General features: G+C 37.7%; 16 protein-coding genes across 34 annotated transcripts; 5 read left to right on the top strand and 11 right to left on the bottom strand.

Moving 5' to 3' along the window:
• Positions 1 to 8,881: 8,881 nt before the first annotated feature.
• On the bottom strand, positions 8,882 to 53,815 carry zmat4b (zinc finger, matrin-type 4b). Of its 2 annotated transcripts, none has more exons than XM_079861509.1 (7): positions 53,597 to 53,738; positions 48,438 to 48,539; positions 41,909 to 41,998; positions 36,679 to 36,835; positions 30,518 to 30,742; positions 26,825 to 26,921; positions 8,882 to 9,788 (listed from the first exon to the last, which is right to left on the bottom strand). In XM_079861509.1, the coding sequence occupies exons 1-7, from the start codon at positions 53,666 to 53,668 to the stop codon at positions 9,773 to 9,775; spliced, it is 759 nt and encodes a 252-aa protein (XP_079717635.1). In that variant the 5' UTR covers positions 53,669 to 53,738; the 3' UTR covers positions 8,882 to 9,772. The 2 variants fall into 2 exon arrangements, with proteins under 2 accessions (XP_079717635.1, XP_079717636.1); XM_079861510.1 differs by lacking the exon at positions 8,882 to 9,788 and adding an exon at positions 9,885 to 10,083 and having other exon boundaries at positions 53,597 to 53,815.
• A 6,256-nt stretch (positions 53,816 to 60,071) lies between these two features.
• Positions 60,072 to 65,618, bottom strand: sfrp1b (secreted frizzled-related protein 1b). Its single transcript, XM_079861987.1, has 3 exons — positions 64,793 to 65,618; positions 63,424 to 63,495; positions 60,072 to 61,158 (listed from the first exon to the last, which is right to left on the bottom strand). The coding sequence occupies exons 1-3, from the start codon at positions 65,289 to 65,291 to the stop codon at positions 60,833 to 60,835; spliced, it is 897 nt and encodes a 298-aa protein (XP_079718113.1). The 5' UTR covers positions 65,292 to 65,618; the 3' UTR covers positions 60,072 to 60,832.
• An 8,792-nt stretch (positions 65,619 to 74,410) lies between these two features.
• Positions 74,411 to 78,450, top strand: golga7 (golgin A7). Its single transcript, XM_079861855.1, has 6 exons — positions 74,411 to 74,485; positions 75,336 to 75,458; positions 76,308 to 76,460; positions 76,550 to 76,651; positions 77,400 to 77,456; positions 77,555 to 78,450. Exons 1-5 carry the CDS (start codon positions 74,477 to 74,479, stop codon positions 77,442 to 77,444), a joined length of 432 nt encoding a protein of 143 aa, XP_079717981.1. The 5' UTR covers positions 74,411 to 74,476; the 3' UTR covers positions 77,445 to 77,456; positions 77,555 to 78,450.
• A 904-nt stretch (positions 78,451 to 79,354) lies between these two features.
• r3hcc1 (R3H domain and coiled-coil containing 1) lies at positions 79,355 to 84,810 on the top strand. 2 transcript variants are annotated; one of them, XM_079861665.1, is made up of 8 exons: positions 79,355 to 79,471; positions 79,840 to 80,010; positions 80,913 to 81,050; positions 81,127 to 81,568; positions 82,754 to 82,926; positions 83,009 to 83,079; positions 83,179 to 83,274; positions 84,060 to 84,810. In XM_079861665.1, the coding sequence occupies exons 4-8, from the start codon at positions 81,197 to 81,199 to the stop codon at positions 84,158 to 84,160; spliced, it is 813 nt and encodes a 270-aa protein (XP_079717791.1). In that variant the 5' UTR covers positions 79,355 to 79,471; positions 79,840 to 80,010; positions 80,913 to 81,050; positions 81,127 to 81,196; the 3' UTR covers positions 84,161 to 84,810. The 2 variants fall into 2 exon arrangements, with proteins under 2 accessions (XP_079717791.1, XP_079717790.1); XM_079861664.1 differs by having other exon boundaries at positions 79,369 to 79,461.
• A 90-nt stretch (positions 84,811 to 84,900) lies between these two features.
• Positions 84,901 to 119,691, bottom strand: loxl2a (lysyl oxidase-like 2a). Its single transcript, XM_079861661.1, has 14 exons — positions 119,452 to 119,691; positions 117,539 to 117,826; positions 115,722 to 115,897; positions 101,098 to 101,306; positions 99,639 to 99,855; positions 95,825 to 96,008; positions 92,621 to 92,772; positions 92,352 to 92,519; positions 89,565 to 89,730; positions 87,580 to 87,820; positions 87,346 to 87,461; positions 86,499 to 86,635; positions 86,312 to 86,423; positions 84,901 to 85,637 (listed from the first exon to the last, which is right to left on the bottom strand). Exons 2-14 carry the CDS (start codon positions 117,804 to 117,806, stop codon positions 85,573 to 85,575), a joined length of 2,211 nt encoding a protein of 736 aa, XP_079717787.1. The 5' UTR covers positions 117,807 to 117,826; positions 119,452 to 119,691; the 3' UTR covers positions 84,901 to 85,572.
• On the bottom strand, positions 119,452 to 123,987 carry LOC307152755 (uncharacterized protein). Of its 4 annotated transcripts, none has more exons than XM_079861668.1 (4): positions 123,828 to 123,987; positions 123,523 to 123,728; positions 122,043 to 122,156; positions 119,452 to 121,209 (listed from the first exon to the last, which is right to left on the bottom strand). In XM_079861668.1, exons 2-4 carry the CDS (start codon positions 123,569 to 123,571, stop codon positions 120,995 to 120,997), a joined length of 378 nt encoding a protein of 125 aa, XP_079717794.1. In that variant the 5' UTR covers positions 123,572 to 123,728; positions 123,828 to 123,987; the 3' UTR covers positions 119,452 to 120,994. The 4 variants fall into 4 exon arrangements, with proteins under 4 accessions (XP_079717794.1, XP_079717795.1, XP_079717792.1 ...); XM_079861669.1 differs by having other exon boundaries at positions 123,523 to 123,706; XM_079861666.1 differs by having other exon boundaries at positions 122,043 to 122,183; positions 123,523 to 123,583.
• A 152-nt stretch (positions 123,988 to 124,139) lies between these two features.
• Positions 124,140 to 156,519, bottom strand: tacc1 (transforming, acidic coiled-coil containing protein 1). 6 transcript variants are annotated; one of them, XR_013820042.1, is made up of 14 exons: positions 149,856 to 150,078; positions 138,432 to 138,535; positions 133,226 to 134,234; positions 131,833 to 131,893; positions 130,639 to 130,801; positions 128,270 to 128,322; positions 127,802 to 127,924; positions 127,478 to 127,554; positions 127,343 to 127,386; positions 127,071 to 127,231; positions 126,876 to 126,982; positions 126,304 to 126,424; positions 125,227 to 126,187; positions 124,140 to 124,417 (listed from the first exon to the last, which is right to left on the bottom strand). XR_013820042.1 is itself a non-coding variant. In XM_079861658.1 (14 exons), exons 2-14 carry the CDS (start codon positions 141,456 to 141,458, stop codon positions 126,119 to 126,121), a joined length of 2,265 nt encoding a protein of 754 aa, XP_079717784.1. In that variant the 5' UTR covers positions 141,459 to 141,502; positions 156,302 to 156,469; the 3' UTR covers positions 125,224 to 126,118. The 6 variants fall into 6 exon arrangements, 4 of the variants coding, with proteins under 4 accessions (XP_079717784.1, XP_079717786.1, XP_079717785.1 ...); XR_013820043.1 differs by lacking the exon at positions 149,856 to 150,078 and adding an exon at positions 141,286 to 141,752; XM_079861658.1 differs by lacking the exons at positions 124,140 to 124,417; positions 149,856 to 150,078 and adding exons at positions 141,286 to 141,502; positions 156,302 to 156,469 and having other exon boundaries at positions 125,224 to 126,187.
• A 437-nt stretch (positions 156,520 to 156,956) lies between these two features.
• Positions 156,957 to 164,584, bottom strand: ddhd2 (DDHD domain containing 2). Of its 2 annotated transcripts, none has more exons than XM_079861663.1 (17): positions 164,374 to 164,584; positions 162,956 to 163,123; positions 162,630 to 162,826; positions 162,459 to 162,548; positions 162,259 to 162,373; positions 161,490 to 161,579; positions 161,209 to 161,350; positions 160,876 to 161,084; positions 160,683 to 160,747; positions 159,431 to 159,559; positions 159,247 to 159,333; positions 158,917 to 159,054; positions 158,092 to 158,247; positions 157,902 to 158,007; positions 157,672 to 157,812; positions 157,444 to 157,585; positions 156,957 to 157,353 (listed from the first exon to the last, which is right to left on the bottom strand). In XM_079861663.1, the coding sequence occupies exons 2-17, from the start codon at positions 163,083 to 163,085 to the stop codon at positions 157,293 to 157,295; spliced, it is 1,998 nt and encodes a 665-aa protein (XP_079717789.1). In that variant the 5' UTR covers positions 163,086 to 163,123; positions 164,374 to 164,584; the 3' UTR covers positions 156,957 to 157,292. The 2 variants fall into 2 exon arrangements, with proteins under 2 accessions (XP_079717789.1, XP_079717788.1); XM_079861662.1 differs by lacking the exon at positions 164,374 to 164,584 and adding an exon at positions 164,277 to 164,368.
• Positions 164,585 to 165,906: 1,322 nt separating this feature from the next.
• On the bottom strand, positions 165,907 to 176,185 carry plpp5 (phospholipid phosphatase 5). 2 transcript variants are annotated; one of them, XM_079861168.1, is made up of 8 exons: positions 175,774 to 176,185; positions 174,799 to 174,917; positions 174,460 to 174,568; positions 174,270 to 174,360; positions 170,703 to 170,766; positions 170,276 to 170,400; positions 166,561 to 166,731; positions 165,907 to 166,476 (listed from the first exon to the last, which is right to left on the bottom strand). In XM_079861168.1, exons 1-8 carry the CDS (start codon positions 175,774 to 175,776, stop codon positions 166,307 to 166,309), a joined length of 852 nt encoding a protein of 283 aa, XP_079717294.1. In that variant the 5' UTR covers positions 175,777 to 176,185; the 3' UTR covers positions 165,907 to 166,306. The 2 variants fall into 2 exon arrangements, with proteins under 2 accessions (XP_079717294.1, XP_079717293.1); XM_079861167.1 differs by having other exon boundaries at positions 175,975 to 176,113.
• Positions 176,186 to 177,255: 1,070 nt separating this feature from the next.
• Positions 177,256 to 200,635, bottom strand: nsd3 (nuclear receptor binding SET domain protein 3). 5 transcript variants are annotated; one of them, XM_079861109.1, is made up of 24 exons: positions 200,240 to 200,635; positions 199,654 to 199,697; positions 197,907 to 198,934; positions 197,614 to 197,773; positions 196,313 to 196,467; positions 195,641 to 196,231; positions 194,297 to 194,414; positions 194,104 to 194,195; positions 193,422 to 193,467; positions 193,157 to 193,287; positions 192,835 to 192,960; positions 191,363 to 191,489; positions 191,023 to 191,220; positions 190,742 to 190,921; positions 188,349 to 188,498; positions 185,896 to 186,052; positions 184,593 to 184,795; positions 184,344 to 184,456; positions 183,809 to 184,078; positions 182,569 to 182,685; positions 182,341 to 182,482; positions 182,153 to 182,259; positions 181,744 to 181,948; positions 177,256 to 180,548 (listed from the first exon to the last, which is right to left on the bottom strand). In XM_079861109.1, exons 3-24 carry the CDS (start codon positions 198,885 to 198,887, stop codon positions 180,259 to 180,261), a joined length of 4,659 nt encoding a protein of 1,552 aa, XP_079717235.1. In that variant the 5' UTR covers positions 198,888 to 198,934; positions 199,654 to 199,697; positions 200,240 to 200,635; the 3' UTR covers positions 177,256 to 180,258. The 5 variants fall into 5 exon arrangements, with proteins under 5 accessions (XP_079717235.1, XP_079717236.1, XP_079717234.1 ...); XM_079861110.1 differs by having other exon boundaries at positions 188,349 to 188,372; positions 200,240 to 200,306; XM_079861108.1 differs by lacking the exon at positions 199,654 to 199,697 and having other exon boundaries at positions 200,240 to 200,536.
• Positions 200,636 to 201,680: 1,045 nt separating this feature from the next.
• Positions 201,681 to 215,587, top strand: letm2 (leucine zipper-EF-hand containing transmembrane protein 2). Its single transcript, XM_079861107.1, has 11 exons — positions 201,681 to 202,090; positions 203,758 to 203,827; positions 204,493 to 204,931; positions 206,034 to 206,177; positions 206,452 to 206,589; positions 206,679 to 206,882; positions 207,550 to 207,669; positions 208,867 to 208,986; positions 209,246 to 209,350; positions 209,475 to 209,540; positions 214,123 to 215,587. Exons 2-11 carry the CDS (start codon positions 203,781 to 203,783, stop codon positions 214,174 to 214,176), a joined length of 1,437 nt encoding a protein of 478 aa, XP_079717233.1. The 5' UTR covers positions 201,681 to 202,090; positions 203,758 to 203,780; the 3' UTR covers positions 214,177 to 215,587.
• Positions 215,588 to 218,558: 2,971 nt separating this feature from the next.
• Positions 218,559 to 232,346, top strand: LOC307152336 (STE20-like serine/threonine-protein kinase). The gene is made up of 17 exons (XM_079860880.1): positions 218,559 to 218,912; positions 220,413 to 220,577; positions 221,072 to 221,120; positions 221,214 to 221,363; positions 221,446 to 221,518; positions 222,457 to 222,651; positions 222,725 to 222,899; positions 223,751 to 225,799; positions 225,891 to 226,021; positions 226,101 to 226,224; positions 227,085 to 227,264; positions 227,341 to 227,470; positions 228,865 to 228,989; positions 229,097 to 229,282; positions 230,683 to 230,808; positions 230,900 to 231,013; positions 231,097 to 232,346. Exons 1-17 carry the CDS (start codon positions 218,763 to 218,765, stop codon positions 231,220 to 231,222), a joined length of 4,248 nt encoding a protein of 1,415 aa, XP_079717006.1. The 5' UTR covers positions 218,559 to 218,762; the 3' UTR covers positions 231,223 to 232,346.
• Positions 232,347 to 232,508: 162 nt separating this feature from the next.
• On the top strand, positions 232,509 to 235,324 carry prnpb (prion protein b). Its single transcript, XM_079860881.1, has 2 exons — positions 232,509 to 232,593; positions 233,885 to 235,324. Exon 2 carries the CDS (start codon positions 233,892 to 233,894, stop codon positions 235,071 to 235,073), a length of 1,182 nt encoding a protein of 393 aa, XP_079717007.1. The 5' UTR covers positions 232,509 to 232,593; positions 233,885 to 233,891; the 3' UTR covers positions 235,074 to 235,324.
• A 2,590-nt stretch (positions 235,325 to 237,914) lies between these two features.
• sprn2 (shadow of prion protein 2) lies at positions 237,915 to 239,945 on the bottom strand. The gene is made up of 2 exons (XM_079861906.1): positions 239,867 to 239,945; positions 237,915 to 238,464 (listed from the first exon to the last, which is right to left on the bottom strand). The coding sequence occupies exons 1-2, from the start codon at positions 239,867 to 239,869 to the stop codon at positions 238,054 to 238,056; spliced, it is 414 nt and encodes a 137-aa protein (XP_079718032.1). The 5' UTR covers positions 239,870 to 239,945; the 3' UTR covers positions 237,915 to 238,053.
• Positions 239,946 to 240,426: 481 nt separating this feature from the next.
• rassf2b (Ras association domain family member 2b) lies at positions 240,427 to 247,622 on the bottom strand. 3 transcript variants are annotated; one of them, XM_079861726.1, is made up of 11 exons: positions 247,581 to 247,622; positions 245,449 to 245,748; positions 244,816 to 244,901; positions 244,658 to 244,733; positions 244,432 to 244,583; positions 242,591 to 242,682; positions 242,334 to 242,485; positions 242,110 to 242,263; positions 241,906 to 242,027; positions 241,103 to 241,200; positions 240,427 to 240,986 (listed from the first exon to the last, which is right to left on the bottom strand). In XM_079861726.1, the coding sequence occupies exons 3-11, from the start codon at positions 244,869 to 244,871 to the stop codon at positions 240,923 to 240,925; spliced, it is 966 nt and encodes a 321-aa protein (XP_079717852.1). In that variant the 5' UTR covers positions 244,872 to 244,901; positions 245,449 to 245,748; positions 247,581 to 247,622; the 3' UTR covers positions 240,427 to 240,922. The 3 variants fall into 3 exon arrangements, with proteins under 3 accessions (XP_079717852.1, XP_079717853.1, XP_079717851.1); XM_079861727.1 differs by lacking the exon at positions 247,581 to 247,622 and having other exon boundaries at positions 242,612 to 242,682; positions 245,449 to 245,873; XM_079861725.1 differs by lacking the exon at positions 247,581 to 247,622 and having other exon boundaries at positions 245,449 to 245,872.
• A 1,013-nt stretch (positions 247,623 to 248,635) lies between these two features.
• Positions 248,636 to 280,074, bottom strand: kcnip3b (Kv channel interacting protein 3b, calsenilin). The gene is made up of 9 exons (XM_079861986.1): positions 279,942 to 280,074; positions 265,281 to 265,461; positions 252,556 to 252,680; positions 252,050 to 252,119; positions 251,314 to 251,384; positions 250,818 to 250,925; positions 250,633 to 250,737; positions 250,479 to 250,541; positions 248,636 to 249,033 (listed from the first exon to the last, which is right to left on the bottom strand). The coding sequence occupies exons 1-9, from the start codon at positions 279,945 to 279,947 to the stop codon at positions 248,986 to 248,988; spliced, it is 777 nt and encodes a 258-aa protein (XP_079718112.1). The 5' UTR covers positions 279,948 to 280,074; the 3' UTR covers positions 248,636 to 248,985.
• Between the last annotated feature and the right edge of the window lie 8,284 nt (positions 280,075 to 288,358).

Below are 288,358 nucleotides of genomic sequence, written 5' to 3'. Positions count from 1 at the left end.
TATTTTCCGAGTTGTGTTGCGGTAAAAATAGCAACAGGTAGCGCCGACTCACGGCCATTCGACGTCATCGACACAGAATGCACTGCGCACCTAAAATTGTCCAAAATATGAATAAAACGATGTGGATTTTTTAAATAACATAAATCTTTCATGGGTTTTCTACTACATATTTCAGTAAGAGACATCATTTATGTTATATTAACCTAGCGGTTCATTTATAAATCGTAAGATCTTACCTTCATGCTGTAGAAATACAAACTGGAAAACAGACCATAATGAGCACAGCACTGAAAAGGGGCGGGCTGAATTAAAGCAATTATTAAAACGTTTATTATATTTTATACATTGGTTCTTTAGTAATGAATATATCACAGTAAAGGAATTAGGCCTATATATAAAAAAAAAACTGTAGCATGCAATTAAAGGTGGGGTAGGTAGAATTTGTCTAAAAAACTTTTTTCCAAATTTGTTTAAACTTTCTTTATATATCAATACATAATTAAAATGTAAGTACTCTGAAAAAAAGAGTATAAAAATCGAGTGACTCTTGACCGTTTAATCTGCATTAAACACAGCTCATTATTTCCATTGGGACGAAACAAAGGATTGGCTTAGGCGACTGTCACTCTCTCTCGCAACCATGGCAACCACCCTGTTGCTACAGGATCTGCCCACATGCGCGCACCCCGTTTGATTTGTGGAGTTCAAGAGGCACGGAACCTAGGAATAGCAAAATAATGGCAGAGAAAGAGCATTCAAAATTCACATTACCGGCATATGCAGTTAGCGAAGGCAAACAAGGCACAAAAAAAGAAGACCGTACTAGAAAAGGCAATGAACAAAAAGTCTTTGGATAAACAAAGAAATAAAACGCGAGTCAATATCGACGTGGCTTTCCAGCGATGGCGAGAACTGAGGGACCTCAAGGGGCTGAAAAGTGACTCCTTGATGGCTTTATTTCTGTTGGACAGGTAATCTTTCTTTTTGTAATTTGATTATACATATTTTTTTTGTTTATGTTTTCATGAAGCATGTATCACTAGCACACGTAGCTGCCTAATATAGCTAACATAACATTACTTAGCGAGCCATAGTAGAGACGATAAATAATCAATTGGCCTAGCTCAAGTTGATAGCTGTCGTGTTGAATTGTGCAAAATTTAACTTTACATAACAAAATACATGTTTAACAGCTAGTTGTCCTCGAGCTGACGATGCGGTACTTGTCTCTGGAGTGTAGTCCTCATCAGAGTCAACAATGCTTTCATCATGGAAACTCTTACATGCAGAACACCATATATGTTATGAATCTTACACGAAATTCATCTTCATCAGTGTAACTAATGGAAATGGAAAAACGTGTATCAATGCAACCTGTTTTTAGCTTTGCCTTATAGTTATAACTAGCTCGTTAGCGAATCAAAAAATATATATTTTATTTTTTACCAATATCGATATGCTAGCTTGATAGTGAGTACTAAAATAGCCTACATCTTATTTGTTTATATTCATAATGATAAAGTTAGATTTTTTTTATTACATTTGATTCTGACATGATGTCACTACATGCACTGTGCTCCTTCCTCTCCGCTCGTCTCAGGTAAATAATGCGTCTTCCAGCTCAGCGGTCGGAGTCGCGCGTTCATGTGTTTTGGGGGCGTGGCTTTGGAAGGAGCCCAGAAGGGAGAGAGTGGAGTGAATGGAAATAATGAGCTGTCTTTAAAACAGTCGTGAGAGGTCTACATACACTCGATTTTTATACTTTCTTTTTCAGAGTACTTACATTTTAATTATGTGTTGATATATACATAAAGTTTAAACAAATTTGAAAAAGAAGTTTTTAAGACAATTCCTACCTACCCCACCTTTAAAGTGAATTCCAGGTAGGGAATAAGTTTTCCTTCACACTTTTGGTAACATTTTACAATAAGGTAAATAATTTATAATAATAATAATAATAAATAATAATAACAAATAATTTGTTAACATTAGATAAATAGGCCTAGTTAACATGAACTAACAATGATCAATCATTTTACATGATTTATTCATCTTAATGTTAACCAACATTTACTAATATATTTGTAAAATGAAGTTTTATTTGTTAACATTAGTTAATGCCCTGTGAACTAACATGAAACAATGAACATTAAAAATCCAAATTTCATATGCATAAAATTCAGATTGCCCCATCAAAACATCATGTGCTCGTATGGTGTTCAAAAGACTTTATGAAAAGAAAGTATGATTCTGAACCACTCATATGGCTTAAATGCAGATTAAATATTAACAGTAGTCTTAGGCCTGAAGAGATAGTATTGTTTTATGGTGAGTAAACTTTTTGATGCTAGGAATCTTTTCAGCCAATCATTCACGCTAAATCAGCAGAGTCCCAGAGCAGATAGTCCTAATAGTGTCTGTTCACTAAGATAAGGATGTTTTCTGATGTTGACAGTCTGTTATCCATCAGCAAGAGCCAGTCTCTTCTAGTTTGATCCAGTTTGTGCGCTCTTAAAGGCGGATGTCATTATAGGTCAGAAATATGAAGTTGTTTTGGCAAAGGGATAAATATCAGATGAGCTATATTACCAATTTTAACCTGGTTTCAAGAAGTCTGTTGGTATACAGTGGACACTTCTCACATCACAGTCATGCTTTATTTTATGACACGAATGCAAAACTGTTTTACCATATCTTTGTTTAGGGACCAACTTCAAGGCTGACTCAATGAAGTTAAAAGCTCAGATTTTTCTTTCTCTCTATGGGTATTATCACAACAGTGGTGTTTGTTTATGGTCAAACAGAGGATCACATTACCCTGAATCTAATCCAACTGTCTCATTGAGTCTGACTCGAAATGACTAGAGGAACAAACTAATTTGTACAGTGTGCAAAAATCTGGAACTCAGAAGAATGTTAACACCGCTGTTAAAGAAATGGAAATACTGATTGGTATCCATCTCCGCATGGGTCTGCACCAAATGCCAGGAAATCGTGCATACTGGGAAAATGACACAAGGTGTCCCATGGTGGCTGACAACATGTCAAGAAACGGTTTTCAGCAAGTCTGCATTTCACTGACAACAATGATTCGTCAAATCGGCAAGCAGGGGATAAGTGTTGGAAGATCCTTCCATGGCTTGATATGTTTTGCAAACAATGCCTGGCTATCACCCCGGCTATCTTCCCAGAAAAGTAATAATTTTGATATATGTTGTGGAAAAGAAAAGAAATAGAAAAAAAAAAAAAATTGTTATTAAGCAAAAAAGAGAAATAAACGCCCAGTGTGACATATATGTAACATTAAAAATGTATCATAAAAGCCCAGTGTCACATACACTCACCTAAAGGATTATTAGGAACACCATACTAATACTGTGTTTGACCCCCTTTCGCCTTCAGAACTGCCTTAATTCTACGTGGCACTGATTCAACAAGGTGCTGAAAGCATTCTTTAGAAATGTTGGCCCATATTGATAGGATAGCATCTTGCAGTTGATGGAGATTTGTGGGATGCACATCCAGGGCACGAAGCTCCCGTTCCACCACATCCCAAAGATGCTCTATTGGGTTGAGATCTGGTGACTGTGGGGGCCATTTTAGTACAGTGAACTCATTGTCATGTTCAAGAAACCAATTTGAAATGATTCGAGCTTTGTGTCACGGTGCATTATCCTGCTGGAAGTAGCCATCAGAGGATGGGTACATGGTGGTCATAAAGGGATGGACATGGTCAGAAACAATGCTCAGGTAGGCCGTGGCATTTGAACGATGCCCAATTGGCACTAAGGGGCCTAAAGTGTGCCAAGAAAACACCCCCCCACACCATTACACCACCACCACCAGCCTGCACAGTGGTAACAAGGCATGATGGATCCATGTTCTCATTCTGTTTACGCCAAATTCTGACTCTACCATCTGAATGTCTCAACAGAAATCGAGACTCATCAGACCAGGCAGCATTTTTCCAGTCTTCAACTGTCCAATTTTGGTGAGCTTGTGCAAATTGTAGCCTCTTTTTCCTATTTGTAGTGGAGATGAGTGGTACCCGGTGGGGTCTTCTGCTGTTGTAGCCCATCTGGCTCAAGGTTGTGCGTGTTGTGGCTTCACAAATGCTTTGCTGCATACCTCGGTTGTAACGAGTGGTTATTTCAGTCAAAGTTGCTCTTCTATCAGCTTGAATTAGTCGGCCCATTCTCCTCTGACCTCTAGCATCAACAAGGCATTTTCGCCCACAGGACTGCCGCATACTGGATGTTTTTCCCTTTTCACACCATTCTTTGTAAACCCAAGAAATGGTTGTGTGTGAAAATCCCAGTAACTGAGCAGATTGTGAAATACTCAGACCGGCCCGTCTGGCACCAACAACCATGCCACGCTCAAAATTGCTTAAATCACCTTTCTTTCCCATTCTGACATTCAGTTTGCAGTTCAGGAGATTGTCTTGACCAGGACCACACCCCTAAATGCATTGAAGCAACTGCCATGTGATTGGTTGATTAGATAATTGCATTAATGAGAAATTGAACAGGTGTTCCTAATAATCCTTTAGGTGAGTGTATACTGTATGTAACATTACAGATCTTTCACAAGAAGGGGTTGTATTTAAAAAACAACTGCAGAAACATGTTATAAGTGGTCCATTTGGTCTGTTTTATATGCCCCATAATTTTCCTATAAGGAGAAATTGGTCCGGGTTCTTATGGGTTAATATAGTATTTATATTTAAACATAATATATGTATATTTAACATTAATTTATTAAATATAATACATTATATAATATATTTCATTGTTATTATTATTATTAAGTCGGTTATTATTATGTTGATGATTATTGTTACTGTTATTAATAGAAATAAATATTTATTGTAAAATAATATTTATATTTACACATTTGATTATATATTTAATAATGTATCAAATGTAATAAATCAAATATATAGTATGTTTTTAATAATAATAATAATATATTATCATTACTAATATAAATAATGTTGTTTATTATTGTTAAAATAAGGTTTTATTATTATTTTTTATATTTAATACATGTATATTTAGCATTATTAAATATAATACATACAATTTAGAATATATTTAATAATAATTATTATTGTTGTTGTTATTAATGTATTAATATTATTATTAATAATTATTATTATGTTGATGATGTTGTTTTAGTGGGTATTTTCTACTTGTTGCTTGCTGGAAACAATACAAATTCCAGATTAAACCAGTTTTATAAGAGAGGGGAAGTTCAATTTCAGCCAAGAGTTGTGTCATTTATTAGTGATCTTTTCATCAGTATGTGGCAGTGCTTGTCAGTGTGAGTCACCCTGGACAGTGACCCTTCCAGAACACCAACAGTACAAACACTCACAGTCCAATTCATCAACCCTATTTTATATTAAGTGCCTTTAACTGCTGTGTACTAACATTTAATCATTTTATACAATGCATTTTTTGCGTACCTACATGTTTCATGTAATACATTTTAATGTAAGCACATAGTAGTCAAAGACACCTGTATAAAGTGTGACCAATTCATATAAAATAACTAATCTAGTTAATCACATTTTTGACACAACTAACAGAATATTATCAAAATATAAACTAAATGCAACTGACAAAAGTCTGTTCTATTACTTACAGAAATATAATAGATCCTTTCATGGGGTCAGACTGTCCTGAATGGCCATGAGGACTAAACTCTTCCTCGGAAATCAAATGTCAGAACAGATACTGTTTCAGTATAAGATGGAAAAATGACTCGGAGATAGACTTTGTGGGAATATTATTCATCCTCTTAATCCTGTCTGATTTACTTAGTTCTGCTTTTATGAAATAAAATGTATAAAATATAATATATTTAGGCTGCTTGATAACTGTTGAGTCCTGTTCAGTAACTGTTACCCGGTATCCTTTAAAAAGCTCTTCAGTTTTCATTTGCAGTGTTTTCATTTACACAGGCGTGTTGTGGTTAAGTGCACATCTCTATAGGTCACAGCAGGTCGTGATAAACGCTGAAACTGTGTGTGTGTTCTGCTGATTAACACATTTAACTGAAGCTGGTGTGTTGTCCTCATGTCATATTTAAAGTTCTGCTTACAAACTTATTTTTCACCTTTTGTAATTGATCACTTCTGAAAAAGCCGCATACACACTTGTGTGCCCATGACACCACATTTTAGAAAGGTAAAAATCACAATAAATAATCCAGAGATAATATGAAATTATTCCTGGGGACTAGTTGCCTTCAAGTATATTCTCATAGTTAGATATAAATGTATACTTTTCAAAATGTCAGTACTGTTTATTTATAAATGATTAGTACAGTTACAGTCAAGTAGAACAGATCCAGCAGGGGTGACTCTATATCAAGGTCATTTTGTCTAAAACTGTGCAGATGACTCCACCTTCTGGACGATACAGGATTTGCACCTTTTGTGTTTTCATGTACAGTACATGTAGAATATAATGTACCTTTTTCATGAAAAGCTTTTATAATAAAATATCTGTCTATCTATCATCTATCTATCTATCTATCTATCTATCTATCTGTACGTGTATCTATCTATCTATCTTTCTATCTGTCTATCTGTACGTCTAGCTATCTGTCTATATATCTGTACATCTATCTATCTATCTATCTATCTATCTGTCTGTACGTGTATCTATCTATCTATCTATCTATCTGTCTATCTGTACGTCTAGCTATCTATCTGTCTATATATCTGTACATCTATCTATCTATCTATCTATCTATCTATCTATCTCTATCTATCTGTCTGTACTTGTATCTATCTATCTATCTATCTATCTATCTATCTATCTATCTATCTATTATGTCTATCTATATGTCTATCTATCTATCTATCTGTACATCTAGCTATATATCTGTACATCTAGCTATATATCTGTCTATCCGTCTGTATATCTATCTATCTATCTATATGTCTGTACATCTATCTATCTATCTATCTATCTATCTATCTATCTATCTATCTATCTATCTATCTATCTATCTATCTATCTATCTGTCTGTCTGTCTGTCTGTCTGTACATCTATCTACCTATCTATCTGTAAATCTATCTATCAATCTATCTGTCTGTACATGTATCTATCTATCTATCTATCTATCTATATCTATCTATCTATCTGCACATCTATCTATCTGTACATCTATCTATCTATCTGTCTGTCTGTCTGTTGTCACCCACAATTAAAATTCTTTTCACTTACTCGCACTTGTGTTGTTCCAAACCTGACATTCTTTCTTCTGCGGAACACAAAAGAAGAGTTGTACAGAATGTTTGTAATCAGACTTTTTTCTATTTTTTTTTACTTCTTCTGTATGGATGAAAAAACACTGAAACAATGAAAAAAATTCTCACAAATATCCTCTTTTATGTTCCACAGAGAAAAGAAAGTCATTCAGGTTTGGAACAACACATGGGCGGGGAAACTATTTTTGGGTGAACTATCCCGTCCATCCGTCCGTTCTAATGAGCAAATTGTTTCAGTCCAGTCTTCAGTTAGTCTAGTTCAGCTTTTGAACTGACTCAGTGCCAATGAAAACAAATTAACCACAGCCCTCAAACCGATGAAATGGTCCTGCTTACAGCTGCCAACATATGGAAGAATTTTACCCTCAAAGAACTCTGGGATTCTCCGGGAATCAGTAAAAACAAACAAGTTTACAAGCGTGCCCTCGGATCTTCGTAACAAATGACACAGGGTGACTATCACTGTCTATTTAGTGACTTGTTTTTTAACAGTGGAATTTGCAATGGTGAAATTGAAAGAGGCAGCCAGTTCATCTCAAGAAATCAAAACATGAAAAAGCAGCTAGAAGAACATACAACATCCTTTGGGATTATCTGTTGGAAATTTATAATGAAAAATTGCTTCTTGCTTTAAGGCTTGCGCTACGTGTCGGTGCTTGATGTTGAACTCCCTGTCAGTGTGAGTAAAGCTATTACACACTGAAACTGAACAAACTATTTACATCACCGCCAGAGCAAAAGAGCTGAAATCAGCAAGATTACTCTACTGTACTTAATCGAGATTACAGAAAATGTGCTCCACAGCAAAATGACACAATTCAATTGCTAATTCATGACAGAACAATTTTGGCTTCTGTCACATGACATTTTTCTCTTCCAAACCCACTCTATATGATATTCTTTAAAAGGTAAAAGTTATGAATACATTATCAGTGGCCCTTGCTGTGCTATTTGCATATATTTGAATAATCAATCATGGTAGTGCAGAGATGCATAATGAGCTGAGCCACAGAAATGGAACAGTTGCATTGTACATGTTTCCAACAGAACAACTTCATTAAACCACAATGTTTAAACTGGCTTATTTTGTTAACCAAAGCTGCATTTTGATATCATGACGCTTTAATTCCACGTTTTAATATTTAAGTAACTGATTTCCTCATAGCATGATAAAACCTGCTAAAATGGAGATTTTGAGATGCTATCGGATCTGTAATACAAAGGAAACCCCTCCGGGCCCTTCAGAGATCCAGCTACTGTCTGTTGGGAATCACTTGCAATCCATTTCATTTTTAAAGATTGTCTTACGTCGGTCCTTTTATCTTTAAAGCCCTATGGGGTTTCTTACCACACATACATCATTTGCAGAATGAAAAACATTGTAAGAAAAAAGGCCTTTGGGAAACACTGAGCTGTGATTTATAGGAGGATCATGGCTTCTGTTGTTTGCCTGTCATTCCAGTACAAAAACAACAGTGGCACTTCCTAAATAAGTGTGAATTAGCGTCACAACACTCTAAGTCGAGCATTCAACTTGATTGTGTTTGAATTCAAGCTTCATGTTGTAACAGGAAAGAAACAGAACCACTCATCTTGTGTCAGAATTGTTTTATTCTCTAGGATGCAATATTTTAATAATGCTAGTTTCAAGTTGTTGTCATTTAGAGAATAATTAGATTGTGTCTCTTTTAATTGGAACAGTGCACAAATGGAAATCAGTCCTTTGTGAAAAGCACTAAAATGACCCCATCTCAGTAAAGTAGATAGCACATAATATCACCCTTTTCATCTCAATAATGCCTCCCTATAGAGATCTCTTGGGTTTCTTTTTTTCCTATCCATTTTGAGAAGAAAAAGCTTTTTGCTGAACATTTAGAGCAACACAAATCACTGTAAAGTCTTGTAGAAATAATGATTTCAAAGAAAGATGGCTTAAAACTATTACTGTACTTCGGTCCATTACTTTTGTGAATCTGCTGATTAAATTCAGCTTCGAAATGTCTCGTTTTAATATCGTTAGAGAACAATTCCCTCGGGCTTTATGTACAAAATAAAACAAGGAAATTTAATACATCTTCAGTGGATATTTGATTGACATTTTCACTCTAATACAAAATTTATATTTCTTACATGTACATTTAAATTAAAATATAAACACAATATTACAATCAAAATAATTTAACACAACACATTTAAATAAAGCAAAAATTGTGCCCATTCTACATGCCTTAAATATATATACATTAAAGTGTGCAGGATGTGAATGTTCTTTTTGTAATTTAGCAAAATGCACTGTGGTTCATAGTGATCCATTATCAACATGTCTCTATCTGCACTGGTAGTGTCCATACCACTGTCATAAACACAATGGATCAAGAGAATATGAGCAGATATCGCTGTCATTCGTCTGAGACGGAGGGGCAGAAGCTGCCTTGACTTCCACAGAAAGATCCTCAGTTTCAGGAGTAGAGATGCTCCATCAAACTTCATTTGTTCTTCATGCTGAGAGGGAAAGCGAAACAGATTTGCCTGTCATGCCTTTGCTTTAGTTAATGGTTTTATTTTTTATTTCATTTTAGTCATTTGTAATTTTCGTGGTTATCGCCTTTACATGTATTACATTTTTCATCATTACTTTTAGCCCAATTTAAAGTCACTTTTCCACCGTCGTTCCAAACTGTTCTCGTTGCTTAACCGTTCCATTCTGTGGCGATCCGGCCCAGGCGAGAATGGTTTGTAATCGTGCCATGCCGAACCACGCTCAAAAATATAACTGGAACCATTCCTTACCGTTCGACTCGATGGTTAAAAAAAGCAGCTTCATTTTAGTAAACGAAAAATAACATTTTAGTGCACAAGAAAGTTTAAAATGAGGTTATATACATTTAAACATGTACCAAGGCATCAATCAAATACATTAAATACACTTATGTAATATAATATTGTGAAATTTTAACATTTTATTTATTAGCATATTTACAATGTGACATTCTGAGTAGTACATAACTTAGTTCAAGTTCACTTTTGCGTTTGTACACTGTAAAAAAAGTTGCTGCCTTAAATTTTTAAGTACAATCAACTTGTATGTTTAAGTCATTATAACTTAAATTACATTAAACTGACTTAAAGCAATATGAAAACATATGTAGTCAGTCATAACTTATTTATCATATAATTTTTTACAGTGTAGAATTTTGTGAAGATAAAAATTGTAATATTAGATATATGCTGTGTATCTGCTTAATCTAGGATTCGCTTTTTTTTTTACCTGCTTCAAAAATGCTTCAGTTTAAGCAATACACTCTCATGGCAATTAGTAATTATTATTCGCTTTGTGAAATGGTGGCCAATTCAAAAATCATAAGTACAAAGTACAACATTTAACAAATTCATATAAAATCACCACCTCATAAAATAGTTATGTTTTGCATAGTTTGTACATTAACATCTTGCAGTATTTGTATGTCCTTTGTGTGAACTCAAAAAAACACTTTCATTAGTAGTTTCATTTATTAGTAATTTCATTAACACTGATTAAGGGTGTGTGATTAGTGACCCAAACAGAACCCCAGCAGCGACACTCATTGTTCTCGCATTGATCCGCCATTGAATTTCCAAATCCGGCAGAGCCGAGTTCCGGAGATTCGGACACCGGCCTCCGGACAGATTTGTGACTCCTTGCACTCAGTCAAATGATTAGTTTAAATGTGTTTGTAAGGTAAATGGAATGGGGATTCAAAATGAACAAACTGGAATAACACAAAAAGCATTAAATGTTGGTGGCGAACAACCAAATCCCCTGCTCTGTTTAGCAGTGTTTACTGAGGTGAGTAGTTCAAAGGGAGTGTCTAAGCACCCATGACTAAACATGCTTACTGAACGTACGCATAAGCTTTCATTTCAAGCCCTGCGTGCATGAGTGCTCACTTTCCCACCACCCATAGTCACATATAAGAGATATAAAGTGTAAGAGACAACATCCAAGGATAAATGTAATGCTTAAAAAGTAACATGATAACCTTTAATAAAATATTGTAACAGTTCACATTAGAGGGGTTTTGTTTGTGAATGAATCTGTTTTTTAATGAATCGTATAAGTGAACCATTCATTCTTGTCCAGGACTCCAGTCTTCAAAGTCTTATTATAGCACGAGCACTGATTTGGTGCTCAATTATCATCTATCATTGGTGCTCAGTTATTTTCTAATTATAATTAATGGTAATTCAATGTTGAAAACTGTTTTTGCTGCCTAATATTTTTTGTGGAAAACATACACTACAACTGTTTTCAACACTGAGAATAATAAATGTTCCTTGAGCAGCAAATCAGCATATTAGAATGATTTCTGAAGGATCATGTGACACTGAAGACTGGAGTAATGATGCTGAAAATTCAGCTTTGCATCAAAGAAACACATAGCATTTTTAATATATTAAAATACAACTGTTTTTACTGTATTTTTTATCAAATTAATGCAGCCTTGTTCAGTATAAGTGACATTTTTTTAAAACACAAAAAAATCGTAATTCTTCTAAACTTTTTACCAATAGTGTGTTTAAAGTCGTTTTAACAAATCAGGTGAATAGTTTCAATGACTCGCTCATAACATGGAAAAACAGTCACTTGTCACCAACTATGAACTGGCGTGACTGTATAACCTGCAGAAAGATAACTGAACCAGCAAATTAATTTTTGTGTGAATAGATTCAAAAGATTCTTTGAGATAAATCTCCAACAGTTGACATGGTTATTTTTGTTTGTTTATAATAATAATAATAATAATATCTACGTTTTTACCAGGCTTAAAGTAAATATATACACTCACCTAAAGGATTATTAGGAACACCTGTTCAATTTCTCATTAATGCAATTATCTAATCAACCAATCACATGGCAGTTGCTTCAATGCATTTAGGGGTGTGGTCCTGGTCAAGACAATCTCCTGAACTCCAAACTGAATGTCAGAATGGGAAAGAAAGGTGATTTAAGCAATTTTGAGCGTGGCATGGTTGTTGGTGCCAGACGGGCCGGTCTGAGTATTTCACAATCTACTCAGTTACTGGGATTTTCACGCACAACCATTTCTAGGGTTTACAAAGAATGGTGTGAAAAGGGAAAAACATCCAGTATGCGGCAGTCCTGTGGGCGAAAATGCCTTGTTGATGCTAGAGGTCAGAGGAGAATGGGCCGACTGATTCAAGCTGATAGAAGAGCAACTTTGACTGAAATAACCACTCGTTACAACCGAGGTATGCAGCAAAGCATTTGTGAAGCCACAACATGCACAACCTTGAGGCGGATGGGCTACAACAGCAGAAGACCCCACCGGGTACCACTCATCTCCACTACAAATAGGAAAAAGAGGCTACAATTTGCACAAGCTCACCAAAATTGGACAGTTGAAGACTGGAAAAATGTTGCCTGGTCTGATGAGTCTCGATTTCTGTTGAGACATTCAGATGGTAGAGTCAGAATTTGGCGTAAACAGAATGAGAACATGGATCCATCATGCCTTGTTACCACTGTTCAGGCTGGTGGTGGTGGTGTAATGGTGTGGGGGATGTTTTCTTGGCACACTTTAGGCCCCTTAGTGCCAATTGGGCATCGTTTAAATGCCACGACCTACCTGAGCATTGTTTCTGACCATGTCCATCCCTTTATGACCACCATGTACCCATCCTCTGATGGCTACTTCCAGCAGGATAATGCACCATGTCACAAAGCTCGAATCATTTCAAATTGGTTTCTTGAACATGACAATGAGTTCACTGTACTAAAATGGCCCCCACAGTCACCAGATCTCAACCCAATAGAGCATCTTTGGGATGTGGTGGAACGGGAGCTTCGTGCCCTGGATGTGCATCCCACAAATCTAAATCAACTGCAAGATGCTATCCTATCAATATGGGCCAACATTTCTAAAGAATGCTTTCAGCACCTTGTTGAATCAATGCCACGTAGAATTAAGGCAGTTCTGAAGGCAAAAGGGGGTCAAACACAGTATTAGTATGGTGTTCCTAATAATCCTTTAGGTGAGTGTATATATATGACTATCATCTGCATAGAAGCGATAATTAAGCCTGATTGATCTTAAGAGCAATCCAAGAGGAAATATATAAATGCTAAAAAGTAAGGGGCCTAAAATTGAACCCTGAGGGACACCAATATAGGGTGTATGATTTTGAAGACCAGTACCAGTATGATTTTAATTACAATGGATCAAATCATTAAGTACAATGTATCCGAATATTCAAGACTGAAACTACATACAAAAGTTTAGTAATATTAGTGTTGATGATTAGTATTCTTTTCCCCTAAAGCCTCTCTCTCAAGATTCAGCCGCATTAAAACATTAGCTCCTGTAATGTGCTTCAGGGTCCCATTCGTTGAGGGCCGTCCTTCTGTACGCTCATCACAGCTTCTTCTTCTGCATGCTTATGAACACATCACGCAAGGAGAGAGGGTGGAATAATTCCGCTGCGTGCCACTCTGTGACAGCTTGGACACGCCTGCCGGTTCCCATCATGCATCTCAAGTTCCTTCTCCTTCATCTCTACCTAATTAACATTCCATGCATCCCAGCACGCTATGCTCTGACCTTGCCTGCTCCGATGCAGCCTCCGCATGGAAACTGTGGCCTGTACGGTACCGTGAGGACATGGTCCAGTCAGGCGGAATATTGATTCAGAGCAGATATTGATCGCGTATACAACACTCCATTAACTTCTCTCGCATGAACACATTGCAAGTTAACACCTTGTGCCTGCTGTTATGAGTACTGGTCTTGCACACTTCCATATTGTAGCATTTTACAGTGTCCGCATTACAACGATTACATGTCAGTATAATTAATAACAATAGTAACTAGATTTGAATACTAGTGCTTGTACTACAACAAAATAACAGTATTATAAATGGTTACATATATACAAGACAAGACCAAAATCACAATTCAGTATGCAAATATTATGACGTCTCTGAATGCTGAACATTTTTCATGGTGCAGATTTTGCTTCTCAGCACTTGAAGAGGACTGACAGTATTATGCCCTTTTACAAAGTCTTGATTTTGTTTTTGGGGTATACTAATAGGATTTACTGCAGTGCCTCTTTTCCCAGTCTGTCTGTAACACTCTGTTTAGTTCCCGTCTCTAAGGCCTCGTTTACACTGTCAGTGAAATGTGACCCAATTCCCATTTTTTTGCTCATATGTGACACAGATCCAATGTGTTCTATGAAAGTGTAAACAGGATACATGCATTCGGATATTTCGAGATCGGTTTCAGGCCTCATTCGTCTGTGGAAATAAATCGGATATGTGCCAATGCGACTGTCATGTAAACAGGCAGATCGGATTTTCTGAGGCATTAGGCAACGTCTCCGCGGTTTAATGACGAGAGAAACCACGATGTGCATCTGCAAAGGGATGGATGGCCCGGCGAAACGTGTCGTCGTAGGAGAGGAATGTGAAAAAACGTTGACACAACATATTGTTGTACACAACAAAATTTCGGACCCACTGCTCCTCGTTAAGCCAATATTTAAACACAATATGCTCCCACCAGTCCTGAGATCTCTCCCAGATAGCAAGCACATTTGGGCCGATTCCGGATGAAATGCACTACTGTCGGCATCAGTGAAAAGATAATGGGCCAGAGTCCTGCCGACTGTGTACACAACACTTCTGGCTGACATACGGCTTTTTATGAATGGGCCAGTGTCGGCTAAAAGCAGTTGTACTCGCGCTGGCTCATATACCGTGTTTTATGAAGGGCCAGTGTCGGCTAAAAGCAGTTGTACTCACGCTGGCTCATATACGGCTTTTTATGAAGGGCCAGTGTCGGCTAAAAGCAGTGGAACTCGCGCTGGCTCATATACCGTGTTTTATGAAGGGCCAGTGTCGGCTAAAAGCAGTTGTACTCGCGCTGGCTCATATACCGTGTTTTATGAAGGGCCAGTGTCGGCTAAAAGCAGTGGAACTCGCGCTGGCTCATATACCGTGTTTTATGAAGGGCCAGTGTCGGCTAAAAGCAGTTGTACTCGCGCTGGCTCACATGCGTCTTTTTATGAAGGGCCAGTGTCTGCTAAAAGCAGTTGTAGTGTCAGGTCCGTACACGGTGTAGCTGTTTACCGTTGGCCCAAGTTCGTTTTGTCACAGTCGGGCCACAACAATAATTATGGAATTCAGCCGCCAGAAAAAAAAAAGTTTTGGCAGTTAAATCCTAGGACTCGGCCGGAGATCTGCAGTCTGCAGAAGATTTCATTTTCGGGAGGAACATTTTCAGCGGCAAAAAAGGCAAGTCATTTAATTAATTTAATGTTCATTATAGTGTTGTATTATGTTTTAAATGTCAAGAAGAATTGTTTTTTAATATCTTTATAGCAGTTAGATTGTTTGTGATGATAACATCAGAAAACCCACTGAGATAGGCTAGATGAGCGCGATCTCATAGCCTATAACATTGTGTAAATTTAATTAACATTATCTTGTTTTATTATTATAACTGCTGATCTGTATCCAGTGCACTATAGCTAATCCAATGATCTGGAGTTATTTTGAGTGTTTGCTCATTCAGCGCCAGCGTTGATTCATCTTTTGAATGAATGGGCTAGCCTACTGTCGGACTGCCATAGGCCAATAGTAGCCTAGGCTATGCGTAGAGCTGTCTGAATTGATTCACTTAACCATTCAAAGTATTTCAAAATAGGAATATGTGCTAAAATAAAAATAAAAAATCAGATTTATTTTGTTGTAACACGTCCTTGTGGAGCTCCGAAACGGAAAAACGATTAGGTTACTGACGTAACCCAGGTTCTCTGATAACATGAAGTGAGGTATCTCACTATGGGACCGCCTCTGGGCGTGACCGATCGCGGAAGCACCAATTACACCACGTCTGCCAACCATGGCAGACCAATTGCTGCAGCGATCAGGGAGTCCCGCCTCCCTGTATATAAACCGCAGCTATCTTCCGTTTCGTCATTCTCCGCATATCTCTTCTCCAGCCGAAAAGGCAAGAAGGGCAATGTTGTGAGATACCTCACTTCATGTTATCAGAGAACCTGGGTTATGTCAGTAACCTAATCGTTCTCTGATAACATTCGTTCGGTATCTCACTGTGGGATATAGACAACTCCCGTATTGCCGAAATGCTGACGAAGCAGACTGAAGACGAGAGGGTTAAAGTATAAAAATGCATCACTGACCCAGACGGAGAAACAGAATAGTCTGAGGAATCCGCCCTTATAGAACCACCTTATACCACCTGACTACTCCAGAACTGAGTGGGCCAGAGAGGGTTCTGTCACATCCAGTCTATAGAAACGAATAAATGTGTGCGGAGAGGACCAGCTGGCTGCCGTGCAAATTTCTTGAATAAAAATGCCTTTAAATAGAGCCCAGGATGTAGACATACTTCTAGTAGAATGCGCTCATAGACCTACTGGGGGCTCTAAATTCATGCTATTGTCACATAACAAGATAGCCTCTACCACCCAGTGGGAAAGGCGTTGACGGGAGATAGGTTTTCCCTTGTAAGAGTCAGCCCACGAGACAAACAGCTGGTTGCTCTTACGCAATGTGCGGGTTCTCTGTACATACATATACAGCGTACGAACCGGACATAAACAGTGTAGCTTCTCCTCCTCTGGAGATGAAAAAGGAGGTGGATGAAAAGCCAACAAGTCCACTGATCTTACTCTATCCGCGTGATCATATACCTTGGGCACGAACGCCGGGTTAGTTCTAAAAAGTACTCTTTGACCACCCGGAGCGAACCTCATACATGAGGGGTGAACTGATAAAGCATGTAGTTCACTCACCCTCTTTGCTGTTGTAAGAGCGAGTAGTAGAGCCGTCTTTAAAGTGAGCAGCTTTAAGTCCGTCTTATCAATGGGCTCGAAAGGGGCTTTAGAGAGCGCGTTCAGGACCACAGACAAATCCCATGGCAGGACCAGTGGCTTTGATACTGGGTGCAGTCTGCGTGCACATCTCATGAATCTACAGACCAGGGGTGTTGGCCCATAGTGCCTGAATCAATACCCACATGACATGAATCAGAATCATCACGTCTGCATTCCCGAACCCTCCGTAATGTCGGCTCGATCAAGCTCAACGGAACGCTTACAGCAACACGTCCGGCCACTCGTGGGCTAGCGTATCCACACCCAATGGTGCATCGTCACCGACCAGGGAGAAGAACAGGGGACATTGCGCAGAGATCTACGGCAGTCTGGCCGAATCTCTCCCATAACATGAGGATCACCTGGGGGTGGAGTCTCCACTCCCCGTACAGAGGATTCCCTCTGGATAGTAGATCCGCTCCCCTGTTCATTATTCCCGGGATATGCATCGCGCGTAATGAGAGGAGAGACCTGCTGCTTCACATTATTAGTCTCTTCGCTAACATGTGAAGCATGTGAGGACGAACTCCTCCTTGCTGATTTATGTAGGCTATCACCATTGTATTGTCTGTCCTGACCAATAAGTGATGATTCTTGAGAAAATGCACAAAATGTCTCAGAGCTAGAAACACTTCAGTAGCTCTAGAAAATTGATGTGCCTCTCTCTCAGTGCCGGAGACCAAACTCCTCTCACTGTTCTGCCCTCGAACACTGCGCCCCAGCCTGTGAGAGATGCATCTGTCGTCACCACTTTTCTCAGTACAATAGGACCTAGAGGGCATCCTGTCCTGAGAAAGGATGGGGCTCTCCAATGACAGAGAGCGCTCGCGCATTCTGGTGAGACGCGCACTCTGCGGTTGAGGGCGAATGCCTTGTGACGCTGTCCAGTTCTGAAAATCTCTCATTCGCAGTAGTCCCAGGGGAACCACGGACACCGTTGAGGCCATCAGTCCTAGTAGCCGAAGACACATCCTGAACGAGACTGATTTCCCTCTTTGAAAAAGGGAGAGGCAGCTGTGAATTGTCTTGATGCTATCCTCTGATAGGAAAGTTCGAAACGTGAGACCCAAGTAGACTATTTCCCGGGACGGAGATAGACAACTCTTCATGTGGTTTATTTTGAAACCTAATCTCTCCAGATGCGTCACTAGTGTGTGTGTGTCGCTCTCTGCCTGCCGTTGGCACGGCGCGCAGATGAGAAGATCGTCCAGATATGATGAAATCCTGTGCCCTAATCTCCTCAATGGAGTCAGGGCTCCTTCCACACACTGGCTGAATACTCGAGGGGCTAAAGCGAGGCCAAACGGTATTCTCGTAAACTCGTATGCTGTGCCCTGATAGGTGAACCTAAGATATTTCCTGTGCACTGGAAAAATATCTATGTGAAAATATGCGTCCTGGAGATTCACCGAGGTGAACCAGCCTCCTTGCCGAATATTTTGACACAACGTTTTGACAGACAGCATTTTGAATTTGTATTTTCTGAGGTGTCTGTTGAGGACCCGTAAATCCAGAATGGGACGGAGACTCTTTTTATCCCACTCTGCGCCCTCGGTTCTTGATCTGGATGCGTCAGATGCGTCAAAACTTTATTTTTGATGGGATGCTTGTGAACGTTAGACCTTCTCCCCTCATAACAGACCTCGAAGGTGGAGGGGGAGACAAACTCTTGGGGGGCTCTAGTAGAACACTGGCCACATTCCCGCACACATTGAACTCTGAACTGTCCACACGAACACATTTTACTTCTGCATTCCTTCTCCTTTTCCCCACGGGAGGGAGAGAGGAATCGTTCTGAAGGGATGGGACAGAGAAACCCTGGGTGCTGTCTCCCAACCCTTCCTGATGTCGAATTGACGTATCAGGTCAACCACCTCTTCTTATTCCCTGAGGGGCAGCCAATCGATGTTTTGCAGCTGCGGCCGCGAACGACTGTTTCGGCCTAACGAAACCGGGCTTTGACTGTGGAGCCGCGTTGCCCTGCTGTTGCAGTGGAGCGGGGCGGGAAGGCTGATAATCTGAGTGCCCTCCTCTCCCTGAGGGTCTGAAATTCTGCCGGCTCGGGTGATAAGGCCGAGTAGCCGGCTTTCTGGGGAGACAGACCTGGAAAGCTTCTCCCTCCTTCTTCCGCAGGTCACACTGCTGCCACATTGCTGTTACCGTCGCGCCGAACATGGCCTTTGGATCTATAGGGGCATCCAAAAACTCCACTTTTGCTTTGTCAGAGAGTCCTGACAATCCCAGCCACAGCGATCTCTCTCCCACAACTGCTAAGCCCAAACTCCGACCGCAACTTTGAACTGCTCCGCGGGACGTGCGCAGGTTTAAATCTGCGATGATGCATATCTCCTCCCAGAGCACTGGGTTGGGAGATCCGGAGTCCAGCTGACGACCCATCTCCTCTTATAGCTCCGCTTGATAGGCTGTAAGGAGGGACGTTGTGTTCAAAGCACGAACGAACAGCGCAGTTGACTTGTAGATCTTTTGAAAAACAGAGGAGGCGAAGCGCTCTGTCTTTCCTGGCAGCGAGGCTCCGGTTGAAGAGAGCGCCGCCCTGCGGCTCGGGTGCAAATGATTCGCTACCGATGTTTCCACAGGGGGAGGGTCTGCCATCCCTAGATCGTCCATTCCCTGAACATCTAGCCGTGAGAAACCCTTAAAGGGCACTCGATGAGAAAAAGGCTTGTCCCAAAACTTTTTCATCTCAGCCACACAGGCCGGGACAGCTAGAATAAACTGCCTGGCTGGCGGGAGACGTGACGGGAGTCTCTTTCCATCATACAGGTCTCTTTTAGCCCCTTGACCTGCTTGTTGAGAAGGCCAGTCGATAGACAATCTAGCCGCGGCCCTGCGACAGACCTCGATTAGATCAGCGTCCATCTGTACAGGGGAGGGTGAACTCTCATCCTGTGCACTCGGTGGCCGGGACTGGTTCGGGGGAAGAATGGCATCTTCCTCGTTGTCATCCTCGTCCTCGAGAATGTTCGACAATACCTCGTCATCATCATCTTCCTCTCCCGCTAACGGGTCATCAAACAGCGGGGGAAGGACGGGTGACACCTTCTCCATCATCTCTGCCCATGAGCTGGTGGTCTGAAGACAATCCATGGGTTCCTCTCTAGGTTGAGCAGAGAGGCATGTGTCCGATTTTCCCACGACTGCCACGCGGAGTCTCCTTTCTCGGATCTTAGTTGAGAATGTCGCACAGTGCGTGCAGCCCTCGGGGTTGGACAGCGCTGCTTGAGTGTGTTTAGTGCCCAGACAGGAGATGCAGAGGCTGTGTGCATCCCTAGCAGAAATCCACATTCCACAAGCTGGATGCGGAGGACGACCCTTTCCTCCAGGGCTCTCCGGTTCTATCCCGGTAGCCATGATAGAGCTTGCACTCTCCTCGTACGGTAAGTTACACCACAACGTGACAACTAGTACGGAGCTGTGCTGCGATTAGAGAGCTTTCTTTTTCCTTATGTTTTTGGAGCGTGGTGAGCACCCAGAAAAACTTGGAAACTAAATGGAAAACTTAAGAGCAGGAAAACTCATCTTGACACGTTAGTTATCGCACTCTTAAGTGACGAAGTCACTCAACAACTTAAGAATTGATTGCGTTATTATGTCGTCCACGAGACTATATCTATATCTATATCTCTATACTATAGCAAGCAATAGCCGTCATTTCACCGTCTCGGTTAAATATAGACCCAATATAGTCCGGCTATGTGTAACCCACTTCTAGCCAAAATAACATTGAATCTGTTTACATGTCATTTTTTTTCCAAAATAACTTTAGAGATGTATGATATTCCATCATGTAAGCAAAGTCAACTGTAATTACATGGTGTTAGATGTGACATGTTTGAAGAGATAGTTCACCCAAAAATGAAAATTCTGTCATTAGTTACTCACCCTTCTGTTGAACACAAAATAAGATATTTTGAAGAATGTGGGTAACCAAACAGTTTATGTACACCATTGACTTCCATAGTAATTTTTTTCTCCTACTATGAAGTCAATGACTACCATCAAATGTCTTGTTACCAACATTCTTCAAAATATATATTTTTGTGTTCAACAGAAGAAAGAAACCCATACAGGTATGGAACCACTTGAAAGTGAGTAAATGATGACATGATTTTCATTTTTGGCTGAACTATCCCTATAAGTATCTTTATATGTTCATTAGAGATATATGGGTCAGTGATAAAGAAGGACTTAAAATTGAGGGAAGAACTAAAAGAAGCCTAGGTTATAAATGAAAATAAAATCTGTTTTTACCTTCATTAGAATGATAATTAAAAATATACTGTATATTTCAGTTTCAAATCATATTATGATAGTAGTCAGACATGTCTTGGGATAACAGTGTTACATAGTCACTTATAATGTTACTTTTATTATCATATTCAACAGTTATGGATCCCAAATACCTAAGAGAATGGCGTCGATTGAGAGACCGAGTTAATGCTCTCGCTGCATCAAGTAGCAGCTTGGATGAATATCTAGATTTGGATGTACAGTTACAAGGAGATGTATCTGGGGAGGGTACATCAATGCAAGGAGATATTTCTGGGCAGGGTCCATCCACACAAGGACATTTGTCTGAGGAGGGTCCATCTTTGATTGTAGATGCTGAAGAGGGTCCATCAACTGGGGATGGTTCGGTTGTTCAGGAATTAGACTATGGATACAGGGAATCTGCCGATTCCAGTGACTCTAATACAGAGCTTGATTATTCTGATTCCGATGACACACCATCATTACGCAAAGATTTGGCAACAACAACAAATCAAACACATGCTGCGCTAAATAAGCTGCTGGGAATCTTGAGAACACATGGACATACACTTCCAAAAGACAGCAGAACACTGTTAGAAACCCCGTCTGGGTTTGAAATTAAGAATATATGTGGTGGCCAGTACACATACCATGGCTTAGAGCCGGGTATTCTCCAGTTCCTTTCCCAAAACACATTATTTACAGGCACTGTAGACCTTACTATCAATATAGACGGTCTGCCAATATTCAAGTCCAGTAAAACACATTTTTGGCCTATTCTTGCTAAATTCGATAATTCTGAACCATTTCTGGTTGCTCTATATTATGGCAATAGCAAGCCCGACCCTGTTCATGACTATCTTCGTGATTTAATAGCAGAATTGCAGGTGCTTATGCGAAATGGTGTCTCACACAAAACCACAGTGCACAAAGTAACTCTGCGAGCATTCGTATGTGATGCTCCAGCAAGAGCATTTCTAAAGTGCATCAAAAGCCATAATGCCTTGCATGGATGTGAGCGTTGTCTGTCAGTGGCCACATCAGTTGAGGGAAGGGTTGTCCACTTAAAGAAAGTGTCTGGGAATCAAATGTGTCACACAGTTTCCTCTTGACCACATGCACCTAATTTTTCTTGGAGCTGTGAAAAGATTACTCACCTTTTTGTTGCGAGGCCCAGTTATTTGCAGGTTACAAAAAGGACAGAGTGAAAAAATTTCTTTACCAACAAGAAGTTGGTACAACTGAAAGGTGCAATGCCGCCAGAGTTTGCCAGGCAGCCAAGATCTCTGACCGAACTTGATCGCTGGAAAGCAATTGAACTACGGCAATTTCTGCTGTACACAGGACCACTTGTGTTGCAGGATGTTCTGTCTCAGGACCATTATCAACACTTCCTGTCATTAACAATTGGAATGTCTATTCTCTTGGATGATGATGATGCCAGAAGAGGACACTACCTGGAATATGCCCAAACCCTGCTGGAACACTTTGTAGATACCTGTTCTGAACTCTATGTGGAAACATTCCCAACATACAACATCCACTCCATCAAACACATTGCTGATGATGTTTTTAACTTCAAGTGCTCCTTGAATGAGTTGTCCTGCTTTCCATTTGAGAACCACCTACAGTCCATAAAAAAATTGGTTAGAAATAGCAAAAATCCAGTCGCCCAGGTTACTAAAAGATTGGCAGAAAAGGCAAACACACAGGAACACATGAAGCAATGGAGATGCAAACCGTACTCTATATCAGCCAAGGCACCAAATCACTGCTTCATGTTGGAGACTGAGCAAATTGTGTTTGTGAGGGAAAAGCGTCAAGATGGAATGTTGGTTGTGGATGTTATCGACCCAAAGGTCACAAATCAGCTGTTTGATCTACCTTGTGAGTCAAAGCTGATTAACATCGTATATGTGATGGACAATGACATTAGCAGAGCGAAGAGGAAGCTTTTGGAGGCAAAGGATCTGCATAGGAAGGCTGTGTGTTTACCACATGCACAGGGATTTGCCATATTCCCTCTCCTCCATGTCTTTAAGATGAACTGAAACTTGGTCTTGTCTTGTCAGTTAACTTTTCTGGGTGAGAATATTGCCGACGTCAATTAATATACCGACTCGTATGCCCGATGAATCTAAAAAATCTAGTTTCATCATTCTTGTATTTGATTAAGGTTAGTAACAAATCTTTCATTTGTCCAATCCACAGGCCATTATTTCTCAAGGACTGAGGCGTGCACCAAAAAAGAAAAGTTATGAAGACTACATCCAAGGTAAGTGCCATTTTCACCTTTCAGTTTCCACTACAACTTTGTTGATGCAGGTCAAAATCTCAGAATTGATTGATAATACCATGGCCATATTGCAATTTTTTTTAGATATTAGCTCATCGGAGTTCTTGCTGCCATCACCACCACCACAGAACCGCCGGGGTAGTTGTGCTGTTAATTTTTTTTTAAAACTATTTTACAGATGATTAAAGATGTACTATAACAAAATTGTATGCATTTACATTTGTATCTAGTCTATTTTAATCACCTCATTTGTTATATTAAAGTTCATAGGATGGCATGTGAACATATTTCCGGAGCAGTAACTGTCCAAGTTCTGTGCTGTCAGTCAGACTGCTGTGGCTCTTCCATTGAATGCTTTTGCATAGGATATGATTGCTTTAAGAAATGCTACATTTTGGATAAAAACATCAGTATTTACATTACATTTACATTATTTTAATATATTCCTTTCATGTTATAGTTTGTACTTTCCCTGTGCCACCCAACAAATATGGTATGGCCTCCAAAGCTGACACTGCCTCAGGTACGCAACACAACATTATAGTATAATAATTATTTTGGCCATGTCCACATTAGTTATTTTTAATTAGCCTGTTTTCAGAATTGGTTATGTATCTTTTGAAAGTAAAAAAGAATTACTGATGCCAATACTATTCTTTTTAGCACCAAAAATATCAGCGGGAGTAAGCTGATGAAGAGGGTCCATTCAAAAATGGGTGAGGTCATTAATCGTCCTTTAAGTGGTTATAGATATTGGCCTTTTCATTAATTTGTTTTTGCCCTAAGAAAAGCTGGAGGAGCATTGCTGCTTCAATCACTGGCCAAAAAGTGTCTGTCCTTGAGCAATACAGACCCAAAGCTTAACTGCTCTTATTGTGAGTGGGTGAATGACAGGTATTCTGTGTAAAGAACTTTGCTTGAAGAACTTTTATTATGATTTTCCTTATTTATTTCTTAATTTTATTATTTTGCTAGTTCCAGCGGAAAACTTTTCTGAGGACCTTTTTGCAACACCACCTACCTCAAAGCCTTGTAAGTAGACGTGTTGCAAATATATATATTTCATGACTGTTGTGCTCAGTGTGAAGAGAGCACAACAGTGTGAAGAGTTTAAAAAAAAGAGAGAATAATTGGTCCTAGCAACTGTAAAGAAAACTGTAATGCTTAACAATATTTATTCCTTTATTTCAAAGCTGCAGTTCGGAAAAAAACCCTCACAGCCAGTGCTGCTGAAATGGAGGTCGAGGGGACCATGAAAAGGTGGCTCCAGCTGGCAGCAGATAGAGATGGTGGACGAAAGACAAGGCTTCTGCAAAAAAAAGTTGTTCACAGAGAGTGTGTGTGTGTGTGTGTGTGTGTGTGTGTGTGTGCATGTGACTGTGAGAATTATTTGTGTGTGTGTGTGTGCATGTGACTGAAAATTATTTGTGTGTGTGTGTGCGTGTGTGCATGTGTCTGTAAGAATTATTTGTGTGTGTGTGTGTGTGTGCATGTGAGAATTATTTGTGTGTGCATGTGACTGAATTTATTTTTTCTTCCTATATTATAAATATATTTTTATTGTTATTATTTTTATTGTTATTGTTTAAAATGAGTTGTTAATGTTATTGTTTAAAATGTGTCGTTAATGTTCATTTTATAGTTTATTTGATCATTGTTAATACATGTTCATGTTATAGTGTATTTGTTATTTTTTTAATAAAAGCCTTTAATCTTTTTTAAATGTTTGAATATGTGTTTGTAGTCTCACACACAATAACTGAAGCATATGTGCAATGATGACACTGACTTTTCGTCCTCCTTCGCCTCAAAATCATGGTAAAGTTTGGCGAACTTCGCATATATCGCAGAGCTTGCATCAAGCACATTTCATGTCCGCCCATCTGTGCAAGAGAATTTAACCCTTTAAGCATGCGCAATGTTTCAGATAGTATGGCAAGTGTAAACACATGAATCGGATATGGGTCACAGTTGAAAGAACGTGTAAACGGACGGTCCAAAAAATCGGATAAAGGTAACAAATCAGAATTGGGCATCAAGACCTGCAGTGTAAACGAGGCCTAAGAAGCCCCTCCTTCCGAAAAGGTGATCTGATTGGTTAGCTGGAACAGTGTGTTGTGATTGGTCAACTGCTACAAAAGTATTTCAGAAATGTCACGCCCCTTACCATAACCACCAGTTTCAACACCCTGTTATCGCAACTCAGCTAGGCCTCGTCGCCTTTCTCTCACGTTTTTTCTTACAATTGCGAGGTTACTTCTCGGAATTCGCAATTCTGACTTAGTTCTCGCATTAATTTCGATATATAAACTTGCAATTGCGAGTTATAAAGTCCAGTTATGAAGAAACAAAGACTGAGTTTATATCACGCAATTGTTTATATCACGCAATTCTGACTTTATAACTCGCAATTGCTAGTTTATATATCGAAATTTTGACTTTATAACTTGTTTACAAGTTACAAGAATTACAAATTTATATCATACAATTCTGAGAAAAAAAGTCAGAATTGTGAGATAAAAAATATTTTATGTTTTATTCAGTGGCTGAAACAAGCCTCAATACTTAAGCAGTAATTATTTAAATGAAGAATATTGTGACGTTTGTTCCCAGAAGAAAACTCGGGAAGACTACAATCAAGGCCTTTCAGGGAGTTCAGAAACATCGCTTACTGATATAGAGTGTGATTGTGACTGTGCTTTGTTATTTTGCAGACCGTTTTCATGCTCAAACAGCAACATTGCACACTAAAGAAATTTGAAAATGTAAAAAAGCATAAATGAGGTCCTCTTTAAATCTTTTGAAACTGTTCACCAAAGAGATTTGTTCAGATTCATTTACTGATTCATTCAGTGGCACTTTCTGAATTGCTACCAGTGAGTGTCTTTTTGAGTGTTATGAGTGAGTCACTGAATCATTCTTATTATGCTTTATTAAAATTTGCATTTTGATATTACAGTAGAGATGTATTTTCTGCCATATTAACATTATGTGATTCACTGCAGGTTTACCTTTGATTCTTGTCTCTTTTTTTTGTTCAAGATGAGATGCAGTGGCTGAAACTCACTTGTTCTGGTGTTTGGAGCCCTGCAGATGTGCATGATATTGTGCCACGGAGTTGAGCGTAACACTGCAAACCTCACATGTGTGACTCCGCTTCGGGCCTAAGAGCATACATAAATACATACACATCTATTAGACTAGAACTAACTATGTTGCTACACACAAACCAACAGCAAATGACCTCAAATCTTCTCTCAGGGTAAATATAACGACTTATTTAGACAAATGCCAACAGGCAGCTAGAATCATGAGCATATGACCATCTCTTCACAGTACATGAATTACATGAGGTAAATTAGCATACAGCCTGAATACAGCACATTGGTATTTTTTCAACAACAACAACAAAAAAATTCACTCTAAAATGAAAGAAAATAAAGCCTATTTTAAGGACATTTTTACACTATTTACATATCAATAACTGTTGCACTGCCTTAATAAAAGATTATTGTTTTACATACTATATAACAATACTTAGAATCACCATTGATATGAATGAGAATTACTAAAAAACATTATCTATTAGACAAATTTAAACAATTTCAAACAGTTTTTCTTTGTAATTATATTAAAATGGTGAAATTTTAATGATTTTGCTAGCCAACTACTGTAGCAGATAAGTTACACTGATAAAACATATAAACTGAAACCAATTGTTGTTTTATTGAGAAAGCATATTGTTTTTACACTTTTTGGATGATGTGAAATGTACACTAAATTATAGATCCTTACAATATATACTATTGAAAATAACCAGTGAGACTAATGAGAATAAAACAAAAATGCTTCATCATCAAAGTAATAATGTTAGAATGCAAAGAAATTCCTAATGGTCCTACAAATTTCTTTATAGAAAATATAATATTAATGTAATAATAAAATATACAACCATTTCTTTTGTTTTTTGGTATAAAATATGACGTGGACTTGTTTCTGTGACATTCATTCATATATAAAGGCATGAAATGCAGGCATGCATGCTCCAGTAAACAGGTTATGCATGAAACCATAAATATATATATAAATATATATATATATATATATATATATATATATATATATATATATATATATATATATATATATATATATATGCCTCCTTCACACATGAACATAAGCTTATGTCCAAACATGACTCATAAATTTAAAGAGCATGCCTATACACGTGGAACCATTTAGCGCGTGATGCGATTTACTATGGGGAGATGGGTGGTGTTAAATGACCCTTACATATGCCACATGACCCTTGCATATGCCACAAAGCAATAACCTCCTCTGTTTAAACAAGAGGAATCTTTTGTTATCCGAGTATCTGAGCGATCAGGCCAGATAATGAATGGAGGCTCATCTAGGAGCCTCATCAATACCATTTACCACGGATCTATATTCAGTCAAAGCCGTAGATTACGTTGGCCTCATCTTTGCAACCAAACTGCCTCAGCTTTTCTTTGGCATTGTGCATATTTGCAATGATTAAAAACACAACAGAAGGGGCCGTGAAATACACTGATAAGCCGTATCCTCCCACAGCTCTGTCTTCCTACACCAAATCTGTTCTCCGCCACTAACTAGGACAGACCAGTAAATGATAAGCTTATGTGAAGCTCGAAAAATCAGTTGCTGGCTTCCTGTGAGGTGGGAAGTCAGATTGAAACGCTATAAAATAGGATTCCATTATTATTGAGCATTGATTCAGCCCCCTGCTGTTAGCAATACTAACGGCTTTAGAACGGACAATTGCTTGTGAGTAGAAATAGCATGTCAAATACTATTCTAGTCTACGTTTATAGAAGACTAATATTTAAAACTCACCACACTATAACAAGCACGCCACAAAAATAGTGTTTTCAATCCCGAGAGTGCAGTACTGGGAAGCCTTAATGAAAACTGCAGCAATGAGTCATATTTATGAGTCACAAGCGTGACGTGAGGGACAGGACACTTCAATATGAATCTAAATCCAACATTTGGCTAAATGGCAGCTGGTAAACACCTCCCACGAAATGGTTCTCGTCCTTCTGCGCGTCAACTCACCAACGAGGTGGCTTCGCTGTCTGCAACTTCAGCCATTGACGGTTTGTTTGGCGAGCAAAGATCTTGTGCTCCGGGAGACTCTTTGTCGTGCCATTAATTACCTATTGATAACTGCCTCGTACGAAAACTCTTTAGCTATCTGCTGAATAATGCAAATCGTTAATGAAATGCCTGCTTGTGAAAAGACTCTAAGACCATTAAAATGCCTCTACTGAGACCTGTAAAACAGAGGATGGTCAATGCTAAGATGATATCTGTGCTTAAACGGTGGCATTTACGACGGGGTTATTCATGAGCCATTACAACAGACTGATGAAAACAAACATCGTTACAGTTGAATGTACTTTTTTAAAGGGACAGTTCAGCCCAGAATGAAAATTATATCATCATTTATTCACCCTCATGTCATTCCAAACCTATAAGGCTTTCATTCTTCCACAGAACATAAAAGAAGTCATCCTTACATGAAATACAATTTCAGCTTTTAAAGGAGAACTCCGGTCAATTTTAACATTGAGCTAATTTTTTTGTAAATTTGGAGTGCTGTCGTTACAGAGAACAACGACAAAAATCAGTGTTGCCTACACTGTGTTATCCTCTTTTTAAAATTTGCACCCTGTTGACTTCAATGGGGCAAGTTTTAAACCTGCTTTTAGCCTCTTAACATCCTTGATGTGTCATTACAAGTGCCCAGCCATGTGAGTGATTCCTTCAGAGTGAACGCGGGTGAATCTGACTGCAGTAGATGTGAAAGATATGAATAAAAATTATGTTTATTCAGCCAGCGCACATACCTTTGTTTACATCCTGTTTTCGGTTGAAGTCCACAGTAGTCGATTGTCGAGTTCACGTGCGTGATCATAGGTAACTAAACCTATGTGCGTGAACTCGACAATCGACTACTGTGGACTTCGAGCGAAAACAGGAAGAAAACACAGGTATGTGCGCTGGCTGAATTAACATCACTTTTATTCATATCTTTCACATCTACTGCAGTCAGATTGACCCGCGTTCACTCTGAAGGAATCACTCACATGACCTGTGCACTTGTAATGACACATCAAGGATGTTAAGAGGCTAAAAGCAGGTTTAAAACTTGCCCCATTAAAGTCAACAGGGTGCAAATTTTAAAAAGAGGATAACACGGTGTAGGCAACACCGATTTTTGTCGTTGTTCTCTGTACTGACAGCACTCCAAATTTACAAAAAAATTAGCTCAATGTTAAAATTGACCGGAGTTCTCCTTTTAAGCTTAAAAAGAATGCAAATCATAAAACTGGTGCATATGACTTGTGCGCTATATTCCAAATCTTCTGAAGTAATACGATAGCTTTGTGTGATGAACAGACTGGAAATTTACTGACCAGGTCAGTCAGTAAAAGAATCGTTAAAACCAAACGATTTACTGAAAAGATCCAACTAAATAAAACTTTGTTTTGATTGGTTCATCACACAAAGCTATTGAATTGCTTCAAAAGACTTGGAATATAGCACACACAAAATGGCATAGGCCACTTTTTTAATAGTTTAATGGTATTTTGCATCTTATTTAAAACTCCAGACCTCAGAACAACATGAGGGTGAATAACTGATGACAGAATTTTCACTTTTGGGTGAACAATCCCTTTAAATCCATGTGTTGTCTGTTCCTCTCAGAACATACCGTTCAGTTCATCTCCATCCTCCAGACTTTTACCCAGCTGTGCGAGGAGGTTAGCTTGGGCTGCATTTTTTTTGTGCTTCTTGCCTTCATAGTGCTGTCTAGCCATGACGGGGTTGTTGAACCAGGCCTTGCACATCTGGCAGTAACGGTGTGAGAGCCTGCCATGTATGGAAGGACTTCCCGGGGAATCTTCAGTCACCATATGCTCTGAACTGGCTGTCACCTCTGCAAGAGGGCAAAACAGACTTAGTATACTTGGTGCTCTGTTCATTAACAGGCTACAGATAAAGACTATGTTAACAAAACACCATGACTGAGAGAGAAACTGAGCCTTAGCACTCATACAGGAGATACACAGTTGTGGTCAGAATTATTGGCATCCCTGGTAAATATGATCAAAGATGGTTTATCCTTATGATCTTTTATTCAAAAAATAGCAAACATCTAACCTTTCATTGAAGTAAAATAATTGAAAGTGTGTGTGTGTGTGTGTGGGGGGTGTGGGGGGGGGGGGGGGGGGGGATAAGTGAATATGAAATAAAAATAAAAAAAATCTCCAAAACACACTGGCCACAATTATTGGCACCCCTAGAATATTTATGAGTAAAATATCTCTGAAGTATATTCCCATTAATATTTTAATTTTGTAGCACACCAGGGTGACTAGAAACATGAAATTGTCTAGCTATGATTTCTTGTTTCACAGGAGTTTAAATATGAGGAAACACAAAGGCCAAATTTCCTTTAATCATCCATCACAATGAGTAAAACCAAAGAATATAGTTCTGATGTGCAGCAAAAGATTGTTGAGCATCACAAATTAGAAAGTGTCTGCTTTGAAAATCCCCATTTCCACCATCAGGGCAAAAATTAAGAAGTTTCAATCAACTAAAGATGTTACGAATCTGCCAGGAAGAGGACGTGTGTCTATATTGTCTTAATGCACGGTGAGGAGGAGAGTTTGAGTGGCCAAAGACTCTCCAAGGATCCCAGATGGAGAATTGCAGAGATTAGTTGAGTCTTGGGGGTCAGAAAGGCAAAAAAAAAAAAAAAATTTCAAACAACCCCTACATCGCCACATGTTGTTTAGGAGGGTTTCAAGAAAAATCCTCCTCGCTCCTACAAAAACAAACTCCAGCATATTCAGTTGTCAGACACGACTGGAACTTCAAAAGGGACCTGAACCCTACAGAAAAAGAGTGGGATGAACTGGAGAGGAGAAGCACCAACATGGAGCTGGGAATCTGAAGGATCTGGAGAGATTCTGTATGGAGGAATGGTCTCTGATCTCCAAACTCATCAGGCATTACAGGAGAAAACTCAGAGCTGTTATCTTGGCCTTACAGTTAAAATATTATATCCATTTCTCATTTTATTTAACAATATCGGAGCAACAACAGCAGGTGTGTGACAGCATTAATAACACATATTAGAATTTCGGAGACATGCATACGTGATTCTATTGACATTTTTTTGCTTGCGGTCTGTCTCACCTGTCAAGGCGTAGGGCACAGTCTCATGTCAGTATGAAATATTTCATGAGTAAAGGCCGCAAATTAGGAACACAGAATGTCCCCTGTGGCTGCACCTTAATAAGGTGCATTCTGAATCTCATGACACTAATATGATGAATTTGTTTCATAAACAGACGGGAGGTCATTTGTCTCGCACAAGCTGGTGAAAGCTTCTATTTTCTCTGTTTGTTTTTAAGAAGTGAAGTTTTATTACAAAGCTAAGAAGATGCTAATTATGCTCAGTTATAGCAAACGGTAAACATAAGACTACACGCTATCCCGTGTCATAACATGTAGAAAATAGGAACAGTGGATGGCACAAATGGGGCGTCTTGGCTCTTCTCCTGTTTTTCAAATGGAAGATATCTGGGTAGATTCTGGCAGCTGTAAGAAATTGTAGTCTGCCTCGACCCAGATTCCACTCCAAAATATATTTTAGAATAAGCTCATCCCCAAAATGGCTTAATTATCATAGAGATGAAGAAAGTGAAGTTATATTGTTTCTTCACCATTTGGGTTGATCACATCCTGAGCAAATGGTCATGATTAATTGTAGAATGGGAATGGGTGTGGGACACCTTCTCAGACAATGGGGTGTCTCAACTTCATTAACATACAGACCACAGCTGTTACATTAAGAGTGGTAAACTGTAACAGGATAAAAGGTTTAAGATTTGGATGTTCTGGGTTCATTCTGACGCCGGTGAACCCAAGGTTCTTCGTGTACCTTGCCCCTGCTATGCTGTAATAAACTTTATTTTTGAGATCTTCGACGTCCACATCATTTTTTCTTACACAGCTCTACATGTGTATTTGTAGAAGGTGTCAAGACTTGATAATAGAAGCATTCTTTTTCCTTTTTTTTCATCTTCTTTCCGTCTCAGGTTCACTGAGGTGTTTGAATGGAAGGTTGTTTTCATTATAACACATAATCAGAGTGTGATATGAAACGCTACTGTGACAAATACAGTGGTCTGAGACCACAAGTGAAAATGGTTATATTTAACTTCTTTTTTTTCCACAATTTAATATATAAATGTTTCAATTGCAAATTATGTTATCAGCATAACAATTGGAGAATGAAAACTTCATTTCGTATTATTTAAACATTTCTCTGCCATTTAAATGTTTTCTGGATGTACCAATCAAAAGTGTGCGGTCAGCAAGATTTTTTTTTAAATAAATAAAAAAATGTATTCAGCAATTATACATTTAATTGATCAAATGCGACAGTAAAGACATAATGTTACAAAAGATTTCATTTGACATTTCTATTCATCAAAAAAAAAAATGTATCACTGTTCTACAAAAACATGAAGCAGCACAACTGTTTTCAACATTGATAATAAGCAGAAATGTTTCTTGAGCAGCAAATCAGCATATTAGACTGATTTCTGAAGGATCATGTGACACTGAAGACTGGAGTAATGATGCTGAAAATTCATTAAAATTACATTTTAAAATAGATTCACATAAAACAGTATGGAAGCTTGTTTCCGCCATGGAATTAAACAATTTAAAAGATAGACTTTTTATCTCACAATTTTGACTTTATAACTCGCAATTGCAAGTTTATAAAACTCTTACTGGCTTTTGAACGGTTTTGTACCCGTTTCTTCTGACATTATGTCTTTATGGGAAAGAGGTGCAGGTGCAAAAGATCAACATAATTTTATGTGTTATCATTTGGAGCTTTAATAATATCTTGTTCAAACTAGCGTCACAGTAATTGTGTAGATCTGCAGTGGACCAGTTTGATAATGGCAATGACAAAAATTATACCCTCATCTGTATTCCATCCTTGACCATGACCATTTTGTCTACACCTTATCATTATAGAGTGGTGCAGGAGTTACTTATTAGAAACATATGTTTTCAAAAAGAAACATAACTGCCTCAAAATTGCGTTTTTCGCCACACATGTAAACCGTAAAAAATGTTGACCAGAAAAATCATCATCAAGTAAGACCTTTATGACGGCGGTAGCAACCGTATAGCAACCATCCAAATGTAACAGAATAATGCTGAGCCTCTACTATGACTGCTGAACAAACAACAAAAGGACAGTTTCTTGAACCCTATTATGGTTACTAATAGTTTTTAATGGTGTTGCTTAGTGAGGCTTGCTATTTGAACAAACACTTTAAAAAGTCAGCATGTAACTCGTCCCGCACCATTTGTGCTGTGGACATAAAAGCACATTAAATCATGAGACTTGTTGATGAGAGGTGCGCTATTACTTTCTAAGTGATTGGACTATAGGATTGCCACCTGATGTGGATGATAAAACAGGAAAAGCTCACTTTTTTTGCAGAAAATGGCAAATCTAGTCTTGCAAATGGATTTAACCTGATATACTGTGTTGCATGGGATGGACACTTTGGATAATACACAACAACATCAAGAGGTTCCTCTCTTTTGTCAATGAGAAATGGCAGTTTCTTTTCTGCATATCCAGCAGTCATTCTGGATTGTTTTCTGAGCTCTTTCCATTTTATTCTTTTTTGGGTCATTTCGCACCCTCAGGTATCTTGGCCACGCGCAATTATGCATGCTAAGTGAGTCAGTGATGTGTTGTTCCTGCTAAAGGCCCTGCTCTTATCATAAACATGCTACAAGTGACAGTCTCGAGAACACAAACTCTGATTTGCCTAATGCACTCACGTTTGGGTGAATGAAAAACAGGACATCCAAGTCCTGATATACTGCAAACTTGTGAAACTCACTTGTCAACTTTATCATTAATTAATTTATTGTTACATTTTCTGACAATGTGTGTGCTGGTTCCAGAAGTATTCTTTTATTATTATTCATTTTTTCCCTACACACTTTTGATTTGAAGCAAAAAAAAGGTTTTGAAAATCGGACAAAAAGACAAAGGTACAAGACTGTGTACTCAATGGCTTTAGTGGTAGAAAGAACTACAATCGCCTCTTTTACGTCATTTGCAGTGCTTCATGAGAGTGGGCGGAGCTAAAAAGACCTTTTGGCACATGCTGCTTTTTTGTCTGTCTATCACTTTGTCTGTATTATGTACGACCTGTGTTTATGTAGCCTATTGTTTTTATATTTTTCTGTGTTCCTCTTCTCTCCCTTGTTTTGTCTGTTTTCTAATAAGTTGTCCAATGATGGGGTGTAAGAAAGCCATTGGTTGTCCAGTCGGGGCGTGGTCTTTATAAGGACGCTGCTGGAACTCGTCTGAGAGCTCGTTGGTTCGGTCGTACTCGGGTTGAGAGCTCCAGAATCCCTCCCCCGGCCGATGATCAAATTTGAGTGTATCAGTGATTAGTTCAAGTGAACGTGCAACCTACTGTAACATCTGAAACCGTTTTCCCCTATGTCTAAACAACATATCCTAAAAGTGTGGAGCGTAGGGGTGTCCTGCCTTGTTTATTTTGAAATTGGTTTGAGCTTTGTTTTTGGCAGGGAGTTAGGCAAGTTAAATGTATTTTCTTTTGTTATTGGATTAGGTTATTAATTCTCTCCTCTTTTCTTTTTATATTTGTTTTGTTTGTTATTTTGGCCTTTGGGACACCCTGAAGAGATGCTCTTTATTTCACTTGTTATTCCTTAATAAATCTATTACTTTTTCTGCTTAGATTTGTGTATGTGTTTGATTATCAACCGGAGTGATTCGTTGCTGGGATTCCATTACCACAAACCAACTGTATTTATTACGCCTCTTTAGAGTTTCCTATATTCCCCTAGAGTCGGGGCGTAATAGTCTGTATGTCTGTCTATCTATCTATCTATCTGTATTGTTGTCTACATGTTGCTTTTTTTCGACTCACTGATTGGTGTAATTTTCTGTACAGTATCATGGGTAATGTATTTTTTTACTGTTCAAAACAATTATACTGTTAAACACGATTATTTTAAAAAATAAGCTGAAATAATGCGGGCTGACAGCCAAATACCATCGATTAACAACATCGTAGCTCAGAGTAAGGCTGTCTTTAAAGGTTTAAAAGTTATCATTCAAAATCAGTTTCCTTATGGAGAAAATGAATGGAGTTTTTACTTCCGGAACCTAACTGTTGAACTCTAATGCAGTTGCTAAGATCTGAGAAACTTTGCATTGATATGTTGTTGCTGGGGTGTTGTGGGTGGTTGCTATACACTTGCTAAGGTCTTTTTGTGAAACTGTGCATTACTACGCAGTTGGGTTCGATTAATGGTCCTGTGAGATTGTTAAACAGTCGCTAAGGTTTCTAATTAGCTTTCAGTGCACTGCGTCACGATTACAAGGGTGTTTTGCATGGTTCCTATGCGGTGGCTAAGATCTTGTTGTATTTTTTTGTGCATTTCAGGACTTGTTAAGCACCTATGTTTAAAATGCAGGTTCAGGGTTTTTTAAAAAGACCAGAATTCTAATTGTGAGCAGAACTCATATCACACCTCATCAAACATCAATAATATCTAATAACTTGAGCATTAATAATAATGAACTCATTCTCAAGAACAAATTGCCTCATCTAATATTCAGAGTCTGTCCATGGCTAAACAGGTCACTTCCCCGCTGACTGCTTAAGACGTCATATGTGTGTAAAACTCATTTGAGTATGAATACTGATACAGGAACAGCTTGGCCTTCATAAATATGGTGATCTAGTCAGTGTGGAGCTGATCTTAGACCCCACCTCCTACCTTTGGATGTGATGGCAGGTGGTTCCCCCAGCAGTAGCCTCAGTCTCTTGGCATGGATCTTGCCCTGGTAGTGTGACTGGGCCACCACCGCTGAAGTGAACGACATATTGCACAGCGTGCAGCACTTGTTCTTGTCCACATCTCCCTCCGTACTGCCCTGGGACGACACAGAGACAGACACATACTCTGATATCCTTTAACCAGGAACGTTTATCATCTTCAGCTAATAATACTGGAGAACAGAATGATTTATGAAGCAAATGTGTTAAATCATAACTTTAAGAGGAAGATATGAAATTTGGCTGTCAAATTGGCAGATGTGGGTCGCGCTGTGGAGAAGTAATTTAAAAACTTATAAAACCGGTGTAGCATATATTCTACTTCCTGCACTGATGCAACAACTCTGAGTTTCTCATCTTGACTGAAATTTGGCTCTAAACTTGTTGTGGAAGTCAAATCGAAACTTTCGGTAAAAGCTAATTGTTGTTTGAAGTGCAGTCAAAGTACTATTTGAAAAAGTAGTTACACTACTAAGCTAATAGTATACTATTAATAGGACTATTAAACTAATAACAAAAACTTGAGTGGGCAATATTTTCAATTAAGAAATAAATTTCATTCAAAAAATAGCACATTTTTAAACTGAATCTATCTATCTGTCTCTATGTCTATCTATCTATCTATCTATCTACCGTCTCTTCGTCTGTCTGTGTGTGTGTGTGTAATTATACAAGTTGAAAAAATAGCAGAAGACAGCAGCCGAATGTTTTGTTATAAAAAAAAAAACTACATCTAAAATGCCATTTATTGTCTTCACAGTGATTCGATTCTGTGAATTTTGTTTCATACATTAACCTAAATCACACTTTCTTTCTACTGGAAAATCTAAGTTAAAAATTGGTGTCACAATAAGTTTAGTTAGCTACTCTCCAGCATTACTGCTGAGCTATTGCTTCATTCACTGTTTACAGGTACATCTGCTCTTCAGATCGATATATAAATCAATGGTCAATATCCTGAACACTAAGAAAGTGGAATTGCAAGGTCAATGACGTGCAGTAAACAATAAATAAAGGTTAGTTGTTGAGTCTTTAAGGAATTGTTATGTCATTTTCACTTACAATCATGTCATTTCAAACCTATATACTGTTATTTTTTTATAATACAAAAGTAGTGTTTGAAGAATCGGTATGCAATTTTTGCAATATAACAACAGTTTATAGTGACCATGTCTGTCAAACTTAAAAAAAGACCCCAAAAAACAACAAATACCAAAAGCACCATAAAAGTATCTTAATACAATCCATGAGCTGTCATTTGTGGTAAGAAAATCCAAATCTAAATTTCTCCTTTCTCCACGGAAAAATGACATGAGCTACATTTTTTTTTCTTGCATGAAATAAATCAAATTAAATGAGAACCTGATTGACTTTCTGAGCTTTAATTGTTCTATAACCCTTGAGCTTGAACTGAGGTCTGTCTTCCCTCCACAGGGCATTGATCTGTGTCCACTCATTCGGCTTCTTGTTATTCCTCTCCTGACACGCCATAATGTCTTTTTTTACTCTCCCGAGGGAAAAAACCTCACCAATCTGCAGCTAAACCGTCAATGTCCATTTAGATATTGACCTTGACTGGAAACAATCATCATGTCTGCGCAGGAGAGAAGCATCTCTTTTAATTTCAAGCAAATTTTTTAATATTGCTGGCAGTGACAAAAGAAAACAAACCAGTGTCTAACTCACATTATGAGTTAGAGTGAGATAAACCAAAGAAATACATGAGGAGCAGAGACTCAAATGTTTATAGATGCTTTATAAGTGTGTCTGCGAGGGTTACTTTATTGAGTTATTTTGAATTAAAATAGTCTTCTTATCTAATGCTGATTCAGTGCAATCAAGGTTAGAAAACTATGCTTATATATCACAAGAAAAGGTCAACACAAACGTTTTCCAGAGCTCCGCAGTTAGGCTTGAGCTTGATTCAACCACACACAGTGGATGCGTCACAGAATCGGGCTAAGGACATGAAAAACGTGAAAGAACTGGGGTAAAACACAGGTGCAAGCAACGATTACATTTAACTAAACAAAAAACAAAACTCTGTCTTGCCATCTGCACCCTACAACACCCATTTTTCCCTGTGGAGCAGCTTCCAACATTCCCTCAAAATGCTTGTAATATTCAAGTCCTGGACTAACATTTTCAGAATTGATCTCCATGACTGTGTCTCTTGAATATAAATCTCAACTATATGACCAATTCAAATGCCATAACAGTGGTTTGATAATGGTGGTCCTCCAATCATGACTGACTGTATGTCAATCGTATGAAATATTACATTTATATTATATTATATTATATTATATACAACAAGCCTTTTCCAGTCGTGTACCTTTACCTAGTAATAGCACTTTAACAGTTTCACCGTTTGTGTCACTCCGCTTGTGGCGACTGTCATGGCGGTCGAGCAAATCCACCATATTTTTTAAAAATACTACTGTTGTTGTGTCACAAAATGTAGTTTTAAGAGTTTTTTAGTTGAGAATGTAGTTATTTAGACCTCAAATATGTGACTCATTTATAATCATAGTGCCTATTTTACAATCTGTTTAGACGCTTTCGGAGATTGAGCTCCAGGCCGTCAGCCGCCGCTCAGCGCTCATGTACAGCGTCATCTGAGAAACGAGAACAGCGTCATCTCCGTCGGCCCTCGGGAAGTTGCTGCTGGCTCTTATGTAGATAGTGTTTAAACATGATATATAATTAATTTGGGGTACATCAAATGGGCAATCTTTGGTCTTATTAATCTATTACTTGTTGCAGAGCAAATCGATTTGGCTAAGGGCAAAGTTAAGTTTGATAACATTATATTTTTAATTGAACTGAAATCTTGTACTATAACTAGCGCTGCATTTGTACTTTTGACTGAACTGTTTGCTTGTTTATTTCTTATTGTACAAATTTGGGAGGGGGAGGGGAGGGGGGCATGGAAAATCAGAAAATTCAACTGGAAATAAATATACTTGTTTAGAAAATATTCAGCAAGATTTCAAAAATCTTTGCAATGCCCAGTGCCCTAATAAAGATGGTATTAAATGTGGCACTGCATTTATTGGACCACACAGTTTTGTTCTAATAAATAAAAAAATACAAAAAGACTCTTTTCATTCTCAACTCAGCTGTTAAAAGGACAAAGACAAAGATATTGCTTTCCTCAGCAGACTTTCAAACTGATCTTATGATTATGAATATTAGATTGACCTGAAGAATATCAGTTAGATGCAGGTAATGCACTCGCTTAGTCTATAGGCCAATTCACACCGCACAGCCCAACAGCAAAAAACACGTTTGTTGGGTTTTATCAGATCAGTGTGTTACCCCTCTGTCAGCGTTGGTTGGGGTTTGTTGGGGCAGTGTGAACGTGAAGGTTATTTTTCATAACATTCTAAATCAAACGGCCAACTTGTTTGTTGGCATTTGTCTTTGTGGTGTGAATTGGCCTTATCTCTCTCTCATAATACAATAAGCTTCAATGAAGCGACTCAGTGTTCCATCGAGCCCTAAAGTGATGTTTTATAATTCGTTACATTTATATAGCTCTTTTTCTGAGACCTCAAAGCGCTTTACATAGATGGGGGAATCTCCTCAACCACCACCAATGTGCAGCATCCACTTGGATGATGCGACGGCAGCCATATTGCGCCAGAACGCCCACCCCACACCAGCTTATTGGTGGAGAGGAGACAGTGATGAAGCCAATCAGTATATGGGGGATGATTAGGAGGCCATGATGGACAGGGGCCAAGGGGCAAATTTGGCCAGGATGCCGGGGTTACACCCCTACTCTTTTTCGAAGGACATCCTGGGATTTTTAATAACCACAGAGAGTCAGGACCTCGGTTTAACGTCTCATCCGAAGGACGGTGCTCTTTTGGCAGTATAGTGTCCCCGTCACTACACTGGGGCATTAGGACCCACACAGACCACAGGGTGAGCACCCCTACAGGCCTCACTAACACCTCTTCCAGCAGCAACCTGGTTTTTCTCAGGAGGTCTCCCATCCAGGTACTAACCAGGCTCAGCCCTGCTTAGCTTCAGTGGGCAACCAGTCTTGGGCTACAGGGAGATATGGCTGAATTAGAATTTTAGAATTAGTAATGGAGGCTCGATCACAACTGTCAAACTGTAAACTTGAGATTTGAATCCGTGGCGGAAGGAAGTAGTTCTGTACAAAAGAGGGTTTTAGAGACACTCCGTTGTAGTTTCTTTTTTATTTACAGACTTGTGCTGTCGAACTGTTGTATAAACGCAATATCACACTCGTAGCCATTCGACATTGCTGTATATCAGCACGCTGTGATTACCTACGACACTCTGCCTGAATCACAGCCATGCTTATTATAGAGCGATATTGAATGGTTAATCGTGTGATATTGTTTATATAAAAACAATGACTCAAATACTGTTTAAGATTATTATATTATATTATATTTTATTAACAATATTCAGGTCAATCAAAGTTGGCCTGAATAAACTGTAATCTGAAACAGACTTTGTTCTACAAGCAAAAGTTCCTGTCAACATATAAATACAATTTTGTAAAATAAGATTCTATTGAGGAAACAAATAATCTAAGTCTGTCACAGATTTTATGTAATTCGATCTGATAAGAAAGGCACTCAAGAACAAAGAAATGTTTGCATATTTTGCAAAAAATATGCCTAATATATCCATTCAAAATTAGCAAAACCTCAACTAGTTTGTACCAGTCATGAAACCTCTAGACCTTAAGCAGTCCAAACCGCAGACATTCACAAGCCATGTGTGACATGAAGTGACAGCTTGTCATGTGAAAGTTGAAACAAAATGGATTGGGTCTTTCTTCGTACTTCTAAAAGATCCACTTCATCACTAAACCCCAATGATAGCCTGAAATGTGAGAGATGCGGGACTGGGCAGAAGTAATATGCTTAGACGAGCAGGTCATCCATGTCAATCAATATGTTGTGGACATAAAACCGTTTTTCCTGGTAGCTACATCTTGGGTTCCTCAATGGAGTAATGAAACTGCCAGCTTCAATTTTTTAGAAGGAAAGTGGCTTGGAATTGGTGCTAGTATTTTTTTCTCTGCATCCTAACAAATTCAAATAGCATAACTAGCAACAAATTCTCTATCAGTCAATGCATGTACATTAAAAAGCCATATGTAGGCGTATTTCTTCACTTACATTGTCTGTCCGAAGTTTCTTTGCGGGGCAGCCACCATCCACTGGGTGTAACATGTAATACAGGCGAACTTTGTTTGCATGCTTTCGACTCTGCAAGAAAATGAGATAGAGAGTGTTTCACAAGTAGCCAGTTTCATTCTAGTGTTGACAAAAAAAGCAGCTCGCCATTGATTATCAAGCTTAGCAATGTCAGACCCGACCCAAACAATTCTCATCAGAGCTACAGGAACAAGATTATGGACCACTGCTTTCATTTCTCAAAGCTTGATGTGCCCCTCTGAATGATCGCTCTGGTGGGTGGATAAAGGTCCGTATTGATTGTTGTGTAGCAGATGAATGCCCAACCATATGAGCAGTGAAAAGGCACCAGAGGAGTAATTCTCACAGAGGGTTCTTCAATCCATTATCAAGCAGGGAGATATCTGCCTCAAAACAGTAAATCTCCTTAAAAGCCACCATAAACTAAAACGGTTTGTAGCAGTTAGGGTGCCTGCAAGACAAAGGATTTTTGGAAATCTAAAAGGCAGAAAGATGAATCATCAGACCAGACATTAAAGAAATAGTTCACACAATAATGAAACCTCAGGTCGCCCCAAACCTGTATTGCTTTCTATTATCTGGAGCACATGAGAGATTTTGCAGAATGTCCTGGTGGGTCTTTTCATGAATGTAAATGACAACAATAACAGCATAAAAGTATCATAAATGTAGTCCAATTAACTCATACTCGATATATCTTCATAAAATAAAATACACTGTATATTTTCATGTATAAAGACCCACTTACTGTGTTGTTTACGAAATTAAAGAATTGTCTTTTACATTGACACAGTACTCAAAATAAATTAAAATATTATCTGAGAATATTTACTTTATATTAAGTTGACAGCGTATCTTCTATCCACTTTTACAGTAATGTTAAATGTATAAAACTTAAAAAAAAAAAAAAAACAGATTTGGTTGTTATGTCTTACTCTTTAAGGCTGTCAGTTGAATAAATAATTGTAATTAATCTCATGATTTCCTATTTTTATAAAGCAGAAGGAAACAGTGTTTACATTAAAATCAGTAAATGTACATATTTAATTTTAAAATTGATTCAATTAAAAACTGTGAGCCCTAAAAAAATACATTTAGTCTTTTTTCCCCTCAAATTTTCTCCAGATCCCAGTTCGAAAAACCCTAGTCTGAACTACTTTATGATGCTTTTTTGGCTCATATTCATCTTCACTGTATGGAAAACAACATTCTGCTAAATGTTTTCTTTTCCCTTCATTTTTTCCAGCTGTATATATTTGAATCCTCAAATATATGGTGTTTTGAGCTTACAATAATTCACTTTTAGTCAATTTTGTAACATTTTCAATTTTATTACGTAATTTTAACGTAATTTGAAATGCTTCATGAGATAAGTAGTTAATTTCTTCAAGACGCAACATACTTTAATGTTGCTTTTTAGGCTCATGTTAATTTTGATATGAACAACGCCAGCTTGAATATCCTGCTAACTTCTCCATTTATGTTCCGCAGAAGAAAGAAGCTCATACAGGTTTAGAATAACATGAGGGGGATTAAATGATGACTTTTTAGGTTGCACTGTCCCTTTTAAACCTCAAAGTAACTGTTTCAGTCATTATGCAAATGCTACTTAAGTATGCATTTAGTCAAGCAGACCTTGTGTCTGATCCATTGATATTCCACTGTTCTCATTCGACACTGTTCACCACTGTGAGGTGCTTCAATGTAGAGCAGCGAGGTGCTAATTGACCCGGGATAGTCCTGATCCCATCATTCAGCCCTGAGTCGTTCCCTCACCTGTTCCTTTTGCTTATCTGATCATTTCAGCCCTTTGATGCAATATCAGGTCTATGCTTTAGGTATCTGACACTGAATACGTCAACTGAATCACTTGCATTGTGTCTGCATTTACCCAGGGTGCATAAAGATGCACCGTGGTTCTGACAAATGTTTGGCATTGATCCTAACTGTCTGTTCTCTTATAATAAGCGAAGCTGCTAAGGCTATAGCGTTGAGTTTGTTCGTTCTTGTAAGCTAGGCTCTCCTCAGCGGGGTGGTGGCGACACTGGGATCGGTCTCATTAAATGCATGACCACACGGCCTCATCGCTCCGTCTCCAGCAAACTTCTAGCGTCCTCATTATAGCACCAACCGGCTGACAATAACAAGCCTACAACACAGGGCTTTGTTTTCTGAATTCTGTGAGGAAAAAGAAAGAAAAGAAAAAGCGCTGTTGAGCAGATGTAACACTCTGTTGTAATGGGGAACATGCAGTACGTTTTACGATACATCTGATGGCTAGAGCGCAACTGGAGGGTTTTGTAAGTGTAACTCTATCTCATTTTTATTCATTTTATCAATAACATACAAACCTTCCAATGCAGATGAGATTGTTATGGCTTTTGTAGAATGTGTTTAGTTGAAAAACTACAGTAATCACAAAGAAAGATGCACCAATCAGAAAAGTCACTGTTACAAAGGAATCACTGGGGAAAAAAATGCCTGCAGTGACTGTTCACTCAAAAAGCATCGCTTATGACATTATCAAGCTTCCTTACAACCTAAAACAGCTTATAAACAATGTAAAAACTTGTTTGTTTTTTAAATTAAATTTAAGGGAAAATTCTGTAAAAAACAGTTGTTACAAACTGTCCATTTTGGAATGGCACTCTACATACCTAATTGTTTATGCCATTAAATTAAGTAAAGTTAATATATATCAACCTATTTGAGTTATCATTTATTTGTATTTTTTTGTTAATTTAATATTTATTAAACCAATCCCCTATAGTTTCATAGTTTTCCCTATACAAAAACTTCTTATTGTCATATTTCAACAATATTTTATCATAAAAAATTGCATATTTCCTTGTTAAATATAATATGTTTTCCCCATAAATAATAAGGAAATTGAAACATTTTAATGATACTTTTTTTTAACAGTTTTAAATGACAGATCTACACAAAACAAACAAATAAGACATAATAAAATGCAGCAAAATATACAAATGACTATGAACAGTATGCAAATTATATTTATAAAAAGGATAGTTCTGGTCCTTGATGCTGATTGGTTGAGCTGCATTTGAAGCAGTAGCATATACAATCATATACATGTGACTTCATTACATCAGTATTACTGTGTCACTGCAATCAATATTAAACATCAATATTTTTAAGGACTAACCGTTTTATAAAAGCAATAAGCCCTGTGAAGCCATGACGCCCCTTAGCTGTTCTAAATTCACTGTAAACCACGGCTTCTTGGGGCTTATTGCTTTAGTATACAGTATGTACATGCCAAAACAAACATCTGGGGATATGAGCATATGCAACTTAAAGGCACACTATGCAAGATTTTTACCTTAATATACAGCTTCGAAATCATTTCGATGGTAAACGAACTCATAGTAGGGCGAATCATCCCGATAGCAAAGTGTGTGTGTGGGGGGGGGGGGGATGGCAAAACCAGCAATGCAAGTTTGAGAGGTGGCGTCCCGACAAATCTCGTGAGAATCACGACTTGCTTTACGGCACGAAGTCACATACATCAACAACATATGAAGCAGCCTCTATGGAAGACACTAGCACGCATTTCAGACGTGAATCATGGCAGAGTCGACGAAGAAAACATGGTCGGAAGAGTCAAGGAAAAGAAAACGAGAAAGTGAGACACTCGGTCAGGCTTTCACTCGAGAGTTAAAAAGCAGCAAAGGATGCAACAGCGATGCTGACCTGGCGTCCTTGTTGATGGACTAGTAAGTAAATCTCTTATTTGTAAACTTGCTTGCGTTCTATGTTGTACAGTATGTTGTTGCGCTTGCTTGTTGTATGTCAACGAAATTGTTCATTCATCCAATGTTGATAATAAGACCAATCCACTAATTTCCACATGTCTAGCTAGCTATCGATTAGCAGAGCTGTTAGCAGACTTGATAACAAACACTTGTTTCTCTTGCGTGTTTTTGCGTTATGTTTTATTGCCCAGCTTGCCTCACGAGCAAGTTTACCAGCAGAACTCCAGCAGAAGGTGTTGTGATGTGTATTTATCACGTAGTCCTTTGTCTGGTTCAGGTTTCGTATGGCATGTGTACTGTGCTTATGCAAACTTTAGCTGGCATATTTGTATGAAATCGTGAAACATTACCTCGTCAGTAGACATCTTCGGAGGCTATCTGTGCCTGTTCGATGTCCGACTCTTCCATCCTACTGAATAGGTACTGGTATATGGGGGGGAGGGGATCAGGTCGTGAGTGCAGAGACGGCTCTGCGTGAGTGGTATTTACGACAGTAACATTAAATACAAGTACTCCACAGCGACTCTAGGGGTCGCTGTTTGACAAAAACGGAAAAGTGCATAGTGTGCCTTTAATAAAACGATAATCAGCAATATAAGTATTAAAGTCCAGATCTACTTGCTGCACTTGACAGTTAAAATAGTGGTATAGCGCTGAAAAAAAGTCTACGTCAATAAGCAACAGATTAAAAATCCCAAACAGTGAACAATGAAACAGATAGAACAAAATAAAAACAAAACTGAGACAGCCAGAAGAACAGAGAGAGAGGGAGAGAGAGAAAAGGATGGGTGGGTGGGTAGTTCTCCTCAAATCAAATGAAATCAAACCAATAGACATTTCAGCTACTCCAAAGTCTTGGCCCAAAGTCTTATGGTTTCTTCTTTTGCCCCATGAATGTGTGCTGTGGACAATTCAAGATAAACAACCTCCCAAAATTGTTTTGCTTATTTAGAGTATGTGGAGGTTTTCGTCTTGTTGCAACTATCTTTTTGGCAGCTGTCAAACCAGCGAGAGAAAATAAATGGAAAAAATACTTCCGGAACCAAAGTGTGGGTACAACTGTGACCCAGTGTGCTAGCAATCTCTAAATACGATCTTTCGTTCAGTCCAGAACATAGCCGATCCATGTATCAACAGCAGTCCTGCATGACCTAGCCAAGCAACAAGAAGGTCAGATAAAACCTGAACTTCTCATGTTGAAAGCCTCATCATTTAAACATGAGAGACATTATATTACAGACAAGACCAGACTCTAGACTGGGATAACAAGCTAACAGCTGGTTCTCAGCCAGCCCAAGTGTCGACCACATGGCTCCATTCCCTCAGGAGACGAGAGCGAACATGCAAATTTAAGAGGCAATAATTAAGATATCTCTGTTCATGGCTGAGGTAATGACATATGATTCAAGAAGAATATGATGCATCTAAATCAACCACTCCTGTTTCCCATCAGGCCGATGCTATTCAAGCAGAATAGTCTCAATTTATATCATATCAAATATCACGATTAGGGAGCCCCAGCTGGTCCGGGGGCCTGGATGATTGGTGTGCAATATAAAGGCCAGCACATTTAATTCCTCAGGTTGTTTGGTGAAATGGTGTAGGGTGAAAGGAGCGAATGAGGAACAGCTGGGTGTTTCAGAGAGCCACTGAGATTTCACTGACCACTGACAAACCACTGTCAAATCACAAACGCAGATATTCAATTCTATGTAATTATCTGACTTGGAAATAGCTCTGAAACTGCCAGCAACAATGTGGCTCCATAGCGAGATGCTCGGAAAAAACTGGAGAGTTTTATGAAGAAAGAAAGCTGACAATGCGCTCCTAGTGATCCATATGCGTCCCGATAATGGCTTATTCCACTGCAGTTTATGCTTCAGGGAAGCATTAACTGATGCAAATAAACAAAAGCAATTACTTCTTTTTAAATGTACAAATATGCTTACGCAAAGAGGGTAATTTGTGTAGTCACGTGACTTGCATCTGTACTGGTTCAAGTGGATTTATTTGGGTTATTACCAGAGCACAGTAGAACTAATTTAAATGTGCTTTAGGCATAGCCTAGCAAATAAATAATGACCACAAAATTAATTTATATGTATAAATGGAAATATACACTACCATTCAAAAGTTTGATATCAGTATTTTTTTTTTTAAATTAACACTTTTATTCAGCAAGGATGCAATACATTGATCAAAAGTCACAGTAAAGACAAACTTTAAAAACTGAAAAAAAATAATAATAATTCATGATTTCCACAAAAATCAGCAGTGAAACTTAAAACTAAGAAACTTACCAGAGTCTACTTCTCAAAAATCAAGAGGAGACTTGCACCAAAATCTCCAGTTGATCGTCATTTAATCCCATTGTTATCTGGGAGAAATAACTGAGATATAGATGCACTTTTGATCTCATTTATGATTTTTCATATGGGCAGGATTGTGGGGCATTATATCAATCTGCTCTCATTTCTAGCTTGATATTATCAAAAACGAAATTTATTTACATACTATGATTGATGGAGGTTGAAATGCATGCCCCTTTTTTAATTGCATATGAATATTAGCTACAAAAATCTAATTAACCTACTTATCTGCCCTCTTTTAGAAAGTGCGCAGCAGACCATGGAAAATTATTGACAGCGGATCAAATTAACAGCTATCAGTAAATGTTTAAGCTTTGTGTGAATGTGAGTGTGTGTGTTACTCACCTCATAGTGGGCGACTCTCTGTGACTCAGAGATAAGCTGAGCGCTGCACACTTTGCAGTAGCTGTCAGTGAATAACCCCGGATCCACTTCCGTAGACTTCATCTGAAATGGAATATCAGTGTGAGTATTTTTATTGGCTTCGCACATTCATTAGGGGTCTGAAGTCTTGCGAGACCATCTCTCCTTTCCTAAACTCATTATCACAAACTTTTTAATAGTGTAACAGTGAGAAAATAAACCACATAAACACCTGATTGGATAATCAAACAATATTCAGTGTATTTGTACAGTCATAACCTCACCGACATCAATCATGCAAGATTTCATCGCTGTGACATTTTGGGTTTATCGTAGAGTGACATTCTTTGTGCAAACTGATGAATTCTGTGACATTCAGAGGGAGGGAGGTTGGAGAGGAGGGGTGTATAATGAGACAGACAAGAGGAGAGATAAATCTGGCACCGCTCCGTGTCAAAAGAGGCAACAACTCACAACTATATACGCCTGGAGGAGAAAGCAGTGGCATACTGTAGAAGACATCTTTTTAGTGCTGATCTGGGACCATCTGACGCCAACCTAATACTGACCTTTAATAATCTAGACACTGCAAAATGATTGTAGGTCATAATAAGGAGAGATTTTAATGACAGAAGGAGGTGAGGTCATCCATTTGGACCATGCTCTCGTTTGGAAAGCTCCTGGCACCTGGGATCTTAAAGGGATAGTTCATCCAAAAATGAAAATTCTGTCATAATTTACTCACCCTTGTGTCATTTCAAATTCAAACCTCTATTACTTTCTTTCTTCTGTGAAACACAAAAGTAGATATTTTGAAGAGTGTTTCTACTGGTTTTGTTAAAAGGATAGTTCACCCAATGAGCGTGTTGTATTGTTCAACAAAGTGGTACGTACTTGTGCTTATCCTGGATGCCGCAACCTGTATTAAAAATTATGATTGCGTTCGCTTGCATGAGCTCAATTGGGAAGATTGACTTTTTACAGATTCCCAACGTTTGAGCTCGCATGCATACGTCATTATGCAACAGGAAGATTGCGCTCCAGACTCCTGTGAACGCGCTCAGGACCGTTTGCCGGTAAATTAACAGCAAATTTTCATTTTTGGGAGAACTATCCCATGAACGTGCAGAGGCTGTGGATTACAGTAATAATGTTCAGTTTCTTGCACAGACTGATCGTTTCACTTCATAAGACCTCAATGAATCATCAGGAGCCACGTGTATTCATTTTGTTTTTTTCTGTATAGGTTTTTTTTTACTCTTAAAGTGTAGGGTTGCAAAGGGGCGGAAAGTTTCCGGTAAATTTCCATGGGAAGTTAAGCTGGGGAATTTTGGAAATATTCATTACCACGGCAACCACTTGCGCGTCCACTCTGAAAGTAACTGTACACATAAGAGACGGATAGATACATTATTTAAGGTTATTTCTATTCGTTAGAATATTGATATATGAACTTGTTGTCAAGTAAGCCTCGTTGCGAGCATGTGCATCTCTCTAAACTTTCAGTGTGCTGCACTGCTCTAGTTGACTTCTGCGCCTTCCCCCCCGAAAATATCACGTTAATTTTGAAAACGTAATTACTTTTGTGGATCCTCTTGGTCTTTCTTCATGTTTCTTTGACAAATATCAGTGTCTCAGTCTCACGCATGCTGCACGCGAGTTAACCACGCCTACTTATTTACATGTTGCGGTATACACGGAATAAAAAAAATCTGTTACGGTTGACATTTTCTTCCACGGTAACGATACATACCGTCATACTGCCCAGCCCTACTTATGTGGTAAATAAAGTTATGCTAGCTTATTTAGCATCTAACTTATCAGCTTGCTATCTACTAGATGAATACATTTGTATGTGATATTTGCAATTTAAACATTTAATAAATATATTTCCCCATAATATCATCAAAACTTACTTCACTTTGTTTAGTCCACAGGCTCAAATGTGTGCCTTCAATAGTCTTGTGCTTTGGGCTTCTGTACATGTGATGGAGGTATGCACAGTGCCAGTAGGGGGTGTGGTCTCAATAGCCATGCAGTAAGCAGTGTGCTATGTGCATGTGATTGAGGAATGGCATGGATATTCAAGTGTATTTGAATGGCATCTGTTTGTTTTAGTCAAGATTATGCTAAAATATACTTTCCTCAACTATATTTAAGTTCCCTATGAAGAGCCAACCCTCAACTTTGAAAATTCCCAGTTTATTCCCGTTTATTCCCATAAATTCCTGTTAATTCCCTTAAATTCCCATTAATTCCCATGGAAAGTTTTCATCTTTGAAAATTCCCATAATTTTGCAACCCTATTAAAGTGACGGTAGCCATTGACTTGCATTATATAAATCACCAAGGACTACGGTTTCAGCTAAAAATCTTAGTTACTGACCTACTGAAGACAAAAAGACACCTACATCTTGGATGGCCTGAGGATGAGTAAATTAACAGCAAATTTTCATTTTTGGGTGAAAAAAAAAATTAAACTATCCCTTTAATGGGTCCAACAGCATAACATTGGACCCCACTGACTTTCATTGAATGAACATACATTTTTTAAACTATATTCACGGTAGTATATATATGAGCAGAAGAAAGAAAGTCATTCAAGTTTGGAGGGTGAGTGAAAGATGATCAAATTGTTCATTTTTTGGATGAACTAACAAATTCAGCAGGTGTATTTTTTTTAAATCTGAAAGTAATCTACACTCTTAAAAACCAAGGTTCCAAAAGGGTGTTTTTTCAGCAATGCCTTGATGATGTTCTAATCTGAAGTTCCTTTTGTGCAATGGAAGGTTTCCATGTATGTTAAAGGGATCATGACTTGAGAAATCAATTTTTTCTTGATCTTTTGACATCTTTGTACCATTAAAACATCTGCAAGTTTCATAGCTTAAAACGCCCACCTCAGAATAAGAAAAAGCATTGTAACAGAGCACCAAAAACCAGCTTGGTGACATCACAAAGGCAAATACATTTTCATATGACTGCCTCTAGAGCAAAACATCGACAAATAGTTTAATATTATTGCACCACTGGCGATCAGCCTTAAAGGAGCCGGATCGTTTTTAGACAGAGGGGTTAAATATTAACATTATAAGTGAACCCCAAAGAAAATCCATGTCATGATACCTTCAAAGGTTCTTCATGGAACCAGATGCCAATAAAGAACCCTTATTTTTAAGACTGTATAATAAAAAATAAAAAAATAGAAAAAGTATGAACACAGACAATAAGGCATACAAAATGGCCTACTTTAAAATCAGCTTTAAAAATACAAACAACCCCATAATTCTGCAGTTTACATGTTTTTCACATGCTTTGATGACTCTTTACTCCTTCACATCCATTTTGAGATTGTCATGGGAGATATTATGGTGGTGCTCTAGATTCGCCTTCGGGGGGCCAGATCTGAGCAAACAACTGCTTAGGGCTCATTTGTGATTCAAGGGCATTGCCAACTGAAATTTGAATAATGATAAAAGAGTTGTATATAAAAAATAAAATAATGGTTGTTTTCAAACCCTTTTTTCTCACCCTAGGGGTAACTTCAAACCAGCTAAGTATCCCATAACTATTCCAGACAAATTATTTGCAGGCAGAAAGAAAGTCTGTGACCCTCTGATGCCCCCCAAAAACGAAATAACACCCTGCAGCATCCTGCAGTCCATGACTTTACAATCAATATTCCAAAATCATTACTTCCAAAAAATGCCATCAATCCTCTCTCAAAAGCAAACAAATACATTCTCACTTATGCATTGAACTTTTGTAGTAAAGATCTGTATAATAATCTGCTTCCTCAAAAGTAAAGCACTGCATAATTCAGGATGAACTGTTACTACAAAAGCCCTTCTAAATGATAATCAATGGGTCAAATGGAGTTCAGAATAGCACCTGGCAATTTCCCAGAAATTCAACCTTTAATTTAGAAGTGTAGGATTACAACAGTTTAAGAAATCAATTGGAACTTAGTGTACCATGATTTATCAGACACTGTATTTGAGACTTTACCTAACTGTGAATAACTTGCTCAATACATATCCATCAGGTGTCACTCCAAAGACGGGCTAGAAATCCAAATGTCCGAAATCTAACATTAAAGATCTCTTACAAACTATCCTGACATAACTCTAATTCTACATATAACGCAAAAAAAAAAAAAAAGGCAAGCATTTTGCTTTTTAGAAAGAACGATTTGGCCAGATATGGTTTTCTGAAGAGATGGATCTTATCAGAGTCTCTCCTGTCAAAGTTAATCACGTCAATAAAAGCTCCGGCTAACAAAGACCTGAAGAGATGAGCATAACGCTCTTCTTTCATGTGTGGAAAAGTGATTGCTTGCCTCTCGTAAACTCCACAACCACATATTGATTTCCCTTAAGTTAGGGGGGAAAAATGCAATTTCCATTATTTGGAACATTATAATGGAGAATGAAGTGAGGAGAAAAAATCTATCATAGGAGCCACAGGAGGTGCTTTCTTTTTATTCCTACAAAACCCACCATTTCTGAGATGAGGAGAAGACAGTTGATAAGTTACCAGCATCATACTATTGATGACATTGACTGTACTTATATTAACAAGAAAATTCTGATATTCTGATTATGCAAGTGCCATAAACATGATTGCCATAATAACAAGATTAAACCAATATTCCAGTTTCCAGACATCTTAGGAAAGCTGACATATTCCTGTTTTATTCTGAACTTTTGGTCATGTAGCCTAAATGTCTTACAAATTACAACTTAAATATGAACTCTGCAAATAGTGTAGCCTATAGGCCACCCAAAAACGTTATTTTATGTAGCCATATTTGTTTAAAATAACAACACTTGTGATCCAATATAGTTGAAGACCCCTTATGGTGACATTTATGACATCCCATCTGACACCCCTTATGGTGACATGACTTATCTTGACATTTATGGTGTTTAAATAATGCTCAGCTTTATAAAGATATTCGAGATTTAGTAGCATTAAAGTAGTAGTAGTAGTAGTAGTAATGGCAGTCGTAGTAGTAGGCTAGTAGTATGAGGCTAGTACGATAATAATAAACTCAAACAAAAAAAAAATAAGAAAGTTGCGCCTGTCTAAGTTCGTGCATTTTGATGAATGAGAAATTAAAAGTGAAGATAAAAGCTTACTTGTAATTCCAAACTGTATCCTCGGTGCAGGTGATCGGAACAGACGGTCATATGAGGGGTGATACAGTCCATAGAGTGTGTGTGAAGTGATGCTGAGCGAGCTGTGTGAGTGTGTGTCAGTGAGCTCCATGTTCGTCGACTGCTCAGTCTCCGCCCCCCGGCGCGCTCATTGGCTGCTGCTTCCGCCAGACATCGGCAACGTGCAAATAAAGAAAATGAAATCCGCGAGCAGCTGAAAATTTGAAGAACACGTCGTGAGTTATTTAAAATGCGTTACAAAGCTTATGGTCTGTTGCAAGTTGTTATTTATTTTTGTTCAGTTGATTGTAGTGTTAAGTTTGAATCCAACAATGTTCATTACGTAGGGAGATGGAAGGATAACAAAGGTAAAAAGTAACACAACAAAAGATAAACAAACAGTTTCGGTGTGAGACGGGCGGCAGTTTGCAAACAAACTTCATGCATCCAGGCCAACAGGTGTCAGTATAAAATCCAAAACCACCGTTACTTTTATCTATTCTAGGACTGCATCCGAAATCGCATACTTTCCTAATATAGTAGGCAAAAAACACTATGACAAATTCACAGTACACATAAAGGAGTAAGCAAAAAGTACGGGTCTGATCTAAATAATGTTAAACACAGACATATTGAGAAAATAAATGTATTTTTATTGAATTGATGATTCATTAGATGTGCAGGCTTGACTATTAACAGATTGGAAGTGTCTCTTATAAGGGTCATTCCAACTATGCAGCATCTTCATGTCCCCATCGAATATGTAGGCTAGCCTATGTTTTAATATATTGAAATAAACTCACGTTTTTAAAGCTTGATCAATTTTACCTCTTTATTTTCACCCTGTTTAGATTCCCGTTTTAATAATCAGATTATATAAATAATAAAGTTAAAGTGCATAAGCCTGAAAAGAGCATGTTTCCCAAAGCCTGGTATATACCTTCATAAAAATAAAAAATAAAGAAAACATTTCCTTACATTTGACAAGCACATTTTGTAAAGTCGCAGAGTTCAACAGGTACTGCATAAAAAGGAATAGGCTAAAATAAAGGAGGTGCTTCCCTCTATTGGGAATCTGGTGTAAGTGCATGGATGGAGATGATGGATGGAGCTGTGGAGTATTTCATAAATCAGTTGATTGCTTTACATATACCCTATCATTGGATATAAACACGCGGCTGTCGTATGTCATATGATGCTTCTGAGACATTGATGTGTTTATAACACTTTCTACAGGCATCACAGTGACTGACTGTCTCAGTATAAAGATCAGGCCTTGATTGTGGAAATAAGAGACTGAGAATTCCTTGAGCCAATATATCAGCCTATTGAGTGACAGTCATAAATTTGAACAAACTGTTTTTCATATGTTTCTCATGTTGAAAGAACAGACTTGAGATTTAGAGCTGGATTTTTTCTCTCAATCACCAGGGAGTTTGCAGTGCCAAAACTGTATTATGGGTAAATCAGGAGAGGAAAAAAAAAATCCCGGAGGAAGCTTTTCCTCAGACAGGCTCCAAACCAAATGTAATAATGCAAGAAATAAAACAATAGATGAAGTAGGCCTAAAGATTATTCAACTGAAAATCTTTACTTCTCTTGTTAGTGGCTAATTGTAATACAACTCCACTTTACCCCATTCTCAATTTGTCAATGTCATTAACGAAACATATGAAAAAGATGTTTTTATAACCCGGAGGTATGAGAGGCCATCAGCTGATTTATGAAATCCTTCCCTCCTGCCAAAATCTGCTCTCACCTCACAGTAGGGGTCAGGTCTGTATCTCGAGACTTGCAAGAGCAAATCAAGTCTACAACTCCCATCTCTGCCAAATCCATGATCCACGACACCCAAGCCAGTTATCATCTGTCCTGGTAATGTTAAAACTGAAATGCATGCTGTCCGGATTTAAATGCATCTGATTCAGCTTTGAATTTGTGCCTGCTGTTCGAAATTAAGCAAAGATAACCATGTGCATTTGATCTAATATAACTGGAGTACTAGGTGCATGTGAATGCTTGGCTACACTATAAAAAAAATATTGCTGTGATGATTATTTATCACAACTTAAAATTCAACATTAAAAGATAAATAATGTGTTCTTTCAACTTAAAAATGATGTGTTCATGTTTGACTTAAAATATTAAGTTAAGTTGGATATTTAAGTTATCTCAACAATTTTTTAGTTCTTATAACTAATTGCAGATGTGTCTTTAGTCTAGATTTAAACTGGGAGAGTGTGTCCGAGGCCTTAACATCATCAGGAAGTTATACCAAATATCGATACATCATGTTCTTGGAGATGTCTAAATAAACCATTCTTGAGTCATTTACTTCTGTTACACAGGGCATTTCTTGGACCCAAAGTTTTGAGAAATACTACACCAGACGAGACAGCATTGCTTCACTCCCACCCGCAGGAGTTGAGAAGGCCATTTGTTTGAAAAAATTGTGAGAAGTTGAACAAAGTTAGTCAGATTGATCTATATGGATCAGGTTTTGCTCAAACAGATTACAGTTTGGAGACTTGTATGCTAATATTCTAGTTTAAAATAAACATTCATAATAACACTGGCGGACATTGAATTGGAAACAGTGATGGCACCAATATTCAGAGTCTATGCATCTGGCAGAATTCGCAGTTGGCATGTGTGAGAACTTCACTCTAAACCCCATGTGGAAGTATGTTTACCGCAGAGCCCATCTTACCTCAGTTGCTATCCTGTGAGAGCATCATATTATTTATGGCTTTTAATAGGCTTTTTTTCTCCTCTCAAGGCTGGAGGCAAAGGAGCAAGTCTTTTTCATTCAATAAAGCTGGGAAATATGCAGCAGCAAAGCCAACAGCTGCTTCTAATGATCATCCCATAGAGTCTGGCAGTCAATGTCATCCCAGAGCACAAAGCACAGCTATTTGCTTAACCTGGATAAACCATCACTATGCGTTTGCATGAGCTGGGATTGGTCGACTTCTCCTGGGGGTTACACGCACTCGGGTTTTTGCCACTTGCCATATGGATTTTCTTTCGAAACGTGTTCCCTGCAGATGATTTCATTCTGGGTTGAATCAACTCGAAATGACGTCAAAACAAAAGGTTGTGGGGGTCTTCAAATGTAACTAAACAGTTTTAAAGGAATGTTCCTGGTTCAGTGCAAGTTAAGATCTATGGACAACATCTGTGGCATGCTGTCGATTACCACAGACAATAGACTCTTCCCTCAGTTTGTAAAATCACGCAAAAATGCACTTACAAGTCTCTATGGGACACGACATTCTAGAAGGTCCAAAAACTTGTATTTAACTTAAGTTATTAATACTGTTATATTAATTTGCCTATTAACAATATTCAAGAGGGTATATACAAACATCACTGGAGAATTGTCGTTTTTTTAATGTCATGAAAAAACTCATTTCAAATTGAAATGATGTTGGTAGAAATAAAAAAATTTTGTGTCAGCTCCTTTCTCTGCTAAGGCTAAGTTTGAAGCATTTTATGTCTCCTAAATACACACACACACCAAAACATTCACCTTTTTTGCATAATTTGACAAAAGCAGCTTGATTGGAAATGACTTTTTATTTACAGTTGTAATCAAAATTATTCAACCCCCATTGCAAATCAGGTTTATTGGCAAAATTTGACATTCAGCTGTTTGCAATGAATAAATTAAACAAAAATAATTGACTCAACATAACAAATGTTTAAAATTCCCCAAACTCAACTGAAAATGCAACTTTTAATGACTTCTGCAGTCTCAAAATCATTCAACCCCTTCATGGCAAGCATCTTTAGTATTTAGTAGAACACCCTTTGCTGTTATGACCTGCTGCAAATGAGATGTATGACCAGAGACCAGCTTCTGGCAGCGTTTCTGAGGAATCTTAGCATATTCCTCATGAGCAATGGCCTCCAGTTCAGTAATATTCTTGGGTTTGTGTGTTGCATCCACCTTCTTCAAATCCCACCAGAGATTTTCTATGGGGTTCAAGTCAGGTGACTGTGATGGCCACTGTAAAATATCCCAGACCTTCTGCAACCAAGCCTTTGAGCTATGCTTAGGATTATTGTCCTGTTGGAAGGTCCAATGACTCCAAAGCTTCAGCTTCCTCGCTGACGGCATGACGTTTTCTCCTACGATTTCCTGAGACTTCAATGAATCAATCTTGCCTTCCACACGCAGCAGGTTTCCAGTGCCAGAGGACGCAAAGCAGCTGCAGAGCATCACCGAGCACCAGCAAGCTTAACTGTTCTTTCCAGCAAATGCTTCATTCTTCTTCCTCCACACACCCCGCTGATCCATAGGGCCGAAAAGTTCCAGTTTTGTTTCATCGCTCCACAGAACAGAATCCCAAAACTTCTGTGACTTATTTATATGATTTTGAGCAAATTGGGACCACATTTTTGGGTCAGTAGTGGTGTACGTCTTGGAGTTCTGGCATGGAAACCGCATGCGTTTAGTACACGCCTCACTGTGGAAGCTGAAACCTCAGTGCCTGTTGCCACCAAGTCTCCCAAGGGTTTTTCTGAACCTGCCTTTTTAGAAATCTGGATGCAGGAGTTGATAGTTGAATAATTTTGAGACTACAGAAGTCATTAAAGTTGCATTTTCAGTTGAATTTGGGGAAACCACTTGAAACATTTGTTGTGTTGAGCTATTTCAATTACTTGTTTGATTTGTTAATAGCAAACAGCTGAAAGTCTGTACATTTTGTCAATAAACCTGATTTGCAATGCGGGTTAAATCATTTTGATTACGACTGTATTTATTTATTTATTCACACAATAAATATTGGAAATTTTGAATAGTTTATTTTACTCTTTGGGAAGCTAATTTCCATCACATAAAAAAGTCATGCAAAAATGATGGCATAGTTATGAGATTAAAAACTTGAAATTATGCCAGTTGAAATTAATTTAAAAAAGACAATCATTGACAAAATTATAAGTAATAATTATGACATAAAAAGTCAAATGATGAGAAAGGCATAATTATATGCGAAATTATGAGTTAAAAAGTTACAATCTTTCACTCTTTATTTTTCCACACGTAAACATGTCTGTGTAATGCTCTTTAAAATCAGCACCTGTGTGTTCAGACTAGAATGATTTCATGGCAGATTCATTGGCATAGTTATGTTGTCAACACCTGCACTATCTGAATCTGATGCTATCTCTTTTGCACGCTTTATGATGCTGGGAATGTAAACAGGTGTAGTGCCAAAGGCAATATGAGACGCACACATTTACATCACTGAGAGTAATGTGCTCTTACACTTACAAGAGGTATCCGGTCAACATCTTTCAACGGCTCTGATTTGCTGACATTGAATTTCTTAGAATCCTGCATGGCTCTGATGACTTATGCAGTGCTTTACTGAAATAATGTAAACTGAAATCAGATGACTGTAAGTGAGCATTTTGATTCTGTTTAAGAGCAGTATGCATCGTTACTGCAAAGTTAGGTTATTTGAAGTCTAGGCCTGTTAGAGCATGATAGTAGATAAGAGATCTTTCTGCTTCACAGCTCATCAGCAGCAAATAAGGGCTCTTATCGCTGATTGGCGGGCATTACAACACAGATGTTTTCTCAGGAAAACGACCCTCAGTCAAAAACCATGCAGTTTGCTTTTCTTGAGTTGACGTTAATCAAAAAGCTTCACAGCCATTAACCATGATTTGTATACTTGGAGGCATGCTAGTCATCAGGGGGAGTGACATTCTCTCTCTGGAAAGCATCTGATTGGCCAAAAATCTGTGTCTTCCATGAAGACTGTAAATTTGAAATGTGTATGTCAAAGTTGTCAGAAGTACATTAAAACTTTTAATTTTTTAGCTGCATATTCTTTTTTTTTGTTGTTGTTGCTTTTCTAAGCCATTAATTGGGAATAACTGTCTAGATTGACTTTCTTTCCAGAAAGCACAAGGAGGTAGTTGCCTGTGAAAATTTGGTTACAAAAATTGTTTAAAATCCAGGAGCATTTTTTTTTTACGGTATTTATTTGTTTGTTAATTTATAGAAAATCCTCTTAGATCATTTATTATCGTTTATAATTTATAATATAATCTTTTGACTTTGACATGAAAATATATAATTAAGTGTCCTCATAAAAAAACAAGAGGGAAAACTCATGCCAGCTTTCATCAGGAGAGCTGGGAGAGAAAAATGTCCAAATCTCTCCCTGCATCCAAAACAAATATCTCTGACTATACAAGATAAACACTTTGGCTGTTTGCTTACACAGGGCACTTGCGGTGTCCAAAATGTCTCTACTCTGATCTCAGTTCGTAGTGATTATGACGCAGTTATTTCACAGCGTGTGCTTGTTATAAATCTGGACTACTTGGCAGGTCACAAATGACTGCTACTTGTCTTTTTAATATATTAATGATTTATAACTACTTAAAGCAGTCACTAATGCACAATATCTAAGAAAGAATCCAGTGCAGTCAAATATAGTAAAAATATTTTCTGTTTTAATGTTGAATGATTACAGTGCATTGTGCAAGTCCTCAGAAATGCTATACCTTACACTTCATGATTAACTGTGATTGGCATCCTATGCAAGCCAAACAAACTGTCAAAAAAGTGTCCCTTTATTGTTTAAGGTGCATGTATTATGTATTTTACTAAATAGGCTAGTAATAACTGACAGTTCTGATGAATATTATAAAACATAAACATTATGAGCAGATTGTATGAATAGATATTAATCCAACTTGAAAATGTCAAGATATATCGAAATGCAGTGTTTGCAAAAGCAAAACTCAACTGACTTGCAGCATAATGAAATGTAAATAACTGTGAATATTGTTTTGTATTTTGCATTGAATAGAAATGGTCAAGAACATTTTGAATTTGAACTAAATTGCACTTGTTTGCATGTATTCAGACATTTATTGGGCAAACAAACTCTTTTAAAACTGACCAGAAAAAAAAGGTACAAAAGCTGTCACTGGGACAGTACCCTTCAAAAGGGTTCTAATATGTGCCATTTAGGTACTAATATGTACACGTTTGGTACCAATATGTACCTTTGAGGGACTTAAATGCACTCTTTAGGTACAAAGGTGTACCTTTTGAAAAGGTACTGCCACAGTGACAGCTTTTGTACCTTTTTTTCTGAGAGTGTTGGTTGGATTGGTTTCTTTCCATACTGTAAGGCAAAATGTATTATAATGCTATAATGACGAGATTAGTTACCAAATGATCAAAAATCACTTGAACACTGCCTCGTAAGTTGGACATGTATGGCTTTTAAGTTTTTTAAGGGCCTTCTTAAATTCTTTGCTAGATTTGTCCCACTTGTGAATGCCTGTCAAAATATACTGTGTGCCCACCCCACGACCCATGATTAAGTAGTTGCTCCCTAAGTTTTCCAGTTGTTGGCACGGACAGTCTGCCCCATTTTTCAGATAAAGAACAAGCTTCTTTAGGTCCGGCTTTTTCAGAGTTCCAGGCTTCACATACTTCCTCTTTTTCTGTAGAATGATTTTTCGGTCCAAGTTCTCTATTTTGACTTCCTTAATCTTCGTCTTGATCGCTACAAAAAGAAAAATGAAGATTTTAGATTTTCACAAGTCATTAATGTTCATGAAGGTTTAAATGAGACAATTTCATTGCACACCAATGAAGTCATGAATAAATCTAGAAGATTAATGTAATGTCTAAAACACTTATGCAAGTTTAAACCTTTATTTAAAACATTCCAGTACTGATGGAAAATACAAATATTTAAAGTATTTTTGCTTAAGGTCATTGTTGTATTTCTTTGCCATGGAGATGCTGAACACTTGGCTGTTTTTCATCATCTGTTTTCACATTTAAGCCAAGAACTCACTATAGTTTATGTCTTTCAGATGCTATTCTGTGCTAATTATGCAAAGCTGGATGGTGCAATGTGTTGCATCGCAATATCGTTCAGGGTGTGTGAGGATACGATTCTTGAGTATGAATCAAATTCTAAATCCAACCAAGATCAATAAAGAGATGGACAATTTCTCCCAAACTTTCCCTGTTAGTAATGTTAAAACTAAATGGGTCTTATTACCGATCCCTGAGGCACTCCTCAAATCACTGGCTATTCAAACACTGCATTATGACAGAATTTGCCCGTTCTGAATTTATGCATTTTGGATAAAAATGTTTAGCATTACCAACAACACAGAATATCTACTAAACATAATCAAACACATCAGGCTAACAGAATCCTATTAAAGTACTAGTTCTTAAACTCTACAACAGGGGTGTCAAACTCCTGTCTTTCAGGATGAAGTCCTTCAGGATTACTTGAAAACTCTACAGGTATGTGTTGGAGCAGGTTTGGAAATAAACTCTGCAGGACTGTGGAACTCCAGGAGCTGTTGCTCTACAACATCATCCAGTGAGTTGCAAAATTTTCTTATTCCCTGGAGCTCTATTTTGACAAAATACATCATATGGTGTACTTTCATCAATGAGAATGTACTTTCGTCAAACACACTGGTGCGGTGGATGGAAAAAGAAAATAGACAGCCAGCGATACAAACTACATAAAGTTTTCCATTGATATCTCTCCAAAAGTTATTAATGTGTTGCAGTTATACTTCAACATAAAACAAGCATTCATTTAACACAAGCACACTGTAGAAAAAAAAAAAAACAGGTAACGTAAAAATGTGCTTGGTTACAAACAACAAAAGTAACTTTTAGGCTCAGTTTCAGATCGGAGAGAAATAGCTTCCTGAATAAGGTAACAACTGCACATTTTCATTTTCACATTTTACAGCGTTGAGACACATAGCTTGAAATACAGTCATCCTATAATGACTAGAAAAAAGCCTTTGTTGGGTCGGTGCTTGATAGCTTGCCATAAAAATAAAAGGTCCCATGAAATTCTTGCCAACGGCAAGCTTCCTGTCTTTGACAACATCTCAGATCCTGAAAAAAGAGACTTGCTGGATTCTGACCACATCACTGGTTCTTAGAAACTGCATTTGCAATGGAAGAAGTAGCTCTGCTTTTTATAAATCCAAAATATCTCCATTTGCGGTTGAAATCTAATAATCCACTGTCAGGATATGTGGTTCGACAAAAAATCTAGACATGAGATATACAAGGAGGTTTAACCATGTCAAGTTGCATTTAAAAACAAAACAACGGGAATGGAATAACAAAAAAAGACCAATTCAGTTGTAAACAATACTGGACACACAATAGTCTCAAGAGAGAAATAGATTTAAGGAGTGCAAGTAATATAAAAAAACTTTTTCAGGCAACAATATTATTGGAAACAAATGTGTGGGTTAAAACCCTGGACCTGAACGGAATCACAATGATGGGAATCAGGCGATCGGATTTTATTCTCTTGAAGTCATTAGGCTCTTGCCAGTAAATGAAGTGTTTTGAAATCACTTGCATTAGTAGCAGAATGCTGAAAAGTGTTTGGAGAAAGATTTGGTTTTCAGTGTATGTAAAGATCTATGCCAAAACTCTTCACATCTGAAGTGTATTTCAGCCAGATTTCCATGATAGTCTATAAAATACCTCATTTTCAAAAATGTTTTGAACCTAGTAGGCTTTGACTTTGTAGGCTGTTTCAACCGTAAGAACAGCATGTTGATAGTAGTTAGGGAAAATAGACATTACTTGCATGGTGTTTTTCCTAGTCAAAGGCAATAAATTCATGTTTTAATTATAGCAACTTGACAGGAAAATCTTACTGATTGAGGTTATCATTTAATCTTGAATGTATTGTATTCATATTTTTTAAATAGACTACATAAGTACTTTTTTTAAACACTAATACAACACATAAATGATTCTTTACCGAATTCACTGCCACACATGTGTTCCAGAATTACGTCTGAGTTCATCTCATTGTCACATGGTGGACATACACCTAGAAAAGGAGAAAAAACGATTAAATCCAAATGTCCTGCCATATGCAAACAATAATGCTTGTAAATGTAAAAGTATCATACACCAGAAACCTAACAACATTTAATAATAGCATTCTTCGTCATCAATGTGATATTTTGTTTATATGTTGAGTATAAGTTTGAGAAAAAGAAGAACTATGAGGCTCCAAATGACCAAATAACAAACCGAGAGAAATCAGTCTCTTTGTTTCCATCCATTAAACCTCTTTATCACTGCAGCTTATGATTTTGGCACCTCTTAAAAATAGGGATGATATATCAGCCACCATATGGGTATCTGCCGACATGTCCATTTTTAATGTTATCGTTATCGGCCGATAAGAACATTTGGCCGATATAATAAAGCCGATGAATAATGGATTATTTCGTTCAGCTGAGATACTTCAGATGCGCACTGTTCATGGTTTTGAATTGCTTGAAATATGATTGGAATCACTTCAAATATGGAAAATACAGATAAGTGTGCACGCTACATAAAATTATAATGACAACATTGTTATTTTGTACTTAAGAAATGACTTTTAATGGTGAGACTTCTTTTTATTTTTTAATCAGGCTCTCTAAAAATAATTATGTAAAAATGTGGATTTAGATTTATCAGCCAATAAATTGGTTATTGGCTTAAAATAATTATTGTTATCGTATTGGCCAAATTTTTTAAGCATTTTTAAGTTATCTATGTTAAGTTTAGTCTATGTTAAATGTAATATATGTTAAGTGAGAACTATTAGCCTACTAAATTCATAATATCTCATTTTAGAAACTTTATTTGTTTAAAATGGATCACAAACACTTTATCAAACCATCAAATCAAACGTTTTGACACCTATTGATTATTGATAATATATTATTACAGAATCAATAGGTGTCAAAACATTATACATTTACAATTTTTTCAAAAGTAGAATAATAACAAAATGTAAAAAAAAAAATTAAAAAAAATTAGACGGTTATGCTCTTTTCATTGGCATCTTCATGAAGAAAATTGAACATCCATGGAATAATCTTTCCACTCCACAAAAGGTTCTTTCTTTATAGTGGTATAGACGTCCTTTAGCTTTTTTAAATGCTCTTAAATCATGGTTCTTTTAAAAACTGCTCACTGTAGGTTCTTTGTGGAACCAAAATTGGTTCTTTTATGGCATTGACTGCCAAAAAAAAAAAAAAAAAAAGTTTCGGAATAATATTAGACAAAATATATAGTGTGTGTATACACACACACACACACACACACACAAATACGTATATAATACACACCTGGGGATTTGTCTATATCATCGCTGTTTGTGTTGTTCATGGCAATGCACACGTCGCCCCCGGGAAACTTGTCACATTTGAGCATTTCAGGCCAAGGGAACCCGAACGACTGCATAATAGGGGTACAACTGTCTCTGACAGCCTCGCAAAGCCAGCGGCACGGATATATGGGTCTATCGAGGCACACGGGGGCGAACAGCGAGCAGAGGAACACTTGCGTGCCGGGGTGACAGGCTTTGTGCACCAGAGGAACCCAGCTGCCCGCTTGCTGCTTCACCTCCGCTATGGTTTCATGCTCCAGCAAATTTGGAAGCAGCATCTGATTGTAACCCACATTAAAACACAACCTCAGGTCCTCGGGAATGTCCATGCACTGTGGGCTTCTGCCGTAATTATCCGACTTCCAGACGTAGTACTCATCATACTCGGCAGCATTGAGCAAAGGGAGGAAGAGGACTGCAGCGATGAAGACCCACAGCTTGGGGAGAAGGTTCTTCATGGCTCGAGGGAGAAGTAGGCTATAGTATCGATAACAGTTATATCCAGCACCTGCGTTGCACTGTTCAGATTTCAGAAGAATGTATTAGCATTAGTATCTATGCATGAACTGGTTTCTTTGACGTCCTCGTTCTCCTCAGTCCTGATGAAAGTGTCGCGCGCTGCCGTTCGTTTGCCCAGCGCGAGAGCAGTTATGAATGCGAAAGGTGAAACAACCAATGGTAATGCAACCGGCTTGGCATAACGGGAAGATTGCTCAACGTGCCTGACAAATGTTTTTCAGGCAAGAGGAAAATAAATTAGGCTATTTAATTAACCCCTTCGCGTCTAAAAACAGACTAACGGAATGAACAAAATTATATAACAGTTATAGCTTGTCGTTTTAATGCAATAGCCTAAGCCTACCAAATATCACCCTCTTAATACCAGTATTATTAGATATAAAGAACTTGAATGGCTATGTCCCAATTCACGAACGAATCGTTCTTTTGAGTCGAATCTTTTTAATGAACAGGTTAGGCTATACTTGTTCACACGCAGTCTGATCGGTTCTCCAAGGGTTCACAGTCGTGGTCCATCACACTTAAAACACACATGAATGAATCAAACTTTATTCAAATTATTGATTTTGCTTCATATAGTCTGTTGTGTGAGCGAATGAGGGTTATTATTGGTAGTTTTATATTTTTTATTGAAATTAAAATAAAGTTTACTTTAATAAAATAAAATATTTTAAAAAGTTACTTTATCTCAGTTAGTTGCCTAGGAACCATTTCTCATTTCCATTTACCCTGACAACATAGCTACAACTTGCATAATAATGAAATAAAAATGAATCAAATCTATACTGTCAGACATATTTAAAAAAGAAACGATGGCAAAACTGATATACGAACAGCTACATTTGAGGGGCTTCGGGTTGAAAGGCAGACTAATAAAATGAAAGTGAAAATGGCTGTACATGGACTGTGTCAGTGGTGCATCTGTAAAATGTCTGATCTAGTTAAAAGTTTCACAGCCTGATTTATATGTTTGTCAAGTTGGTCAAAGCAAGCTGGCTCCTCTGCTACAAAGACACATTATTTAGAGTTTACAATGAGGCATCTGCGACTTTTGGCTCGGTTTCTGGGACTGGGATGCAGATGCTTTCGAAATGCATTTGCTTTTTATGCTGAATAACTTCAGCCATCACAAACATCAGTGTGTGCATTTCCTCTATCACATTACTGCAGCTGCATGTACTGGCTTTCATAACCACACAGAGCAGAATTATTTCACAATCTTCATAATGAAGTGACAGTTGAATAAAAACAGACATGCTATTATGGGATGCCAAACTAGTCATCATTTAAGATGTTTTAATTACACCAAAATACATCTATCATTAGGATGTGTTTACCCACATTTTTTCTCTCTAAACTCCACACGAGAGGATCTTTGGTGGTATCAGACCACATATCCCTCCAATGAGACCACCTGTTGGAAGAATCTCAGAGACTGCAAGGAGAAATAGGAGTCATTCAGAGATTTATGAAAGTCTCCACTCATGACTTGGCAGGAATCTGATATTTTCCTGATATTTTAGACAGCACTCTAGTTAAACATATTTTCTGTTCCCATGACATTGAATTGGTGAAATATAAATAAAGTTGCAGAGCACTAGGAAATGATTGATGACTGAGTTTGTGTTTTTGGTTGTTTGATATAGGCTTACATAGTACACTTTTGTTCAGAATGGTAGTCGATAAATCCAATTTTAAAACGGTTTGTTCTCCAATTTAGTAAAACAAGGCAAACGTCTGCTTTCTTCACAGCACCCCGATTATTAAATAATAATTCCAAATAAAAAATACAATTATTTTTACTTTGAGTTCTTAATATTTTTTATTAAAGGTACACTGTGTAAATTTTGACCCTCTATAGCGTTATTAAACAACTGCATGCATTTTGCAGAAGAACATTGTTTTGGTTGTGCTTTGGATTTTGCATGACTGAATGAATATGACCTTTCACAATATAATGCTTTTAATGAACTGTTAGAAGAGCTACATATGGCAATTTATCTGTTCAATAAAATAACTTACCCGTTGAGTAATAAAAATGCCATCTCCATCTTCGCTTTTTCGTTTACAAGTAACATTTCAAATCCCTCAGATCTCGCCATCTCTAAAAAGACAAGCCAATGTTGATTCTTGTTTTATTACGAATGTCACGTTCACTTTTGGTTTTGTTTTTTTCACCAGACTCTCCGGTGTTCAGCTTTTTTTTTTTTTAAACAGGCATTTTGAGATTTAACTGCTTCATGTCAACATGCAGTTCTCGCTCGTTGTGACAACTAACCTAAGCCACTCCCACACTGTATACACGTGTCAAAGTAGCTGGAGCAACTTTTCTATATTACAGATATAACAGGACACAAGCTATGAGACTTTTTTTTTTTTTTTTGTCCGATTCGAAAACTTGCGTATAAACTACGATGGAAACACATTAACCGAATAAATTCCTCTATGTGCATCAAAAAATTCATGTGACTTTGTGCGATGAGACGGCATAACTGGACCAACCAGTGGACCGATCCTGTTGCACTTCTGAAGTTACCTTTCAGAACTGTCTTACAGGACTGTGTTCCCAGACAGCAGGCATCCACCTCTGAAAGCAAGATGTTTATTGAAAGCAAGACCGGGTTTATTGCGTTTCATCCCCACACTCTGAGATTACAAAAATACAAAAATTATTATAGCCTTTAAGTGTCTTCTCCTATTGCAACAACTTCCATTTTACAATGCTTGCTAGAGACACATTTCATGAGATCGGGTTGTCAGTTTGTCAGGAAGTGACGATTTTGTTTTCTTCGACTAACTGGATGAAAACGCTTTATCCATAAATGAAATGTTTTATGTAAATGATAATCTTTTAAATAAACACTTATAATAGGCTTACCATAGTGAATCAGGGGAAGACAAAAACACACTTTGAAAGAAGAATTGATGATGTTGTCTCATTTAAATTTGGTTAATTTTAAATAAAAAAATGTTAGTGTACCTTTAAAACCAATAACTAAAATTATTTGACCTAGAACAGGGTTATAACTAAAAACATAAACAGTTTCATTACTTGGAATAAAATAAAATAAACATTAACTGAAATATCATTAAATATATATATATATATATATATATATATATATATATATATATATATATATATATATATATATATATATATATATATATATATATATAAACTTATTTTAATTCAGCTAGTTGTCAAAGCAACACTATCATGGACTTTTGGTTTGAAATTCTTAATTTCCTGTGTTTTGTTCTTGTTTCCCTCTCTCATTTGTTACTATGGTATTTTGGTTCATTATCTGTTAAGTCCCTCATTTCTCTGCCTGAGTTGTTATTGTTTGTGTTTGGAGTTTGTACTAGAACACACATAATCTGTGGATTATGAGCTTGTTTGATTGATTTAAAAAAAATATATATATATTCATCTTCATCTGACCTTCTTTTCTGTGGACTTTATTCTCTGAGATCATGACAGCAACATTTCTCATTTTCATTTCATTTAAGTATTAAAATAACTAAAACTAATAAACTAAAACTTAATAAAAACTATTTCGTTTTTTAAAAAAAATTACTAAAATGTTAACTAAAATTAAAACAGAAAATATAAAATCTAATTCAAAATATTAACAAAAAGATAAATTACACTCAAATAACACTGACCCTGATTAATTTGATGCATATAATGTAAATGTTGATTTTTGTAACATAAAAGCATATGTAACATGTAAGCATAAATAAATGAATTATTTTATTAATTATATTATTAAATGAATTATACACTGATTAAAGGATTTATGCCGAAATATGCTAGCTTGTAATGATCTAAACTAAAACAACACTAGATGCAAGAATTCAAAAACAAAATAGATAGATTCAAAATAGATTTAAAACAAAATGCACAGTTTAGAGTGTTTACAAATGTTTTTCGAATCTGGTCTCAATTGTTCCCTCATTTTAAATTCAGAAAGCTCACGTGTGAATCGAACGACCTTTTAAACAAACACCCTTGCCTACCTGATAAACTTAGGGTTAGGGTTAGATAAAGATTAAAACATCACATGCGCAACATACCATTTTGAAAATATTGTATGATCTGACAAATGGTTTTACAGATCTCACAGACTTTCTAAGGCCACATGCTTTTTTTATGTCCATCAAGTGAGATGATCCAATACTGTCTAAAAGGAACTGAGTGATGGTGAAAAATGGCCCAAGTGTCCCAAGGGAACCTTTAGGAATAAATGATCCTTCTTATGAATCATTTATCATGCGAGGATGACTGAACCACTGCTGTAAAATGAGAGTGATTCTTTGTATTCTCAATCATAAAAACTTTTCTCTGTTGTAAAAAGACAGACGGAGACAAGGAAAGAACTGTTTTAGGCATTAATACAGTTTCCTCCTAGGTTTAGCTCAGTATCACAAATGCATTGATATAAGTGAGTGTTATCGTGAATTAGCATCAGTTCACTTTTAGTAAGCTGGACTGGGCTGTTTCCTTTTCTTATTTAGGAACACAATGTCCTCCTCTCCGAAATGTTCGGACGTGTCCTAATGCTGGCAAACAAATACAACATTAGATGAGATAACATCTGTTTTACATTGAAATTGCATGCAAAACTAAATTACAAAGACTTTTTTTTTTTTTTTTTAAGGAGGATTATAGCTTACATTATAGACAAATTATGAGTTTGTTTTTCTGCCACATGCTTCTGCCACTTAATTTCTGTAACTGCTACACATGTCCTTTTCTTTTTATTTTCAGTAGTCAGATTGCCTATTTATCTTCTCTTAATATCCCTTACATAAAATTTTATTTACCACAGAGACATTACTTCTGTTGGGTTTAACAATTAAATCAAGTAGCCTATTTAAACTTGTATCCTTGGTTAGTATGGAGGACCAGGAGTGCCACTTAAAAATGAAATGAAGAATCAATGTATCAATTTAATAATTCAAACATAAAAATGTATATAAATAAATCACTTTTAAATGGACAAATTAATAGACATTTTTAAAGTTGTTTATTTGATTTGTGTTTTTAAATGTATTTTAATAAAACCATAAAACAACTAATTTAAAATAGTTTATTTAATTCATGTTTTTAAACGTAGATTAATAAAGCAATAAAAAGTACATTTATAAATCATTTTAAATGCACATGTTAAATCGCTTTTTTTAAAAGCATGTGGCAAACCTTTTCTCTCTCTATTTGCCAGATGCTTTTCTTTGTCGTTTTGCCAAATGCTTTTATTTATCCATTTGTCAATCGAGTTAAAAAAAATGCCATTGGACAGTACAACACGTGGGAGCAACCAATCAACTTTCACCTCAATTTGAAGCGCTAAATCGTCTCTCCCACTTGTAAATGTAACACGCACTGTCATTGGACAGTTAGAGAAACTATACGTCATTACGGCGGGAGTTTGAAGACGGGTTCGAGCGACGCAAAAATGTCCGGTGAATCTGAACGTGTTTGGAGGGGGATTGTGGATGATTTGTTAGCTTTAGCTGATTTCTGCGAAAGAAATTCTCCTCTCAATTATCATTTTGTATAGAAGACGTTGCAAACGCAGCGGATAATTGTGGTTGTACAAAAAAATGGAAGGATTTATTTGGGTTATGTTTGATGAGTGTCATTCAACGACTCGGACTGTTGCAGCCTTCATGCTATTGTACTTCCAAGCATTCTTGAACACCACCAGTCGTCGGATGTACCAGCAGAAGAGATGGCAAGATGTATCGGTGTGTCGCTAAGGACAGTCCGAAGAAAACTTGCACATGTTGGTTTAAGGTAGGCCTATGTAAAAGAAAATGTTGTGTCAATGTTTCCAGAAAGAATAGCCACCCGTGCCTTGAACGGCCTGCACGCCTATAACTACAGCGGTCAATCGCATGACCGCTGACTTTATAGTATTTTATACAGCATGTAGGAACATTAGGCTGGATATTTACTACAGTTAAATTGGTTACGTGAAGGGGGGAAACTCTCTAATGTATGTGAGTGCTTTAAAGGGCAGTGAAGTCAGAATTTGTTAAAATATTATAATATAATTGTATTATGTAAGACTTTTGTGTAATACCTTACTATGATTAAAACATGCTTTGTTTTTAGGAAACGTGACTTGTACACCTCCATTACGAATGAGGAGTTGGATAGAATATTGGTGGAAATACACCACAGATACCCCAATGCTGGCTACAAGATGATCTTGGGACACATAAGATCCAGGCAACTGCGCATACAAAGTAGGAAATGTAGCAAATATTAACATATCAATCATCCAATGTCTCATCCAGGTTTGAAATTAACAGATTTAAGGACATCTTAGGACGGCCTGACGCCGACGTTACAGTGTACCAGCTCCCAACAGTGTGTGGAACATTGATGGGAATCATAAACTTATTCGGTTGGTGTTGAGCATTTCTTTGGTAAAGTTAATAAATAATGTTGCTAATGTCTAGGGTCACACAGAATCTGCACTTACAGACCAAAATATAATCCTTTACACATGTCTACAAAAGTAGTGGTCAACTATAGGGCAAGATCAAATATGTTTTTTTTTGCAGATTTGGGAAAGAAACAGGCATGGAAAATGGTGTATTCTTTCAGATCTATCAAAATATAAGACTATTACACCATAATTGGTGGCTGAAAACAAAAAACAAAACAAAATATTGAATAAATAAATCTTTGTGACTGATGGGAATTTTATTTTGTAGACATGTGTAAAAGGATTATATTTAGGTCTGTAAGTGCAGATTCTGTGTGACCCTAGACATTATTATCCATTAAAGCTGCTCTAAGTGATGTTGTGTGACGTCACTTCTTGTTGACGTTTAAAGTATTGTCAAAAACGGAGGCTAGCTCGACCCTCCCTCCTCCTCATCCGCGCACTAACCCCCCAAACAAACCCCAACCCAAATCATTCTTGTCGGTTATTGGCTGGAACAGTTTGTTATGTTTCGTGGTGCGGGTTAGCCCAGTTTTTCTGAGGCTGTCTACAGAGACCACGTTTTTTTACAGTGTGTTCAGGGGACAGGCAGCTAGCGGATGGTGAGGAGATGTTTTGCTGTATGCGACAAAAAATGTTTTGGCCTAAAAAGCATGACATCACTTAGAGCACCTTTAACTTTACCAAAGAAATGCTCAACACCAACCGAATAAGTTTATGATTCCCATCAATGTTCCACACACTGTTGGGAGCTGGTACACTGTAACGTCGGCGTCAGGCCGTCCTAAGATGTCCTTAAATCTGTTAATTTCAAACCTGGATGAGACATTAGATGATTGATATGTTAATATTTGCTACATTTCCTACTTTGTATGCGCAGTTGCCTGGATCTTATGTGTCCCAAGATCATCTTGTAGCCAGCATTGGGGTATGTGTGGTGTATTTCCACCAATATTCTATCCAACTCCTCATTCGTAATGGAGGTGTACAAGTCACGTTTCCTAAAAACAAAGCATGTTTTAATCATAGTAAGGTATTACACAAAAGTCTTACATAATACAATTATATTATAATATTTTAACAAATTTTGACTTCACTGCCCTTAAAAGCACTCACATACATTCGAGAGTTTCCCCCCTTCACGTAACCAATTTAACTGCAGTAAATATCCAGCCTAATGTTCCTACATGCTGTATAAAATACTATAAAGTCAGCGGTCATGCGATTGACCGCTATACGCGTGCAGGCCGTTCAAGGCACGGGTGGCTATTCTTTCTGGAAACATTGACACAACATTTTCTTTTACATAGGCCTACCTTAAACCAACATGTGCAAGTTTTCTTCGGACTGTCCTTAGCGACACACCGATACATCTTGCCATCTCTTCTGCTGGTACATCCAACGACTGGTGGTGTTCAAGAATGCTTGGAAGTACAATAGCGTGAAGGCTGCAACAGTCCGAGTCGTTGAATGACACTCATCAAACATAACCCAAATAAATCCTTCCATTTTTTTTTACAACCACAATTATCCGCTGCGTTTGCAACGTCTTAAAATGATAATTGAGAGGAGAATTTCTTTCGCAGAAATCAGCTAAAGCTAACAAATCATCCACAATCCCCCTCCAAACACGTTCAGATTCACCGGACATTTTTGCGTCGCTCGAACCCGTCTTCAAACTCCCGCCGTAATGACGTATAGTTTCTCTAACTGTCCAATGACAGTGCGTGTTACATTTACAAGTGGGAGAGACGATTTAGCGCTTCAAATTGAGGTGAAAGTTGATTGGTTGCTCCCACGTGTTGTACTGTCCAATGGCATTTTTTTTTAACTCGATTGACAAATGGATAAATAAAAGCATTTGGCAAAACGACAAAGAAAAGCATCTGGCAAATAGAGAGAGAAAAGGTTTGCCACATGCTTTTAAAAAAAGCGATTTAACATGTGCATTTAAAATGATTTATAAATGTACTTTTTATTGTTTTATTAATCTACGTTTAAAAACATGAATTAAATAAACTATTTTAAATTTGTTGTTTTATGGTTTTATTAAAATACATTTAAAAACACGAATCAAATAAACAACTTTAAAAATGTCTATTAATTTGTCCATTTAAAAGTGATTTATTTATATACGTTATGTTTGAATTATTAAATTGATACATTGATTCTTCATTTCATTTTTAAGTGGCACTCCTGGTCCTTCATAGGTTAGGCCTATACTTATTTTTAACAATACTGTCAGAAATCACTTCAGTCTTAGAAATTATAGAATAAAAGCTAACTAAGGTGTTCTATATTCTATATCGTTCTGTTTGATTACAATTTTATTTGAATCACAAATGTTTCCTAGGCGCCTTTATGTGGACCCATTTGAATGAAAACATTTCATATAAAATGGCGGTGGGCTGGTGATGGCATTTATTTTGAATTTCAAACGTTTAGACGTGTTATTTAAACAAAAATGCGTTACTTTTGGTACACGAGCTAATCATATTTTTATTGGGAAAAAAAAACTTTTGGGGAACTCCACATTAGTTTGGAATTGTTGTGGCAGCAGAAGCAGAACTGATGAATAAAGCAAAAGGTTCCTACCGGACTGTATTTTGAGGAGGACAGGAGGTTGAGTAACAGGAAGAGGAGCAGCAGCACCAGCTACCATGGCGGAGGTATGTGAATAAAAACAACATTTTATTACAATTTCCTCTTGTCCACTAACAAGGATTAACGTCTGAAATAACACGTTATAATAAATGTTTTATTATCCTACTAATCGGATAATACATACGTGTCTTTGTAAACCGTCATTATTTGATACGTTAGTGCTTCTCTAGTGGTCGTCAAAGATAATTAACGTTATATACGTCGATCATTAACTTTCGTAAAATTCAAATCCTCAGTTTCACTGTCACTATACACGTATAAATATAAAACCATGTGTCATGTTTCTAGCGAGCTTCGTGTTGTCATCAGATTTCATTCGTGTTATTTGTACATATTTGAAGATGGTAACGTTACTATGAGGGCGTTGTGTGTGTGGTTTCGATCTATATGGATATGAGTTCCTGTTTTTAATTGCTCATTAATTTGATAATAATAATAAATGTTATTTTAGCACCAAATCATCAAATTAGAATGATTTCTGAAGGATCATGTGCCACTGGAGGAATGATGCTAAAAAAGTTCAGCTTTGTCATCACAGGAATAAATGACATTTTTCAATATATTCAAATAGGAAACTGAAATTGTAATAATACTAAACAATACTATTGTTTTACTGTATTTTTGATCAATTAAACGCAGATGAGCATAAGAGACTTCTTTCAAAAACGTTTAAATGGTAGTGTAGTGTATGTTAAAGATAAAGATGTCTTGCTAGGGTGAAAAAAAGTTGACCTATATTTACAAATAAAATAGAAATCATATTCTTTTGTCATGGGAAATGTAAGTTTAGTTTTCAGCTTTGGCTGCCAAAATTGTGCGTCTTTAACAATACCCACTCTCTTGTTTTCTCTCCAGACGCACAGCTTGCAGGACCTGCGGCAAGCAGCCGTCGCCTCCAAGGTTTTCGTTCAGAGAGACTACACTTCCGGCACTATCTGCAAGTTTCAGACCAAGTTCCCGGCAGAGCTGGAGAGCAGGGTGTGTAGAGATCCATAGCAAACACAAGGAACCATTTACCATTAATCTGTGTTTACAGATCATGATATCAAATACATCCAAAGCATTGGCAGATTGATTCTGACAGCTGTAATCCACTATCTCCAATCTTCAAATTAGTTGTTTTTGAGCTTTGCCGATGGGTAGTGTAATACTAATGTAGACCGTCTCCTTGTGAGTCTACATGATTTTAAAAGACCAAATCAACATGCTGTGTAATGAAATTAGTCCAGTTATCCAATCACATCCACTGCTGAGGCAAAGTCATGTGAATATTTGTTGTTGTTGTACATCGAGGGATTTATTCGGTAATTAGGTTTGCATCATAGTTTATGAGCATGTCGTCTTATCGGATAAAAAATGTACCCACCTCCATTGAGTGCATAATTGTTTTATGCACATTTTTCAGAATTTATGCGTATCTTGCCCTTTCCCTCCAGCGTTTTTTTATTATTTAATATTATGCGATATCCCAAAATGCACATAAAAAAAATGGATGGATGGAAACATAACTACTGACAAGTCACTTGTCGCCACCTACTGGTGTAATCAAGTTGCATCAAAGTTGCTTTCAAAGGGTGAATTACTCTATTTTGATCACTACCGTAGACATCAGTGTTTATATCCAAACTTTAAACTTTTATCCCAGTACTTCTGTGATAATATGAGTTATTGTAAGACAGAAATGAGACCGTGTGGTTGAAAAGACTGTTCCCTAACTATACATGACAACTGCTCTCTCAATGCAGATTTGAATGTTCGTCTGTGATTGTACTTCTAGTTCACACCTCTCACAGAATGTGAATGCTGATAATTGTTTTGTTGTCTCAGATTGACAAGCAGCAGTTTGAGGAGACCATGCAGACCCTGAATAATCTCTATGCCGAGGCGGAGAAGCTGGGCGGCAGGTCATATCTGGAGGGCTGTCTGGCGTGCCTCACTGCTTACACAATCTTCCTCTGCATGGAGACCCACTATGAGAAAGTCAGTTGATAGAGTTGTAGGCTGTAGATATCATCGATATGACTTTGTCGATATGTTATTGACAATCAACAATATGTTAATTCGTTCAGGTGCTGAAAAAGATCGCCAAGTACATCCAGGAGCAGAATGAGAAGATCTTTGCTCCCCTTGGGCTTCTCCTGACTGACCCCATAGAGAGGGGACTCAGGGTTGTATCCTTTCCTACATCGAAACATCATGCAGGTCTTTCTGTCCCCTGGTGGGATTGTCATTGAATTCTGGTGACTTAGGAACTTGCTCTACCATTCAAATTTTGGGGTCAGTAAGAAATTTATGCTTTTATTTAGCAAGGATGCATTAGTTTGATTAAAAGTGACTGCAAAGACTTTTATAATGTTGAAAAAGATTTCTATTTCAAATAAACACTGTTCTATTGAGCTTTCTATTTATCAAGGAATCTTGATAAGAATTATCACAGTTTCCACTAAAATATGAACTGTTTTCAACATTGATAATAAAAAATGTGTCTTGAGCAGCAAATCAGCATATTAGAATGATTTCTGAAGGATCATGTGGCGATGGTTACTGAAAAAAAAATATTAAGAGAAAACAGTTATTTTAAACATTAATAATATTTCACAATTTTCCTGTTTTTATTGTATTTTTGATCAAATAAATGGTGAGCATGAGACTTTTCAAAAAAATCGTACTGACCCCAAACTTTTGAACAGTAGTGTTAATCAGATAAAGATGTCTTGCTCGAAGCTTTCCCCCCCCCCCCATGCTCAAGTTTGATACAAATCGTATTTGACATGGAAAAGCTTAGTTTAGTCATACGTCTTTGGCTGCTAAAACTGAATATTTCATAGATTTTCTTGTAGGTGATCAGTCAACGTCCATGCCTGTATCGCAGGAAATGAGTTTTACAGCACTGTATTTCCTCAACTTGAGTTTTTAAAGGTGGAGATCACTATTTTTGAGGATAGAAGTATTGGTTCAAGATAAAACACACCAAAGGTAAGTCCTTTTTGGACTCTGCTATATGATATCCCATTTTTGGGGGGAAATGCATTGGTTAATCTTGAAATAATGCAATGTTATATTTCTTCTTGCAGGATCATGTTTGGAACGTGATTATTGGCCTGCTGGACTCAGAACCTGCTTCTCCATCTCTTGATATCACAACTCTATTGCTTTAAATGTAGATAGTATACCTTTATTTTCTGACCATTGATTCATTAATATTTTTTGTTTGTTTGTTTTTTTGACAGAGGGAGAGACTGCTTATATAATGTATCTTAAACTCTCCATTTCAGCTTTCCCTCAGTTAGCAGCTTTCCAATGTGTTACTTAATCTGAGTTATTTTAAATCTGTTGTGCCATGTCATTTTTTTATTTTTATTGCAGCATTTGATTTCTCTGCATTATGTCCCTGTCTCTTGCTTTCTGTATATACTTGTCTTGAATGGGAAGTATAGATTAAGTGCACAATGTTCTGTCTTAATACAGTTGCATCTTGATTATTAGGATCGTTTATGACTTTGCATTCTCACAGTAAAAAAAAATGTTTGAGAAGTCTGATCAAATAAGTGCTTGTTAAAACTTTGGTTATGTGTACATGAAAATTTGAGACTGATATTTACAATTTGTTGTATTTAATGATTTGAAGTAATAATCAGTTTAGTTACTTTATAACATTGTTCCATTCCCCTCTATGAAATCTTTTTTCTTTTGTAACACTACATTTTACTATATTTACCAATGAACTACTGTACTTTTATTTGGGTCTGCAATATAATCCTTATTAAACACAAATACCAATACCATAAAATCCTTAAAAGGCATGGTTTGCATTTAATATTGCATATCCAGCTTGTATTTCAGACTGCTGTCAGCTCTAACTGTTTCTTGCGTAAATCTTTTTATCAGTGTTGTATCATAGTCTTTTTTGAAAATCTTTTGACACTTATTTAAACTGTGTATCGTACAATAAAGTGTTTTCTTGAACAAATTCCATTGTCTGCAAATATTTCTTTTTAGTTGTATTTAATTTATATTCAGAGGTACATTCCATGTTAGTTAGCATAACGTAAGGCTTCTCTATTGTGACGTATATCCGAGTGAAACTGCTTCTCGAACAAGAAGTAACTCTATGTTCGATAACGTTATCATAAATATTGACAATGTTTTTTAGTTTCATATGGGAAATACATTATATCAAGAAATCTGTTGTTTTACATACTTATGTGAATTGTGGTCTCGATGTTAGATTTTTGTACATTTAATAATACTCTTAAAATTAATTAGGTCAAACACTTTCTCAAAAAGCCAACCTCTGTCTGGAACTTTATTCCACATTGTTTTCTTCAAATTATTTTTTTTATTGCTTTGCAATTATAATGTTGGGGGGAAAAACTGCTAAATTATCTAAATTTCATGTAACAAGAAGGCTTTAAAAACAACTGAAATATGTAAGTCTTTTAATCTCTTCCTTTGATATGTGATCTATTCTGATTAGTTATATACCCCTGTTTTGTACCTTTTTTTTTTCTTGTTTATTTGTTCTTTACTGTGAGTGTAGATTCTTCTTTGTTTATATAATGTTCTCAGTTTAAAAAAATAAATAAAAAAACATGAAAAGTCTTAAGCGGGACTTGATTTTGTCCATGTAGAATTGATAGGATGGTTGTGATTTGCTATTGGTCGATCTTATGTGAGTGAAAGGTTGCCCTGCCCTCACGCCAGTAAACACGTCATCAGGGAAGATATTATATTCTTTAAAGATTACGAGGGCGATTGAACTTAATAAATCATCTAAAATAATACTGCAATATTTCATTTAAAAGAGATAGTAACTTAAAAAGTAACTCCATTGTGTTTGCACCCCTGGCCGCTAGAGGGGACGATTAGCCTTCACACCGAAAATCGTAATGACGTCAGAGGTGTCAGTTAAATTCAGCGGTGGTACTTTTGCGGCTGTCCTGAGATGTCGTTTTTAACTGGGATTTAATAGTGTTTAAAGGTCTTAAAGGGTGGCATACTTTTATTTGTTATTAGTCAGTATCGTCTTGAAACGTGTATAATGTTATTGAATGAGATTGGTGTGCTAAGCTAGTTGCTAATGTTTAAATGAGTTTAATTTCGCGGTTAGATTTACGAGCAGAGGTTTTATATCATTCTCTTTTCCTAATACATTTAGGGTTTTTTTGTATTTGACATATACTTGAGCCAGCAGCAATAAAATAACGTTTAAAGTGCCTTAATTTTAGGTTTGGTTTGTAAGTTACAGTTGTAGGTGTATTCATTATCTCTTTAGTTTGACAAGCGACCGTATACCGTGACATGATGTTTGACTTGTACGTTACTGATCCGCTCTTTAATATGTTTCTTTTTTCTTAAGTGTAATGAAATCTGGACTGAAAGCATCTAGTCTCTGTGGATAGAGATCGTCCTCCAGCACCCTGGCTCTTCCTTGCGTCAGTGGCTGTTTCCTCCCCAAACAAGAGACTGCGTTTATCCATACAGTCCGTGAGGAGCTGGACGCATTCCAGCAGAAAAATGAGCTGAAAAGGTAACTTCATCACACATCTGAAGAAGGGAATGATATTCACCAACATTATTAGGAAAGCTGGTCGTTTTAGCAGGGTCCTGGGACATTTTCCCTTGTGAGGAAATGTTTTATTATTGCGATAGCTTGCCTATAACCCACACGTGCACAAGTTGATTACTACAGTTTTTCTTTTTACTTTTACTTCAAACTTAACATTTTCTTCTATTGAAAATGCTTATACAGATATTGTTTTCCTTTCACCAGGAACTTAATGATTTATGTAGTTTTTTTTGTATGCCAGAAAGCCAGGTGTTTCTTAATATCAATCGTCTTTAGAACAGAACTCATTTAGCACATAAATTAACTAGCTTGATTTACTAGCTAGCTTGGTCCATAATTCATGAAGGTCCATACTTTTAAGCTCTAGATGTGTACTTGCCCTATTATTAATTATTATTATTATAATTATTAATAATTCTTGTAATTGTGGCATTTGTTAACAGATAAGACCATTAATCCCTCCTCATTAGCATGCTTTTAGGCCAATGTACAAGCTATACGCCTAGTTTTTTCTATGAAAAGTAACTACAACATGTTACTAAAATAAAATGTTATTAATTCTTGTAAGGGTGGTCATGAGTATTTTAATAAGCCTTCTAATTTATGTTGTTGCATGTCTCCCTTTTTTTCCCATCAGTCTTAGTTTGTGTGGCTGTTTAAGATGATTGACTTTCTACATAGCATTGCATGTTAATGGGCTACACATTTTATCATCGTTTTAATGATTAGAGTACTTTGTATATCTATCTATCTTATCTATCTGTCTGTCTGTCTTTATCTATCTATCTATCTATCTATCAGATAGATAGATAGATAGACAGACATCTGCCATATTGTTGTCTTTTAATGTTTCCCAATTGTAGTGTTCTACTGTTCCCGCCTATCCCGAGCCGACTTCGCTTCCTGATTCACCAAACCACTGGCAATCTCCCTGACCTCAGCACCTTTTCTGTGGGTGAGGGCTGCGCCCGCAGAGTCGTAGTGTGCTATTCCGACCTCAGGTAAAGCTGCCAGACCTAATGTCACGTGACGTGCTCACAGAGGTTTGGTGTCTCATCATTGTGGTGCATCTGACAGATTGCCGGAAGAGGATCTTAGGTATACGGATAGCAGTTTCAATGAACGAGCACGCGGTCGAGGCAGGGAAATGGAGGACGAATGCAACAGAAGAAGAGCCAGACGGCCAGAAAAGGCAATTTATGTTCCAGTCGCTAGGAGACATAAGGTGAATCTGGAGGAATCATCTGAGGATTCTAGCTCTGGCGTTGCTAAAGAAGCTCTTGCATCCAATCAGGAGACAGAGGTGGACAGCACTGACCAATCACTGGCCGATCAGCAGTTTGTGCAGCTTTCAAGGTCCGGGCCTTCCCCGTGGCCTCCAGCCTGGGACCAGACTGTGTCTTTCTTAGCGTCTTTAACATTAGATGACCAAGCAGATGAATATTGTGCCAAAAACACAGGCCTTCACACTGATGCGACACTCCAGCTACAGCACTTTGATGAAAGTTTGCTCTCTGAGGTATTGTAACTTAATGGGTTTCGTACACTAATACTTGCTTGGATTATTCATATTTAAATGCACAAATTCTCATGAAAAACGTCCACCTAATTCACAACATGTGCGTACTTGCATGAATTTGTTAGCCCCATTCTAATGTTAATGCGATCAGGTGTAAATCGGCCCTACTGTATATCCATCAAACCACTTCAAACTGGGCAAGTGTAAACGAGTTAAAAAGTTCAAAATAGAAATCTTTTCTTAAAAATGTAAATCTTTATTATCAGTTTTTATCAATTTAACACATCCTTGCTGAAGAAAAGTATACATTTCTTTCAAACAAACAAAAAATAAAAGAATGACTGACCCCAAACTTTTGAACGGTAGTGTATATTGTTAGAAAAGATTTATATTTTAAACAAATTCTGTTCGTCTTTAATTCATCAAAGAATCCTGAATCCAGGTTATAAAAAAAAAAACATTAAGCAGCACAACTGTTTCCAACATTGATAATTAGAATGCATATTAGAATGATTTCTGAAGGATCATGTGTCACTGAATACTGGCTGATGATAATTCAGCTTTGCATCACATAAATAAGATTTTAAAGTATATTCAAATAGAAAACCATTATTTTATAAATTGTAATAATATTTCACAATATTACATTTTTTTTTCTGTATTTTTTTATCAAATAAATGCAGGCTTAATGAGCATAAAATACTTTTTTCAAACCATTTGAACAAACTTTTGACCGGTACTGTATATAAACATTACTTTTCCCAAAATAATAATAAAAAAAATCTATATTTAATCATGTGAGAGTGTTATAGAGCTCCCATTAGCCAGTTATGACAGCACTACTGCAACACGCATTGCGAACAGATATGATGCAGCTTTCTCTCATTGCGGTGTGAAATCCAGCTCATATCTGTTTCTTACATTGACGTGAACTTAGTGCGGGAATTGAAGATTGGATTTATATTCGTTTTCCGGAGACCCATTTATGTGGCAAAGTGTAAATGGAACCGTTTTAACAAATCAGATAACTATCCGATCAGTAACAACACATGACGTGACCAGGTGTAAACAGGCCCTTTGAGGTTTGTTATTTGTATAAAGACCCAATGCATCTCCTTCCGTAATTACCATCATCTTTATTCTGTTTGTTTTCACACATTTTGTCATTCATTCTGTCTTGGTCAGATCAAAGCCAAACTCAAATACGAGGACATCACCATACTGAACACCTGCAATGATTTCCCCGCCTATACAAACATCTGGCTTGATCCAGAGGAGTTCGGCCACGTCATTGAGATCTACAACTTCCCTGCCTTTTTTAAAACGGACGACCTTCTTGATGCCTTTGCTGATTATAGGTGATATGTCACCCTTATAATGTGAGAGAAATAATAATAATACAAATCCATAAATGTGACACTGGTCTACTTCTGTTTCCAGTGAAGGAGGGATGAAGATCAAGTGGGTGGATAACACTCATGCTCTCGGTATATTTTCAAGTCAGTCGGCAGGTATTGTTTCATTCGGCAGTATTTTTTTCCATTCATGTGGCAAGAATTATCATCCTTTATATTGTTATGTTTGAGTGACACATTTTTGGTTCTTTTCAGCCACACAGGCACTCTCTCTTAAGCATCCGATACTGAAGACCCGCATGCTGCAAGAGGGGAGCCAGAAAGCGAAGTGGAAAGCAGCCAGACGAGCAGGTATGAAAGCTAAGCCACCGAATAAACGGCTTTCAGAAATATGGTGATTTTTATATTAGAAGACATTAGTGTGTCCATGATCAAGAAAAAAAAACTAAAAATCTTTGTGCCTTTTTCAAGAAATTTTCATTTTAAGTGGTGAAACACAAAATTGTTCAAAAGTTTGGGGTCGGGATGATTTGTTAAATTGTTTTGAAAGTCTCTTATGCTCACCAAGACCAAGTATTTATTTAATCAAAAATACAAATCAACAGTAATGTTTGAAATATTACTGTTTTCATTTTTATTTTTCTATTTTAATATACAGTTTGTTAAAATGTAATTTATTCCCGTGATGTCAAAGCTGAATTTTCAGCATAATTTCTCGAGTCTTCAGTGTCACATGATCCTTCAGAAATCAGGTTAATATGACGATTTGCAGCTCAAGAAACGTTTTCGATTATTATCAATGTTGAATACAGCATAATCATTTTGGGAAAACCATGATACATTTTTTTCAGGATTTTCTGATGAATAGAAAGTTCAAAAGAACTGCAATTTTTTGGAATTTTCTTTTTTTAAGTGAGTTGCATCAGACTGACATTTCATGGTACAAAAAACCCTGTATGAATTTTAATTGGGAAATAAAAAAATAAGCTCATCATAAAAGATGTCACTTGTGCTTTTTTTGAACGTGTATGTATTTTTAAGTGAATAGATACAAACATCATGACACTGATCTGCATAATGAGCATGATTAAAATGAGTATATTACTATCAAGTATGATGATGTTGTGTCCCCTTAGAGTTCGTTCAGCCGGTGAAGGAAAGGCCCCGCACGGACACAGAGGTGGCTCGCAGGATGGTGACCAGAGCGCTGGGGTTGAGCAGAAGCTTGAAGAAATGACCCCGCTTTCTTTTAGCAGCCCATGAAAACACATGAAATATGTTGTCTCCCAAGTTTCCAGTTTTGTTTATTTATTTTTTTGAGTTCTCTACTATTTTAGGGAAATAGTTCAATGATCATTTGATTATTTTCCTGAGTGTTTTTCCCCAAATTACGTTTTTTTTTTTTCTTTTTTTTAGCAGGAAACAGCCTTGTTTGCTTTCTCTTGCTCTGTTTCTCCATACTAACAAGTCTGGCATCTTTTAGCATCAAGTCCAGGCTTAACAAATATATTATTTTTCCCCCCCCGTTTAAATCGTGTTTTAATTACCAATAGGCTCTTTTGCGCATTTTGAAGCAAGTAGTGAAATGCTGTTGCTGTTTAGGGTGAGTTGAATGTGGCAGAGGATAATTATCAGTGTGTTTTGATTGGATTTCCTGGAAATATTGAATCTAATGATTAAATAACATCCAAACAGACAAGTTATCATTAGAAATTCATGCTGTGTATCAATAATTCTGTTTGTACATGTTATTTTGTTTCTACAGTTATTATATTTGTCTTGTTTGTCAAAGTTGAAAATTATTTCTGCATTATGATGTTTTAAAATCATTTGATACTTCAACCTGTTTTTTACATATTGATTAAATGTTTGTTGTTGCGGTTTTTGATTGGTGTCAAGTCTTTAATTGTTTCCACATATTTTAGCACTGAAAATACATGGGTTGTATGGTTAACATAAAAAACACCATCCTCCAAGTAACAAACATGAATTGCTTTAATTATAGAAAACAATGCAATGGTTTGACCAAATGTGTTGTTCAGTCATAAACACAGTATATTTGGAAACCATTGAACTGGTCATAAGTACCCTCGTAGAACGGAGGGTAGATGCTTCACAAATTTGCAACAAATTCTTACAGTTTCACATTGCATACACAAAAGTTGACAAAATATAATCCCTGACTGAACACAATAAATTACTTGACATGCTTGATGAATTAACCACAAAAGAGTCTGACAGCCGCAAGTGGCGTTTGGTTCGTGAAACTGCAGACTTTGCGATCCCTTAAGTTGTAATGCAGAAAGAATCGAAACGTTGTGGAAGATCCAAGTTTGAACATTAAAGCACGAGTGTGTAGCCACTACAACAATTAACTAGCATTTTAAACACAGAAATGCAACAAGTACAGTACATTTAAAGAATTTAAATAGTTTCTGTACAAAGCAAGCTTGATATAGCGAGGGTCGTGAAAGGACGTGAGCTGTACTTCAACCTAGCGACTGCGTCTATATTTGGAGGTGGGTTACAGAGCAGCGGTCTCTGCCTGTTGAAGTGCTGGAGTCTCTAGTGGTCAGTCGTATTTGAATAGTCTTGAGTGACAGCCTGCAGCATCCTCCACTGAGAGCCTTTGTTGTTCCTCACTGTCTCCTATCTGAGGTGCAACTGGTTGCTCATTCCAGGGTATTCGTCCATGTCTGAACTCCGCGAGCCACCTGGAAAGTGGTAGAGGTGGTATTATTATTTACATCTAACTACTGATGGGAGAAACAAACCTTTTCGAAACTTTGAATCAATTAAACCAATTGCTTCGCAAATTAATTCACTGTTTCGAGTGTAAATGCAACAAAAACATGCATAAAAATACTTGATATACAAGATTTCAATACAAGATTGAAAGTGATATATTAAATGCAATTAACGAATAATCTAATACCATTAAATAGGAATATTCTGTATAACGTGTTCTTTTATTCATTTGCATGTCTTGTTTTATGGAGGGCTTGGCTAAACAGGCCAATATGAGACTTATATAAGAGATAAAACTGATCCGAGATCAGGTTAAAACCATACAGACACTGTTTATGGGTTTGCAGAGATCATCTTACTCTAGCGGCAAAGTCGAAACAGTGGCGATGTAACGAAGCCTTGTTGATTCAAACTGCATTAGTCACTGGTTTGAAAGTGCCCGTCACTACTTGTAACGTCTTTTAAATCTTTCCCCGTCAGCTTTTATAAAAAAAAGTTGCCAGCTACCGCCATTTTGACCATTTTCACAAAATGTCCATGGCCCCCAGAATACGTTTGTTGTATGAATATCTGAGCATGCAATATATCAAAAGAAAGTGAAAAGCAGACATTCAATACATTATTTTTCTAACCAACTCACCTATATGACAGTTGTACGTCCATATCCTGTATCCATCATAGCGGCACTTACACTTCATGACATTGTTGGTATAATCCGATTCGGCTACATCATAGTTAGGATTGATTACGACCTGTGTGACAGAGTCATGTTAGTAAAAAAAAAAATCCTGCTTTTTACTTTTAGTTCACTTCAGTTAAAAAGGCACCTGCAAAATATAGTCTCCTGGTTTCACATCTGTGACGTCGATCCACTGACAATCAATGTCATGTCTGTAGGTGTCCCAGCAGCCAACAGTGATGCCCTGTTCACCAAAGTTGGCGCAAAGATACCGTTTCTGAATACCTGAATCAAAGAAAACAACCAATTAGATCTTCGAGCTGAATAACGACACTATCGTCTTCTGTAGAGCTGTTTATGGCTGAATAGAACTCGTTTCATAATTGATGAACTTTGAACTGAACTGACTTAATCTGAATTGTCTTCTGACACTATTGTTTTTTTAGAGCAGCTTTAAAGCAGATTTTGAATTTGATGACGTTTGTATCATTGATTCTGTCTGTTACTGTGAAACAATCTGTATTGTATAAAGCACTCTATAAATAAATGTGGCTCGACTTGATATTTCATAAAAACAGATGGATCAAAAAAAGCCTTGCGCTGCATTCACGCCATGTCGTAATTACTGTAATTACGAGACGACAACACATGACATCCCAGACAGCAACATAGTGTCGGCCCAGATCCGGCCCACATCTGGACCGTGTAGAATCCAAGTGTACCAGATGTGGGCCGGATCTGGGCCGACACTATGTTGCTGTCTGGGACTCAGAACGAAGTTTTTCTATTACAACACTATCAATCTGCAGCGGTCATGTGGTACAAGTCAGAACTCTCTGAAAATTCAGAGTTTATAAGTTGTAATTACGAGTTCTACGAGGACGTGAACGCTTTTTACAAGTCAGAATCTCGCAATTACCGTAATCACGGCATGGTGTGAACACCAGTGTTGAGTAACTTTAGCGCTATTGGACCATCTCGTAAGAAGTTCTCACCTTCGTCACATTGAGTGTCCTCTAGACAGAAACTGGCCTTGTGACCCTCCGCCACCTTGGTGCCGTTCAGACTCAGCAGGTCATAATGTGTAAAAACCTCCATGCTGTGATAATGCCTGAACACAGAGACACAACAAATCAACAATCAGAAGTTTTAAACGTCGCCATATTGGCATCATGTGTTTAAGTCTTAGTGTGTATCTTTGTTGTGTACTAAGGTGTTTATGGTCTTGCCTGTGACACTCGTGCCAGGTCCAGGCATGGTAACCCATTTTGGGTCTGAAGTCAGCTTGGCCGACGTTGTGGATCTGGGAGGAGAAGCGGAGCAGGCGGCGGTAGGAGCCGTGGTCATTCTTTTTCGCTGTGCTGGACAGGCAGTTCTCCTCTAGGGCGCACTCTAGAGCGTACATGGGCCGGTCCTCCAGATAGGTGGTCTGCTCCACCAGCTGAGCATTTAGAACCAGGTCAGGAGCCGCTGTGAGCGATGAGATCAGAGGTCAGACAGAGCAAATTCCACATGCATATCAGTCTAGACAACCAGGTCAGATGGGCTTAGTTGGTCCTGAAGATCTACCATCTATGTTTAGTTTCACAAAATATAAGTTGTTTAGGTTTCATATTAAAGCTGTTTAGCCATGTTCAGAATGGAACACTAGCATACTTCTTACTACATATGGCACAGTAGTACACTATTTTTGAAAGTCTTTTATGTTCACCAAGACTGTATTTATTTGATTATTCTTGAAATACTAGAAAGTTCAGAAGAACAGTATTTATTGGAAATAGAAATCGTTTGTAACATCATAAATGTCTTTAAATGTCACTTTTGATCAATTTAATGCATCTTTCATGAATAAAAGTATTAATTTCTTTAAAAAACATCTTACCAACCCCAAAGTTTTGAACTAATGAAAGCAAATTTTCATTTTTAAAAAATTCCACCATTTACGCAATTTTCGGTCATTTATGAGAACAACACTTCCCCGCCATTGACGGAATTTTCTGGCTTTCTGTGTTTTCACTGTTATACGGTAGGGGACGACGCTATTACACATCTACTGAAAGAGTGCATAATCTCCGGATCAAAACACAGGAGAAGAAGCAGAAACAAGCGATAAAAGTATTGCGTATGCACATTGTACCCTGCGTCTCAATGTCCATACTATCCATCCTAAACAGTATGTAAGATTAAAAGATTAAGATTTTTTTTCTCAGCTATTTGTTTCAAATGTTGCTTTTTTTATGAAACTTACCAACATTTAAGTGTTGATTTTAAAGACTGCACGAAGCTATAATAAAAAAAAAAAAATTGTTTAAAATCAGAGACTCTTCTTTCTTTTGATATATGTTCAGATATTTATAAAGCTAAATATTTTTTAATATTATCAAAAATGCTGGTGGTGGCTGGCAACTGTGGCAGGGAAAGAGTTAAACATTAATGTTCAAATAATTTATTACTTAATGTTAAAGGGGTGGTATAATGCTCTTTTCACAAGATGTAAAATAAGTCTCTGATGTCTGATGAGTGTGTATGTTAAGTTTCAGCTCAAAATACCCCACAGATATTTTTATATAGCATGTTAAAATTGTCACTTTTTAAGGGTGAGCAAAAATGCATCGTTTTTGTGTCTGTCCCTTTAAATGCAAATGAGCTGCTGCTCCCGGCACAGGGGGCGGAGCTACAACAGCTTGTGTCCTGAAAATTTCAAAAACTTTTTTTGTTTATGTTTAAATTTATGTAGCTGATGTAGAGTTAACTATCTTCTAGTCATTGATTAGCAAATTCTGTCATGATAATCTATAAATCGCATTCCCGGGGGTGGGGTTTATGTAAATTTTAGGGTTAGTGATGTCACTAACCCGGGGGGAATGTGGTGTAGTCTCTACCAGCCGTTTGTTGTAGTCCTTAAAAAGCGATTTCTTTAAAAGCAAATATCTTCCTTTGCTTTGAACTTTGAGCGTTGTAACTTTGCAGATGTTGTTTATGATCAAACAGCAACATTACACACTAACTAAAGTTAGAAAAGTGAAATCATAATCAACCACCCCTTTATTTGTCACAGTTGAAATGAAAGGTTAAGTGGAGTGCATTGCATTGTGGGAAACAACAATTTCTTTTGGTGCTGCTTTTTAGGCTACTATTACATCAAGCTTGATACAGACGGAGTTATATCACTATTCTTAAGAGAATGATAATCAATAAGAGGTGATTGTCTCACTATCAGAGCAGGACACCCCAGCGGCGAAGCGTCCTCCTCCTTTCGGGCAGTTGATGTGTTTGCCGTGATGAAGACACTGAGGAAGACTCATCTCAGTTCCTGAGCATCTGACCCCACTCATCACAACATTGTCTGCATTTGCATCTCCAGCCCAGTACCACGTCTCCTATATAAACACATGATAAATATTAGTCGGTGAGATTATAATAGGAATTATTGGTGAAATTTAAATCACATATTATTAACATTCTCATTTTAAAGTCACAATGAAATCACATTAAAAAAAATTAATGTGTCCTCATAATCTTCAATCACAATAACTTCCCCTCACTCTTGCAATGGCATCTCTTCTCTTCTCTGATGATGTGTTGCAAGGGCGGGATCAACCTGTCACTCACATGAGATTGACCAATAGAAAACCACAACCATCCCGACCATCCAATCAATTCCACATGGACAAAATCAAGTCCCGCTCTACATTTTTTCTTGTTCGAGAAGTCATTTCACTCGGATATATGTCACAATTGGGAAGAAATCAATTTGTAAAGGAATCAGTTCGGTTTGCGAGGCAAATCAATCAGTTTACTGAAAACAACTGACAAACAATTGATTCGGTCATTGATTCAGGCAGATTGTCAACTTCACTTTCAGTCTGTTCTTCACACAAAACTGGAATGTAACACATAGAATACCTTTAAGGTGCTTTTTTGATATTGCTTTGTTTTTCAATGACATCGGAAAGAAACATGTTAGTGTTTTGAAACTGAATATTGAAGATGGATATCTGGGTGTCATTACACCTCCTCACCACACGAGGGCTGTTCAGTCACGTTTTACAGATCGACTGCATGATCCTGAGCATCTGCTCTCAAGATTGCTTTTCATTAGAGCTGTTGCATAAGGTTAGAGGTTTGAAACACAAGACGTCCCGTACCCCACAAGGTCGGGAAAGTCTTTGTCAGTGTTCATGACTGCACAAACATATGTTCGTAATGAGTAATCATCCAGTGTTATGTTCTGTTTTCCATGTGTTGTGTCCCAGGCTGACCAGGGCTGAGTCACAGCCTCCTCTGATAGATAAGCCCACAGGACTCCCAGCGTGGGCAAGGGGGAATGTGGGCACATTCTGTCAGACTTTCCATGTGCATTGTTGAAAACCTTCCACACATGCTGTCTGGAAAGACCCACCGGTCCAGACTGTCAGACAAATCATGTTTAATGGCCACTCAGACATCTGGAAGTTGTATCTTGCACTTTTTGAGCTTAGGTAACAGTCTGAAAACGTGACCAACAGCATGTCAAAGTGTACAAACCTCACTATTAAGTTAATGCATAAATTAAATCTCTTTTTTTATGCTTTTAAGTCTCTTATGCTCACCAAAGCTGCATTTATCTGATCAAAAATAATAATGTGAAATATTATTATAAATTAAAAAACTGTTTAATATATTTTAAAACGTAATTTCTTCCTGTGATCAAAGCTGCATTTTCAGCATCATTACTCCAGTCTTCAGTGTCACATGATCCTTCAGAAATCATTCTAATATGCTGATTTGATGCTCAATAAACATTTCTTATTATTATAAATGCTGAAAATGGTTGTGCTGCTTAATCTTTTTTTTCAGGATTCTTTAAAAGTACTGTATGTCTTAAGTGTCGCATTTGGTAGTTTGGTAGTGTATTCGTGGAACAGGATGGACTTTATTTTATTTAAAACGAATAAAGTTCATAAGGAGAAAAAGCCTTCACTGGACATCAGCCACTAAACAAGGAAGATCATGATACTTGACTAACTTCACCTGAAAAAAATTAAACCTGCCTAAGATGGTTTAAGCTGGTCTTAGCTAGTTTAGATGGGCTCTCAGTCTGACCAGTTGAAATGTGCCTAAAACCCTTTAAAACCAGCAAATAGACTGTCTGACCGGGCTGGGAGACTAAATAAGCAAAATGTTTAGGCTGGTTTAAGGTGTTTATTTTTAAGCAGGGCAACAGTTAAATCAACACCACACAGCATAAACTTGCATGGATCATTCACGCTAGCTTTTTCAGAACACTCTAAGAACTATAATGAGTTGCATTATATTTAACTGCTTTGTGTCCCTAGGTCGAAGCCATTACGGCCATAATGTCTTGACATGCGGCCATATGCATCAGCTAGTGGCAAATTTCAGTCAATCATCATAATAACTCTTAATCATGGCATTAGCCTGCAGAAGCGTTTTCCAATTTCCACTCATAAAACCACCCATCAAACTATTCCTTCCATACCGTTTCTAATGCAATAATAGTTTCCAGACCTATAATCACCATGAGTTTGTCACTGGGCTGGTAATGATCTGTCTCCAGTCCTGCCATGTCAGCTCTTGAAAGTCTGTGTGATCTTACATGCACATTCAATTATGATTTAAATAAATGGGATTTAATAGGATTATGGCATCCAGCAAACTTTTGGATGAAATGGGGACGCCACACCGGCTCTGTGCCATGGTGTGTGCCTTTATTAAAGTTCTTCATCTACACCGAACACTCCAAAATAGTCCCATATGCTATGAACACTATCATGATGACTCAAACGATGCCTTGGGGATATTGATTGTTAAACACTATTGAAGGTGGACCTTCATGAGAAGGATGGAGAGTGGAAAACTCTCAAGTTGCGGTCACATTTACCATTGTTCAATGAATTCTCATGGGTGAAATCTGGACAATTTAATAGTACTCCATGTGAACATGAATTTTGTGTACAGATTCAATGGATTCAAGTTCAAGAGAGTGATGTGAATTTACCTGAAACGCATGGTTGGCGAAGCCTAATCCCAGCTGTCTGCAGACCACCATTGCCTCTATAATCCCCCAGTTTTCACTACAAACGGTTCCCCAAACCAAAGAACCGTTCTTCTCAGCGAGAACTTCCACACGTCCCTCGAGGGGGTTTCTTCCTCCGCTTAGACGTATCTGTTGAAGTCAAAAGTATCCATCACTTTTACTGATTCATGAATTTCTAACTATTGTTAGAACATTAACGGAATATGAAGTAAACGTTTAAGAGTCCTCACCCTCTTCTGGAAACCCATGGCAGGTATATTGCAGCGTACAGCAGCGTCTTCCTCATGACTGCAGCCCAGCGCATCATTATTGAAGTAGCAGTCAGTGAGAGATTTCTCAAATCCAGAGCACTCCACCTCGTTCATGTGGACCGGACCCATTCCTAAGGAAAACATAAAATAGGGTGTTAATGGACAGGAAATTTGAGTTTAAATAATTGTATTGTCTTATCTGTGGATTATCTTAAGGGGACAAACATTTTCAAAATTTAGAAATCTTTCCAACCCTGATTTTACCCCTCTGATTCGAACGCTCTGTTTGAAGGGGCGTGTCTGAGAAAGTGCAAACACGATGTAAATAAGAGATTCGTTGATTGTAACAGTGGCAAGAGTCCCGAACTCAGTCACTGATAAACTTGTGCTGTTTGATTGACAGCTCCATCAATTGTAAAGGGAGCGTTCTTTGATCGTTTTCTATATATAATTTAATCACGGTTTAAATAACAGATTATTTTCATCCTACAAAGAGCATCAATGTGAAGATTTACTGACACATAGACAAAGACCATCCGACTGTACATGAATCATTACATATCAGAAATCACTGGTCACAGATCAGACATTAGAATTAACCCAGTGACTTACATTTGGTCGGATTACTGTTGAGTCCATTTCGTAAAAGTCTGTTTGCAAAGCCTGCACCGAAATTGCGACTGATTTACCAAAGTATCCACAGTGAAATGTACTGAACTACAAATAAATAATGCTCAGCTGAGACATTCACATAGTTAAAAATGAATATAACCACATTCCTAGCATTAGGATCTTTGGAAGTTAATGTTATTTTTAGTCCAGTGATCCTGCATCTTTGTTCTCTCCTCATCATCTCACTAAACCGTGTAGTCAATTTTTCTCTGTTTCTCTAAGTCTACCTGGGTCTCGTCTACAATCGACGTCCCAGAACGTCTACAGTCGACCTTTAGTATATCTGGGTCTCGTCTACAATCGACGTCCCGGAACGTCTACAGTCGACGTTTAGTCTATCTGGGTCTCGTCGACAATCGACGTCCCGGACCGTCTACAGTCGACGTTTAGTCTATCTGGGTCTCGTCTACAATCGACGTCCCGGAACGTCTACAGTCGACGTTTAGTCTATCTGGGTCTCGTCTACAATCGACGTCCCAGAACGTCTACAGTCGACCTTTAGTATATCTGGGTCTCGTCTACAATCGACGTCCCGGAACGTCTACAGTCGACCTTTAGTATATCTGGGTCTCGTCTACAATCGACGTCCCGGAACGTCTACAGTCGACGTTTAGTCTATCTGGGTCTCGTCTACAATCGACGTCCCAGAACGTCTACAGTCGACCTTTAGTATATCTGGGTCTCGTCTACAATCGACGTCCCAGAACGTCTACAGTCGACCTTTAGTATATCTGGGTCTCGTCTACAATCGACGTCCCGGAACGTCTACAGTCGACGTTTAGTCTATCTGGGTCTCGTCTACAATCGACGTCCCGGAACGTCTACAGTCGACGTTTAGTCTATCTGGGTCTCGTCTACAATCGACGTCCCAGAACGTCTACAGTCGACCTTTAGTATATCTGGGTCTCGTCTACAATCGACGTCCCGGAACGTCTACAGTCGACGTTTAGTCTATCTGGGTCTCGTCTACAATCGACGTCCCGGAACGTCTACAGTCGACGTTTAGTCTATCTGGGTCTCGTCTACAATCGGCGTCCCCGAACGTCTACAGTCGACCTTTAGTATATCTGGGTCTCGTCTACAATCGACGTCCCGGAACGTCTACAGTCGACCTTTAGTATATCTGGGTCAAGTCTACAATCGACGTCCCGGAACGTCTACAGTCGACGTTTAGTCTATCTGGGTCTCGTCTACAATTGGCGTCCCCGAACGTCTACAGTCGACGTTTAGTCTATCTGGGTCTCGTCTACAATCGACGTTCCCTAATGTCTACAGTCGACGTTTAGTCTATCTGGGTCTCAACCAAATGCCACTCATTGGAGTCACATGAAACATGTTTTTTTTTCCATTAGATGAAGCAAACAATTTTGTTTATCTGATGTTCTCTGCTGACCACATCTGATGACAGTAATAACTGTGCATAAACGGATTATAAGAGGATGTTTTAGGAGAACTGCAGAAGGTTTGTATTTGTTTAGACTAGAATAAGCAAAGAGTTGTTGACTTCGCTCTCAATTTCTGAAAACATGACTAAATGCAGCCTTAAAAGGTCTTACGGGTTTAGAATGACATGAGGGTGAGTAATTAATGACAGAATTTTGGGTGAACTAACCCTTTAATTACAGTATTTGCATATGCACAGGAATAAAATAAAAGTGTACAAGCTCGCATGTAAATATTTCATGTTATCTCTCAGCAAATTCACTGAAAATGGATTTTAAAATCAACTAAGGACCTGTACAAACATCAGCTGAGGAGCAGCTATCTGCACATGCAGTTGGAGAACAGATGTTACATTATACATGAGTCTCCTGGCCAAAGAATGTTCACATCTGCCTCTCATGCGTCTGATCAAAGACACTTTAGTAAAGGGCGGTGATCCATGACTTTCTGGTAAATGCCAGAGACAGAGGCTGCCGTAGATGCTGTTTGTTTTGAAAATAACAATGTGTGACTGACTGATAGTTGCTTTCTGCTTAATGGGTTTCATCAATATTTTCGTTCCAAAATTTAGATATTAGAGATTTCTGAGAGCCTGTTGTGAAATATAAGCTATGCATGCATTATATTATATAAGCATTATATTTATATTCGTATTTTCCAAGAATTGCAATTCCAAGATTACATTCTGAATCAGGTTTTGAATGAATCTGTTGAGTGAATGATTGAAGGAATCACTCATAATATTCAAAAAGATACTCACTCATCAGCACCTAGTAGCGTAATGGTGTAAAAAAAAAATCACCAAATGAATTAGTGAACGAATCTGAGTCATTTTGGTGAACAGAATCAATGGAGACAATGGAATGAATCAAAATTCCCTCTACTAGTTCTTAAGGCTCTCCTGGGACATGTAGTAGTTTGGAAATCAAGGTAAGGGAGTAGACTCTTGATTCGAAATTCTTCGGAATCTAAAATCTGGTTGTTTTAGGATCGACTCCCAATCCTCCCCGTGATCCACCATTTTAGAACCACTGATATAATGTATTGTGCAAGAGAAGACATACTAACCTTGCCCTAACTTCGCTCCAGTGAGAGCCTCCTTGGCGCTCCCGAAGCCCAGCTCTCGACACACGATGGTAGCGGCCCTCAGGTTCCAGTTATCGTCACAGACCGTTCCCCAAATACCATTCTTCAGCACCTCCACTCGCCCTTCACCGATATTCGCACCTCCCCGCAGACGAACCAGGGGTTGCTGGGAAATCAGACAGGGAGTAAATTAGCGGGGTGATCAATCCACACAACCTCAGTGACCAGTGTTTGTTCAGTCTAGCTCTCTCCGTCTACGGATCTGATGCAGGTGATTCAGCCTGAATTTTTTTCCCATGCCCAGTATAAACACACTCACTTCAGCTCTCTGGTGACGCGCTTGAATGTTATGTAATTTCCTTTTCATTCAAACTACATGGCTTTTCAAATGTCTCTATGACATCCAGGCTGAATGAACATGATAATATACAGGAAAATATTGGAAGAAGAAGCGATTCTTTCCAGAAATGTGAGCAAGAGGCCAATAGATGAGAAAAACAGACTCGCTAAACATTCCACAACCACAAATCATGTCTGAGGGAGTGTAACCCTAGAGTTCAACATACAACTATCTACAGACAGACAGAAGGAAAAAACTGAAAATTAATTAAATTTGCATGTGCGCAAAAGTACAAACAAATAGTCTTTGAACCCAAAGCTACCAGGAAACAGCTGATGGAAGACAGTCCAAAGATAATTTTGCTTCATGATGTCATTGCTGATGATTGTGATTCTTAGGAAAGCTATTTTTATTCCAACGTTACTCCTTACTTTACTACTAAACAGCGCTATAGCTACTGTACCACCAGAATCATGAGGCTGCTAATGTGAACTTCATGCTCTGAATGTTGTGCATGTGAAGAATAACAAATTTTAAGAATCTATTTCAAATATTGTATTTAGCTTTTAAGGTTAAGATCTCAGAAAAGTTGCATTTCCTGCCTTTGTCTTTAATGGCTCTTGGAGCCCCAGTTTCACTCAGACGGATGGGATTAGCACACGAATGATTCACTGAGAATCTCACCTTTTGTTCTGCAAATGGCTTTCGGAGCCCAAATGGCTCTTGGAGCCTTATGCTGATTGAATTAGGATTGGCCAGACCCTCAGTCTAGGGTGTTACATAAACCTGTTACATGCTTTGTTTGAATTTGTCTCCACCTTCAAAAGTCCCTCCTCCTAAAATGCCTATAAGACACCATGTAAAGTTATGTACTTTAGACTTGGAAGAACACTACAGATGACACACAGCGAAGATCCCATTAAATCACTACTGCTTATCCCAACGTCTCCTTGTCTTGCGTCGATGAAAGAAAACTTTCCAACACATGCCAATAGCTACCCTGGAAATCCGGAGTTCTTGCGAAAGCACAAGTTGAATTTGCTCAGCGAGTTACTCTAGTGTCGAGTAATGGAGCTCATTAAATATGCCCCTCGATCTATGCTGCACCAATCACATCGGGTTATCTGATATAGGCGGGCCAGAGGCAAGCTAAACAGATACGACAGCGATGTGACGTCGAAGTCATTAGTAAACATTGCAAGATGGCTATGGATGAATACCAGTTGTTTGAAACAGCTTTGGCCGCTACAATGAACGAGTTAGACTTGGCTTTTTATCTAAAACAGGAACAGAAGACGCCGCTCGAATCGTTCCTTTGCAAGAAGGACGTTTTTGCTGTTTTGCCGAACGGATATGGTAAGAGTATAATCTACCAGTTAGCTCCGCTGGTAGCTAAGCGTATGGGGTTTATTGTTGTGATTGGTCGTAGTGTTATCCAATTGCGTGCAGTGAGATGCTTGCTTGGTGCCGCCCCTCGAGCTGGGCGATTTTCATTAGTCGACGCCAGACCATTAATCTTTTAGATTTAGGTCTGGATTTCCAGGCTAGCCAATAGCTATGTTTCCATCTAAAGTTGTGAATTTAACTTATGCGCTAAATTGGAATATCGCATAAAGCATTTGCGAATAAAACACAGATTCCATCCAGAGAGATGAAGAGAACAAAATTGTTACTTCCTGATAAACTGGTGGCAAATTATCACTAAGAAAATGTTTATTTACTGCAGTAGGAAAAGCCACGGTGGGTCTTTTTCGTATAAATTACTTGTGCAGATGAAACGCAATAAACCTGGTTATGTTATCTTGCTTTCGGTGGTGGATGCCTGCTGTTTGGGAACAAAGTCGTGTAAGACAGTTATGGGATGTAATTATACCGAACCACTTTAACAACAGACTTTGCTAAGGCATTTCAGAATGATCAAAACAGCATTTCAGATGCTGTGCAACGAGATCGGTCTAGTCCAGGTATGATGTCCTATCGTGCAGTCACATTTCTTTTTTGATGCTCATTGAGGAATTTATTCGGTAAATGTGTTTCCATCATAGTTTATGCGCATGTTTTTTTATTAGATAAAAAAATTATCCGCCTCAATTGATATGTTTCAACTGACCACAGTAAACATAAGAGGAAGACTGAGGCTTCTAATTTAATTTTGGCATGTGTTGATGTGCATGTGTGTGCATGAAAGAAAAGAGAGAGAAAGTTGGCCAGCGGCGTCACATGGACCTAAAAATGCTCTAGACGCAGAATGAGCAGAGCTGAGTTAAATGCACATAAAAATAGGTAGATGGAAACATAGCTATTGATCAAGCATGCCGCACAAATGCTGAAAAGTGAAGCCAAAGCGTCTTGGTCGCCTCCCAGTGGCTGGTCCTAGTATAGGTTACAAACCCCGCCTCCCTATGAAGTCTACTGGACACAATGGAAACCAAACAATCAAATTATACTTCAAATAAAAAATTTTCAAAGATATTTTCTGTCATTTTAGATAGTTTTTATCACACTGATTTAAGTTTAAGTGTTTGGTTTTTTTTTAAAATAAGTTTGGTCTTAGTTAGTTATTTGATGCTATAAAAACGTGAATGTGACGTCATGATTGACAGCTGTGATTGACAGATTCTCTAAACGAAGTAGTCACTAAGGCACCAACGGACTTTTTTGGGATTTTCGGGAGGAGATTGGAGCTTCAACTTTAATTTCTTCATGTCCATAACTGTTTATTTCACACATAAAACTTTGTATTAATCGTTTCTGCGGGAGTGAGGGCGGGACCTTGATATCGCGGATTTACTTCCTGCTCACTACTGCGCAGAAGCAGGTCCCAAACCTGCGCAAGATGTCAGCGCCATATTAGGACTTTGGCGGCTTCACTTTTCACCAATGGAAGAGAGTTAAGGGGCGTCGTCCATCTTTTTTTACAGTCTATGCTATTGACTAACTATTTTCCAGGCTGTATATGTTCTACAAAGCCTAAGGCTTACTGTAATATACAGTAGGCCTACTATAAAGTAGTTCAATATTTTGTTTATTAGTACAAACAAGTAGTCGGTGAGCCCAAAGCTACCAGAGTTTTTTTTTTCACAATCTTATAAATGATGACAGTGTAGATTATAGCTATTTTTATTCCAGTATAAGTCCTTACGTTGCAAAGCAGCGCTAGTTGGTACAGCCACTCAAAACACTAGATCGCTAAATGATACATTTTAAAAATGCTTTTAAATTGTAATATAGCCTATATAATGGCTTTTTTATCAACAAGTAGTTGGTGAGCCCAATGCTAACCAAAACGCCTTATGAAAGACAATCAGAAATGACTTTTCCATTGTTGATGACACTGTAGATTTGTAGGAGATTCTGTAGATTTCCAGTGTCACTTCTTATTGTGGCGCAAAGCAGTGCTAATAGCTACAACCTCTCAAATCATAAGGATGTTAATGCAAATTTGACACTACCAACCTCTGGTCTGTAGGCCTTGCGGAAGCCAGTGGAGGATGAGGGGGCAAAAGCCCTTCCAGGCACACAGCTGACCACCACAGGCAGGCCACGTCCACAAGTGCCGTTCCTCTTGGGCTCCAGGGGTTTGCCCAGTTTACAGCTGGACAGGTGGGCTTCATTTCCTGTGCAGTTCACTGAGAAACCCCAGTAGTTCTTTCTTTTACGCATGGACAGTGATCTGTAAAACAGAGCCACAGAGAAACCTCACTTGTGCTATAAAATCATCATTAAATTATGGAGTATTATACATATTTCAGTGATTCATTCTTGTTTTGGAGGATGTCACAACAATGATTCAGAGGAACATCTGTTATGATTATTATAGTGATCAAACATTGCCTGTAGCAGTAATGTTGTGCTAATCCAAGAAAATAGGACATTTCCCATGATTCTTCAGTCCAGAGAAAATCCTAAATCCTAAATCAAGACTCAAACAAGCTGTGAAGCCCGCAGGTTTCCTTTCCTCCAGATCAGGAAACCATTAAATATTAATTTAATAAGTACAGCATGTTCTGGGTTCAACACAAGAGTGCTTAATTTGTGAGAATCTTTTGTTTTTTGTTTTTCTGAAGTGTCAATATTCTTTTTGGTTCTATACGTTGACTGTGATGTAAGGCAATGCAATTTATGATGTCCATAGGGTGTCTTATTCATTGCGAAATAGATTTATCAATGGCATGAATAACATTGTAGGCCTAGACTTAAAATACATGGACTGTCACTGAGGAAAAGTGAGGTCACATTGCCAGTGGCTGAAACACTGCATCTTTATGAAATATTCCAAAACAAACAAACATAGACATACCTCACCTTTAAATATCACCAGACATTACTTTCTTTAGTATATGGCTTAGTTTAGAAATAAACCCATGAAAACATAAAAAAAAAAAAAAACATATTCAGAACGCTTATTTCCTGGAATGCTCCATTTTTGGAAACGTATACAAAAATGAGGACATTGGCTATAAACTTTTATGTAATAGTGTATTTTAGTGTACAGATGTGGTTAGAGTTTTACAGTTAAATGTTCTTCACAGAGTTACAGAGGAAACACAATGTTCTCTGCTAGATGGGAAACGGCCAAGAATTATGTTGGGAAACAATCTGGCCATGATTCACTTCGGAGGCGTTCACACACATCCGAGGACGAAATAACTCTTACTGCATGTTTGCATGGTAACTTTAAACTTTACAAAGTTAATAGTACTTTAGGGGAAACCTTAAATTCTCCATGCAATGTTTTTGACATTGTGTGTTTGCCTTCTTTCTTGTTTTTTTCTTCATTTTTCATTTTATCATAATAAGCTTTTCATCTTTTTTCACAGGGAGATGAAAAGTAATTATCATTATGTCCTCTAATTCATGTTTGGCTCATGCCCATTTTTCACACAAAGCAAAAACAGTGGGGACTTTTCCTTACTTATAGACTTTGTTGTTGTAGTTCTTCTCTCCAGGGAATCCGTACATTCCACAGACGACTCGGCTGTTAAAGGGGGTCCACTCCTCATCGCAGATCTGCCTCCATTTTCCCCGTTCTTTCAGTTCCACATAGCCTTCAGTGACTGGGATGCGCTTGAGGTGAGACGATATGGGTCTTATACGGATTTCTTCCACCCGTTCTTCAAGAGTCTTAAGAGGAAGAAACAAAAGAAAACTTTATTGTTCATTAGCAGAATTCCCACAATATTCCCAGAATGGCCAACATGAACTATTTATTCAGGTCACTTCCTCAAGTAGCAGTAGACCACTTGGGGAAAGTTTTGGAGATGTTTTAGTCACTGTTTAAGAGTGTCTTCCACTCCTGCAGGGTGGAATCTGAGGAGCCAGATAAGCAGGAGCCAGATAAATCATGACTCACATTTGACAAGGCTGATCAGATATGGTTCCTGAAACAAGGTCAAAGTTGGAATTTGACCTAAAACATCAGTTCAATGTCACTTCAGAAATGCTCTCAAAACATTCTTAACCAGTCTTGTGGTGGTTAACCTAGATTTTGAGGGGTTGTGTTCGACCTTCATGAACTGTTTTTACAGAAACTCATGATTCTGTCATCCAATCCATTCATTTACAGGAATGTTATAGCTTGGAGAAATAATAATTCAAAAGCATCCTTCACTGTCTGTGATCAGACTTACTGTACAAAAAGTGAGGAAACCCGCTGCCAAAATTAAGTGAATAAACGTCATGTGTAATTGAAAAAAATTAAGTTATGTGAACTTGACAATTCCACAAAACGTAATTTTTTCAATTACGCATAAAGTTTATTTACTTAAGTCATCTGATCACTTTTTACAGTTTTGTTGCTATAGCTCACGTGTTCTCACAAGGGCTGTTTGCCGTGATATCAACTAAAAGGAATGTTTTAGATGTGTAAAACCACCAGCAATGTTGTAGTATTAACAAGGAGGTGGTTACAGGATGTTTTAACTGACCACGGTAAACATAATTTACTCCTAATTTACTTTCAGCGTGTGTTGATGTGCATGTGTGTGCATGAAAGAAAAGAGAGAGAGAAAGTTGGCCGGCGGGCTAAAACCAAAGGAATGTGGTGGCCTCACGTGGACCTAAATGCTCTAGACGCAGAGTGAGCAGAACTGAGTTAAATGTAAATATTACTATATAAAGGCCAGACCAATGGGTTGAGTTGAAGTGGGCTCTCAAGTCAGACACATCCCTGTTTTCTTAAGCACTGGAAGTCTGGAGGAAACTAAAGAGCTGACTGTTGAAGCTGAGGGTGTGGGACGGGGTCATCCAGCCATATGTGAGGAAGAGTCCATGCCTGTTGACCGATAGCGTGACCTCCGCCTAAATAAACCAGACCCTTCCACAGCATATTTTTACACCAAAGAGAAGCCCTGCTTAATCAATCTCAGACTTTGTCAAATTTCAGAGGTTGATCTACGATAATAGCACAGGTACATTTGTTTTCTTTTCAACATACTGATTAAAAAAATACAGTTGGAATGTTTATAAATCTCTATATATATGCAATCCTTCGCCAGCTGTAGTAGACCTACCGATCAAAATGCCATGCAGGAGTTCGGTGATACATCAAGCACCTTTTAAGGGATAAAATATCAGGCTAACAGAGAATGTTCTCTGTACACAACATTTGAACCAACAGTTTGCGCCTTGTGAAGCTTGAAGAATGTCTGGTCCAAGACCCGACATGCAGCGACTAACAATGAAGGCAATGTTATAATCTCCCTGATTGATAGGATGACAAGTTTGACAGGAGCCATCAAGGCTTTAAATCTAAGTCAAGTCTAAGGTTGCCTGTAGCTCAATTGGTAGAGCAAAGCCCTAGCAATGGCAAGGTTGTGGGTTCAATTACCAGTGAACACAGATGGTGATGATGAAATGTGAACTTAAATTGTACCGTAAGTCACTTTAAAATAAATGAAATGAAGCAAACTACTCCAAATAACAGTCCTCTTTATCTAATGCAAGAAAAAAAGTCTGACATTGCTGTATAAATAAAATACTGATTTAGTGCTAGACACCCATTAGCTATCAACACTGTAGTTCAGGTCAAAGCATATCGATTTGTTCAGTCCCTGCCTCTGACTATGCCTTCTTCCCTACATAGTACGTGAGAAACAGTCTCTGAAAACAGTAGTATGACTGAATACATAGTATTCATAAGATGATTTGAGAATGGCAGTGAAACGACGCAACTGAAGAAGTAAGTCACATGACAATGACAACATGGCGAATGTAGTGGGTCCAAATTTCATTCATACTATACATTCATATTATATAGAACTATATAGTAAGTTCCTCGTCAAATGTAGTGCCTACTAGACAGAATGTGATTTCAGACGCAGCTAATGTGTTTTTATACAAAGTATTTTTTCCTATTCTGAAATTTGTCACTACAGCACTACCTTTTAAAGGTGATTATTGAATGTTCAACCCCCTTTTAAAGATGTTCACTAGATGCACAAATAACATGACTCATTACAGATATCTACATTCTCACATTTGACAGGTGCTTTTATACACAAAAAAACAGGTATACATTTTTGTCAATATGTACATTCCTTTGGGAAGCAAACCCCTCGCCATACGCGACTATCTACAGTGCTTAAATGAACTGTGAAGTGACTAACCCACTGCTAATAATCTAAAAGTAAGTGTACGACCAAACAGATTTCATTAAATCACGTCACCTTTCCTTCGTGGCATGTGGCTTTTTGGTAGTAATAAGACCCAACAAAGAGGTCTTTGTGATTGTAAATGCTGTCTGTCAGCTCATATACAGCGGTACGTCTGAGACATACGCACTTACAGTCATTCATATAAGTGAGAAACCATTCCCACATCTGACTGCGTTTAAGAGCATGTGTACATGATGAAAACGGTAGCAGCAAGACTAAATGAGGGAGAGGAAGCCCCTCGTCGTCCAGACATTCCTCAGTTCCTGAGGTGCCAGCTGGGACAGAACCACCTTCTTTTAACATTCATGGAATCCAGATATCAAAATATTTACATGCCATTAATGTTCCTCCGCAGGGCTTCTCGAGGTGGGCGAGTGAGAGGTGACGGTGTCTGGTGCAGACGTGAAGTTAAAATCTCCTCTCTAATTCACTTCCTGCCTCGTGTTTCACATTGGTCCTCCACGTGCCTGTTCCAGGGACTTGGAGTGAAAACGCTTGTTGATTGTGCAGGTTTGTGGAGAACGTTTAAGGGAACAGAGTAATTTTAAGCACTTTTTGAGGAAGTAAACGGATAAAGGGGTAAAAAATGTGAGGGATGGATGGATTCAGCTGATATATTGATTTTTGCTGAAGGAATTCCAGAGAAAGGGGATACATGAAAAACATCTGGATTTTCTCAACTGTTACAAGACAAGCAAATGTACAAACAATCATACCCACACCCCAAAAAGCAGGACGTTTCTACAGCTCAGTGTGTCATCAGTGACAATATCAAACACACAACGCATATTCACACATATTCACACCACCGCTCCAAAGCCAGCCTGTCTACAACTGTCTGCGAGGAATGCCATTTTCAGACAGGCTTTTGTCCTCAGGGTCATTTTTGTGTCAGGGCACCACTTGCGACTCTGCATGAAAGAAAAGAGAGTGTGGACAAGAAACAAAGTATGACAGAACTAATGGTGAACTCTTGGGAGCAGTAAAGGGTCACAGGGGTCCCATGAACACGTCGGTTCCAAGGAAACGCTCCAGTTTAACATGATCCCTAAACTCTCATTTCTCATCTCTGGGCATATTTACGTTCAACCTTTACGTTCTTCCCACAAGGGTGGTTTTTCACAAAAAACGGGAGAAAATCTAAACCGTTTGTGGACAAAGACACTGGTCAGAACATATCTTGGTTTCTGGGACAAGAGTTTTAGGAAGAATGCATGAGCCTTTACATTAAAACTAAAGGCAGCAATACAGCTAAATGCACTTAAAAGTCAATGCATCAAGACATCTTGTCACTATATAGAGTACATGATTCTGACTGGACAAAATTTGGTATGACCCATAAACTGTATATTTGACCATTGTCTCTGAAAACCAGTCACTTAAATAGTTGTTTCCCCTTTCTATCTTGAGGACTACAACACTGCTACTAACCAAATAAATAAATAAATTATTAGACATGAAATATCGATTTGACTTGAAATAACTTCCAAGTCCAAAACCATATTTTTATGCTCTTGGTCTTGTCATGGACTCGTTCTTGACTATTTTCTTTGCCACTAGTGGCACTAAATGGAATTGTCAAAATAATTACTTTTTCCAAAAATCGCCCATCTTTAGCCTGACAAGCCTGACAAAAGCTTAACTCCAAGTCTTCCAGAGTCACGGCCAAAGCCGTTTCGAAAGACCGCTGTTCGCCAGCAGCAGCCGCCATCTTCTTTGTTTTCAAGTAGCAGGGAAGTCACGCGGAACCGTCACAACTCTGCCATCATTATGTTAAGTCCGCCCACCAACTCTACACACGATGTGATTGTCACCCCAGACAGCAACATAGTGTCGGCCCAGGTATTAGTATTTTTGTATTTATCTAACACAACGGCTGAGGGAATGACGACAAATTTGACATTCTCTCTTCTGACTGCTGTAATCAATCTCTCTATATTTTTCCCTCTATTGGAAAGTCGCTGCTATTGGAGAAAATGGGAATACAAAAGTTATATTTGTTGCCGTATCCCATTCACCACTATAGAAGTTTACCCAACTATGACGACATCTGAACGCCGGAAATATGAGAAGGTTCCCTACCTGACGGCTGGTGTTTTTCATGCCAGACCAGAAAAACACTCTGCCTCATTGAAAACTATTAACCAACTGCAGCCAATTTGATAACATTTCAGAATAAAGTGTCTTTTAAACCCCAACCAAGCGAGCCAAAGGCGACGGTGGCAAGGAACCTAAACCCCATCAGGTGACAGATATGGAGAAATAAACTTTGGGAGAAACCAGGGGGCAAGTTTTCCTCAGGCCAAATGAACAAACATGGTGTGATTTATTCCAGACTGCATCGCAAGTCAGATTGTGGATTGATATCATTCAAAATTCATTGTTTGGATAAACATGTAGTTCCGTCCCAAATACACACGAGCTTTCAGAATGTGTGTTTCAGGATTTTCTCAAGATACCATTTCAGTTAAATCAGTACATTCTATGCTTGCTATTCCAAAAGAATTGATGTTAAAGGCACCCTAACCTCACAACTGACCTCCCCTCCCTATACATCCTGGTTTCCTGGTTTTGAATATCACAGTTCCCTTTCGTAAAGGGAACTCCCGCTGCATCGATACTCGATACTTTGGGGAATGCCTTCGGCATGAAGCGTCTGAAGTCAACTATGGAACTATTCCAATCTTGATTGGTGCAACGTCACCCGTGACGTCGCATGTGACGGTGATCCGGAAGCTACAAAAGGGTCACAGGAACCAGGAAATGTTAGCTTCTGGTCTTCAGCAAGCGCTCTATGTCATCTTGTCTGTTCTATTTGGTGTTGTTTGTCCCGTGAAAAGAGTATTATTTATGGCGAAAAAAGAGAAGCTATTCAGGCAGTGTGCGTCCCCTTGCCCACGTTATTTAAGCGAGGATGACACACACACGCTTTGTGTAGTTTGTCTGGGAGTGGAGCATGCACGGGCGGTGCTCGAGGGCGCTGTCTGTGCAAACTGTTTTCAATGAAAAAGCTCCGCTCCCGTTTGAGCTTGTTCGATCAATTAGATCAGGCTCGCGTTTCCAGTGCATCGGGTCCCGCGTCTGTTGAGGCAGCGCGGCGCTTGTATGCATGTGATTCTCACGTGGGGCTGGCATATGATACTGAGACGGTTGCGACCCTTTCTCAGTGTTTATTAACCAGCTCCACTGGTCTCGCGCACGGTTCGGAAGCCCGCGCTGCGGCTTCTTCCGACCGTGTTAAAGACACAGCGTTTGATTTATCTGGCTCCGAGGAGTTAGATATTATCTATTAACACTGAATCACGTGGATAGGGGGATTCGCCACCCCATATTCCCGTTAGTGAGGAGTTGCTGGAGGTTGTAATCAGGGCAGTGGTTAAATTAAATGTTAAATGGCCATATAATAAGCAGGAAGCGACTAAGAAAAATAAAATGAATGAGCGCTTCCTGCAGACCCAGTCACAATCTTCGTGTCAGAGCCTTCCCTTTTTCACTGATCTCCATACTGAGGTATCAAGATCGTGGAAAAATCCATTTTCATCTCAATTATTTTCCCCCATGTATATATTTACTCATCCATTAGGGAATCTAATGAAAATGGTTATTAGGTGATGGCTCGGGTTGAGGAATATTTTGCGAAATATTTTCTCCCCGACATTGCGTCACCCCTGATAGCTCAGACACTTCCCTCCAAATCTCGTACATCGAATTTGTTAGGGAAAGCATATATGGCGGTGGTCGAGCTGGTGCATGCCCACACACGATGGGGTTATTACAGGCATACCTGGCTGACCTCCTCAAGCAGGTGGATGATAACTGGGAGGTCTCACTCTATATTACTGAATATCGTAGAGTATCTGACTTATCTCTCCGTATTATTAAAGAGACGGCCCGTGCTATTGGCCGTTCTATGGCAGCACTAGTCGTCTCAGAGAGACATTTATGGCTTATTCGCTTGTGGATCGGGAAGAAAGACAGGGCTTTCCTTCTCGATGCTCCCCTTTCACCTTCTGGCCTCTTTGGCGACGCGGCAAGAACCGTTGTCGAGAGGCTTCAGGAGGCAGAGCGACAATCAGCTATCCCCAGTTGTCAGTCCAGGTCTCATGGGGTTGCTGCCAGGGGGCAGCCTCATGGGACAGCCGCCAGCTCCTCATATTTTGAGAAGGTTTCCTCTCGTGCCCCCCCGTATAAGGCTTGGGGCCAGAAGAAACATTCTCGCACGAAGCTCTCCATACCGAAGACAGGTCTGAGGACTGTCTCTCTGGCTAAGAAGGCTTCAACTAAGAGGTCTTGTCGTAACACGCAGACCCTTATGGGCGTTCCCCCAGGAGAGCGAGTACAGGAGTCTCGCCCCCTTATGCAGCCCTTAGGAAATCGATGTTTGCTTCCCGCCGCCGATGGCGCTTCGGGACACATCGGCTTCCAGCGAACACAAATCGCAGTATCTGCCCGAAGACGTTGCGGCACTGTCGAGTTCGCCGCCTCTCAGGAGGTCTGTAGAGAGCATATTTTGGTTAGTTCCTGCCAGTTAGCTGCTTCAGGTCACCAAAGCCATTTGGAAATTTATAGCCGAGGCCAGTCTCGAGGGACTGGTCCCCATAATGGCATATTTAGACACCCCGAGGGGTCTTCAAAATATAGCCTAGGGGGTCCTGCTTATGGTGGAGCTAATATACAAATATTATCTACTAAGGGTGGTTCACATGTCGGCCAGCCCCGAGCAGGGTCGGTTTTTGGAACAGGAAGTCTAGTCCCTCTTAACACAGGAAACCTCAAAGTGGGCTCTTCCTTGGTTACGGGAGCCCGGGTTCTACAGCTGGCACTTCATAGTTCCTATGAGGGGGGGGAGTTAGGCCTTATTTTGGATCTCAGGGTACTGGATCAACCTCCGAGGGGGTTCAGATTCAAGTTACCGACTGTCAGTCAGACCAGCTCCGAGGACTGGTCTGTCTTGATAGATCCACAAGCTCCTTAACTCCTCTTTCCCTTCTAACCCCATCACAGGAAGTTTCCGAGATCCGCTTTTGGGGGGAAAAGCGCATCAGTTCTGGACTCTTCCAGTCGGCCTAGCCTTATCCCCTCGCACCTTCACTAAATGTATGGACACGGCCCTTGCTCCATTGAGACTTCAGGGGGTCCGTATCTTATAGATGACTGGCTCATTTTGGCTCAGTCAAAAAGAACTACCAATTCAACATCGAGATGTTGTTTTGCGCCATCTGAGGTGTGTGGGGTTGAGACTCAATGTCAAGAAAAGTTCCTTAACTCCTCTTCAGAGGACTACGTCCCTGGGAGTAGAGTGGGACTTAGTCACAATGCGGGCACAAGTGTCTCCTGCTTGTATAAATACTATCTTAAACACAATGAAGAGTATTAGGTTAGGCCAGGCTATCACTGTCAAACACTTTCAAAGAGTTTTGGGTCTTATGGCTGCAGCTTCCACGGTAGTACCCTTTGGTCTGCTCCATATGAGGGCCTTGCAGTGGTGGCTCAGGAACAAGGGATTTTCTCCTCTGGGAAACCCTTTTCGTACGATCAGAGTTACGCGCAGATGCCTTCGTTCTCTTGTCGTATGGAAGAAACCATGGTTCCTGTCTCAGGGCCCGGTTTTGGGAGCACCATGTGAGAGAAAAACTCTGACCACGGATGCGTCCCTCACGGGCTGGGGTGCGGTTATGGAGGGCCGTTACACCCGAGGTACTTGGAAAGACCATCATCTCACATTGTATATTAATCGCTTGGAGATGTTGGCTGTATTTTTTGCCCTGAGGCACTTCCTTGTAGACCTCAGAGGCCATCATGTTCTTGTTAGGACAGACAATATGTCGGTGGTCTCTTATATCAACCGCCAAGGAGGTTTGAGATCTCGCCCTCTTTGTAGACTGGCGCATCAAATTCTTCTTTGGTCCCAGGACAAATTTCTCTCTGTCAGATCTATTTATATTCCTGGGGTTGAAAATATGGGAGCAGACATCCTGTCGAGGCAGGGGCTGAGGCCCGGGGAATGGCGGCTCCACCCTGAAGTGGTTGAGCTTATATGGAGAGAGTTTGGCCGGGCGGAGGTTGACCTGTTCGCTTCTCATGAGAACTCTCATTGCCCGCTCTGGTACTCTCTCTCACATCCAGCTCCTTTGGGCTTGGATGCCACGGTACAGATGTGGCTGAGGTCACATCTGTATGCTTTTCCCCCGATCGCTCTGCTCCCTGGGGTTCTAGAAAGGGTCAGGAGGTACGGAGTGAGACTACTCCTTGTAGCTCCGTACTGGCCGGCCCAAATTTGGTTTTCGGACCTTATTAGTCTCTTGGAGAGTCCTCCATGGAAAATTCCTATTAGGAGAGATCTTCTGTCTCAGGCTGATGGTATATTATTTCATCCCCGACCAGAGTTATGGAGACTATGGGTCTGGCCCCTGAGGGGGTCCCACCCATAATTAGGTTGCCCTTTCCACCGAGGTGGTCAGGACATCCATACTAGAACCCCACTCTACTAGGAACTAAACAATTAAGTTAGGGAGGGCATTGAACCCAGTTTATTACTGCCCACTGGCTTCAGTACTGGTGTTCCATCCCGCTCTCTAACGGGATCTCCTGTTCATGCTTAGGGCCTCTGTGGCGGCCTCAGTGCCCTCCACAAGCCTCTAAGGGTGTTCTCGAAAGGACGTTCCCACTGAAACTCCATGTTCCTGTAGATTGGAGGATGAATCCTGTCATCCAGCCTATTGGCATCAGGCTGATGGGTTATCCCTGGCACCCATCATGTCCTGTGGGTGAGGTATACAAATATATATTTGAGATATATAAGTATATATAGGAGAATCTATTGAGTCTGCTTCCTGCTCGTCTTACTCCCTGGAAGAGTGGTGGTGCTGCCCCCTCTTACTTGCTAGCGTGGGAGCCACTCAACGTTATTTTTGCCCGGTACTGAGGTACTTGTAGGCAATGCTAAGATTCTTCAGGTATTCCATCCTCCATCGCATGTGTCGGATGGTCAAGGTCGTAGCCTTTGAGGTTCCTACATTAGGACTCAGGCTGAGAGGAGTCAGTCCATCTAGTTATGCATCAAGGGTTAGGAGCTATTCCCTTTATTAAGAGTACAGTTGGTTATCTAAAACCACTCATATTTGAAGTACAAGGTGCGCTTCTGCCTTCACCTCTCATCTAATATTTTCTACTGTCTGGGGCTCCCAGCCATGAGGTCAGTCGAGCCTCCGGCTCCAGACCTCCCCTTCTTGCACCAAATCTTATGACAAGCTAGTTTGGATCTGCCCTCTACTCATTCTATCGTCCGTGAGTGTACCAGATGCTTTATACCAGGGCGTTTTTTTCTCTCAGTGTGGCGGCGTGGGTATTCGTTCCCCAAAGTATCGAGTATCGATGCAGCGGGAGTTCCCTTTACGAAAGGGAACGTCTCGGGTTACGTATGTAACCCTCGTTCCCTGAGTAGGGAACGAGACGCTGCATCCCTCGGCCACACTTTTCGCGCCCCTGAGAACGACTTGCTTTGACCAATTAGAAGCTAACATTTCCTGGTTCCTGTGACCCTTTTGTAGCTTCCGGATCACCGTCACATGCGACGTCACGGGTGACGTTGCACCAATCAAGATTGGAATAGTTCCATAGTTGACTTCAGACGCTTCATGCCGAAGGCATTCCCCAAAGTATCGAGTATCGATGCAGCGTCTCGTTCCCTACTCAGGGAACGAGGGTTACATACGTAACCCGAGACGTTTTATTGTCTAGAAATCATGAAGAATCTTGAGTTTCCTACTCTTGTTTGAAAATGGAATGTGAGAGAAAGCCAACACCTCTTAGCCTGGTGGAAAATCCTGAACTTTGACCTCTTCAGGCTACATTTAGCATGTAGATTCACTCCTGGTGCATTCTGTTGAGACAACTGGTTGAGACCGACACTGGTTTGTTGACTTAACAGCATGCTTTGTCTGTAGGTGAATTTATAGGCCTATATGTTTTTAAATCAATCACCATGATAAGAAGAGTGCAATCCATTATAAGCATTAAATCTTCTTCAGGTCCTGACCTGTCTTTTTGTCTTATGAACATGACCTTACAATGTTCTATCCTGAAGACTGCTGACTGAAATAAAGTAGGTACTACTCAATATTTAATGATTTTGAATCATTTGAATCATTTTGTAACTGAATTTTGTCTGAGGTTTCATCTGCTAGTCCTGCATATGCCATGAACGTGAATTTGTATTGGTAGGAAACATCTGCTATAGACAAACATGGAAATAAATTATATAATCATTAGCTGATTAATTGCAACAAATCCAATTTACTCAAACCAAGCAAACAGCTTTCATGCTCTAAACTTTTGATGACCATTCTGTGGACCGCTGATTGTTTCCATGTGTTGTGGCAGATTGTTTGTGGTGGCGATTCATTTGATTACGATAAGCTGTTCTTCTGTTCCTCTGAATGTTTATAAGAATACAAAACAAACCATTCACTCATTCATTTACCCCGCTGTCTGTTCTGAGAGCCTGTCTTTTGTCTTTCTTATTAGTTTAGACAATAAATTAGTGTCCAGCTGCATGTGGTCAGTTATAAGTATAAAATCTGTTATATAAGTTATATATCTGATTATATCTGATTATCTGTTATGGGTGGTTGTCTTTAGAGAAGGATTTCAGCCAATGCCTTTATTAACACAAAAATGTGAATGTGAAAAATATCTGTGCTTCTGTGGAAAAATATAAATCTATGAGCATCTAAGCTAATGTCATCTTGGAAAGATCAAGTATTTTGTGCTTTTGCGAGAGGTCATCCAATTAAACAGTCTTTAAATTACTTTTCTAAACTGTTTCACAAGTCATTAAACCCAGCTAGTCAAATATATGGTCTTAACTGCACTTAGTGCTCTGAAATAACGCTAACGCTAATGTTTAACGCTAACCACTACATGTTTTCAGGGTAATGGAGTATCTCCTTACATGTAAATAATAAGCTAATATGATCATAGCAGCATACTGGATGCAACGGAGTAAAACTCTCTATCTGTCATCTTCTCCTAGATCTTTAAACAAGGTCTTTAAGAGGTAATGTTTGCTGGGTGGAGCGCACACTGGCTAGCTGTGCTGACACCCCGGAAAGGTAAATAAAACAGGCAAACAGACTTTCAAACAGTGTTGTTTGTATGTATATGACAGAAAAACCCTTATTTAGCAATTTTCCAGTTTTGGCAAAGGATAATATTTGTGGAAGGATCTCGTAATCCACTGCTCATGACGCGCTAAGAATTTAGCACTGTTCGGCTGCCAGTTTTGGCTACTCTTTGTCATTTCTGACATCAAATTGTCCATTGATGAGAAAAAATACACAAAAAGATGGACTCTTGCTTATAAAAACATTGGCTGTGAAAGGAAGCCTGAGGAATCTGGGCGTCTGTCTCAGTTCAGTTCACCCTGCTGCGCTGGTGTTTGAGAATTCACTCATACAAGGTTCACAGAGACTGCCTGTGTCTCAGACTTCTGGGATGTGACGCAGGAAAAGTCACGATAACACCTACCAATTCTCACATTCATTCACAGACTGTCTCCTGGTGACATCACAGAAATTTGAGGTTACCAGCGGAACCTTTTTCACAAACACGATTCCACAGTTATCAACATCGCAAAGTTATTCATATTTTCATTCTAAAAGAAATGTATTTACATTTAAAATGCCACACTTTGTGTTATATTTATTACCTTTACAGTAAATTACAAAACAGATTAACACCCCAGACAGCAACATAGTGTCGGCCCAGATCCGGCCCACATCTGGTACACGTGGATTCCACATGGTCCAGATGTGGGCCGGTATTTGTATTTTTGTATTTTTCTAACACAACAGCTGAGGGAGTGACGACAAATTTAACATTCTCTCTTCTGACTGCTGTAATCAATCTCTTTATATTTTTCCCTCTTTTGGAAAGTCGTTGCTATTGGAAAAAATGGGAATACAAAACTTATATTTGTTGCCGTATCCCATTCACCTCTATAGAAGTTTACCCAACTATGACGACTTCTGAACGCCGTAAATATGAGAAGGTTCCCTACCTGACGGCTGGTGTTTTTCATGCCAGACCAGAAAAACACTCTGCCTCCTTGAAAACTATTAACCAACGCAGTCTTTTTGCTTCTCATAATTAAAGAATTCACGTCTGACGGGTGGGATTCCGTTTTGCTTTCATTCCTTCCATTAGTCAGCAATTCCCAAAGAAGGCATCGAAAGAGTGGGGGAGCGGCTCTGGGACTGGAAGGATCGGGGGAGAGACACACAATGTGGTAATGTCATTAAACCTCAGGGTAGTGGAAATGGAAAAGCACACCATGGGCTCTTTGATCGCTCTCAAAGGTCCATCTTTAAACCTGCTTACTGTGGTTGCCACAGTAACATGGCAAATATACAAATTTCATGATTCTGGCACAGACCTTTGCATCAAAGAAAACGGGTGTGTGTAGACAGCTGGCACGTCATAAAAGGAGGATTGAATGCTAAAAAACTATTCTAGAGCGGCAAACTTTGGAGAGGAATGTGTGACCAGTAGTAGTAGAGCTTCACTTCCCTTTATCCAAGAGATAAGATGATGAGGGAATGTGGGGGAAGCAGAACCTCCTCTCAACTGAATTTCCGGATAAGACAAAGATATGTGGTCGTTTATTTAAGAAATAATGCTTTTGAGGAAGGTTCTGGGTAGGATTATTGATTCTTCTGATGGGAAACAGTGTGGTTTTGTTGATACAGTGTGGTCTTTGGTGCATATTGTCATCCTAAAAAGGCATTTCAAAGGTATATCGGGGCCTATACCATGAAGCCGGTTTAGGTGGCTAGCCAAGTATGTTTCAGTTTAGTTTGCGCCAACCCTGGGTTTTAGGGACCATGAAAGTGGTTTGGCTTTTAGTAGTGTTCATCGCCATAGTAACTATGGTCCGGGGCAGATTATGTTCCAGGTAAGAGGTTGCAAACCGAACCGGGGCCAATCAGCTGTGAGCAAAGTGACACATGTCTGATGAGATAAAGTCATTCCACCTGTTTCTACTTCAAATTAAAGATCAATACATAGCAAATGATTTTTAAAGACAAAATCGCCTGGCCTTTAGTAATGCTTATTTAGAATAATAATTTTGTATGATATAGATATTATTTATGTAATTATTATACTCTTAATCGATCACACATACACAATTTTAGTTGATCAATTACAATTACGCACAGTTTAAATGAAGGTAATATAAATACACTTTAGAATCAACAGATAAAGGTATAAAATGACTACATGTGAGCTTAAATATCCAATTCTCTCTATACCTTTATCAACTGTATAAACTAACTTCACAATTTTTACTTGCACTAATATAGCAAGACTTTTTCTTTTAGTTGTCCTCTTTCATAGACAGATATTTTCTTCTTGCTGTGTAAATTTGTTTCAATTCTTAATATTTTTCAATCTCGTAACATTCTGCAGAAGTGAATCGCGCTGCTTCTCTCGCGGGAAATGAATCACAGTTTCACTCTTTCTCAGCATGTGATTGGCTGTTCGCTACTGATGTCACACCTAAACTCCTAAACTCAGGATCAAAGCCTGAGTTGACAGAGAAAGTTGATGATCAGCATCATGGTACCAACCAAGCCTGGTTGGATTGGTTTGGTTTTGTCAACTCGAAACTAATCCTGTAACCCTGAGTTTGTTCAACTACCATCATGGTACAGGCCCCTGGTCTGTTTCAAATCTAATTACCACAGGCTTGGTTTACTAGCTCTGAACTCACATCTGCACTGCATTTCAGTAAAACCCAAGTGACTCAGCACTGTCAACATCAGTTAGGTTAATAAACTACCATGATTACAATGTTCCATGAGCCCAGAGTGATTTGACGTACCTCAACATTGTTGTTCATGGTACTGATAAACCGGTGGCCAGGGATGCGCTTCTGATTGCACATCACCCCAACATCCTCGCTGTGCCTGCAGTCCGACACCCCAAAGCCATTCGAGGGGCATTCGGCTAAAGATTTCTCTCTTCCTGTGCAATGGACATTGTCTAGCCAAATGCGACCTGTGGAACAAAGAACAATTGTTGGTTTTGTCAATCACCAGCAAATGTTCAAAATCCATTCGACTCCAGTGGGTTAATAAAGGCCTTCTGAAGCGAAGCAATGGGTTTTTGGAAGAAAACTATCCATATTTAAAACTTTATAAACTTTAATCACTGGCTTCCGGCAACGGCCGTTCACGTGTTCATGAGAGAGTCGAGTTCCGGCGGAAGGGTGACCTCTGACCCGACGTATGACATAGCTTCTCTTCTCTAATATCGAAATCCTCAGACATTTTCTTTAAAACTTCTCATTTTAGACTACTTATTTGTGACCGGCGTTTTGTTTTGCTCTGCTCTATACTCTGCCCTTCCGCGTTCATCAATTCTCTAAAAAGTTTACGATGTGCCTACGTCCTACATCGGGTCAGAGGTCACCCTTCCGCCAGAACTCGACTCTCTCATGAACGCACTTATGGATGTTGCCGGAAACCACTGATTATAAAAACAAAAACCCATCGCTTCACTTCAGAAGGTATTTATTAACCCCCTGGAGTCCTATTAATTACTTTTATGATGTATGGATGTGCTTTTTGGAGCTTCAAAACTAGGACACTATTCAATGCCATTACAAAGCTGGGAAGAGCCAGGATATTATTTAATATAACTCTGATTGTGTTCAGCTGAAAGAAGAAAGTCATATACACCTGGCATGAGGGTGAGTAAATTACGGGAACATTATCATTTTTCAAGGAACTCTCAAAATGTACCGTCTTATTCTACTTTATCTAATTCTAAACCTGTATGTCTTCCACAAAAGGTGAGTTTTTAAACAATATCCTTAAAATGCACCATAAAGGTATCATTAAAAGTGCTTCACACCACTTGTGTGCTATAATGTTAAAGTGTTCTGAAAGTCTTTGTTCAATGAACAGACCAAAATCAGATAAAAAATCAGATCTGCCCTAAATAAATTAATTGTTATTTTGAATGGGATCTTTTTAATGAATATGCTGAATGACCCAATGACTGATTGGGTTCTCGGGATCAACTCACTGATCCAATGAAAATATAAGTTTATGATGCTTTTTGAAGCTTAAAAGTCCCAGTCTCCATTCATTCTTTAAAATTTCTCAAAAATGTCATGCAGCTTTGAAGTGAAGGATGAATTTAAAAAGGCTGCTAGTGACACAGCAAAACCTCCTTGGTAAACCATCTTTAACCGACCTAGTCAGTCTAGATCTAGCTATTTTCCTTGCTTCAATATAAAGTTATCCTTCCAGAAATTCCTCTCACTGTGCATTACATGCTGCATATGATTTTGCATACTCAGTGGAAAATGAAATAAAAGTGGAAGGCCAGTGGTTATTCTTCCATAGGGCTCAATCATAACCACCCACTGAACTCTGGAGTTTGATTTACAATCTTTGACAGATTTATTGAAACAAATCATCATGCTTCTTTATAAAGAGACAGAGAGATGAGATTATGTCTGCTCTTGAGGTTGAATCTTGTTTCCATACTTTTTCGTCTGATTGGAATCAATTACTGCTAATGACTAAAACATGATGGATTACATTAGTAATTCCACATTGTGGATCTTTCAATGGACCATACGCTTATAATATGCTATCAGACTGAGTTTTTGGAGTAATTCTTGCCTACCTTCTCCTTGTCCGAACTTTGCAGATGGGGACCAAGCCACAGCGCCCAAGAAGCCAAGCTGCCGACACGCAACATGAGCCGCTTCGATTGAGAAGTCATCATCACAGACAGTCCCCCATTCATTGTTGTAGAAGACCTCTAGACGACCCTCGTAATGCTTGCGTTTATCACCGGCTAGGCGGAGTTGAATCTTGGGTTGCTGGGATTCAGATTGGGCCTGAATCAGAACCAACAGATTGAAGATGTACAATGCAGAAGAGACCGCCATGGCTAAACTTCCACAGAGACCTGCGAGAGCATTAAACAGCACAAACACAAGATTAACAATGAAACATAAAATAACCTGATTTACTAAACCAATTTGGGACATTATTCATGACAGATTCATTTGGTGAACTGGACATCAGCATACTCAATTCAGTGTATAATGACCACAAAAACTGATTAGATGAATAGGGAGGTAAAGGTCTTTTCTTCACTAATGCAGAGCATGTGTATGAACATGCTGAACTCCGTCTCAATGTCAGTCCACCCTTCCCCAAATCCTGAGGCTATAGCATGCAGACAGATGTCTAGTGTCTACCGTTTCCATCATTCATCCCAAATCCCAATCATCTCTGTCAGTCAGAGGATTTATTTGTAGGAATAAGACCTACAGACATTATTGATGTCTCACAAAGGAATGCATGTACAGCATTAAAAGCAGCATATATATGCACATTAATTCTGAACTCAAAAAAGACAGCTCAGCTTTCAAACAAGAACTATGCCGAATGGTTTCCAGGATGTTTCTAGTTTCTAGAAACAGCAGCACATATGACATTACAACCTCCTTCATTCATACACATCTAACCGCCAAAACCACAGTGGGCATTTTCATAGAAGTAGATGTTTAACTCCCATTCACGTATCATGTACTTTGTGTGAAGTAGGCTAACTAAACTTTTATCTTCACGATATGATGTTAAGATTAGTGGCTGAATTAAAGTTTAGCACACTCCTCATCTGTCCACCCAGCAGGACAATTACCCGTAACACAATATCCCATTTCCTGACTCATTCCCTTAGGGATTCTGTTCCAAATAATTCACTAAAAGCTGCCTTTACAGTGAGTCGCTTTATTCATTTATAGAGACTTTAACGTGATGTCAATCACTGTCCAAACAATGCAACCTCATTCGTTTCAGTGTTGTCAGTGCAGCAGGAAAACACACTTAGATTCATGACATCATTGGTAAAACGTTGTTGCTATGACTATGACTTCTTTTGTTTTGTTTTTTGTTTCATTCATTACACATTAATTGTCTTATATAATATGCTATTCAGAGCCAAATAAGTTTGTACACATTGATAATGTATTAATAGTTTATTATACAGAGATGCAATTAAATAAAAGTATAATTAAAAGAGTGCGTGTGCGCGCGTGCGTGCGATGGTGTCATTATATTTCTAAGCTGTAAAGCAATTTAGCTATTTAAAAAAAAAAAAAACATTGTTGATTTTTGAAAAACAATTTTCTGGAGAAAACTATAGGCATATACATCATTTGTATTTGAGGCGCAAGGAAAGTTGTAGAAGGCTTACCTCATCACTTCTTTTATAATACACAATTTTATAATCATACATTAAATACAAGCATTTGCAAAAGTCTATGCCGGAGCCAACATGAACAACGAACGAGTACATTTCTAAGAACATGACTGTAATTTTGTAACGATTGTTCCTACATATTCATATTATTGGGGTTAAATTCCAGGCATGGCTATATCAAATATCATAATCACATTTCGTTATTAATAAAGACATCCAAAACAACTTCGATGTCAGCATTTGAAGTTTCAAACAGAATTCGATTCAGTGTTAAACAAATGATTAAATACTAAATATAATTTCTGGTTGGCGCCTTAACTTACCTTTGGACAAACTTTGCTGTAGTGAAGAAACTCTGCCCAGTTACACGCGCAGCTGGATCTGGATCTGGATCTGAATCTGGATCTGGTGCAGCAGCGCTGGTTCTGTCTGTCTCCTGCAACACTTTTAAACCAGCAGGCTACACTCGCTTCACCGCCTCCCACCAGCACTGCAATATGAAACCAGCCATCGCCGACACATTATGAAAGTCACAGACGCCCCGTGTGTGTGTGTGTGTGTGTGTGTGTGTGTGTGTGCTGCACATGACTGTCGCCATACAGCTGGGGATGCCCTGTAGACCTACGTGAGGGTTCTCATGCACGACTAACGCTTACTTTTCCATCGACTGACAGAACGGCAGACGGGCATGGATAGATACAGTAGTAGATAGACAGGCATGGATGGATGGATGCATGGATAGACATGGATGGGTGGATGGATGGATGGATAGATAGACATGGGTGGATGGATGGATGATATAGACATGGATGGATTGACAGAGGTGGACAGTAACAAAGTACATTTACTTGAGTACTGTACTTAAATACACTTTTTGAGTATCTGTAGCCTACTTTACTTGAGTATTCTTTTTTCTGGAAACTTTTTCCTTTAACTTCACTACATTTGAAAGACAAATATCGTAGGCTACTTTTTACTCCACTACATTTCTGTCAAAGTCCTTGAGTAGAAAGTAGTAACGTCAGTCAGGGGATGATTTTGGTTGCAGGGGTTGCATTTTGGTTGCATGGAAACGAAAGTCGGGTTGACGTCAACATCCAGCGTCGGACAGACGTCTGATTTTGGTTGGAAACAAAGGTCGGGTTGATGTCAGAATCCGATTTTCATTTTCAATCACAATACAACGTCTGTCCAACGTTGGAGATTAATGGATGGATGGATAGACAGATGGATGGATAGATGGATGGATGGGTAGATGTACATGGATGGATGAATATACATGGATGGATGGATGAATAGACATGGATGGGATGGATTGATAGACATGGATGGATAGATAGACATGGATGGATAATTGATAGACATGGATGGATAATTGATAGACATGGATGGATAATTGATAGATATGGATGGATAACTGATAGACATGGATGGATAATTGATAGACATGGATGGATAGACATGGATGGATAATTAATAGACATGGATGGATAATTGATAGACATGGATGGATAGATAGATAGATAGATAGATAGATAGATAGATAGATAGATAGATAGATAGATAGATAGATAGATAGATAGATAGATAGATAGATAGATAGATCACAATTAACAATGTTTTTACCTGGTCATTTATTAGTTTATTCATTAGTTCAGCAGATGCTCAGTTGAGCTCAAGTACAACAGAAAATAAAAGAGATCAACACAAAATCTAAGCAGTGTTTAATTAACCCCGGTGTGTGTAACAGCATGAACACACACACACACACACACACAGATTATGCTGCTGCTCAACAGGCAAAAGCTCATCTATCAGTTACATTAAATAGATCAGAGGAGGCTTTATTTGATATGACTACAGGGTTCACAGGGAACTGACAGCCAGTGTAATGAGCAGGACCCCCAGCTGCAGGACAGGGCTGGAGCTCAGGTTCGGGGCGGCGTTGTTTTCCCCGTGGCTGTGGGACCGGTGCGGGCCGTTACAGTCGTCGTTGAAACAGCATTCCAGCTTCACCTCACCATTGCTCATGTGAGACTTGTCACAGAAAGACTTGTAAGCGCATGACTTCATCACAGAGTCTGTGGTGAACAAAACACATAGATTTAAAGAAACACATCACTTACAGTAACACTCCCTCAGTCCGACCATTGCTGAAGGATACGTCAGATATCCTCTTTTGGTCTGTGCTGTTGGTTGAGTGTGTGTGCAGTCCAGCACACACAGTATTATGTAATAGAGCAGACCGGGGCTAGTTGTCACAGAACTGTAGGCTTTGAGTCAGAAGATAATTTACATGAATGTTTGTTTAGCAGTGTTTTCGGCTTCAAACACATAGTTCAAAACTGACTTAAATCAGCACATTGTTTATGAATTCTGTCCTCCAAATTAAAATCTATATTTTATTTGTTTGTTTGTTTGTTGCTATAGATACTGCAAAGAAGTGGAACCATACTGACTGAGTACTTTTCATACTATAAATATCAGGTCTTAGCAAATGTTGTCGCATATTTTACTTGTTATTTTATTAGTTATAATATTTAATATAATTTATTGCCATATTTGTTATTTGAGTGCTTCAAAGGTATGTGTCTATACATAAATTGTATTTCATAAATAATCACAGCCTCGGAAATAATCACTTGGGTTAAACTGTGACAACTAGCCCCGGTGGTTTGCCCCACTATATTAAATTGAAACGCAACAGAAATGGTCAAGATTGATGTCTCCTCCATGTGGCCAGTAAGCGAACTACAAAAGCAATCTCTCTCATTCTTTCTCTCTCTCTCTGTTTGTGTGTGTGTGTGTGTGTGTGTGTGTGTGTGTGTGTGTGTGTGTGTGTGTGTGTGTGTGTGTGTGTGTGTGTGTGTGTGTGTGTGTGTGTGTGTGTGTGTGTGTGTGTGTGTGTACTCACTGGGTCCTGTGATAGTAGAGCAGGCATCTGAGTGAGCAGGACACACTGTCGATCCCTGCTGGAAACACTCCTCCATGTTCTTAGACACACACGTGTAACACTTCAACCCCTCACCTTTACACACCGAACAAGACAACACATCTGATCTGAGATTATACCACTCCAAACTATGCAGACACTAGTAATCTTTTTACAAGGACTGTATTGAATATATATGTTGTACATATGTTATACAGTACCTGTCAAAAGTTTGGAAACATTGCAATTTTTTTAAATATTTTTGAAAAAAAGTCTCTAATGCTCACCAAGCCTGCATTTTTTTTAATCAAAAATCAGTAAAAACAATAATAATGTTAAGTATTATTACACATTAATAGAACTGTATTTTATTTGAATATATCTTAAAAATGTAATTTATTTCCGTGATTTAAAGCTGCATTTTCAGCATCGTTACGCGAGTCACATGATCCTTCAGGAATCATTCTGATGATTTGATGCTCAAGAAACATTATTATTATTAATGTTGACTTTTATACTTTTTATACTTTTTTCAGTATTCTTAGAAAGTACGATGAACAGCATTTATTAAATGTGTGTATTCATTTATTAAAGCATTTGTTAAATATAAATATTTTTTAACATTATGTCTTCACTGTCACCTTTGATCAATTTAATGCATCCTTACTTTTGAATGGTAATTGTTTCCACAAAAATTTTAAGCAGCAAAAACTGTTTTCAACATTGATGATAATAATAAGAAATATTTCTTGAGCATCAAATCATCATATGTATTTATGGTACATCTAAAATAAATAATTTCATATATTTAATTCACGAATAAACTAACAGTAAATAAATAAATAAACAATTTTATATACATTTTGTAACAGCAACGTGTTGTCGTCAATATCAATATATATAATTACATTTAATGTGTATCGTTACAATTGTTAACATTAACAACACCTGTTGCTGTATATAAAAATGACTGTATATAACATAAATGTGATTATTTATAATACATCTAAAATAAATAATTTCATATACATATAATTCATGAATAAACTAACAGTAAATAAATAAATAAACCATTTTATATACATTTTGTAACATTTTGTCGTCAATATTAATAATAATTACATTTAATGTAAAAACACTTTTTAACACACAGTTACAAAATGTATATACAAATTTGACTATTCATAATACATCTATCCATTTTAATATTTATATTTATTATAAATAATAATAAATAATAAAATATATATTATATTTGTATACATGTATGCACAAATGTATTTTGTGTGGGGGAAATAACAAAATATTTGATTAATATGTTAACAAGTATTTTTGCAAAATCTCCATTACAGGAGTATCAACACTCAAAATCATGGCAACATTAAAATGAACCATAAAGAAATATAAAAGGAAAAAAAAGAACATTTGATTTGGATGCATCTGGTACTATACAGATACTCACTGTGTAACACAGCGGTGAACAGGACTATTGCGGCGAGGAGAGTCTTCATGTTGAGGAGATGCTGTGTGGAGAGAAGTGCTGAGACTGTGGAAGTCTTAACTACAAAACACCTCAGCGCCTCTCCATAATCCCACAGTGTGCATTCATCACCGGCTTAACACACACAACGCATCTGCATAATCAACTGTAAACCGGGATGAACGGGGCTGCACCATTAAACAGGAGAAATGATTTCTGGACATTTCTCTGAACATCTCAACACAGATTTCCTTTATAAAAATGACTACAGGATCAATTACACTTACCAGAAGCCCACAGAATGACATCCGGGAACTTATTAACAGTGTACTGTACATTTCACTGATTCAAACGTTGCATTTGTTGTGTGTTATTTGCAGCCAACACTGTTTTGATTGAATTCACTGCAGTATCTGTCCTCAACATAAGGACAATCTCTTTATGAGTGCACATATTAATACCCTGTCACCAGATATCCCTCTTAAGAAGAGATTAGCTATATATGCAACACACTCACAACCTGAGAATCATTTCTGTAAAGACACAGATACCGATACTGACATGCATCTTTGCACCGAATAACACTTCTTAAGGCATTCAACAAGCTAATTATTTCTTTATTCAGGGAATGCATTTATGCACAAAATATATATTAGTCAACGGGATATCTGTGCAACTCTCTCTTCCACTTTACAAACATTAATAACACAGTAAAAGAACTTCTCATAAAAATATACACAGGTCAGTGAGTACTTTAAAGAACACCAGCACGCTCTTGAAATACGACCCTTTAACGTTTGGCACATGGATTGCGGATTCATTTGGCAGTTGGATATTCTTGACTAAGATAGCGCAGAGGAATTGACTTTATGCACAGCTGCACTACTTCCTGAACTTAAGCCAGCTCCTTTATTTCCTGTCTTACATTATTGGACGCACTGATTAATCCAGGTGTGTCTGATTATTGTTGCTATGACTACTGAGGTCAGGCACACCTGAATTAATCAGTGTGTCCAATAATGTAAGACAGGAAATAAAGGAGCTGGCTTAAGTTCAGGAAGTAGTGCAGCTGTGCATAAAGTCAATTGTGTGTAAAAAACTCAACAAAACAACAACAACAGCAACAGCCAATAGAAAGCATCACTCTTTAGGCACGTATACTAGTCGGGCAAAAGATTGTCAATCCTCGTAATGATTTCATTGAATGTTTTGAATATGATTCGGTCCACAGGCATAACTTTGGACAGCTTCTCTGCGACAGAGAGTAAACGTGTGATGTTCTCTGTAATTCATGCAGACTTTGAAAACAAAGAATTTCATACAAAAAGTTGAAGTGCTTTAAGTTAGGTTTGCTTTTTTGCCGTTACGTTTTGCGAAGCAAGCATTTGATTGGAAGATTATGACCTCAAGCCTAGGAAAAATAACCCATCAGAACATCTGGTAACACCAGAGCTTGCTTAATATAATAAATTATGATAATTTGGCACCTATAAACACCCAGAGAGTATGGAACTACAACTGTCTACAAACTCTTACAACAGAAGTCTTGAATATGCTAAAAGCTACTCCGTTAAAGAATATTCCGGGTTCGATACAAGTTAAACTCGACAGCATTTGTGTTGAGTAACACAAAATGTCATTTGAATCCATACAATGTAATATAAGTCCATGCTTTTTTCCATGCACAGAGATTACAGTGAGGGACTTGAATGGAAGGGGGCCAATTTTAGAGCAGAAATATTCGATTATATTCTTCTTAGATTAATTCTGTGAACATGTGCATATTATTTAAGCTCTTATATTATTTAAAATTGCATTTAACTTATTTTTTCACACTGAAATTATATGAACCCTCATATTGTACGACGTGAATATACAGTTGAAATACTTAATATTGTAACGTTTAACATTCACTTTCATTTTAAGTGCCTCACTGTAAACCTGGATTTTTGCTCTTTTTTTTTTTAAAGACAAGAGGAAATTAATTCATTCATTCATTTTTGTGGTAATCAACATTATACCACCAGTGATGTCAATTGATCTTGAACTCGTACTGAACCCGTAATTCCTTTAAATTTGTATCATGATCTCTAATATATAACCAAATAATTACACAGGTTACAGTATTATCCAATGCAAGAAATGTAACTAAAAAAAGTTGTAAATAATATGATTTGCTCCCTCCGTTACAAATAGCAGCAGTGCAATCATGTAAACTATGAACAAGGCCTTTCCGCAAACACCTGAACACACACCCGGAGTCTCTCCCAAACACACAGCTGCCACAACAGCCAGCAGAAAGTCATCAGAATGAGATATGTGGGTGGTTTTCCCACTTTCTTCAAGACCAATGAAACATTTTATACCACCAAAATATAAGTGTAAGTCCAACATCAGCATTTTCTGAATCTGTAAAAAACATTTGGGACTCGTATCTTGTTGTTTCTTCCAGTGCCTGAGCCAGACCCATGGAAAAGTGACTCCTTTCCAAAAAGAAAAAAAAAAAAGCAATGGGAGATCCAGAGGCGTTCTTGGTCGGGGTGGGTTTGGGTCAAAAATCTTGAGGTTCTCCTTCCTTTTAGTCCGTTGTGCCCAATTTTGCAATGAGCTCATCACAAATTTTAGTGAGCTCTTCAATCTCTTGATTCTGGAAATAACAAAGTGACTTTTAAATAAGGTTTTCTTGGAAAACATCTTGAGTTGATGTTACAGCATGTGTTATATACATCAGATGTGGGTGAGGATGAATGTGTGAGAGTTTACCTTCTGTTCGAGCGCCCGCTCCAGGGAGTCCACCTTCATCTGCTCTTTTCTCAGGCTGGCGTTCAGCGCCACGCTCTCTGCGTTGGCCTTAGTTCGCACCTGAGCTATTTCCTCATTCGCTCTGCAAAAACAAAATCATTCAATCAATCAATCATTCAATAGCCCCTTTCGTACTGGGTAGCTCTAGGAACTTAGTTACAGGAACTAGCCATCAGGGTGGTTCTCTGAGAACTACTGTAAATGTTCCCCTAGGACCATTTTTCTGGTTGTATTCGCGCCGCCAATAGGAACTCTAAAGTGACGTAAGCCGCGCTTATAGTAGTGACTTTTATTTTGACGGCGTGGCTGACTTTTATTTTGACGGCGCTGAGAACGGCTGAGCACACTGCGCTCCCATAGAGTGGTGCAGGTATAATGTCACTTTGTAGGCCAACCGGCAGTTAGCATCACACTGGTTCCTTCAACAAAAACCCAATGGTTTTTCTCATATTTTTAAGAGTAAATTGTTTTTCTTCTGTTTTTAGCACATATTTGTCGTGTAAACGTACCCTAATACTGAAAATGGTTCTTACTTGTCAAGTTTCTCCTCTGCGTGGATTTTGAGGGTCTGATAACGTTGTTCCTCCTGCCTCACGCGCGTGAGGTAATCCTGAGCGCACTTCTTTAGCACTTCCTCATTCTGATAAGAGACCAGCAGAATCATCTGTATACATTCAGAAGAATCGTTTATATATTCAGAATTTTGGACACTGAAGGAGACATCTTACCTTCTTATAGCCCTCAAGGACAGTCTTCAAGTTTTCGTAGCGTCTGAACAGGTCGGACAGCGAGCGCTCCACCGAGTTGAGGTCGGCGAGGGCCTGATCTCTCTCCAGGGTTACCTGTTGGACACTTTTCTGAGATCCTATGTTCTTTCGCTGCTCATCTTCTGTATTGCGGAAATCAGACAAAAAATGATTAGTGCATTGCAGAAATATGCAAACACTTAACCTAAAATGTGTATTTTTATGTGTACGGTTTTGAGAGGTAGATCACTCACCTATCATTTGAGCTACCGTCTTCTCATACTCATCAACTATTTTCCTATAGTAAAATCAGTAAATAATGTTAGAATGTTTCATTGCGGGGGATTAAACTCGATGCATTCTGGGAAGGGTTCTAGATAAGGATGTACCTCATTTCAATGACCTCCAGTTTACCCTCCTCACATTTCCTCTTCCACTCATTGGCTTCGATCTCTTTGGCAATTATCTACAGGTACAAAAATGCAACTTTATCCACTTAGACTTTTAAATTGAATATAAAACTAGATTTAAATGCTACATAAAAATATTACAACTAATTTAATAGCAAAAATAGCTATTAAACAGCATTTAATAGCATGTAACCATTTTTATTTAGTTTATTTGTCATTTAATGTGTTTACGTGTACTGGATATTGTGCCGGACTGATCTCAGGACAGTATATCTGGAAACAGTGCAGGTGTTTGAGTGTTACCTCTTCTCTGATCAGCGTGAGCACTGCTGCTTTATCTATCTCACTGAGAGGGATTGAATCCAGCCCGGGACTCGTCTTCACTATGGTCTCACTGTCTGAAGAGCTCAGAGAATGACTCTCACTCTACAGAACAAACACAATCAGAGAAAAGCTTTAGGAACTGTTTCATTTTGAAATTGATTTATTATACCATATGTTCCTATCAATAATTATAGTGCTATATGGCAGCATACATAATACCACATTTTTCTAGGAGATGAAACAATGACTACACTCTTTCCTCTGACCCAGTTATTAGCTTGCCCTTGAACAGATTAAGTCTTGTGGACATCACTAATCCCTTTAAAGGGTTTATAATTATGAATCTCTGTCAGACAGATATGGCACCTCTGCTAGTAGCCTAGTGTGTTGAATATAGTCATACAGAATTTAAAGGAATGCCATAGATACTAATGAATCAGAACTTACCGAAGGGGAGAGGTCCTTCTCATCAAACCGGTCTGTTATCCCTACTGGCAGATCTGATTAAAAAGAAAGGCAGATTGTTACTGACTTGATTAGCCTATATTGTAACAATTTCATAGAATTTTATAATCTGTAAAAATGTTATATACTTTGCCAGTGGACAAAAATGTAAGCCCTATTTGAAGAATATGTAAACTGTTTATAAGGGTCTCTCTCAAGGAAATAGTAAGATTTAAAATCATTCATAAAGTAGCCACTAGAGGGCAGCACAGGCTACTATAGCGAAATGGTGTCACTTGCATTCAGATCAAAAGCGAATGCAGCGCTCACTTCTTTATTCTTATTCTGAATTTAAATGTATCTACCCATAACTACAAGAAACAGAAAGAAAGCTCTCTCTTTATGCAGGGATTATCTAAAGAGACACTACAAAACGCCATTCGCAGCGTTTGTAATAATGGTAAAACAATATTCAGTGGAATCTAATGTAGGGCGGAACTTAATTGTATCCTCAGCGATTTGATTGGATCGTGCGAAGGCTATGCTATGGTTGTATTGGTTATTTGCTTCCCGCCCGCGTGCTTCAAGACACGATGTCAGCAGCAAACTATAAAAGTAAGTAGTTTCTAAAGCAGATACATTTATATTTTTTATGAAAGAGTATGAAAACATATTTTTCTTTAAGATAATGTCTGCGTGATTTCACATTATCTTTGGTAACCGCAGGGACATATTTTCTATGATGACAGGACCACTGCTTCCTCAATTTAAAGCAGGGCCAGAGAATGTCTAATATGGCGAGAAGTTTCACTCTCAGTACACTTCCGGCTTCTGAACTGGTTGCAGTTCCTCTCTGATTCCATATGAGGGCGCTCACAGGACGAGTGCAGAATGAATGGAGGTCTCTGGCGCTATACCAATAAAAATCCACTTTTCTCAGGATATAATTTTTTGTCTAGTAATTTGAATGTTGTATTCGAAAGGAAATGCAAATAAATTACACATTGCTGGGTGTTAGATTTTTTAGAGTCACTTATTTGCTTTAAAAAGTCTTTTAAAGTGTCAATGACGTCATACACATGTACGACCAGAGAAACGCGCTCTGCACTTTCTTGCATCGACAACACAGCTGACACAGGTAAACACACGTGCTAGAAGAGTTTTTGTTTTGTTTGTTTCTGGTCCCGCTTCGGATGACACGATGCCATCAAGCGGGATCTCTGGTCGTAATCAGTCCTTCACTGACCAATCAGCGTTCATTAGCAGAATGCTAGCGTGTTATGGACAACAACAACTCAACCTGTAAGAAATCAAAAGGACATAAGTACTCGTTCATTCAACTTTCAACCTATAACCCATGTTGAACTTGCAAAATCTACAATCAGATCTGAAATTTCTCAACGGCAATCGGGTGAAAGAGACAAATTTAGCCGTCTAGCCCCATTGACTCCCATTCATTTTGCACTCATGGCGATCGCCCCCAGTGGAACTCTGGTGGTACTACAACCAAAATTCGGTACGACAGGGCTTAATAGGGAGTGGGCAGGCTCTCCGTAGACGGGCTCTGGCAGGGCTCAGTAGTTTCGGGATTTCTTTGCTGTATTCTCGCTTTTTGCTCGCAGGTTTCTCTCTAGAGCTCCCCCCACAGCTTCGGAATAGATATTTGACAACACTGTTGTAAAAACTCGTTGGCGATTCTCAGACACCAGAGGCTAGTAGATCAACGACATCAAAGCAGATGGGACATTCTTTAAAACGTCTTCTTCAGGAGAAGAGGGAGCGCGTGAGGGAGCGTAATAATGACAGCATTTTAGCAGATTTCTTTTGGCCGTAAAGCAATTGTTTACATCGCGAGACCTCATATCACGCGATACTTCCTGACGCGGCGGCCGGCGGCCCGCCTGCTCAAAGTTGCAAGTGCGTATTTTCCGCTCACGGGCACCAGGGAGGTGCGAAACGACCACCATTTCAATCCGAAATAAGTAATATAACCATTCCAATGACTCCGAAGCTGTTCAGTTAAGGTAAAAAAGTTACTTAGTTCACCTTTAATGCATAATCTTGCCAAACTACTGCTCTCTGGTGGCTCAAAATAGGATTGTCTGCAAACTGTTTTTGTTTACTGGGCAAATTAAAATGGCAACAGAACAGAGGACTGTTATTTTTTTCCTGGGAAAGAGAGAGAGAAGCTAGCTGAACAAGTAAGTCTTTTTCCCATACAATGCCCCCAAACTGTCTGATCTAACAGAGCAGTGCTTGTTAAACCTCATTAGTGACAGATTGACCCAGACTCTAATGATTATTGATTTATTATCTGAGAATAAACACTGCAGTACTACAAGTAGAACAGAATGAGCAGTTACAAGCCTCACCATCTGCAGTCTTGATACAGGTGGTTGTTTTGGTGCAGTCTGAAAACTCCTCTGGCCCGTCCTTCTGGCCCATGATGACGGTGGAGGCTAACTTCTCCTCATCTGTGGCGTGATGGACGCGGTGAGGCAGTTTAGACGCAGGATCCTCCAGCACTTCTTTCTCCTGTGAATAAGAAAGCAGATAATAATGTTGTACATATAGACTTGACAGACTTAAAACACTTGATATGTAATGGTAATACTTAGCAGATTTAGGTAAACAGTGATTTTCCCTGGCTGCATACAAAATATCACTGTAATTCAGCTTTAAACAGGCAAAATATTTGATCAGTCTAAAAAATTAGTTACAGCCACTCAGACTCTGTTCTCCACATAGAGCTTTAAACTCTCTGGGACAAAAGCATAGGCGGACACCGTGACCTGTTTTGGGAACCGCATCTTATTTCAGTTTGCGTGGTGCACACACACACACACACACACGCACACGCACACACACACACACACACACACACACACACACACACACACACACACACACACACACACACACACACACACACACTGTGTTTTCATGTTTAAGGGGGACTTTCCATAGACATAATGGTGTTTATACTGTACAATATCTTCTATCCCCTTACACTAACCCTATCCCTAAACTTATAACCTAAACCTATCCCTAAAACTTTCTGCATTTTTACATTTTCAAAAAACATCACTGACAATGATTTATAAGCTGTTTTCCTCATGGGGACCAAAACATTTCCCCACAAGGTCAAGGATTTTGGATATTGCCGACGTCTTTGTGGGGACATTTCATCCCCATAACTTAGGGTTTACCAGAGCCACACACACAAACAATGACACACTATAGTGTCCTGGTTCAGAGAGAGCAATAATATAGAGATATTGTATTTCAAGAGGAGGGTTAGTTCAGAGTGGGTTAATGGGAGAAAGAGTGAGACTGTGAGGGAACATGAAGGAGGGTGTTTGCTGAGTCACTGCAGTAACCACCAGGTCCAAGACAATACAGCAAATCTAGAGGCTTTGTATATATAATATTGCTTATATCATATTACATAGTCATGTACATACAAAAGCACACACATATGCACAGATACAAAATACAGAGATGCACACATGCCCACAAAAAACAAGATGCATACTCTTATCTGTTGGGCAGTACTGAAATCTTACCTGATTGCAGACATCCAGAACTAGGGACTGATTCTCATACTTATTTACTTTACACGAGTTCCTGCAGAAAAGAATATTGACAACATCAGAATATGCGACCAAGAAACACTGGAATAACTTTTAGCAAAAACTTCCCTGATAGTTGCAGAGACCAATACACAGGCTGATTAATCACCATTTGGTGATATTTTGCTCTCATTTAATATATTTTGTCAAGGCATAATGCACATTTTATTCTTTTAAACATTTTTGATTGAACTAACTTACTTTTAGCAATTTTCTCGACATCTTGGCATAATTAAAAGTGCACTAAATATTTTGTTTTTCATTTATTTCCAGCAAACGTCTACATATAAACATGTTTAAAATGATGCACACGAACATCAGATTAAAAACTCCAGTCATATTAGTGCATTATATCCTAAATAGCCTATACACATCAACATTATGTTGGCCATCCAGGCTGTTTTCTTGGTATTGGCATCTATTGAACAACTCATTGGCTATAGTTAACCATTCAAAAATAGGGATAGTCATTGTATCCTACAAAAAACAGTTTAGACCATTTAAAACAGAGCCTACATATCTACATTGTGCTTGATATAACAACTGATTAGTATATTGAGCACCATGAGAGGGTCAAATCTGAAAATCATTACAAAATGCCCATGGACTAAATCAATACTGTCTGCATGAACAGTCAGAATACAATAAAATAAATAAGTACACCTTCTGCCCTAGTTAGTTTGGAGGACTGATACTGCACATGATTTGGAGCAAGAGGGGCAGTTCAGCCTTGAGCAACGGGACAGAAGAGATAACATTGAAAGTACAGGAAAGGAGGGCAGGAGAGGATACTTACAATAGAAAACAGAGAAACCGCACTTGCTTAGTGGTCCTGAGGACAGTATGACAGGGACAGGGGAGGGAGGGAGCAGACACAGAGAGGAGGGGATGTTGAGAGGGGACGTGCCATAAGACATTAGAGGCCGAGATAGAAGCATGAAGAAAAAAAGTAGGAGTGAGTTTAAGCTTCCTGACTTTCACAAATAAATATGAGTTAGTTTGTCGAGGGGATGTCATAGTTTAGTGGAAAGTGGGAATCGTATACACTGGGACAGTGTAAACAAGACTACCATCAATTTTACGACTGTGAACTATCAAATACGATTGCGCCACATGAAAGATGCGTGATTAGACAACAACTGAGATGTTGAAAAGGCAGGGTAGCATTCCAACAATAAACACAAAAGTGAAAAGTAGGTTTGACTGATGTGTTTATCATGCTTAGTGGGTGAAAATCCCTTCTGTTTGCTAATAGACACAACAGAAAGCCACAGATGCAACACACAACATACTTTTTGCCTGTCTGTCTAGCATAACTGCCACTCACGTGATGATCCTGTCTTTGTTTTTCTTCTGAGACTGTCCTGTTTGCTTCCTCTGCTCCAGCGTTTCGTCTGGTTTGTGTTTGTCCATTAGCTTCTCAGTCGTTGGTTTAATTGTGTCACTTCCACCTAAGGTCTTTGATGGCTTAAAAGGATCAATAGAGTCATCAAAACGATCAGGGTCAAAACTATATGATCCTTTAGGGAGTGATGGCGAGTTGCTAAGTTTACCGTTCCCACCAAAAGGATCAAAGTTGGGATCATCCCACTGACTTGGGTCAAAGTTGTAGGATTTCTTAGGAATAGGAATATCATCAACGTTCATTGGAGTCACATTCTCAAATGGTGGTTGGTCTTTTTCTGATGAAGTCTCTGGTGGTAGAGCTGCTGTTTCTGCAACTTTTGGTCGCAGTTTTTTTGGAGTAATCAGCTTGCTGCTTGTCTTTTTTCCAAACTTCTTGGGTGGAGGTCTCTTGGCTTCGACATCATCAAGTCCAAACTCCAACAGTACTGGCTGTGCAGGCATTTCCTCCATCAACTCTGATTTAGTAGTGGGATTGGCAGGTGGAGAGTTCTGCAACTTGGTCTCTTCAGTTGCAAATGTATTCATGGTGTTGTCAAACTGTTTAGGGTCAAAGTTGCAGCTGCCCTTCGGAAGTATCGGAGGATTGTCGTCCACTTCGTTGGGGTCTACGCCATTCAGTGGGGTCTTCACCTTGAGGGAAGGAGGTCTAAGCTTGGGGGACTTAGTGTGTGGTTTAGAGGACAGTTCTTCAATGTGACCATTGCAGATGTTGGCATCATCTGGTGTAACTGCTTCAGCAGGATAAGGCTGGTCCACATCCATGTCAGCAGAGAAAAGCTGGTTCCTGGATTTCAGGGTTGGGCTGGGGTCCACACTGTTCTGGCGCACGACCGGGGTAGGTGCATCCTCAGGAAAACGCTCATCCAGGGTCAAGTTCTGGGCTGAGGTTGTGATGGAGGTCATCTGATTCACATAATCTTCTGGGAAACCTGTTGAGAGTAGAAGAGGTAAAACATTTATTATCATGTTATGTATAATTTATAGAATTATCCTGTTGAAATATGCAATAATGTGTTGCAAGATAATGCAAATGTTCCCCTAATATCATCTTTCCTGTATTTTCAGAGTGTTTTCACTTTTCCTTTCATATGTTCTTAGAGCACATGCATACAGTATGCTCTATTGTTCAACCTATGGAGGATATTTGAAGAACAGACTTCCTTGCGTCAGAAAAGACAGGAAATGCTTCACTCGGGATGCAAAGAGTTGAACAATAGTCTTCTCTTCCCTGTCTCCAACAGGCACAAACAACTCAACCTCAAGCAACAATCAGCCATAAAAGTGGGCTAGATGTTTCAGCACACCCATTTCTGATTTACTGAAAAGAAGACTTGGCCTTTCAGGCACGTCCTGGTTTTGCCGAGTTAGACACGTTCCTGGCTGGGTCAACATATTTTGTTGATCCTGGAACAACATTCCTGTCAGAAAATGTAATGCTAACCATATCCCTACCCATAAACCTAACCCTACCCATAAGTTATACCTAAAATCACTAAGATGTTGATCCAGGAACATGTCGTACTTGGTAAAATCAGGTTCTGTGCCTCTCTGTGCCAAAATACGAAGAACAAAAACTGCCTCTACGACTGCATTTCAACTCAAGCCACTGTAACAAGAGGATACCTGCTGAACAAATCACAATTCAAGCATCTACATGTGAAATTGTCAATAGTCTTAAAATAGTCATTTTGAAACAATTCCCTTTGACTAACAGTTTTGCTGGCAGTCATCACTGAGTTTTGATGCAACAGTCTGTTGCTAAGAGACAGGAGGAGACAGTCTATTTATAAATAAGATGTATGACTTTGTGCTGACCTCCAATTGAGACGGCTTTGAGAAGTACTAGCTGTTATCTGTTCAAAATATTTACATGCAGGAAAGAACATGTCCAACAGGCGACTGTATCAGAGTTGAATTTGGGAATTCTGTTAGTGCTCCAACATTCTGACATTGGTGCTAATGTGGGCAACATGAGTTTGAGTCTGTTCGAGTGATATTCTGTAGTGGTTCTCAAGGGTGAAAGGTGAAATCTGAAAGGTTAAAAGTTTGATCCCCAGAATGAGCAAGCCATAAGCCTTAACTATTGTACTCTTAATTAAGGAGTACAAACCCTTAACCAAAGACTGCTCCTGACTAATAGGTTCTTAGCACAGTTCTAGGGTAACATCACATGAAAATCACATAAACAAATACAACTTTTAGGCTAGTAATGTCTTAACTGTAACACAATGGTTTTTACTCAAAAAAGAGGAACTTGAGCTTCACGAACTAGCATTATAGGTTCCCTAAAATGCTAGTTTGTGAAGCTCAAGTTCCTCTTTTCATGTATGAAATAAACACAACTGCAGCCTTCAGAATTGTAATGACAATATTCAACCCACAGACCTTCCATGAGTCCTTTCCAATGTCCACACCCAATCTTCCTATTTCTTTCGCCAAGTTCTAGCTATATGTTACTCTTTGTGTCTTTTCCACACATCTGGTACTACGCTGTCCTTCACTGTTAAAAGAGATGGCAGACAGCCCTTCCCATCGAGGACACAATACACTCTGATCAGCATTTTCTCTACAGCTGCTCTTGTCATCATTTCCAGAGGTCAAGGCTCCTCCTCAACATGTTGTTTTAACTTAAAAAAGTAAGTGTTTGTTATGCCTTAATTTTAAGTTTAATCAACTCAAATATCCAAGTTGTCACAATTTCAAATTTCAAGTTGACTAAACTTAAAATTTTAAGGCAGCACTTATACTTACTTTTTAAGTTGAAACAGCTATTTTTTTTACAGTGTATAGGGCGAGTTAATTTCTGCAATAGATAAACCTCTTGACAGATATGAAGTACACCATGCATTCTATGACCTTTTTTAAGAACAGGAAGCTTTGAATATCGTATTTACTATCTGCCAATTTAGGGCCTTGAAATTAATTTATATTGGGTATATGTGGTACCTGAAATTTAGGATTGTACATCAGATAAAGGTGTCTGCTAAATGGAAGACTACTAAAAATGTAGTACACAAATGTTATTTTGAATGTTATCATGAATGTATACAGAAACAGACGCTTTCAGGCTATAAAAGCAACTGCTGCCGTTTGAACATGCAACACCAGTAAAGGAGAGTCATCATCAGACACAATGGTACTGGTTATGCAGCCAGCGCTAGTGGCAGTGACTTAAGCTTCCTCTTTGTGGTGGGAGTGTGATGCATCGACAATGTTTATTTCATCAAAACAGAGCAGACAGTGCTTCGGACATCATGAGCTAATAAATTCAAAACACAAATGCTTCATCTCCACCCTCCTGAGAAACATCTCAGAGCGGTTTTGATTATATAACTACAGCAAAATAATAAGAACACTCATGCCAGGCAAATGCATAATACTGTCACAACACATTTGTCAATACGGTCATAAAGATACTGCACAAAAGAGCCATAAAAATTACATTGTACATGACTGAGTTTAAAGGCAATCAAACAGTAAATAATGCTTGTTTTTCATTTATATTCTCTGACATCAACGAGCAACTGTGTTCATGTATGACTTTACATTGAAGGTGCAGCAGGATTTAGTACCTGGGGTGGAGAGGACACAAGAAGGCTTCTGTTTACATAATCACAAATTCTGGCTAATGCACTGCTAGCCACGAAAACGTGTTCTTCAGCAATGGCATGTGTCTGTACAGATGTGAGGTTGAGGACGACTGTGGTGGAAACTGGATTGTGCTCTGCTGGAGCCAAACTTTTACTGTCTGTCTGCTCAAGCAATCCAAACCACGACACGTAGGCTTGGGAAGGCTGGCTCTATTAGCCTAAAGCATTCTGCATTTCTCAGGACAACTTTCTCACAAAACTCACCAAAAAATTTCTCATTAACAGATTTATTCCTGTGAAGTAACAGTCACGTTTACTAAGATAAAGAGATAATAAACTCGAAATAAATCTTAATAAATCAAAATGGTGAAAGTGAGCTAGCAAGCCTAGCACAATTTCAATGAGTGCAAATGTGTGTTTTAGAGTATCTGTGTGTGGCATTTAGAGAAAAGAACTAAATCACATGACGTTCTTCGCTGCAGGCCTTTGACCTTTTTCCATTGATAAACGTGCTCTGAGAGGAGCGAACGCTTTTGTTCAATTCCAAACTCCTGAATTCCAAGCTGTGAGCTTTTCCCACATTGGGTCAGGGGCCTCTCTTTACCCAAACCTCTATTTTCCAACCTCAAAACCTCCTCCACTCCATTACATTTAAGTAACTAATACTGTCTGCACATTTTTGATTCAAGCTGAGGTCAAAATGCGTCACTAGTTGAATCTTTGAAACACAAAACAAAGAAACTCATCCTCACTGAGGAAAACACTGGCAAACTTTACCAGAGCTACACCTAGAGACTAAAATAAGATTTCAAGTGCAAAACAATAGCAACATACACGTGTTTTCACGTAGGCTTAACGGTAGTGACAACTCACATTTTTTAGAGCGTTTATGAGATTTTAATGGGCAGATAAATTCCTCAAAAAGAGTCTGGGGAAGTGCAGCTGTTTTCAGTTAGTGATATGGTACACTCCCCTGAATTTGGACACGTGTCTTTAAGAGGAAAATTTAAAGAAAACAAGGCATGTTTTTAAGTAAAAGAAACTCTTCTAGATAAAGAACTGGAATTGGACTCTATGTGTAAGTCAAAATAGCTTTTACTCTAACAAGTCTGGCCTTATGAATAGTGGTTCCCAATTTGCAAACAAATCATTCTTTTAAAACAGTCCTTTTCCCTTCATGTTTGTAAATTACTCGCTCCATAAAAGGAAGAACTTTGTTGCTTTGTTAAAATAAATATTTGCCCATTTACTTGCCTTCCATAAGGTAAAGTATAATTTACAGTAATTTATAATGGGCCTGACCCACTATCCCCTGTTCCCAAAACTACAAGAAATTCTACCAACAATATATTACATACAAAAGTGATACTAAAAGATCACACAAAACCAAGTGGAGACATACTTTCCTCCTGTTGCCATGGCAACATCACATTGCATGAGTGGAATAGAGGCATATGTAGCGACAGGTGCTATGTGGCATCTCTGAATCTATGCTCTGTTTCTATGGCTCTCAGTTATTATGAGGTCTTTGTTTACCTGTGCTCTCTGCTATTGGTTGATCCAGTGCTGATGGTTCCTTAAAAGGCTTATGGACAGGCGACTCAGCTTCAGGTGTGTCAAATTGGCCCTCTGAGTCCGAACTGATGGAAAATGAAGAAAAACTCTGTGGTTAGTAACAGGACAGTTCTTAAATCTGTACTATGTTGACAAAGGGACATTGCCATGGGACATTGCCATAATGCTGATGTCAGATCAGGGCTGATCAGTATAAAACATACAAACTCATCCGATCATCAAATTACATCAATATTTAATAAAACATTTTGCACATGTGGATTAAAGCTTTAGCCTTGGGTGCAACAAAACTGAATTGAGCACATCATGTCCTCATTAAATAATAACTATGTATAGCTGTGACACCAATACTTTCTGCAAATTGTTGTTTATCATATGGTGTGGTGGTTTTATGTGCTCACGTGTGTGTTTGTGTGAGGTAACACTGAAGAGCTTTTTAGTTAAATGAATAATCCCAAAAATGGAAAATTACTTAGCCTCATGTTGTTCCAAACCCATATGACTTTAATTCTTCCGTGGAAAACAAAAGAAGCATTATGCTATTAGGTTTTCAGGTTTCAGAAAAGACACATGTAACATAAAAGTGTCCCAAAAGCAGACCAGATTACCCATGCGCTATTTTCTAAGTCTTCTGGGGTTATGTGATAGCTTTGTGTGAGGGTTTGAAAGATTTTAAGGGAATAATGAAATAAATTTCAACATATATGACTTCTTAAAACTCATTCATTGTAATTGAATGGAAAAATGTGACCAGTACAGTTTCCTAAAATGTCTTCTTTTGCATTCTGCAGAAGAAAGAAAGACATATACTGTAAAAAAATAAATAAATAAAAATAAATAAATTGTGCTGCCTTAAATTTTTAAGGACTATCAACTTGGATGTTTAAGTCATTTCAACTTAAATTACATTAAACTGACTTAAAAAATGAGTTGAATCTTGTATAACTTATACATTTAAAAAAAAAAAAAAAATTGCTTAACCTTTTTTTGATGAGTTGAAGCGTTATGTAAAAACATGTGTTGTCATAACTTATTGATCATATAATTTTTTTTACAGTGTCCAGGTTTAAAAAAAACTTGTTCATTTTTGGGTGTACTATCATTTTTACATTCACAACAGAGCATAACAGTCATGAGCCTGAGCTCAAAGGGAAGCATTGTTCATCTTTTGTGTGTGTGTGTGTGTGTGTGTGTGTGTGTGTGTGTGTGTGTGTGTGTGTGTGTGTGTGTGTGTGTGTGTGAAATCGGTTCCCAATCTGGGAGGAGTGCCCAGTCTTGTTGCATAGGCCACCTGCAGTCCCATTAGGGAAGTAATCATTACTAGTCCAGCAAACAAACACAACAGACAAGAGAATAGATGAACTTGCAAAAAACACAACTGAAATCTTATTAAGTAGTGCTGTGAAAAGGTTCTGCAAACATATCATTCTGTTATACCCAACACAAACCACTCCACTAAATCACTGTATTTTTCATAAACTCCCTGCCTGCACAACTCATGCTGCTTGTGTTAACTAATACTGAGCTCCAGAGAGATGAGTAGCTCTCTGTGTGGGTGGCTTACTGTGTGCTTTTCTAAGTGTATTTACAACTTTCATGATCCTGACACTCTTTTGGGCCATTGTTCAGGTCTGTGTGGTGATTAATTTGCAACAGTCTTTCAGGCTGCGAGGCGTTGGGAAAGAAAAGATTCTTCCTGGAAAGGAATGTTAGCAGACAGCTCAACAGCACATAGACAGGATGTCAACAACACAGCTAAGGGGAACCAAAGCAAAACATTCTTTTTTGCCCGGATGACACATATGAATTAAACATTATATAAACAAAAATAAACAACATTGTTTGCATATTCAGAGAATATATGAGTGGTGCTTGCCTATAAAAAAAACTCACTGCTACAATGCTATTGTGGGTGGTTGTCAGAGTGTTGCTGTGTTTGTTAAGATGTTAGCAGCACATTGCTTTGCAGTAGTTGGGATGCTCTGGGTGGTTTCTGTAGTTATTCTGGTTTCTAGATGGACCAGAAACCAGTCCCCATTAATGTAAGTATTTCAAAATAAGGTTAGAGTTAGACTTAACAGCATGTCTGTCACATTAAGAGGTGGAACAAATTATGCACCACCAAAGGTTAATAGTCAAATCCTCAATCCTTAATATAAGCAATAGAAATAGTGATGATTATCTTAGCATGCACTACTTATGAATTAGGATAATATACAAATAAGTTTCCTCTTTTAAACCATCGAAAGTGCCAAGAAAGACTGTTATCTACAAGCAAAGGAAATTAGCCATGACACAGTTGGGGGTTGGGAGAGGAGAACAGCTAAATTCTGATCTTTATCTAAGCATAGGGACACATTAGACTAACGGCTAGAACCTGAGCCATGCACACTTCCTAAGGAAATCCCCAAATGATGCTGAAAACACCCACAAACACACTGAGTACACGCATACAGATGAGCAAACGTTTACATGCCACTTTCCCCAACCACGACAAGAGCACCAACAGACATGGACATTCAGAGCCTCTGATCTCTGGCTGCTTTGATCCATGTGGCTGACTGCTAAGCCATGCCTGTCTGCACAGCATTCAGAACAGTTAACGCCATCATCTGACCCAAACAGGTGGCTCTAAGGTTGGCCTCCACTGCTGATATTGGGTCTCATTTTCAAGGTAAGAACTTGATATAAGAGCATTATAAAGAAACAGATATCCCACACTTCCTCTCTCAAAAGCAACCTCACACATTTCATATACTTCCATATATCACATTTCCTTTCTCACGCTGGGAAGTTTACAAGGTTCTAGACTTGCCTGCAGCCATGAGACCTTTCGTCGTCCTCTTGAACTCCTGACATAGCCACTCGCATCCCTTCAGTGAGGGATTCGTCGTCCATACCCGAATCGGTCTCACCTTCTTCCTCCCCTCCTCCTCTAACGGCTGACCAGGTCCATTTGGCCCACTGCACTGGTGACAGCCAAGACATCTTCAACCTCTTACTGGTGACACGCCAAGCGTCTACTGGAACACCTTGTGGGCGAATCCAAACAAATGAGTCAGTCTCTCTTTGCCTCTTTTTCTCTCTTACAGATGTTTTTTCTCAGCGGAGGGCAACGCTTCACGTGGTCTTGAAGCCGAGCTTCATGTTTTTGTCGCAAAAGCCTCACTGCTTCCTTCCTCTTACGCGACTGTTGATGTTGAGTTCTCTCGTGGCTTCCTCTATCTCAGTGCAGCTGAGTAACGAAGAGTTTGCAGTCTCCTTTCCCTCTCAGAATACCACAGCAAAGATCAGCTGGCTGCCAGATAACTCCCCCGTCCACCCCTCCTTTTCAGGATCAGACTATTGAGAAGAAACTAGTGGGGGGAGGAGAATAGAGAGTGCCTGTATCTCTGGTCCAGCTGATCCGGGAGCCCCTGTGGAACAGAAATGGTAGCTTCCAAATCAGAACTGCCTTTCTCTCTCATGAAAAGCAGAAGAAGGGAACACAACCGAGGCTGAAGGGAAGGGAGAGAGGGGCTCCGTGGTTTCGGTAGGGAGACTGTGGAATGCAGAGCTCCTCCTCAGTCTTTTTTCCATTAACCATCTCTAGCCTTGAGCTCCGGCTCACAACCAGGGAAACCTGTTCTTTCACTTGTCCTTTCACACATTGCTACCTGTTTGGAATGTCTTAGCAGATTGCCAGAGGAGGTCAGCGTTCCCATGACTAATCTGTACTTAAGGCGAGACACTACAGGTGAATAGGGTAAAATTTTAAAATAATAGATATCACCATGAAACTTCCTCAGTTGATTACTTTCACAAGTATATAAAAAAAATGTATTACAAGTTTTAGAAATTTGGATGTTTAATTATGCAAATTAGGCATTATCTCATTAAATATGCACGATTTTGCATATATTTTCGGTAGATAGATATGAACATATGATAAAGCCAGGTGAAAAATTATTTTTTCATTTTGTTTACACACAAGATGAAAATAAAAACTCAGAGGGATTTCAGGATATATGCTTTCATTACCTAGGGAATCAAAATATACTGTCCATAGCCATAAAAAATAGATTTTCACCATATTTTTTTTATTAAAATATCACATAAATCAGGCTAGGAATGATTTATTAACAAATCCCTCTGAAAATATCTTCAGAATACTGCTAAGTGTATAACTGGAAAGTTTGGTGTACACAGGTGCTACATAGGCTGAGATGTTTCTACTGGAGAATGACAAAAACTCATTTTGAGAAAACGGCAGTTAAAGATTTAAATAGCTCTAAATGAGAAATCGTCGTAGCTTTAAATCCCCCTTTGGACATTCACGATTGGTTACTGATAGAAAGGAAATGCCCATATTTGGGTTACATAGCGTTGTGCAGGAGACTCAGAGCTTCACAGTGATACCGGTCATGACAGACTTCAGTAAACAGACGGAGCTCGGCGTGTCGCGTTGTAATGCTAACTTCCTGGTAAATTCGGGAGAAACTTACAGCCGCAAGTAAACAAAATGTAATAAAATAAACATCTTAATGTATATTTTCAACGTTTTCTTTATAGCAGCTTGAAAGAACACATATTGAAGGAGTAAACTAGCCCAAAATCTCAAAATTGACCACTGCATGAAAATCGATGTTTTTGCCTGCCGTGTCTCGCCTTAAACCAAAATCTTTTTACAAAGGTAAAATGACCACAATAAAATCCATACAAAAGTCAGGAGCTTGCCTTTAAAACAGCTAAAAACACAAAATAAAGGGTTCCAACACGACCAAAGAACACTCGATGTCCACATTGCATAATCTTAATCAGGATGAAACCATGCTCAAGGATTTAGTTGATGGATACCAAACCAAGCATCTCCATTTTACACCACAACCACATCCTTTGATCACTGTCAACAGTCTAAAAATATAACCCCAGTGAGGCTGTGTTGCTGGCCGTTGCCATCACAAAGTCTACCCACACAACCAGAGTAGCGGTTCTCGAAGCCATCACTCGACTTAGCTTTGACAAAATGTCCTGAGCAATGATAATGTGATTGCTAAGATAATGAACTCAAATCTTTATGAAACCAGATGTTCCTCCATGGCTCGGGGTAACTTATATAACTGATGTTCATTGAGAAGATGGGTCATTCCACATCAGAGGTCTGCAGATATTTCAGGCAGAATTCATTCGGTGAGACACAGTTAACCGAGGAAACAGACACCGTTTCGGAAGCCTGTATGATATTAGCAGAGTTGCTAATGCTAATTACGAAATTTACGCATCTTTTATTAAGGTTTAGGTTTTTCTTAAAAGCTTGAGAGAATTTTAACATACATTGCTAGCCATGTTATTTGTTTTTAACTGAGTGCATCATGTTTTGGTGACTGAATTATCACAGAAAAACTAGAGTTGGTTTTCATTGACTTTTCCTTATAGGAGACCACCCATATACGTTATACGTTTGTGAGGTTTTAATTCCACATGCTCAGGATATGAAGTTCAGGGGGACTTTACAAGGAGGTCTCACATTTCAAACACGCAACGAAAACTTGGCAAGAGACACCCCAGAAGTGGGAATAAATGAAAACACACAACAAAAAGAAAAACAGGCCACTGAAGAAAGTGCTTCTTAAAAAGTAAGAGAAACGTTGCTCTCTTGCCCCAAAACAAAGACTGGGCACATGCCTCAGAACATTCCCCGGTAACAAGACGTTAAGCAAACTAAACCTAAATATGATGGTTTCTCAGACAGTTTTGGTTCAAGAGAAAAGTACTAAGGGAGTGTACGTCTGTGCTTCTAATTACAGATTCCACATTTGCAGAGTCGTACAGAATGAAGTAGTACAGAATGAAGCTCTGTGTTTGGATCCACCCATCAGCCTGTGAGTGAACTCCACGATTGGGACTCAAAGAAAGACAAATTCCCTTTTTTTGTAACAAAGGAGTCTCTAAAAGAGATGAAAAATGTGAAGAATTCCAATCAGTTTGTTCTGGGTGCACCCTGGGCGACACCTGACACTGATTTACAGAATGAAGGTACAGTGAGCTTTACATGTGTTTGTCCAGTGAAGCTCTGCTTTTTTCTACCAAACACAAAAGTACCGTTTTGAGACGAGTTTCCAACACATGGGATTTTCATAATCCTTTTGCTTTGTTGAAATACCTTTGTTGCACATGATTCCATTAGAAAAGCAACCCAAAAATATTCTCTTCTATACTATGTGATATGATATGTGTTTAGTGTAAAGACTGTAAGGGGAGTTTGACTAATCAACACTTGCTATTTTTTGTTCAGGCTACTTTTATTTCTTGAACAGCTGCTATGGCCTATAAACTTGTGATGTCAGGCCAGCTTAACACATCATAACAATGACACTCTCAGACAACCTTCAGAGCATCATATTCCTGTGTTCAGTGCCAGACTCTGCACGAGATCCCCTTAGCTCCCAGCATCTTGCTTGAGTGTGAATGATGGCATCTGCTACTAGGGAGACTTCACTGTGTTAGATAAGACTATATGCAGTCGTCATTTTTGCGTCATCACAAAATGTATGTAACTTAAAAATTATTGTTGGTTTAACTTAAAAAAGCAATTTACCTAGTTGTCTACAAATTTTGAGTTCACTGAAATTAAAACTTTGAGTTAATACAATGAAGGAGATGGGTTTAATAAATAGAAACTCAAAATATGTTATCTGAACCACATAAAATATTTAAGTTGATTTGACAAAATAAAAAAGGTGTGCAGGATTTCATTATGTTTCAAGAACATTTGAAAAAAAAGCATCATTTATGGGAGGATGCCTTCAAAAAGCAATGCTTTCCGAGTTACTCAGCCTTAAAGGACATATTATCAACATACAGTAAGAGAACATGAGATGTAATAATAACAGGCAGACAGAACTACACTGAGAACATGAATGGGGGGCAGAGCCGTCTTACATAAGCAATCTTTACTAATGTGAGAAATAGCAGTATATCAGAACTGAGCTCACGCCTCCAGAACAACCTCACATGGCTGCACTTCATTGTGTACTAACAGGCACTAAAATAGGTCAATCGGCAAACACTTCAGATCTCCAGAAAAGACTGGAACTTGATGGACAATAGTCACCTATCCAATAGGCTTTTTATAAAGCCATATCTGTTTGCAGCTGAGCAATAATCATTGTTATTTTTACTGGAGTCACAAGGCAGGGAGAACAGCTGCCCAAAAACAATTCACATGAGAAAAACCACTCCCTTCAAAGTAAGGGTGTATCTCAACATGAGTCCAGTAACACAGTTCAATGTTTAATCTTGGAGATTAACTGGAGGTTTTGGTTAGATTACAATCCAACATTATCCGTTTGCTATGATATAAGTGAGCATAAGTGGAACATTAGCAATGTTTTTTTTTTTTTTTTACAATTTGAGGTTTTTTTTTTTAACACAGTTATCCAAAATCTTGGGTGATATAAACAAAGATGCAATGTTGAAAAGATGACAAAGTTCCAAAATTATTTGATTCTAGAGAATTTTCTATTGACTGCAAATTGGTGTGTTTTTGATGTAGATTAAATAACTATGATCCTATAAACACTGCAGTCAAATCCAAAGGCCTTGCACGTCAGTCTACTGTTAGTCTGAAGTCACAGAGCCACCTTGTGGTGAAAAATGTAACTACTAATAAAACTACAACGAGTGTATTCAGAAAAGGGAACTATATCAACTTCATCCCTGTATAGTCTTTATTCTTAATGAGTTAATGATTCTTAAGAAATGGAACATGTTTCACAACTTTAAACGACATTAGTATTTAAAATTCCATTTCCATAATGTTGAAAATAATCAAAAGACGCTTCATTTTTAATGGTTATATATTTAAATAATAATAATAATAATAATTGTGCTTATATTTTGTGTGTTGTGACCATGATCCATCAACACAGTCGCACAAACATTAAAGTAATTATTTTGGATTTTTATATAATTTGCTTAATTTCATGTAGGTCCATAGTAATAACTGTATTAACAGCCAGGGGTGTAAAAAAATACAAAGAAATTAATTAAAGAATTGGTATTTTTAAGTTCATTAAAAGTAAAATAATCTAACCAAAAATGTACTTGCCTGAATGTAAAAATGTTTTCATATGTAATTTGAATGTTTTAAAACTAACAAAAAATATTGTAAAAGCTGAAATCAATATCAGAAAAGTTGTTACCTGTAACTATTAGGAGCTAAAATATTGTGCTTTGCAGATAATGGAAAAAGCATACAATAGCTCACATTAAAATCATTTGAAGTTTTGAACAAATCATTTCAGAAAATATTTCGAGCAGCTGTAAATAAAGCACATTGGCTACATCTGCTGGTCAAATGCAGACAAGCAGATGAACACATTGACAATAATGTGGGAGTTCCTTCAAAAATATTTAAAATATCATAACAGACCTAAAATATTATTTTATATTGTATGTTTTCAATAGTATAGCTTATATACTATAATTTAAAAAATATGTAAGTTTTGAAATAAATTAATACTTTTATTCAGTAAGGGTGCATTACATTGATCAAACGTGACAGTAAAGACATTTATAATGTTACAAAAGAATTCTATTTCAAATAAATGATGTTCTTTGGATTTTTTTTTTTTTTAAATCAAAGTATCCTGAAAAAAACAGCATCACTATTTCCACAAACATACATATATTACATATCCCAACACTGACAATAAGAAATGTTTTTAGAGCCCTAAATCAGCATATTAGAATGATTTCTTAAAGGGATGGTTGATTATGATTTCACTTTTCTAACTTTAGTTAGTGTGTAATGTTGCTGTTTGTGCATAAACAACATCTGCAAAGTTACAACGCTCAAAGTTCAAAGCAAAGGGAGATATTTGCTTTTAAAGAAATCGCTTTTTAAGGACTACAACAAACGGCTGGTAGGGACTACACGACATTCCTCCTGGGTTAGTGACATCACAAACCCTAAAATTTACATAAACCCCGCCCCCTGAACACAATTTATAGATTATCAAGACAGAATATGCTAATCAATGACTTGAAGACAACTACACATAAGTTACATAAATTCATCAACTAATGTTGTCTACATGTTGTCACTTCTTGAGTCTCTCCATCTTTGTCTGACTCCGGTTTGAACATAAAGCTAAACGTTTTTCAAATTTTCAGTGCATGTGTGTGTGAGGTAATCGAAGCTGCTAAGAACAAGCTGTTGAAGCTCTGCCCTCTGTGCCGGGAGCAGCAGCTCATTTGCATTTAAAGGGACACACAAAAACAGCACATTTTTTGCTCACCCTCAAAAAGTGACAATTTTAACATGCTATATAAAAATATTTGTGGGATATTTTGAGCTAAAACTTCACATACACACTCTGGGGACATCAAAGACTTATTTTACATCTTGTGAAAAGGGCATTATACCACCCCTTTAAGGATCCTGTGACACTGAAGACTGCAGTAATGATGCTGAAAAATCAGCTTTGCATCACAAGGATAAATTACATATTCAAATATATTGGGAAAAAAAATCTATTTTAAATTATAATAATGTTTTACAATATTTTCTTATTTTAATTCAATAAAAGTCTTTTTGAGGCATGTCAGTACTACTCCCATGTATGTATCACGCTCCAGCACACTTGACATAATACATCACAATACAGAAACTCTACACAAATATGCCATTGTCCATAGATGTGCAGCCTTAATCACATGCATGAATGCAGAATATCTTTTCAGCGCCTGATAAACATTCATCAGAGGACCTCCTTATTACCAATCCATATAAAACGACAGGAATGTTTTTATGAAAAGACAGTCTCTCTTTGTCTAATAAAAGCTCTAATAGTACTAACTTCAAAATGACTAATAAACAATATGGCATTTTGACCTGCAGTCTGGGAAAATGGTAACATTGATTCAAGTGTCCTTCTAAGAAGACCATCGTGGAAAAGCTATTTTTAGGGTATGTGTTTGTACAACAAGCAGAGCAAAGCATGAAAACCTGACAAGAATATTTAGTAACGCTTCACAATAAGGTCTCATTTCTAAACATTAGTTAATGCATTAGCTAACTTAAACTAAAATGAACAATACACCTTTTAAAGCATTTATCATGTTTGTTAATGTTAGTTAGTAAAACATTTTTCATTGTTAGTTCACAGTGCATTCATGTTAACATTAACTTTTGATTTCAAAATGTATTAAATGTTGAAATTAACATTGACTAAGATTATTAAACAATGTATGGGGGAAAAACTACTATGGAAGTCAATGGGTGCCGTCAACTGTTTGATTACAGACATTCTTCAAAATATTTCCTTTTGTGTTCAGCAGAAGAAAGAAATTCATACAGGTTTGGAACATAAGGGTGATTAAATGATGACAGAACATTTCTTTTTGGGTGAACTATCCCTTTAATGTTAAGTATTAATGGAAACTTTCGGTCATCCAAACCTTCCCGACGTGATCTGCCATAGTTCTTGTAAATTGAACCTAATCAGATGCGTCGTGTCAGATTTTCTAATCCAAATGCAATTTATTAAACACAAACTCAATGAACTAGGTTCACATAAGGAGAATTTCCCACATTTGCTGTAAGTTTAGTGCACATACAACCTGAACCTGAAGAGGTTATGAATCATCCATACATTTGAATATGCAAATATGCTACACAAATTACGCCACATGCCAAACTGAGCTGACCAACTCATTCAATATGAGTTAAACTAATTTAACCCTCAAGATGAACTGATAACAAGCTGACGTGTAATTTTTACACCTTTACAACCCACTATAGATGGTGATGCAATCGGTCATAAGTTTTATGGATGGTCTTTAGGATATAAACAAATGCTAGCATGATACCAATTCAGACACATTTTACAAAAACACTTCCAATACCGCTGACAAGCCATATATAATCACACTCCCAGTAGCGCCTTGCTAAATAAAAGATGTTCAAATATAGACTTGACTGTAAAAAATCCTGAAACTTGTCTGTGTATTTAAAAGGCGTGGAGTTATTTGCTCAAGAGCTGGGGTTTGCATTAAACAAAGCAATGCATTGCGTTAATTTCTAAAAAGTTTGTGACTGAAGCCTGGAACTCTGTTTTATGCAAGCCCGTCCATAGCCTATAAAAAGACACCTTTTAACCCTTTCAGTTCCCAGAATTCATTTCACTCCATGATAAACTTCACCAGCATGATGACCACACCTTTGCTGTCACATCGGGAAGTGCATATGACACAGTAACACACATAATGTCTAAACAGGTGAAATATTAACATGGTTTTACATGATTATGCATGATACGTCACGGCTATGTATCAAGTACGTATCAAAATAGCATGAATCTATCATATGAATTTAAAATATGAAATACAAGTTAAACTTACATGCTAATGCTCTTCTCCTTTAGGGAGTTTGACCCATTGCCCTTCTTGCTTTGGGATCCCCCCATGATGCTGGTCTGTTTAGAGCGTATATATATAAATATATTTTTAAGGTGGCCCTAGCAGGTGGAGTTGGCTCATCTTGGCTCCTGTCCGACAGTCAGAGTCATACAGTCCAGTGCTACAGCAGTGACGGTGCAAAGTGTGTCAGAAATGCTGAAACACTGCTTGTTTTTACGCTGCTCGCCCCTCCTACCTCAGCACACACACACACACACACACTCCTCCAGTAGCTACAGTAGCACATGACCTCTAAACACACACACACATTAGCTGTCAGTCAGACATGGGAGATTCCACAGAACGCTGGCAGGGAGGGATACGCATCAGGCATCCATCCCGACAGGTTTATCTCATTGTGTTCTGACTGGACCTGCACTGATGATCTAAAGTGATCATGTTTTTCTGCACAAGCAACAACATGTGGACTTGGACAAAGTTCAGTTAACAACTTTTTCTTGTAAATGTTGCTGCGATCTCCTGAGACAGTCTAATTAAGGTTCAACTTCATATGTGGGTCGAATCTGATTAGCTGTTCTTTTTTTAGACCATATCGAGGTAAAAATGACGTGATGTGATGTTCTAAAAAAGGCTGAGTGCAGATAAGAGGAAGAACAGCAGTGCTTGTGGTGATAGGGTTGTTTTTTAAGGGAGTAACTTTTCAAAATTTAAAACTGTTAGCATTTACTCACCCTCGTGTCATTCCAAACTTGGACTTTCTTTCTTTGTGGAACATAAAAGAAGATATTTCGAAGAATGTTCATGTTGCTCTTTTCCACACAACGGAAGTAGATGGGGACTGGGGTTGTCAAGCTCAAAAAAGCACAACAAGAGTATCATAAAAGTAGTCCATATGCACTGAATTTCAAGTCTTGTAAAGCAATACAATAACCCTGTCTGGGGAACAGACTTAAGTTTTTAAGTCATAATTCACTTAACATCTTACCTTGATTATCTGTGGGTCATTATTAAGATTCATTGTATATGGAAAACAGCAGCTTGAACATCCTGCCTAACATGTTTGTGTTCCACTGAAGTTTGTTTCAAAATACACGTGGGTGACTACATGATGACTGATTTTGATTTATTGTTGAACTGTTCCTTTAAGATCTGGACTGATGTCGGAGTAGATAAGCTTGTGGGCAGCACTCCAACATTTAACGCAACTGCGACTCCGGTAACACAAGTTTGATTCCTGGCTCGAGGTCCTTTGCCAATCCTGTTCATCTCTCTCCCACCCTGTACTTTCCAGTCTGATCTCAACACTAAAAAGGCCATAAAAAATTGCTTAAAAAAGAGATCTGAACAGATATGCAAAAGCATTTAGTTAAAATAACAGACGATTTTCACATAGAAAATGCTTTCAGTCTTGAGTGCGTGCACAAGCTGTACATATTAAGGCACAACTTTGACTGGCTAATTCATATATCTTTACGACATAAGGTCAGAATATCAAAACCAGTCTAAAAACTTCTGCGGCTCCAATTAACACATGGAGCAACAGTGATATTTCATTAGCTTAGCTCAGCTGAATATAGCATCTTCCTATTGGTGGACTAAAGTCAATTATGTACCTTTAAAAGTTGTTACAGGACCTTAAACTGCTTATAATTTAGGGTAAAAGCTTCAGGCAAAAAAGAAGTAAAACCTTTAAGTTCAACTCAAGGTTCCTCTCACATACACCTGACAAATTTTACCCACATTTGCAGATCTCACACTACGCTGAGACTGTCTGAACACTGAACTTTTCTGAACTGAAGTTGTTCTGAGAGACATGTGGTTGGCTGGTTTCAAAGCAATAGTATTCAAAAGGCAGCTGAAGACACACCTCTTCCCAAAGGCATTTAACCACTCCACAACATTAAACCAAGGCGCTCACACACACACACACAGAGGATGTATCAGAAATCACATACTCTTGAGTAAGTACTTATTTTGAATAAGTAATTACTTCATGACCGCTATGCATGTTCTATATAGTATGAGTGTGTGTAGTATGAATGCAATCTGGACATACTACATTCACCATGTTGTCATTATCATGTGACCTACCAGCGTCAGTTACGTCGCTTCACTGTCATTCATAAATCCTCTCCCAGGCCTCATGGGATAGTAAAGTGTCCATCGTATGCACACTTCAGAATCTTGCCGGAAATAGTAGGTCATCAGGGTACTTTTTGCCTACTCTTTTACGAGTACTGTGAATTCGCACATACTTCTTTTGTCACATACTGTTTTTTGCCCACTATATAGTTGGGAAGTATGCGATTTCGGATGCAGCCAATCTTCCTCTTCTTTGCTTATATCCGAATGCAAAGGCTTCCCGAACAAGAAAAATGTAGGACGGGACTTTTGTTCAGGGGGAATTGATTAAATGGTTGAATGGTCGTGGTTTGCTATTGGTCGATCTCATGTGAGTGACAGGTTGTAAGTAAAAATAATAAACTAAGTGCAATGTAGTGTTGTCAAAAATATAGATTTTGCTATACATATAGATACCAAAATATTCCAAACCCGCCTCCCCTCACTTTTTTAAATTTCGGCAGGGGTTTGCGCGTATTGCGCATAATTGTACTCATTCCCGCAAGTGTGCGCACATAAAGCCGCCTCTCAGTTCAAAATTAAGTTCTTTTTCACTGGTTATTGCGCTTAAACAGTTAAATAATGTCAAAATGCTGGTCTTGGTGAGTTTTCACGTAAACACAGTCAGTTATGTTTTAAATGGGACATATCATGAAAATCTGACTTTATCCATGTTTAAGTGCTATAATTGGGTCCCCTGTGCATCAACCCTGAAAACGTGAAAAGTGACATCCCAGTAAGCCTTTCTCTGCAAGCATATCAAAAATTAAGCCGATCTGATTTCGCTCCCCTTCTGACGTAGGAAGGGGATCTTATTATAATATTACCGCCCCTTAATCTGCACGTTTCCACCCGCGGCGCTGCCATTTGGGTTCGCATTTGCAAAGCCAAAACCAGTTCTAATGCAATGGCAAAAGTTGGAGCAAAGCATGCAAACTGTTCTTCATTGCTGCACAGACGAGCACAGAACACTATTTGACCAAAAAATGTCACAGCTCTCTTATAAGGACCTCAGGGAACTGTCAACTTGTGTAAAAGTTAAACATGACAGTAGGCCTACATGCAAATCGATGAGATTAATCAATGTAACTCCACAACAACTACATCCGTGTATCCATTAACCATTCAGAAACGTCCAGGTGCGTCTAAAAGTTTAACCTCTTCCTGAGTCTCTCCGTAAGGCTGCACTCTGCTACGGGTTATTTCTGAGATTTGACTGAAATTCACGTATGTTATTGCTGGAGTATCCGAAGCTCGTTTAAAGGATCGGCAGTCTTCTGAACGGGGGCGGGGAGCAGCAGCTCATTTGAATTTAAAGGGACACACACAAAAACGATTTTGGTCACACCCAAAAAAAAGGCAAATTTGACAAGCTATAATAAATCTGGGGGGTATTTTGAGCTGAAATTTCACAGCCACATTCTGGGCACACCATAGATAGGCTATATTATGCCCCTTTTCACAAGATGTATTTTAAGTCACCTTTAAGGGAACATAAACAGTTGAGAAAGAAAACGCAGTAACATGCTGCTGTCACTGTCTTAAAGTAACAACAGCCTCATATACCTGCTGCCAAATTATGAGATCATATTAAAAAAATATTTATATGGCAGTTTTTCCCCATGATATCGATGTCACAATTGTGGCCGCTAGTAACTTTGGAAAAGTAAAATTATGTGCATGGATAAATCATTTATAGCCTAATAAACAGCCTACTAAACACTGTAATATTGCATAAAAACAAACATGTTCATTTTGATTTCATGGTGACTTTAAAAGAATTAAAATTCTAAAAAATTCATCGAATTTGGACATTGTTGAGGTAAACAAATTTGGCTCTTGGTTTGCACTCATGTCATATAATTACTTTGACACCTCAGACTGAACCTCTCTGAATTAGGATGTGCATGTATTATTAGAAGCTTTTAGTAAAGTGGTAATGACACAATCTGGTAAAGACTGCCCTCTTGTGGTTGGGGAGAGCAAATAGACAAAGAATGTATGATGCCAGAAAACCTCATTATAGAGAATCCTTCAGAGCACATATGGCTGATGGACATGAAGAATACTTGGAAAGACAATTTCTGCTGCACTCAGATGACCCCAAATTGTAACCACATAAAGACAACCATTTTTAAAGTTCTTCAGAAAATAATAACCAAAAAACATGCTGAAGGAAATTCAAATGTAAGACACAGCTGCTGTGTCTCATTTTAAAGCTGCAGGGGTCGCATTTGTCGGCAGCAATTATTTATGCTTCACTAGGAATAAGTCAAATTTATAATGGTTTCTTTTCTGAAATGAGACATCCTGGATGACGTATGTGGCCAAATGAGACGCAGCTAGCATGTGCTTACATGTATTTACATAGTTGCCGTGCAACAAGCAGAACTAGAACTAGAGCGTGCAGAACATGAGGAATTCTCTTCAGTCGGGTCTCAGTGAATTGTATCTACACTCTTTTCAGAGGCATAGGACCATGAGTGATCTCAGCCTGCGAAACTTCCCATTGTTGACTCAACATATTTCCACATCCTTCTTCCACAAGGGACGATTACATAGTCCACTGCACACTGTAGGGGTCCATATCCAAGTATCTGAACATGACAGATGGATACTGATTCAGAAGGCTAGAAGTTTTACCCTCCAGCATTTTAACTCAACTGATGGGCACAAGACTCCACATTTCCAAGCAATGAGAGTTTTTTAGGTGTGACCTCACCCTTCAGCCTCAAGAAACTTAAAAATACCAGAAAGAAAGAGAAAACCAAGCCAAGATGACGCAATCTACATGCAAAGATCTTTTTGAGCCAGCTGGTCACTTAGTTGTTTCTGACAACCACAAGCCAGGCAGTTATAATTTTATATATTTGTGTAAAATACCAATTTTAACATCTTGATTCAGTGCCTCAGCATTGTGAAAAACATCTGCCAACAGTGAGTCTCTCTACAAACAGAAGGGTCTCTGATTAAAGCTTTCCGAATGTGGGCAGTTTGGGGACTTGTATGTCTTTCTTTGTATGAGTCTAGAGAGTGAACTGACCTTTGCTTTGGTCAATGAGACACACTTACAGTACTGACTTCAATGTAGAGGTCAGTTCTCTCATGTGGTTAACACATGTGACTGACTTGGTAATGAGACAATTCAGCGCTCCATTTCCTTCGGCATTGCTCATATAAAGTTCATAGAGTTTGCTCATAGAGTTTCCAACCCTGATCATCAAAGATGATGCGGGTATTTACGTTTCCATGAATTGGTCAACCATGTGACTATGAAAGGAACAGGACTTCAACTACAGTAGGATTATAAAATTTGTGCACTGATGTGTGTAAGTCGCATCAACCAGGTGGCGACCATATAACGAGGGGACCATTTGTGAAAACAACAGCACCCCTTTTGAGAGACAACATTATGGCCAAGTTTGGATTAGATTTTTTAAAAAAGAAAAAAGGATGACTTAAGTTTAGCCTAAAAGACATGCATTGGTTAAGAAAACAAATATGTTCCTATGGAAGTCTGATATAAAATCTTTAGCCTAGAACAAAGTGTCTTGGCCTATATGAGAAACAATATGAATATGAATAGCATTTGAATAAATTAACAACTGGAGCCTAAACGAAGTGACTGAACCGGTGAAAACACACCTGAATCTCCTTATCAGAAAATAATACTTATTTAAGCATTCCATTGATGTTTCATAGAATGTTATAAATATAATAATAATGATTTAAAAAAAAAAAAAAAAAAAAAAAAGTCTGTCATTATTTAGTAGCCTACTTGCCTCCAGGACCGAGTTTGGAGGCTACTCTAGTCCTGCTAAACAAGCGCAAAATGCTTCCGTGATTTGTCATTATTCATCAATTATTGGAAGTAGGCGACTCATATCCTTCGAATCGATTATTTAAAACAGTTGGTTTTAATTAACTAGTTTTAAAAAACTATTTCGCCTTTTTACGAAAATACGCTCCAAATGTCACTATCTCTGGCTTACGATCAGACATTACTTGACAGAGGTTCAACTGATTCATGAAAAGATTCTCCTCAAAAAAGCGAGGCGTTCAAATGTTGAAAAGCGAACGCTCTGAAATTAAAGGTTTCACCCTTCAGTTTGATGTAATGGACTGCTATGGAACTGTTGAGAGTTTGTTAGACTGAGAGCAAATCTGAAATTCTGTTCTGACAGGCGAACTATTCTGAGCAGCGTGCGTAAACTCCAGCGCGCGTTCATGTCAAGCAGGAGATTCAATCCCCTCCAGATAAGAAAAATATGACACAATTCTGTAACATTCTTGTGGCGTTTCCTCACCTTTTATGATGTTTTTTTCACAGGCTGGGCATCTTCATGCAAACTTCGTTTTTCAAGTCTTCTTAATAAATAGTTTGAATATTCTCAAGTAGTGGAACTTCTACATTTAAAGAGACGGACTCGTAAATCCTGACGGCAGTAATGCCGTTGTGTTCATTGGCTGTGTGTGGAGCTCTTGGCGGAGGATGGGAGGGCAGTTCATGACTCTGTATGGAAAGAGGATGTTTTGTAATGTGTGGCGCACTATTCCAGACGGATAAATGGGAAATGAACGAACTTCCCGGTGGTTATGATCTGAATTCTGCCTTAAAGACACAGTGCTGGTATCTGAAGAATGTATAACAACTGAATCGAATCTGAGACACAGATACAGGCATCACAAATAAGATTTTGGGTAAGGAATTTAATAATAATAATAATAATAATATAACATTATGAATACACAATATGAATTAATCAACAATTAGAAAACACTGACCCAAGCTACATAAGTATACATTAGATAACCGTTTCTTTACAAAGCACCTTAGTGCACAAAAGGGTATTGTGTGGATCAAATGTCTCAAAGCCTGCCTTGAGAATACTGCAACAATATCCTAATACCTGGCAACAGTTCAATTGTGACTCCAAGTTTAAATTCATGATTATTATTTTTGGTAACACTTTATTTTACAGTGTCCTTGTTACATATGTTACATGTACTTACCATAGTAATAACAGCGAATTATGCATAATTTCATGCAATTAACCCTCAACCAAATCCTAATCCTACACTAACCCTATAGAAAGTACATGTTGTTGCTTAATATTACTCAGTGCTTAAATATATTTTAATAACAATCACACTTTAAAATAAAGTGTAACCTTTTTTTTTTTTAGGTAGTTAATTGGCTGGTTAACGTGTGGAGAGAATCGACTCACTGTGGACTGGACTGGCATTAAAACTTGTAAGTACTATACAAAAGGTATAAAACATTTATAAAGGAGCACATCAATCTGGAATATTTCCATAAATCTCTTTCAGAACCAACAGAGCAGTATCTTCTGACTCCCTGCAAACAAAACAGGGAGAATTATTTATTTTGGAGCACATACACATATGAATGATATATACATAGGTATCATGAAAGATTTTCTCTTACCAGTAGCACAGATGGCTCTGTATAGCAAACAGGTACTCATTGAAACTTTCAATTGGTGTCTCCTGAAGAACAAAGTCAATACGTCGCCCACGATTCAACATTCCCACCTTGAAGTTCCTCTGCTCGTGCTCCATTGGTGATACTGCACCACACATATTCAAATGTGAGATGGGACATTCAAAATCTGATTTTTATAAATATCTGAATAGTAAAAGTGTATTTCGATACCTTCTGCTTCATCAGTAGGGGTCATGGAACTGAATCCACCCTCTGCGAGCGCTGGCGATGGGACCTGAGAAATGCTCTGCCAAACCATTCGTAGGGATCCCAGTAAATCAGAACTGACTCGAGTCAACCCTTCTTTGAGTTCTGTAGGCATCAAAGACATTTCGTTAGCCTCAGAGACATTTTTGAATATTAAAACTATGGATTTCGTTCCATAAAGTGATGTGAAATACCGAGGTGCATCCTCTTTCTGCCTTTATGATGGGGTATCAACATTGGTGGCAAGTCCACGTCTTGAGGCACAAGCATGGGCTCGATCCGATACGCCACTGGGTCAAACTGCACAGATTACATTCAAGGTTTAAGAACATGGCTCTAAGGAAGATGTATGGTTCTCGGTCAGTGTTTTGGAGCGTGTCTTACTGGATGGAAGACGTTGTAGAAACTTTTGCAGGTAGGAAAGCTGTAGTTAGGATCAATCCTCTTCAGACCTCTAACAGTTAAAAACATTCCTATGGGTGAACCAACAGCAAAGAAAGCCTGAGGATGAAAGGCTAACTGAGGATAGTCAATGGATACCTGCAGAATAAAGAACAAGTTATTTGGCAACTGTAACTTAAACAGTGAAATCATTTGAATTCTTAAAGGGATAGTTCACCCAAAAATGAAAATTCTGTCATCATTTACTCTCCCTCAAGTTGTTCCAAACCTGTATGACTTTTTTTCTTCTGCTGAACACAAAAGAAGATATTTTGAAGAAAGTCGGTCACCAAACGACTTATGGACCCCATTGACTTCCATAGTAGGAAAAAAAATACTATGGATGTCAATGGGGACCAGCAACTGTTTAATTACCAACCTTCTTTAAAATATCTTCTTTTGTGTTTAGCAGAAGAAATGAAATCACACAGGTTTGGAACAACTTGAGGGAGAGTAAATGATGACAGAATTTTCATTTTTGGGTGAACTATCCCTTTAAGATGTTTGATTCAAGAGACTGGAGATTCAAGAGATTACTATAGCCTTAACTTGGAGGTACATACAAAAAAAATTTGTAAATACATAGTTGTATATTATATACAGCATATTAGATTGGTTTCTGAAGGATTATGTGACACTGAAGACTGGAGTGATGATGCTGAAAATTCAGCTTTGATCACAGGAATAAAGTAATACATATTTAAAATACATTCAAATAAAAGTCAGTTTTTTTTAATACTTAAAAAAAAAAAAAATACAAACACTTACTTGTCCAATGCCAACATTAAAATGCTGATAATCAAATGCACTAGTGGTGGGGGTTTGATGTTCATGAGCATTTCTCATCCTTAGACTTGAGGAGTTTGTCTTATTTTGGGCTGCATGTCCACTTCCGATTCTGGAGTTCTGTTGGATATTCAAGAAGAAATGACTATAAATTACATTAAAACAAACATTCCGATCTAAAACAATGGACTCTTATCGGTCTTCCCTTCCATTGCTGGGTGTGGAGAGGAAGCTTCACACAATTAAGCTACATTGCAAACCTTTCCACTTCTACCATGAGCCAACAAGGCTAGAAGGAATTTCAAGAATTACCTTCCATTTCTTGACACAGTCCATCAATTTCTTGCGAGGACCAAGGGGTAGTCCGATATCTTTTAGGTCATTCTCTGAGCAGAGCGTCTGAAACGGTTTAATTGGAATAAGGAAAGGTGAAATGAAGAATTGGAGTGTTGTGTTTTTAAGATGTGTGGTATGTGTTTAAGGACAGAAAACTGACCAAAGACTCCATATCCACTTGTTCTCTCTGTAGTACATTGAGGTGCTCTTCCAAGCCATGGCTCTTCAGCGCCTCCTCCAGACTCTCATAGGAACTGCAGCCCGTGTCAACATGAGGGTCCTCCTGGAGCTGTGCAGACCACAAAAACATTCTTCAATTGATCACTTATATTCTTTGAAATCTATAAAAGCAACTCTTCTCTATTAAAAAAAAAGGCATAGTAAAGTGCAAAAGCGGAAAGATTTAGATGATGCAGCAGCAACAGTACATTTTGAGGAACAAAATAATGGTTTGATTTTATTATTGTTGTTTTGTACAGTGCCTTTCACAATACATGTTTCATAGCAAATAATTTACTTATTGCGTAATAATTAAAAAAATATATATAAAAAATACAAATATAATAGTAATTTCAAATATTTTTAAATATATATATATATATATATATATATATATATATATAATTTTTTTATTTTTTTTTTATTTTTATTAGACAAGTCAAAAAGTAATACACATGCTGGATTAATCTAACATTTATTTACAGAAAAATATATAATCTTATCTAACAATAATAAGTAGTTACTTTTTATTAGCCACATGTTAAAATTCACCATTAATGTCCAGAAACCTGGAAGTTATGTTTCTCAAACTGTAGACAATGTTTACTGTAGACAATAAGCATTCAAACTGAAACATTAATGTTTATTTCTAAATCATTTTATTATATATGATGACAAAGATTTAATCGATTAATTGCAATTAATCGCATCTAACATGTGATTAATCGTGATTAAAACAAGTTTGTAAATTTATAATGTGTGTATATTCACACACACATACACACACACACACACACACATATATATATATATATATATATATATATATATATATATATATATATATATATATATATATATATATATATATATATATACACACAAACTTTTGTTAGATGCGATTACTCGTTTTGACAGCACTAATATTATGACAAACCACTGTTATTTTAACATTATTTATATACTATTATTAGCATAATTTATTTTATTTTATTTCTAAATAGCTTTAATTTATTTTTATTTCATTTTAAGTTTAATATTTTTAGTACTTCATTATTTATAAATGAAGTAATTCAGTCTTTTATTTCAGTGAGTTGGCAAGGGAACATTTCTAATTTTTTATGCAATATTTATATTATATTTAAGCTTTATTACAATTATTTTCAGTTAACAATAGCAACACTGGTGCAAACCTCATGAGCTGTGGCATCTGCACTTGTCTCTTGATTGGTCAGGAGATCAAACAGGATCAATGAGCCTGTATAAAACAATACACATTATTGAAAAAACTTAAAACATGAAACAATGTACTGTCCGTAAGTATTGGTTATTATTATGTCACCAAACCAAAACAGCAATTCTGTTCTGAAATGCACAATTACGTACCGAGGCTGTGTCCAACCAAGGAAACGTGTCCTGTGAAGTGTGGATTCCTCTGAAGGAAGAGGCTGTGGAGACGGTTGATCTCAGAGGCCACTGTATCCACAATCGTCTGGCAGTATGTGGCACTATTGTAGAAGAAAAGGTCCAGCACGGTGTCGTTGCTGAACTGACGCAGACGGCTAATGCTAGGCAGTGTGATTCTCTCAATGTCTCTATTTAAAATAGAAATAAAACAATACAATAAAAGATGTATGTGGGTTTTCTCCACACACACACAAAAGAGAGAGAGAGAGAGAGAGAGAGAGAGAGAGAGAGTGTGTGTGTCAAACATCTTACTTGTCAACTCCTGTAGTTTCTCCATGTAAGACTTTGTGCCAGTTGACTGGAAGATACTCAACCCTTCCAATGATGCACAAGTCCTCACTCTGCCTGAAGTGGCTGTTTAAGAGGCCGTTGGAGGCATTTCGAAATTCATTAACTGCAGCAGGGAATGGGGATAAACATGTCAAAATGATTTTTTTTAAAAATGGTACAATAATATGGAGTGTTGAGTGGCATAAACGTGGCTTGTGAACTGCTCGATAGTTGCTAAACAATCCAACATATTAAAGGCTCACCACACTGGACAATGCCACGGAGACGTATGTCACAGGCCGGACCGATACCGTGAACCATGAACACCAGGTGGTCTACTATCTCTGGTTCTCCTACAGACACACAGCAAGAAAATATATCAAAAGACTGATATTGTTAGCTAACAAACATTACAAACCACTAACCCTAAGCCATGCTCGAGCTTTAACCGTTCAAAAATCGAAGGCAGCATCCTAATTAAAGTGAATAGGAAGACTTAAATGAAATGAGTTTGATGTTAGCATGCTGCTAAGCTAGCTAATTCTGACATGGTGTGAACGCACCTTTTAACACATATAAAATTACACAGTTTACAGAAATATTAGGTGAAATAGTCCAATAGAGTTCGATGTTATCATATTCCTATGCTAACAGTGTGATACTTTAATACACATAACAATACATAACTAAGGCTACACAAATATTGAGTGCAGAGTTTGATGTTAGCATGTTCCTATGCTAACAGTATGATAAAACTACATAAAACTACACAGCTCATATTATTTTATTTTTACTTATCTTTTCAGTATTGTATTGAATTAAATAAGTATATATGTTGTCTACATTTCTCTCCACATACTAGCCATCTTGGATGAGCTTGTCACAATGCATTCTGGGACTGTCTACATTAAGGCTATGAGTATTTCTGCTTTAGAATTTGGCCAAAATGAGGTATTTTATACCATGGAAGTGCATTTGTGTCAGAAATAACACCCTAATATTTTAAACAGAGTTTTAGGGAGCTGCACTTACCCTCTGGTATCTCTACTGGAATATTCTCAACTCCTCTCTTTAGAGTTACGGGTTGAGTTCGTTCAGATGGGGAAGGGGGAAAGTCCTTGCAACCACTGGGATACTGTGTCATAAGCTGAGGTAAAGCAGTGAGAGAGACAAAATGTAACTTGTGAAGAGAAAAGTGTCCATTTTCCATGAGCTTTACATTTAAATAATACCTTTGGATTGTGAAGGATCACAGTTTCCCCTGTTGGGAGCTCCAAATTCCTCTTCCATTCGTCTAGCGTAACTGCAATCATATAGGCGTCCTGTTTTTGAATAAAGAAAAAGTATTAAGTATTAAAAAACTGTACAAATTTAATTTATTCTAGAAAATCTGTGCATCTCACCTCTAGGTAATCACTGAGTTCCTCGCTGTAGGGAGTGTAGCTCACTTCTTTGCTGCCTTTGTGGAACCAGGAGCATCGTCTGACCTCGGTGGGCTTCTGTTCCCAATACACGGAGTAACGCTTTCTTTCACATAGCCTGACATCATACCGTCTTCCTTCTGTAGCCACTACCACTTCATCCTTTTCACTTTTCCCCACTGCAAACAAACCAGATCTCGTGGTTATCATTCGAAACATACATATGTACTTGTGCTAATAAACTAACTATACTTTTAGCAGTTGCAACCAATAGGTTTTAAAGTATCCAGAAGGAGACAATGGAAGACCTCGACTGTGAGCGTCCTCCAGTCGCCGTGAGTCTTCTCTGCTGAAGGGTTGCCAGGTGTCCTTGGAGTCCACCTGCTTGTTGAAGAACCAGTGGTACTGGACGGGTTCATACGGCTCAGAAATATTCATGCTGAGAAGAGCAGAGACGCCACACCAAGACCAGCGGACTGCAAATATAATGTTGCCATGTGTTTTAGTAATACGCTAATGGTCTCTGCGATCTCATTTGTGTACACACACACACACACACAAACACACTCAAACTTGTTTTTATATCTTTACATAGACTCTCCATTGACGTAATGATTTTTATACTGTGCAAACTGTATCTTCTATCCCCTTACACTAACCCTATCCCTAAACCTACCCATCACAGAAAACTTTCTGCATTTTTACATTTTCAAAAAACATCACTTAGAATGATTTATAAGCTCTATTCCAAATGGCAAAATTGTCTATTTTCTAATTTTTCTCTCTTTGTGGGGGACATTTGCTCCTCTCAATGTAGGTTAACGAACACACACACACACACACGCACACACACACACACACACACACACACACTCTTTAGGTCCTCTCAATGTATGTTAAACAAGAACATGCACACACACTAATTTTTGTTGGATAAATATATAGTCACATTGGATAAAATCATCTGCTAAATGAATAAATGTTGATTGACATAAATAAACACATTAAACTATTTTACTATATTCACAGACAGCTATAAAAAAAAAAAAAAAAAAGCTGAACTCTTTCCAAAACATGCTTAGCAGGATAAATTCTGTTAAGTATTTTGTAAGACACTTCCTTTATTTTGTTATTAACACAAAACTTTTTTGGCTATTTCAATGCTTTTAATCACTTTTGACATTAAACTCAAACATCAAGGAGAGCGGTTACGTCATCATATGGTGCCCCGGCAGCACTTACGTAATATTGGATGACGGCAGCAAAACAATGAAATGACTTATAGTTGCATTATCAGTTGATTCACTGGCAATGTGTTGTGGACAATACAAAACAACCAAACTAAAGACTGTTTTTGTCATACGGACATTGCGGAGCGCGTTTGCGTTTGCAATTGTACATCAAAAGTAGGGCACGATGAGTGAACGAGGACAATGAAACATAAACAAAATGCATTTTATATGACCGTGCCAACTTAAGTATACAATACTAGCGCATATATAACGATTCGATATATATAAAAAAAATGCATAAAAAAGACAAACTGTATCACAAGGACAACTGATTTAATGACACCTAATAAGCCTGTTTGGAAATCTTTAAAACACGATGTCAGGACTGACTACTTACTGGTCGTAAGTATTAGGCTACGAACGTTTATCATCTGATACAACAAATGAAGGCAAATAAGATGGAAAAACATAATAATGCATCGCAATCTACTCACCGGCTGCTCGTAAGGATGCCCGCTTAGGACAAAACTGACTTCTGACAGAGAGAGCAAACCTCACACACTGTAATTCACTGTGGTGGTCAAGTCCGAAGTAAATGCATCTACCAGGAGCTGAAACCTTATAAGTATTCTTTGAGTCTAAAGGTCGACTGATAGGGGGGAATTCTGAAACAATCAATCAACAACAGCAACTGCATTTCACCATAGTGAGATGGGTTATTATGAGTCAATGCATCTGAAATTATGGTGTTCATAATCACATAATGATCTCAGAATAACAAATGATGCATTAATATTCTTTAGTTGTCAGTGTCTTGCATAAGATATGTGTCCTTTTAGAGTTTATATTTAGAAAGACCACATTGGAGAATGGACTTCTATTTTAAATGAACTGTTTCTTTAAATATTTAAACAACTGTTTGACAAGACATTTAAAGTGACAGTACCATTACCCTAATTTGACAATTCTATCATTTAATCCCCCTCAAGATGTTCCAAACCTGTATGAGTTTCTTTCTTCTGTTGAACACAAAATAATATATTTTAAAGAATGTTGATAACAGTTGACGGAAGCCATTGACTTCCGGAGTATTTTTTTTCCCCTACGGTATGGAAGTCAGTGGCTTTCATTATTAGTTTTATAAAGTTTAGAATCATGGTCATAAAAAAAACACAAATGTAAGAGTACTGATTAAATAGTGACCAAAATGTAAACCGAAATCTTGGAGCTTCTAAAAAGTTTAGATATATAAACTTATATATTACATTTAGTTGTATATTATAGTCATATATACATTCAGTTTGAAGTGGTTTTATTTTCTATTCAGGTTTGTAATTTGACTGTTAAAAAAATGTGACTGTATACAGCTTAAAATAATTTGTCATTTTGCAATACCATAAAAACATTTAAATAAAATCTACACAAGAATGTTACAAATGTGGCCTAAATTAAGCTTGGGACCAAAGGTTGTTTTGTAGGTACTGATAAACTGATATTTGATCATTTTGATAGATCTGTGTAACAGGGTTAAGCGGATGTTGAGTTTGACAAATGTCATGACTACACTTTGTATAAAAATTGAGAAACTAAAATACCTGAAATGTATCTTCCATGTTGTAGCTAGTTTCCAAATTATGCTTTTTCTTGGATGTTACATTTTTATAACTGAGAAAATTGTGTAACTTGATTGCATGCAAATTGTGAAATGTTCTTAATATAAAATTAGTTAGTTAAAAATAGCTTTAGAAATCTGACATTATGTTTCCTCTAGTTCTTGCTTGGTTCTTCAGTATGGACCACAGATGCTCGGACCTCGTATTGAAGGCCACAGTTTATCAAACATATCTAATAGTTCTCAGGAAATAAAACAAAACATTATAGACTCACTTCCAGAAGATTCCCAGAGTGATGTACCATACTGTATCAGATAACAGATAATACAGAGCAAAGGTCTCCTCACAGCAAGTCATCTTCTACAGTGTTGACAGACACTGAAATGTCGAATGATCTGCTCAAATTCCAGATGATACATTAGAAATCATCACAAACTTTATTGACAAAGATATCAGGGGATTTCCCGTATGCATACAGTCTCTACTGGAGATCTCTATAAATATGTCTGCCACGTTGTAAAATTTACCTAGAAGCTGTTTTAACATACATAAAGTTCTTTCACCAAGATAGTTCACATATAAATTTTTAAAGAGCTTGATAAGTTACAAATTGTTTAAGACATTTTCAAAAAGACAGCTCTACAATACACAAAAACATTCATCGTGAATGTCTAAAACAGTATAGGAAGGCAACGTACTCGCTGGTTGACAGGCGGCACACATACAAAACAAAAAAATACATAATCGCAGCGACTGGCTTGGTAAACTTTCACACAGAATATGGTTATTGGTCGGGTTAACAGAATTTGAGTTCCTACAAAGGTAAGAGGTAGCCTGGGTTGGCCGGCTTGCGTTCCTGTGCAAGAGCCACTGCTTCTCTCATCCGGAGGGGTCTGTGGCAGTTCGAGTCGTTGAGAGCTGGGTAATGCTGTCGGTAACACAAGTACGAGAAGGCCAAACCGAGGAGAGATCCCACCAACACATCTGGAAGTGAACGGGAGACCGTGTCATTGCCTTGAAACCATACATGTCACTAGAGGAGTGATGATGATGGCATGTAATTCTCACCTTGCCAGTGATGTTTGTAGTCACATGTTCTGGAGAGGGCGATCATGATGGCGAAAAGGAGGGGGGTGAGGAAGGCACACAACCTCCAGGCTTTACCTCGGCCTGCTGGGCTAAAACAGTGCAGCTTCCCAGCCACGTACAGGGCAGTGAAGCCCAGACCAGCAAACGCAACTATGACAACAAAAAAAGATAGAAAGTTGGTGGCTGAATGTTCAGAGAATATGAAGTCATATTTTATTATTTTGTGTATATTTATATATAGTACAGGTCAAAAGTTTGGAAACATTACGTTTTTTTATATTTTTTAAAGAAGTCTCTAATGCTTATCAAGGCTGCGTTTATTTGATCAAAAATACAGAAAAAAACAGTAATATTGTGAAATATTATTACAACTTAAAATAATAGTTTTCTATTTGAATATATTTAAAAAAATAATTTATTCCTGTGATGCAAAGCTGAATTTTCAGCATCATTACTCCAGTCTTCAGTGTCACATGTGACATCCAGTCTATCACATGATCCAATAGAAATTATTCTAATATTCTGATTTATTATGAGTGTTGGAAACAGTTCTGTTGCCTAATATGTTTGATGAATAAAAGGTTAAAAAGAACTGCATTTATTCAAAGTAAAACATATTTTCTAATAATATAACTCTTCTTTATTATCACTTTTTATCAATTTAACACATCCTTGCTGAATAAAATGATTGATTTATTTCAAAAAAAGAAAGAAAAAAAGTTACTGACCCCAAATTACTGACCAGTAGTGTATATTGTTGTTACAAAAGATTTCTATTTTGAAAAAATTTGCTTTTTTTTTTATTATTTTTTTAAAGTTTTTTTACTTTTTATTCATCAAAGTATCCTAAAAAAGTATCACAGGTTATGAAAAAATATTAAGCAACTTTGATAATGAATCATCATATTAGAATGATTTCTAAAGGATCATGTGATAGACTGGAGTAATGATCCTGAAAATTCAGCTTTGCATCACAGAAATAAATGATAATTTAAAGTATAATAAATTGAAAACCAATTATTTTAAATTGTAATAATATATCACAATATTACCTTTTTTTCCCTGTATTTTTGATCAAATAAATGCAGGCTTGATGAGCAGAAGAAACTTCTTTCAAAAACATTAAAAATAGTAATGTTTCCAAACTTTTGACCTGTACTGTATATATATATATATATATATTAGAGGTGGGCATAGATTAATTTTTTTAATCTAGATTAATCTAGATTAATTTTGAAATTAATCTAGATTAATCTAGATTAAAATGGCTCATTTGAATTCTGCCGAAGGCATTCAGAATATGTGTGCTACCAAAATAATGACTATAAAAGTAAGTCTTTGTGAACCGGTTTCTCAAGCCAGGTGGCGCATTAGACCAGGGGCTCATCTCCTGTTTCCACAATGCATCACAAACTGCTTGAGAAAGCTGTTCTACTCATAGACTGTAAAGGTTACTACTGTACTGTTACCGTCCATAGGCAACATTAGGTAGGCCTATGTTATTATCAACTACTATAGGCTATCAATTAGGGATAGGCGATATGGCCTAAAATCTATATTGTGATATACATTGCAGCCTCTTGCGATAACGATATACAGTATATTATAATAAAAACATTTCAGAACAGGTTACACAGACCCTGCTAAACAACTGCTAAATGTATTTTTTTTAAAGGGTATATGTAGTTTTGAGAACATATTGTGCAAAACTGTAAGTATACAGCATAATTTTGCAGATAAATACAATTTAAGTACACTAGCAGCAGAGACTTAAGTAGGTCTAATGTTTATTATAGCTTTGATCTTATGAAACCCCAAATTTAAAGTGATAATATTGTCTAACTAATGTCTTTTCCGTTAAAAAGAAACACAACAACGATTCTTAAAATCGGGCATAGACAGAGATTATGTGTTAACGTTACACCACTAAGATATATTGGAATGAGAATAATACGCGCGCGCTGGTATTCAGTGATATCATGTGGTAGAACGGATTAGTCGTGTGTTAACTTACCGAACCGTTACCCCACACACTCTGTCTATAGTTTGCTGCTGTTTGTCGGACGGCTTAAATCCGAACCAAGTCCAAATAATGGATGTTGCAGCTTTCACTTTCAGCCGTGTTTACTTAAGATGACGACGAATATGCGTTGCAGCCGGGTTTACCTCGCGGCCGCGGGTAGATTGCGTCATCATCTCCCAACGCAACTTGGGGAATAGATTAACGGCGATATATTTTTTATCGCGCGATAAGAGTCTCGCGTTAACGCAGCGCGTTAACGCCGATAACGGCCCACCACTAATATATATATATATATATAAGATCAGTAAGATTTTTTTAAACTATATTTTATACAGCAAGGAATGTGTAAATGGATCCAAAGTGACTTAAGATTTTTTACAAACAATTTATATTTCAAATAAATGTTGTTCCCTTAAAGGAGAAGTTCACTTTTAAAATGAAAATTCTGTCATCATATACTCACCCTCATGTTGTTTCAAAGCTGTATGAATTTCTTTCTTCTGCTGAACAGAAAGGAAGATATTTAGAAGAATGTCAGTAACCAGACAGTTTTTGGGTCCCATTGACTTCCATAGTATATTTTTTTCCTACTATGGAAGTCAATGGGACCCAAAAACTGTCTGGTTACTGACATTCTTCTAAATATCTTCCTTTCTGTTCAGCAGAAGAAAGAAATTCATACAGCTTTGAAACAACATGAGGGTGAGTATATGATGACAGAATTTTAATTTTAAAAGTGAACTTCTCCTTTAACCTTTCACTTCATCAAATAATTTCAACTTTGCCATCCCAGGAATAAATTACATTTTTAAATATATTAAAATAGAAAACAGCTATTTTAGGGGGCATTTACGCGACACCGAAAGGAAAAACTGAAAACATTTAAGCCGTTCATTTACACGACAACGGCGCTTTGGGCGCCTGAAAACAGAAACTTTTAAAAACGCGTTTCAAAGTGCAAGTTTATGAAAATTATACCGTTATCGTCAACAAATTTGTGAAAAGGTGATGTAATGCGCATGCGTATTACGTGTTCAGTCTATAAGCGCGTTGTGTTTATTTACAAAGTGATATCGCCATCTACTGGCCAGGCATGAATAATACAGTTGTTTTTTTTGACGTTTTCGCGGATCCGTGTGAATGGGGATCATTTTGACAACATTGCCGTCTGTACACGGAAGATGCAAAGGAAAATCTTTTCCATTTTTTGGTACATTGTTGTCGTGTAAACGTACTCTTAAATTGTAATAATATTTATGCAGCCTTGGTGAGAGTAAGAGACTTCTTTCAAAAACGTAACAAAAATCTTATTGACCACAAACTTTTGAACAGTAGTATATACTAAGATTTATTTATACTATATTATTAATTTATTTACTTAAATTTCTATAGATTTTTTAGTGTATTTGGAGTGTAAAATAAGTTTAAAGTCAACATGAAATCAAAATTGTCCCTTTTGACTGACTTTGTTTTATTGTGCATGATTCAGTGATGCCCTTTACTCCAAACAAAACAAATGTTGCTCATTGTAATCTTTTATGAAATGTACCAAAATTCCCTCTGAAGCAATCAAGGAATGAAGCAATCAACAGAAATAAATTGTGTCATGAACCGTGTTTCAGGTTGACTTTAAAAAAAATACCACTGAATAAACACAGCAGCTGTACTTACAGGAAGAGTGTCCGCTTGGAAAGCTCTTCCTGCCTTCCATTACTACATCCGGGTCACCGCTACAGTGAAGCTCTGGGTTCATTTGGCCATCCGGGAAACAGCGGTAGAAGAAATCAGGTCGTGGCCTGGTATGGAGGGAGACATTAAGTTTAATTATGCCTGAGAGTATCAAGTCCTCTCTACTAGTCTTTCCACAAATGCTTCATTTTAGCTGAAAGTCAATGAGAGATCTTAATGTAATCTAATATGTAAAAAAACAAAAAAAATTTAATTAAACACCACATTTATCTGAATTTTTTTACAAAACAAAGTTATGTTAAATGGATTGAGATGAATACATTTTGAAAATTGGAAATTTTCATTTGGACATTAACACAGTTTGGTGCAAAGTTAACATTGTGCTAAGATTGGTCACTCACTCACTCACCTTCCCACGGCTAGCTTGACTGCATTGGTGAAAACTCCATTCAACACCAGGGTCAGAGTCACAGCTGTGTCATACAAAAGACATACAGAGACTTCCATTAGCTGGCAATAACACAAAAGATTATCAGATCATCATTTGATACTTTCGATAGATTTCACTATAAACAAACATTACTGGGAGACATTCAACTATTCTATATTATATTATATTATATATGAACTCAACAACATAACACACACACATATATATATATTATATATAATAGATTTTTCAACACACACATATACAAATATATGTATACTGTATGTGTGTGTTAATAAATCTATTATATATATAAATAATTTAATTATTAAAATGTATTTATTTATTACACTTGATTCTGATTGGTCAATCACACCATCCAACTGTATGTTATCCCCGGATAACAACCGCTGAAAACAGATAACACAGACTCATCCGGGTCACTGAAGTCAGCGATATAACACTTTTGTTAGGAATGGTTTTTCTTCATAGAAGTTTTGCGTTTGGTGAGCGAATAAAATATTAAAAATCAATATTTTGTGTACAGATATTAAATTATGCCATCCAGTATCACGGACTTGCTCTCGTTTCATACAAACGAAATTTTGTGTCGAAATTTACGTGGCAAGTAGCCGTGTAATAAGCGGGATAACGCACATCCGGCCGGTTGTTATCACAGAATAAACCCTGACAGAGTGATTAGGACCCTGACTTTCGGGGTTTATTCAGTGATGTGCATTATCCCTTACTTATTACATGGCTTGGCTGAATTCCAATGTAGAATGCGGTCTGTTATTTCTTGATAACAGACCGCTGCGAAGTATAACAGACCGTTGCCAGCGCGTTGCTATGGACGCGGAACGGACTATTTTCTTTAGCGGAAACAATACAATCGTTTTTAAATCAATAAACTCCTTTTTGAATAAATCATTTGTGTCAAATTATTTATTTATTTTGTAGGTAGCCATGTAATAAGCGGGATAATGTATAGTGAGCCGGTTGTTATAGTGAATAACAACCCCTTCAGGCTGATTCAAGATCCCTCCGCTTCGCGTCGGGATCCCGTTCAGCCTGTCGGGGTTGTTATTCACTATAACAACCGGCTCACTATACATTATCCCTTACATATATCCTGAATGACGAGTCCATATAAATAATAACCAAATGATGAGTCCATATAATTCATAAATTCATGCACACCAAAAAACACTGCTAAACACACACTGAAATTAATTATTAACTGAAAACTTAATTTCTGTGATTAATGTTTAATGTGTTCAAAATATTTAACGTAATTAATGCACCATTTATTATGACCGCCGCTAGCGTAGCTAGCGAAAGCGGTCATATAGGGATTGTCAAAGGTTTTTTTTTTTTTTTTTTTTCCGTCACCTTACTGAATTTTTCGTCAATGATACCAAGGACACCGAAGCACCGGGGAACATGAAATTTGGTGGGCATGTAGCCCCACTAGACTTCTAAGGAAAAATTTCGTTTGGTCCCTGGGGGCCACTCCCCCCCCGCGCTGGGCCCCCCCAAACCCAAAAAAATGCAGTTTTTCCTAAATAACTACCTGAACCGTGGCACCGAGGATGAAGAAATTTTTATGGTATGTTGGTCTACTAGACTTTTACGGAAAAATTTAGTTTGGTCCCCGGGGGCCACTTCCCCCCCCGCGCTGGGGCCCCCGTACATTTTTCGTCAACGATACCAGGGACACCGAAGCACCGGGGAACATGAAATTTGGTGGGCATGTAGCCCCACTAGACTTCTAAGGAAAAATTTCGTTTGGTCCCCGGGGGCCACTCCCCCCCCCGCGCTGGGCCCCCCCAAACCCAAAAAAATGCAGTTTTTCCTAAATAACTACCTGAACTGTGGCACCGTGGATGAAGAAATTTTTATGGTATGTTGGTCTACTAGACTTTTACGGAAAAATTTCGTTTGGTCCCCGGTGGCCACTCCCCCAGCCGCTCTGGGGCCCCCGTAAATTTTTCGTCAACGATACCAGGGACACCGAAGCACCGGGGAACATGAAATTTGGTGGGCATGTAGCCCCACTAGACTTCTAAGGAAAAATTTCGTTTGGTCCCCGGGGGCCACTCCCCCCCCGTGCTGGGCCCCCCCAAACCCAAAAAAATGCAGTTTTTCCTAAATAACTACCTGAACCGTGGCACCGAGGATGAAGAGGGGGGTGGTGATGGCGCAGTGGATAAGACACAAGCCTTTGGTGTGAGAGACCCGGGTTCGAATCCACTGTGAGACACCAATGTGTCCCTGAGCAAGACACTTAACCCCTAGTTGCTCCAGAGGCGTGCGACCTCTGACATGTATAGCAATTGTAAGTCGCTTTGGATAAAAGCGTCAGCTAAATGAATAAATGTAAATGTAAATGAAGAAATTTTTATGGTATGTTGGTCTTCTAGACTTTTACGGAAAAATTTCGTTTGGTCCCCGGGGGCCACTTCCCCCCCCCGCGCTGGGGCCCCCGTAAATTTTTCGTCAACGATACCAGGGACACCGAAACACCGGGGAACATGAAATTTGGTGGGCATGTAGCCCCACTAGACTTCTACGGAAAAATTTCGTTTGGTCCCCGGGGGACCCCCCCCCCCCCCCGCGCTGGGCCCCCCCAAACCCAAAAAAATGCAGTTTTTCCTAAATAACTACCTGAACCGTGGCACCGAGGATGAAGACATTTTTATGGTATGTTGCTCTTAAGGGCCCACATCAACCTAGCCCATAATCACTCATTTGTGATTTGCGTCCCTCCCATAAAAAATGAAAATGCAATATTATTCTGCTTTAATCGCCCCTATCTTCAGTGGAGATGTTCAGAACTGCACCATATTTCATGTGTATGATTAACTTGACATCCTCTGGGGGTATCCTCTGCTAAGTTTCGTAGAATTTCATCCATGGGGGGGTATAAAATAAATTAATTTATGTGCACATTTAGTGACTGTACACTCATCGGCCTGTAGATGGTGCTGTTGAGCGAATGGGTTGCTGGTTTAGGATGATACTGTCACACACACACATGCAGGAATACAAACAAACGCAAGCATGCACACACACTGACATCCACACGCACAGACACACACCCATACACACACATACAAATCCACATGCACAGACACACACACACAAACACACACGCGCACACATGTACGCACACATACATACACGCACAGACACACACACACACACACACACACAGACACACACATACACAAACACATATACACACACACACACACACACAGACAGACATGCACATACTACTACTTTTTTTAGGTATATACATAAACACGCAATACAGCCAAATTACTCCACGTCATTTATTTTTGTGGAAAGCCAGTGCAGGCCTGAGCGGCGGTCATATTTTGTACCGCGATGCGGTACATCTAGTTTTTCCTTACACTGCATCCTTTGGCAGTGTAAAAGTAAAACTAAAAAATTATTATATTTTGAATTTTATTTAATCATGATTGCTTGTATATATTTTATATATGTAAATATTTATAAAACACACACTTAAGTCCTTACCCAAAGACGCCTCTTTCATATCCTCCTTTCCACCTTGTTTCAAGAAGGTAAACAAAGAAATAACCACCAATGGAGCGAAGAGGGCGATAGACTGTTTAAATCAGAGAAATAATGATATCCCTTTAATCAAACACCAGCATGGCATATTCAGAAGCAGTTTCATGGCTGAATATGGGTGGAAAGCACTTACAAACATAAGGCGGGTAGGAACACGGTCCTTTTTGACGGGATGGAACTTATAAAGCCAGAGTTCCTCGGGCTGGATCTCACGGCTGAAGGGAGGAATCCCCTCAGTCACGCTACAAGAACATAATAACAGTGAGAGAACAATCCTCATCTCCACATAACAAGCAAACAGAGGCACAGCTCAGGAGAGCTGAGAGAGGACCTGGCTCTCCAAAACAGAACAAAAGACTGGCATAACAGGTTCTGAATAAAGAGGTTACCGGTTAGATCCGTCAAACCCACAGAAGTAGTTCAGGTCAACGGTCGGGGTTAGCAATACAAGAATAAAGTGTAGGCTACTTACAGAAAAACACCTAAAAGCAGCAGCCGTACAATAACTTCAGCAATGAAGCCATTATCAAAACTCTTCCTCATCTTTGGTTTTGGTTTGTCATTGAATATGGAGACACCTTCCCCTAAAACCTGGAAGAAAGTGGAAGATGATTTTGCATTGAACTGAAACCAAGAATTCATATACAGTAGATTCATTGAATTAAATTTCTGAGAACATTAAAGATAAACTTCATCACCAAAAACCTCCCACCAGCATGAAATGAGAAGATTTGATGTGACACTTCAGCTGGTTAGTATTATAAACCCAACATCATTCGAAAATAAACCATTAGTGTTATTCAAAAGGGGATTTATATTAAATGTATTACGCATGCGACACAAAAACCTGTTAGTAAAATTAAACAGTTTAAGATGGTTTCTGGATTCTAACTGGTCTATGATGGTCATTACAAGCCAAGTATCACCAGATAGCAGCTGGATTGTTGCTGATCACCAACTAATGACCACCTTGGACCAACTAGAAACCATCTACAATGTGTCAAAAAACAGTTTAACCATCTTAAGATGATACATACAGCTGGTAGCTGGTTTGTTGGTGGTCCAAGATATCACAATTTTAACCAGGTCTACAGCTTGGACCAACTAGAAACCAGCTACCATGTTCAAAAATACAACTTGATTAACCAGTTTCCCTACAGTTCTATCACCGGTTAAAACATCCAATTTAAGATGGTATCTTGATTTTAACTGGTCTATGATGGTCATTACAAGCTGGTTGACCAAAAACCAACCTGAATTATGACCACCTTAGATCAGCTAGAAACCCAGTTTAACTACCTGAAGATGGTATATGAACAGCTGGTAGCTGGTTTATTAATGGTCCAAGATGGATGGCAGATACCACAGTTTAAACCAGCATAAGAGATGCCAGGTTTGTTACTAGTCTAAGATGGTCTACAGTTTAGAACAACTAGAAACCAGCTACCATATGTTCCAAAACACAGCTAGATGTAGCGTAGTTTTTCCAGCGCGGAAGTAAGGATCGAAAAGTCCAAGTGAAACCAGATCATCACTTGAGTCGCCCCAGTCGCGCGGCACATCTGTGATATTTGCTTACGAACATTTCCGCAAACACGACATCGCGCATCCTCCGTCTTTTGTCTGCAGCGCGGAGTTGAATACAGACCTTCGGATTCTTTCCTTTTCTGTTTAAACCGTCGCCTTGTCGGCTGTTGAGAGCAGCCACCGGAGCAGAATTTTGCGATGTTGTCGGTCATATATATTTGACATGTCCAGCAGCAGAGGCTGACCGCGCTACAGATCAGCGATAAAGAAGTCTGACTGGCGAGCCAGCCAGTGCCAGCAGTGCACATACACGGACAATTAACACGTCAGTCCTTTCCGAATCGCGGAGCCGTTCGATTGAACAGGTTCTTTTTACAGATTCGATAGAACCGATTCGCAGAGCTTTTGTAAATCATATGACAGTGGCCTAAAGGGAGATTGTGAATGACTGATGACTTTGGCATTCGTTTTTAAAATAGCAACATTTTCGCTTTGAAAATTAATCAGACAATCCCAAGAATATCCCTAATATAAAATTACACTTTCATCATTTATCTTTACTTACTTAAAGGGATAGTTCACCCAAAAATGAAAATTCTGTCATCATTTACTCACCCTCAAGTTGTTTCAAACCTGTAAGAATTTCTTTTTTCTGCTGAACACAAAAGAAGATATTTTGAAAAATGTCTGTAACCAAACAGTTGATGGACCCCATTGACTCCCATAGTTCCTACTCCTCCTACATTCCTACTATGGAAGTCAATGGGGTCCATCAACTGTTTGGTTACAGACATTTTTCAAAATATCTTCTTTTGTGTTCATCAGAAAAAAGAAATTCTAAATGATGACAGAATTTTCCTTTTTGGGTGAACTATCCCTTTAAAACCAGCTGTCCTCAGATTATAAAGGGTGAATTCAGGGTGATTAGGACACTTTTTCTATATCACCTCAATGGCAAAAAGTGTCCTAATCACCCTGAATTCACCCTATTTCTGAATACTATGCTATAGCCTACTATATACTCCTAAAATATTTTGAACTCAAACTTTTGAAAATATTTATGAAAACATTTCAAATCATGCAAAATCAAAGTCAGCCTTTTGCTAAGAAACTCAACAATGTTACTGACTTACATGTTAAATAAACGAATGGAAAAATGAGTGATAGAAGTAATAGATAAACGATGATTCGAATGTATTAGTGAATCACGAACGGTCCGAGCGAATCGATTCGCACGAATCTGACATTTCAGTCGTATTTTTAATGAATCATGCGCCCTCTAGAGATCGTCACAGGCATTTAAAGAGCCCCAACCCTCGACAGTTTTTGCACATGCAAATTTCCTCAGCCACTGGCAAATATTTGACGACATATTCATTCAAATGTAGATTCAAAGAAACACTTGAACATTCATTACAGTTTATTGAAGTCAAACCAGGCAAGTCTGAAAACGTTTAAATCTGTGGAATGTCGCTTAAAGTACTCTCAGAATAAATTATGAATTCTGAAGAAATACATCTCAAAAGTTGGTCAAATAAAATACAAGAAAAGAAATGTACAAAATGTTTCTACGTTCACAAACATTCAGAAGCAATATTACAAGCATTCTTATGACACTACAATATAATGACAATGAAGTTGTTGTTTTTTTTTCTTTTTTTCGCTTTCGACTATGTACAATTGATCAAGCATCATTCTCTTACACAATGCAATGACATAGGCTACATAACATAGCCAAAGAAATCTCTACATCATTAGAAAACTTGGAGAGGACATACATTCTACCCAAGCCATATCATTTAGGATACGTTTTATTCAGTTGGAGTGTGTGTGATTCAATGCGCATGGTGAAAAATATTACAAGAACACTTAACTTTACACAAACTCTGTAACTCAGTAGCAAGAATTAGTAAACAGGAATGTGAAATCAGTACACAGAAATCAAAGTGTAAGCTGGTAGGACACCACCTTTAGTAAATTTAGTTAACCAACACAAAGAACATGCTCGGATAGCACAAAATGATAATGACACCTTCAAATACACATAAAAAAAATGTACACAAAGTACAGTGCACTGACACCAAACACTGGAATCAATGGAGGTAATACACTTTTAACATTTGATGCGGCAAAATCGTTATAGCAACAAATCATCTACAGTCAGATCAGATATTGAACCACTGCATAAACAACAAATGTCGCTGGAAAAAAAAACAAACTGGCAAATTCTAGTGATCATCCGTATCCGATTAAACATGTAAAAAAATAAAAAGGCCATATAAAGAAAATTAAAATGAGTAAAAATAGTACCAACAATGACCAGGCAAAACAAACATGTGCTTTGCATCCCGCCAACTGCATTTTCTTGATATTTTTAATCATAAACATAAGGGCAAATATTGGTATTTTCAGGAAAAAAGTGCCTATGAATTCTAAAAAATAAAAGTAAGCTATATAAAAATAAATGTAAACTATAAAAATATCGCATATCAGAACATAAACAAGCAAAAGAGACTCAAAATGCCTTCCATGTTTCAAAGACGCAGATGCAAGTAAGAGCACGCATTATTTTCATAAACATACAAATCTCAGTTTGGCAGTCAAATCGTCAGAATTCCTTAAATTTGCCGTCGGATGCAAGGATCCAGTACAGATATCCACCAACAACCCTCCATTTCGAGACCGAAAAACAATAAATACAGAAATGAACAAAAGGCAAAATGGACACGATTCAAGTAAAATGAAACTTGCAGCGCTTTCCCTCCTTTCCATAAAGTGACAAACATACTGGTGGTGCCATCACGTATAATACTTGTACTGTGGTCTATAAAAGCGTTCATGTGAAATGACTAACGAGTAAGTATACAAAGCCCATGTGCCGAAGCCGTCGAGGTCGAGTCTTCATCCGTGCAAACTGTGGCACAGCACGACTGCACAGCTACCAGTGACAAGAGAGTAACAGTTCCACTTTACAGCACAGGCATCAAAGCTATTGAGTTAAGTAGATTCACATCAAGAACAAGTCACAGAGAGGAATATGCTACACTCTGCCGTAAACCGTACAGCCCTCCCACTACATCCCACGGTTCGGTTTTTAGCAAAGAAGCGCTTGTCGTTACAACCGAACGCAATCGAAGAACGATGCTAAAGAAGATAAACCAAAGTGTGCGGTTAAGGTACGGTTTGATACCTTTGAAACGAGTACAGCAATATACGAGGCGTGAAATACGATCCAAAATAAAAAAAAAAATCAGTAAGTCTGATTATATTTACACTCTGAAACAAATGTAAAAAAAAAAAAAAAAAAAAAAAATTGAGAAAAACAAAACAAAAATCACATTATTTAAAGATTGTACTCACAGTCTCACAACTAGCGCTGCTCGGAAACATATGGGTTCCTCGTATTTGATATTACACACTGGCACCTGTTCAATACTCACAATGGTAAATATCTGTTTAAGACACATGGCAGTGTTGGAGTATATGTGGCTTAACACTACACCATCAAACGTTACCGTTTGGACACGTCGGAACTGATCTTCTCGGGTGACCGATAGTTATTTCTAACACTTATAACTCTGAATTTTTACTCAATGGACCCGAAAGATGAGGGCAATACAGTACCGGCCAAGCAATTATGTCATTTTGCTGACAAAAAGGGCACATATACAACAACACGATTAGTGATATCAAATTGACTAATACAGATGAATAATACTGTACATTGTGAATGGATGTAAACATCGACATAAATATATTAATGATTATATATCTTACAAATCACAAACTCACTGGAATGGGGGGGGGGGGGGGGGGCAGTTGAACAAACCTCGTATGTCTTTTGAATCAATCTTTTTTTTTTTCTTTTTCTTTTTCTTGATGTTATCACGACAGGCTCATATTCAGACATGTAGTGAAATCCTACTGGAGGGGGGGGGCGAATGGTTGCGCCCGACACATATTACAACAGTCTTTGCTATTTACATGAGGTACATAAATAAAGTTCTTGGTTTAAAGTGTTTATAGCGTGTTTTTAAAGTACCATAGATGTGGAAACTGACTTTGCCGCTGAAAGGCGAGTACTTAAACCGAGTGTGTTTTTTTGCCGAAACGGAGCACGTCTGAAAAAACAGTGAGAATTAGCTGTGAGCTTTTGCTTATAAAACCAGAAGTGAGTCGCTTATATTGTTATATAAGCCCGTATGAATTTGACATGAGGCCGTAAATTGTGATATGTTTGAAAAATTCATATCAGCTGCTGTAGATTTGGAATGAATCAAACCAGTTTGTCAAGTCCACTTGCTTTTAATGAAAAGTGGACCAGCTAGCTGCATGTATCTACTGTAGTTTGAACTTTCATGTACTTTGAAGTGGCTTTCAACGTTTTCTTGGTGCTTTGGCCCATTCACTCTCCCTCTCCCCCCTCGTCGTCGTCCTCTTCCTCCTCGTTGCCGTCGTCCCCTTCCTCTCCGGGTTCCATCAGTTCCTTCTTTACAGCGAGCTGGCTAGTGTTAGCCTGAGGCCCTAAGGGTCTCTGGGGGTCGTGGTTGGAGCAGCAGGGCCGGTTGTCCAGGGCAGACACTGCCAGCTGTCCTCTCTCATGCTCTCGGCAGAAGGAGGCGGGGCAGAAGTGGCAGAAGGAGGCGGCGGCGCGCTGGCACACGCTGCACTGATGCCAGGGGCATTCCCATCGCCCTGAGAAAGACAGAAGAAACACATCAATCGCACAACAGGAAAGTAGCTACTCTCATACTGGAAAATCATTTTCTATTTAATAGTTTAAAATTGGCAACATCTCCTTTCTGATTGAATTGTCTCTCCATCAATTAGGGTTAGAAGACCTGTTGCCAAAAATGCTAGAAACACAATAATCCAAAAATAGATTCTTAAGCATTTGCCTATTTAAATGCAAACACAGTGACTTTTTTTTTTTGGCCAGGCAGTGTATTATTATTATTTGTTTATTTATTTTACAAATATCATGAATTATTAATTCATAAATAAAGTTATAAAGTGGGGAGTCACACCACATGACATTTTACAACCTGAACTAATCTTGTGTCATAAAAAGTCAAATTAACGGCTATTTTCAGAGACTTATTGACCTTGACACGATCATGAAGGTCTGCATATCTATGATATCATTTCTGGTTTTGTTTTTTACCCCTGCATATTGGTTTAGATCAAAATGAAGAAAATATATTTGATAAATGTTACAAATTTCACATATAAAATAAAACCCATTTTACTTACAAATAAAAATGTTTTGTCCTAAAAAATAAAAATAAAATAATTTTTTTAAAAATTTTATTTAATAATTTCATGCTTTTCGTGAGATCTCCCCTTTTTTATGACATCAGGACAGTTGTATTATCTTGACTATTTTTATTTTTATTCTTATTCTCTCTCCAAAAAATTCATTATTAAAAAATATTATCTGATATGTACCTCTGGCAATTGTTGTAATACAAATAGTTAAACTCAAAAATATGATGTCAATTTAATGTTGTACATTTTAAGCATTAATTATAACATCACTACATTTAAATAATTGTATGCCCCCCCCCCAGAAGTTTGCTGAGGCCCCCTAGTGGCCTCCGCCGCCCTGGTTGAAATTGATATAGATCAGGTATGGGCGAATTCAGTCCACAGTCCTGCAGACTTTAGCTCCAACCCTAATCAAACACACATGCAAGCTAATCTATGTCTACAGCATTACTAGAAAACTACAGGCAGGGGAGTTTTATCAGGGTTGGAGCTTAACTCATGGTATGGAAATCTAAATGTAACAAGAGCCCATCCAGAATGTGGCAGCATTGGTCACCTCAGGAAGCATTACTGTGAAATTCTCACAGTCGACAAGAAGAGCTGAAGTGACGTCCGCACGTACCGTATGGAGGTTTAGTCAGGTTGAGGCAGAGGAGATGGTAGGCCTTCGGGCAATCTTTTTTGTCACACATGACCAGCTCTCCTCCCTCTCCACAGCAGTAGCAGTAATACTCATGGGTCTGTTTGCTCTCTGTCTTCAGCTTGCGCTTCTTGGGCTTGAGTTTAGCATTGCGCACCTTCTCTTCCCTCTCCATAACCACTGCACTCTACAGGAAGTGAAACGAGGTTTAAGACGGACATGATGATGGAAAAAGAAAAGGACAAGGAACCAAGAGAAAAACAAACATCAAACTAGAGTTAAAGCGCAAATACACCTCAGCTATTGGAAACTTCAGAGAATTGTCAATGGTGCAACAGGAAATCGTGGGCAAGCACTGCATGTGTTCCTGTCTAATTCAATTAGGCTTTACCTTGGGCTTGACTCCAAGAAAACCACTGCAGTTCTCGGCCCCGCAGTGGCACGATGTCCTCCCGTTACCCAGACAGTCCAGGTTGTAATTAAAGGTCAATTCCGTGTCTGAAGAAAATATGATTGCCAATTAGCTTCTAAACAAACATTTTTGTCGCTTTTTCAAAGAAAATACTTAGTATTTCTTACCAGCAGCGATATCACACAAAGTGAAGAGTCCTATCCGCACATCTCCGTTCACGGTCCACTTCTGAGTCTCACAGTTGGGACTGCAGCTGTGGTTCATAAAGCGTGACAAATTCCCTTTGGGTCCAGCATCAATCACACGATCCTGAGAAACACAGGAGGGCTGACTTTAATACAGCTGAGATGATGTTATAATGTGACATGCACAAAGTGGACATGAAACAGTGGTACCTTTGTGAGGGTCAGCATGTAAAAGTTGGTCACATGATTCTCATTAGCATTTCGTATTCGTTGCTTGCACTCCTCTGAGTCAATCAGTTCCCCAACATACTCCATGACGAAATCCCCCTAAATGACACATAATGAAGTTTAAATATTTCACACTGATTATTTTAGACATTCCACAAAAGTAAGAACACCTGAATTAATTGTTCTACATAAATTAAATTACATCTATTTATTTAATTTATTAGACACAAATATAATTCATAATAATAATGTGATATTTCAAGATATTGGGCTATGTGAAAGAGGTATAAATAAAATTGCAATTTGTTTATTTTTTCATGTAGCTTTTTTTAGTTCTGAAAAGCAGGCCACCATCTCTAAAATAAATAAATACATAAAGAGTATTCTTTTTACATTTACTTATAGATACTATAGATACAACTCTCACCAACAGAAATTTCTGACCTATTAAATATTTTTGAGCTGAGCAAAAGAGTGTTATTTTAGTATTTTTACATACTATTACTAATTATTTATTACTATACCATTTATTAATATTTTGAATTAGCTTTTATTTTTTAATTTTTTTTAGTTTTCATTTGAACTTGTTCAATTATTAGTAACTTTGTTTTATGTTTTTGTAATTATTTATTACTATTATGTTTTAAATATTATTATTAAATTAAATTTCTTTCCAGTTAATAATTTTAGTGGTTCAACTTAAACTTAAAGGGATAGTTCACCCTAAAATGAAAATTCTGTCATCATTTACTCACCCTCAAATTGTTCCAAACCTGTATGAATCTTTCTTCAATTGAACACAAAAGAAGATATTTTTAAAAAATTCGGTAACCAAACAGTTGACGGACCCCACTGACTTTGATAGTATTGGAAAAATATATATACTATGGAAGTCAATGAGGCCCATCAAATGTTTCGAAATTCATACAGGTTTGGAACAACTTGAGGGTGAGTAAATGACAGAATTTTTTATATTTTAGCTAGTTGTCAATGCAACATTTCAAACTTTTTATTTATCTAACATTTTATTTTAACTTTATTTCAATTAACACAAAAATTTTAATAGTTTTGGTTTATAATAAGCCTGGAGCATACCTAGAAATATTTAGTCATTATAGGAATTTACAACGTACGATTTGATTTATTTCACAGACGTTTCAGATTTGAACTTATAACTTTTCTGAATTAAAGATCCAGGCCATTAGTGCTATTAGACTCTCACCTTCTTGAGGTCCTGCTTGGTCTTTAGGCCCCACCCTCGGCCGCTGGTCTTAATGACCTCAGTGTCGGGATAGAGGCGTTTGGAGAAGCACTGGTTGTGGCAGTGGTCACCAGCGGGACAGACTTGCGGGTGGCACTCGTACTGCAGCATGCGGTTCAAGCATTGAGAGTCCTGGCTGCACGGACGTTCATCTGAGTGTTTGCAGTTGCAACGTGGGATCTCTGAGAGGTCAGCGACGTGCAACTGCACCTTCCCAACTGGCTTATTGGACTGAGGTAAGAAACAAGGACAAGAATACAGAACGTTTGTTTAACGTTTGTCAATATTACAATTAAAAAAAAAAAACCTTTCATAAGTCACTTGATTATCAAAACAAAAATAAGATATTACAACATGGTTATGTAAAATTAAAAGAACTCTCCAGCCAAAATATTTATATTGTGATATCACTAACATCTACTGAAAGACACTGCAAGCTTTTCAAATGGAGCAACACATTTTTGCATAGATAGAGGATTTGAACTAGATCCTGTACCTTGATAAGTTTGTACGGTGGGGGTCTGCGAGAGTTGCGCTCCTGTTCGAGGGCCTCCTTGGTTTCTCGCTGTGCTTTAAGTTCCTGGAACCTTTTTCCTGCCTCCTCAAGTGCTTTACACGCAAAAAAACAACAACATTTAGAAGTCAATTTAGCTTGACATTTATTCAAGTCATCACCTTTACATGCAACATGGCTAATTAACATAAAAGAATAATAAAACTCCACTGAAATGGTCTAGTATCTCACCTTTTTTAAATGTCTTATTGATGCCAACCTGCCCCTCAGCAAAGTTCTTATCACTCTCAACATATGGGAAAACTCTGCCCTGGTTTATCCAGTAATAGTCATGTGATCCAAAGAAAAAGACTGGAAAGTCGCCAATGTCATGCTTGAGGCTCTGGATGTTGGAGGGAACCAGGCGAGGGTTGCATATCTCAGCGGGCCACCACCTACACATGGTTCAACATCAACATTAAGTCTACAACTTATTCACTGGTCACACAGTTGAAATTTAGACATTATCTTCTTGGAAAACAAAACAAAAATGCTGATGACTCATGTTGCACTCGAAGGCGTGTCCAAATGTTTGTCCAATCAAAGCTCAATACAGGGGTGTATGGATGAGTACAGGCAGAGGGACATTCCATTCAACAGGTGCGTCTCAAATAATTAGAATATCGTGGAAACGTAAATTTTTTTCATAATTTAACTTAAAAAGGGAAACTTTCATATATTCTAGATACATTAAACAAAGTGAAATATTTCAAGCCTTTTTTTTTTTAATTTAGATGATTATGGCTTACAGCTCATGAAAATCAAAAATCCAGTATCTCAAAATATTAGAATATTTCCTAAGATCAATCAATAAAAAAAAAAAAAAAAAAAGGATTTACGATTAGAAAATAGTTCTGAAGTTCTTAAAAGTACAATGTTCATTTATGGACTCAATACTTGGTCTTCAAAGCGGTGGCGGTTTAGTTTATGTGGTACGAGTCTAAAATATATTGCATCTTCACTTTTTAAAATAATTGTAATTGTTTTTCAATCAAATTTTCTGAGACGCACCTGTAGAACTCTGCCTGTGCTATTTGCCTCTGCAATAGCAAATTTCAATAGCAATATCACAGCTGTGACACAAAAAGTTATTTTAAAAGATAGGTACTGTTTAAAAAGAAACGGTTATCATCAAGCCATTTTTATGGACCTATTCACATAAATTCTAAATTTTCAAAACAAAATTTTAAAAATAAAGTCGTGGTGAACCAAAGTCAGAAATTGCTTTAGAGGCAGATTTTTTTTATGCATTACATTTTTAATATATTCTTTAAAAAATAGACTTTTTTTAAACAAAATCATACATTTAGTTATTATTAATTTGTAATATAAATATCATGCATTTACTATATTCTAGATTATTCTGCATCAAATTTTGTTTGAATATCTTTGGTGCAATTTAAAAAAAACATATTTTTGTGCCACAAACATGCCTTAAGTTTAGTAAAATACAATGTAGGAGACTATGAGACTTTCAACAGTTGAACGGACGTACCTGTAGTTGCCCAGCTTGACCCAGACTATCTGCTTATAGTGAGGCTTCTTTCCCGCTCTGCATTCCCCACACAGCCACGTCCCCTCCGGCATCTCCATGTTCAAGCACTCGGGGTGGAATGAGGCGGGACAGGCCTCACAACACAACAGTCTTCCTCCTTTTTTGACAAGCACACACACGCACATAAACACAGAATCGAATAAACGGGCCCACAGTATCACCACATGCTTGTCCATTCCCAATAAGGCGGTATTCCACAAACCTCATCCATGAGCATGTCAGAATCAGACAGTTATATTTCCTCTGAGATCAAAATACGCCTCTGAAGTGCTTCAACGTATACGTTTAGATTCTAAATGCCAATTTGAAGTTCAATTTGACAGGCTCAGAAGACAGGGTTTGATGACTAACACCTTTCACCATTGTTAATGTGCTTTTTTTTTGTGCCAGGTGATTAAATAAGCAGCCAATAGTGAATGATCATAGGGGGGAACTATGGGAAACATGCCGTGATGCACACTGACTGATTGTCCGCATTAACATCACCTGCAGTACACCAGTAGACACAGAGCATGTATTTTGGATGGTGTCATTTAAAAAGCTTGGTTTGACTGACAAGAAAAATAGGGCTGATGGACAGCAAAGGAAGGAGCGCATCAGTGAGCGCCCACTTTTCCAGCCGCTTTGGTTCCGGGAGTGTTCTTCCGATTCATTTTCTCCAGAGGGATTTGAAAAAGAATTCTTAAATAAAGAGTTCTGAATCTTCCTGAACCAAACCAACCAGCTTTAAATGAATCACAACATCATTTAAGCAAAAAAAAAAAATGATTTAGAATTTAATTTATGAGGGAATGAACAACTCATCCCATGAATCATCACAAATTACATAGGTAAAATATTTTTAAAAGGTACAATATACATAAACTAATTAAAAGCACAAAAACTATACATTTTACATTTACATTACTCACCCTGGTGTTGTTCTAATGCAGTATGCACTTTTTCGCACCACAAAAGGATAATTAAAAAAAACGTCATGCTCACGCTCGTCCATTCAATGGCAGTGAATAGAGACCAGCATAAAGCTTTTAAAAAGACATACAAAAAGTATAACAGAACGGTCCCATGGACACGTGTGTCTTATATCCCATGTGTGGTATACGATAGGATTTATGTATTTAACGAAAATCCTAACCTTGGCCGTTGGTCTTCTGTGCACGGCTGTGCAACGTGCGTTGATGAGACGTTTTGAGATTGTGAGAAATCAAGACTAAGAAAAATGCAACATGAAATACAATCCATGTACTTTCTTCTCTTTCTTCTCATCTGTTGTGTTTCAAGTTATGTTCACATCTGTCATTCTGACTCTCATCAGACAAAGAGTTCCAGCCCAGAGATATTCACAGATACTTTTTTTGTGATTTCCAGGCATTGTAATTCATGTCACATTTTTATTAATCTAGATTTCTCACAACTTGTGTGCTTTTTCAGAGTGAACTGCGGCGCTAATGGAGTCTACGAACGAACGTGCACAGACAACCAACAGCCAAGGTAAGTATTTTGTTAAATAATACATTAAATTTTAATTTGTTTTTTCGCAAAACCTATCTTACACCCCCAGAACATGAGGGATATACGACACGTGTTGCACGACCATTTTGTGATACTTTTGCATCTTCTTTTAAAAGCTTGATGCTGGTCACCATTCACTGCCACAATATGGACGGGCGCAAGCAAGATATATTTTTTTAAATGTCCCTTTTTGTGGCCCGAAAAAGAAAAAAAGGCATAATGCATTAAAACAACACCAGGGTGAGTAAATTTCTTTTTTTTTAAAATGTCAAGTGAAACTGATATCTCACTGACTAGCTTTAACAGAAGCAACATTGGAGCTTAAGATGTAGAGGTTATCTTTAAAAAAATCTATTTCTCTATGGACAAAATGAATGGGATTTTTTACTTCCGGGACCCTGCTGTTGGCTCTATTAAAATTGCCATCCAAAATATGTTTATGTTCAGAGGGTGGTAGGGTATAATTGTGCTCAAGCAAAACAAGCCAAGCAATTAATGCTAAGCCGAACTGTGTTACGGACTCAGAATAACATGAATTACATGACATATCATAACCTAGTTAAATTCCCAGAAATCTGTTAGAAGCATTTATAGGTAGACAAAGATTTGACTTACGGTGCCTTCTATCCCAAAAATTGTTAATCCAAATTCATTTAAAAGGCTGCTATCTGATTTTAAAGTAAAGAGCTATGAAAATTGAAGATATTTGTTGCTGCGTGTTATTTCAAGCCCACTATGTGCATTAGAAGCAGCGTGATGGTGTAAAATAAAGAGCAATAAAATGGCCCCAAAAAATAAACAAATAAATAAAAAGTAGCAATAAGACAGCTGTGAAAGCATACAGATGGCAAACTACATAAACCAAGAAAACATGATTTTACCTTTCCCAATATTCTTTTTGGTAGCTGACGAAGAAGAAGGAATCATAGGTAATTTCATCAACTCAGCACGATTTGACTCAGTCAGAAGGTAGTGCGACTTAAAGGTATATGAACTTAATATGGTGTCAGTATGGTCGTGCACTAAAAGCCCTACACGAGACAAACAGGAAAAGTCATGAGTAATGAAACTACCCATGATTCCAGAAAACACACATTAGGAAAAAAAAGACACGTGATTAAATAAGTAGTCCTGAAAAGAGAACACAAAAAAGGAGAGTCTAAAGAGGAATACTGCAGAGTTAGATTGGGAGCTTTAGGGATTAGCTGGATAAAATTTGTTCTGGAAAAACAATTCTTTCTTGCAGTTTTCTGCTTTTAATGCTAGCCAAATGAACAATTCATTCAAATATGTAAATTGAGTTATTTATTCATCCTCATGTTGCTCCAAACCTATCTTTCAGTGAATAAAGACTTACATTTCAGTGCGTTTCGCACAGATGTGGCTTCAGCAGACTTAGGCAACATAGGCTACATTCAAACTGTCAGTTATAACATAATTTGTGGGCATCAAGGAGCCGATATCAATATGCGGGTTATTGAAATCGCTTTTGAATGTGCATTCGCTTTATACTTTAGCTTTCAAATACGCGATAACATGTCCTCTGTGTATAGGGAACACCGGTACCGACCGCACATTTTCGGCTACAAGATAAGATATGTCAACGATGCTCAGGATCTGCTGCGCACCAAATCCTCCGCCATCATTCTGTCAGTCATCTCTCCTTATTCTCATCACATAAGTGAAATCTGACTCCTGTTGCGACTCTGCAGCTTGTGCTGTATGGAGCAGATGCTTTATAATTGTTGAGTTCCTTGTCCAACTGAACCAAATGGTTTTTATTTTTTATTAAAAAAGCAAAATGAGAGTGGGGGCGGAGCCACGGTGGCCAAGTTATGTAATCAGTGTACGGCCAAACAACACAGCAATTGTAACACTGAGTGTAACACAGCAAGCTTAGTTGTGAATCCTGAAATTTACAGGTGTGAGTTCGCTCAGAATGACCTTGTTACTCCCATAAATAACTGAATTGTGTGTGAAAGTAACCGTATTAAAGACTTAAATACAGAACTGACAACTGCATATTGTTGCTTTGCAAGCATGGCCATAGAGACTACTTTCATGATATGTTTATGGTACTTATTGACCTAAAACTTCAGTCCTCAATTGCAAGTGCATGGGGGGGGGGGAAACTTAATTTTTTCTTCTTTTTGCATTTCAGAAATAAAGTGAAATGAGTTTGGAACAACATGAGGGTGAGTAAATGACAAATATTGGTTTTAAAGATCAAATGACATGCAGCTGCTCCCATGCCAACAAAGACAAATTCAGTTTAGCATTACCAATTAGTTCCTGGAGAAATTAGAGTGTTAGATATCTTCTACAAAAGTGGGAAGGTGTCTGAATCTGATCATTTCAAAACTTGAAGATGCAATCAGTGATTTTCACTAATGTGTATATTCTAAGAAACCAACGCTGAGTGCATTTACATGTGCAACAAGACACTATCCAAAATCAGTGCATTAAAAATACCCATTTACGCATGAAAATCTTGATTATTTTGGGGGGTTTAGGTCTAGGCATATTATAGACGTATTAAACAACTGCTGTAAGATTCTTTATTGAACACACTCATTGACATTAACTTAGAGATATTAACATATTTGGTATCACTCAATATCACCAATTCATTTAAAATGGATTTTTTAATTAAATTAAACTAGATATAACTTTAGGTCTGATATTAAACATTTAATTTCTATAGCCATAAAAGTAAAGATAGTAAGAAATAACTTTTCTTAAGTGGGAGATTTTTACAATTTAAAAAACGAATAAATTAAAAGATGCTCATTAATTGCTCACTGGAATGTCTTAAATGATTATGATTTTTTTTTTTTTTTTTTCATTTTAAAAGTTCAAAATTAGATATTACATTTTAAATTCAATCTCAGTCCTTCCCCAGAAGAATCACAGACAATTAAAATGTTACTAATTAGTAGGAAACAAACATGATCTGATGGATCACGAACACACAGTACATCTAACAGTAAAGGATTAGATGACAAGAGAGAAGGTCAGAGGTCACATTAGTGTCCTGCTCTTAAAGAGAAGGAACATTGAACACTGCAAAGCATGACACCAGAGAACATTTAAATTCTAATGTGGTGTGAAGACTGTTAAAAAGTGTTGCATTCACTAAGTGCACATATGTTTTGACAAGAACTCATTTAAATGTCATTTAAAGTGTGATACAATGAACACACAAATCTAATCAACTCAGTAATTCTGACATTAGCTATTACGTACGGACTGGAGAATGTCAGGCTAAACGTACCTCGAGCGCAGATGAAACACCAGCCTACGTTTACAGGTGAGGAAAAGTGTCCGTTCTTCCTGGAACTGGAGTGGTTGCTACATATGATGATGTGGGGTGTTATCAACACACTGCCAGCCGCCACACAGCCGTCTCCTGTGTGATACGCCACCGGACAGCGGATACATCGCATCATACGGCCTAAAATAAAAAATAAAAACTGAGGCTGGCCGATTTGTCTATGTTTCAGAAAAATGCTTCTGTAAAACACAATGAATAAGTTCAATATATCTGTGGTGTACCTTTGCAAGCTTTGTGAAGGTCTCTGTCGAGACAGCATGTGGCACAGCTGTGCTGAGGGCAGCGGAGGCCTCTAGTATCGGTGGTGGTGCCAGTGAACTTGCGGGCACAGGTATCGTGGTAAAAACGGCCACAACCGTTCACCGAACACCGCTTAACCTCACCCTCCATGTCCTTGCAGGAGAAACAAGGGTGGGAACCTGGAGAAAGTGACGGCGACAAACAGATTAGACTCCGCAAATTATTCAAAAACACCCATTCAAAATTCAAATTCTCAGAAAAAATTAAATACATGACATAATAATGACCTTTTTGACGTTATTGGTGGGTTGTATTGCTCACCTGTCTTACACTCTGGACACAGTAGTTCACCCTCTGTTCCACTGTTAGATCCCATACACTCTGGATGAAACAGCCTGTTACAGTCTCCCTCACAGCTCACCAAAGAATCCCCGAATGTTTCACACACCTGTGAGATCGCACAGAAGAACCACAGTAGCAGATTCTTATTACACCTGAAAGAGTCATTCAAAATCTGATCTACTATTTTACATTTCTATGAAAGCTTGTAAAATTGACTTAAAGTTTAAAGACTTCATTTTGAAATTGTTAAATTGAACAATTATGATTTTTTAGTAATAGTTTATATTGCTCAACTCTGATTTATTTTTTGTAATTCAGAGTTTGTATTTCACAATTCTGACGTTTCCCTTGCAATTCTGAGTTTAGATCTAAAACTTGGAGTAACACTTTAATTTAGGGTCCAATTCTCACTATTAACTAGTTGCTTATTAGCATGCATATTACTAGGATGTTGGCTATTTATTAGTTCTTATAAAGCACATATTAATGGTTTATTCTGCATGGCCATATTCTACATCCCACCCAATACTTAAACTTAAGTACCTTACTAACTATTAATAAGCAGTCATTAGGAACGTCGTAGTTAATAGTGAGAATTGGACCCAAATCTAAAGTGTGACCAAACTTATATAATAACAAACTGCTGTAAGATGTAAACTAACAATTGCGAGACAAAAAAGTCACAATTACTTAATTTTTATTCCATGGTGAAAACAAGCTTCCATAGGATGCTGCTGCGACCTCTTATAACCCAAAGCCACATAAAATAGCTCTGTTGCAAAACCTAGTGATACCTTTTTTAGCACCGATAAACAACAGAATGAAGTCATCTTTCAAATAAAGTATCACCTAAAGACATTTTAGATGCGATACAGTGACATTCAAATAAAATGTAATGTATTGAAGGTAATATCACTGTCATATAATACAATACTGTTTTGGGGTTAGTCCATTTCTTTTTAAAGAAATTAATAATTTTATTCAGCAAGCATGCATTAAATTGATCAACAGTACAGACATTTCAAATGATTGCTGTTCTTTTGAACTTTCTATTTAAATAATCCTGAAAAAATGTATCACAGTTTCCACAAAAATATTAGGCAGCACAACTGTTTTCAACATTTATAATAAGAAGAAATGGTTCCTGAGCATCAAATTATCATATTAGAATGATTTCTGGAGGATCACTGAAGACTGGAGTAATGATGCTGAAAATTCAGCTTTGATCACAGGAATAAATTACATTTTAAAATATATTAATATAGAAAACAGTTCTATTAAATTGTAACAATATTTCACAATTTTACAGTTTTTACTGTATTTTTGGTCAAATAAGTGCAGCCTTGGTGAGCATAAGAGACTTCATTCAAAATTATATTTTTAAAGCCGACCCCAAACTTTTGAACAGTATATTGTCTCATTATATATAATGTTATATAAAAAGTGCTCACATGGCAGACTGTGTCCTTTTTTGAGGAATTTCCTCCCTGACGGGACAGGCTGGAGTCCACGGACTGCGCATCAGATCCGTCAGCGTCTACTGTAGCAGGACTGTCCGATCGCTTCCCAAATCCAGTCTACCAGAGATGCAAATGGATGCAAAATGTGACTTTAGAGCCAGAGCCCATATGTCATTTGGCTACAAAACATGCTAAACATTCAAATGAACAAATTTGTCATAACAATTGTGTAACCCAAGAAGAACAGTATCACTCAGGTGTCAATCAACAGATCCCGCTAGTACTGTGACTGTGTTTTTGAGTCTAGTCTGACCTGTGGGTCATTGAGGCCTCTGGAGTCAGAATCAGAAGTATCTCTGTACAGTGAGCTGGCCATCTCCACATCAGTAGACGCTCTGCTGCGTTTCTTCAGTGGTTTACACGAGTCTGAGATCTCGCTGGCACCTACAGGATTGAAGGAATGTTAGTAGGGGGGTATTGATATAAGTGAATTTATAGGCTGACCATTTAAAACATTACATCTAAGAAAACAATTTAGAAAAACTTAAATGTAAAATTCGTCTTGCAGTGTCAAGCACCTTTTTGCGACCCTGTTCTGAAATCCATCTGAGGTGCTGTTTCAGCCTGCAGAATAAAAAAAACATTAAAAGGCATGTTTGTTATAAGATTTCCCCTTTAATTCACTAACCATCATGTCACTTTTCTGCTAGTATTATGACCAGGTGCTATCTACGCATTTAATTTAATTGTGCCTCTTTTTAGCCCAAACAGCACCTTTTTTTGCAAATTTAGCCAATTACAGATTGCCTTTTAACAAAAGTCAGGGCTGTTTACCAGATGCAATAATGTAGCAAAAATTAAATTCTCTTTAAAAGTGATGTTTGTTTACATTTTCTTTCAGCCATGGCATCAGTAATAACATAGTACAAAATTCTTTCATTATTTTAAGAGCTGATTCAAGTGTCTGGATTGTAGTGCTGGAGTAATGCTGTACAATATGTCAGTCAGACTGTAGTAGTCTGCTGTATTCTCCATGATTGAGCATTCAGAACTTGCCCGTAAGACGAGGAATTGTTCTGTGTAAATTACGTTCCCCAAAAACATATGATTATAAATATATAAATAACAGGTTTGCATCGTAATCTGATTTGGATCATTCCTTTAGTGAAACTATGTAGGTGGTGAAAACAAATAAATGCAGCGGGTTTGTTGGATTCATCACTTGTAAATAATTTAATAGTACAAATGTATGCGCTCTACCTGTTCTTTCTTCACTTTCTTTTTTGGCACTGGTTCCACACTCTTCTCCGACTCGGAGCGGCTTCGCACTGACCGGCGCTGCTGCTTTCTCTCTGGCATCACACACACAGAGGATGTTTTCGTAGATCAGACTTATACCACAAAGGACATCTGAATATCTCTGTCAAAGAGAGTTTGTGTGACTCATAAATACCTGTGGACTGCTCTGCTGAAGCGTGCTCAGCGCTCTCCTGGTCACTCCAGCCTGAGGGAGACGCAGCTCGCTCCTCTTCACTGGAACACGTCTCTGCTTCTGCTTTATCACTGGAGCCCTATTGTGGAAGAAATTGAGATTTTTTTTTTATCTACCAACGACTGCTTGTCAGAAAAGGTGCAATTTCTTCTTAAGCAGCATGCATGAAGAGTGAGCGCAGAGCCATAATTTTGGGTTCGCTAGTTGCAGCTTAGTAATTAACTAAATTGTAGGCTATAATAGCTTTGCATGTACATTAACAACATTTTAAACAAACTTAATACATTATACTGGATGAGTAACGCTTCAAAGCAAATTTGGTGACGTTTATTCAAAGTTATCATCTATTTAGTATTCCCTGGCTTAAATGAGTCAGATGGGCAAGCTAGCTAATATTGGCAAATGTGGGTGTAAAAATATACATGCAAAACCAACATAAAAACAAACTTACAAAATTAGTATACTAAGTTGCACTAGTTATTATGCAAATAGCCAGTGTTATTTTAGTATCCATTTTACTATAGTATTTTTAATATTTTCTGTTCCCTTTGTTTTTATATTTTCAGATTTCATTGTCATTTTAGTTAAATTTTTGTTGTGCTGGTGATTAGTTTTTTTGTTTTTCTATTTAGCAAGCTTTATTTTTATTTCAATTTATTTTATTTCAGTTAGTTCATATCTATTTCTCTGAGTTTATTAAGTCAAAGATCTTAATCTAATATTTATTTTTTATTTAAGCTTAATTTTTATTAACAATTTTTTTTAAATCTGTTTTAGTTTTAGTTAACAGTAACAACACATTTGCTGTTGAAAAAATGTAATATTACATGTGAAAAATACGGTAACACTTTAGTTTAGGGTCCAATTCTCCAATACTTCTAATGCACATATTAATACTTTATTCTGCATGACCATATTCTACATCCCTTAATCCTTCCCAATACCTAAACTTAACAACTACCTTAATAACTATTAATAAGCAGAAATTATGAGTTTGAGGCAAAAGTCGTAGTTAATAGTTAGTTAGTAGTGAGAATTGGACCCTAAACTAAAGTGTGACCGAACATAGGCTACATTTCATAAGACATTTCATATTTTTACTTTATTGCATAGTGGTAGTAACTTGTGGGGAACTAGTGTTCAGACTGAAGAAATTGTAGCTATTTAATTACACATTTAAATTACGTTTTGACGTTTGATTTACACTTTTCTTTATGAAACTGACATGACAGTGATTGATGGTGGCATGATATTATTTGCTGTAGCAGACTTCCTCATGTTCACGAGCATTTTTTCCATTCTTACCTCAGGTGACTGAACCTGATCGCTGGGCCTCTCCTCACTCTCTATCGTCTTAGGTAAGTCCACCTTTTGCTTTGGGAGTTGCCAGTCGCACTTTATGATCTCCACGTTGAGTTTCTTCATGGTAATGGAGAGCGGGAGGAGCTTGCGGGCTGCAGCGGTCCTCCAAGGTGTCCTGACTGGAGGTGGGGAGGGTTCCTGTGGGTGGGGATCTGGTTTTGGTGGGCTACGGGGTTGCTCTTGGTCCATATCATCCTCTCCCTGATTGGGAGATGATGGTTCCCCACTACTATTGATGCTGCACTGCCTCCGCGGCTGCTGCCGACGAGGCACAGGCTCCTCTTTGGCTCCGGCACTGCCTTTAGAGCGTCTTTGCTTGCGTTCAGGCCGGTTTTTACCTGTTGCTCTAGGTGAGGTCACAGTTTCAGTTTCAGTTTCAGCAGCAGCAGCACCAGCAGCACCTGGTTCCTTGTCGATGTAGATGAAGGTGTAGGTCTCGTTGCGTTCTTCTCGTGTCATCTGCAGTGCGGCTTCAGCGTGACCCACACCCACTTGCCACTGGGCACGCTCCTTCTGTGACTGAGGCTTCAGCAACTATAAAATAAATAAACCACAGAATGAGCACTCAGAAATGACCACAAAAAGGAGGGCACCAAATTTAGAGGTATGGGATACCTTTTGTTTCTCTGTTGGGTTGGTTGTCTTCCGGAGTGTTTCTGCTTGCAACTCCTCAAATTGGCTCTCACCCTGGTACACCACAATTCTTTTCGCATGTATCCAGGCCCTCTCAGGGACACTCCCAAAGAATTGCACATGGTATTCCTTAACACCTTTCAGGAACCATGGAAGCAAGATATTAGAAACATAAATTTTAAGCAAGCCAGTAGAATTAGTAACTGAAATGCCCTACATGACTTTTCCCAAATTTCCCGATTTACAGTCTGGAGGAGTTGACACTAGTTGCGAAATTCAGAGCCAGTCTGCAGATTTGAGACAATCAGAGTTGACAGGTTTCACAGAAAATTGTGTAGCGTTTGATGGGCAAAGATTTTTTAGGGTCAGTTTCTTGATTTCATAACATGTTCAATATTTTGGGCTGATTTTAGAACATGTATTTACATTTGTCATGTATCTCCTAGCAATGAGGCAAATGTTTTTGCATGAGTTTGTTGTTTGGAACGACTTGAAAGTCTGGTAGTGTGTGATCCTCAGTTATTTAGTATAGACTAACTCACATTGGACCATCATAGGCCAACCAACGGCAACGGACACGTTTGTCGGGTTTAGTTGGATCAATGCGTTATCCCTGTCAGCATTTGGTGGCATTGGTCAGCTTTTGTGATTTTCAATTAATTCCAGTGGAAGTTGAACGCGAACACACACTCAGCGCCAGTGGACATGCACTATTATGAATGCACGTGTGCATTTTACTTTTGCTTTTGCTTTTGAATAATGCCAATTCAGGGGCTGCAGTTGCTTGAATAGTGAGTTCATTATTATTCTTAATGAAAAACACAACAAAACAGTCAAATGTGGAAAATCGCTTAAATAGGAGCTTTTACATTTCGCTTTGAAACCAAATCTCCCGCCTTTGTCTTGTCAGTCAAATGGGCGAAGTGAGGTGAAATCTGACCCCTGCTGCAACTCTCATTCAGCTCACGCTGAATTGGGCAGACATGTTCAGTTTTTAATTGTAGTGTCTGTTCTCTAACTGAACTAAATGGCTTTTGGTGCCGTGGTGGGCAAGTGATGGTGTTGCGGCTAAACACCGGAAATACCGGCAACACCGACTTTCGCAGCAAGCCTCGTTGGCGTCTATCGGTGCAGAGTGAATTAGCCTTACGATGGCCCGTTTTTCCATGTAACCATTTTCAAAGTCGGCAAGTGTATGTTACAAAATGTTTTAAAATCTGTTCAGATAGATTTGTGTAGAGTATTCCAACCTTAACAATATGTACTTTTAGTAGATAAGTTACCTCTCGTATTAAGACGTATATGAACGTTTGACTGAGGGTCTGATGACACCATGCACGGCCACCAAGGATATGTCCCAACCTTAGCCCACACCAAGTCACCGATCTCATACTCTTGACATGAGCCAGTGCTAGTGATGACCGAAGGAAAGTGCTTTTCGACCTAAACAAGAACACAAGATTGTCTTGGATGAACAAGAACAGTAAGCATCTCATAAAACCAGAGATTCCCAAGACTTTTTTCACATCTTCCTAAGTGGAAACACCTATAAACATGTCAAAAATATGAAACTTACTTTCTGTTCCTTGGGTTCTGCTTTGGGGCTTTTGAGGGTTGAAGAAGGTAGCTCTTCTCTGAACGCAACATGACCTTCGCTGGGCTGTGCGGGGTTGTGGACAACACTGGACCGTTCTTCCATGCCTTTGCATGGCTGCTGGCTCTCCTCTACGTGACAAGCACCATGCCTGCTGCTTCTCTTTTTCCTCTTCTCTTTCTTCTGCTCATGTCTTCTCCTTGAAGCCTCGCCGGACTGAAACTCTTGCAACAGGTCCCCACACAGTGAGGACTCGAACAGCTCCCTGCCGTTCTGGTAGGTCTTAATGATCTTTATTTTGATCTCTGGGGAGCTGGTCTTTTTTGGAGTGTTGGTAGATTGCACAGTGGGGTTGGAGACGGTGCTTTCTTGAGGTGACATGAGGGGTGGAGAAGAGGGCAAGAGCAAGGGAGGAGGGGGCGGCAACACGTGAGGCATTAAGTGAGAGACAGGAGGCGGGTGATGATGGTGAGGTAACAGTGGAGGGTTATGTGGGTGATGTTGCTGCTGATGGTGGTGATGGTGAGGAGGATGATGAGGCTGGTGATGATGATGGGGATGAGGGGGAGGTGAGATGTGCGTTGGCGGTTTCTCCTGGACCACTGGGGGTCTCAATACTGTGCCCTCACCGAGCAGCAAACCGTGATCGCCATAGTTTCGTATGGCACCGTAGCCATTGGCTGAGCCATTGGGGAACTGAGAGTACAAGGCAAACTTGGCCTGTTGCTCATAGGTACCTACGCCCGTTGGGTAACCGTTTGTAATAACTGGGAGGTCTTCAGCAGGGTAAGAAAAGCCTGACTCCAAAGGAGACTCAAAGTTTTGCTGTCCTCCATCATCTCCTGGGTCACTGATGGCTTCATAGACATCCTCCTGTCTGATGTTGGCGGAGTCAATAAGCTGAGGGGGTTGCTGAATTGTGTTTCCCATGATCCCTTGCATGAAAGAGAAGGAGAAATCCATTGTTCTGCTCCAGCATCCTTAAGTTTCCCTTTTTCTTACAGGGCCTGCTGATATAATGAGGAGAAACAGACAAAATGTGTTTATGACGCATAATAAACGATACCTCATCTGATCACATTTGTGAAACATTGCTCCAGGCAATAATGTTAATTAAACTATTTAATAAGTTTATTTTGAGACAAAATGGGTCAAGAATTTGTGGTTAATGCTTTGTGAAAAATAAGTCTGAGAGGGTACTAGGCTGCTTCTGCAACGCTGCAATCGCCCTCCCAAGGGATAAAGTTTACTCTAGTATAGCCTACTCCAAGTTATGCCAACTTTCCCAGAATTTAGAGAGGGAACTTAAATTAGAAAGTTTAGATTGAAATCACACAGCCTGTTTGGCATATTTACTTCAAATCAAACATGTCCAATACAATTTTCCTCATACTACATTCCCTCTACTCCCTGTATATTTGTAAACAATGCATTACAACAATATTAATGTAATTAAATTAAATCATCTTTTGAATTTCTCATTCATTTATAAGGCTCTCTCTCTTTAATTAGAAGTACACTATGCCAGCTGGCCAAAAACAATGACCATCAAAACAATGTTTATTTTGTCTATTTTGCTTGTTTTGTCTGCCCAGTAAGAACAGAAATAAAACCCGCTTAAGACTTTAATTAATCACATAAACCACATCACTCAATGCCACATAACAATAAAAGACTGTTTCTAAACAAACCAAGCTGTAAAATTGTGTTTCATGTCAAAGAAACAAACCTGCAATGACCAGCAGTTGGCTAACATTAGCCTGCTAGCGTTTTCTGGATAACAAAACAGAGCCGATATAAGCATACTGTTCATGTATAAACACACACAACTTAGTGTAAATGCTATATGGGCCACGAATAAACAAAATTAAGTTATTGTGAGGTTAAAAAAAAACAAATCCTGTTTTCCCAACATCCTTGTAAAGCGGACCCGTGTAATGTCGCTGCATTATATGAAAGGCGGCGTTAGCGGATGTGCTAATGTGTGTACATGGGGAAAACATTAACACACGTACATCTTTGGTTTATCACCGGGGAATATTTTAAACATTCGTTTTGATGCAAAATTGTTTGTTAGTAAATTGCATCATGCGGAGAGCCTCAAAAACTGAAGAAGTGAATGCGAACATGCCAACATGGCTGCCCGTGCCCCTTTAAATCAAATTGGCCATATTACATTCCCATCAGGAGAAGGTGCGATGAAAACCATTGCTTTACTGTAACCAAAAGCAGAAATGCATGCAGCGCTTGTTTGGATTCAACGCGATATTATGAAACGAAGCATCGAAACAGCGGTAGAATAAAAGCGTCTGTACCTTCAGCGTGTTCCATTCTAAACAAATACACCAAATAAACTGGATTCCTGCTGCAGTTAACATAAATATATCAACACAAAGACCTATGACTCCACGGTTTTTTTAATCTAATCCGTTGTTTGGAAAGAAATGGGGCTAGATCAGTCGTATGTCGATCCCCATAATAGGATGTGTGGCTGTGGAATCGGGAGAGGCCCCGTTTTTTTTGCGGGATGCTCCTGCAGACCTAGGGAAATTTGGCTCCCATATATTTTATTATAGCCGTCTCCCTCCCTCTAGCTGTAACAAAAGCCCCTCTGCTTGAGGCCTCTGTCTCAGCGCCAAAATAAAATCTCCCCCATTGGCTGTGCAGCAAGATGTGAGGGGCATGTTGGGACGAGTAGTTTTTTTTTCTTCTTCTTCTTATGATAACAACAAAATTAAAACCATTAAAGTGAGATGATTAGGCCATTATTGCTTGACACCAAAGCATTAAGCTGTAATGAACGTATTACAGAGTACAACTATAATATCGTTTTTATTTTCACTTTTACTATCATTTTACTATTTATATAGCAGGGTACTATTTGACAATATATTTTACTATCTATGTCTATCAGCCATCTATCTTTAGACAATAATACATTTTACTATTTGTTACATACATACTGTTCTTTTAGAGCATACACAATAATTCACTGCACAGACATTATTATAAAATGTGAATTTATATAAACGTGAGATATTTTTATGCTTTATGGATAAAGAGGGGGAAGAGACTTTTATTCATTAAATGAGGCCTACACTATTGCTAACTAACGTTACCAGTTTAATTTTACAGATTATTATTTATTTTTTAAATGCAACCGATTTTTTGTTAAATAATGTTGGGCAGTTTGCACACACACACTCACACACACATTACATGTAATCTGGATTACATTATCAGATTCCAGAAATAAAGTACTTGTAATTATATATAATGAACCCCAGTCTGGGAAACCCTGACGTAATGTAATATTTAATGCACTTCATGTTGTTGATAACAAAGAATGAAATATATTTTCTTTCTCTTTGTATTTTTAGATCAATATGGTACAAGATTATTATATTCAAATCAATGTGATAAACGAGTTAGGGCTAAAGTAATCAGACTGTATTCACTTAAATGTGTAATGTAATGTGATCGTACAATTGAAAATAAGAACAAAAAACAATATTGTTTAGGATTTTATTTTCCTTCCCATACTTGTAGCGCCATCTTCTGCACAAATACCTAACAACCATGTGAAAACGCCTTGCTACTCTGTCGCTGTTCTCGGCACTGCAAATATGACTGTTGCCATGGCAACTCTGAACTATAGCTGAACTAAGATCAGCAGGTGTGAACGCTCATGTGCCCTCGTCATCACGGATGAGGTCATGGGAAGTTCCACTGTCCGCCCCGTGCAGCGGATTGGCCAGATTCGCCATTGCGTAGAGCTCGTTTATTGGTGCTCGTGGCTGTCAATCACGTCGCTCCTCTCATCGGATGATCCTCCTCGGTAGGACGTTCACCGGGGCATCAGAGGCAACCCGACAGGCCATTTTTAAAATCCGACCAAAACACTACATCAGCTCGGATGTATTAATTTATAAGTCTATTTAGATTTAAACTTAAAGGAGTGGCATACCGTCGTGAATGGAGTATCACATCCCGCAAAAGGTCCGTTTTTCTCCCGTGCCATCGCCTCCGAGGAAATTTGACCCTCAGCTGCAGGAGGAGCGCTGTCGAGCCGCGCATTTTTCTCCCCCGTCATCCGATCTGACACTATATTCAATGGTTACAGCCTAACAGACATCACACCGCCCTACACGGACCCTTTCCCACAGGTTAGTAGTAGTTTAATGCTCAATATCTCACGTAAGTTAGACCATCTCTATCCTTTCGCTTCCATCCGTTGTCCCTTTGTTTTTAAGCAACCGCTCGCTGTTAGTTGTACATTAACGAAAGTAAAACAAAAGAATCGTCCGATCGCTTTTGTCTGAAGTTGATCGATGTTGTGTACGTCGGCTGTTTCCATAGATCAGAAGCTGTAAGTTAATAGTTTAAAGTGGTTCTGGTAAGTTACTGTTTTGAGATGGTGGTCGTGTATCTGTGGCCTCTAACGTTACTGTGGCCTTCAGCGCCTGTCATAAAACTTCATTGTTTTTAATTACCCGCACCACTTTTTATATAACAATTAGGATAGTTTAAAACGTTACATTTCTCGAGTAATTATATTAGGACGTGGAGACTGTAGTTCATGTTGACATACGCATTCAAAAAAAAGTAAGTGCAGTTTAATAGTTGTCGAGTCTGTGTCATAATGGCCGTAAATGTTACGTAACTAGTATACAATTTATCCCCGTTGCAATTTGAGACTAACCTTAAGGTAAAATGAAACGTTACTTATTTTGAGTTAAATATGGCCTGTGACTTTGGCCGGTCTCCGTGTTTGTGTCTGTTTTAGCGACGCAGAGTGACGAGGATAAACACGTGAGTCAGTATTTGTGTGCAGTGCTCGCGCCCGCCGCTTCGTCACGACAGCGTGTGCTTTAGGGATAGTTCACCCAAAAATGAAAATTCAGCATTTACTCACTTTCATATTGTTCCAAACCTGTAAGAGTTTCTTTCTTCTGTTGAACACAAAAGAAAATGTTTTGAAGAACCAGACATTTGACGGCAGTTTCTTTCATAGTATTTTTTTTCCTACTATGGAAGTCAATGGGGTCCATCAACTGTCTGGTTACCAACAATCTTCAAAATATCTGCTTTTGTGTTCAACAGAGGAAAGAAACTCACACAGATTTGGGACAAGTTGAGGGTGAGTAAATGACAGAATTCTTATTTTTGTGTGAACTATCCCTTTGATACAGCAGTGACGCATGACGTTTTTCCAGTTTTTGTGAATTAATGTGCACAGATTCACAAGTAAATAATAGCAATTATAAGTTTCACAGAAATTAAACAAATTCGCAAAAATTAAAGGTAATCTATTCCTCATAAGTACTTAAGACAATCAGATTTTATCAGTTATCCATGCGCACATCTGATTAAATCTCTTTTGTGAAGCTCCTTATTTGCAATAAAGTGTAATTTCACGAAACCATTTTAAGTTCAGATTTTAAAACTCTTTAATATTTGTAAATCTAATTGTATAGGCTACATTACATTCATCCCTTTACATTTGTTTGTGAATCTGCTATTTTCTATTTGTAAATCTATTTTGTTCATTAATATAGCAACAATATATCCTATAGTGACAACCATTTCATTGGTTTTTAATCTCACAATTGAACTATTCTAGATTCCACCAAAGTGTTTTATATTTTGACAGACACAATCAGTTTTTCCCCATAGAGTTTGCATTGAAAAAATACAAAATATAACTGACAGTTTTTACATTAATACCTGTGCGGATTTAGAAATGTATTTTACTGTCCAGGGACAGAGCACACAGCTTTAAAATTGTTTTAAGAAGTTTTAAAATTGACCCTTTTTTTCTCTCTCTCTGCAGGACACCCAATTTTAAATCACAAAATGGCAGTTTTCAGCTCACAGGTGCTTCTCGCTGTAACTAGATCAAGGTGAGGTCATCATTTATGTTATTGGTGCGAAACATTTGTATCCTATTCCAAATACACCATGTAATCACTTCACGTGTCTTGTTCATCATCTGATTTAAGCAATGTTCTGGTTTAAAACAGTGCTGTCAGTTATCACAGAAAATTATTTTGCCTTGTATTTTTGTTAAAGCATATATATTAATTCTTGCATTCAAAATATATTTGACCTGTAAAGTCATTTTAAGCATGCGAATACTTTTCTAGGCTGATTAATGTAATTCCTGAAGCTGGATTATTCTTCCTTGGGCATGTAGGCTAATTATAAAGTTACCAGGTTTATGGTATTTATATGATCATGCTTTGATTGAAAGATTGGATATAACTTTGAACAGAAAAGGCTTGTAAGCAATTTTAACAAAACTAATTTCATGTTAATATATGCAATGTTAAAATCTTCTGGCTATATTTTTGAAACTGTATTTTTTTTTCTCAGCTCAATACCTTGCCCCATAAATTGCCTTTATAAGTACATTACTGTCACAATTTTGCTTGTTTATACAAAGTAAGGAACAAGTTGAAATACTTTTCTGTAGTAATCAAGAGCATAGAACATCCCTTAAATATTCTAAATATAATATTTTATTTTCTTCATGCTTTAACACATCACCGTTCTCGTTTTCTTTCAGAGGATCCTACTTGCTTTCTAAAAGACACAGCAGTGTTTCGCTCCGGTCGACTGCATGCTTACGCTATCATTCAGAGTTCGTCGGACAGGCTGCCGTCACAGCCAGGTGTCCCAGGCCTCTGTACCCCTGTTACACATCCAGCTTGATCCGCCCTGGTTGCGTCGCTGCACGTCCCCTCCACAGTTCTTGTGCGTGGCTGCAAGAGGCGAAGGACACCGCTGAACCCATCAAGGGTGACGCTGTCCCAGCCGCCTCTGCCACTCAACCACTGCCCGCACCACCAGCAGTGCCAAGAAAGTCTCTGGGACAAAAAGTTCTAGATGAGCTCAAGCATTACTATCATGGCTTCCGCCTTCTTGGCATCGACACCAAAATCGCTGGCAGGATGGTCTGGAGGTTACTGCATGGGCAGCTGCTCACCAGGAGGGAGAGGAGGAGGGTATGTTCGGGACCAAATATTGGAATCAGAATTAAGATGTTTTTACTTTGTTTTAGCGCGGTAGAGTGATTGTATCAGCTATTATTCCATGGTAATTTGATATGAAAATTATAATCATATATCTCCGTAATGTATTTCAGTGGTACTCCAAGTTAATTTAAATAAAATCTGTCCGATTAGTCATATTTCTTTGCACTGCCATGATATGCAAGTGTGCGTTGAATTTGAATAACATCTGATAACTTTATTAATGTTTATTAACAAAATTAACTGGAAACAAAATAATAGTTTTTGAAATTCAAGATTTGAGATGCGGCCATTGTGGGAAATTGTCACCATCATACGGAATATTATTGGAGCCTCAAGGTTTTGGAAGTACTTAGTCTAAATCTTATATTACACTTACTAACTTCACAATTATTAAATCCACGTCAATATAAAGAAATAAATAACGTAGGCTTTTATAATACCATGGATACAACAATGTTTCATGTACAAAAACGATGTATAACATGTTACCATGATTACCATATTTATGCACCATTGTATTTGCATAATATGCCATGGTACTTCAAAGAATATCATCATGGTATTACCATGTTGCCATGTCTAAAAAAAACATGGAAATGCAAGATTTTATATTTTTCCTTTATCTACTCTAATTAAAAAAATGTTTTACTTCGCTACAGTCATGGTAATGTTAATCTGATATCTATAATATGGTTCTAAATTTTAATTATATTAACTTACATAGCATTCCAAGTAATACCATGGTACCCTTTGTGAATGTTTTTGTTTTTCTTTAGTGAGTCTCAACTTCTTTATATAAGATGATGTAAGTAGTTTGACAGATGAAAGTGTGTCGTAAGTTATAAGAGTTTTATGACAAAGTAATGTTTGGTAATCCTGTTAGAACAAACCAGTGCTTGGTGAAGGATTTATAATGTAAGGTGACACAAATAGGATTGCATAACCAAGAAGCTTTACACCTCAGAGAAAGTTCAGCTGGATTAGGCCAGAAGAGCTTCTCTCGGTCTCACTTACCCATATTACTTTTGTTTTTGACTACGGAAGAATAAAACTCGTCCCACTGTCTCCACAGCTGATGCGGACATGTGCCGACTTATTCCGGCTCTTGCCCTTCATGGTCTTTATCATCGTTCCGTTCATGGAGTTTCTGCTCCCCGTATTCCTCAAACTCTTCCCAGAAATGTTGCCTTCCACATTTGAGACCGAGTCCAAGAAGGTATGTCTTATTTTTTTTAAATGACAGCAAAAGTTGAGTTCAGTTTGATTAATTGGACCTCAATCATGAAACACGAGAATGACAAATCTGTGTAAAATGATTCTGCAAATTTCAAAATTGAGAATCAACTAATGAAACCGCTTCATTTTGATTCATTGGGCCTCTTTCATTAAACATAAATTGAACAAATTGATGTAATTGATTCGTAAACCAAAATGCAACTGATTAGTAATGACTAAGGGAAGTGCTGAATTTGTTTCTTTTGCACTTCCAGGAGGAAAAACAGAAGAAGGGACTTGCTGCTAAACTGGAGCTGGCCAAGTTCTTGCAGGAGACCATTGCTGAGATGGCCAGGAGGAATAAAGCAGCTGTAGGAGATGAGACTCAGAAGTTCTCCACTTATGTACAGCAGGTTAGTTTGCTAATCGAAGCCATTTGTCCATTTCCCATGCAGTGAAATTGTTCTGGATGTGATTGACTCTTCTAACTCGTCTGCTATAGGTGCGGCACACGGGCGAACAGCCCAGCACTAAAGACATCGTGAAGTTCTCCAAGCTCTTTGAGGACGAGCTGACGCTGGAGCATCTGGAGCGGCCGCAGCTGGTGGCGTTGTGCAAACTCCTGGAGCTGCAGCCCATCGGCACCAATAACCTGCTGCGTTTCCAGCTGATGATGCAGCTGCGCACCATCAAGGCGGACGATGAGGTGAGACAAACGCAGACAACTGCTACTGAGCCTTTACAGTGGTTGTACAGCTGAGCTTATGACTCGACATGTTGCTGTGAGCTCTAGGCTTGTGGCTGACTGAGCCATACGTCTTAAAGGGATAGTTCACCCAAAAATTTGCTCAGCCGTATGTTGTTCAAAACCTGTATGAGTTTCTTTCTTCTGTTGAACACAAAAGAAGATGTTTTGAAGAATGTTGGTAATCAAACAGTTGACGTTAGCCGTTGACTTCCATGGTATTTATTTTCCCAAGTATGGAAGTCAATGGGTGCCGTCAACTGTCAGGTTACCAACATTCTTTAAAATATCTTCATTTTTGGGTGAACTTTTCCTTTAAAGTGTAGGAGCCGTTCAGACAGAACATATTTTTGCATAATGCTGTGGTACTTTATTGATGTAAACATGCACTAGATGAACACCTTTAAACACTTCTCTCGCATCTTTTTCAGCATCTTGCATTCTAAAAGTACGACTCTTAAAATAACTTTTAAAAAAATATATGTTTGGGATTCCCCCCCCCCCCATTCCTCTGCTTGACTCTCGCATTTTTTGAACGCAAGAACACGTTCTGTGTAAATGGCCCCTTAGACCTTAAAGTGATGTTCTGGGTTCAGTATGTTAAGGAGATGTTTGTGTCTCTGTGTAGGTGATTGCCATGGAGGGTGTGCCTGCAATGAATGTAGCAGAGCTTCAAGCCGCCTGCAGGAGTCGCGGCATGAGGTCTTTGGGTCTGACCACAGATCAGCTCCGACAGCAGCTACAGCAGGTGTGTGTGTGTGTGTGCACAGACCAACCTGACTAGGTTGTAAAACTGCCTACTGTAGGATATTTATGACTGTGTTCCACCTAAAGACTGTAGACAAATTGGAAGTGTGACACATTTGACAGAATTTGAAATAATCCGCTTAAATGTGTTTAAATTTCCCTGTTGGATCATTCCGTGTTAACCTCAACCAGAGATCCCCGGCCTAAATTTTTTATTTTGTTCATATTTTTTCTTCAGAAAGACAAACATAAATAGTGATGAAAGCCAAAATATTAAATGTCACAGATGTATATTTACGGAGTAATCCACTATTTTATAGAGGGGGGTCAAATTGACCATTTCTCCTGAGATTTGGAGACAAATTAAAGGGGAGGTAAAAATGACTTTAGAAAGATGGCAGCATCATTATTTTAATTTTGCACTGAGATTGGTAGGTCTATTAGCTACATCTATGCCAATGGTGACAGTTCAAAATAGGCAAAAAGCACTTGTTTTTTTGCAAGTTTGCATGCCTGTAATACAAGAAGTATTAGAGATATCTTAATATCCTTTTAGATTCTGTTTTTTTTTTTTTTTTGTATCTTCATTTTAAAGGCCCTCGATGGTTAAATCCCAGAGATATGGAGATCTTAATGCGGCTCCATGAATAAATTGGTCAATTGTACACATTTTCAGTGGTCGAATGTGGGTCACTTTGCATACAGCTGATACTTTTTGCCTTTTAAAGAGGAAATAATGTTAAAACTAGAAATGTATCTTGTGTTTTTCTATCAGCTCAATTGCATAGAACATGAACCATTGAGGGCCTTTAAAATGAAGATACCAAAAGAAAAGTTTAAGAAGCAGAAACTAAAAGGATATTAAGATATCTCTTGAGTTACAGGCATGCCAACTTGAGGCAAAAAACACAAGAAGTGCTTTTTGCCATTTTTGAACCGTCACCGTTGGCATATAATGAAACAAAGATTGCTAAAGTTAACAGATTTAACTGATAGACCTACCAATCTCTGCAAAATTAAAGTAATGATGCTGCCATCTTTCTAAAGTCATTTTACCCCCAATCTAACCCCAACTAAATAAAAAAATTGAGTTTCCCAAATTTGGTTGATTTGACACAGAATGACCCTATTGCTGTGGATGGCGTGGCCATCTTTTTTTTTTTGATCTTTTTTTTTTTTTGCATTCTTCGTCTCTCAGTGGGTGGACCTGCACTTGAAAGAGAATGTCCCACCGTCCCTCTTGCTGCTCTCCCGTGCAATGTACCTGACGGACCTCACTCCTAAACCTCCAATCATCCCACCGGTGCCCAAACTGGAGGTGAACACTCAATATACATATATCTCTAAACCAGTCGTCAACTGCTTACTATCTGCTTTAAAAACAAAATGGCCCCAGTTCTTGCCTCGGATTACTTTTGACCTTTGAAACCTTAACCAATTGATGCTTGGACCTTAATCAGGAGGAAATGCAGACTGACACATCGCTGCATAAGCGACGGCTGATATGTTATCACTGTATGCTAATGGTTGTTATGGATTGATGTGCAATGAGCACCTTCTCTCTGTCCGTGTCACAGAAAGCCACTCCTCCTGTGGAGGCTGAAACAGCAGCCAAAGGGAACCCACTGTCCTCCTCAGTGGAGGTGCTGGTGGACTCCGCTCCTGTCATCAAGGACAGAAAGGTAGGACTCTTATGTCACCAACCAATCAATGTCTTCAAAGGCATTTTATAACAATAACCAAGAGGAGAAATGCTTACAAATAGATTTAATTTATGATATTCCTAATACTTCTTTTGTGTTGTAGTCAGAAGAATTGTTGGAGAAACCCAGAGGGTTGGACATGCCATCGCCCGAAGCTCAGTTAATACATGTAAGTGTGTCAAACAAGATGTTGCATTGAACACATAAATATGTGTGTTTTTTGAAAGGTGAAGGGTCATCAATATGTGGTTTTTGCAAGATAACTTTCAATATTATGCATATTTTACCGGACTGTCCTGCTTTTATGTTACTAGGCAACTGTTTGGTCAGAAGTTTCATTTATAGATGTTTTAAAAAAGGTTTCCCCTGGGAAAGTTGTTTAATTTCTATCAACTATTAAAACAAAATATTTTATTTAGCAGTTGTTAATATTCTAAGAGGTTTAATTTAACATTTAAATATTATGAAATAATTTGAATATTATGGAGGCCCAAACCTGAAGTTTAAAATAAATGTAATAATAGGAAAATAAATAAAGGAATAAATAACATGATAAAATAACTCATTATAGTAATTAAATTTAATTCTGAATTTACTAGTATTACTTTTTTTCTGTTTTTATATGTATTTTTATTCTTTCTAACTTTTAATTATTTATTTATTATAATTAAATAAATTATATATTTATTAATTAAGACTATTTTTAATGTAGAAAATTGGTTAGGAGTCAAAACATCAATCAAAAACGTTTTCATCCTGACCTGTTTTTTTAGGCCATCCTTAAAAATATTCTTGTTTGCCGTAACCCGACCGACCCTGTCAATTTAGGTCCGACCCAGTCAATTTAGGTCGACCCAATTATTATTATTATTATTTTTTTCCCTTTTAGTCCGACCGACTTGCCGATTGTAAACTTGCGTTAAGACCGACCGATTTTTTTTTTTTTACTCTTCAAACAACTAATACAAATGCAATAAAATGATATTAATTATATTTTATTGTGAATAAATAGGCCTACATAGGAAATATGCTCATTTTACAACTCCCCCAGAGTTAAACAGTTGAGTTTTACCGTTTTAGAATCCATTCAGCCGAACTCCGGTTCTGACGGTACCACTTTTAGCATAGCTTAGCATAGATCAGGGGTGTCAAACTCAGTTCCTGGAGGGCCACAACCCTGCAGAGTTTAGCTTCAACCCTAATTAAACACACCTGATCCAGCTAATCAAGGTCTTTAGGATTACTAGAAACTTCCAGGCAGGTGTTTTTGGAGCTGGTTGGAGATAAACTCTGCAGGACAGTGGCCCTCCAGGACTGGAGTTTGACACATGTGGCATAGATCATTGATTTTGACGAGTCCAATAGCATTTCTTTCAAAATGACCAAAGAGTTTCAATATTTTTCCTATTTAAAACTTGACTCTTCTGTAGTTAAACCGTGTACTAAGATCGACGGAAAATGAAAAGTTGCGATTTTCTAAGCCTATATGGCTAGGAACTACTCTCATTCCGGCGTAATAATCAAGGAACTGTGCGGCCGTACCATGGGTGCAGCAGGCGTAATGATATGACGCAGCGCCTGAAAATAGTCCCCAGCTCGGTAACTTCTTCCAACGTGACCGGGACTAAGTTTGTCTAACCTATTAGAAGTATTTTCAGGCGCTGCGTCATATCATTACGCCTGCTGCACCCATGGTACGGCCGCACAGTTCCTTGATTATTACGCCGTAATGATAGTAGTTCTTAGCCATATAGGCTTAGAAAATCGCAACTTTTCATTTTCCGTCGATCTTAGTACACGGTTTAACTACAGAGGAGTCAAGTTTTAAATAGGAAAAATATTGAAACTCTTTGGTCATTTTGAAAGAAATGCTACTGGACTCGTCAGAATCAATGATCTATGCTAAGCTATGCTAAAAGTGGTACCGTCAGAACCGGAGTTCGGCTGAATGGATTCTAAAACGGTAAAACTCAACTGTTTAACTCTGGAGGAGTTGTAAAATGAGTATATTTCCGAAAAAAGTGGAGTATCCCTTTACATAAAAACCCGTGGCGTCATCTATGATTATAAGGGCTGATAGGCTGTTGGCCTATGCGAAATGAAAGCGAAATCGCGACTCTCAGATCCACGAAAAATATGTTTTAGTAGGCTAATTCTATGAATTACACTGCGCAAACCAAAAGTAGCCTAATATACCCACCGGATGAAGAGGGATCGGCTCTCCACAGAACATAATAGCCTATATTCATTTTATTTTATTTTTCGTGTTCGCATTTATGAGGAAGAAACAATGTTTTACGGACGTGACCGCTCTGAAAGCGGCACTACAATTAAAACTTCACAGAGATCTCAAACAGGCATTTAAAACACCAAATATTAAGAATGGGCATATCAAGCAAAATAAAATTCGATGATTGATCGAAAATTGTATCTCTCCCCCCACATGCTCACCGGCAACACTCCGACAGTAAATTTCTCTGTAGGCTACTGTCTAATAGGCCTGTGTTGTAGCACGCAGTCATTAAAAAACGATTTAGTTTCATATTCATGTTTAAATAAAATAATATATATTTTTTAAATTTCATGTTGATTATATGAAAAGTGAAAAGCATGAATAAGATAAGATGATCCCGAAAATATCGGAAGACAAATGGAGTGGGCAGACATGATTTTGACCACTTCATTAAGTCTGTCTTTAAAGTGAATTTCGTTTTGTGTTAATTGTATCTTAATTTTAATCAATGTTTCATCAACCAATTTCCTGTATTTAATAAATAAGAGGTAGGCTAAATAAGGCAATATAATCAGGACACGGAGTCGCCGGCGCGTAAACTGGAGCTGGTCTCTTAAATGAACCGAAACTCAGCGTATTGCTACTTGCCTCACAGACCTAAGACATATATATAAGCCTATATATAAAAAAGCATGAAATGTACACTTTTAAACAAAACAATTCAAAACGAAAGAAAACAGACTGCTCTCTGCTTATGTAATGAAATGTGCATTTCTCTCTGGCGCGTTCACTACTGCGAAGATCGTGTCAGCATCAACTTCATCTTTGACACAGAAAACACTTGTTTATTAATAAACAATTGAAATGTCTCCTTTATATATTTGACATACTAATAATCATTAGGCCTACTTTTCCCAGTTCTGACAGCTTAGGCGCGTTATTGGCAGCGCACCCGTTACATGAATATAATATTAGGCTACCGCTATAATATTATTCTTTGGTGTTCAGTTTATACAGGTTTTCTAATTGTTATTTTATATATATATATATATATATATATATAAAACTTGGAACGAAGTTCTGGAAAACTGTCAGTGAAGTCCCGATATGCAAATTTGACCAAAATTGTACTTTTTTTTTTTTTACATCGAATCTCGGGGAAAAAAATATAGACCGACCTACCGACCTTTTTTTTTTTTTTTGCTGTTACGGCAGCAAAATATTTTTAAGGATGGCCTTAGGCTGAGTCGAACTGAAATAAATCCATGCTCCTCTTAACATTGTCACACACACACACACACACAATGATCGCAATATTCTCCACTGCGCACGCAATCTCTGTCACTTAGCAACAATAAATTAAGTGAGAACGGCACTGCTTTACAAGGGGTGGAAGCACCAGTTGTCTTCCCCAAACCTCAGAACTTGCAGTTGGATGCAGGAGCGATGGAGAAATAAGGACTCTTTGAAGCTTTGACACTTTTCTCTGATTGTTCTAGTACAAGATTCTAAGCATCAGGAGTTTTGAATACAGTGTCACCTTGTGGCAGCTCAAATTATAGCAGCCATAAACCAGAGAAGCCTGACAACTCTAAAAGTGTTAGAGTTCTCTAATTATTTTATGCTGTTTATATAGCAGAATATATGATGGTCAAGTCATGTTTGTTTATGTAGCGCTTGTTACCATACAGATTTGTTTGTTTCAAAGCAGCTTTACAGTGATAGTGTGTTAGCACACGGATTCAAACATTCTAACGCGCAAAGTATAGCATTCATGTGAAAGTGGAGCTTTTAGTTTTATTGATCATGTGTTTCTCTTAAAACAGGCATGGAGATTCACGAGAAATTGCGCTGTGGATAAATCAGATAACTTTCGTGGTCATATTTTTCCTTAAAAAACTAGTCAATATTGTGAATAAAGGGAGGAATTTGATTTGGTTGCCCGACTGGAAGACACAATAGCCCCGGGACATCCGGCTAGCGATTTTGCGAGGCCTTTCTCATTTCCATGTTGCACATGGAAAAGTAAAAACAAATAAATATGGAAACAAATGCATGTGGGAATAAATAAATGTTTAGAAATTAATTTGTAAAATGAACCCATAAATGAATAAATAAAAAAATACAGAAAAAAAACCCCATAATTTAAAATAATGTTAAAAAAAAGTTAATTATTTTCGTTGTATTCCCTTTATATTTTATATTTATTTATTTTCCTCTCTCTCTCTCTCTCTCTCTCTCTCTCTCTCTCTCTCTCTCTCTCTCTCTCTCTCTCTCTCTCTCTCTCTCTCTCTCTCTCTCTCTCTCTCTCTCTCTCTCTCTCTCTCAAGCTCTCTCTCTCTCTCTCTCTCTCAAGCTCTCTCTCTCTCAAGCTCTCTCTCTCTCAAGCTCATATTTAACTGTTTTAGATTTAGTGTGAAAGTATCTTCTACAGTGATGTGTAATTGTTTAATGAGACCAGAAAGGTCAAAGTTCTAGAAGCTGCTGGACATCAACACTCTCTGTTCTGTCCCATCAGGCTAAAGAGGCAGAGTTGTCACAGAAGTCCAAGATGAGCGCCAATGGCATATGAGAGGGGCTCCATGTTTCCACACTCATCTTATTCTGTCAGAGAACAGAGTAGAGGTTCGAGTTTGTCCTCTTCTGCATGTCGTCTCTCTGTAAGTCCAGGACCTCTCACACCTCTCACACGGACCTGATGGACTCGCCGCATCACATCCTCCAACGACATCTGGTCCTCCTAAAAGGAGGAAAATGGTTTATGTTAGACTTTAGACATCACTTCTCCTTGACATCCGTGACATGTTTACATCTGAAGATTTGACAAATTCTGTAAATTTGCAATGGAAAAAGCATCAAGACTCGTTCCAGCCAGGAAATGAATAAGGAACTCGCAAGATTTGCCTCTTTTACTGAACTTCATTATGTAAATGTGTAAATAAATTGTACATTACCTGCATATTATATAAGTGCTACTGCTTCATACAGTCGGCTGTGCCATGTGCATAGGCTAACAGATGAAAGAAGTCGTCATTTTAATATGAGGAATGCATATGCTTGCATTCTGGATTTAGTTTGGCAGATGAGTTGTAAATGGCCAAGTATGAGGGTATTTTTTTATTTGAAAACTTATTTTCAAATTCCCTCTTCTAAGGGAATCTTACGTTCACTCCCTCAGGGGATGCGATTAGCGGTGTAGCGATTACGCCAGGCCTGCCTATGGCAGACTGCAGTTTGGCACAAAAAAAGGTTTTATCATAAAGTGTGTATTTAATTTGTTCATTGGTATGCCGTGTCCCCCTTTGAATCATGCCGTTAAATTTTCCTTGGCGGAAAAGCCAAATGACTACTGGAGTCATAAGTTTACGTTTCGCTTATGGTGAAAAATATTCAATACTCCCCCAAAGAGAAATGTTTATTTTTTGATTCATGTACTGTTTGGATTATTGTGATTCATGTTGCACTGGATAAACCTAGGGAGGGAAAACAATATGTTATGGCAATACTGTAAAGTTTTCATTTAAAAAGCATTGAATCCCCCAGATGGTTGCTTTGTTTATCCCATAGCCTGCCTTTAATTCAATTGTACTGAATTTGTTGTCCCATTCTGTCCCGGTGCACTTTTTTTATTTTTTTTTTATGTTGAGCAATTGTGTAAAATTGAAAATTGAGTTTAAACTGCCTCTCATTGCATAAAGCTGCTTACCATCTTTGACCACTGTACAGTCAAGAATATAAAGGTGCTCAATGCTCATGCCTCTTCTCAATATCCAAGAGTTATTACACCAGTTTATTTAGTGTTATTTAAACAAATGCTACATTTTTGTTTCCAAAATTGAAAATTTAAAGGGTCAAATTCACACCTATTGGCAATTAATTCATTATTGTTTAGTTTAAAAATATTTCATTAAAAAAAGCTTCAAATATCAAAAAGATTGATGTGAAATTTGTTGCAAATTAAATATGATTTTTTGTCTAACTGACCTCCACCTGCATGTTTGGTTATTTTTCCCAGGGGTTTTCAAACTGGGGTGCTGTAGGGGGGCTGTGGAGATTGGGATTTTACAAAATGCATTTTAAGGGCTAACTACATTAGCATGTTAATGCTATTATTGGAAACTTAACATAATATATTTTATTAAAAAAAAAGATTAAGCTCGTTTACCAAAAACTACTATATTTGATACTACTTTAATTCGGCCCTAGAAAGAAATGAAAAACAAATCCGCATATTACAGAGCCAGAGTGAGATGGTGATGAAAAAAACGTGAGATGGAGGGGAAAAAAACTTGTTAGCTCGTATAAACTTTCCCGTTCGTGTCGCTCGTAAAACGTTTCCGTTTCACTTACATTCACACAAAACGTTTGCGTTTCCATGAGAAACTGCGTTCGCTTGTAAAACTCTCGTGTTCAAACGAGAAACTTTGCGTTCGCTCGTAAAACCTTTGTGTTCAAACGAGAAACTTTGCGTTCGCTCGTAAAACCTTTGTGTTCAAACGAGAAACTTTGCGTTCGCAGAACTTTCGTGTTCAAATCTTTTGCGTTTCCTCAAGAAACTTTTGCAAGAGAACGCAAAACATTAACATTCACTCAAAAGGAAGTTTTGCGAGCGAATGTTAAAGCAATGGTTAAAGCAAAGAATGTCCGTAGCATTAGTTTAGTGTTGGAAAATAAAATATCATATAATATTACACTCAATATTTCTCACATTCTTTACATAAAACCATACAATTGCCTTTTATATTGTAAGGAATCATCCTGTTTGGGGGACCTTGGCATCAAAAAGTTTGAAAATCCCATATTTAACTTATTTAGTGTTTTTATCAATTTGGAAGTTGAAGTTGCAAGCCTCACCACAGTTAACATACTTTGACTGCACACACAGCTTGTGATTCCTCTGGAATGCTGGTCAATGGTTGGTTGATCGAAGATGCCTGCTCTGTGTTTTTTAGTTCGACTCTGTTTAAACAAGCTGATTAGCAGGAATCTCATGCAAGTTCTCATTCCTTAGATTAGTTCAGTGGAGCATTAGGCCAGGACTTACACTGCTCATGCTGGTACAGTTGCATGAGGCTGGTCACAAGACCTCCCTTAAAATCTCCCATGAGAACCTGTCTGGAATTTGAGCATTCTTACATCGAGGTGACCTTAATTTCTCACAACCATTCCGTGCTTCTGTACGGAAAATAGCCTAAATCGATTATGTAACTCTGGAAAATGTCGCTCTTTCTTTCTACTGAAGTTCATGCCTTTCATTGTTTTGTCTTGAGTTTCAAAATAGTTGAGATGCATTTTGAAAGAAGATCATCAACAAGAACGCCACCACAAAGTTGTAAAATACCCGTGGGAAGCTCGGGATTTTCTGCTAGCGCCGAGTTAAAAAGGGAACGTGTCAGGAGAGACATGGCATATCCCAGCTAACAAAAAAAGGCCCCCAGACAGTTTCACAGTGGCGTCATAAATTAATGAAGAACATAACACACCTGATGCACATTATTTGTTCTTTTTTGTGAAGGTACACCGCCATCTTGCTCCTTATTTACGTAACTCGTAAATACGAACTTCCCATGAGGACTTGAATGCACTCAACCAAAGTGTGAAATAGCCTAAGACAAGGCAAATTATTTTGCATGTCTTGAGTTTCAAACTTTGATACATTAGCATTTTAAAAAAGTTGATATCAATTAAGCATGGTAGAAACAAGATGTTTACTAGCGAAAGTGTCTGTATTTAGGCCTATTTGTACTGCAATAAGTTATTTTTTGAAGTCACTGCATAGAATGTGCTTGCTTACTGTGGCTGGTTGCATAAAGTGCTTAGACCAGTCTAACAAGTTAGTCATCAATTTTGTTTATTTATTTGACATAAGTTACATAAAAACGGATTACCACTTGGCCTATTTGGTCAGACTTGATCATAAGAGTTTTAATTGTGGCTGTTTATGCAACTGGCCCCACTTTAACCCTTAACTCATTATATAATATTTGATAAGCTAAATTCTAAAGCCTCTAAATTATTAACACAATTAAAACTTTGCTGTAAATGCTGTTGTAACCTGTTTGCTGTCGTCTGATTGATTTATACCCACTTTGTTTAACAAGTAAAAGGGCTTGTAGGTTTTTATTCTAAAAATGTCCACCTTCAGGTAAAATCTTTACAGATTTTTATAAAGTAAACCTAAGAATAACTTTTATTGTTAGTAATATTGTACAAGATGAACACTTACAGGACTGAATCAACTTAAGTTTACTTGATTAGTGTTTTTCTCTTTTCAATGATGAGCTCCATATTCTCACTAGCATATGAGCCATAAAAGACTGATGTATGAAATTTCATACTCAACAAAAACAAATGTGCAGGTTTTTTTTTTTTTTTTTTTTCTTTAGATTTCAATAAACTGTTCCATTTCAAAACATAATTTTCTGACTGTTATTTTATGTCAGTTTTTACAGGGTTAATTATGTGGAGGTGGGACCATCTAGTGGTTAAAGTGTAGGACTACTTCTCTCAGATCATCCTACATAATGTCAGTAAACGGAGCAAACAGTGGAAAATCATCTTACTGATGACGTTTCTAGTCCCTTCTTGGATTTTTTTTTTTTGTTATAAAAACAAATTTGACTATTTTTATTTTTATTTATTTTTTAAAAATGGGTGATTTTAAGCTAGCACGTGTATATACAATTTGGGGACCCACTTTTACCACTGTTACAGGTTATACCATTATTAAGAACGAAACCATGTGCGTTTACAGCACAGAGCAATCTGCCTTTCTGCAAAACTGAACACAATATCACTCAGTCATTAATTTCTGTTTATCTAAATCATTATGTTTTCTAACAATGGCTGCTGAACAACACACTACAATAGACAGCACATAGACATCTCTACAGATGAGGTGCACATCCTACACAACACTAAGGCCTATATTGTTGAAGGATGTGGTTGCTACTTGCAGTTTCCTGTCGTGTTCTGAGGTGCGCATGAGGGAAGACATAGCCAAAACATCTTTGACATAGAGAGACTTGGACGGTTTTCTTGTCTTGTTTTTAGTTTGGGCCGGGGTTTTGATCTCTGAATGAGACATTGAGGACCACCGATAGACCGAAGGGACTGGGATTTCTTAAGGAGTTGGGGTGAATTTAAAGGGAGGGAGCCATGGCCTCCCTCCTGATGCGTATCTTTCGGATGGGTGTGGAGAAAAAGCGAGTTAGGCACTATGAAAACCTGAAGAGGGATGTTGATCCTCACCAGATGTGGGAGACTCTGGGAGAACTGGGGGATGGAGCTTTTGGGAAGGTGTATAAGGTAAGGGATTCAAATGATGATGATGATGATGATGATGAGATTCAATTCTCTGTTAAATACAAAATAACAGAACACACTTGCAATATCTTTCTCTCAGGTAATTTACTGCAAACTATTTTGGATTTAATGTTAGCAAGAAAAGCACTAAATGTTTTAAAAATAATAATAATAATAATAAAACTGGGCCTTTACTGACATGGTCTGATCTAATCTGTCATTTCAAGGAAATCCCTCCCACTTTAGACTGGCATGCCAGCTAAACTGACAAATACATTTGCTAGTAGTTGTTTCTTGTTTAAAAAGTCAATAAAAAAGTTAAAATGATGACATTAAAAAGTCAAAATTGTGACGTACGGTAAAAGTCATAATTATGGCATATTAAGTCATTTATGAGATGGAAAAATCGAAAGTATGTCATGCTTAATTGAAATTTGGACATACAAAGTATATCATGACAATAAAAAAGTCGAAATTACTTACTAAGTAACAATTATGACATACTAACACGTATTAGATTAAAGTCGAAATGTTGACTTTCTATGTTGACTTTCTATGTCATAATAATGACTCATTACTTTGACTTTTCATAACAAATTTGACTTGGTATGTAATAATTTTGACTTTCTATCACATATTTATGACTTGGTATGTCATAATTTTGATTTTCTATCTTATAATTATGACGTAGTATGTAATAATTAAGATTTACTAAAGCATGATTGTTTTTTCTTATGTGGGGGTTCCAAAGAAAGTCAAAGCAGAATTGCTTTTGACCTGAGTAGTGATGTTTTGTTCCAATACGAATCAGTTTGTTTGAATCGGTTGAGTGAATGATTCAATGATTCACTCATTAGTGCACTCACCTGTCGCCACCTACTGGTGTAATGATGTAACCTGCAAAAAGAGCCGCTAAAATACACTTAAACAAGTCGTACTGTTTTATGCAGTATTGCTTCTCAAGTAAATTCTTTTTGTTTTAATAATGTTTAGATATTTTATTTTATATAGGCTATATTTAAAAAAAAATAGCCTGAAAATCTGAATTTCAGATCAATATTTACTGTATAGACGTAGAAAACACCTTCTTTAATCATAATTCATTAGATTTCATTTTAGTTTATTTCAAATGTATTTGTTACCATACAGTCACCAGGAAAAAATTGCTTTGAGATGAAAAACTTGTAGGTTTCCAAGGTAACAGAGAATCAGGGGTTAGGGCTAGACCGCGGTTTTGCAACTTCCTGTTAAACCATAATGTGAAAGATCAAAGATGGCTTCCTGTTAGTGATTTCAACCCCATATAAATCAGCCTCTTTTCTGCATCTTTCTCTGCAATGAATTGCACTTTGCAGTACCACTTTCAGCAGTTTTCAGTTTCTATAAATGCATGTGTTGCACCATGGCCTGCAAGAGTATTTCCCTGCTTTTATAACTTCTGATGCACTTTTTTTTTTTTGAAGTGACAAAGACAAGTGTTACAGTATGTAATGTTGATCACAGGCTCAGAATCAGACTACAGGGGTCCTGGGAGCTGTTAAAGTGATTGAAGTGCGCAGTGAAGAGCAGCTGGACGACTACATGACTGAGATAGACATCCTAGCAGCCTGTCGCCATGCAAACATCCTCACCTTGCTGGACGCCATCTTCTTTGAGGGCTGGCTGTGGGTAAGCCACATCTGTTTATGGCTGTTTTTTTCCAGCTGGATGCTTTTTTTTGTTACAGAATAGCATCTTTTGTTATATGGATTAACTATACTATAACTATAAATGCTGTATACAACTCTCTTCCTTTATGTATAGATTGAATTGTGTTACCCTTGACCAAGACCCAGACCTTTAATGTTGAAATATGCAAATACATCATAACAATATTGGAGAAAATAATAATAGAATGAAATAAGCTTCAAAGTATTATGTGAAATCATAATATAAATATAATATTTTTGTCCTAATTTTTAGTCCCTCAGTTGTGGAATCATCATGCAGTTTCATCATAACCAACAATTTTTCACAAGATATATGTATAGTAGTTAGCCAATATGTGCCGTTTCCATCATTGTGGTTCTCACCACAGAATGCTGCTAATCACAATTCATAGTTGAAGGCTTGATGTCCTTAGTTGAACTATAAGTGTTTATTTGAATGCTTTCTATTTTTAGATCCTGATTGAGTACTGCCCTGGAGGAGCTCTGGATGATATCATGTTGGGTGAGTCTGGAACATACTTGACACTATTATCATTTATAATCATGTATGGTTGCATCTGTGTTGCATTATCATACTTTATACTGTGTGTTTCAGAGCTGGAGCGTGGCCTTACGGAGCAGCAAATCAGTGAGGTGTGCTGTCAGACTCTACAGGCTCTGTCTTATCTTCACCAGCATCACATTATACACAGAGACCTGAAGGCAGGCAACATTCTGCTCACAACGGATGGGCAGGTCAAACTAGGTACAGTTCCCCTCTCACATTTTTAGGCCTAAGGACTCAATACAGTCAGTGCTGTATTTATTTATGCTCTCTTTTCATGCAGCTGACTTTGGTGTGTCTGCAAAAAATGACTATACCCTTCAAAAACGATCAACTTTCATTGGAACTCCATACTGGTGAGACTCCCAAATGCTATTTCTGTCTTCATTTACTCACCCTTGTATTATTTCATATAAGAAAAAAAGACACACAGATCAACATGAGGGTGAGTAAAAGAGAATTATACATTTTGGGTACACTATCCCTTTAAAGTGCCCCTAATATGCTTTTTCGGATATTATCTTTCATGTATAGCTGTTTGTGAATGTAAAAGGAATGTAAAAGGTCTGCAGAGTTTTAAAGATCAAAGTGCACAATGAATGGAGTTATTGTCTCTCAAAAGAAAGAAACTGACTGAAACGAGTCGTCAGTAGTTCCAGTCTTACTTCCTGTACAAAGCTACATAGGTTTGAAAAAATGTACATAATACCTGCCTATGGTCTTCATTGGCTGCCCTGCCCACAAACACTGTAGTTGTAGCTGAGACCTGGGGGTTGGTTCACGTTATCGACATGTTCGAGAAGATGCTGTTTTCTGCCCTGTGAAAGCAAAACCACTCTTCATGCACTTCCAAAGGATGAGGACTCGTGCTCGAATTGATACGGTAAAACCGACTCCATCATTGCTGTTCGTATCTCTTGCGTATCAAGCGCTGAGGAAGCCTCCAGAGCTGAAATTCAGATATTGTAATGGGCGTTTTGTTTCTGTAAGTGGTTTTGGAGAGAATTAATCTGACTCTGAGTGTGAGACCGAATCCTTTATCAAACCGTTTCAGACACTGTGGAAAAAGAGGTGATGCTGCAATGTATAATATGAGAAAAGTTTTATTTTGACCTTGGATGCATGTAAACCTATTGTTGGAGACCCTGAAAACAAAACGAGGAACCTTTAAAATAGCATAATAGGGGCACTTTAAAATATTTAACTTCATAAAAAGTAACACAATAAATTATTCCTCTACTGAAAACAAAACTGCCACTAAAAAAAATTTGATTAAAATATTTTGTCTTTTAAGGATGGCACCTGAGGTGATTATGTGTGAAACGTCGAAGGACAATCCCTACTCCTCTAAAGCCGACATCTGGTCATTGGGCATCACTTTAATTGAGGCTGCTGAGATGGAGCCCCCTCATCATTCTCTCAACCCCATGAGGGTCCTGCTGAAGATCACCAAGTCTCCACCACCCACACTCTCCAATCCTCGCCACTGGTGGGTCTTCACTTCATCGTCTCCGCTCTAGATTTGCTAAGAGTTTTAGGCTTATCCTGATTTTTGTCGACAGGTCATCACATTTCCAAGATTTTCTACGGAGGACCTTGCAGAAGAACCCCGAGGCTCGTTGGGGTGCCCAACAGCTCATGGCCCACCCTTTCTCTTATGCGGGACGAGACGGACGAGCCCTTAAAGAACTCGTCGCTGAGGCCAAAGCAGAGGTCACTGAGGTCATAGAGGCTGAGGTAAACACATGATGAAATGTTCATTAAAAAATGTATAATTAATAAATTATTAATTAAATAATATATATAATATATATATATATATATATATATATATATATATATATATATATATATATATAATATAGGAGAAGGAGGAGGGTTGCCGGAAGAATTTGTCAATGGGTTGACGTGGTGTCTGCTGCTTATTTAGTACAATGATGATTGACAGTTTAGGCTCCTCCCAAACCTACGTTTTGAACTTAATTTATAATAATACAGTGATTTCTATTTCAAGGAAATGCTTGTATTTCATACAAATGTTAAGCAGGACTGTTTTCAACATTGATAATAATAATAAATCTTTCTTGAGCATTAAATCAGCATATTAGAATGATTTCTGAAGGATCATGTGACACTAAAGACTTGGGTAATGATGCTGAATAAATAACATTTAAAAAAAATGAAAAAAGAATAATATTTGTAATAATAATATTTCACAATATTCCTGTTTTTAATATATTTAATATATTTTTGATCAAATAAATACAGCCTTGGTGAGCATAAGAGACTTCTTTCAAAAACAAATAAATAAAAAATATGAAATGCTCGCATGGTTTCATGGTGTAATGAAAATATTGTATTACTTTTTTTTATGGTTACACCATATGACATATTAATGACAGAGTCATTAAATTGAAACTTTCCTTGAAAAAATGTATGTATGTATGTTTTTCTAACTTTTCTGACTTATTTGGTGACTTATTTGATGTGTTTGACTCGTCTGTTGTTGGACCTGTGAAACAAACATAATCCAAGGGTGTAGCAGTACATATCTTAATACAGCATTTTCTGCATTTTTTCAACTGCAGTCTTTGTTGGATTTCCAATGTTCTGTGAAAGAGACGATCGCCACCGAGTCAGAGCAAACAGCGGCACAACCAGGACAAGCCATTGAAGAACAAGGACCACAAGAACCTGAGACCCCTCAGAAGACCTCAGTTCCAGATGATGTTCCTCAGTCTCCCACCAACTCAGAGCCAAAACCTGAGTCTAAAGTAACACGCAGGGCTTCCCACGCCACAGATAAAGCTCAGAAGAGGGCAAGACGCCTCTCCGTTCCAGGAAATCTGCTCTCGTTTCTGACCGGGAGCTCCCGTCGTTGCAAATCTGGATTCTGGGGTGACAATCCACCCATTCAAGCAGCTAAAGACTCAGAAGATTCAAGCACAGCAAAAACTGTGGAAACTTGCCCTTCAGATGGCAATGAAAGTGAAAACACTGACAAACCGATTGAGCAAATTTCTGACGTAGTTGATGCTCCAAGTAATGAGGTCACTGACATCAAAGACAAGGAAGCTAGAGTAGAAACTGACAAGGAGGAAGCCCAAAACTTAAACCACTCAAACGAACCTGAACAAACACCGTTACTGACAGATTCCTCTGAAAAGGAAACACTAGAACTTGCCAAGGAGGACACTGACGCTGATGAAGAAACAAACGACAATGTGAAGTCTGTTGATTCTGGAAACAATGACCAAACATTTTGGAAATCCCTCAGAACACCTGCTATTATCGACAAAGACACAACACATCCACAGAGCACGCTGGTTTCAGCTTTGTGTTTGGAAACACCACCAGCCAAAAAAACTGAAAGGAATGAGGGACATTATAAATACAAGTACCTTGATTTGGCCTGTCCTTTGGAAACTTTCAATTCTCCTCTCACAGTAGATGTAAACAAAAGCTTAACTGTTGAGATGCCTTCTAATAATGTTCCTGAAGAAGTTCCTGACCTTAAGGAAGCGCAACAGACAACTGAACCATCAGAAAATGACGCTGTAGAAGAAAAAACTGAGGCAGAAATAGAAAAACCAGGAGAACTGGAGACAGATGGAGGAACAGGGGATGAAACGAAAGAGGAAAGCTGTGAAAACGACAAGGATGTTAGTGCAGGGACAGAAGAACATATAACCACCACCAGAGAAGATCACATTACCATGAAGGCAGAGTTTGAGGATATCAAAGAAGCTGTCAGCGAAGAACATATTACCACTGAGGAAGATGTCAACTCAAGAAATGAAAAAACCGAGGAAGAGGAAAGCTGTGAAAACGGCAAGGATGTTAGTGTAGGGACAGAAGAACATATGACCACCACCAGAGAAGATCACATTACCATGAAGGCAGAGTTTGAGGATATCAAAGAAGCTGTCAGCGAAGAACATATTACCACTGAGGAAGATGTCAACTCAAGAAATGAAAAAACCGAGGAAGAGGAAAGCTGTGAAAAAGACAAGGATCCCCTTCCAGAAACAGAGGAAGAGGAACGTTCAACCAGCAAGGAAGAAGTTGCCATGGAGGTTGATCATGAGGATGCAGACTCAAGAAACAAAAACAATGAGAACACGAGAGAACCTGAGGAGATGGAAACACCAACCCAAAATGAGACGACAAAGACCACTGATTTACAGACGCCAGAGTTGTCATGTCATAATGAAGAAGTGATCAATTCCGATGGAGAAAAGAACATCATTGGTAATGAAGGAGATGCTGTTGGAGATCAAGAGAGAGCAAGTCTAACAGAAATCTGTTCTAAACAAAAAGAAGATAGGACGGATTCAGAGGAACCTCAGCAAGAGCTTCAAATGAATGCAAATAGTACAAAGAATGTTACAGGAGAGCAATCAAAACGTCTTTCTGAAGATACAACAGATGTTCCTGGACCAAAGTTGAAAAAGCAAGTGATGTTTACTTTTCAAGAGGATCAAAACGAGCAAGAAATTCCACATGCAAATGGCTTGAAAGATTCAGACTTACCACCACCACATGAATCTAATGGATCCACACCTAAGGAATCAAATGAAGACGCATTTCCACCTCTTTCTCCCACCGAGTCTCTGCTGTCTCCTGGGTTTGAAGGGGTGAGTGTGAAACAAACAACTAGCTAAAAACATTAGCAACCAGACAAATTCAACATATATGAAATATTGTTCTCTGTTTATGTTCATTCAGGAAACGCACCCAAGCAGGCGGACCGTTAAAAGGACACGTAAATTTATGGTGGATGGTCATGAGGTCAGTGTCACCACTTCCAAAGTGCTTGGTGAAGGAGACAGCAAGGAACAACAAATGCGCCACAACAGGTAACAATGATTTGTGCTTTAGAGTGGACATAGGAAAACGGAAGTATCACATTCTGAATGTATGTGTGTGGGTTTGCAGACGACAGGAGCTGCACGCGTTGAAGCTCTTGCAGAGAGAAGAGCAGAGAGAACATGCGCAGCTGGAGCAGAAACTACAGCAGCAGCGAGAGCAGATGTTCCGCCACATAGAACAAGAGATGACTGTGAGTCACATGCACCAAACCCCGCTGGTCTCAGTTAGCAACTTAAGACATGCTATTAAATAGAAATGTTTCCAATCGGGTATTTGTCTAAAGTACACAACTGGCAGATCATTAGATGTAGTTAAGTCTTTCCTTAAGTGCATGTTGGCACAATCTATGTTTGTGCATAATAGTGGCATTCATTTCTTTATATTAGAAAAGTACAAAAACATTTACTAATGTTACTTTGACATGCAAGGACTTATTTTTATTTTCTAAAGCAGACTTCAAAAGGAATATGTATGCATTTTTCATTCTGTACATACAATATATAAATGCCTAAATTCGCATGTAACATACAAACTATTTATTGTTTTTGTTATATTTTTAATTATTATTATTATTATTATTATTATTTTATGTTTTAATCACAAATGGAAAAATGTCAAATGAAATCTTTTTTTTCAACGTGCAAAAATTTAACATTATTAACTAAAACTATTAACAACTTTTCTCTAATTGAAATAAAGCTGAAATAAAATAAAATAAAATATAAATATTAGATGAAACCTTAAAACACTTTTTTTGCAGGAAAATTACAAATGCTACCTTGTTTTAGTTGACGTAAAAAAATTACTAAAACTGAAATAACTAGAATGAAAAATAAAATTAAGCTAATTCAAAATGTTGAAAAATACTATAATAGTATATACTGTGTATAATAACACTGAATTGTATGATCACTTAAAAAAGTATTACCACAGTCTCCTCAATAAGCATGATGTGAGGTAATTATACATAACAATCATTATGAGCACTAGAAATAAAGATGCCTGCCCATTAATAACCTCCGTCTCAGCCGTATGTTTATCCTGTTGCAGAGCAAGAAGCAGTACTATGACGGTGAGCTTGAGAGACTTGAGAAACAGTACCAACAGCAAAGCGGTCAGATGGAGGCTGAGCACACCTCCCGGCTCAGGGAGGACGCACGGAGACTCAAGGCCCAGCAGGAGAAAGAGTTGAGCCGCAAGAGCAGCGCACTGAAAGCAGACCCTAAAGAGGTACGGACTGGTGCATTTACCCACACTGACACAGAACTAGGCCCAAACGCATGAAAACAGTGTATTTCTGCTTTAGGAGCAGCGGTTCCTGCAGAAGCAGCAGCAGGAGCTGAATGATGCTCTGCAGAAAGGCGTTCAGGAACATAAGAGGAAGGTGGCGTCCATGGAGTGGGAGATCACAGCCAAATCTCAGCAGCTCAAGCGTGGTAAGTATGCCACTGCTCAAACACTCATTTGTTATGTAATTTGCACAAGAATCACTATTTATGACTGTACTTGGTCTTTCTTAGTAAAATATTAAATATTGCTCACAGGAGATGTTTACAGGACCAACCAGAATTAAAGGATGACTCAGTGAATCTATTTAAGAATGGAATACTAGATAATTAAGCAAATTAAATTAAATAAAATAAAGTGACAAAATGAAGGAATTAATAATCACATTTTTTATTGCAAAATAAAAATGTCAATAAGTAACTTTTCAAATGAACAAATCATTTATTTAAAACCATATATGTATGCATGTCTGAAAATGTAGTTGAACATATATTTTTTAATTATTACACTTTTAAGGCACTTTCACACCCAACCAATTGCTATAAATATAACTATGGGGCCGTCTACACAACACCTGTGACAAGTGCATAAACACTTTTTATGCAGTTTGGCTTTTCATTTACACAACGTTTTGGGGGCCTGAAAACGCAAAAATGGGTTTCAAAGTGCAAGTTTTTGAAAACGATACCGTTCTCATCTCTGTGTTAACTATAAAAACGCAAATTTGTGAAAACGGTGACATCATGTGCATGTGTATAACGTGTTCAGTCTATAGGTGCATAGTGTTTCTTTACAAAGTGATATCGCCATCTACTGGCCTGGTATGAATAATACAACTTTTTTTCACGTTTTTGTGAATCCGTGTGAACGGGATCATTTTGACACGTTGTCGTCTGTACACGGAAAACGCAAAGGGAAAACTTTTCCGTTTTTAGTACATCGTTGTTGTGTAAACGTACCCTATAATGATAACTATATTTTGTCCTCTGTTTATTATAAGCACGCGCTGCAGTTACGTCATCTGTCGCTTTAAATGCCCATGCTTTTTTAAGCAGGATGCACTCTGATTGGCTGTCAATGTTTTTAATCATTCATCAGCTGAAAAAATTACAATTCTGAAAGTGATTCCAACGATATTGTTCCTCTGTGTCGCTATCGTTATAGTGGTGTGGATATTCCCTATTCTCATAAAATTAGAATGATTGTTAAAACTTTATATTCATAGATATCGCTATAGTTATCATCCTTAGTGTGAACATTATTTTCATTCAACTACATTATTAAACATTAACTAAAAAGTTTTTGAATTTAGTTTGCTGTCATGACTTGAAAATGTAATTGTTTGAATTTTTTTTTTTTTACCATTAAAAAGATGTCTATTGATTTATTTACATTTTTAAACGAAAAAAGTCTTCCGTAAGTATGCTGCTCGTCATTCAGGTGTGCAGGAAGTCTGCATGTACTCTGCACATTAATATTAAGTAGTGTGTATTGTATACATACTGTGTTTCTAAACATACACACTGTTTCCCTCTTTCTCAAGCTCGTGAGGCAGTAATTTGGGAGTTAGAACAGCGCCATCTACAGGAGAAGTACCACCTATTCAAACAGCAGGTGAAGGAGCAGTACTCCCTACAGAGACAGCAGCTGACCAAGAGACACAACAAGGTAAATTATGTGGTAACCTCCAAAAGCATTCTGCAGCTTGTTTTGTATTTATCTTCTGTTTTTCCTGTGCTTTATCCTGACCAGTCTTTTTTTGGCTCTTATGGCAGGATAAGGAGAGAGCGTCTCGGTTCCAGCAGGCTTTAATAGAAGAGCAGAAGTCATTGCAGGCCCAGGAGAGAGCGTCCTTACATAAGGCCCAAAAAGCTGAAGCAAAGTCCCGTTTGAATCCGTTCAAAATGGAGCTCAGGAAGCAAGGTCTGAGCGGCCCTGAGCAGCGGCAACGTCTCACACAGGTTTGAATTCATGAGCCTTTGAATGTTGAAAGTTATGTAGTAAAATATACGTACACTTTGAATAAGGCCGTTTTCAAACCTGGCTCGTTTGGAGCGTTTGTTTTGGAACTTGGCGCATTTTCTCCTTTAGTTTGGTTTGCTTAGGCATATATGAACATGGCAAAGCGTTTGGAATCATAACAAAACAATCATTCTGAGATCAACTGAAAAATACTCTGCCCACTTGAAAACAAACTCTGGAGTGGTTTGCTTGTGAAAGCAAAGGAATCCGACCCAAAGGACCGACAAACCAGGCTGTATAACAGTGTGTGATGGGTAATTATGCACATTGTGTGAAAAGAAGCAGTGTTTGTTTTGCTAATGCCTCTCAAAATGAATCGTGGCTCAACCTAGTCCTAGAGTAAAGACAAAGTTTGCTTTTTCATTTTAAAATGCCGCCTAATCGCTCTTCTTCTAATCGCACATAAACCTCACTCCCTTGGTTCACTCAAGAGGCACACTAGCGACTGACGACCTTTTTAGCGTACCCGCCTCCCACACCGGATACCCCGGTTCGAATCCCGCTCGGAGTGGGTCGAGTAGGATCGGTTACATTTGGTGCCGTGACCCAGATGGGAGTGAGGTTTAGGGGGATGAGTGTAACATAGGCCAGTAAGAGCTGTGTGTGTAAACCTCACTCCCCTGGTCTCAAGAGGCACTAGAGGCTGTTGTCTTTTGCGTCCTTGTTAGCTCGCCCGCCTCCCACACCGGATACCCCGGTTCGAATCCCGCTCGGAGTGGGTCGAGTAGGATCGGTTACATTTGGTGCCGTGACCCAGATGGGAGTGAGGTTTAGGGGGATGAGTGTAACATAGGCCAGTAAGAGCTGTGTGTGTAAACCTCACTCCCCTGGTCTCAAGAGGCACTAGAGGCTGTTGTCTTTTGCGTCCTTGTTAGCTCGCCCGCCTCCCACACCAGATACCCCGGTTTGAATCCCGCTCGGAGTGGGTCGAGTAGGATGGGTTACACATGGTAAGAATGTTGTTCCGACAAAGCCTTGATTCCTGCTCAAAATGAAAAAGTAATATAACAACAGCTTCAAAGAAAGCCACAGTAAGCCGAGGAGCTGTTGACTCTCCATCCTGATGGATGACCGCTTTGAGCAGAATCCTGAAACATAAACAGGTGCACTCTGACCAGTGAGAGGACAGTTTACTCGCATATGACTTGTAATACCAAATTTTGGGTTGTTTAGAAATGTTGCCTTGTGAAAGGGAGCCGAATCAAGAAGAAATGGCCACATCATGACCATTTTAATCCATGTTTCTGAACTAAGCAAACTATCTACAGGTCTGAAAAACGCTCTAAAACGGAACAGTTGCAATTGATACAATTTGTCCTCTCTGCTTTTGCCTCCTCAGTTTTTGTCAGAGGAGGAAGCCAGACAGAAGCAAGAGAGACAGAGTCTTCAAGAAAGTCATGAGAACCAGTTAAAAGCGGTGCAGGAACAATGTGATGCCAGTACAGCTGAATTACAGCAGCTTCAGGTACATCAACAACAGTTTGTCTATCTATAGACTTACAGTGTTTTCATATTGAGGGAAGGTGATTCTCAGTGTCTGTGTGTTTGGATTTTAGAATGAGAAGCTTCAAGTTCTCGTGGACATGGAGAAGAAAAAGATCAAAGCTCTAGAGGACGAGCACACTCTGGAGCTCAACGAATGGAGAGATAAGCTTGCATGCAGAAAAGAGGTATCGGATAGAAGACTACAATTTGAGGTTTAAAGCATCTTGATTGGGCAGAAACGTAATGACTGTTGTATGTGTATGTTCAGGTGTTAGAGGAGGATCTGGCTCGCAGACGTAGAGAAAAAGAGGGAACCAGGAGACGAGGCAGTGAGCCAGAAAACCGACATGCAGCTCGCCGTCCAAAGTTCTTCCATAACCTAAGCTTCTCCTGACAAAGTGAAGGAATGCACTAAACCATAATGTCTTTATATATGGCATGTACACTAACGTTCAAAAGTTTGGTGTCAGTAAGATTTTTTTTCTTAAAAGAAATTAATGCTTTAGCAAGGATGCATTCATTTGATCAAAAGTGACAGTAAATACATTTATAATATTACAAAAGAGTTCTATTTCAAATAAATGCTGTTCTTTTAAACTGACTATTCATCAAAGAACGCTGAAAAAAAGTATCACATTTTCCACAAAAATATTAAGCAGCACAACTATTTTTGTTCCTTGTTTCTTGATGTTTCTTGAGCAGCAAATCCTCATATCAGAATGATTTCTGGAGGATCATGTGACACTGAAGACTGGAGTAATGATGCTTTGACATCACCGGAATAAATTACATAATAAAATGTATTAAAATTGTGATGTACATCAGAGTAATGGATTATCAAAAAAAAAAAAAAAAAATGCAGTCTAGCATACATCACCAATGAGAAGTCTGTTGTTTCACTTGAAGATTGATTTATGACATTTTGATTAAGAATTACAAGGTCATTTTTTTTAAATAAAATTAAACACATGCAGTGAATTGTTCACAATAAGATAAATAACATGCATTTAGAAAATAGATTTCAATTTCATGCTGACTTTAAATTGTAATAATATTTCATAATATTGCTGTTTTAACTGTATTTTTATCAAATAAATGCAGCCTTGGTGAGCATTAGAGACTTTTTTTTTTTTCAAAAGTATTAAAACATTTTACTGACCCCAAACTTTTGAACAGTAGTGTAAGTATCTGTGTTTGTCTGGGGCTTTTTCAAAGTTGTCCCATTGCCCCATTTAGTGTGACAACATGATCCACTATCACAGTTTGTTAAATGAATTATTCTTAATAAATAGGGATTCTTGTCCAAAAATTTTTTTTGACAGAAACTTACCCTAAGGAAAAAAAACCCCCAAAACACTGGAGTAAACATGACAATATATACAGTATAGATGGACATTTGGTTTTGGTGCAGACTATTTTTGTCTGGAGTTTATGTATTTTTGTAAATATGTTTAAAATCTGCTTAGACATAATTCCTCTATAAGTGTATCTTATAGCCAACATTCATATGTAAATAAACTTTAAAACTATTTTAGACAAAGAGTCTATTCAGATGCAATCTCTTCTGGTGGATGTGTTTGAAGCTTATGAATAGTCATCTGCATGCACACAAAAACAGCTCACAAGCCTGGGTCTGCCTGTATAGGGCATTCGAGAACATTATTACATTAGGTTACACCCCACAACAATATCTGTCTGGACTGTCAACATAACTTTTATTGAGCAGAGACAGGGCTGCTGGATAGACGTTTTCAACCTCTTTATGGTAAGAGAAATGCTTTTATATTACTAAATGTCTGGACATATGAAAACTTGTAATGTGACATTTGAATTTAATGCAACAAATGGGCACATAGTATAAAAGATCATTTAAACTGAAAATATACATTTTATTTTAATGTATAAAAATGTAGTATTCTAGTAAACCTTGATTTATAAATACATAAGACATATTGCCTTATCCTAAATGCTAACAAAACTTACTCAAAACAATTGAACAATAAAGTACTTTGTTAAATTTTTTAATGATTTGTCATGTGTTGCAAGTGACTTGAAGCACAGTGTTCATATAACTATTATAAATACTGTTTTATGGTCTTTAATAAAAGGCTACTTGAAATAGACAAAAATTGTTTGTCATACTGCAGGAACATTTAGCCTGTTAAATATTACTCATCCATCTAAATCTTTACCTAAAGTCTTTACCTAAATGCTTTAAGAAAACATTTTTTGAAAATATCTATGTTAGGAACAGAAGGAGGTAAAAAACATGAAATGCTAATTCATTTAGCAATATTGCTTAGTTATTGTTGCCCATTAAAACAGATTATAGCTGTGTGCCCTATGATGAATCTTGAGTTCAGCACAAACATTTTGTTCTCAAACTATAATCTCAAACTGAATCAGTCATTTGTATGGCAAGTTAATAAGAAACTTTTCAATTAGCTTTTTGGTTGTGGCATAAATTAACACTTGCTTTATTTTCAAGATGTTTTATGTAACTATTGTTGATTTTGTTCTCAGTGGAGTACTCAATTGGAAGTATAGTGAAAAAAGCATTGATGATATCTTAAGGAGAATGCTTGTTTTAGGCAATCTTACATCTCAATATCATTTTTTTGCATGTTACAATCTCCCTAAAGTGCATTATGGACGTCAGTTGAAAGTGCTGTATAACCATATCAATTACTCTAGAATGCTTTCCTGTCCATTAATCTCTGATGTTTCATATCTGTGCAATTCCTGTACACTAAAAGAGTCCTCCATTAGAGCTGTGGTAAACACTGACTGCATTTTAATGCCTGTTTCTTTTCCAAACAATACGATGGATCCCTAATAAATCCAGCTAAACATGTCTAAAGTGCATCTCTTTTTTGGCAAACACTTCCATAAGTATTTCTAACATTATAACATACCATTCTTTCTCTCTTGTATATGACGTATATCTCTTGTAAAATTACTACTGCATTCCAGTAAGCTTATTTCTTTTGTCTTAAACTCTGAATTGCCTGCTGTTTATCAAGTTTATGCTAACTCAACGTGTCTCGATTTGTTAGGGCCAAAATGCGGCAGTTATGCAAGCTTGTACTGTTCATTTTGGTTCTGATGGCAGTGCTACACAATTCATCAGGAGGAACTAAATGGTTTCAGAAAGTAAAGAAGCCATCCAAGAAGCCATCCAATAAGCCGTCACAAGGGACCAAGACCCAACCTAACTATCCCAGACAACCCTCCTATCCTGGTGCAGGAGGTAACCCAGGCTACCCTAACCAGCAGTACCCTGGTAGAGGCGGCTCCAACCCAGGAGGATATCCCAACCAGAATCCTGGAGCAGGTACCTCTTATCCAGTGAGAACTGCAGGGCAACCTGGAGGATACCCAGGAGGACACCCTTCCGTTGGAGGGGGATATCCCAACTGGAACCCCAACAATAAGATTCTCAGTCCACATTATGGAGGTTCATTTGGAGGTGGTGGATTTGGCATGGGTGGTTCTCCTTTCTCCCAAACTGTGAGAGGAATGGGCTATGGTCCTTCTCTACAATCCAAAGGCTTTGCAAAAAAGGCAATGCTAGCCGCAGGTGTTGGTGCAATGGCAGGAATGGCTGTAGGCTATGGAATCGGAAACTTTCCACGCCCCGACTTCCAAATTCGTAGCCCCCAGGAGGAACGCCACTACAACAACTATATGTACAAACGTCAGGGCACTCATTCTAAAGGGGGAAACAACAAAGGCGGACCCAGCTACACATCAAAGCTGCCACCCCAGGCTCAGTCATATGACCAATTCATGAACACATGCATGAAGAGAAGTGATCTTTTAAAAGAGCAAAACATGGAAGATTCAGCAGTTCGCAACAACATTCAAAGAGATGAGCCACTGATTGATTATCTAGGTATGAATGAAGACTACTTCGAGAAAGTTGAGCCAAAGAATAATACCAAATCCCCTACAACTGATTATCCAAAGGATGCAGGGATTCATAAGGATGAGGACGATGACACAGCGAGTATCGTACAGATTGGCTATCCAGCGCTTATTGAGCAGATGAAAGCTCGAAAGTGTGTCGAGCTGTACTTGGTTTACTCTGAGAGCTTCCAGGAGAAGCAGAAAGAAAGTTGGAAGGAAAAAAAACAAGAAAAAAAAGCTCTCCGAAGTTCCATTAACCATAATGGTAACAGTAACCGTGTCTCTGGAGTTCTTCTGTTTCTCACGACTTCTTTTATGCTTCTTAGAGGCACTTAGTAGCACTCTCTACATTGATTATATACTGTATAATGGAATGCAGTTGCCCTTCTTTTCTACCCTGCAAATCTAGGAAACCAACCCCCCTCCCCCCTCACCGGCTATTTAAATGTATAGTACCAGACAGATATAATGTATGGCCATATTGGTTTTATGAATGCATTTTGTCATAAAATCATTGTATAATTATATACGAAAACTATTATTGTTATTTTATTATTATCCCTGGAAAATAAAAACTGAATTCCTTTAATAAAATGTCAACGGATGCATTTATTCATAGGGATTGAATGTTATAGATCTATTTATTTAAAAAGAATCATCAATAACAATAATAGTAATAATCTTTTTTTTTTTTCTGAAAAAACACATTTCCTCTATTTTTTTTTAATAAAATGTAAACTGATTCATTTGTCTTGATTATTTAATAGTAGTAGTGCTTATTAGGGATGCTCTGATATGAAAATTTTGTCCGATACCGATAATTCTTTATATTTGATATACCGATATATTGGCAGATAAATCTAAATCCAACTTTTTATATAATTTTTAAGAGCCTGATTATTACAAAAAACAACAAAAGTCTCACCATTAAAAGCCATGTCCCAAACATGAATTCAATAAATGTCATTATAATTTTATGTAGCCTGTATGACAGACTTGCGCTGCACGTGTTGCACTGAATTTTCTTTATTTGAAGTGATTTTAATCATATTTCAAACTATTTAAAACCATCATGGTGAACAGTACGCATCTGAAGTGTCTCAGCTGAAGGAAATAATCCATTATCTATCGGTTTTTATATACATCGGCCAAATTTTCTTAACGGGCCGATACGATAACATTAAAAATGAACATATATCAGCAGCTACCGATATGGTGGCCGATATATCATGCATCCCTGGTATTTAGAGTTCACATCTTTTAATAATTCACTCTAAATGTTATTTTCCCCAAGAACGTGCAGTGTAAACCGAAATTTACAGTATGAAAATAAAAACTAGTTTTCAGTGTTTTATAGATCAAACAATGGTTGATCTGTTTAAAAGCCCCCTAGCAAAATGAAGACCGTTGCCATGGTAACATCACAGAGCAGACTGTGGCCTTCAACATGATGCATGCTGCACGTTGCTATGAGACCAGGCTATTTGGAGAACCAACATCATGATTAGGTGAAAGCAAACAAAGTGTGAATAAGCAGAGTTAATTATTTATTAATTTAACAGCCAAAAACAGTACAAGGACCAAAGAGTGACATGGTTTAAAAGACCTGCTAAAATACAAACCCTAAAACTGACAGAAGAGTAACTGACATCACTGGAATGAAAGGAACAGCAAAACTTGTTATTTTTTCTTATGTCCACAAAGTTTGCATTAAAGGGATACTCCACTTTTTTTGGAAATAGGCTCATTTTACAACTCCCCCAGAGTTACAGTTGAGTTGAGTTTTGTTGAGTTTTACCGTTTTTGAGTCTATCCAGCCGATCTCCGGGTCTGGCGGTACCACTTTTAGCATAGCTTAGCATACATCATTGAAGTGGACAAGACCATTAGCATTTCTCTCAAAAAAGAGTTTCGATATTTTTTCTATTTAAAACTTGACTCTTCTGTAGTTAGATCGTGCACTAAAGACCGACGGAAAATGTAAAGTTGCGATTTTCTAGGCTGATGTGGCTAGGAACTATACTCTCATTCCAGCGTAATAATCAAGAAACTTTACTGCCGTACCATGAGTGCAGCAGGCGTAATGATATGACGCAGCGCCTGAAAATAGGCTACCTTCCGTCAACATAACCAACTGACAACCTGCTTGCACAGGGAGCGTTGGAAGTTACAGAGCTGGGGACTATTTTCAGGCGCTGTGTCAAGATTTAAATAGGAAAAGTATCGAAACTCTTTGGTCATTTTTTTGAGAGAGATGCTAATGATCTTGTCCGATTCAATGATCTATGCTAAGCTATGCTAAAAGTGGTACCGCCAGAACCGGAGATCGGCTGAATGGATTCAAAAACGGTAAAACTCAACTGTTTAACTCTGGGGGAGTTGTAAAATGAGTTTCCAAAAAAAGTGGAGTATCCCTTTGATTTCAGATATATGAGAGAATGCACTTAAATATTAGCCCTTAAATTAAAGTGATTTCATGCTTGAAACAAAGCACTCGTGTCGCTTCATAAAACTGAGGTTAAACCAGTAGAGTCACATGGATTGCTTTATGATGTCTTTACTACCTTTCTGGGGCTTGAAAGCGGTAGTTGCGTAACTTTCAATGGAGGGACAGTCACAGAAATCTTAATTTGTCTTCTGAAGATGAAGACAATCTTACGGGTTTGGAGCAACATGAATTTTTATTTTTGGGTGAACTAACCCTTTAACAACGATGTTAGCACCAAAATAAATAAAATCATCAGTTAAAATCCTTATTTGATTGCAGTACTTTCAGGCAATAGCAGCACAACATCAATTAAATATAATTTAATATTCATCACACCAACCAACGGCTAAAACATTTGGATATATGTTTAACAGTAAAAATTTTAATTAAATCAACCTTCTTGTCTTGACACACACACACACACACATATAATATGTAGGCTATATATATGTGTATATATATGTATATATATATATATATATATATATACATATATATACATATATATACACATATATATAGCCTACATATTTATATATATATATATATATATATATATATATATATATATATACATACATACATAGCCTACACATATATATATATATATATATATATATATATATATATATATATATATATATATATATATATATATATATATATATATCATAGTGATATGTCATCACTGTCTCACATTTCATATTTCATCCTCGTAATAAATAAGTTTCACTTCATCAAAGAAAATGATCGCATCCTGTTTAAAATTAAACCTTTCTGCTCTATGAAATTGTCTCTCAGCGAGACAAATGCCTCAAACCCTGTACTTCATCCCCACATAAAGATGTGTGCCACTGTTCCAAGTGTTATGAGGATGCTGGCCTTCTCCGAGCTGCCAGTGTTCCTGTAATTCTGCCAGTCTGAGCGACTGTGGTTTCCAGGTCCATCGGGGTAATAGCGCCTGCTGCCCTCTTCGTACCCGTACCTCGGTCTGCCCATAGAGCCCAGCCCGTATCCGATGGCTGCTCCTCCGATAGCCCCCGCGGCTGCAGCACCTGCCAGTTTCAGGCCCGTGTTCTTTGAAGAAGGGGATTTGGCCGGCTGACCCCATCCGCCTCTTCCACCTTTGCCACCTTTGCCACCTTTGCAATGGGCCAAAGGATACATCGACACCACCAGTAACATCCACACCCACATCATTACCAGAAGCTTCTGATTGCCCATCGTGATTAGAGGTAACTATAAAAGACAATGGAAGCTAATTTATATCTTGTTACACATTTTAATAAAGTTTCCTATAACAATATTACATTTAAAAGGTAGGACATGCTATTTCAATAATTGTTTCATATGGTTTTTAATTAGACTTTCAAGGGCAAAATGTCTGTGCACAGACACTTTTAAAATATGAATACGACCCTTCGCAATAGATAATGCTTTAGTATAATCAAGTTATATCCAACTCTGATCAAGTATATCTCCAACTCTATTAGAGAGCTTCCTTCCTTGCAACATATTTTCATATGCATAGCCTATATTATTGTTCCCTCTGTTAGAGAGCTACATGAGGCAATTTATCTCTTCAATAAACACACAATCTCCCCATCGCCTTTACAAGACTTCAAATCCAATCTCCAAAAAGCAACTTTTCAACCAGGAAGGGTGAGTGGCGTATGCACGCAATTTCCCGCGAAAACCATCCAGTCAGGTCTAAAATATAATTTCCATAGTAAAAAAAAACAAAACTTTTACAAATAGTAATAGTGGCAAATACACTAGATTTACAAATTATTTCTCTAATTCCATAAACTCGATTTATTCACACAATTTTGGGTTATGTTTAGAAACAATTTTCACAAATAAATACAAAGAAAGGGCAAGTAACACATTGAATTAAACATTACATTTTGAAGTAGAAAGAGCCTCCTTTTCAAATAATAAACATTGCTCCAGTTCAAAGTTATTCTAAATATATTTATTTTTATTAATATGTGCTATATGTTTTATTTAACATTTATTTTAAAATGTTGTTTTTATCATTTGCTTTTTATTAACTACATTAATTTTATTGATTTATTATTATATTATGTGTATTTTAAAATATTTAATGATTGTTTATTTTTAATATAACAGTAAATAAACACATTTTTAAATGTTTTAAATGAAAATGTTGAACATTTTATTCAACAGAATTATTCTAAACAGAAATATTCTTGGTCAGTTTAGACAATTACAGTGCAGTGAGCGGCACAAGTCTTCTGAATCTGATTATACGCACCATTGCACATATATAGACTGACCACTGACAACAAACAAACGCCCTGACTGGTGTATCAATTGTCAAAGCTCACCAAGAATGAGTGCTGTGTACGATTTGCTGACACACAGTGACCCCCACTTGTTGTGCCATACAGTATATCAATTGTTATACATGTATTGCATAACATAGACAGCCATGTTGATGTCATTTATGTCACAATGGTTATTTCAAACTATTATTGTAATATGAAAAATAAATAAATCATTACATTAGATTTGATATATTAAATGTGTTGCCTCAGTATTCATGCTATAACATTTATCCTCTATTTTGCAAATCTCATCAAAGTCCCATCTGTTGCAATAAACAGAAGCATCTTACCATAGTGATGATCAGTGGCTTCTCTTCACCGCCCAGTCTTACTGTGAGAAGCTGCTCTGTGTTGTAAACAACCACCTTATGAAACTGTCCCTCACTACACAGGAGCGAATGAGCAATCAGGGAAGCTCAATGGCCCCGCCCACTTGAGAACAAAGGATGAATTAGTGCTTGGTACTAGACTGGTTTTTACTCATTTTAAAGCAATTTTAATAAGATTAACATCCCATTGCTCCCACACTCGATTTCCCCCTCGTGTCTATTATCTCTGACCATTAAGTTCTCAAATCTTAGTTGTAATAGTAAGAGATCAGTGCTTAGGAGTGTTAAAGAAACTAATAAAATATATTAGGAGAGATTAAGTCTTTATTCCACATGGAAAAATGATCCTTATGTTGAAGTGTCATGCCTAATGTGGAACATATTCGTGGTAAATGGACTGTTATTCTGATCTGCTTAAACAGACCCATGAGACTCATGAGAAAAATATTAACATTAGACAACTACAGGGATCACTGAAATGTAATGAGATCTTTCACTGAGGTAAATGTGCATGCAAGTTCACACAATAAATTCTGTATTTTTTTATTATTAAAAGCAAAAATCTGTGCATATACAGTACACTTGTAAAACGCCTCACTAATTAAAAATATTAAATAAAGTCTGCAATAAAATAAGGCAAATCGATTAGATTTACAAATTATTCCTCTTTGTTTCACATTGTCTGCTTATTCACACAGTCCGGCTTTACATTAAATCAGATTTTTAATAACTAGAAAAATAAACACTCTCATGGCTCATTATAATTGTGCATACAAGTCGGACATTGACCCATTTGATTTCCTTAGTGAAAAAGAAAGCATCTGTTTATCTGCTGTTTATCCAATAAAGCTTATTTAGAGAAAGCCATGGTACTTTTGGATATTGCTGTATTATGATATTATAAAATACATATCAGGCTCATAGAAAGCCAAACTAAAGTAAGAATATGTCCCTGTTCCTGAGAGAGCACCATTTTGGTGCTTTAAAGACGGTGTTCAGATGAATGATGTAACATCATCAAGTAGTTTTATCAGAAAAAGACTTCATGTATCTCTTGATGATACGGCGCAAATCAGCGTACCTGAATAACAGGAAACAAGAAAAAAAAAAAACAGAAAGGAAATGAGTCACAATGATTTCAAATGACTCTAGAAATCATGTATGTGTTTTTTTTTTGTTATGTATGATAGACTGTACCTCTTCTTCAGTTTCAGCGTCTCTCTTTCTTCTTCCTCTTGCAATTTAGCAATGAAGCTTTGTAAAACAGGAAGCTCAAACTTGATATATTGTGCCACCTTGAGGACAAAATTAAGTATTACAACAATATATCCAAACTTGCACTACTGTAGTTTGGCTGAATTCAGAAAGCCACACTAACACTTATTTCTTCAATAAATAGTAAGATTACAGTATCCAAATTTTAAGACCTGTTACATCAGCCAAAATGTGCAGTATACAACCAGACGCATTGTGTAGAATATTGAATATAACAATGCATGACCTTCGATAACCATGTAAAAAATATACTGGAAATATATCTAATTATATCTGTTGTCTATCTAAAATATTTATTATATGATCAGTCTGGAAAATGTATTTTTTTTACAAAAAATATTTGATAAATAAATAAAACTACTCAACATTAAAGCATTGAATAAATACATAATTCATAATGTTAATAAAAAACAATGTTAATTTAAAGGACAAGTTCGGTATTTTACACTTAAAGCCCTGTTTACAGAGCGTTTCTGAACGGTTAAGATTAAAATTTGGACACATGCTGCTGTCCTGAGAATTTTAGGTTTCTTTCGCTTTCCCCCTCCACCTACACAATGGCTGCATATGTGCACTTTTATATGCAGACACACATACAGACATACAGACAGACACACATACAGACAGACAGACAGATAGATAGATAGATAGATAGATAGATAGATAGATAGATAGATAGATAGATAGATAGATAGATAGATAGATATGGATATATGGTCTCTTACATCATGGGTGACCTCTTCCACCTGGTCAGTCTCCATTAGGAATATTTTGCTGACCTGTTCACAAGGTCCTTTCAAAACTCTGACCGCCAAAGGATGATCATTAGGCTTCAGCTGGTGTCTCTCTGGATGCAGGAGAAGATTAGAAATATGAACTCAGGCACAAATAAAAGAACAATATGACATGTGAACTGAGTCAGGACGTACCGCCACTCGTGTGGACAAGATAGAGGCTGAACTCATCCGGGCTGTTCTCAATCTTGAACTTGCTCAGCAACACGCGCATAACCTGTGCCGTCGTCATACAGCTGTTGATGCGGACGTTGGTCACAGAGCCGAACGATGGCGTAAACACCGCTGTCTGTTTGAAACAATCAAATGTGAGCAAAAATTGAATAACGTGTAACCAGTTTACGAAACATGATGCTTGCCTTGTGGTTATAAAAGTGTCCATTGAAGGAGCATCGGTGGTGTCTTTTGACTCTCCTGATGCCAAGTCGACGTCCACTGATTCTCCTCGCGGTGACATCACTCCTGGACCTGGCGACCCGATCCGAGTGTGTCGACTCCTGCTGGCCCTCACCTGCCAGATGAGACTTTACCAAATCACACACTGCCATTCAAATATGATGAATAGGCAGTGAACACTGTTAAGTTTTTTTTTTTTAAGAAAAGGTCATGTATTCACCTGCCTCTTGCTTCTCCTCACCGGAGTCGTTTGATTGGTCATCTGTTGCATTGACCTCAATGGAAATGCGCGGTTGATTTGTTTCATGATTTCTAAAAGGCAAGAAAGCAGGAACCTTCATTAAAAGAACATTCTGGAGAAAACAATTTTGACCATCAGTTAAAAAAAAAATGCTTTTACAGTAACGCATTAATGAAAGTCTATGGGACAAGAGTTCTGTAGCCTATACTCATCATTTTGTGTTTAGATTAAGTGAAAGTGTTTATAATTGGTATCTATAAAGTTCCTTTTTGAGGAAGTTTTGTGTATTATCTATGAAGTTTCCTTTTTTGAGGTTGGCTATTTTTGGAACTTCTGCACAAGCAATGTAAAACTTGTGGGTGCTGCTCCATGTTTTACTTTGGCTGTGTCATTTCAGGACAGCCATTTGTAGTGGTGTCCGATACCATAGCCTACTGGACGTTATACTATAATGCACCACAATAACGAGTGTACAACTGTTGTGCAATTCGTGTACACTCAAAGGCTACAGAATACCCATAATGCACTGTGGGGGTCGTAGGCTACCCTATGAGGCTACCGAATGAATTCATGAGTCTCGTCGGAAGATGGCGCCCGCAGCTGAATCATCCGTCCGTCCATTATCCAAAACGCTGGTTCAATATGGGTACAGCGTCATTATCATTATCATACAGGTATAGATTCCTTTTTCATTGGTTAAAATTGTTTTAGTAAGGTTTATCATGCTAGTTTTCATGACAGAGTTAAAGATGAATCTTTTCTTTACTACTGGAGCTGCCAGTTATAATGATAAAGACATCGTTCTAAAAACAACGGCACAAATAAACGATATCGTTTGAATCACTTTCAGAATCAGAACGATTTTATCCAGCTAATGAACGATAAAAACATTGACAGCCAATCAGAATCCATCCTGCTGTAACGAGCTTGAGCATTTAAAGTGACAGACAAGCGCAAGCTTAGAATAAACAACGATTGCACTAGGATGCTATAATACTATTATAGTTATCGTTCTTGGTGTGAAAGGGCCTTAATAGTATAGGATTTCGAACACAGCTCTTGTTTTACCAGCTTTCCATTTATATGTAGCCTACTACTGTTCAAAAGTTTGGGTTCAGTACATTTTTAAAGAAATTAATACTTTTATTCAGAAAGCACTTTTTAATCCAAATGAATCAAAAGTGAAAATGACTTAATGCATTAATACATCAGATTTCTAGTTCAAATAAACACTGTTCTTTCGAACTTTCTATCCATCAAAGAATTGTAGAAAAATGCATCATGATTACACAAAAATATGAAGCAGCACAACTGATTTCAACATTGATAATAATAAGAAATGTTCCTTGAGCAGCAAATCATCATATTAGAATGATTGACACTGAAGACTGGAGTAATGATGCTGAAAATTCAGCTTTACCATTACAGGGATAAATTACATTTTATAACATAAAAAAAAATTACAATTATTTTAAATTGATTTAAATAAATATATATTTCACAATATTATTTTTCACTGTTTTTACTGTATTTATGATCTTATTACGATTTAAAGTATGCATTTTCTAGCACTCTCTGGTTAGTGTTTAAGTATTTTGGTTCAAACTTCAAACATACTTATCCATTGTGAACTGAAACATCCACTGTGAAGGCAAACCAATAAACACATTTTTTGATTGTTTTTATGAAATTAATTTCTGTTGCAATTAGGCTATATATGCTATATGTATCCCAAAACATTAACCAGAAAGCACCAAAAACAAAATATGCTAAATAATAAAAATGATTTATAATGTAAAATAAAATAAATAATATCTGACTTGACTGTGTTGATGTCTGTTTCATCACTCAGAGATGTTAGTGAGGGGTGTGGCCTGGTTGACTCCTTCTCATCTTGCATCTGCAGTCTGATTGGCCGCCGCACGCCCCAAAAAACATTGAGCAAGCCCTCTATGATCAATTCTCCTTCCTCCTGTGAAATTGACATGTCACTTTAGTCATCAGCTGTATGACATCAATACAACAGGCTACATTTTACCAACTAACCTCTCTGTGCCTCAACTGGAGAGCTTCTCCTTCATAATAAAGATTGTACGTTTGAAGGTGTGAGAGAATGACGCTCCTGCAAACAACAAGAAAATGAAGTTAGGTTTACGAGAACAGCGAGAGAAAGACACCTTTGCAGTAACATAAGATGGACTTACTTGCTTACGAATTTGTTTTCTCCAACCTGGATCTTGTCTGAATCCACAGTGTCCATGTCGGGTCGGTGAAGAAACTCTAGGAAGGCCTGTAAAAGAATGAAGAGATGAATTGAAAAAGGTCTCTGTGATCAGAAGAGAATCTTATGACTTTCTGCCTTATAATCGCAGAATGACTTAAGGCAAGATTCTCTCTCACTCACTCAAACACACACACACACACACACACACACACACACACACACACACACACACACACACACACACACACACACACACACACACACACACACACACGCGCGCGCGCACACACACACACACACTAAAAGATGATTTGAACTGTCTCACACCATACTATTAAACTATAAGGATGTAAACACACATTTAGGCCTAATATTATATTTACCATGATTTACTGTGACACATTTCATCACACAAAATGGCTAGTTCATCACAAGTAAGCAATAACTTCACTGAATTTGCACATAGAGAGCTAAAGTTAGTTTTAAACCAACATTTTATTCACCATAAGCTCAAATGCAGCACAAGATCTCAGTCTATCTCAGCTTATATTCTGATATCTTTGGTAAGGAACCTGTAAAGGTCAAGATGCCGAAGCAGGTGGCAATGACTTACTGTACAAGCAGCACGCGTGGAAATCCAGCAAAGTAAGTGAAACCAAGCCAGGATCTGTCACTCGCATCAGAGAAAGTGATGGTAATGTGGATGGAAATGAGGAAGTCTTGGAAGTCAGCATGAAAACAGCTGTGCTGTGGGATGAAAGCGTGTCGTTGACAAGCTACATGAGCCTTTGCCCCTCCCTGTAAGACTCTTCCTCATTGCAAACGCTCAGTCAGGAAGTTAGAGCTTTTTTCACTCGGGTCAGACTTCCTCCCGTGAGCCACAGATATGCACACACTGCCCCCGACCACAATTCTGCACGCAGAGATAATTACTAACACAGAAACTCAACGCTCGGGTGGTTTGCTGGACCAGACAGGAAGTACGCTTGGCCGAGAACATAAACGGGCCTGTACATTTAGGGCAGATGTTAACACACCGTCCCATGAGTACCAGTAAACACATAATGTCCTTCAACTGAAAGAAACTTTTCCAAATAAATAAAATCAGCAGAAATATGCATGATGTAAACATGTTTGTATATTAGGGTCTTTAAAATATAGCTATTGTGAGAGTGCTGGATGTGTTATCATAGGTCATAATTTCCACATTGTTAAGAGAATTGCCTACTGTATTTCTTTCTTAAAGGCAAATAATTGTTTCTCTGTGTTTGAGGAGTCCAGGTGACCCATAAAAGAGGAAACTATTTAGTGCAGTAGGTTGAGCTGTGAATGACACATTGTATTTTATTGTATGAACAGAGTGAGCTAAATCAATGAGGATAAGGAGATTTTTGTTCAGACACAAGAAGGCTTTCTCTTGTGCTTGTTCCAACTTTCATCTGTTACTCTGGTAACAAGCAGGTTTGAGCACAGCATTGCCACCTTGTGGAAGATAAACTAAATACAAATGGATTCAGGATCTCTGGATCACTGATACAGTTCATACAGTGTTGCCAAAAGTATTTGGAGACTTAAGCTACATTTAAAATCTCATTTCATAAAATGAATAAAATCAAACCAAGGGTCATTATTTTGTAAAAAGTAAATAATGACAATAATAAAATATAAATAAAAATTATTTCGACTGCCACTACTAATAGCTCAGATTTGTACTTGACTAATACAAGTTTCTGATAATGTGTTTGTCTCTCTTTTTTAAAATGATATATTTATTCAGCATAACAATATACTGTGCCACACCATTGAACTGGCCATGGAAAATAAATGGAAGTCCATTTCTTTCAAATGACATCAATCAATTATTCAATAAATCAGATCAGATTGGTATAGGACAAATAAAATCTCTGATAATGTCTTTGCCTCTCTTTGTTAAAAGGTATATTTAATACATATTTATTCATAAATATATTGATTTATAACCCAATAAATAACTAACTAACCTGGACTAATGCAAATCTCTGATAAAGTTTCTCATCGTTAAGATTTTTATTAAATATTACTATTCAACATAATATACTGTGCTATTATATACCACTGGTCCTGTCATAGTAAATACATTGAGGAATTTAAGCTAATTTCTTTTAAATTATTATTACTATTATTAATCCAAACAAATGGCCAGGAACAGTATTGTCCTCAGCATTCCTACCACAACCTTGCAGTGTATTTTTTAAAGTGAACTTTTTGTTTAAATTTCACTTAACTGACTTTGATCAAAGTCCCCCTGTAGTCAATCATTTTATCCCTTAAAACTGTTCTTTGATCACCAAAATGACATATTTAAAGTTTTTTCCTGTTAAAAAATTCATCATGCCTTAAAATAGCTTGAATGCATCTCTACACCCTTGCTTCATTCAGTACCTGGATTCATGAATATGCTAATTAGCCCCGCCTCAACTCATGCGGCTCACAGATTCACTCAACTTTCTGAGGTAAACGCTGCTCAATGCTATCTATCGCTCTTTACAACGTCAGACGCATAAAGGTAATTAATATGATTAGCCTTTTGCTTGGCTGTTATCAAACAGCTAATGATGTGTTCCTAATGTTAACCGAACCATGTTCCCGTTCGCTATCTAAGTAACAATCATCAGAAACGCTTTGAACAACTGGAGAAAGGTATCATACATCATAAACCCAATATTGAGAAATCTACCCGATTTTTATATCAACAGAAAAATATACCTGGGATAACCTGGCATCTCTCAAGTCTCCCCTGCTAGTTCTCTGTTAATGATATGCTAAAGCCCACTGGCAACTTGATGTGATTGGTTACCAGGTAGTTTGTGACGTCAGAAACACCAGCGATATCAAACCTCGTCTTTTTTTCACTGCAGTTTTAAGGAGAAAATACTCAGCAATGGTGTTGACATGAATTTGCACATGATTTGTCATAAAGCACATTAAAAAAAAACGCCACATAGACATATAAACAACATTAAAGGGGTGGTATAATGCATCTACATAAAAAGATGTAAAATAAGTCTTTGATTTCCCCAGAGTGTGTATGTGAAGTTTTAGCTCAAAATACCCCACAGATATTTTTATATAGCATGTTAAAACTGTCAATTTTTGAGGGTGAGCAAAAACACACCGTTTTGTGTCTGTTCCTTTAAATGCAAATGAGCTGCTGCTCCTGGCACAGGGGGTGGAGCTTCAACAGCTTGCACTCACACAGACATGCACTGAAAACTTTTCATGCACTTTAGCCTTTTATGTTCAAACCGGAGTTAGACAATGATGGAGAGACTCAAGAAGTGACAACATGTAGAATGCAAGACATTTCTGAATGGTTAGTTGATAAATTTATGTAGCTTATGTGTAGTTGTCTTCAAGTCATTGATTAGCATATTCTGTCGTGATAATCTATAAATCGTGTTCAGGGGGCGGGGTTTATGTAAATTTAAGGGTTTGTGATGTCACTAACCCAGGATGAATGTTGTGTAGTCCCAACCAGCCGTTTGTTAAAAGCGATTTCTTTAAAAGCAAATATCTCCCTTTGCTTTGAACTTTGAGCGTTGTAACTTTGCAGATTTTGTTTATGCTCAAACAGCAACATTACACACTAACTAGAGTTAAAAAAGTGAAATCATAATCAACCACCCCTTTTAAAAGCTTGATTTTCACCACAAGGGGGCTTTAAGTTATGTGAAAGAAATATCAGTAGGCCTAATTCATTTTCAAAGATACAGAATTCCACATCCCACACTAGTATGCTATGGACATTCGCACATCACGGAGTCATTCACGGATGCCTTTATTTCTTTGTATAAAATGACAATGGGCCAGACAAATAGCAGGCAAACATGCAAGTTTAAGGACAGAGGTATATCTACATATATACAAATGAGCATTTAAATCCTAGAATACTTCAGATTAAATTGAGACATACAGTAATGGCACACTCGCAGGCGGCCCACATCCTGTTACAGCATTTAATACAATCAATCAAAATGTTCATTCACATGCTACAGGGCCTAGGTGCAAAACAGAAGTGTTTCTAGACAAGAGAGTCCCTGTGGAGCGCTTGAGGACTAATGGAACAATGCTGGAAAAAGAGCAAGGATCATTCTGCACTTCATGCTGCGCTCTAGATGACATTCTCAAACAGCTGCATGGAGCTCATAATGTTCTCGTCCTAGTGAAAGAGAAAAAGCGTCAGTCGCAGATTGTTGCTGACAGCTTCATGTTAGAAAGAGTTTAGAAAATGTCTAGCTGTCAGTGAGAGCCTCCGTATCAACGGAAATCAGTCTAATGTTGACATTTATCTGACATTAGCTCTGACGCTTCTGTCAAAGCATGGTTAGGAACCGCAGATACTTCTAGACAGGACATGAAAACAAAGGGATTTGAAGGAGTCATATAACATAAATCTTTTTATTTATTTTTTTACTTCTAAGGTCCACTTACTGTATAATGTTAGTCCAGATTTTTGAGCCAGAACAACTCAAAATTTACTATTTCATGACCATTTTCCATCCTCTTATTAAACAGTCCGTTTATTTATTTTATTTAATTAATATCAATAATGAATATAAAATTGAAGTACAAGCTGTTTTTGTAGCTAGGTTTTCGAAGAATTTCCTTAAGAAGATAATAGCAAACTATCAAATATGGTGCTCTTCTGTCATTTTTAACCAAAATATTTGAAATGTTATTGTTTTTTTAGAATTTTTTACTTGATCAGAATTGTACAAAAATTGGTAAATGTTTTGGCACTTGCTATATGAACACACAAAAATGATTCGAAAAGGTTGGACCTGAAAAAAAAGTCCCTTGTACTCCTCGTGGTAAAAATGACCGCAACGGAAATGAATGCGAAACGAATTTGATCTAGTAATGAACAAATTAAATCTTACTGAAAGCTCATTTTTTGAGATATCAACCTCAAATTTGGAACACAAATAGTTTAGATTTATGGGTTTGATTTTCCTACTACTTCATAAATATAATTTAGTACCATAAAATCCCCAACAAAATATTAAATAAAAAACATTATTGAACTAAAATATAATAGGTTAATTTCACTGAAATAATTAATAATTAAAATATTTGCTCATTTTTGTCCGCCACCCGAGGATCAGCAGAAGGTCAAAGATGAATAATATCAAAATATAAAACCAAGTGGCATGCTTTTGTAAAAAATATAACAATAATTATTATTATTATTACTATGCATGTCAAGGAGCCTCACTTAGAGAGAAAGACCATGAAAATTATGATTTAAAGGGTTCATATAATATATATATATATATATTTAAATTCCTTCTTAGTCCTGATTTTTGTGCCAAAACAATTCAGAATGTAGTATTTCATGACTAATATCCATCCTATTATTAAATAAACACTTGGACTGCTGATTTGCAAATGTGGGCGACCGTATGTTAACTATTTCAGAAGTATTTCCGAATTTGTAGCTTGGTTTTCGATAAATGTCCTTTTTGGACTGGGGAGGAAGTTTTAAGCTCTGCAAGTTAAAGTATATTTTCATATAAGCAAACAATAAACTCTTCCACTTCAATAGATAAAAAAAAAAAGAGAGTTTGATTTCTTATGATATGAACCCTTTAAAACCTGGCCTACCTTCTGACAGGTCTCTATGAACTCATCAATGGTTACAACTCCGTCTCTGTTCCGGTCCATTTTCTGTGAAGCAAAGTTGTTTTGAGAGTTTGGTCAAGCAGATGACCATTGCTGGCTGAAATAACTTCCCATGGGACTGCTAAAAGTTCGGTACCTGGAAGAAATTCTCCACGTGTTCAAATGCAGCATCATCTTTGACACTAGGAGAGGTGTGCCTGCCCATCATGTCATAGATGGACTTCATGATAGCCTGCATCTCCTGCAGAAAGTGCAGTAACAATAGCAAACACATTGTACTAAAGAAACTATGTGCAGTCTGTTAACACGTGTCTTTCATACCTCTCTGGTGATGTAGCCGTCTTTATTAATGTCATAGAGGTTAAAGGCCCACCTCAGTTTCTCAGTCTCAGAACCTCGAAGCAGAACAGACAGGCCGATTACAAAGTCCTGCCAAAACACGCGTTTAAAAAGAATTAAATGAAATATTCTCAGTTGTGTTGGTCTGTCGGACTAACACTTGTGTTCTGTTGAGAACATAAGTAAAATAATATTAGTACAATAATATTAGCAATTCTGAAATTAATCTTTTTTTTCCCCCTGGCCTAATCAAGATGTATAGTAAGTAAGCAGACTTTATTAATCACACACTGGGGAAATTCAGGCAGATATATTATATAATTAAATAATAATACAGGCAGATATTATTGTTCATCTTATGATGTGCATGAATATAAACATTTAAGTTGAATACAGTAGTATTACAGAGCTGAAGTCTTTCAAATTACAAATAATTTTGTTTTAATAATATTTAATAGTATTTAATAATGTTCCTAACCTCAAAACGTATAGAGCCGCTTCGGTCCATGTCAAAAGCATTGAAGAGGAAATGTGCATATGTGGTGGCATCTGGAAAAAAAAGAAAAGAATGAGTAACTATATTTCTGCATAAATATTTGGATTTTATCTTGGACTTTTGACACCTACTCATTCTTTATTATAACCTTTCCACATTTTAGAAAAATAGTAAAGTCACCAACTATTAATTTAAAATAAATAAATAAAAACGGTGATTAATACTATTAATAATCTAACTATATATACTATATAACTGTTTATACTATATAACCTATTTTTGATGAAACACAACTGAAAAAAAAGAATTAATGGATTAAAAATAAAGTAAATAAAAATATAGATTCATTCTATTAATATTCTAACTAACTAACTAACTAACTAACTAAGATATATATATATATACATACAATATATATACACACACACTGTATATTATTTCACTCAGTCATCAAATTGTATTTAAACAATGTAAAAATATTTAAATTTTAAAAATTAAGTTAATTAATAAATACATTTAAAAAATGCTGATTAATACTAATAAAATCTTATATATATATATATATATATATATATATATATATATATATATTTTTTTTTTTTTTTTTTTTTTTTGTCACATTCATATTGGGTGAATTCACTTATTACTTCACTTGTTCTCTTATTAAGATTACATCCACATAATCAAACCAGAGTTGAAAAGGCAACAATCCCCCTACCTCCTTGAGGGAAGAACTGGGAATAGATCGATTTAAACGTCTCCTCATCCACCAATCCACTGGGACACTCCTATTTAGAAACGTGACAAGAATTCAAGGATACTTTCACTTGCAACAAACTTAAAGTCATAGTTCACCCTGAAATGAAAATGAAGTCATCATTTACTCACCCTGGTGTTGTTCTAATGCAGTATGCCCTTCTTTCTTTTTTGGACCACAAAAGGAGAATTAAAAAAAAAAAAATGACATGATACATTTTTGTAGTGACGAACACAACGGATGGGACGTAGATTGTATTTCGTGTTCACATCTGCAACTGTCCTTCAGACTCTCATCAGACAAAGAGTTCCAGCCCAGAGATATTCAACTCAGGGAAGAAAATACAGATACTTTTTTGGGATTGTTGTATTTCAAGTCGCTTTTAGGTTCATCTTGATTTCTTGATTTAAAGTAAATGATGACTTAATTTTCATTTTAGGGTGAACTATCTCTTTAAGCAGTCTTACGTTTTTGAAGCCTCTGTAGAGCGACTGCAGCTCCTTCCTAGTGAACTTGGTCTGAGCCTGGAGCTGCTCCAGGCCCTCTGGCTGATGTCGGACCATGGACAACTCCAGATCACTTTCAACGGCGTCTGTCAGAGAGAGAGCATGAGGAAGAGTGGGAAGAGGAGGTGGAGGAGGTGAGTGACTGATATCAGTTGGGTTGCACTGAGGGCAGGACATAAAGAACTAAACAGGTAAAGCGTGGAGTGCAGGTGAAAGGACAGACACATATTTGGGGTCTAAAAGAAGAGGACAGAAATATGCCGCATTTACATTACATACATCATTGAAAAAGCGACGGTTGCGAATGACGTCAACTCTGGTGGACACTATTTGTGATCACACGACTTCTGGGTCAGTATGTCTACCTTGGGTTGTTTTGCCAAATGTATAGTGTTAAATGCAGATCACTTTTAAAAGAAGATGCAAGCTGGTCAAAAAAAAATCTGATTCAGTTAACAAATCGAAATTGGGCATCAATTCCTGCAGTGTAAATGCGGCCATAGACACTGTAAACCACAGAAGAGGAGATGTTGGGGAGACAGACGGGGCAGAACGGGAGACCAGGAGGGATCAATATCAGCGATTCTCTACTGGTTTCGCTTCAGGGCTCAGATTTGTAATTGGGCATCGAGTGGGGAACCAGCGCCAATTACCGAAATTGTTTAGCACAAATTAAAACAAAAATGTCCTTAAAATTTTCCTTTAACATTATGGAAAAAAAAATACTTTACATTCAATTTGCACTTAAGTATATTCTATCTGTACATTCATTGTATGTAATGTTTTCAACACTTAACTACATGCTAAATAAAACTAAACAAATAGTTTGAATCGATATTAAATGCATTCAATTTTAAGTTGACTTTTCTTGACCCAGTAAGTCTTAAGTACTTTACATCTTTATATGTGATTTCACAATTACAGTCTATTGTTTTTTTTAAATATGGTTAGTGAACTGCCAAACACTGGCAAGTATTTATGGCAAACTAAAATATTATTTAATGTCATTTCTACTGAAAATCATTTGTCATGTATTTAAATATATATATTTTTAATTACACATTTGAAATGATTAAGTAGCAATTTATTACATTTAAAATAAATTAACTTTAAAATGTAACACATTACTGTTAAAATTATAAACAAGTACTTTACATGTGCTTTAGTATGTTAGTCAACACGTCAAAGTAAGTGTCCTTCTTTAAAGTATGACAAATGATTATTAAAACATACTTAATTGTATTTATACTTTAATTTTACATTACAAAGTGCACTTTCTAAAAGTGTACTTAAGTGTGCTAATAAACTAATAAAAGTGTGCTCTCTTTAAGTACACTTTAGAGACCTTTTATTTCATTACTAAATTATCTGCAAGTATAGTTTAAAAAAAAAAAATACATTTAAGATTTGAAGTACATTCAAGTGCACATTCAATACGATTGCATGCACACATATTTTTCACAAGGGAAATATGAACTGCATAGGCCCAAACAGTATAAAAACGATTAACATGACATAAGATTACTAGATTTGTAAATGCACAAATAACCGCAGTTGTGCGATTCACCCATTATCATTTTTTTCTTTCTTTAGTTTTGTTTGTCTTGTAACACAACCCGCACATGTTGGAATTTGGCTTTTATCAAGTGACAGATGATTTTTTGCTGAAATAAGTAATTTTTTTTTGCATTTCAGCATTAGCATTGTTTTCCCACAACCTTTGTTAGAACAAATCTGCAACCCACCAGTTGAGAACCGTTGATCCGTTTGACATTTACTCACCATCTATGAGGCATACAAGAACATAAAGAAGGTAGGGAAGAGATTTAGAGAGGAAATAAAGAGAAAGCAATGGAAAAACAACACATTAGTTGGATTGTACCAAAACTGCATGACATTAAATGAATGTATTTCCTTATACTGTGAATATGTTCTTCATTAACTGAGTTCAATCTGTCAAAAAGGACTTTTCCAGTTTCAGAGTTCGAAGTTTCCACATGCATACATTTTTTTAGGTTATCTGACCAAAGAATTGTTTACAGACTAAAGCTGATGCAAATAGAACATTGATAAGACTAGCAAGTTTTTTTTTTGTAACATATAAATTACATATTATTCAAGTCAGAAATATGACTGTTTCAACCTACAACTACCATTCAAAAGTTAGGTGTAATTAAGATATTATTCAGCAAAGTTGTATTTAACTGACCAAAAGTCACAGTAAATATATTTACAACATTAGAATCACAAAGAATATGAAGCAGCACAACTGTTCAACATTGATAATAATAAGAAATGTTTCTTGAGCAGCAAATCATCATATTAGAATGATTTCTGAAGGATCACGTGACACTGAGACTAGAGTAATGATGCTGAAAATACAGCTTTGACATCACAGGAATAAAATGACATTTTAAAATATATTATAATAGAAAAAAACTGTAATAATATTTCACAATATTACTGCTTTTACTGTATTTTAGATCAAATAAATGCAGCCTTAGATAGAACACATTTACCCTTCTTTACAGTGAACTAGGGCCAACATCAAAACCATGCGGTGGTTCTTACCATCCAGCAGTGGATCCGTGACCCCAAACTGTTTGAGCACCATTATAAACATAAGAAGCACTACAGCAATTGCAAACAGCTCCATGCCCTGAATGACCATTGCAACTGCGATTAGCTATGCGATTCCCTTAAGAAAATGAACAGAGGTCAAGAGGTCATGCTAGATGCCAACTGAACGATTTTAGGAAAAGCAACTCATCTTGTTTGATCAATGTTTCTTCAAACTACTTTGCTGCAACAAGTTCTTAAAGACTCCATTCCCGGAACAATTCTGAATTCCAATAGACTCGCAGGTAATCACTGATGCACTAAGGCTGTAAACAAACCACAAATGCAAACCGTACAGTCATGCCTGCACTACGGATCCTTTCAAATTACATCCTTTTAAAATAAAAGCAGATTAAAGTCACTATGTTACTTAAAAACCTCCTGCGGCTTTGGTCTCCACGGACTAGTGTGTCATGGTCCTCCTCGGACATTATACTCCTCATGGAGTCCCGAAAGAGTCTGATCTCTAGACTCAGACACTCCCTCTTCTCTCTCCATCTCTCAAGCAATAATGCACAATGATGAGCCAGCCATAATGCGATGTTTACAAGCAGTTGAACTGGTGAATCATTCATTTACTTACATGACACAACATTTATAGAATTTAATCACAACATACCTGGACATGCAAGAGGGGCGTTTTATTTTTTGTAAAAAGGGTTTAAAAGGGGGGTTTGTTTTGTGAAAATGACAGGATGTACAGTCTGTCTGTACTGTACATCCTCCCACTTATTGCATGGCTACTTGCCAAATAAATAAATGTGATAAAGCAGTACGAAATATCGATTTAAAGCTGGACTTATTTTACCATGTGAGAAGATAGAGACCACACAGTAATATGAGATACATGATGCTAGTACGAACATATAGGGAAATTGGTTCTTTAGTGAGAAACTGACAGTTTAGTGGACATTACACAAGAATACCTGACCACAGAATGTAGTAAATGACCTTTCAAAATCAAGTATTCCAAAGCACCATTTACCGTTTGATAGTTATTATGAAGTTGTAAAAGTTTGTCTAAAATGGAGACACCTAAAGTAAAAAGTAATTATAAAATATAGTAAGATTCAAATAAAATTCGAATCAGTAAGTAAATAAATAAAAATAAACAGACAGACAGACAAATAGAGAGATAAGTAGATAAAAAGATAGATATAGATAGATAGTCAGACAGACAGACAAACAGATAGATAGATAGACAGATAGATGGATACGGATCGATTGATAGTCAGACTGATAAATAGATAACATCTATATAAACATATATATATATATATATCATGACATTACTGCCTCAATCTGCGTCACTCAACATGCTCTTAAGTGTTTCTGCATTAGCGGAAGGGCATTATGACTATTTTATGGCTCTTCCGTATGTAAACACGAAGTGAAAATCTTGACTGTGCATTTCTGTAGCGTTTGCAGCTCTCTTTCCTCATCAGCTGCACGAACGCATGAAACCGGAAGCTTCGTGCCCATTCAAACTGAGGAGCAGAGTGAACATTGAATGTTTTAAAGTCGACACAGCAGATTAAAAATGTGACATTCATACATGAGATGCTGAAGTCTATGTGAAAGTCTGTGAAATGCACTGTTGAGGACTGTAAGACAGCAATACGGTTTGATTATTTGATTAAATGATATGAGGAGAAAACAACACATTGAGCTGTTTTGTAACAATGTTTTTGTCACTGGTAGTACTCACACTGTAAACAACGTCACCAAGGCCTGCCCTGATCGGCCTGATGGGGGCGCTACAATGGTGAAAAGTCAGAAATCGCTCAGAACTCCTTAACCATTAGGCGTAGGCTCAAGTGTCTTATAACAAAATGCATGCCTCAGATTTGATCGTCGCCCATCGAAATTTTCAGGTATTTTGTGTTTTTTAACAAAAAAACTAGTCCTAGGTTTTTGGTCCGATCGGAACCAAACAAATGCAGCAAGATTCTATGGATTGTCAATAATTATCCCAAAAAAGTAGAAATTTCGATTCACAGTCCCAAATATTCAAAGTGGGAGGAGCACTTTTACTGAAATGGCTATAACTTGTCAACGGAATGAGATATGTTCACCAAACTCGGCGCACATATGTAAGAGTTAATTCTGTGGTCATGTGAAAAAGCATGCGGCGACTCTTGGTGGCACTATATCGGAAAAACATAAAAAAGGTTATAACTACACAACCCTAAGTCCGATTGACTTGAAAATTGGCATGCGGTGTCTTCGTCCAAGGTGCCAAGACTGCCTTTGAGGACATTTGTATATCTTGAAGAACGTGGCCGGTGGCGGCCAATGAAGTTTGAGCAGCTTTCAGACAAGGTTAACGGAGGCCGATCGGAACGAAACTCGCTGGACCTGTTTTGACTCATAGCCCTAGACACCTGTGAGAAACGCCACCGGGGGGGGGGGGCATCTTTTCTTTTCGCGTTTTTCATGTGTGTAAATAATTGTATACCATGTGATTTTTTGCACATGCCCATGACATTCATACCGCATGGTAGAACTCCTCATTCTGAGCAACTTTGATTCTAGGATCGCCACTGTTCTCGTTGTAATCGTTTGTTAAATATTAAAGATTATTTCAAAAGTATTTTGGCTCAACCTCAATAAAACCACTGCACAATTCGCAGGACTCTAAAAAACATTTTTTTTTAACTTTGGCCTTTGGATATAGCTGGGTCATTTAGAAAATAGGCATGGCCAAGTCCACCCAAAAGCCTATCATTCCTAAACGAAACCTCGAAACTTCACGAAAAAAGCATGCAAACTTTTATGGAGATCGGACCATAGGTGGCGCTATAAATGTTAAAAAGCTTTAGAAACCATATATTTCCTGTGGTAAATTGCCTGTAAATGGTCTTTTCCATCTATAAAGTGGTTACATGCTTGCTAAATAAAACATAATACATTTTTACACATGGGCTTAAATGCCTTAAAGTGCTTGAACCCCGAAAATGTCTGCTCGCAGCTATATTTTTTATTTATTATTTTACTTTTGAATGATAACTTCGGGGCTTTATTTCAGAAAATATTGATTAATCAGCATATCATGCATATCATGTAAGCCCTATAGTTTATACTAATATGAAAATAGTGTTCAGAATTGTAAAGGAAGATATACTAAACACTGATAACATGAAAAACGCTCCCCATCATAAATCCAGAGTGCAGGAGGGCAAAGATGATAGCTGATGAGTTTGCACTTATTAATGCATGAGTTTAAATCGGACACAGGCATCAGTGAGATGGGGGAAATCAATACATCAAGAGAGGACATGGCCTTTGGGGCCTGCCAGAAACTCCCTCTAAAATCTCAGTCTGCATGAAGTTTGAAATGCAAGATACAAGAACAAGGACTGACATAGGACAGGAGAGAAATTATAAATTGTGTGGCGCTATTTTAGATATAGAAATTTTGTAACTATGTAAAAGTCTTTAATGCCATTTGACCATGACTTAAACTTTATATTTGTTTAATACTTAGTGAATATAGCATTTCTTCTTTAAAGAAATCTTACTAACGACAAATGTTTAACGGTAGTGTATAATGCAACGTACAGTAGCCATGAAGGACTTATTTTGTCATTTGGAAAATGCTGTGCATGTTTTTCATAGGCGATGCATTATAGTATGCATGAGGATGAATATTATCTCAGGGGAGTGTCTCCATGTAAGTGATTAAAACTCAGCGCAGCTCTTAATTTAATGGCCTTGTTGCTGAAACAGCATTATGGTCTATGAGTATGATATATCAAACAGGGATTACTTATATGTCTTGAGTTCTTAGTTTTGTTTTGGTGGGGGGAACATTTTGCCTGCAACTATTTATGCAGCCTGAAAAGTATGTCTCAAGATTTAGGTGATATGTAAATGTGAGACATATATGCATATTAATATGCCTTGTATAAATCCAAAGCAAAACAGAAATGGATAGTTGTTAATAACGACAAACTTCTCAACGGGAACTTCGAGATTACTTGAGAGTTTTTATCATTATCCAATAATTCTCATCAGCATTTCACTGTGGTTCTCCGGTAATATTGTATTAATAAATCACATTTCCTGCATTCAATAAGAAGTGTCAGCATATTGCATCATGGAATGGTGCACCTACACATCTCGCTGCAGAGGAATTAATAGAAAACTGTAAATAATATAAATGAGATGTGTCTAAAAACAAGGACAGATCTAGGTGAAAAAGAGCTTCAATGACTGTATGGATTTAGTTCAATGTCGATGTGTCCGATGTGTCAATATCTTCTTGTAAATATTGCTGACCGGATTCTAAAGTTGTATATTTGCATACAAATACATACACACATTCTGTATTTGTTGTCAAACTAAAAACATTGTTTTTTGGAAGTTGTCTTACTAGGGCTGTATTTATTTATTTATTTATTTATTTATCAAGAATTACAGTAAAATCAGTAATATTATTTGAATATATTTTAAAATGTAATTTATTTCTGTGATGCAAAGCTGAATTTTTAGCATCATTATTCTTCAGTGTCACATGATCCTTCAGAAATCTTTCTAATATTCTAATTTGCTGTTACAATAAGAATCATTTCTCATTATGATCAATGTTGAAAACACTTGTGCTGCTTAATATTTTTTGTGAAAACCATGATAATAATTTTTTTTCAGGATTCTTTGATAAATAAAAAGTTCAATATAACACCATTTATTTGAAATATAAATCTTTTGTAGCATTATAAATGTCGCTTATGACCAATTGAATGCATCCTTGTTAAATAAAAGTATTAATTTCTTTAAAAAAAATCTTTGAATAGTAGGTTAGGGCACTTACCAACTTTGTTAGAATTTTCTCTAGTTATTAGTATGTGTTATACTAGTTTATATGGCATTTCAGTACACTCACTCACAGCCTCATGTAATCATATTCATGAAGGCACACATTGTGTTCTTCAAAGGCATACTGCCATCTGTTGGGCTCACAATACAAAGTAGAGGAAAAAAAAACTGGAGTTCAGCTGGACTTTGACAACTTGGGATTCTGTTCTGGTTTCTTGCTCTGATCTATTCTGAATTTTTGCCACCTCTGGCATCTCTTTCTTTCCTGATCCAGAGTTTCATGTTTCTCATGTTTCATGCCCATTCTTCAAACACACATTATTATTTATCCTATACAATCAGGTAGTATTCTTTCTAGTGGTGGCCCAACTGAGTAGGCAGAGACTGAGCCTCCTCAAAACTGTATTTAAATGATTTGTTATATGTGACCCTGGACCACAAAACAAGTCACATGGGTCATTTTTTTTAAATTGAGATCTATACATCATCTGAAAGCTGAATAAATAAGCCTTGTGACTGTTTTGTGATCCAGTGTCACATATAGTACATACATACACACACACATACACACATACATACAAACATACATATATATATATATATATATATATATATATATATATGAAGAGTTCAGATGTAAAAGCCAAGTGCCATCTGAAATTTTCTTCTAAAATGAGCATTTTTATCAAGCTCGTATATTTAAGTTCAGTAATTTCACTTTAATGACAATTAATAGGTAACTTTCAATGCCATTAAAGTGAAATAACTGAACATAAACATACAAGCTTGATAAAAATGATCATTTTAAAAGAAAATTTCAGATGGCACTTAGATGCTTTTGCATCTGAAGTCTTCATATATATATATTTATATATATATATATATATATATATATATATATATATATATATATATATATTTATATATATATATATATATATATATATATATATATATTTATTTATATATATATATATATATATATATATATATATATATATATATATATACACACACTCACCTAAAGGATTATTAGGAACACCTGTTCAATTTCTCATTAATGCAATTATCTAATCAACCAATCACATGGCAGTTGCTTCAATGCATTTAGGGGTGTGGTCCTGGTCAAGACAATCTCTTGAACTCCAAACTGAATGTCAGAATGGGAAAGAAAGGTGATTTAAGCAATTTTGAGCGTGGCATGGTTGTTGGTGCCAGACGGGCCAGTCTGAGTATTTCACAATCTGCTCAGTTACTGGGATTTTCACGCACAACCATTTCTAGGGTTTACAAAGAATAGTGTGAAAAGGGAAAAACATCCAGTATGCGGCAGTCCTGTGGGCGAAAATGCCTTGTTGATGCTAGAGGTCGGAGGAGAATGGGCCGACTGATTCAAGCTGATAGAAGAGCAACTTTGACTGAAATAACCACTCGTTACAACCGAGGTATGCAGCAAAGCATTTGTGAAGCCACAACACGCACAACCTTGAGGCGGATGGGCTACAACAGCAGAAGACCCCACCGGGTACCACTCATCTCCACTACAAATAGGAAAAAGAGGCTACAATTTGCACGAGCTCACCAAAATTGGACAGTTGAAGACTGGAAAAATGTTGCCTGGTCTGATGAGTCTCGATTTCTGTTGAGACATTCAGATGGTAGAGTCAGAATTTGGCATAAACAGAATGAGAACATGGATCCATCATGCCTTGTTACCACTGTGCAGGCTGGTGGTGGTGGTGTAATGGTGTGGGGGGTGTTTTCTTGGCACACTTTAGGCCCCTTAGTGCCAATTGGGCATCGTTTAAATGCCACGGCCTACCTGAGCATTGTTTCTGGCCATGTCCATCCCTTTATGACCACCATGTACCCATCCTCTGATGGCTACTTAATACAGGATAATGCACCATGTCACAAAGCTCGAATCATTTCAAATTGGTTTCTTGAACATGACAATGAGTTCACTGTACTAAAATGGCCCCCACAGTCACCAGATCTCAACCCAATAGAGCATCTTTGGGATGTGGTGGAACGGGAGCTTCGTGCCCTGGATGTGCATCCCACAAATCTCCATCAACTGCAAGATGCTATCCTATCAATATGGGCCAACATTTCTAAAGAATGCTTTCAGCACCTTGTTGAATCAATGCCATGTAGAATTAAGGCAGTTCTGAAGGCGAAAGGGGGTCAAACACAGTATTAGTATGGTGTTCCTAATAATCCTTTAGGTGAGTGTATATATATATATAGATTCAAATGATGTAATATTTGTTTCCAACCGAAATATGCTCAACAAACCTAAATGGGTAACCATAGGTTCAACTCCTAATTAAATTAGGTTCATTTTAATTCTCCATGTCATAACATGTACATGGAAAATGATTGTGCTTATTTAATTCATTGGTTTTAGTGGATTATACCAAATGAGAAGTAGAGCTTCTCACTGCTCATAATCCTTTAACTTCACCAACAGTGGAAGTAAGTCCTTCCTAAATGCTGGCTCACAAAAACATTTAATGATTATAATACTCTTCTTCAGAGGCTTTAACGAGAAAGTCGTTTTAACAACCTGATTTGAACAAACTCATACTTCATTTCACTTGCACAAAGTTTGGAGGCTGTCTGGATCGGAGTCCCAAATGTCTTGTTTCAATATGTGAAGCAGAATCACATTTCTGCACCTGATTCAGCGGTTTGATATTTTAGTCACTGGTCCAGGGAGCCAAAAAAAAAAAGTATACAAATGTACTTTGCCTTTATATCTTTAAATAATTTACATAACTAATAGCTTATTTTAAATGCACACAAATTGACTGCAGAAATTACATAAAGAGAGGTGAGGAGTGAATGTAGAGCCCAAAGGATTGTCTGAACATAAATAGAAACTTGACAACACTACGGGCTGCTAAAAAATGCTGATGGGATGGATGGTTTAAAGTGAACTGAGGTCTCAGTCCTGCAGATGTAGGCACACACTCACGCTACATTGCTCACTGTCTGCACACACAAGAGATGCTCTGTCAATTATTTACACCGGACGTTGCAGCTCAGTCACATGTTGTCCCCTCATACCATCCCTGAGTGGTCTGACACAAGTTACCTATTAATAACACACAAACCCTGCATATAACACTGACTAAAACATCTCGCAGTTATTAAAGATAATCAACTATAAAATTAGAATATTCTTTATAGAGGGGCAGAAGGGGGAGAATCAGTGAAAGAAGATGAAAGCAAAATTAGAGGAGGATGGAGAGAGCGATGCTGTAAGAACAGGAAAATATGACATCAGATTGAGTGTCTAGAGAGGAAGAGTTGCTGAACAGTGTTGCCTTCAGCAGATAGATATAGTTCACAGTACAGTTGTAGGTTATATATTACATACTACCATTCAAATGTTGTTGTTTTTAAAAAAATGTATACTTTTATTCAGAGAGGTCTATGGGTGTGTCTGAAATTGCGCCCAATACCCTTAAATAGGGCATTATTTGAGAGGACAACCATTTGGAATGGTGCCTGCATAGTGGACATTATCGAGTGCAGTCATTCAATCCCACAATGCACTGCAATAATGAGTGTACAACCGATGTACGCTTAACCACTGTGGTGAAGTCCCACCGTGGTGATGAGTCCCAGCTTAGGACCCAAGCAATCTGATTGGTTCAAAGCACGCTTGAATACTAGAGAATACCCATAATGCACTGAGTCACTCAACAGATTAATTCCCACGTCTGACCAGAAGAGGGCGCCGCAGCGGAATCATTCATCCATCCATTTTCCAGACAGCTGGTACAATGTGGGTACAGCATAATATCATTCAGGTATGTATTCCTTTTTAATTGATTATTATATTTTTTTAAGGTTTATAGATAGTTTTCATGACAGATATCAATATAAATATTACTTTGCTAAGTTTCAAATAATTATTAAACAGCAAGCTCAAACTATACAAAAGCGGCAGCCCTTCCAGCGTACTCATTGTCTGAATTCGCCCACTCGTTTGCATTAACTCCCTCATGTGAACTATATTAGGAGTAAGGAAACAGTGAATGAGGGTATAGGGGGTGATTGCAGACACAGCCTGTGCTTCACTCACTCCAGGATCCCTCACTCAGAGCAGCATTTCTTTCACCACTGAGCAGGGAGCGTGAAATGGAAAACCTGGAGTGGAGCATAATATGCTACCTTCAAGTCATGTCTGAAATGATGATATATATACCTTATGCGCCAGAGAAACGAGGGCGCAGCCATCTTTAGAATATTGTCTTTGAACTTCGGTTTTTACGGTCGCTCTGTATATTTCTTCGGCATTGCTGTCCAGGAGTAATTAAAGGAGTTTAAAGCAGATGACTTAACAAATGTCAGTAAAACGAGCCATTTTAAAACGAGCCGTTCATTCATAAATACGCAAGGTCACTGTGACAATACAGACCGGAAGACAAAAGACAACTAGCGCAGCGCTGAAAAGGGGCGGGGCTACATAAGGTCTATATGAGCTAAGCGCACATACACATCATACAAAGTCATTTTAACTGTGGGAACCTAAAATGATTTTCTTAAAGCTCAGATGTGTTTAAGTTAAAGAATTATGGCAGAAGCAAGTATATACTATAGGCCTATAGTATACCTCTAAGGGCGCTTTCACACTTTTTTTGTTATATTATCTGGGCCCGAACCGCAGTGCGTTTGCATCATCAAAGCAGCAGCTGTTTACCCTGTTGCTTGGCAACGACGACACGGGAGAAGGCGGCAAACTGCATAACGTTGCTCACCTCACTTCTATATTTTGTTTTTTTAACCTTTGGTTTTGTTTTCAAAGTGGCAGCACATAAAGGCACTTGCGTCTATCTGCTGCGAATTATACTGCAAATGGTCTGAAGAACGTGGGAGTTCATTTCTGCTGAAGGCGAGCATAAATGAAATCATACATTCTCTCTGCTTGCAGTGAGTCAGTCACGCTTTTCAGGAAAGTGAATGAGACGCACACAAACACAGTTTTGTCGAATCATAGGTCATCAGTAGCGGTTCACTTCCATGATTTAGTACGATTGCGTTCAGCAGCGAACCGTACTGGAGTTAACATGAACCGTACCCTAGACCACTCTTTTTAATGCAGTCTCGGGTACGGTTCACAACTGCGTATAATATGTTAGGAATGCTATATTAAACATCTCCTTTGTAATTTATTCCCTCCACTCCTCCATCTGGATATTGGCTAGTGTTATTTTCCGGGTTTGTAAGAGTCATACTTGAGCCTTGGGGCGTTGTACTGGCGATGATCCATTTGACCAGACAGCATTTCATGAGGCACTTGCGGGAGATGCGCGGCTTCTGCCACTTCCCGTCGCTCTCCTTCTGCCCGCTGGGGTCCCCATCCCGCCCGTTGGCGTCAGGCAGCAGACCTCCATCGACGCCCTTCTGTCCACCTGCCTGGAGGACAACGACAATGAGAAAACACATTAAAAGAGCCCAGATCTTAAAAGCATCTGAAGAAGTTTGGCGCAGAATACTATCTTTTTGAATGTGCTGTTGTTACAACCTTCAACGTCTGATAAAAGAGATACAGAGATAAAATAAGTAAAAATATAAACGAAAGAGTGAGGAAAGCGTCTAAGGAATAGCAGCTTTAATGAAATATATCAAACACGCCCTAAAAAAACCCCCAAAAAACCACACACATCAGTGAAAATTCACTTGCAGGTGCAAACTACTGGAATCCTATGAGGGTCCTCACTTTTTTTCTTGTTTTTTATTTGCATGAAAAGACAGTAAGCTTTGCTGTGAACATTTAGAGTATCGCTAAATTATTCAAGCTCCCTAAAAACAGCATCAATAAAACATCTTGGGGGACATCGTTTTTGAGGGCGAGCATGTTTTAAATATAGTCAGGAAAGAGAATTCATAACACACTGAAAGAACTATAAAGAACATTTTTAATTCTTCAAATACACACAATTTAAGCACGTACGGTAAAAGTTGTAAATACCTAAAAGCACTAATTTGCTTGGCTACACACATCTGCTCTGACAGGCAGTGGTGAGTGTTACATAATCACACCTGTAAGTAAATTGCAGAGTGCCAGGCTGTTTCCTTCCTTGACTGTATTTGTGTGTTTAAAGCTGTGATTTGGTTGTAAACAATGCTCGCTTGTCGTGTGGGCATGTGTGTATTTGTGCTGGACTGTCATGTTGTCACCAAGAGACCTTGGCACCTGCTGCATTATTGACATGACTGTAGCGAGTCAGTCGAGTGTAACGTGTATGGTGAGCAATGTCAGCATAGCAGGCTCCAATTAATCTCTGGCTTGACCACTGTGACTGCTCAACCTGCTCAACCTGTCTCAAACAACCACATATGGCACCTCCAACACAAACGGTTCTTGATATCCCCACAGGAACACCAGAGTAGCAGCATTAGTGGCACTGCAATGGTACTGTACAAGAGAATAGAGAGCAGCGCGCTATACAAGTGATTTTAGTAAGGCTGATTCTTGCTTAAGGGTTGCAGACTTATTGTTGCCTTTCTAGCAACAACTTCATGACCTTTAATTATGTCAGGATCACTATCGTCAAAGATGATTGACAATTAACATGCAGTTTGGATGTTAGGTATGGTTCTGTTCTGGGCAAGAACTCCCTGTACATCCATGCAGCCTAGCATGGATAAGAGCAGGGAGAGCAGCGATAGGTATTGCAAATAAAGCGGTAGGTAGATACAAAGGTATTGCAGTGGGACAATGGGACTAATGCTATTATTAGCAAGGTAACAAGATCACCACTTTAAGGCATTAAATTCGTAAGCACAGAACACTTCTCTTCAAATGCAACAAGACTTCATTGAACTATTCTAATACACAGAAACGAATATCTAACACATGCATTCACACAAGTTTTAAGTTTTATTTAAGAAATATTTCGTTTTAAGTTTTATCCCAAGTTTCAAGCAATATATGCACTTTATAAGACCTGACCTGAATGAACCATTAATAATTGATTTAACCCTTCTATCATTTCTTAGGTGGGGTAATAAAATGTTATATCAATGCACCAGTTCGGCTAGAATCTTGAGGTGTTACTTGCTTTTGTTGTTTGTGTCTGATGGGGATTCCCTTCTGTGATGCCCTTGCTGAAAAGGGGTTTCCCAGGTTAGTTGAGGACTTTTTGCATCTAGAGTGATGTCTTGTTGGAAGATGAATGGAGTGGAGACTCGTGGCTGAAGTTTTAGGCGAGCTAAGACTATAGAGTCGTTGGCTCAAACTTTGTGCCAAAACTTAACTTAAAAACGAGACTCTCAACGGAAAAGAAAAGAAACCAAGTAAAGAAAGAAAAGAAAAATAAGTGAGACGAGAATAGTTAGATGCATGATGTTGTTTAAGGCTCTAACCTAACCCATTTTTGCCAGTCTTAACCCGTAGTCTTATCCTAATGCTTTGTTCATGTCTTGAGTTTTTAAACTAAGATGTTTGTCCAACCCTTGGTGGAGTTCTGACCAATGAGACAGTGTCTTTAGTTTAGTGTTTAATTTAGTCTTTAGTTCATCCTGTAACAGTCAATAGCAAAAAATCTGGGTTTATTTTAGAGCAGCATATGCGAAAAGATTATAGAGCAACACTAGCTGTGCAGATTTCAGAGCATTAGCTGAGGGTTTAGCATTATCTGAACAGGATCTAGAACAGATGTAACAGACAAACAACTGCAGCACTAGTTGAACAACAGCTCAACTATAGGAGGAGGGTGAATCAACTCCAGGGTAAAGCTAGATGCGATTCCTCCTTAAAAACACATTTAAATAGAATGTCATGAAATAGTTACATGTCTATCAACAACCAACACATCCCTGTTCTGCTAATCATTTATTTAGCCTACATAATGTCTTCACTTTTTTGTTACAAGTTAAATTATAACGAGAGGATTTCGGCAGATCTCAGCACTGGACACAAACTCTGGCGTTTTGAGCGGTGATGGGATTCTAACTTAAACACGTCTGATTGGCCATTGCGTTCAAGAAATCATCAGATATGTTTGTGATTGGCTACATTGCTCAATGCTGCAAAAATACGTTGAAAATAGAAAAACCTATGTTAGTTTCGAAGCTCTCAGTCAAGAGCACAAACACCAAATCTGTTTATCGGTTTATGATGAGAGTATTCGCGAGAGTGCAGAATTCAGAGTTCAGCTCTCGCACTGAACAAAACTCCGGTATTTCAGCATTACAAATCTTAATGCCTCTGATTGGCCATTGCATCTCAACAGATCGTGTGTGATTGGTTATAGTGGGCAACTCTGTAAAACACTATAAAATTATGATGCAACATAGGCATATCTTATGCAATCAACACTTTATTCAACACTTTATTTAATTTTCATTTTCACTTCATTACTAGATTTTTAATTTTTGACCTGTGGCCCCATGGCCAGGGTAAGGCTAAAGCCCTATTCGCACGGGATAGGTATAGAGCTGGTAAGTCCCGCCCCTTCCGCTAACCCCACTGGACCTCTAGGTTGAAAAATCGTCAATGCAAGTGAATGTGAGCAAATAATTATTTTCTGGTCCCGTTTGAATTGTGCCATGAATGTGAACATATGTTGTCTGTGAATTTTTTATATAATTTTTCATGTTACGAGTTTGACAGTATATTGTATGATTATTTGGCTTGCAGTTGTGGAAAAGACATAACGAGAAAGACTACATGTCGCCTATGTGACGTCACCCCATAACACATTTTCCCTCCACTTGTCAAATCACGGTGCTAATGCTGCGATAATCTATGGAGACAGATCGAGATGCCTGTGTGTTTTGTACCCAAATGTCACCATTCAAACCAATTGGGCTGTTCTTTCTTCAGATTCGCGTCGAAAGCAGTGAAGAGTTGTAGTCCACAAAGTGCTCTCACACAAAGTCTAACCGTATCAAACTTCTACCCGCTAAATTGTAGCATTCTTCACACGAAAAATTATATTAAAAATTCACAGACAACATATGTTCACATTCATGGCAAAATTCAAACGGGACCAGAAAATAATTATTTTCTCACATTCACTTGCATTGACGATTTTTCAACCTAGAGGTCCAGTGGGGTCAGCGGAAGGGGCGGGACTTACCAGCTCTATGATGCAACATAAGCAGATCTTATGCAATCAACACTTTATTTAATTTTCATTTTCACTTTATTACTAGATTTTTAAGTATTACCTGGTGACCTCTAGTCATTTGTAATGATTGCGGAGGTTGTCTGTGATCTTAATCCCGTGTGAATCGGCCATGTCTGTAATTTGTAAAATAAAAATTCCCCCGCAAATTACCTACGATATTTCGCCCAACTCCGAGGTCTTGTGATAATATTAGTCCCGTGCGAATCGGCATCTCTGTGATTTGGCGGGGTCGTTAATAATTTTTTCAAGGTTTTTGTTTCCTGTGCGCTTTTGTACCCATCTTTCGCGAAGAACGGAGGCTTATGGAAGTAAAATAATGCCAAATGTTCTTGAAACAAAAAAGCCTGTTGAATTGCACTACTTGTAAAAATATGCATTGCATTAACCATGCTTGCATTTTAATGCATTTTATTTTTAGGGCTTGAATTTTTATGGTCGGAAATTCAGCATGGTTGAATATTTAAGCAGGTGAATATTTCAATTCAAAACATTTCAAACACATTTTCATTATTAAAAATGATATAATCCATATTCACCTTTCATGTTTCACTTCCAAAATATTCAAACTGTTTAAAAATACAACCTAAAATATTCAACAGGCAATTTTCAGTCCATTTTATTTCGCTTTGAAAATTCGCTTCCATAAATTCAGTGGTTCAAATTCGACAGAAAATACTACGTTGACATCCAGGAACTGCAGGAAAAGCAGTAGATTGCCGAGCATACTCTCCATCTGCTGTTAGTCCGTCTCACCAGCAGGAGGTGCAAAAGCGCGTGTTGTTGACGAAGACCAGCAACAGTTAGAGCAAGCCATTCATTCATAAAACTCATTTACAGCAATGTAAGTGTATTTGTGATTATTATGACGGCTGTTTTATGTTAAATTCAGTGTCTTCACGGTTACTTTTCCTGTGTAGCCTACATGCATCTTTCTCTACCGTGAACGAGATTATAATGTTATTCCCCGATGCGGATATACAGATCCAATGTTACATTTCTGAGGTTGACATATATTTCTCTTGGTTGTTTAGTTGCCTTAACTTTATATTGTGGCGATGTGCTGCATGCAGGCTATAGAGTTTCCCTCAATACTTCAGGATTCCCCTGCTGGACATATAAAACGCTTAACGTATCTTAATGGACTAATTACAGTGATATAAAAGACCAAACTCGCAGGCAAGCAGATGGACTCAGAATAACGCGCAAAGCTTAATGCTGAGCGTTTCCCAGTGATAGACTGGCATAAAGTTGGCTTGACGTTGGACATGATTTGCACATTTAGGGACCGTCTCTAAAGTGTATACGACATTATACACATTTCTAACTTCAATAGCATTTGAATAGAACGACTTACAGTCATAAAACCAACTGTAAAGTGTTCATGTAGTGTCAGGCATAATGCGCACCATTTGGATTTTTGATATTTGGCCCAATGACGTGACGTGCAATTTTGATGTCCAAACCCCTTTATGAAGTCAAAATAAGGAAATGTTTAATAAAAAGCACATTTATTGAATCTATTGATCTCTGTTTATCAAATGATATGAACATATATTGAGGGTATTACAAAGTGTAAGAATTATTAGACATTATAATCACATAATGTCATACCGGATAACTGTCCGGACCTTAGACTGACATACAAAAAAGACAAACAAACTGTAAAAAATCTAATAAACCCTAACATCTCTGCCACAGGCATTACTGTATGAGTCTTGACAACAATATATTTAAATATTACAAAGAATATGACATCCAGTTAATTGTTATGCTTTGGAGCATTCTGTCCCAAAACTGGCTGTCAGCCAATGTCATACGGGATAACAAGCAAACTGGAGCAATTTTATTGTGAATTTTATTTTGACACGATGTGAGACAGCATGTTACACAAACAGGAAGACCCTAAAGGGCCCCCAAACAATGGTGAAAGGTAAGTATGTCTTTCATAAAATGTGTTTAACTAACCCTTTTTCCTCACTAGCACACTATGTAGTAAAATCCTGTGTCATATGGGATAACGCTAAAATAACATATATAATGTGGATTTTATGTAAATATGTTTATTTAGAATGAATTTACATATTTGGAAATTGAAGGTAAAGGTTGCAGATTTCTATAGGTAGCCAAAAATACTGCCTGATTAAGATTTAAACTGAGTTTTGTCATACCGGATAACAATTTTGTCATATAGGATAACAGTTATTTTCTGTTAGCCCATAATGTCATCCGCTATCTTGGATGGCATGTGTTTGACAATATATTCTTATACAGTTTTCAGCTTTAATTTGTATAATTTCCATTCAAATTGTGATATTAACATATCATTAACATTGTTTAGTTGAATATTAGCAAATTATATAATTCATAATAATATTTAATTACAATTACATTTAATTATTGTCCAACCTGTCATATTGGGGAATCTGCCCCTTTAAGAACAGGCCATCCACTCTAGTGACATCAACATGCATTTTTTTTTTTTTGCTTGATGGGCATGTTAGACTCATGGCCCTAGAGGTAAGAATTTTGAAAGAAATCGGCCACTAGTTGGCGCTAACGAGTTTTACGGCTCTGTAATCACATGGTGTTGTACACCATAGATATCATATAAAGGCTAGATGTCTCGTCCGCGCTGCTGGCCAATGGAGCTCGACATCCGCACACGGCGGCCATCTTACGACAGGGTGCTCGCTCACTCATAACATGGTGCATGTACTTTTAAATAACCATAACTTGCTCAATTTTCTACCGATTTTCAAACGGTTTGGTTTGTTATAAACGTCAGAGATGTAGCTATTATACTGCATACATATGAATAATTATGTTCAAAATGTTTAAGCATTCAGAATTATAGCCACGTTAATAACGTTTGTAAGAAACCAAACCGTTTGTAAATCTGTCCATATTTCAGCGAGATAAGAGGATTTGTGTGCGTGCTGCTCACTCACCTTAATTCACAGAGCCCTGTCCTAAGATGGCCGCCGGTGATGCCGGAAGTGACTCCGCCTTAAGACATCTAGCCTTTATATGATATCTATGTTGTACACACCCACACAATATGCATATCATTTGATAGATCTCCTCATGCTGAACAACTTTGCCTCAAGAACCACTGCTGTCAATCAAACCGTTCATTAAATATTCGTGAATATGTTTAAAAACCTACTTTTGCGAACTAGTCCAAGGTTTTTTGCCCGATCGGAACCAAACCAGTCTAGGACAATTCTCTGGACACTCTAGATCAATAATTATTGAAAAAAAGTTGAGCTTTTGCATTTGGGTGGCTATAACAGGGTCATTTAGAAAAGGGGCTTGGCAAAATACACTAAAAAGTCTATAAATCCTAAAGGAAAACTCGAAAATTGATGAGCCTATGTGACATAACATTATAAAAAAGCAAGCAAAATGTCATGTAGATCGGACGATAGGTGGCGCTATAACTGTCAAAAAGCTTTGAAAACCACGTATTTCCTAGTAAATTGCCTGTATTGGGTGTAAATGGACTTTTCCATCTATTATTTCAGTGGTTAAGAGCTTTCTAAATAAAACTTAATGTCTTAAATGCTTATGTGCTTAAAGGCCTAAATGCTTGAACCCCGATAAATGCTGCTTGCAGCTTTAATTCTAAATTCTTCTGTTATTTTAGACAATGTCTATAAAAAATGTAGTGTTCATTTAATGAAATTTAGTGATTCAAGGTACTTCAACCCATTAATAAGATTTTTCTTTATAAATAGCCTATGTTGTTCAATTACATGCTTTTGTAAATTTGTTGTTCAAATAAATGATGTTCAGTGAAATGAGTGAAGATCGCCTACTTTAAACCTTTACATTATTTATGAATATTGATGTAGAGTGACTATGATCATCAATAAAATGGTTCAAGGTACTTTTCAGTACTAAATTAAACCTAATGTTGAAAAGTTGTGCTGTTTTGATTTTCATAAACATGAAAAAATTTGTTTAAATATATTACTTGCCAAATCTATGAAGAAACCACACTGAGTTTGTGTGTAACAGTTTACACACTGAAAACCACATCTGTATTTCTTAACAGCCTAATTAATTTCCTTAGAAAAACATTGCATAACATAAACATTCATTATTTATGAACATTATTATGTGTAAGTGTTGTAAAAATGACAATTCATGTGTTAACTCATATGGCGTCATACCGAGTAACAATTTAAGTCAGGCGTAGGGTTGGGTACCGAAACCCGGTTCCAATAGGGAACCGGTTCCGACGTAAACGGTAGTAACCAGACCGAATAAGAACGAAACTTTCGGTGCCTGATTTCGGTGCCTGACGTTTTTTTTCCGCCCCCTATAAAACATCTCGCGGCACGAATGATCCAATAATAAAACATCTCCAGTTAACCAGCAAAGCATTCATTTAGTTCGTTTGTTAAATAAGAGATCTAGCGCTGAAATGTGTTTTTTTAATCAAGTGATCAAAGTGCTCGTTGCCGCTGCGATCAGTGGCTCGGATACAGTGTTTTCTCTTGTGGCTCGCGCACACCGCACTTCACTCGGACGCGCGCTTCAATACGTTGCGGAGATCGATCTATTTATGAGGCGCCGTCTATATGATTATGTGCGCGGAGAGTTTGTGTGTGTGTGCTCGCGTCTCAGATGAGTATGTGCGCGGAGAGTTTGTGTGAGTGTGTGTGTGCTCGCGTCTCAGATGAGTATGTGCGCGGAGAGTTCCGCGCGTCTAGTGTGTGTAGAGTTTGCGTGTGTGTGCGTGAGCGACTTTAGAAGTTGTGCATTTCATATATATTATTTTGAGCATTCAGCAGTATACATGTAGGCCTATGTGTGACTACCTAGTATACAGGTACGTTTATGCAAGGGTTTCATATGTGCGTGAATGAAGTTTGATTTAAGCCCTAGATGGCGCCTCATAACCTATCTATTCGTTCTGGTGAAATCTCAAAATATAATGGACACAAAGTGTCCCTGCTTGATATACAACCACTGATGAGCATAATCGGTTAAAAAAATAAATAAATAAATAAAAAACTACAAATGCGGATTAGAACCCAAAACCTCTGACACGCTTGACTAAAGTTCAAGTTCAGCTGCCAGTGTTCCTCTTCGGGTAAGTCTAGTATTTTAATGCCAACTGCAAATCTTGCATATCAAGTATGAAGTATATCAATATCAAGTATATTTATGAGGCTATACTGTGTGTGTTAAATATTTCTGCTCAGTGTCAGATATTTCTCTGTTCTGTAAAAGTCATAATATGAGAAGACAAAATTTTGATCTTAACTCAAGTGTTTTATGCTACATCAGTAGCCTTTTAAAGGGCACAATTTTTCATTTAATCAGAAAATCTTTTTCAGAAAATCACACACACACACACACACGCACACACACACACACACACACACACAGAGGTATTATTTTTTTGATAAAGTGTGTGCAGTTTAGTTTTCTTAAGTACCGTTTCAAGAACCGTTTAAGCACCGGAACCGTTTGAAAAATACCGAGTAGGTACTGGTATCGGATAAAACCCAACCGATACCCAACCCTAGTCAGGCGGGATAACGCTGTTTTTTTCCATTGAAATGCATAATTTCACTTCATGGAGTTGAGGAAACAATAATAACATGTTACCAAGTCCTGTAAAACATTTTCAGACATTTTGCATTTTAAATCACATTGCAGTGTTAAAATGTGGGTTAAGAACTTGAACAAGTAGGGTCACGTTTAAAGAAATCACAATATAATGAGAAAAAAAAGTTGTGCAATTTTTTTTTTCTGAGCTCTAAATATTGTTTACTGCATCACTTTATATATTCCTTAAGTATTATTGATTTGAAAAGTTTTAATATCATAATATTTAGAAAATGCATTAACGTTATCCCGTATGACATTTTGACTGGTGTCGTCAGATGATTCTCAGTTAAACTGCTTAAAATACATTGTTTAAAATTGAGATTTTAGTAATAAGTAAAAATCATCCCCATAAAGATAATAACTACTTTGATGTGCAGTTTTAACCTATTTGAATTTTTTTATCAGTTGAAAACCTTATTTGTCACTGGCCCATTTATTCAAATAAATTGAAGTTTGCTATTGAAGTTAGAAATGTGTGCCAATGTTTAATGCAACTTTAGAGACGGTCCCTGTCCAATGTCAAGCCAATTTTACATTTAGGCTACATTTAGTAATTTAGCAGATGCTTTTATCCAAAGCGATTTACAGTTAAACTAACAATAGGAGGACAACAATATGCAAGTGCTATGACTCTTCCCAGTTTAAGCTAATGCAGTACACGTAGGCATACTATATATATAGAGAGAGAATAGATAGAATAGAGGAGAAAGTGTTAGTATTAATTGATCAAGTGTTGATTTTGTGCCAGTATATCACGAAACGCCCAGCATGAAACTTTGCGCGTTAAAGGGCACCTATTATGCCCCTTTTCACAAGATGTAAAATAAGTCTCTGATGTCCCCAGAGTGTGTATGTTAAGTTTTAGCTCAAAATACCCAACAGATAATTTTTTACAGCATGTTTCAATTGTCATTTTTTGGGGCTCAGAAAAACGCACCGAGTTAGTGTGTATCCCTTTAAATGCTAATTAACTGCTGCTGCCGGCCCAGGGGGCGGAGCCTCACAAGCTCGCGAAGAGCCAGGACAATCTCATCTGATAATATCTAAACAGAAACTCTCAGTAGTGGTCACAGTAATGCCCACAGAGCCAGAGAATATATGCTGTTGGAGATAGAACAGGAATAGTTTAGTTTGATTACGGTTATTTGTCATCTGCTTTTATCCACTATTAATACAAGCCTGCTGTAGCAGACCCCGTCCGAATGATGACCAAAATATACTGATGAGTTCAATTAAGTTTATTGTACCTCACACAAAAGATGAAGCCTTAGTTTTACTCCAGAAAATCACCGTTAGAGCCGAATAAACAGTATATAAGTGTGCATTAAAGTCTCATCCATAAACTCTCTCTCTCTCCCTTTCATTATCATGGAACATACACAGCGAAATACACAAAACACTCGTTACAACTAACAGTAAACAAATACATACACACCTTTTCAGTGGGTGCTTAATCAACTGGTAAACTGTATATCCACAACTGGAAGAGCTGTCATAAAGTGCGTACTCTCACTTTCATTTCTGCCGTGGTCAGTAACGTTAGGCCTGTCGCTCCGGAGACCGTAAGCTGGATCACGAACAGTACCGATCCATCCTCGAGTAACAACGGGAATAAATGAAGACTGATGTTCATTCTGACATCTAACAACAAAACACCTCAATCGCTTAGGAGACATTCTTGTCTACAGTTGCTCCAGCGTGGAAACAATGGCGGACTGTGTCCAGCTCACTCAGGGCGGGTCTATGTTCAAACTGCAGTGTCAATCAACAGTCTTGGGAGGGGCCTGTGCAAACTGACGTCACATTGCCGTCAGAACAGCTCGTTCTCAGACAGTGCTTATGATTTATGGGGATTTTAATTAATCATTATAGGGTGGTTGTGTACACACACTGCCAACACACATTTATGTTCAAACACCATGTAAAAGTGAATTTTGCATAATAGGTGCCCTTTAAGTTCATATTCTGAGTCCATCTGCTTGCCTGTAGCCTATATAGTAGCCTACAGCCTATATCCCCAATATGTCTTTTATATCATTGTATTAGTCCATTAAGCTACATTAAGCGTTTTGTCCCGACAGAAGGGGAATCCTTGAGTATGAGGTATTGAGGGAAACCGATTATGAGAAAGCTGATAACATGTAGGCTACAAATGGAAAGTAACAATGAAGTTATTGAATGAAACAAACACAGCTTTTGTGTCTTTATCATCTTTTCCACATATACTGTATACTGACACAGATAATCATTTTCATTTTATGAATGAATGGCTTGCTCTAACTGTTGCTGGTCTTCGTTTACAACACGCACTTTTGCACCACCTGCTGGTGAGATCGACTAACAGCAGATGGAGAGAATGCTCGGCAATCTACTGCTTTTCCTGCAGTTCCTGGATGTCAATGTTGAATTTACTGTGGAGTTTGAACCACTGAATTTGTGTAAGCGAATTTGCAAAGCGAAATAAAATGGACTGCAAATTGCCTGTTGAATATTATAGGTTGGATTTTTAAACAGTTTGAATATTTTGGAAGTGAAATATGAAAGGTGAATATGGATTATTGAATTTTTTATAATAAAAATGTGTTTGAAATGTTTTTAATTGAAATATTCACTTAAATATTCAACCATGTTGAATTTCAGCTCATAAAAATGCAAGCCCTAAAAATACAATGCATTAAAATGCAAGCACACGAAATTCAGATGTGGGTGGGTAATTTCTAAATCACACGAGGTCCCCAGATAATACTAATCCCGTGCGAATAGGGCTTAAGCCATCCTCAGCCTTACACAAGCTCTGCCTATGAGCTCAACACCTCTGAGTTTATTCTAGAGCATCACATATCTGAACAGTTTATTGAGCAACTATCAGATAAGCAGAGCAGAAGATTGTAGAGCAGCTGTAGGATATTGATCAAAACTAGCTGAGTTAACTATATAGCAAACTATTTGAGTTGAAAATAATTAGAGCACCAATGACACCAACTTCAGTTTATAGGGTAAATAAATAAATAAATAATTACATAAACAACACTGAGCACACAAAGTTCCAAAAAAAGAAAATCCAGATATGAGAAGCCATGGTTAGGCCCTGGGGTTCAAAATGCCAAAATTGTTCTTTCTTACACTTATAAAATGTGCATGTTCACAATCTTAATCCCAACAGTAACAAATTTATCCAGTCCTCTTGTTCTCTGCCCACCCAATAATGTTGCCTTTGGGCTGTACTTTGGGTTTTTCTTGTGAAAGATTCTCAGAGACCAGAGTAAGAAATTTTCCTGTCTAGAATTTGGCAAAATGTTCACTGAATTATTAAAGACTACTTAGAGTTATGGTGTTTGAATTTTAAAACAGTCTGCCTGCCAGCATGAAGAGGCAGCATTACATCTGTTCAAACTGAGGCGGGCCCCCTAGTGAAAGCTACATCTCATTTTTCAGGAACCTTAGAAGAAACGAATCTCCTACTATGATCAGAGAGATGAGAATGCCATGGAGTTGACCAAGGTGAGCCAAGTTTACTTTCTATGTTGTTTGTGTATGTGACACATTTTGACATTCCATCAATACAATACTTGCTTTAAATAACTGCTAATGGTCTGAACAAATCTGGCTCATTTTAAAAAACATGTTTTGTGCGTTGCAGTTTGATTTTGAAAAAACAAAAAACAAAAAAAAAACAACAGTATAAAAATATTTCAAACTGTAAATATACCTCAGGTTTTTCATTTCGACCATCTTTCACAGTAAATATAGAAAATATCACTGATAACTCACACCAAATACTGGTTACTGTGTTTTAGGAGAACAAACTCCTCAGCTTTAAACTACACAAAGTGTCAATCGCATATGACAGTATCAAGCAACAGTCATGAACACACTGTTCCTTTGCCAGTGATTACATAAGCCATCACTGAGGTTGTCATAGGTCATCAGTGTCTGTTTTTTTTTTCTTGTCTTGCACATCTGTGTTTAAGTGGATAAAGTATTTCTCTGTAACTATAAATATCACCAGTGTAGTGGGGAAATGCAATAATGTAAAATATTAAAAGAAAACGTGGGTAGCATTGCACAGAATTCCTTTACAGTCATTTCGAAATTTGGTATAGATACTGAAATATTTATTTTTGTCCCTTTTCCCCGTTTCATCCAAAAGCTCTTATATTACGTTAGGCAAAGGACGTGAAGGGCATGATATCAAATTCCTGACACAGGCTGTTCTAAAGCAGCCTAAAAAAGGCACAGTGTTACATAATAATCAGATTACTGGTTATAAAAGTCTCTTTCCAACAAACTTTGTAGATGAAAATGGCTTAGGGCTCCTCTCAAGACAATTTAATTGTCTTCCAACACACACACACACACACACACACACACACACGGTTTTACCATCTTTTTGGGGACTCTGCATACAGACGTTATGGTCTTTATACTGTACTCTGTATATTCTGTCCCTTAAACCCACAGAAAATGTTCTGCCTTTTTTTACATAAAAAACAAACAAAACAAAAAAAACAAACAAACATAATTTAGTAAGTTTATTAATCCATTTCCCTCGAATGTAGGTGATCTCAGGTTTTACTATCCTTGTGGGTACACAAATATTAACCTGCACACACAGTCACACACACACACACACACACACACACACACACACACACACACACACACTGCAGTCTCCACTGCTTGGTATGAATAACCAGCCTTTAGAAATTCTTACAAAGTCTGATTGAAGACCATGTTAGAGATCATGGCATTGATAGAAAGTTAAATAGGAAACAATCTTCAAAATTTTTTATCTTTATACATCACTTACATGAGCAATAAATTCGACGTAATCTAATTGACTGTAGAAAATTGTATTCTCATGGATTAAAAAATGCACAATACCGAAAGTTCAACAATTCTATTTGAATTGTTCTGAATCTTCTGATTGAATTAAAGTTCAAGTGAAAGGCATAGAAAGATAAATAGATAGTAGGGTCAAGTTCTTTGCGTTCAAAAACCGTTTACCAGAACACGTTTATTTCTAATCATATGAATTAAAACAACTTTTATCAGTTGGAGACCAAATATTGTACTATTAACAGATACAAATATTTTCTTTGCCTTCGTCTCAGGTAGGCTACAGCATCTTACCTGCATGTTGTTCAGGTTGTCTGTTTTGATGACTAAATGAATGAATGTGCACGAATCCTCAGATGTTCACGCGCGCTCTCATTTACTATCTGTTTTGATGGCTATATGTGAAAAAAGAACTGCTCGACCTCTAGTGACAGAGAGGATGGGACAGAGAGGATGGGACGCGAGAGAGAGCGAGAGAGAGAGAGAGAGAGAGAGAGAGAGAGATATGAACGGTGGAAAAGCTCGTCACAGATTGTCTTTTCAGTCATTCGTTAAATTCAACGTGATGTATCTGGGAACCCTGGATTCACACACAGGCTATTTCAAATAATGTTGTATTTTTAGAATTGTTAAAAATAAAAACAAGCTATTTACTTGAATGTGCAGTGCTACACTTGCCAGACCTAAAGCCTACCAAATAGTTTTTTTTAAAGAAAATAAGTTATTCATTTATTTATTCATAGTTTGTTCAATATAGGATATTGGTTTAGTGATTAGTATATTTATTTATTTATTTATTTATTATTATTTAACGTTTTAAAAATATGATAGGCTATAACGAGTTTGACGACCATCTTGGATGTTTTCCTGATTTTCTCAGTGACCTAGGCTGCTAGCATGTCCCAAAGAAAAAGCAAATTTTGTTTTCATGATCATACAGGAATGACGATTTAGTCACAATATACGAGCAAGACCATTATAAACTTACCCGTTCACTCTTGTCCGTGTTTTGGCTTTCCTGTCAGATTCGTTCAAACACAATGATTCATTCAAAACGAAACAAGTGAGCGAGTCACTGAATCATTCATTCAACCGATTCGTTCAAGCACGCAAATTCCTTTAGGAACGTTACTGTGTGTGTGTTGCTCGGAGACGGTTTTCCATTTCCAGGCCATTTCAGCTAGCGTCTCTGCTAACAAGCCGATGAGTTGAGGCAGCTGTGTTTGATTAGGGATGGATACAACAACTGCCAGGGCTATGGATTATTTATGCCATTGTGCTTTGAATTTAAAATGGTCAGTATAGGCCTACGTGGATTTTTAAAATGTATTTTAATGTGTTCCTTTAGATTCACTTAATGTTAGTTAATAAAGACTTAATAAAGAATGATGGCGTTTTATATACCCAGCCAGAAGATATAAACCAAATATTTAAAACTTTTTATAAACAGTTGAATACTTCTGATTCTTCTGTGTGCCATCAGCATATAGGCTACACATCTTTTCTTGAACAATTTCATTTTCCTAAAATTAATGAGGGTTATTATGATATGCTTAATTGCCCCATGTCACTTGAAGAATTGAAATGTTCCCTGGACTCTATGCCAAAGAACTAGTGAAGAAGTAGAAGTGATGGAATCCCTCCTGAGTAAATTTCCGTGATCTGGGATATAGTGGTGCCACTTATTCTAAATTCATTTAACTTTGCGGTTAAAAATGGAGCCCTAGACAGGGACCAAAATACAGCTAGCTCCTTTACTTAAAGATAAAGACCCCTTGGAATGCGCTAGTTATCATCCTATTAGTTTAATTACCATTGATGCAAAACGTTTTGCCAAAACTATAGCCTTTAGACTAAATAAATGTATAGATAAGGTTATAAACTATGATCAATTTGGCTTTCTCAGAGATCAATTTGCATCAGATAACTTAAGGCAATTATTACATTTCATACACAGATCCAACTCCTACTCGGCCTCCTACGCAGTCATCTCATTGGATGCGGAAAAGCCTTCGATAGAATCGAGTGGAGCTTCCTCTGGGCAGTTCTTGGACATGTAGGGCTTGGACATGGATTTATTAAAATGGTTCAAACAATTTATAATAGCTGTTCATCTTGTGTACTCACCGGTTCTTAGTGTCTCCATCCTTCTCTCTTGGTCGAATATTAAATTCTCTTTATGATCAGGAAGGATTTAGAAAGGTGGTCCCCATTGTGTTTAGCTCTACGTGTACCATAAAAATGAATGTCCTATAGGGTCAATTTCTTATTTTCTATGTTGCCGTTATTACCACCAGAATGTTTCTTCAAAGAGCTCAATGTATCTATTTTTAGATTCATATGGAATAAGAAAACAATGCAAGACAATGCAACGTAAGAATCTCGATGGGGGTTTGTCACTTCCGGATACCACTTTAAACCCTAAGTCTCTTGTTCTTTGGCGAGATCTACTGTAGAAGCAAATATCACCTTGCCTGATCGCTTACAAGATCTCCCCTTTTCAAGTATTTCTAAAAACTCTAAGAAAAAATAGGGACAAATCGTTGAAAATTCCCTTGATGTATGGAAAAAGGTTGAGAAAAATAGGCCCTTTTTTATATACAAAGACAACACATTTAACTGTTTGCGTACCGGGAACAAGCCTTTTGTCTATAAAGCCTGGTCTGATTGTGGTATTCACACCTTGAATTCCATTGTTCATGAGGAGAGCCTCAAATAATTTCAAGACTTGAGAACTTATTAATAGGGAATATATTAGTTTATTGTATAAAATATTCTTATTTGCATATGTTTTGGGAATGCCTTAAGGTGGTACCTTTATGGACCTTTGTATGTACTGTCCTCTCTGATATTCTACATCTGGAAATGCCTCAGGACCCCTTGCTCTTCTTACTGTTAGATGACTCTACACTTATGCTAAATATTCATCAAAAGAGGATCTTGTTATCTTACAAAAAGACTATCTTAAAGCTATTGAACCATCCACCCCTTCTGCTTCCATCTGGCTTTCTTACTTCAGAGACATTGCCTTGTTAGAGGCAATGCCAGCTAAAGGAAATTGCCAGCTAAATTGCTAGAGGCAATTGCCAGCTAAACTCAATGAGGCCAAGGACAGAACTATTCAAAGCTGGTCAGTAACTTCCGTGATGTTGTTAGAGAAACTAAAACATTGACTATCTAATTTATGTGTGCTTGTTTTATAATTATTTTATTTTGGACTGTAAAATTGGAACGCAGCGAAATGCTAAACTTTTCACATGAGCTTGCGTTTCCAGTCTGACACATTCGCATGCATATGAATGGAAGTCAATGGAATGAAAAGTGCAGTGTGACCGCCCCTTTAAGCGTATGAACACCAGTGGGCGTGGCCAATGGTGCGATGATGTAAAACGATTAGTCAATGTCTTGCTGTAGAGGCGGTCATATGCAAATGTATTTGTGAAATGTGACATCAGAAATCAGACAAAATCCAAACAAGCCATTTTTGGAGTTTTGGCACACTATTAATGTTTTTTTTTTTTTTTTTGGTCCCACTTTATATTAAGTGGCTTTAAGTACTATGTACGTACATGTACTTACATTGAAATTAATCATTTGATACAATGTACTTATTGTGTAACTACATGTTTTTACATTGTACTTACATTTTAAAAATTCCTGCATGTAATTACAGCTGTAATTAATTTATGTAATTACATTTGTAATTACACAGTTGACCCTTCCCTTACACCTTAAACCTACCCAATCCACCACACCTGTCCCTAACCTTACCCGTATCACACCTCAATAGCAGCAAAAGTGTTTTACAATACAACATGAACACAATAAGTACATTGTACTTATTTTTTTATGTAAGTACATAGTACTTAACGCCACTTAATATAAAGTGGGACCTTTTTTTTTTTTTTGGCAGTAGGACGTTTTAAGCTATGACACAGGATGTTTCAATGGTACAAAGAAAATTTTATTTTTCATGTCATGACTCTAATAGAAACTCAGATAGTGAAGTTGTGGTAAATTAGTGGCAACCAGGTGCTCAGTAATTCTCAGTCATTTTCATGCGTGTTTAAAAAAGGGTGAAAAAGAGTATAAGAAAGTGCTAGACGGTGTCTTTATTTGATTGGATAATTAACTCAATGGAGGAGAAAGGTCCAATCTGTGTAAGGCTCCTCATTAAACTCATTCTGTTTCTGATTGTACAAAAGTGCTTTTATCTACACTGTTCCCCCGGTGCTTCACAAGCTTAATTAATCATTTCCAGATGAGTTCACCACCCTGTTCTTTAACGTAACTGCAGGAGCAACGGTCTTAAGTCTCGCCACAATCAACGTATGTGGAGCGTGAGAGATTTAGAAGATAAATGAGGTTTATTAGTTTATTTTTGGGGACCGGAGGTTTGCTTGAAGGTGAATTCCTTGCACAGACAAAAATTACTCAATTTGTATGCCTGGTACGATGGGTTAGCCTTGCAATGGTAATGTAATGGGGTTGAAGACTTGAGCCCCCTCAGATTTGCACCATTAACATTACCATTTATCACCTTTAGCTGAAATCTTTGTCCTCAGTTTTCACTCTCTAAAGCTGCTTTTGGCAATGTTTTACAGATCTTGTTGCTATTTTGTATGCATGATCATATTTCAGGCCATTAAATAGATTTCTACTTCGGCTTAACTGGACCCAAGTGCCTTCCTCTGTCACTATCTTTAGAGCAAGGTGAAGTGATAAGTAACCCAAATTTAGTCCTGAAAGGAAAATGAGAGGAGGTGTCTACACCTAAATGCATCTCAAAAGACTTCAATTTATAATATAAATGGTTTATAACTTTGGGTGTTCAATTATTGAAGATGACATTACAATTTAAAAATAAAATATATATTTGTACAGTTAATTTACGTTTTATTTCAAGGCTGAAGACCTAGGTGTGGAATAATGTTAAAGTTACACCATTGTTTTAGACCAGTACCTTCAGTCTTACTCATATATATATATATATATATATATATATATATATATATATATATATATATATATATTTCTAACCATTTCTTGGGTTTACAAAGAATGGTGTGAAAAGGGAAAAACATCCAGTATGCGGCAGTCCTGTGGGCGAAAATGCCTTATTGATGCTAGAGGTCAGAGGAGAATGGGCCGACTGATTCAAGCTGATAGAAGAGCAACTTTGACTGAAATAACCACTCGTTACAACCGAGGTATGCAGCAAAGCATTTGTGAAGCCACAAGACACACAACCTTGAGGCGGATGGGCTACAACAGCAGAAGACCCCACCGGGTACCACTCATCTCCACTACAAATAGGAAAAAGAGGCTACAATTTGCACAAGCTCACCAAAATTGGACAGTTGAAGACTGGAAAAATGTTGCCTGGTCTGATGAGTCTCGATTTCTGTTGAGACATTCAGATGGTAGAGTCAGAATTTGGCGTAAACAGAATGAGAACATGGATCCATCATGCATTGTTACCACTGTGCAGGCTGGTGGTGGTGGTGTAATGGTGTGGGGGATGTTTTCTTGGCACACTTTAGGCCCCTTAGTGCCAATTGGGCATCGTTTAAATGCCACGGCCTACCTGAGCATTGTTTCTGACCATGTCCATCCCTTTATGACCACCATGTACTCATCCTCTGATGGCTACTTCCAGCAGGATAATGCACCATGTCACAAAGCTTGAATCATTTCAAACTGGTTTCTTGAACATGACAATGAGTTCACTGTACTAAAATGGCCCCCACAGTCACCAGATCTCAACCCAATAGAGCATCTTTGGGATGTGGTGGAACGGGAACTTCGTGCCCTGGATGTGCATCCCACAAATCTCCATCAACTGCAAGATGCTATCCTATCAATATGGGCCAACATTTCTAAAGAATGCTTTCAGCACCTTGTTGAATCAATGCCACGTAGAATTAAGGCAGTTCTGAAGGCGAAAGGGGGTCAAACACAGTATTAGTATGGTGTTCCTAATAATCCTTTAGGTGAGTGTATATATATATATATATATATATATATATATATATATATATAAAAAAAGGATATTTTTAACCAAGAAAGAAAGGATCATAAATCAATTTAAAACAATATTTAATGTGTGAAAATAATGTATATCAACTTTTATACAAATTAGGACTGTTTCTTAGTTATTGTGGTTCCACATGACTTAAAACTATTACGGAATCAGACTCACAAGACAGATTAAGCAAACTGGATATTTATTTTGGACAACAGCTGAGCAGGTGAACTGGAAGCAGGTGAGTAGTAAGTGCAATTATTTGGAGAATGAGATGCTGGCGGTGAATGGATTGTATCTTCTTACAGGAATGTTGATGGATCGATGAAGGCATGGAAGGATGGAATACAGGATCACTGGAGACTTTGGAGACATGGAGGAAGGAGGAGACACTGGGAGAATCACAAGGAGGAGACTGGAGACGCTGGAGAATGATGCTGGAGTGGAGACTGGCGAGAGATCGCTGGAGAAATCAGGTAGGTCATTGCACAGAAGGTAAGTAGTCCTCTTCATCAAACGAATGAGACCGAACAGTGGTGAGGAATGAGTCTTTATAGAGGTGGTGATGATGGTGATGGTGGTCATGATGAGGTGCAGGTGAGTGTGATTAGGAAAGACGTACAGGTGGGAACAGTGGAGAGTGATGGGGAATGTAGTGCAGGAACCTGGCAGACCTGTAACAAAACAAGTTATCTTAACAAAACTGGAACAAGTCAATAAAATCCACCATGTAAAAATAACTAGAATCAAATGTGCTCATTTAACTTGAATGATTGGTTTTCGTTTAACATGAATTAGGGGTGGGCGATATGACCAAATCCTTATTTCACAATATGAACATTTTTATTTCACGATAGTGCTATTTTGTGTTATAGTTCTCATTTATGTTATAAAAAAAAGAAGCCAATTACAGACAACATGACAAATAAAATATAACAAAGATATGAATTAAACAATTAAGTTCTTCAGGTACAATATAGGTTTTTATTTAACATGTTAGAATTAGTACAGAAATTGAATAATCAAATGTAAAAATAAAATATTGCGTAGTCGTCACTGTATGAATTAAATATAAATGTATTCTTATTAAAGCTAAAAACAATATTCAGTCAAGAGCAGTAAGTTATTTTATCTTTTGTTTGATTCACAATAATTACATAGATCAGAAGGTCTAGGCTGCTGTCACTTTTAAGACCAAACACACACAGATTTATTACACTAACACACACCAGGGGCCTGATGGTAGTTGAACAAACTCAGGGTTATGGGATTAGTTTCGAGTTGACAAAACCAAACCAATCCATCCAGGCTTTGCTGGTACCATGATGCTGATCATCAACTTTCTCTGTCAACTCTGGCTTTGATCCTGAGTTCAACATTCAACATGCTATCTTTGATTACGATTCTAAAAATTTTGGTTCAATACATGCTATTTTTTGCTGGGTATGAAACATACAATGTTTTCAAATGGTTATTCATATAGGACTATGGAAATATGCATTACTTTAACGATAAGATGTAGATGTTGTGAAAAAAAATACCAGTCAGAGCATCATAATTCACGCGTAAGACTTCTTGTTTGGTATACATTTTTTTATACCTTTTTTAAGTTTATATATAACTTTTTTACACACGCTGGCAGCCCTAAAATCAAACTGATTACTTCCATAACAGTCCCATAGGTGTTCATTTTAATTTATAGCAACTTTTTTTTTTTTTTTACCAACCCAAACACACGCTCGACACCACAATGGTTACCCCAACAAAACACCAACATAGAAACTCTTAAATACCAAAATAATAGAACATTAAACATCAATTTTCTCGTCTAGCTTAAAGTTGGTTTAGAATTCAGAAACCCTTGTTATTAGCGACACCGGTGGCCGTTAAGTGAACTGCAGCCAGCAGCTTACTGCTCGTACTCGTACCATAGAGGCTCGCACTCGTGGAGATCGTGCACATGCGCAGAAGAGGCTGAACGTGATTCAAGGCCCCGATATACTCACTGCGAATATATTTTTCGTTCTTCGTTTAGAAATAAAAAGAAGTTGGAAATATCTTTGTAGGCCTATCTGTTAATGGACATCTCGACACCATCCTCTCAATCAGAACGTGGATGATAGGTGGGCCTTTAAAAGTGTGGGTGGGCCTGAATAATTCACATCACCCCATGTTTTTCAACTGGAAGAAAAGAAAACAGCAGATAAGAAAGTCTCTGATCATAGCGATGTGGATATGTTTGCACCATCTCTACTGGCATGAAGTTGGTTTGACGTTGGACGTTCGATATTCGCATATTTAGGGACCGTCTCAAAATTACATGCGACATTGGTATAAACGTTTCTAACTTCAATAACATTTGAAGACAATGACTTACAGTCATAAAACCAACTGTACATTGTTCACCCAGGTGTCAGGTATGATGCACACCTTTTAGATTTTTGATATTTATGACAATAAACTGCTAAATCATATGCAAATTTTGCTATGTATTTCACTACTGTATGGGGTCATACACAAAATATGACAATATTTAAAGCTCAATAGCATTTGAAGACAAAGACTTACAGTCATAAAACCAACTGTACATTGTTCACCCAGGTCTCAGGTTTGATGCACACCTTTTAGATTTTTGATATTTATGACAATAAACTGCTAAATCATATGCAAATTTTGTTATGTATTT

The sequence above is a fragment of the Squalius cephalus genome (genome assembly GCF_949319135.1).
Source record: "Squalius cephalus genome assembly, chromosome: 24".
Lineage (NCBI taxonomy): Eukaryota > Metazoa > Chordata > Actinopteri > Cypriniformes > Leuciscidae > Squalius > Squalius cephalus.
The sequence above is the reverse complement of the archived record's forward strand: the minus strand, read 5'-3'. Positions and strand labels throughout refer to the sequence as shown.

Excerpts from the sequence above, each read along its gene's own strand:
- tacc1 (XM_079861658.1), bottom strand. The coding sequence starts at position 141,458 with ATGTCTTGGCTGTCACCAGTGCAGTGGGCCAAATGGACCTGGTCAGCC. Across the intron at positions 127,232-127,342 it reads GACGGTAGCTCAAATGATAG|AAGATGAGCAGCGAAAGAAC; the intron begins GTGAGTGATCTA and ends TCCGCAATACAG. Across the intron at positions 126,983-127,070 it reads TCCTTGAGGGCTATAAGAAG|AATGAGGAAGTGCTAAAGAA; the intron begins GTAAGATGTCTC and ends GTCTCTTATCAG.
- kcnip3b (XM_079861986.1), bottom strand. Across the intron at positions 252,120-252,555 it reads TCTACAGAGGCTTCAAAAAC|GAGTGTCCCAGTGGATTGGT; the intron begins GTAAGACTGCTT and ends GTTTCTAAATAG. Across the intron at positions 249,034-250,478 it reads TCATAGAGACCTGTCAGAAG|GACGAGAACATTATGAGCTC; the intron begins GTAGGCCAGGTT and ends CTCTTTCACTAG.
- golga7 (XM_079861855.1), top strand. Across the intron at positions 76,461-76,549 it reads TGGAGACCCACTATGAGAAA|GTGCTGAAAAAGATCGCCAA; the intron begins GTCAGTTGATAG and ends TAATTCGTTCAG. Across the intron at positions 76,652-77,399 it reads TAGAGAGGGGACTCAGGGTT|GTGGAGATCACTATTTTTGA; the intron begins GTATCCTTTCCT and ends GAGTTTTTAAAG.
- plpp5 (XM_079861168.1), bottom strand. Across the intron at positions 170,767-174,269 it reads TATGAAAGAGGCGTCTTTGG|CTGTGACTCTGACCCTGGTG; the intron begins GTAAGGACTTAA and ends TGTATGACACAG. Across the intron at positions 170,401-170,702 it reads GTCAAGCTAGCCGTGGGAAG|GCCACGACCTGATTTCTTCT; the intron begins GTGAGTGAGTGA and ends CCTCCATACCAG.
- sfrp1b (XM_079861987.1), bottom strand. The coding sequence starts at position 65,291 with ATGAAGAACCTTCTCCCCAAGCTGTGGGTCTTCATCGCTGCAGTCCTC. Across the intron at positions 63,496-64,792 it reads TGATATAGACAAATCCCCAG|GTGTATGTCCACCATGTGAC; the intron begins GTGTGTATTATA and ends CTCCTTTTCTAG. Across the intron at positions 61,159-63,423 it reads CATGTGTGGCAGTGAATTCG|CGATCAAGACGAAGATTAAG; the intron begins GTAAAGAATCAT and ends TTCTTTTTGTAG.
- loxl2a (XM_079861661.1), bottom strand. The coding sequence starts at position 117,806 with ATGGCGGTCTCTTCTGCATTGTACATCTTCAATCTGTTGGTTCTGATT. Across the intron at positions 96,009-99,638 it reads GCAAGGCCTACAGACCAGAG|CAACCCCTGGTTCGTCTGCG; the intron begins GTTGGTAGTGTC and ends CTGATTTCCCAG. Across the intron at positions 89,731-92,351 it reads TCGCCAACCATGCGTTTCAG|GAGACGTGGTACTGGGCTGG; the intron begins GTAAATTCACAT and ends GTGTTTATATAG.
- LOC307152336 (XM_079860880.1), top strand. The coding sequence starts at position 218,763 with ATGGCCTCCCTCCTGATGCGTATCTTTCGGATGGGTGTGGAGAAAAAG. Across the intron at positions 227,471-228,864 it reads ATCTCAGCAGCTCAAGCGTG|CTCGTGAGGCAGTAATTTGG; the intron begins GTAAGTATGCCA and ends CTCTTTCTCAAG. Across the intron at positions 228,990-229,096 it reads TGACCAAGAGACACAACAAG|GATAAGGAGAGAGCGTCTCG; the intron begins GTAAATTATGTG and ends CTCTTATGGCAG.
- LOC307152755 (XM_079861666.1), bottom strand. The coding sequence starts at position 123,878 with ATGTACAGTACACTGTTAATAAGTTCCCGGATGTCATTCTGTGGGCTT. Across the intron at positions 122,184-123,522 it reads GTTCACCGCTGTGTTACACA|ATGTGTTGTCTTGTTCGGTG; the intron begins GTGAGTATCTGT and ends ATCTCAGATCAG. Across the intron at positions 121,210-122,042 it reads CTCTACTATCACAGGACCCA|ACTCTGTGATGAAGTCATGC; the intron begins GTGAGTACACAC and ends TGTTCACCACAG.
- nsd3 (XM_079861109.1), bottom strand. The coding sequence starts at position 198,887 with ATGGATTTCTCCTTCTCTTTCATGCAAGGGATCATGGGAAACACAATT. Across the intron at positions 191,221-191,362 it reads GTGTCCAGAGTGTAAGACAG|GTTCCCACCCTTGTTTCTCC; the intron begins GTGAGCAATACA and ends CACTTTCTCCAG. Across the intron at positions 190,922-191,022 it reads CCTTCACAAAGCTTGCAAAG|GCCGTATGATGCGATGTATC; the intron begins GTACACCACAGA and ends TTTTTATTTTAG.
- ddhd2 (XM_079861662.1), bottom strand. The coding sequence starts at position 164,349 with ATGTTTTTCCATCTTATTTGCCTTCATTTGTTGTATCAGATGATAAAC. Across the intron at positions 162,549-162,629 it reads AACTCAGTGATTACCTAGAG|GACGCCTATATGATTGCAGT; the intron begins GTGAGATGCACA and ends ATTCAAAAACAG. Across the intron at positions 161,351-161,489 it reads CCGTGGCATTGTCCAGTGTG|TTAATGAATTTCGAAATGCC; the intron begins GTGAGCCTTTAA and ends TCCCTGCTGCAG.
- prnpb (XM_079860881.1), top strand. The coding sequence starts at position 233,892 with ATGCGGCAGTTATGCAAGCTTGTACTGTTCATTTTGGTTCTGATGGCA.
- letm2 (XM_079861107.1), top strand. The coding sequence starts at position 203,781 with ATGGCAGTTTTCAGCTCACAGGTGCTTCTCGCTGTAACTAGATCAAG. Across the intron at positions 206,883-207,549 it reads CCATCAAGGCGGACGATGAG|GTGATTGCCATGGAGGGTGT; the intron begins GTGAGACAAACG and ends GTCTCTGTGTAG. Across the intron at positions 208,987-209,245 it reads CACCGGTGCCCAAACTGGAG|AAAGCCACTCCTCCTGTGGA; the intron begins GTGAACACTCAA and ends TCCGTGTCACAG.
- r3hcc1 (XM_079861665.1), top strand. The coding sequence starts at position 81,197 with ATGGAGGACGAATGCAACAGAAGAAGAGCCAGACGGCCAGAAAAGGCA. Across the intron at positions 83,080-83,178 it reads ATTTTCAAGTCAGTCGGCAG|CCACACAGGCACTCTCTCTT; the intron begins GTATTGTTTCAT and ends GGTTCTTTTCAG. Across the intron at positions 83,275-84,059 it reads GAAAGCAGCCAGACGAGCAG|AGTTCGTTCAGCCGGTGAAG; the intron begins GTATGAAAGCTA and ends GTGTCCCCTTAG.
- rassf2b (XM_079861726.1), bottom strand. The coding sequence starts at position 244,871 with ATGGACACTGTGGATTCAGACAAGATCCAGGTTGGAGAAAACAAATTC. Across the intron at positions 244,734-244,815 it reads GAAAACAAATTCGTAAGCAA|GAGCGTCATTCTCTCACACC; the intron begins GTAAGTCCATCT and ends TGTTGTTTGCAG. Across the intron at positions 240,987-241,102 it reads ACGCTGAAACTGAAGAAGAG|GTACGCTGATTTGCGCCGTA; the intron begins GTACAGTCTATC and ends CCTGTTATTCAG.
- zmat4b (XM_079861510.1), bottom strand. The coding sequence starts at position 53,668 with ATGGACTGTATCACCCCTCATATGACCGTCTGTTCCGATCACCTGCAC. Across the intron at positions 48,540-53,596 it reads GATACAGTTTGGAATTACAA|ATGAAGTCTACGGAAGTGGA; the intron begins GTAAGCTTTTAT and ends ATTCCATTTCAG. Across the intron at positions 36,836-41,908 it reads AGAAACTTCGGACAGACAAT|GGCAGTACGGAGGGAGATGT; the intron begins GTAAGTGAAGAA and ends GTGTCGTCCCAG.